Source organism: Bufo gargarizans, chromosome 2, assembly GCF_014858855.1.
Source record: "Bufo gargarizans isolate SCDJY-AF-19 chromosome 2, ASM1485885v1, whole genome shotgun sequence".
Lineage (NCBI taxonomy): Eukaryota > Metazoa > Chordata > Amphibia > Anura > Bufonidae > Bufo > Bufo gargarizans.
In genome coordinates, this window is record NC_058081.1 from 121,579,463 (window position 1) to 121,867,820 (window position 288,358).

At 44.8% G+C, this 288,358-nt stretch overlaps 1 protein-coding gene and 1 non-coding gene across 9 annotated transcripts; both read right to left on the bottom strand.

Annotated features, from left to right (window-relative positions):
* Nucleotides 1–13,314: 13,314 nt before the first annotated feature.
* On the bottom strand, nt 13,315–148,270 carry CHD2 (chromodomain helicase DNA binding protein 2). Of its 8 annotated transcripts, none has more exons than XM_044279449.1 (43): nt 147,389–147,410; nt 146,602–146,718; nt 140,337–140,530; nt 139,255–139,336; nt 137,801–137,861; nt 133,097–133,120; nt 96,489–96,702; nt 95,706–95,792; nt 91,533–91,591; nt 91,292–91,408; nt 90,205–90,351; nt 89,537–89,670; nt 88,208–88,433; nt 77,058–77,158; nt 76,503–76,547; nt 75,701–75,879; nt 75,396–75,520; nt 74,680–74,896; nt 70,577–70,666; nt 68,725–68,915; nt 67,518–67,706; nt 67,261–67,423; nt 59,369–59,521; nt 50,437–50,508; nt 50,152–50,301; nt 48,620–48,768; nt 48,419–48,515; nt 46,438–46,530; nt 45,670–45,843; nt 44,911–45,086; nt 44,772–44,813; nt 44,539–44,678; nt 44,181–44,319; nt 43,807–43,957; nt 37,826–37,945; nt 37,620–37,742; nt 35,438–35,560; nt 34,990–35,124; nt 33,427–33,605; nt 21,326–21,425; nt 18,742–18,946; nt 16,698–16,941; nt 13,315–16,545 (listed from the first exon to the last, which is right to left on the bottom strand). In XM_044279449.1, exons 5-43 carry the CDS (start codon nt 137,812–137,814, stop codon nt 16,233–16,235), a joined length of 5,400 nt encoding a protein of 1,799 aa, XP_044135384.1. In that variant the 5' UTR covers nt 137,815–137,861; nt 139,255–139,336; nt 140,337–140,530; nt 146,602–146,718; nt 147,389–147,410; the 3' UTR covers nt 13,315–16,232. The 8 variants fall into 8 exon arrangements, 7 of the variants coding, with proteins under 7 accessions (XP_044135384.1, XP_044135385.1, XP_044135380.1 ...); XM_044279450.1 differs by lacking the exon at nt 147,389–147,410 and adding an exon at nt 147,026–147,048; XM_044279445.1 differs by lacking the exons at nt 133,097–133,120; nt 137,801–137,861; nt 139,255–139,336; ... (1 more) ...; nt 146,602–146,718; nt 147,389–147,410 and adding exons at nt 121,056–121,157; nt 121,463–121,502; nt 121,844–122,016.
* LOC122929869 lies at nt 20,273–20,401 on the bottom strand. Its single transcript, XR_006388083.1, has one exon.
* Nucleotides 148,271–288,358: the final 140,088 nt, after the last annotated feature.

The window sequence follows — 288,358 nt, forward strand, 5'->3', positions numbered from 1 at the left end:
TTAGCGGGATATAAATTTGAGGCCTAGTATTTAGGCGCTGGGTGACCGGTATGGATTTACTAACAGAATTAGACTTGGAAATGCACAGTAGCGTGTGAAGTTATTCTGAATGACCCTATGTGCACCTTGAATATTATATACCCTTTTAGGGATAGATTTCAAATAGCTCTGATATAGCAGGAACCACTAAATTATGAAATTTCTAAATTGGGAATTGTATTTCAACCCAGAACAAAAAATGTGCTTTGACGGACACTAAATAACTTGCCCAGCCACAACAGTACAGCGGTAACGACAGATTTAGCGGGATATAAATTTGAGGCCTAGTATTTAGGCGCTGGGTGACCGGTATGGATTTAGTGACAGAATTAGACTGGGATATGGCCAAAAAATAACCACACTATTGCTGGTTAAATGCACTTGGTGACGGGCGCAGCTTGCCCCTGATGTAGTATATGGCCAAAAAATGAACAGACTATTGCTGGTTAAATGCACTTGGTGTCACAGCTTGATGAACCACACTACTGAGGGTTAAATGCACTTGGTGACGGGCGCAGCTTGCCCCTGATGTAGTATATGGCCAAAAAATGAACAGACTATTGCTGGTTAAATGCACTTGGTGACGGGCGCAGCTTGCCCCTGATTTAGTATATGGCCAAAAAATGAACAGACTATTGCTGGTTAAATGCACTTGGTGTGATAGCTTGACCAACCACACTACTGAGGGTTAAATGCACTTGGTGACGGGCGCAGCTTGCCCCTGATGTAGTATATGGCCAAAAAATGAACAGACTATTGCTGGTTAAATGCACTTGGTGACGGGCGCAGCTTGCCCCTGATTTAGTATATGGCCAAAAAATGAACAGACTATTGCTGGTTAAATGCACTTGGTGTGATAGCTTGACCAACCACACTACTGAGGGTTAAATGCACTTGGTGACGGGCGCAGCTTGCCCCTGATGTAGTATATGGCCAAAAAATGAACAGACTATTGCTGGTTAAATGCACTTGGTGTCACAGCTTGACCAACCACACTACTGAGCGTTAAATGCACTTGGTGACGGGCGCAGCTTGCCCCTGATGTAGTATATGGCCAAAAAATGAACAGACTATTGCTGGTTAAATGCACTTGGTGACGGGCGCAGCTTGCCCCTGATTTAGTATATGGCCAAAAAATGAACAGACTATTGCTGGTTAAATGCACTTGGTGTGATAGCTTGACCAACCACACTACTGAGGGTTAAATGCACTTGGTGACGGGCGCAGCTTGCCCCTGATGTAGTATATGGCCAAAAAATAAACAGACTATTGCTGGTTAAATGCACTTGGTGTGACAGCTTCACCCTGATGTAGGCTTTAGCCAAAAAACAACCACACCATTGAGGGTTAAATGCACTTGGTGACAGGCGCAGCTTGCCCCTGATTTAGTATATGGCCAAAAAATAAACAGACTATTGCTGGTTAAATGCACTTGGTGTGACAGCTTCACCCTGATGTAGGCTTTAGCCAAAAAACAACCACACCATTGAGGGTTAAATGCACTTGGTCGCAGCTTGTGCTGGCGCACCACAAGACACAAAATGGCCGCCGATCACCCCAGAAAAATGTGACTGACAAACGGTCTGGGCAGCCTAAAAACAGTGAGCAATTGAGTATCAGCAGCTCAATGACCCACAGCTGCAGATCGATCAATTAATCAAGTCCTTTGGAGGAGTTAATCTGCCTAATCTCGCCCTACTGTCGCAGCCGCAACCTCTCCCTACGCTAATCAGAGCAGAGTGACGGGCGGCGCTATGTGACTCCAGCTTAAATAGAGGCTGGGTCACATGGTGCTCTGGCCAATCACAGCCATGCCAATAGTAGGCATGGCTGTGATGGCCTCTTGGGGCAAGTAGTATGACGCTTGTTGATTGGCTTGCCTTTCAAAAAGCGCCAAGAAAGCGTCACAAAAGCGCCAAGAAAGCGACGAACACCGAACCCGAACCCGGACTTTTACGAAAATGTCCGGGTTCGGGTCCGTGTCACGGACACCCCAAAATTCGGTACGAACCCGAACTATACAGTTCGAGTTCGCTCATCCCTAGCAAGAACCAATGATTCCCTATGGGAATGGTTCTCACCTGAGCGTTTTACAGCGCGTACGATCGCGCTGTAAAACGACCGACGCCCCAAGAAGTACATGAGCTTCTTTGGGGCGTCTTGTCGCGAGTTCCCGTACATAGACTTCAGCGGGAACGCGCGACAATGGGCGTTCGCTTGTCTCTGTATGCGCGATTGCAAACGCCTGTACAATCGCGCATACAGAGCGCTCTATCGTGAACGCTCAGGTCTGAACCCAGCGTTACTACAGAGAGGCTGTCTTTTTTTCCCTGTTCTATAGAGCAGAGAACCATCTAGTGGCTAGATTGAGACACTACAGTCCATTAAAGAAATGATGGACAGGGCCTCCGCTACACTCCTCTGAGCAGCAGCACCTTCTTCATTAAAGTAGGTTTGGGTTTGCCCCCCCCCCCTTCCAGCTGTGTGCCACAGAATCTTTTAATTCGACTCTAGAGACCTCCGTAATTAATTTATCAGAAAAATGTATACAAACTAGTGAAGTGGGAAGTAACCAATTGGTAACAACACACTAAAACACCAACTATGGGCACATTTTAACGTCTGCATCACAGCCACAAATCCCTAACAACATCTAATGACCAAAACAAAAAAAGATAAATCATAAGAATCTATGATGCTGTGAGTTTGGATTATTAGGCCTGCCGTGTCCATATTTTAGCCATCTGAATGAGGTCTAATACATTTGCACTTGTTTTTGTAACTCTTTCCCTTTACAGAAGAAGTGAAAATCTCCAGCTTTTAATTACTAGCAATGGCTATATAGTCATTAAACATGCTGTCTAGCAAAGGAGATGCACATTGATAAAAATAACTGTCTGTAGTTCCCTTCTGACTTTAGGCGTTTCACATAGGTATATGCTGTCCTCTGGTGGACAAAGTGAGACTTGCATGTATATCATAATATCGTCTCGGAAAAGGTTTCTTCTTCTCTACAAAAACAAAAATCTTTACAAAAATAAAATAAAAGGCAAAATTGAAAAAAGAAAGTTGTTAAATTATACATAATATTCTTATTAATGGCAATAAATATGTAAAACTGTAACTTGCCTTACACAGTTGACAGAATTACTGTCAGTGCATTAGGCCTTGGTCGGGTGGATGCCAAGCAAATCAGGGACTGTACAGATTTTTTACGTTGCGGACAATTCAATCTGTAGCTTTAAACTAATATATCACACACTCGGCCTTTAGGAGAGAAGAGAGATGCCACTGAATTATGTCCAATTCACATTGATCTGTAGCTGCCACCAATTTTTCCATCCCCCAAACCTTTAAAGGGAATCTGTCGGCCTGATTTTGGACTATTAGGCCTCATGCACACGGGTCCGTATTGCAGCCCACAAACAGCGTGCAACAGGTCCACAATATACTGGCTCTGGACGTTTTTGCACCGCATCACGGATGTGGACCCCGAAAAAGAAGTGCATGAAATACATTGTCAGGACTGCCGTGAATGCGCACGAGCCCTCTCCATTATGTTAGAACAGCGCAGCAGTCCGGACTGTGTATTTCAGTGCAGCTTTGAGCGCTGACAGCGAGAGAATGGGGGACAGTAGGAAAATAAAAAACAGAGCTTTGGACTCCTCATATGCAGTACTGCTCATGTATTACTATAGATAATAGTCCAAAATCGGGGTGACAGATTCCCATTGTTCCTAGAGGCTCATTTGCATATATTAAAACATCATTATTATTCTCAGCAATGCAGACACATATGAACGTGGGACCAACACAGATGCCTTCAGCTGCCAAGCGCACATGTAACAGGTCAGCCAGTGTCATAGGTACTAATCTGCTGACAGATGCCCTTTAATATTCTGTCCAGTATGGCAATGTGACCATACCCTTTTGGGTATCTATGTCACTGTTAGGTGTGCTAAGGCCATCAATGTCCACCTTTTCACATGTCAAGCAAACAAGCAATATAGATACCAAAACACTTGAAGATTATATATTGGTGTCGCATAAAAGTTGATAATTTTAGGTTTCAAATCATACCAGGCTTAATATTCTCTGTGCAATATACAGGACACTGCACTTGTTTGGTCAAGGAGCGTCTGTGTGCTGTCATTCAGTGATTATGACGGCCCATTGGACTCCGAAAACATAGAAAAACATACAAATGGCCTTACTGTGTTTTGCGGTTCACAAATCAGGGATCAGTAAAACACGGATACCAGCTGTGAGCGTTCCGCATTTTGCGGAACAGGTCTGTCCTTCAATAGACTAGTCCTATCCTTGTCCGTTATACAGACAAGAATAGTACATGTTCTATTTTATTATTTTTTTTGCGGGGCTGCGGAACAGAGGCACTGTCTGCATCTTTTCTTGCCCCATTGAAGTGAAGGCGACCGCATCCAAATGGCAAAAAATGCGTCTCGGATGCGGACCCAAACAACGTTCGCGTGCATGAGGCATTACACTGAATCTTTCCTCACTCAATTATTGTCACGGCCTATGGTGTACACTGTGACACTGTTGCCACACTTGCGGTTGCCCGCGGCAACGTGTTGCTGTGAGAGCATGCGGTGGCAGTGTCTTGGCCTTCTGGGTGATTGCCGTGAAATGGTTGCCACGCATGCTGTTGCCGGTGGTTACGTGTTTGGTATGCTTGTGTGTGCACTTCCCCTTTTAAGTTGTAGCCTCCCTCTGTCTGGTGCTGTAAGGGTTAACTCCCTGCCTGAGTGTGGTCACTTGGCTTATATGTTCTGTGGTTTCCTGGCTGGAGTCAGTTGTACTTCAGCTGTTGTTGGTGCTGGAGCTCTGCTCCAGTCCAGGGTGTTCCATCTGTCCAGTGAGGGCCACCCTTGTGGTCATACTGTCACAGTAGGGAGTGGGGGAAACCCCCCACTGTGCGGTGTCAAAGGGGATCAGCCTGGCCAAAAAGGAGTAATTAGGGAGCAGGTCACCTCCTACAACATCCCTAATCCTCTCCCTGACTCCTCACTGCGGACCCCGAGGGTAGGACGACTCATACTCAGGATACCTAGAGACCCTGAGTCGCCCTGGTAATTGCTCACCAAGGAGCAGGGAAGAGACGACCTGTTCATCCCAGTAATGTAGGAACAGGAGTCTCTATCTGAGGCCAGGCTGCAAGGAGAGGGGAACACATACAGCATAAGATGGCAGGTAAGCAAAACCAATAACACACTTACCTGCCACAGACACACTGACTGGAACCAGTGCACTTGTGCTGCTGTCTACACCAACATTAAAGGACACAGCACACACCACAAACCACACAGGACACCCATAGCTGCAATAAACATGAGACAGGGGAATGTCTAGCAACCATGCTGGATACCAAACACCACCAGACATGTAACACCACACTAGACATACAACACCCTGAACATAACCCACCCCATACAAAAAGGGACAGGAAGGGAAGGAGACACCGGGATGACATTGGTGACAACAAGGGTGGCCCTCGCTGGACAGATTGAACACCCTGGACTGGAGCAGAGCTCCAGCACCAACAACAGCTGAAGTACAACTGACTCCAGCCAGGAAACCACAGAACATAAGCCAAGTGACCACAGCCAGTCAGGGAGTTAAGCCTTACAGCACCAGACAGAGGGAGGCTCTAACTTAAAAGGGGAAGTGCACACACAAGCATACTAAACATGTAACCACCGGCAACAGCATGCATGGCAACCATGTTACTGCAATCACCCAGAAGGCCAAGACACTGCCACCGCATGCTCTCACAGCAACATGTTGCCGCGGGCAACCGCAAGTGTGGCAACAGTGTCACAGCCTACACCATAGGCCGTGACACTTATACGTCAATCTGCTAAGCTCCTCCTGCTCTATAACATAACATGCTGCCTGCAGGTCAGACACAATGCTCAACGTGATAAGTTCCCTGTAATGTGGGTCACTCAAATAGTGCTCTTAGCATCACTTTCCTCAAAAAAACTATGAATAGCATTCATGTGTGGCTAGCCCTGCTCTAGGAGATATCCTGGAATCATGAACTGTTGAGGGCACTAAGTTTTATAACAGATCGTAATGATTCTGAACAAGTGCCTACAGTCATAAGAAACAGGAAGAGCCCAGTTTGTTAAGCTGGCCATAGGCATAAGGCCTCCTGCACACGGACGTGTGCGCCCCGTGGCCGTGCTGCGGCCCGCAAAATGGGGGCCGCAATGCACGAACACCGACTGCGGGGCAGCCGCAGCGGATCGAGGACCCATTCACTTTAATGGGTCCGCGATCTGGCCATTCTGCAAAAAAATAGAACATGTCCTATTCTTGTCTGTTTTAGGCATTGTTACAATGGATCCGCCCCAAAAAAAACTGATCAAGCATTTTTTTTTTCACTTTTTCAGCGTCGTATTCCAAGAGCTATCACTTTTTTCTGTCAATGTAGCTATATGAGGGCTTGTTTTTTTGTGGGACAAGTAGTTTTGAATGGCACCATTTTGTGGCAAGCATAACTTACTAATTAACTGGGAAAAAACAGCAATACTGCCACCTTGCAATAAATTTTGCGGTGTTCATTTTTCGGCATAAATAACACGATAACTTTGCTCTCTGGGTCAGTACGATTATAGCAATACAAAATACATATAGTTTTTTTTTTTTACGTTTTACATTTTTTTTTATATTCCATAGAGCTGTGTCGGCTTGATTTTTATGAGACGACTTGCAGTTTTCATTGCCAGCTTTTTATTCTGTTTCTTTTGTGGCTAATAAGCAAAGAACAACAATTCTGGCATTTTTATATTTTATGTTCACCGTACAAGATAAATTATATGACAATTGTGTAGTGTGGGTCTTTATGGATGCAGTGATACCATAATGTCGAAGGGATTTTATTTTTTTACTTTTTTTTCCATTGAAAAGGGTATTTTATTAACTTTAATTTTTTTTACACTAAATAAAACTTTTTTATTCATTTAGGAGTCCCCCAAGGGGACTTTATTAGGCAATCTTTTGATCACTTTTTATAATTTTCTTTTATTGCTTATGTACTGCAGGGAATTATACTGTCATGGGAGACAGAGGAAGCTCCCTCCCTCAAAACCACCTAGATGCAGCGATCACTAATGACTGTGGCATCTAAGGAATTAAACGGCCTGAATTGGCACTTCTGCAGGTCCAGGCTTTTGGAGCAGGAGCCTGGCTCTTATGTGAGAGCTGAGCCACTGCTCTCTGCAGCAAAGGATACTCCTGCAGCGCTTAGACTGGACAGCTGTAAAAAGTCGGTGGCTCAATCGAAGACCCCTAAGTGATCACCATAAAAAGGCATATTGGTGGTCACCAAGGGGTTAAGGCCCCTTGCAGATGAACAATAGGAAACAGACAAGATTGCGCACAGATGGGTCCGTGTGTGGGCTATTTTTTCCCCCCCAACCCATTCATTTGAATGAATGCGGAAAAATCTAAGTTGAACATACTGGTAGAGTTGAGAGGACACCTGGATGTTCGGGTTCGGCCAAACTTTACAAAAATGTTTGAGTTTGGGACCCGAACTTGACCCCGAACCCCATTGAAGTCAATGGGGACCCAAACTTTGGAGCACTAAAATGGCTCTAAAAAAGTAATGGAAAGGGCTAGAGGGCTGCAAATGGCAGCAAAATGTGGTTAAGAGCATGGCAAATGTGGATAGGGAAATTACTTCAAATAACAAAATATGTAAAAATAAAAATAATAATCTTGATCTAGGAGGAGGTCCATATGGAGTAGGAGGTTCAGGAGGCGGTGGATGTGGCAGTGTAGGTGGAAACGGCTGTGGAGGAGGAGGTAGCCAACACGGGTTTTTTTTTTCTTTCTTCAAATATGGGTAGACCCCAAAACATTTGGAAATATAAAAAATAAAAATAAAAGAAAGTGCGCTGGAGTACAACAATGGCTGGGTGAGGCCGGTATACATGTCTATTCTGCACAAGGTACGGACAAGTCCTGTGGGATACCTGCCTGGTTCATTTTCATGAACGTGAGTTTGTCCACATTGGCTGTGGACAGGCGGCTGCTCTTCTGTTTGATAACCCCCTCCTGCCATGCTAAACAAACGTTCAGACAATAAACTGGCTGCAGGGCAGGCCAGCACCTCCAAGGCGTAAAGAGCAAGCTCAGGCCATGTGCCCAATTTGGAGACCCAGAAGTTGAAGGGGGCATAGTCATCAGTCAGTACGTGTAGGCGTGTGCACACATACTGCTCCATCATGTCGCACGTCCCCGTAATGTCCACGATCCAATTACACCCTGCTCCCTCTTTTGCTGTGCTGGTGCCTCTGTGCGACCATCGCCTCTTCCTCCAAAGGGCAGTCACTCGCATGACCTTGATTCCATGTGAGGTCTAGTACCTCATCTTCCACCCACTCTTTACCCCTGCCCTCCTTGTCGGTGTGCAGGCTGCAGCAGTTGGCACCTGGAGCAGGACTATGTAGATGGCCCTGGGAAACCCTTCTAGCAGAGTCATCAAAAATTAGAAGAGACTGCTGCATGACTTGGGGCTCAGATTGCTTGGCTGATTTGCAAGGGCGGTCAGTTGAAAGACAGATGGCCATGGGCTGTAGGTGCCAACTCTGATCTTTCAGCAGGGGACTGGGTGGGAGATAATGTGAAGGAACTGGAGGCACTGTCAGCCACCCAATCTACTATCACCTGTACTTGTTCTGGCCTCACTATTTGTAGAGCAGCATTCGGCCCTACCAAATAACGCTGAAGGTTCTGTCGCCTACTCACACCGGAGGAAGGTGTTTCACTTGTGCAAGTAACTGGCACAGATCGACCACGTCCTCTCCCTGCAACAGGAGCTCCACCAGCAGCACCACGACCGGGGCCACGTCCAATTATTTGACGCTCCCCTCATTCTTTGCATTCACCAACCAAACTAACAGATGGTTTATGTCAGGCGACAATGTAACCGCCAATAGTTAACAATTACAGAGGACCTTTCACTTGTATAAACTATGTGAACTGAGTATGCTGCCATATAGAGCGGCGCCCGGGGATCTCCGTGCACTTACTATTATCCCCGGGCGCCGCTCCGTTCTCCCGTTATAGGCTCCGGTACCTTTGCTTCTTAAGTTATAGTAGGAGGGTCTTCCCTTGTCCTGTGGGCGTCTCCTTCTCCTAGGCTGCAGCGCTGGCCAATCGCAGCACATAGCTCACAGCCTGGGAGAGAAAAAAACTCCCGGGGATAATAGTAAGTGCAGTGAGATCCCCGGGCGCCGCTCTATATGGCAGCATACTCAGTTCACATAGTTTATACAAGTGAAAGGTCCTCTTTAAGTTCACTGACAGTAAGACAGTGCCGGTGTCAAAAAGAGGAAACATTTATTGAGGTCACACAACAATGTGACAGGCGAATTTTATACAATTACTTTACGGTCACAAACATTTTTAATTTGTAATGTAACAGCAGTATTGACTGGTTGTATTGGACTGTCAGAAATGCAGTAAAGGCAGCAAATGTATTATCTTGCACAAAATGGGTGTGTTTTTTTTTTTAAACCAGAATATAACAGCAATATCTAATGCTTGTATTGGGCTGTCAAATACAGCAAAGGCCGCAAAGGTACTTTATGGGGAAAAAAATGTTTGTTTTTTTCACCCACAGTTAAACAGATGGATTTACTGATTTTATTTCACTATCACAAATGCAGGGCGCAAATGTACTTTTTAGCAAAAAAGCATAACAGATGGATTTACTCGGATTGTACTTTACAGAAAAAAATGTGAATATGTCACCCCCTGGGTCCCTGAACTCACAGACGGATTCCCTATATTATTTTCCCTTCCCCTGGCACATATGCAGTGCAGGTGCACTTAAAAAATGGGTATATGTTGCCGACTGAACTAAAAGAACAGGATAAAATTATTGTCTCTTGCACATATGCAGTGCTGGTGCACTGAACTTTCACAAAATGGCCGCCGACGCACACCTAACAGACGGATAAAAAATAATAATCTGTGTCACTGGGCTCAGGGCAGGGTACAAAAATGTTGCATTGCACCCCACAAAAAATTAAAAATTAAAATAAAAATCGCTGTAGATCGCAGAGTTAACAACAAGTTCTGATAACAGATTCTCTCCCTCACAGCAGCAGCATCCTCTCCCTACACTAGTAAGAGCAGAGTGATGTGCGGCGCTATGTGACTCCAGCTTATATAGAGGCTGGGGCACATGCTGCACTGGCCAATCCCAGCCATGACATTAGTAGGCATGGCTTGTGATGGCTTCTAAGGGCACCCAAGTTAAACGCTTGTTGATTGGCTGCCCTGCAGCCTTTCAAAAAGTGCTATTAACTCGCCGAACTCAAACTTTTACTGAAACATTCGGGTTCGCTCAACCCTACATACTGGGTTTATCTCTACACTCATGTTTTGATTAAGGGTACTTTCACATCACCGGAACTGCCTGCTGGATCCGGCAAACCGATGCATTTGTCAGACGGATCCGGGTGACAAATGCATTGAAATACTGGATTCGTCTCTCTGGTGTCTGGAAAAACTGATCTGGTATTTATTTTTTTCACAGATTTAAAAGGTCTGCGCATGCGCTGACCGGAAGAACGTATCCGTCAATGCGGCAATTTTAATGCCAGATTTGGCCCTAATACATTTCAATGGCATGTGTTCAGGATTTTTGGCCGGAGAGAAAAATGCAGCATGCTGCATTATTTTCTCCGGCCCAAAAACGTAAGAGGGGCTGAACTGATGCATCCTGAATAGAACGCTCTCCATTTTCTTTTCATTTTTCCAGTATTGAGCCCCTAGGATGGAACTCAATACCGGAAAAGAAAAACGCTAGTGTGAAAGTACCCTTAAACTTCTGCCATCACAATAATTGCCATGTTGTATATGAGTTTTTTCCTGTCCTGATTCTAATTCTAGCCTCTTGACACAATTTCAAGAATTGCACAGTTACATCAAAAATCTCAAAAAAACAAAACAGGAGACAAGTAACATACAAACGTGAAAAAAAATTTCAATCACATTTTTAATATACAAGAATGAAAAGTACAGCAGTTTACAATGTAGGAAAATTTAATACATACTATATAAACAAACTATTTACACAAAAAAAAATCACAAAGAAAATGGGCTTTTCACAAACAAATTATTAATAACATCTTAATATTCATGTCTGTATAAAGAAGGGGAGGGTGATTTTTGCAGTGTGACAAAACTGAATGGTTTCTATGACGGCCGTTTATAAAATTGATACGACAAGAGGTAAGAGGGCTGGAAACATTCTACAGTTACAGGAGATAGGCCGTGACTGGTTCTTCTGTATGGACCACGACATGTTTCAATAATGTAAACTTTCCTGGACCTTAGTGTTTTTATGGCCTGCTTCCTATGGACATAATTTAGTGTCTGTATGACAACAGAATCGTCAGGACACCCGCATCTCCTGAACTGGACTTTTTCATTTAGCGTTGTTATGGGACATAGCGACAAGGGTTGGATACAACAATGGGATACGCGCTGTTGGATTTAATTCCGATTGGAAAATACATAAGGAACTTGCCATTGTGGGACATTTGCTGAAGGTTAACCTCTATAAATCAGTAATTTCTCTATATACATATAGATGTGTGTATGTATATATATATATATATATATATATATATACACACACACACACACAGATATCCAGATACACACACAGAAATGGATGTGTCGTCATGAAAATATTAACAATTTTATGGATAAAAAATAAAAATAAAAGGATAAATTATTATGTAAAAGGTGATGTGAAACTATGGTCTACAAGGTGCTCATTTAATACTGAGCTTATGTTCAATGAGATTTTACAGGGGTAGACTCAAGACAGACTTTTTAACACTTATGGGGCCTGACAGATATCTGTAACTTCAGTTCATAGAGCGGGTGGGCAGAACCCTTTTGTCTGCAGATGCACATCTCACTTCTCATTGTCCTACAAGCAATCATGTTCTAAAATTGATGGGGGGAAAAAATACAATTTTAAAGAAAAATAAATCGGAAATCATACCGGGTTCGGTGTATAAAAAAGTATGCCGGTAAGAAGTCTCAGCGTTGCCCACAGCAGGGAATCCGATCACTGCATTTAGCTAGAATCTGGCCGCTAAGAACAATGGCGGCACTTCTAGTTTGGAGTTTCCTACTGTAATAACCAGGTCCATTAGTTGAAGAGGCCGTCGTCGGTAGGACTGCGGGACAGTGGTAAAATGGGAACATTCCCATAATAAGCTGGATCACCTCTAGGTAGTTGCGTCCCTATTTGGTACAGTAAAGCAAACATGCACTGATCATGGGAAATGTTCCCTAAATATGCAGGCTACTTAAAATACCTGATGTGAAGAAGCGATAAGACATTCATCATCATCGCATAGATTACAGCACAAGAACATAAAACCTCTGGCATAGAAAAGTATGAGCGATGAACTTTACAGCTCCCCAAATAATGATGAACCATGGCAGAACATTTACTAAGGCACTTATACAGCTTTCATATCAATACCAGGCTATGGAGGAATACCTTATTATAGGGGTTGTCCAGGGTTTTTAGGTGATGGCCTATCACTAGCTGATCAGCAGATGTCAGACACCTTGCACCCCGGCCGATCAGCTGGTCTGTGTAGCTATGTCGACCGAAGTCAGCACTGCAGCTACACAGCACCATCGACGTTGTATCAGCGCTGCTTTCATTGACTTCAATGGGAACAGCACTTTAGTAGCGAGCTCCGTCTCTACAATGTCAACGGTGCTCTGTACCGCTGGCCGAGCTACACAGACCGGGTGATCGGCAAGGGCACAAGGCGTCAGACTGAACCTAGGCCATCACTTAAAAAACCTTGGACAACCCCTTTAAATTACCTATTTAAATCACATTTTTATGTGTTTTCATGTCACTATATTTAAATAGAATGTATATATTCCTGCAATTTTCACACTAGTGTACAATACATATAGGACAGGCACACAATCTATGGAACTACGGATAACCTCTCATGACTCATCAGGTATAATCTACATTTATTACAATGACAAAAATACATTAAATGAGAATAAAATAAAACGAGATAAAATAATTAAGGATACAAATACAAAGTGCAAAACATACATTGAATGCATTCAAGGTATTTTTGCTGCACTTTGTATTTTTATCCTTAATTATTTTATCTAGTTTTATTTTATTCTATTTTAATGTATTTTTGTCATTGTAATAAAAAATAATTATACCTGATGGTCATGAGAGGTTATCCGTAGTTCCATAGATTGTGTGCCTGTCCTATATGTATTGCACACTATTATATATCCTTTTTCTGACTGAGTGAGTCACCAGACAGTGAGCCGCCTATTTTTCCTCTTTTAGAATTTCCACACTAGCCACTAGGCCTGTCTTTTGAGATCAGCTACATGGGCCACAGACACAATGAACAGGCGCTGACCTCATTGACTTCTATGGGATAGATTTGTAGGCATGCTGTGTGACCTGTGTAGAGGTCAGGAAGGAGCAGATAAAGCAGTGATATCTCCAATTGTGAATGGTGGATTCTGTGTCATCTTCATAGAGCTGTTACTGGTCATTGTAATTCTGCATGTTGAGATAATTATAGTTGCTACTAAAACATTACCTGTACTGAAGGGAAATCAATATATATATTTTTTTTTAACATAGATAGTGACATGGAAAAACTGGAAAACATGGGGAAAAAAAATATGGTTCACATAAAAATGTGATTTAAACAATAGGTCATTTTCTAATGACACATTCTCTTTAATACCGTCTCCACTTGTTTCAAATACTAATAGGCAAATATTAATAATTTCTGATTTATTTTAGCCTAATAATACTAATGAGTCCAAGTTATTCAAGGCTCAGATGTAATTACTCTTACTTATAGTTCATTTGGTCAGGGGTTTACTGTACAATATAAATTGATGGAAAATTTCCTATCTTGGACTCTACTTGCCTACTAATATATAGACGGCCCCTGCACACGTAAATTTCATTTTATGTGCAGAAATCCAACAAATGCATCTGCTTCTATAATATATAATATACTAATAGAGGGTTGCTAATGCTCATCCTGAATCAGATGAAGCATGCTCAAACCTGTCACTGACAGTAAAAGTGTGTGCACCATCCCTCGGACAGATGAGGATATCAATCCGACACTGTGCTACGTAGAATATGCTGCTATCATTTATATACGGGCGAATCCATTTTGATAGGATTAATACAAGTATTGCAGCAATCTGAAAACCACCCATATGGTTCTGATCCAAATTAGCACTAGATACAGTCAGTGAATACAATTAGTGCAAAGGTCGAAATCTTTTCATGTTTTTTTTTAAGATGATGTGCTTCTATAAACACATACAGGCCTATTCAGCACATTGGCTCAGTACACGTGAAAAATGTTGCCCTGCATTTATATGGTTTAGGATAACATAATGAACATATCCTTATAGAGCCTGGTGCAGACATAATACAGTGAATAGTGGCCCGTGGCTGCCACTAGATGGAGCTAACAGATATCATTATACATTGAACTCCATAATAACACAGTATGCAGTAAGCTCCCTCTAGTGGCAGGTGCTAGTAGCCAGGAATTTCTCATTTGAAGCTTTGTAGGCTATGGAGTTCTGCATGAGAAAACTGGAACTCTGACTACTATAAAGATATACTAACAAGTTTGCACATAATTTATAACCTATTTAGATTAAAAATGGAGTTCAAGGTTGACATTAGCTTAAGTTACTTATTTTATTTTTATATTCCATGATTTACCTATTTTTAACAAAAACGTGAACAGAAAAATTATTTTCATCTCTTCTTGCCGTAGTGTGTTCTAGCAATTGGGGGGAAAAAGCCAAAAACTGGGAAATAAATGTACCTGCTATTGTAGAGGGGGCTTTGTCCCAGAAAAATAAGTAATGAGTATAGAAAAAACTGTTATTCTGGGCACAATTACATATATAAACCTAGAATATGTCCGTTAACACCATCTTCCTAATACTGCAATTTCATTAAGTTATATTTTATTTTTTGGCAAAAGCAACACTTTGGGACTCTTGAGTATATCAATTACTGAAAGCCACCTAAAAGGTTGAATAAAAAAAGTGTCAAAGCAGAAGGGTTACCACATCTTTTTAGGTTGTATTTGCACATATGTGGGACAAGTGATAATAAGGGGCCATATTGATAAGATACATATGATACTATCATTATGTAGGAATTTCAGTTAAACTATACGGCTTGTTTTATCTACTGCACAGTGAGATCATGTGCTACACACGGGGTAACACTTGTATATCATACAATGAAATCTACTGTGACTATGAATAAGTATGGCTGCCCTGGGTAGTATTTTAGAAAATACTGAAGTGGTAAGTAGATCATATATATTAGAAGGTAATGTGTGCGGGTGTACGTGGAGGGTGGAGTTGTCTAAGCCTTACAGGTGTCACAAATAACAAGTAGAGACCATTTGACTGGGATGTCAGTTTCTTAGGATCTGCCCTCCTGATCAGGTTGATCGATAAGGGATCTAATGTTCATTGTTGCACTTGATCAACCACTGACAAATCAAAATCTTTGGGAAATGTACGTACGGTATGTGAGATGATTAAGGGATGTTTGGGGCCTTGTCCACATTTGCTTCTTCCCTTTCTAAACCAATGCTATAGAAAAGTCATTTTGTATGTGAACGTCAACTCGTAGCTTTTCTTCACTGAATGTGGAACTGTTTGTGCACAAGTATATTAGACAGATAAGTTAAACACTTGTTATATTCATAAAATGCATCAGACTTCAATTGTAGGCAAGTCTTCATGGCTCTGAACCATACATCACCAGCAATTAAATGCTGTCCATTCTTCAAGGAATATTTTATATTGTAGGAGTCCCAAATACCACCTAAGCACTCAAAGAGAAACCTGATTGAAATTATATAAAAAGATCATGAGAAAAGAAATGTGTCTGTTCACTTCATATGCTTGGCACAGGTTAAACTCTTCTGAAAAGTGAGCCATATGCCTTATATTAGAATATCAAGGATTCCTAGCTCTCAAACAAGCACAGTCTATAGCAGCAAGGTCCACTTTAAGCAAGTGGCCATTGTGGGCTTTTATTAGAACTTGAAATCCAAATGTCTCCCCTATGTTTTCCGGGAATTCCAATTGTAGTCTGTATTCTTATGTTCTAATGATCTGTCCAGTGGAGATTTTGATTCATGAGGGGATCTTTGAACTGGGGGAGAACGAGGGTCTGAAAGAGATGACGACTGCTGGGAAGAACTTTTATAATCCCCAGATTTTTCTGGGTGAAAAGACCGATAGTGGTCAGAAGGTCCTTGCCCATGGTATCCCATAGGTGGCCTATGGTCGGACCCCATTCGTCTAAAGTCCTGCTGATGGTAGCCTGGAGAACGAAATTCATCTGCTCGCCTCCGTTTATTGTCATGGTGATGTCTGTGGAAACATAAAACCAATGAGTATAAACCTCTTTCTGCTGTCAGGTGCTAATGTCAGACATCTCAGTTATAGACAGTTATCATGAAAAAGGGTAAAGTGAAAAACAACCACAGCTACTAAAAATCTTGAACTATGTGAATGTACAATACCTGTCATAATATTCCCTGTGACCTCTGTGATCCCGTTCATTGTTATACTGGTCATAGGGCCTCTTACGAGGCGCAGGGTTTGGCCTGTAGTTTGCAGAATTCCTAGGATCACCATGAATACGCCGATCAGAATAGTGATGATCTTTATATCGGTGCTGGTCATACTGGTGGTGTCGGTCCCCCATCCACTGCTGACTGTTGTTGCCCCCATAGTTAAACTTCCGATCTCTCCACTCACCTCGATCTGAACAAAAATAAATTGGTTATTGAAAGTTACCTTTAAAGGGGGTTTTCAAGATATTTTTACTGATGGCATATCCTCTGGACCCCTGCCGATCAGCTGTTTGAGAAGGCCCCCAGTAGCGCCATGGCATTCTCACAGCTTTCACTGGGCCATGTGACATCACGTTTATTGGTCACATGTCCAAGGCGCAGCTCAGCCCTGCGATACCAAGCACAGCCCCTATGAAATGGACGGAGCTGTGCTCAGTAAGTAGGAAAAATGATGAGTCGCTACTGTGAGTGCCCATGCATTCTCAAACAGGATAAAACAGAGGATCATTAAAAAGAAGCACTCCGCATTTTTTTTATTCTCCATATAATGCTAACTCACCACTGATATTCTAACAGTGTAATCTGTTACACCCCAACTCAGATGCATCCATAGGTTTTGAACCTCTTCATTGTGGGAACCTGGTCATGTGACCTGGCTGCTTGCTCTAGTATGACACCCTGCACTAATGTGCAAACAGGAACTCTGTCTCTTCCTGTGAACTACAGGATGACATCATCACTAAGCAAAGCCCACCCCTCTGCACCCTTCATGTTCCTCTGAATATCTTTGTATTCTGTTAAAGAGTAACTAAACTTTTTTCCCTTCAGTTAGACAGTGTCAGTGCATAGTTACAACTTACTAATATACTTCCTTCATTCTGTCCAAAGATCATCTGTTGTAGCCCCTAAAGTTGTCATCCACTGCATGTTGCCACCTTAATTTAGTCTCGGTCTCTAAGGACTCCATAGAAGATTTTTAAACTAGTGTGTGGGGCTCTAGCCTGGAGCTCTTGTCCCCGCTGTGGTCACATGGTGTACCTGCACTTATCTACAGCTGTAAAAGTGTTTCATATTGTGTGCCAATCAAAACAGCACAGGTATACCATGTGACCGCAGCGGGGACGAGCGCTCCAGGCTGGAGCCCTACAATCCAGCAGCAACAGGAAAAAGTGCCAAACTCTCTGGTGGCTGGGACAGTGAAAGCGCACATAGGCACGCATGCACAGCAGCTATCGTCCTGTGAACAGTATATAATGTGATGGAAAAATGAATCAATCCAGCAAAGGAGGCAATATGGATAATCCTAATACATTGTATTAACTTTCTATCCATGAGGAATGCCATTTGCTAATAATGGTCTATTCTGCACTGTATAGTAAAAAAAGAATAATCCGGAGTGCTTCTTTATTCGAAAAATGCATTTTAAAAACTGTAGTCGTGAACAGAATCCAAAAGAGATGAAATACTGCGAACGGTCAGGGGTTATTTAGTAGCTATTTCTTAGGCTACTTTCACACTTGCGCTTGATCGGATCCGTTCTGAACGGATCCGATCATATTAATGCAGACGGAGGCTCCGTTCAGTACGGATCCGTCTGCATTAATAACTTAGAAAAAATTCTAAGTGTGAAAGTAGCCTGAGCGGATCCGTTCAGACTTTCAATGTAAAGTCAATGGGGGACGGATCCGCTTAAAGATTGAGCCATATGGTGACATCTTCAAGCGGATCCGTTCCCATTGACTTACATTGTAAGTCTGAACGGATCCGCTCGCCTCCGCACGGCCAGGCGGACAGCTGAACGCTGCTCCGCCTGTCCGTGCGGAGGCGAGCGGAGCGGAGGCTGAACGCCGCCAGACTGATGCAGTCTGAGCGGATCCGCATCCATTCAGACTGCATCAGGGCTGGACGGAGGCGTTCGGGTCCGCTCGTGAGCTCCTTCAAACAGAGCTCACGAGCGGACCGACGAACGCTAGTGTGAAACTAGCCTTACCTGCATTATTGAACGGTCTTTTGTTAGGACTGGTGTAATTTTCTCTTTGATGCCCGTGCATATGCTGGGGTGGAGGTGGAATAATGTGATGTTTTTGTTGCATATGCGGTCCATGCGGCGGGGAGTTAACAGAGTCACGGCTGGATCCAGATGGCTCTGATCGAAAAGGTTTCTTGCTTGGTGGTGCTTCTTTTTTCTTTTGTTCCTTGAAAGTAAGGTAGTGTAAAAATACAGCAAACTTGTTCTGTAGCGCAGCTGCATACAAGATACATTACATTAAGGTAGTCAAGCACACACTTTAAGGGTACATCTAGATTGGGGGTTAAAAAAAATATAATCTGCTGTGGATTTCACCGTGGAATTTTAACTAACTCAGCTGATACGTGCTTGCTTGCAGATCGGTGAGTCGGCGTCTTGGAGAAATAAAGCGACCAGACCAAGGTAATATCGTGCAAGTGGGTGGGACGCCACCACAAGCGCTTACTGTTTCGTACCTGTGGTCTGTCTGGTCAGACTGCAAAGACTGAAAAGACCGGTAACCCACCAATCTTTGCTTCAATACAGCGAGTTAGGAGTGGAATTGTGTATACCTAAGCTTCTCGGATTTGGAAAATTCTATAAAGGCATTATTACGGTTCTCTATAAGGAACTATCTATGCTGCTATTAGCCTTATTCCCCAGCCACATTTGCGGTTTATCTTGGACTGTAACATCGCTATCAACGGATTGCGATTTTTTACCTCCATTTTTGTCACTATCTGCTACATTGTTGCATTGATGTACTATTGCTGCTAAAACTGTCACATTGTTGCTGTCCTATTGCATATTGTATATTGTTACACACTATTGATATCACTGTATGAAATTGTCTAGACGGAGTAGTTAGAATTTTATGCTTTTATATGTCACTATAAATAAATATCTCATTTTAGTAACATATATAGAGTGCCTGATCTATCCTCTTTATATTATTACTACTTGCTTGTGGCTGGGTGGGCCACTTAGACCAAGAGCACCTGTTCCATCTTGTCCAGCTAAAGTGATCCACAGATAATTTATTGAATTATATTAGGATTTGATTGCAGATTTGCCATGGATTTCACCTTTGCATTGCAAATTTGCTGTGAAAACCCAAATGAATCAGTGGATTCAAGATCCGTACTGCACTTCAGTTTCTGCTCAGATGCATTTTCCTGCGGAGCGTTATATGGATATGATGCCATTAAGCACTAGACTTTGGTCATAGAACCAGCCATTTGCAGAAATGTTATGTAAATGTAAAGTACCAAGAAACCCCCCCCCCCCCCCAAGTGAATAATGCAAGATGAAGCTAACAGTCAATCCCCCTTCCTTCCCTAGATAGAATACGCCTGTCCAGCCACTGTTCACATGGCTTTTCCTCCGCTTCAGTTAATGTCTAGTTATAAATATAATCATCAGATTTCATGGTTAACCTGCTCTACACCATAGTCCTTCATTTACCAAATTGAACAAAGATAATTTGTGGACTTAAAAATGGAAAGACAACTAAAATGTATGGAGCCATCGCACAGGAAGCCCAATGTCTTTACAGGCCCTGTCGGCAGGAACCATTTCATTTATGTGGCAGAGTGAAGTCACATTAAACTGGGAATTGATGCGACAAAGCAAACACTGCCACAATGAGTCCCACCATGGGAATCGAACTCTGGATCTTGGACACTATGTGCCAAACACTTGACACTACGCCACTGTGGCTGGTGCAGGAAGTTCCATCACCAAACACTGTGTGCATTCTATGGAAAAAACTGCCATTCATTTGAATAACAATTGCCTGAAACAATGGCCGTGTAAATGGGAAAACTGGTTCTGCTGTTTATCGTTGTTCTTTGCTAATTAAACTATAGCTATTTACATGTATAAATCTGGCCATGCAGTTACAATATGCATATACAATAGTTTAACTAGCATTCATATACTTAAAAAAGGCTTACTCATCTGGGCAATCCCCTGCCGTTCCAGTGCTGCCACTCCGGCATTCCCAGTCAGCGCTGTTAGCAGTCACATATGGTCAGGGTATGTTGTCTATGCAGCACCGGAGTGGAATGGCAGGGAATTGAGCAGGTGAGTAAGCCTGGTTTTTTTAATTAAAGGGGCCAGTAACTTTTCAAAAAACTTTTGATATGTAGAGACACATCAAAAGTTTTGATCGGTGGGGATCTGAGCACCGAGACCCCGCTGCTCTCTAGAACGAGGGTAGAGCAAACAATAGGAGAGACACACAAGCAGCGAGGAGAGAGCACAATATGTTTCTATCTCTTTGTTCTAGGGATTGTTAGGGGTCTTCAGGACTCAGGCCCCCACCAATCTAAACTTTTGATATGTCTCTATGATATATCAAAAGCTTTTTGAAAAGTTAAGTGACCCTTTAATACATTCCTGCCATTTAGCAAAATGTATAAAAAAGAACAAATTGCATGATATATGGGAAACAAACGGAATCCGGAAAACAGTAGAGAAGACACACTACACGTTCAGAGGTGCAGTGATCAGCATGCAGATACTTTTCCTAATGCAAAACAGACATTATACATTTATCATTTACCTCCTCTTTCTGTGACCTCTTTTTATGAGCCGTCTTGTACAACTTGTGCAACTTCCTGGCACCAAATTCAGTGAATTTTGAGACAAAAATCCAGAGATTCCTATAAATACAAATAGGAAAGAAATATGACTCGAGAAACAGATACTTATGTTTCACATTTTAAAAGTCAGATTATGGTATACAGGGTCACTTCTGAACCCAGAACCTGCAGTAAGTAACCGGTGACTTCTCACCCCAGCATCTATATTAGGGATCGACCGATATTGATTTTTTAGGGCCGATACCGATACCGATAATTTGTGAACTTTCAGGCCGATAGCCGATAATTTATACCGATATTCTGGGAATTTTCATTTTTGAAAAAAAAATTAAAATTCCCACAAATCTGCTGAAAATTAATGTTTATTGTTAATGTGTATTTTTTTTTTTTTTGTAAATCTTTCTTTTTCATTTATATTTAATATTTTGGTGTTTTTTATTTTTATTACTTTTTTTTTTTTTAAACTAACTTTTAGCCCCCTTAGGGACTAGAACCCTTGTCCTATTCACCCTGATAGAGCTCTATCAGGGTGAATAGGAGCTCACACTGTCCCTGCTCCTGTGTGCTTTGTGCACACAGCAGCATGGAGCTTACCATGACAGCCAGGGCTTCAATAGCGTCCTGGCTGCCATGGTAACCGATCGGAGCCCCAGCATTTCACTGCTGGGGCTCCGATCGGAGGAGCAGGGGAGAGGGAATCCTGTGGGGGGCGCACTGCGACTGGGGTGGGGGGGGAGGGGGGGCGCACCACTGTTTAATACTGGGGGGGGGGGGGGGGGGCGCACTGCGCCACCAATGTCTGATACTGGGGGGCTTGGGGGGGCGCACTGCGCCACCAATGAAGCTTAATCTCTAATTTATTCATATACAGGAGGCGGGAGCTGGCTGCAGGATCACATAGCCGGCTCCCGACCTCTGAGCAGTAGCTGCGATCCGCGGCACCTGAGGAGTTAACTACCGCAGATCGCAGCTACAGCTCATAGAGGTCGGGAGCCGGCTATGTGATACTGCGCAGCCAGCTCCCGCCTCCTGTATATGAATTAATGTAAGATTAAGCTTCATTGGTGGCGCAGTGGCCATAGCTCCTCCCCTACTCTTGTCCCCTGTCCTCCCATTGGCTGGAGCGGCAGCAGCAGCACAGGGGGAGGAGACACTGCTCCTTCTCCCCTGTGCTGCTGCTGAGGGAACACGGAGAGCGCTGTCAGCAGCGCGATCTGTGTTCCCAGGACGTTATCGGAATATCGGCAAAATAAATGCCGATACCGATAACGTTCAAAATCCTGAATATCGGCCGATAATATCGGTAAATCCGATAATCGGTCGATCCCTAATCTATATCAAGTGGACTATAGTCTCAATGGAGTACAAAGGTTATATACGCCTTGGCAGATTTTAAAATGTTAAGAAAGCTGACATCTCCAAATTTAAAAAATCCTATAGAACTTGAGGGAAGAATTCCAAAATATTGACCTAAGGTGACTTTCACACTAGCGTTTTTGCTGGATACGGCAGGGTTCAGCCAAAGTGCTTCCGTTACTGATAATACAACCATCTGCATCCGTTATGAACAGATCCGGTTGAATTATCTTTAACTACCTCAGGACCGCCGTACGCAGGATTGCGTCCTGCCGGCGGTCCTGCTCTTCTGGGTGGACGCATATACGCGCGCTCACAGGAACGGAGCAGGCTGGAGATCCGAATTTTTTAACCCCTAACAGGTATATTAGACGCTGTTTTCATAACAGCGTCTAATATACCTCCTACCTGGTCCTCTGGTGGTCCCTTTTGTTAGGATCGACCACCAGAGGACTCAGGTAGGTCAGTACAGTAGCACCAAACACCACACTACACTACACCCCCCCCCCCCCCCGTCACTTATTAACCCCTGATCACCCATGATCACCCCATATAAACTCCCTGATTACCCCCCTGTCATTGATCACCGCCCTGTTATTGATCACCCCCCTGTCAGGCTCCGTTCAGACGTCCGTATGATTTTTACGGATCCACGGATACATGGATCGGATCCGCAAAAAGCATACGGACGTCTGAATGGAGCCTTACAGGGGGGTGATCAATGACAGGCGGGTGATCACCCATATACACTCCCTGATCACCCCCTGTCATTGATCACCCCCCTGTCATTGATCACTCCCCTGTAAGGCTCCATTCAGACGTCCGCATGATTTTTACGGATCCATGGATACATGGATCGGATCCGCAAAACACATGCGGACGTCTGAATGGAGCCTTACAGGGGGTGATCAATGACAGGCGGGTGATCACCCATATACACTCCCTGATCACCCCCCTGTCATTGATAACCCCCCTGTAAGGCTCCATTCAGACGTCCGCATGCGTTTTGTGGATCCGATCCATGTATCCATGGATCCGTACAAAATCATGCGGATGTCTGAATGGAGCCTTACAGGGGGGGTGATCAGTGACAGGGGGGTGATCACCCTGATTACCCTGATCACCCCCTGTCATTGATAACCCCCCTGTAAGGCTCCATTCAGACGTCCGCATGCGTTCTGTGGATCCGATCCATGTATCCATGGATCCGTAAAAAATCATGCGGATGTCTGAATGGAGCCTTACAGGGGGGGTGATCAGTGACAGGGGGGTGATCACCCTGATTACCCTGATCACCCCCTGTCATTGATAACCCCCCTGTAAGGCTCCATTCAGACGTCCGCATGCGTTCTGTGGATCCGATCCATGTATCCATGGATCCGTAAAAAATCATGCGGATGTCTGAATGGAGCCTTACAGGGGGGGTGATCAGTGACAGGGGGGTGATCACCCTGATTACCCTGATCACCCCCTGTCATTGATAACCCCCCTGTAAGGCTCCATTCAGACGTCCGCATGCGTTCTGTGGATCCGATCCATGTATCCGTAAAAAATCATGCGGATGTCTGAATGGAGCCTTACAGGGGGGGTGATCAATGACAGGGGGGTGATCAGGGAGTCTATATGGGTGATCACCCCCCTGTCATTGATCACCCCCTGTCATTGATCACCCCCCCCTGGTAAGGCTCCATTCAGACATTTTTTTTGGCACAAGTTAGCGGAAATTTTTTGTTTGTTTTTGTTTTTTCTTACTAAGTCTCATATTCTACTAACTTGTGTCAAAAAATAAAATCTCACATGGACGCACCATACCCCTCACGGAATCCAAATGCGTAAACATTTTTAGACATTTATATTCCAGACTTCTTCTCACGCTTTAGGGCCCCTAAAAAGCCAGGGCAGTATAAATACCCCACATGTGACCCCATTTCGGAAAGAAGACACCCCAAGGTATTCCGTGAGGGGCATATTGAGTCCATGAAAGATTGAAATTTTTGTCCTAAGTTAGCGGAAAGTGAGACTTTGTGAGAAAAAAACAAAAAAAAAATCAATATCCGCTAACTTATGCAAAAAAAAAAAAATTCTAGGAACTCGCCATGCCCCTCATTGAATACCTTGGGGTGTCTTCTTTCCAAAGTGGGGTCACATGTGGGGTATTTATACTGCCCTGGCTTTTTAGGGGCCCGAAAGTGTGAGAAGAAGTCTGGGATCCAAATGTCTAAAAATGCCCTCCTAAAAGGAATTTGGGCCCCTTTGCGCATCTAGGCTGCAAAAAAGTGTCACACATGTGGTATCGCCGTACTCAGGAGAAGTTGGGGAATGTGTTTTGGGGTGTCATTTTACATATACCCATGCTGGGTGAGAAAAATATCTTGGTCAAATGCCAACTTTGTATAAAAAAATGGGAAAAGTTGTCTTTTGCCAAGATATTTCTCTCACCCAGCATGGGTATATGTAAAATGACCCCCCAAAACACATTACCCAACTTCTCCTGAGAACGGCGATACCACATGTGTGACACTTTTTTGCAGCCAAGGTGGGCAAAGGGGCACCTTTCGGATTTCGCAGGCCATTTTTTACACATTTTGATTGCAAGGTACTTCTTACACATTTGGGCCCCTAAATTGCCAGGGCAGTATAACTACGCCACAAGTGACCCCATTTTGGAAAGAAGACACCCCAAGGTATTCCGTGAGGGGCACGGCGAGTTCCTAGAATTTTTTGTCACAAGTTAGCGGAAAATGATGATTTTTCTTTTTTTTTCTTTTTTCCTTACAAAGTCTCATATTCCACTAACTTGCGACAAAAAATAAAAAATTCTAGGAACTCGCCATGCCCCTCACGGAATACCTTGGGGTGTCTTCTTTCCAAAATGGGGTCACTTGTGGCGTAGTTATACTGCCCTGGCAATTTAGGGGCCCAAATGTGTGAGAAGTACTTTGCAATCAAAATGTGTAAAAAATGCCCTGCAAAATCCGAAAGGTGCACTTTGGAATATGTGCCCCTTTGCCCACCTTGGCAGCAAAAAAGTGTGACACATCTGGTATCGCCGTACTCAGGAGAAGTTGGGCAATGTGTTTTGGGGTGTCATTTTACATATACCCATGCTGGGTGAGAAAAATATCTTGGTCAAATGCCAACTTTGTATAAAAAAATGGGAAAAGTTGTCTTTTGCCAAGATATTTCTCTCACCCAGCATGGGTATATGTAAAATGACACCCCAAAACACATTCCCCAACTTCTCCTGAGTACGGCGATACCAGATGTGTGACACTTTTTTGCTGCCAAGGTGGGCAAAGGGGCACATATTCCAAAGTGCACCTTTCGGATTTCACCGGTCATTTTTTACACATTTTGATTGCAAAGTTCTTCTCACACATTTGGGCCCCTAAATTGCCAGGGCAGTATAACTACCCCACAAGTGACCCCATTTTGGAAAGAAGACACCCCAAGGTATTCCGTGAGGGGCATGGCGAGTTCCTAGAATTTTTTATTTTTTGTCGCAAGTTAGTGGAATATGAGACTTTGTAAGAAAAAAATAAATAAATAAAATCATCATCATTTTCCGCTAACTTGTGACAAAAAATAAAAAGTTCTATGAACTCACTATGCCCATCAGCGAATACCTTAGGGTGTCTACTTTCTGAAATGGGGTCATTTGTGGGGGTTTTCTACTGTTTGGGCATTGTAGAACCTCAGGAATCATGACAGGTGCTCAGAAAGTCAGAGCTGTTTCAAAAAGCGGAAATTCACATTTTTGTACCATAGTTTGTAAATGCTATAACTTTTACCCAAACCATTTTTTTTTTGCCCAAACATTTTTTTTTTATCAAAGACATGTAGAACAATAAATTTGGCGAAAAATTTATATATGGATGTCGTTTTTTTTGCAAAATTTTACAGCTGAAAGTGAAAAATGTCTTTTTTTTGCAAAAAAATCGTTACATTTTGATTAATAACAAAAAAAGTAAAAATGTCAGCAGCAATAAAATACCAATAAAATACCACCAAATGAAAGCTCCATTAGTGAGAAGAAAAGGAGGTAAAATTCATTTGGGTGGTAAGTTGCATGACCGAGCGATAAACGGTGAAAGGAGTGTAGTGCCGAAGTGTAAAAAGTGCTCTGGTCATGAAGGGGGTTTCACCTAGCGGGGCTGAAGTGGTTAAAGGGAACCTGTCACCAGGATTTTGGGTATAGAGCTGAGGACATGGGTTGCTAGATGGCCGCGAGCACATCTGCAATACCCAGTCCCCATAGCTCTGTGTGCTTTTATTGTGTAAAAAAAGGAGATTTTTGTATAACTTACCAGTTAAATCTCTTTCTCGCTCTTCCTTGGGGGACACAGACCTTGGGTATAGCTCAGCTCCCTAGGAGGCGTGACACTAAGTAAAACTGTTAAGCCCCTCCTCCATCAGCTATACCCTCAGCCTGGAGATAGAGGCTACCAGTTGCGTGTCCAAGTAGTGAAAGGATAACAACCAATAACGGAAACAACCAGCCAGCAACCCAACGGGGCGCCAGACCATAACCCTGTAACCAAACACAGAAGGGTGGGTGCTGTGTCCCCCAAGGAAGAGCGAGAAAGAGATTTAACTGGTAAGTTATACAAAAATCTCCTTTTCTCGCCCATTTTCCTTGGGGGACACAGACCTTGGGACGTTCAAGAGCAGTCCAAGAAGGGAGGGACCACAAACCCAAGGCGGAACACCACCAGAGCATCAGGAAACCGCTGCCTGCAAAACCAGGCGGCCCAAAGCAGCATCCGCTGATGCATGCGTATGCACCCTATAGAACTTTGTGAAAGTGTGCAGAGAGGACCAAGTGGCTGCTTTGCACAACTGTTCAGCCGAGGCCCGATGCCTCTGCGCCCAGGAAGCTCCGACTGCTCTGGTGGAATGAGCAGTGACGCCGAAAGGCGGAGGTCTGCCCTTGGCTCGATAAGCCTCAGACACCGCCAGTTTAATGAAACGGGCAATAGCCACCTTGGAGACCGCCAACCCTTTGCGCGAACCCTCCGGAACCACAAACAGGGAGTCCGTGCGCCGAAAGGACCCGGTGACCTCCAAGTAAATCCTCAACGCCCTGACCACATCCAGACGGTGCAGTTCCCGTTCTCTGGGGTGGGAAGGAGAGGGACAGAGCGACGGAAGGACGATGTCCTCATTGATGTGAAAGGCGGAGACCACCTTTGGCAGGAAAGTCGGGACAGGCCGAAGCACAACCTTATCCTGGTGGAAGATCAGGAAAGGTTCGGAGCAAGAAAGAGCCGCTAACTCCGACACCCGTCGGAGAGACGTGACGGCCACAAGAAAGATGACCTTGCAGGACAGAAGGCGAAGGGAGACCTCCCGTAAAGGCTCGAAGGGGGCTGATTGGAGCGCCGAGAGCACCACATTCAGGTCCCAGGAAGGAACTGGAGGGCGGTACGGCGGAACAGAGTGAGCCACCCCTTGTAAAAAGGTCTTAATTGGCCCTAGAGGGGCCAGGGGACGCTGGAGAAGAATAGACAGCGCCGAAATCTGACCCTTCAGAGAACTGAGGCACAGCCCCAGGTCCAGACCCGACTGGAGGAAGGACAGGATTGTGGGAAGAGAAAACCGGAGAGGTAGGATGCTCCGGGACTCACAGAACCCCAGATAGGACCTCCAAACCCGATAGTAGATCCTAGAGGATACGGGCTTACGAGCCCGGATCATGGTGCGGACTACGTCCGCGGAGAAACTCCGTCGCGTTAAGACGGCGGTCTCAATAGCCACGCCGTCAAACGTAGCGAGCCTAAATGCTCGTGGAAGATCGGTCCCTGAGAGAGAAGGTCTTCCCTGGAGGGCAGTGGCCACGGTGCGTCTGCCAACAGCAACATTAGGTCGGCGTACCAAGACCGGCGGGGCCAATCCGGGGCGATTAGAATCGCGGGGACGCCCTCTGCCGCGATCCTCCGAAGAACCCGTGGCAGGAGGGGAAAAGGAGGAAAGACGTACAGAAGGGAGAATTCGCGCCACGGAAGGACGAGCGCGTCGGCGCCGTATGCCTTCGGGTCCCGTGCCCTGGCCAGGTATAGGGGGACCTTGTGGTTGAATTTGGAGGCCATGAGGTCCACGTCGGGGCGACCCCAGCGAAGACAAAGGGCTTCGAACACCTCTGGGTGCAGGGACCATTCTCCCGGGTCGATGGTGGACCGGCTGAGGAAATCCGCCGCCCAGTTGTCCACCCCCGGGATGTAAATCGCAGATAAGGCCGGCACGTGCGTCTCCGCCCAGAGGAGAATGAGGGTCACCTCTTGCATCGCTGCGAGTGCCTCCCTGATGGTTTATGTATGCCACAGCCGTGGCATTGTCCGATTGGATCCGAACAGGGTGGCCCCTCAGCAGATGGGTCCAGTGTCTGAGGGACAGAAGAATCGCCCTCAGTTCCAGAATATTGATTGGAAGTCTGGACTCCGATAGAGACCAAACGCCCTGGACGGACCGGGGAGGGAAAACCCCCCCCCACCCCCGTAAGCTGGCATCTGTGGTAATCACCAGCCAGTTCAGTGGACGGAAGGACTTCCCCCTTAGAGGGATATGCAACCACCAGCCGAGGGAAGCCCGAGCCAGGGGAGGCAGAAGAAAGGTCCTGTCCAGACTCCTCGGTGATTTGTCCCAGGCCGACAGAATTGCCCTCTGAAAGGTGCGGGATCGGAATTGTGCGAACGGCACCGCTTCGAAACAGGCAACCATCTTTCCCAACAACCGCATGCTGGATCTGAGGGAAGGGCGGTGATGACGGAGGAGACTGCGAACCGACCCGCGAAGGGCCAGACGCTTGTCCGACGGAAGGCGGACCTCCGCCAACTCTGTATCCAGGAGCATCCCCAGGAAGATCAGCCGTCTGGAGGGGGTAAGGGAAGATTTGGGGTGGTTGATAATCCAACCGAACCGCGTCAGGGTCTCCAGAGTGAGTTCCACACTGCGGGATGTCTGAGAGAAGGAGGGTGCCTTGACCAGGATGTCGTCCAAGTATGGGAGAAGAAAAACACTTCTTGAACGTAGAAGGGCCAAGACAGGGGCCAGGACCTTGGTGAACACTCGAGGAGCCGTCGCCAGACCAAAGGGAAGGGCGACGAATTGGAAGTGATCGTCCCCCACCGCGAAGCGCAGGAAGCGGTGATGACATGGAGCAACCGGAACGTGGAGGTATGCATCCTGAATGTCAATTGAGGCCATGAAATCCCCTCTTTCCAGGGAGGCCACTGCGGACCTGAGAGACTCCATCCGGAATCTCTGCAGTCGGAGAAAACGGTTCAGGCGTTTTAGGTCCAAGATCGGACGCACTGAGCCTTCCTTCTTGGGAACCACAAAGAGGTTCGAGTAGAACCCCCTGAACCTTTCCGTCGGAGGCACGGGGGCGACGACACCCTTGTCCATTAGAGAGTGAATGGCCGCGAAGAAGGCGGCCACTCGTACGGGATCTCGCGGAGGACGGGATCGGAAGAAACGGTCTGGCGGAATGGACGCAAATTCGATTTTGTATCCGCAAGATACAATCTCGAGCGCCCATGCGTCTGAGATGTGGGCCCGCCATACGTTCCTGAATAGGAGAAGGTGGGGGCGCACCTTCAGGCAGAGGGCTGCTGGCCTGTGGGAGCCCGTGCAGGCTGGGACTTGCGCCAGGTAGGTTGCGTCCGAAAAAACGGCTTCTTGCGTCTATCCTGGGCTGGGCCAGAGGAAGAAGAACTGGCCGCGGGTCTAGACCAGGTGGGCTTGCGAAAGGACCGAAAATGGGACGAACCAGCGCGACCACGGGGGGCGCCCATTGGCCTGGACTGGGGGAGGTGAATACTCTTCCCACCCGTGGCCTCTGATATAAGTTCGTCCAGACGGGTTCCGAACAGGCGGGAACCCGTGAATGGTAGGCCGGCCAAAGAGCGTTTGGAAGCGGCGTCCGCCACCCAAACCTTCAGCCAGAGTTCCCTCCTGACAGAAACTGCCAGGGCAGAGGAACGGGCAATGAGGGCACCCGCATCAAGGGAGGCCTCACAGACGAATTTTCCGGCCTGAACAATTAGTTGGGCTAAGGAACGGAGGTCCTGAACAGGGACGTCCGACCCTAACTCCCGTTCCAATTGCAAACCCCATTCAGAGACCGCTTTGCCAACCCAGGCGGAGGCAAAGACCGGTCTAAGGGCCGAACCAGAGGCAGTAAATATGGCCTTGGAGAGGGATTCCGTACGACGGTCCTCAACAGACTGGAGGGAAGATCCGTCCTGTACAGGAATAGTAGTGCTTTTGGACAGGCGAGCCACGGGAGGATCAACCTTAGGCGGGGATGTCCACGTGGTCACAGAATCCGCTGGAAAGGGATAACAAATGTCCAGCTTTTTGGGTGTAATAAAGCGGACGTTAGGCCGAGTCCAAGCCTTGGATACCACAGAAGAAAAATCAGCGTGTATGGGAAAAACCTTGGAGGCCTGTTTGGGGCGGAGAAAGGACACGCCGGCCTGTTCAGAGCTGGGGGGGTCATCGTGTAGCTGAAAGGTATCACGGATGCTAGTGACAAGATGCCCCACCGCGGACGCCAATTTGGACGGAAGCTCTGAGTCCATGTCCACGTCCGAATCCGCCAGTCCTCCCTCAGAAAGCGTATCCCTTTGAGAGGATAGACTTGACTGAGCTCGCACGCATGGCGGAGAGAGCGAAGCATCTGGAGAAGATGTGCGCTCAACCCTTGAACGTTTCTGAGTATGCCGGGCCCTGGAAGATTCGCTGGGAGGCAGGGAACCAGTGGGGGCGGCAGAAACGGTAGTCCCAGCGGGTGCGACAGGGATTGTGGCAGCCTGCGGGAGAGGCGGTCTATCCACGAGACGGCCCACTACGTGTGTAAGGCTTTCCACCGCCTGAGACAGAGACCTAGCCCAGTCAGGGGGTTCAGAGGCACCGGGGGGCGCAGCGGGAAGCGGGCCCTGCACCGGGGCCTGACATGCAAGGCAATGCGGCTCAGATTGCCCCCGCGGAAAAAGTTCCTTACAGGCGGTACAGGCATGGTACCAGGGTTTGGGGGCACCTGTGGGATCTGACATGCTGAAGTGTGGTTGTACTCTAATATAGAGACCACAAAGGGTTATAGCAGCTATGACCAGGAGGGTTAGGAGAGGGTTAACTGTCCTACCAGTGCCTCAGAAGAACGTCAGGAGATGGCCCAGATCAGCAGCAGCAGAGAAGCAGTGAACAGCAGTGAGCAGCAGAGAGCGCCCACAGAAGCCGAGCGATGTACACAGGAGGTTAGAGTCCCCCACCGTGTCCCAGCTTCCTGTCAGGAGTGAGGAAGCGCGGGAAACCTCAGCAGAAAGCGCGGGGAACAAGCTCCGCCCCCTCCAGCGCTTGAAATGTCTCCTGTGAAGGAGAACGTAGCTCCGCCCCCAAAATGACGCGCGCGTAAGTCCCGCCCCCTGCCGGGACCGCTAAGCCCCGCCCCCCGTTCTCGGCGGGAAGGGGGAGAGAGAGAAGAGAAAAATGGAGTCAGCCCCGAATGAGGGGGAGGGGGGGGAGAAAGATAGCAGCGTGGGGGGGAACGGCGTGGGGGTGCTGAGGATGCTGCTGTGCTGCATTGTCCTGCAGATGAGCGCTCAGAATGAGCGACCACGGGTGCCCCCCTTACCCAGAGGGGTAGATGCTGCAGATAGGGACGGGGTATGGGCTGGAATAGCCATCTCACCGTCCGACGTCTTCACCCTCAGTCCTTTCCAGCAGGGTCGCCCCTTCAGCCACTGGCACCGCAGTGGCAGGAAGCTGGAAGAGGGGCTTGGCGTGCGGGCGACCCCCTAGCTGGCGGGATGTAGGGGAGCCATTGCTGCCCAGATCCTCCTATTGCTTCTGTGGGGGAGGCAGCAGTGCAGATAAGTTGGCACTGGCGCAGCTCAACCCCGGGAGAGCAGAGAGGTCTAATGCGTCTCTGGTATCCCTAGGAAAAAATAAAATAACAAAATTAGAAGAAAAAGTAAAAATAACAAGGAGAAAACAGCCCTGCAGTAGCAGGGAGTGTCTTGCCTCCTTGGACACTAAGCTAAAACTGGTAGCCTCTATCTCCAGGCTGAGGGTATAGCTGATGGAGGAGGGGCTTAACAGTTTTACTTAGTGTCACGCCTCCTAGGGAGCTGAGCTATACCCAAGGTCTGTGTCCCCCAAGGAAAATGGGCGAGAAAACGATTTGATACATATGCAAATTAACCTGAGATGTGTCCTGTCCCTGACTCATCTCACGTACAGGACTCCTCTCAGGTTAATGGAAATTTGTCCTTTGGAGGCACCCAGAGCAAAGTTGTGACGTCACACGAAGACGCTCCTGAACTCATCCCTACAGGCTCGTCCACGCGTGCGCTAGCTACCGGCCGGGGCAGCGCGCTAGGTGAGAGTTAGAGCAAGAAGCGTCCTATTAGATCTTTACAACGCTTCCTGGAACAACGGGATCACACCACATCACGGAACGACTATTCATCAGATACAGGTAGAGATCTCAGAATTAGTGTCCAGTGTATATACATGTAATAATTTTCACCCTCCCCTACCCTCTCTGTGTGCCAGCGCCGGTATTATATACATATTTTTAGAGTTGTATTATTTACTTGGATGAAATATATGACAAATCAATCCTGAGCACCACCAGACATGGAGCTTGTTTCAGGAGTAAAAAAATAAAAAAATTAAAATAAAATAAAGAAGAGCGGCTTACCTCCTCCATAACCTAATTTGATCCTGCTCAGAGTATAATTGAAGGCACTCAGAGATGCGATCTCCGATTTTCAGTAAGCACGTCCTTGTGTGTTCTAGCTGTTCTTGGACAGTCAGTCCTTTGTCTGGTTTATCAAGTTGTTTCAGAGCTTTTTTCACAGGCCTCATTCTCTCCTTGCACTAAAAATAAAGAATAGTTTAACAAAAGAATTTAATTTAAGCATGTTTTCAAATATTCTGTAACTCTTCTAAGAATGATTCCAAGCAGGCAAACTTGACTCCTGGAAGATCGCTCCAGCCTTCCTAAGGGCTCATGCACACAAATGTATTTTCTTTCAGTGTCCATTCAGTTGTGTTTTTTTTGTGGACCTTATGCGGAACTATTTATTTCAATGGGTCCGCAAAAAAAACAAAAAAAAAATAATAATAATGCTGTATGTCCGTATTTCCGTTTTGCAAAAAAATAGAACATGTCCTATTATTGTCCGCATTACGGACAAGGATAGGACTGTTCTATTAGGGGCCAGCTGTTCCGTTGCGCAAAATGCGGAACGCACACGGACGTCATCTGTATATTTTGCGGACCACAAAATACATACGGTCGTGTGCATGAGCCCTAAAGCAGATCTGTCATCTCTCCATGAAAATTGTGATTTTATCTTTAATATTTCTATGTTGTGTTGTTCCTCTGCAACTAATAAACTGACAACTTAAAGGGGTTGTCCCACGAAAAATATTCTACAGTTTTCAAATCTGAATACTTTTGTATTTACATGTAATTAAAAATGTAGTATAGCCAGAGAGCTATTCAATAAAATGTATCTGAAGAGCACCACCTGCTGTTTGTTATTTTATTTCTGTCTTTGACCCGCTCACTGAGATGGTCGCACATGCTCAGTTTCATCTTTCAAATGCCTCCAGAACTGTGATAGGTAGAGCATGGACACGCCCCCTTAGCAGCAGCAGAAGAGACACCCCTTAGCAGCAGCAGCAGCAGAAAAGACACTCCCCTTGAGCTGTCAGTTTGGTATAAATCTAGCAGAAAAATCAATGGGGAGCTCTAGATCCATGTGAGGTACAGGACTCTAGCTTTGTTAGAAAGAGATCGACATGTACTATATGATTTTTGGGATAACTCCTTTTTTTCCAGTCCCCTTGCTAAAGGGGCGAGTCTCTTCACAGCCCGACAGTGTCAGCGTATATAGGACACTGTTGGTGTGTGCAAGGACACACCATTCAATTGGTAACATATAACTGTTAATTATTCTTAAATGTCTAAACAAGAATATTTCATGGGGAATACAAGTACTTCATACTAGAACAGACATGTCAGGAGCGGTGACAGGAAGAAAACACAGGATTACAGAGAAAATAGCTTTGGTGGTCTTGTCCCCTCTCTCATCAAACAAGTGATACACCCCGGTCTCCATAACAGTGTGGAGAAAGCAAATCGTCAGGGGCATTTAGCATCCTGTGAAGCAATGTCTGCTTCTCACTAGTAGTAATATACAAATGACATTATCACAGAAATACAGTTTATATGTCACTTTACAAACATCCTTACAATGCTGAAGGTCTCCTGATCAAGATCATCTTCCTCCTCTTCCCCAATGGGGACAGGATCATTCCCGGCCGTAATGTGGACAGGTCCCTGGTTCTTTTTACTTCTGGCACCCCCCTTGGTTTCAGCCCGCTTCGGCTTCAATAAGAAATGCTTGTTAGTAATGAGACATCAGAACTGAAGTTAAGAAGATAAAATAACTGATTCCTATTAAACAGGCAGGTCATCTACAGGTACTTCTAACGCGCTCCACCTTTGACTATGGGAAGTTATAGTTGGTCCTTTAATCTCATACAAGCTTAAAGGATTGTCCATTGTTATGGTAATAAAGTTGTGCGGGTTTTCAATACAGGTTTTCCAACTCACTATTTCTGCTGCTGGCTCAGCTCACTATAAAATCCATCATAGTCTATTAGACGACTTATTGGGTGAATTTTCGCATAATACGCACCTTTTCCTTTGGCTTCCTTTTCTCTTTGGTGGCATCCTTTTTTTGGTTCTGTTTGTCCTTATTTTCTTTGTTGTCCTTTTTCTTTTGTTTCTTCTTGTTTGGACTCTTCAGCGAGCCATCCTCCTGAAGAAAATAAAGATCACTGAATACATGGGAGAGAGAAATAACCACTCGAGACTTGATTGAAGCAGACACATAGATGTTCTACATATCACAATTCAAAAGTATTATCCCTTTTCCGAAACTGTGGGCTTGGCTGCATCATCCTCACTAGAAGGTGATACTCTACAGAATGTGTTATCCCTACGATAGGGTGACCTGGGTAAACTGGCTAAATGGGCAGCATTATGGCAGGTGCACAGACATGCTGTTTATGCCCTTAATGGATCACTACTAAGTCAGTATATGCTTGAAAATGTAGATGGGAGGTCCACTGCCACCTTAAGAGCAGCATGCCAATGTCTGATTAATCGATTCAACTAATGAATTTTAGAGTGTACAGTTACTAGTGGATTGCTAGAGAGACAGCGGGTGGTGCTCTACAGGTAACCATACACATTAGGCTAACATAGTCTGAAACAGCCACTATCAGCACAAACTTCTGACCAGTAAAGGTGGCCATGCACGTGTTCCTGTTTTTTTTTTTTACATCCACATCCGTTTGTCCGCAAATTTTGTAGGTTGTGTGTCTTCATTTTTTTATTTTTTGCGGTCTGCATTAAAATCCTGAAGGCTGTAATCCTTGAAATTTTATATATACAGGTTTCCCAGCAACCATCCGCCAAAAAAAAAAAAAAACTGATGCGGATGACATACGGATGTCTTCCGTTGGTCATCCGCATTTTTTTGCGGACCCATTGACTTCAATGGGTCCGCAAAACGTTTATTGCGGACAAGAATAGGACATGCAATACTTTTTTGCGGACGGGAAACACTGACAGCGGACAAGAAATGGATGAGCCCACCGCATTTTTAACGGATATATAGAAATGAATGGGAAACTATCCGATCAGCAAAAAAAATGGAACGGAGGCCGCAAAAAAACACTGCTGTGTGCATGTAGCCTTAGACTAACATAGTCTGAAACAGCCACTATCAGCACAAACTTCTGACCAGTAAAGGTGGCCATGCACTTTCAGGTCCAGGCATGTACTGTCCTGGCAGTGGCATTTCTTCTCCCTTCAAAGAAAACATCTGCACTTTGTTGAAGGCACTTGCCTTCCTCTGAAGCAACTAGGCACTTTGGTCTTTTTTCAACCCACTATGTAACCATGAGGTGCAAACTGGTTAAGACTAGTTCTGGAAAAAAAATGAATAAATTCTAGTGCTATAGCATAAATGGCAGAGATTCTATAAAACTATCAACTTTCTGATTTGGAGATACATTTTTCAAAGTGTGGCTAACTTGAATGTTCTGCAAAGGACAACGATTCCAATCCTACTAGATAGTGTATTTTTCACCAAAGTGGGGGGAAACGCCAGTGCGTCTTATGGGGTTAATACTGAGTGTTTCCATTATGGAAGCACTCATAAGTACAGGAGGACTGGGAAGCAGTGATTGCAGCGCTCCCCGGGCTCTATACTCACCGCTTCCTGGTCTTCTCCTGCAGGCTCCACATGCTGTGCTATGACCTGTGCACAGTGCGGCAGTAAGACCAGGAATAGAGCTGGATATTAGGAACAGGAGAGGTACGTTTTTTTTGTGTGTGCTGAGCATGGGGATCTGAACGGAGGTCTTATTCATACAGGAGTCGGAGTCTGATCTGTGGTCCGATTGGGGATATTTTTCACATTGGAGGTCTGAATAGGGTCTTATTAATATTGGAGGTCTGATTGGGGATCTTATTAACATTAGTGGTCTTAAAAAATATTTGAATACTTCTTAATTGGAGTATCATCTTAACATTAAACTTCATCTCCCACCATCGATACTCAACCTCATGGTTGTGGCTTGAAAATGACAATCCAGCACAGCGGAGGCTGATATATTAGCTAGGAGGTAATCCATATTAATGCCCATTGTTTAGAAATGAAGTGTTCTACAAATACATGTAATATTGGGGTATCATATATTTTGCTCATGCAGCATATGTGTACCTCGTATCTCAATAAATCTTAAGGAGTGGATAACCTTTATGCCTTAGGCCCGTGTGTGTCTTTGCCAGCATATTAGTTTACACACCTTGGTTTCTGCATCTTCCGATGGGTTGTCAGAAAGCCTAGGTGAGGAGATCTCATTACCATGCTCATCCTTCACTTTGCCTGCACTATCTTTCTTTGCACGTGGCCTTCTTTTCTTTTTTGCCTATAAACAGACAGATAAATATGCCCAAACATCTACCAAAAATAAGGCACACTAAAGGAAAATGACAGCAAAAGTGCTCTTACTTCATCTGTTGGGCCACCTTCTTTTTTTTCCATTTCCTTCTTAAGGATTTTCAGTAGATAGTCTGATCTGGTCTGCAAGTGTTTTCCTTGAGGTTTCTTCTCCGTTTCCACAGGTAAGATCTAGAAATGGATAATGACCCTTATTAGATGCAATTTTCACGTTAAATTATATATATCCCACAGCAGTGGCCATGCTTGCGCTTTTTCCTATAGCGCTCAAGGATGACCATCGCTGCTGGTGCTCGGGCTCAGATATGTCCTACTCCGTAGGATATGTTGGCTAATCTCTCAATTTTAAAATCAGTTTGAGGGTTTAGTAAGACCGCAGGGTGCACCTGTCTTTGCTATTATTTTGTTATATTGATTATCACATCCACATAATTGCTATCTTGTGTAGGACGTCTATTGTGGTACTTGTGGTCCGCTGCGGACATCCTCCACTGTATGAATTTTTCCTGGGTATTGCCATTAGCAACGGGCCACAATTACAGGATTTGCTCCCCTGTATATACATGCACAACTGCATGTGGGTTTGAGCACTTCCTGCCTGTTTAATACAATTTTTTCAGTTTGTATAAAGTGATGGAGATAGCAGCGATCAGCCATCTTCACTGCTCCCACAGAAAATGTGACATCCTAGCGAAAAACCCTGATAAGTGGGTTGTTCAGAGTGTACCCATCATAGGTGCACATTGTCAGGAAGGGCACCTTGGCATCATAAAGATGCCTTTCAGTCAAATAAAACATTGGGGTTCATTTACTAAAGACTGGCGCTTCCCATAGGGGTCTTAGTCCCTACACACTACAGCCATATTACTGCAGCCCCCACAGCGCAGTGACTGTTCTCAGCCCCAGCCTCTCTGTTTAGCAGCCCTCAGATTTTTTTTATTGTGTATATATATTTTTATGTAAATTGGGAAATGGGGTGATTTAAAATATATATATATTTTGTTTACTTTTTATTTAATAACTATTTAGCCTCCTTATGGGGCTAGGACCTGGGATCTTTTCATCCCTTGTCCTATGCACCCAAACAGAGATCTATTAGGGTGCATAGGATCTCATTGTCCCGGCAGCAGGGAGATTACCATGGCAGCCATGGATGGCCTCAGTAGCGTCCTGGCTGCCATGGTAACTGATCGGAGCCCTGAGATTTCACTGCTGGGGCTCCCATCAGAAACTACCACTGCACCACCAATGAAGAGGGGAGGGGACCCTGTGGCCACTGCCACCAATGATTATAATACTAGCAATGATTAGAGTTTATAATACTGGGGTATTGGGGGGGGGGGGGGGGAAGCACTGCACCACCAATGAATGTAATTAACCCCATAATACAAATACAGACTGCGGTTGCCAGCCATATCACACAGCCAGCACTCGGCCTCATTGACAGGGATCCCACCGAACCATGCCAATTAACCCCTCAGGTGCCGCATTTGAGGGGTAAATTTCCTCGGTTCGCAGGATCGCCGATTCCTGTCATTGAGACCGGGTGCCGGGTATGTGATACGGCCGGCACCCGGTAATTCTCATTGGTGGCGCAGCAGCCACAGCCCCTCCCCTCCTCCTCACTATTACCTTCTCATTGGTGGTGCAGCGGCAGCCGGATCACAGTGGGGAGGGACTTTTGCCTTCTCCACTGTGCCGGCTGTAATGTGAGCCGGACGTTTTAGAGGCATTCAGCACTATGACGTGTGTCTGCCCCTATGACGTCACAAAAAAACAGCGCTAGATAAGAAATGGTGATATCGCTGTTTCTTAATACCGCGGTATATCGTTAATACCGGTTTATTGCCCAACTGTACACGACAGTAGCGAAAAATCCATCCAATATGGATTTTTCTGCGACTGTTGCGTAGCAGTTGCAGCGCGACACCATAGACTATCATTATAAAAATTGTTGCGCAACATCAATGTCGCGCGACACATGTTACAGTGTCGTTTTTCCCTATGTGTCGCATGAGAATATGTTGTTGTGTAGCCCTAGGCTAAGTCTTGTAGAAATTATTAATGATACTATACAAGGTTCTTATGACAAAGTTTTCTTAAGATTTGTGCTCTTCTGTGCGTGTGATGTAGTGAGTTCCTACTCTGGTGCACTGGAAACAACTGGTTAATAAGAATATTCCACAAAAAAATATATTGTATATGAATAGGAAATGTTCATACACATTTGAAAACATGTGAATGCGTTGGTTAGAGACTGATATTACTGCTGATTACCTACTGATCTACGGGTGGTAAATGTGAGGTGGATGCATCTGAATGTGCCTCTGCCCATAATGGGGAATGAAGTGCGCAGGCGCGATAAATCTGTTGAACGGCGCTGGATTTCTCACTAAGAGGAGGATGTAATCAGAAGAACCAAGGGCGGGCCAGAGGGGTGAAAGGGGAGGGGTTTCATATGAAAAGCGACTAGGGGCCTGGGCAATGGCCGCATGAACGCCGGCCCTGGGCACCTTCAGAAGCTAATTAACATTTTGAATAAAAGTGTTTTTTCAAAAAAAATCTGCAATGGACAGCAATATTGAAGGTAGGATTCTAATATGGGGAATGTAATGGAGATCCTGATGTTAGTGTTCTATAATGGAGAGTTTAGGTGAAAGACTCCCTTTAAAAGGGTTAACCATTTCCTGACTACTTGTTACCAATGTGTATGTAACATGACTATATAGCACTTCCTAATATATTCCTTGTTGATATTCTGTGCAGTTTGTTATATTTTATAAGCTATGCCCCTGCATACAGGTCCTGTCCACAAGATAGCCTCTGATAGAGAGTCTTGTGTCTAGACACATCACTCAGCCTCCTCCACTTAGACACACTACACCTGCACTGAACTCCCAACAGTGCAAGTACAGATGGCAGGTGCAGTGTGTTTACATGGAGGCATCACATGGAGGTCATTTGCCTGGCTACACGACCCACCATCAGCAGCCATTGTATGGACAAGAACTCTCTGTGGACAGCACAGGCAAACAAGGGAACGTACCTTATGAAATATAGAAAATGGCAGAGAATTTCAACAAAGGCTATACAGACGTGGACAAAATTGTTGGTACCCTTTGGTCAATGAAAGAAAAAGTCACAATGGTCACAGAAATAACTTTAATCTGACAAAAGTAATAATAAATTAAAATTCTATAAATGTTAACCAATGAAAGTCAGACATTGTTTTTCAACCATGCTTCAACAGAATTATGTAAAAAAATAAACTCATGAAACAGGCATGGACAAAAATGATGGTACCCCTAGAAAACACAGAACATAATGTGACCAAAGGGACATGTTAATTCAAGGTGTGTCCACTAATTAGCATCACAGGTGTCTACAACCTTGTAATCAGCCATTGGGCCTATATATATGGCTCCAGGTAATCACTGTGTTGTTTGGTGATATGGTGTGTACCACACTCGACATGGACCAGAGGAAGCAAAGGAAAGAGCTGTCTCAAGAGATCAGAAAGAAAATTATAGACAAGCATGTTAAAGGTAAAGGCTATAAGACCATCTCCAAGCAACTAGATGTTCCTGTGAGTACAGTTGCACATATTATTCATAAGTTTAAGATCCATGGGACTGTAGCCAACCTCCCTGGACGTGGCCGCAGGAGGAAAATTGATGACAAATCTAAGAGACGGATAATCCGAATGGTAACAAAAGAGCCTAGAAAGACTTCTAAAGAGATTCAAGGTGAACTTCATGCTCAAGGAACATCAGTGTCAGATCGCACCATCCGTCGTTGTTTGAGCCAAAGTGGACTACATGGGAGACGACCAAGGAGGACACCATTGTTGAAAACGAATCATAAAAAAGCAAGACTGGAATATGCCAAACTACATGTTGACAAGCCACAAAGCTTCTGGGAGAATGTCCTGTGGACAGATGAGACAAAAATCGAAGTTTTTGCCAAGGCACATCAGCTGTATGTTCACAGACGAAAAAATGAAGCATATCAAGAAAAGAACACTGTCCCTACTGTGAAACATGGAGGAGGCTCTGTTATGTTCTGGGGCTGCTTTGCTGCGTCTGGCACAGGGTGTCTTGAATCTGTGCAGGGTACAATGAAATCTCAAGACTATCAAGGAATTCTAGAGAGAAATGTACTAGCCAGTGTCAGAAAGCTTGGTCTCAGTCGCAGGTCATGGGTCTTGCAACAGGACAATGACCCAAAACACACCGCTAAAAACACCCAAGAATGGCTAAGAGGAAAAAATTGGACTATTCTAAAGTGGCCTTCTATGAGCCCTGACCTCAATCCTATTGAGCATCTTTGGAAGGAGCTGAAACATGCAGTCTGGAAAAGGCACCCTTCAAACCGGACACAACTGGAGCAGTTTGCTCATGAGGAGTGGGCCAAAATACCTGCTGAGAGGTGCAGATGTCTCATTGACAGTTACAGGAAGCGTTTGATTGCAGTGATTGCCTCAAAAGGTTGCGCAACAAAATATTAAGTTAGGGGTACCATCATTTTTGTCCATGCCTGTTTCATGAGTTTATTTTTTTACATAATTCTGTTGAAGCATGGTTGAAAAACAATGTCTGACTTTCATTGGTTAACATTTATAGAATTTTAATTTATTATTACTTTTGTCAGATTAAAGTTATTTCTGTGACCATTGTGACTTTTTCTTTCATTGACCAAAGGGTACCAACAATTTTGTCCACGTCTGTATTAGTAAGCTCCATATAATCATCTTACAAAACCATTTATTAACAGCAGCAAGAAAGTGGCCAACCCCTTTAAGTGAAAATGTGCCTAATGCCCTCCCCTTATTAAAATGTACCATATTTTTCGCTTTATAAGACGCACCTAGGTTTTTGATGAGGAAAAAAAAAATATATATATATATATTTTTTTTAACCAAAAGGTGTGCTTTTGGTGGGCTTTGAACTAATGGTGGTCTGTGGATGACACTGTTATGGGGGGGGGGGGGGATCTGTGGATCACACACTGTTATGGGGAGATCTGTGGATGACGCACTGTTATGGGGGGGATCCATGGATAACACTATTATGGGGGATCTGTGGCTGATGCATTGTTATGGGCGATCTGTGGACGACACACTGTTATGGGGGAATCTGTAGATGATGCATTGTTATGGGGGGAGATCTGTGGATGACATTATTATAGGGGATTTTGTGGATGAGACACATATAGCATCTTATGCTGGTCCCCTCATGGTCCTATGTGTTACAGTATTACGTTATTAATGTGTCCCCTCATATCCCTGTGTGAATAGTGACCAAATTACACCAGGCCCCGCTCACAGCAGTCTTTACATGTAAAGTCTATTTATTTAATGCTCAAGCAGTGGCTCTGGTTTGTTAAACTAGCGTAATCGTCTGTAATAGTACTCACTATCAAAGAGGCAGGCAGCGTAACGTCACTCACCTAGTCACGCTCATGCTCCGCCAGCTTCAATAATGAAGTGGGAGGAGCATGACTAAGTGACGTTACGCTGCTGGTCTGCCCGCCTCTTTGATAGTGAGTACTACTACAGACTATTACGCTAGTTTAACAAACCAGAGCCACTGCTTGAGCATTAAATAAATAGACTTTACATATAAAGACTGCTGTGAGCGGGGCCCGCTGCAATGGAGTACAGTGACTGCACCTAGCCCCGCCGCGAGTGCAACAGCAGTTGCCGGTCTCCAGCCCCTCCTCCCATCCCGCGTGATAGAGGTTTACTGTATCTGATACATTGCAGGCCGCACTGTGCAGCATAGTGGCCGGCGATCTATCAGTGTCAGCCATTTAAAAATTGCACCATTCGCTTTATAAGACACACACCCATTTCCCCCCCACTTTTGGGGAGAAAAAAAGTGAGTCTTATAAAGCGAAAAATATGGTATATGATCTATAACAGTAATTGTACACCAAATTGCAAAAATGTTTTTTTTTTTGTTGGTTATGTAAATTATGAATAAAATCTTTAAAACAAAACAAAAAAACGCATGCTGGTTATTATCTATTACCTTATCCGTCAGCTTCAACTCTGGGTCACTTTTAATGAGCTCCCAGTTTCCATAGCCATGTTCAACAATCCCCAAGAGCAAATGGGAGTCATCTTCTATACTCCAATCCACATCAAAATGAGCAGCTTTAACCCGACTAGACAATTGGAACCTGTGACATAAAAGGCAAAGAAGGCATGAAAACAGCACTGGAAGCTTTGTACAGGCAAATATTACAGAAATGAATGCATTCATTGCTAAAGCAATATTTATGCTCGTCTCTATCTTTTCATTTTTTTTTTTAATAAGCCGTGAATGAGCATGGTGCTGTTCAGTTGCATATCCCATACTTCCCAAATGACATGAACCCTAATAGGTAGCATAAAGTCACTTACTTTTTCTTCTCCTCTGCATCTTTAGGAACCGCTTTACTGAGAATTTCAAAGTCTTCCTCATGTTGAAGAATAGCTTTTACATTCACTTTGACACCAGAAATTTTTATAGTTGGACCTCTTCTTTTGCCAGGACCTTTACCTATATAAACACAACAAAACACAACATTTAATTGTAATCATAAATATCAGCCTCCAACAATGAAGCATACAAGGATGCAACGAAGAGGCGGTCAAAAACCTCGCCTACATCAATCTGAAAACGTTAACCCAATTTATGGACAACACTGGCACTTCCACTAAATTTTTGACTTACTGTCTATAGTAACAAAAAGATTTTCTAATCAATTAGAGAACCTACCATCCGTTGGATTCTCTTTTAATTGTTCTTCAAACTCCTGCATGGCTGAAGCACAGCTTGAGTGTAAAAGGTCTCCCAATCTCTTGAGATCTGCCACTGATTTCTCCACAAGTTCTGCATCACGTGCAATGCACTCAAGTCTAAACAGGGAGACAAAGAACAAATGTGTTAGGTGCTATGGAAAGGGATATATTCAACTTGGACAATTCCAGATGCAGCAATAAGCGATATACCTTTCGAGAGGAGTCGGAAACTTTTTGTATGCCTTTATAAACCTAAAATAAACACAAAAAAAACACATCAATGTAAAATAGAAAACAATATCAGATGGATCAGTTCTGCATAATAAACAATGAAGACTTCAAATGATACCTTCTAATCTCTGCATCTGTAAAACCTTCCACTGTGTCCTTTCGAACACTGCGGGGACGTCCTCTGCGCTTGGGTTTTCTGTCATCATCCGAGTCATCAGAATCACTCTCTGAACCAGAAGAACGCTGGGCTTTCTGCTTGGATTCCAGATCAGACTCACTGTCATTTGCTTGTGCCTATAAATAAGTTGGAAGTCAATTGGGCTGTACCCACTTCTGTTTTATGACTTGCCTATAACGAGTTCATAATAATAAAACAAATATAAAAGCATTCACCCGAATGCATTCACACAGACCTTACAGCACAAAACCTGAATGAAAGGGGTTGTCCCACCCGGACAAGCCCTTCTCTATATGTACTGTAAATTTGCTGCAAAAGAAATATGGTATTACATGGCACCCATTCAAATGAATAGCCAATGGTTGCCCTGAATCCATTCATTGCAGCAGTTCTCTGACTAATGAAAAGGATCATAATCGGGAACCTCTCTCAATGATGCCCATATGCAAGTGATGGCTAACCTCCGGCACTCCAGCTGTTTTGAAACTACGACTCCTAGCATGCTCCATTAATTTCTATGGAGTTCTGAGAACAGTCAAGCAAGTGTACATCTTGGGAGTTGTAGTTTTACCATAGCTGGAGTTCCAGAGGTTAACCATATGCCATAATAGAATAATTAAGTAAAGGCAGAATTAAAAATAGGCAACATTGGAGTAGTGGTGCTGAATTAACATCTGGGTACTTCAGTCCAGGTTCTACCTTTTTGTTTAAGCTCCTGATCCTGGGAAGCATGTAGATTTCTTCTAACTCTTTTTGCCGGGCTTCCTCTTCAATTTTTTTCCTCTGATCCTCAGGAATGATATCTTCCCAGTCCCTTTGTCCTTGGTTTTCAAGATGAGGTTCTATTTCTTCCATAGTTGAAAAGTTAGCGACCTGAAATAGGATGTAGAATGACTTTATCCATTACAAGTTTTTAACACAATGGCCCTCTATGTACTGTTTTCAAAGGGCTTTAGGCTACTTTCACATCTGCGTTTTCAATTTCCGCTATTAAGATCCGTCATAGGATCTCAATAGCTGAAGAAAACGCTTCAGTTTTGTCCCCATTCATTGTCAATGGGGACAAAAATGAACAAAACGGAGTGCATGCACCAAAATGCGTTTGGTTGCATCTCCATCGTGGACAGAAAAGCACCGGTTTTCTGTCCGCGATGTGGTGCGGAGCAAGACGGATCCGTCCTGACACACAATGTAAGTCAATGGGGACGGATCCGTTTTCACTGACAAAAAAAAAATTGATCCACCCCCCCATTGACTTTAAATGGTGTTCATGACGGATCCATTATGGCTATAGAAGACATAATACAACCGGATCCGTTCATGACGGATGCATGCGGTTGTATTATGGTAACAGAAGCGTTTTTGCAGACCCATGACAAAAAATGCTAAATGTGAAATTAGCCTAAGTTGGAAAAGAAGACATAATTTACATGAAATGACAATTGGAGCAGTGCAGTTGCAGCTTACCTTGAATTGAGACAGCAGCTCGTCGGTTGCACTAGAGCTAGGCTCGTTCTCTCTGGTCTCTGCCATACGCAAAATTTCATCAATATCCATTTCCTATTGGCGAACAAGACAAAGTAAGGGGAAAAGTAGAAAGGTGATTTAGATGATACAAGTGATCTGCTGGAGAGCTAGCGTTAATTAAAGGGAACCCGTCATGAAAATGATGTCTAAACTGAAGAAAGCATATTACAGAGCAGGAGGAGTTGAGCAGATTGATATATAGTTTTCTGGGGGGAAAAATTCTGTAAAACTCGTAACGTTTAATGTATTCATTTCAATTCCTGCTCATTCTGAGCTTTAAAGTCAAGGCGGTGGTCCTATCAGTGATTGACAGCCTCCCCTCGATAACTGTGTTAAAGAAATAGCTGTTAGTCACTGATAGGATGGCCTCCTTAAAGGACACCTGAGTTTTCAAATATAAAGTTTGCATAATGGCTGTGCTTTTACAATCAAAACTGTGAAGGAGCCTGTCTTTTTTGGTTTTTCCTAATGCCTCTCTCAGCCATATTCCCTGTTTTCAGCTGCACAGCGAGATGCAATTCACTCAGAAGCAGGGGGTGTATCACTTCTGTGAAATCTGCCAGCACTCTTAGCTATGACATAAATTCCTTTAATTTCCACTATGTTTGTTTTCAGCTGTGGAACTCACAGAACAGATAAGGAGGGTGATATCACACCTATAGACCCATAGGAGGCTCCTATAATCTTCAAAAGTTGTGTAGAAGCAGTTTGATAAGGCTCAGGATCTCAGCTAGCTCTGACACGCTCCCATTTCTTCTATATCCCTGTTACTAGGGAAGGATCTTGCCTAACAACAGGCTGTGGACTGTAAATAAGGTGGAAGTGAGACCTGTACCGGCCATGGCGTTACAGCTTTTTTCCAGGTGAATGCAGGCAGATTTTTTAAATTAGGTGATTTAGACATTTGCTAGTCACATTCTCTAATAAATAAAATTGTGTGAAAGTACAGTGATGCTTTCAAAGCCCAGAATGAGCAGGAATTTAAAAGGATAAATTACACGGTTTAACGACTTTTCCCACAAAGTTACATATCAATCTGCTCAGCTCCTCCTGCCTGCAGATTATTTTGCATTTCCATAGTGAAAGGCTCCCTTTAACTCATGTCATGGATAGTAGAGCCAGTGCAGGACACACTTTTATAGGCATTTACACATATGTTATTTATAAGGAGAATTAAAACGCTGAGTGACATTGCTTACTGTGGTAATAAGGGCTGCAGGTCTGCAAACACCTATACCAAAATCTGATATTACTTGATTATTTGGCTTGCACCTAATAAGGCAGCTGTCAAGACCAAGTCAATATATATTCATAGGTACAACAGCTGAATCTGTATAATAAGGCTCTCTGCATATTGAGTAACTGATGTTTTGGGACAGCTTTATCATTTCCTGTTAAATCTAGAAATCAGCATCAGCTAGAGATTGCCATACTTCCTTCCTAACCTATGTGCACAAATTGCATCAGTTATGTCATTCACTAGTAATGAAAATTGAGAGATTTTGAATATTCTGTTTGGGCGTCCATTTACTGTGAGTGCACATAGACATTGCCATAAACTGCACTGAACTCTGGTGCATTTTTGGGGCACACATTGGGGCATATCGTTTTAGAGAAATCTGTGTCTAGCTTGCTAAAGAGAAATGGCTAAGTGGGGAAAGGCACATGGCGAAAAATGCTAACTTTTACACGAAAATTGTGGCACAATTCTGGGGTAAAATTAGGACTAAATGTATACCAACTATTGACTGGCTTTGTGTGAGACAAAAGTGTATATTCCTGGACCAGATTTAGTATCCAGCCTGAACCTGGTGCAGGTCTAGACAGCCAGTCTAAGCTTACACCATCTATAGGTATATTGTATCTGCCCCATGAAGTTTATTAAGACTTACATCATGCACAAACACCAAGTAACTCTAACCTGGGGTTCTGATTCCTCTCCTTCTGGTTCCTTAAAGAGGTCTGCTGCTCCAAACTTCAGAATAGCAGCCAATTCCTCCTTGTTAAATGGGTTGGAACTAGAACCAAGAACCACTTCAGTTAATTGCTAATACATAAGTGACCCACATGCACAGGGAACACAGAACTGCCACCAGATTACATAAGGATGTTGTGTACTTACTTTGAACTTCCAGAATTATTTTCCAGCACAGTCCGACCAGTGGTGTCCATACGCTGGATTACAAGGTGGTCAAGAACCATCTTCTTCTTTGCCCTTTCTATGATTTCTTCTTCAACTGTTCCTTTTGTAACAAGGCGGTAAATATTCACCTATATGGTAAAATGCATTAGTTATTTTTTGTCCCTATAGGTAAAGCTAAGTGACACTAAATAGTGGAAAACCACCACTTCTGTCTCTGAACTGAAAAGGCAACCAGCTTAATAAAATGCGCCATTAACATACTTAAAGGGCATCTGTCAGCAGATTTGTACCTATGACACTGGCTGATCTGTTACATGTGCGCTTGGCAGCTGAAGGTATCTGTGTTGGTCCCACGTTCATATGTGCCCGCGTTGCTAAGAAAAATGATGTTTTTGTATATGCAAATGAAGCTCTAGGAGCAATGGGGGCGTTGTCATTGCAGAGAGAGCTCAACCCATTGCCCCTAGAGGCTTATTTGCATATATATTAAAACATAATTTTTCTCAGCAATGCGGACACATATGAACATGGGACCAACACAGATGCCTTCAGCTGCCACGTGAACATGCAACAGGTCAGCCAGTGTCATAGGTACAAATCTGCTGACAGATGCCCTTCCATGAGGCTTTTTTTATATTCACACATTACTTTTTGGTTGTCTTCTTTATTTCGACAGTAAAATTACACTGAAAATTAAATATTCTTATATAGCAAAAAAAAATAAAAAATAAAATGATGGGACCTCTAAGATATCCACACAAGATCTGCTGTTGCACTTGGGCGCTTAGGGTCCTAATATTCCCAACTCCTTTTATAAATTGGAGATACAGTTCTCTGGTAGTGGCTTATATATTTTTTTTCTCTTTAGGGAAGGCAGCTATGTATGTATGGCCAGCTTCCAGAGGTCAGGACAACTAAGAGCCTTATATATTTTGCACTGTACATTTCTCCAATCAAACAGATATTAATTTGGACATAGAGTCCACAGTGGTGAGTCTAACACAGTGTGACGTGTTATTTTGCTATTATGCAGATTATGTGGTTAGCAGATTTTTTATTTTTTTTTGGTCCTCCAGAAAGCAAAACGTGTTAATCAAGTACATGGTGTGAGATAGTTCTGCTGTTGTATTAACTTACTGTAGCACTAAAAACAGTGTTACTAATCCTAAGTACTGTAAAAAATAACTTCCATATTATTATATAGAATCTTCACACGTCCAAGACTGCCAGCATATCATAACTAGCAAGCGTCACACCTTCCATCATCTCCAAGTACACGGCTAACCAATGCCCTCTAGTGGACAAATCAAGCACAACAGCAATAGAAGATTCCTTCTGGGAATTATTTCCTAAAATTGAAATCCTATCCTTTTCAACCCCAATAGTCTATGTTCAATCACTGTCTATTCCTCTCCCAGTATTGTTTTATTTATTTTTTGCTTATTTCTATGACAAGTCATGATTATTGCAAATTAGCATTACTGCTTCTCCAGCATATTGCCGGTTGCTACCTGTTTCTTCTGACCAATCCTGTGAGCTCTGGCCTGGGCCTGTAAGTCATTTTGAGGATTCCAATCTGAGTCGAAGATAACTACTGTGTCAGCAGAAGCCAAATTTATTCCAAGCCCGCCGGCACGTGTAGACAGCAAGAAACAAAAATCCTAAATATTAAAGAAAGATACTGTTATTGGATGGTGGCGGTTTACTGTTATACCATTGCTGCAAAAGAAAAAAAGATGCTGAACAAAGAATGACAGAAATGCTAGGATCAGAGACAACAAAGAGCGCTCTCTAACCTCCGAGCCTTCGGCATTAAAGTGGTCCAGTGCTTGCTTACGAATCTCTCCCTTTATTGAGCCATCAAGTCTCTGCAAATAAAAATCGGATTCAGAGGGTGAGAGGGTGCTTCAATACGAACACATTACAGCCATAATACCCAAGGATTAAAAATAACCCTGGTGCTGCGTGGAGATGGACACCCTGTGACCACAGATCGTTTTACAGTCTGTTCAGCCACTGGCTCTATTAACTCTACGGCTGCCTTACACTTGCAGTATAAGACGTAACACCAATTCAGAATTCAATAGGTCATCAATAAGAATTTACCATGGTTTGTCACCCCCAGTAGACTGTTAGAAGCCCTGTCTCAATTGCTCAAATTGAAGCAGAAAGCACAGATCTGCCCGGCTGAATTTTACATAACTAATCATAGTTTCCCACCAGGTAAGCAGAATAGGGGTCAGCTAGCCTCTGATTTCTTCATAGGGCCATTACCATTTCCGTAATTATTCTCTGTGTACATTCCTCATGATCTCAAAACCTCAGATTTTTTTTTATTTTTTTTGCGTTTTAATTTTTCTTCCCTATCTTCCTTGAGCCATAACGCTTTTTTTTATTTTTTTTTAAATCAGATAGTTTTTTATTGACAGACAATCAAGATGATATTACATCAGTCATACAGCTTGACCATCAGACATCGCAAATAATTTGTGGAAGACAACTCATTGTGAACTGTCATAGTTTCATCAATTACAAACTTAAAATACTCAAAAACTGCGACAATAACCCCAAATCACGCCCCACCCGCCCCTGACATGACACATATTACCTTTACTATCACATATGAATGCGTTGAGCAAGTAGCCAATTACCCCACAGTTTCAAAAATTTTGGGGGACAACCTTTCTTAAGAAAAACTGTCTTCTCACAGACCAGCATATCATGTATTTTGGCTACACGACTGCATCCAGTGTAAAGCAACAAGCTTCCTGGCCACATATAATAACCTACCCACCGCCGTCTTACTATATTCGTCAGCCCCTTAAGTGGAACCATAACGTATTTATATTTCCGTTCACATAGCTGTATGAGGGCTTATTTTTTTGCGGGACAAGTTGTACTTTTTAAAGCCACCATTAATTGTGGCATAAACTGGAGTGGGAAGCGGTAAAAAAAATTCTAATAGGGTGGAATTGGAAAAAAATTACAACGATATCCCATACGTATAGGTTTTTTATGTCTAAATAGGGTAAAAATAAATGTAAACTTAGATTCAAAATTTTATTTTTATTTTTTTACATCACCATATTCTGACCCCCATATTTTTGGTATTCTTATGTCTACGCGGGACAATCCGTTGTTTTTATTGATACCATTTTGGAGTGTAGCATGAGTTTTTGATCACATTTTATAAAACTTTCTTGGACAGAGAAGCAATAAAAATTGGCAAACCGACCATTTTGACCCTTTTTTTCCTGTTAAGCCATTTGCCGTATTGGATTTTTTTAAATATATATATATATTTTAATAGTATGGGTGTTTTCAGTGATACCCATGATGTTTATATTTATTATTATTTAGGTATTCATTTTTTAATTATACGGAAAGGGGGGTGATTTAAACTTTTATATACTTTTTTATATTTTGTGATGATTTTGAAACTCATATATGAGCCTATAAATTATGTTTTTTAATTTTTCATTATATACTATCAGGGATTTTTAAAATGGGGTTTGCTCATTTCTTATCCTGGCCTGCCATCTGGTGGCCCAAAAAAGAATTGCAGCATGAACACTATAAGCCTCGTCAGCGAGGCTTACAGTGTTTACCGCAACTACCGATGCCTCCATTGGCCGCACGGGGCATCGCTAGGAAGCCTGAGCTTCTGGGTTTTTGCGCATTTAGATGCTGTGATGGCACTTGATCACGGCATCTAAAGCCTTTAATTACCGTGATCGGCATTATTGCTGGTAACGGCAATTAGCCACAAGTCTCTGCTACATAGACGACATTTTTATTATATGGGGAGATTCACACCGGGCACTGACAGAATTCATAGATGAGATTAATATAAATCAGTTTAATTTGAAATTTACCCCCAACATAAATCCTAAAATGGTGGAATTTAAAAGGTTTCTACAGGTGTGGCCTGTGTCAAAACTGCAAACAGATCAGTCTCCAAAGAAAAACAACGGTAGTGGAATCAACAACAAATCAATTTAGATGGGATATAAAAGGAACCTTTAACATGTATTTTATTTGTACTTTTTTCTTTTTTATATTTTTGTACTGTAGAGATTCGCTATGGTAGTTAGGATAAGCGGGCGCAGTACAGAGGCAAAATACAAGTTCGTTAATCAAACTTCAGTGTTTATTCACACATGGCGCCAAAAACAAAACGTAACTTTTGCAGTGTTCATGTTACTTCACACCCAATGGCCAATATAACAAGTTACCCTGGTGGCAGTTCGGCCTCAGAAAGTCCAAATACAGGCTTTTAGGCAGCCTGTTCCCCTGACACATGGGTCTCAGCTCTCCAACCCAGGCACAGGCCTCAGATCCCAGCACACAGACATGGCTTCTGAGCCCAGCTGCATATTTAAGGACAGCCAGGTGCTGCCAAAACCCGGATCGGATTTTAAGTGCCGGTCCGGTATTTGACCTCACCTGGCTGTAAATCAAATACCTGTTTTCCCAGACCAAACCTCTCACTGTGTCATATGCTGTAAAGATATGAGATGTGCAGCACCTGAAACTACGGATACTGGAAGCCTGTGCTAGCATTTCTCCTGCGGTGTTGCTATCAGTGTGTGAAGAGTGGGAGAAGAGGGTTGCATTGACAATCCAACACTATGGGCAGCACATTGAACACATTGTATAAGTGGTCAGAAACGTGTATATAACTCATGAAAGAATAAAGTTACGTTAAAACCAAGAACACCATTGTTTTTCTTGTGAAATTCATAATAGGTTTGATGTGTCACATGACCCTCTTCCTATTGAAAAAACTAAAGTTGGATTCAAAATGTCCGACTTCAAAATGGCCGCCATGGTCACCACCCATCTTGAAAAGTCCCCCCCCCCCTCACATATACTAATGTGCCACAAACAGGAAGTTAATATCACCAACCATTCCTATTTTATTAAGGTGTATCCATATAAATGGCCCACCCTGTAGATTTGTGGCGACAGCCACCTCGTGGGTCCATCTACCGGCCACCGTGGTTAAAGGCACCAGCGTGGTGGGGTAGTCTTTTAGGTCTCCGTGGATGCACATCATCTGACTTTCCGGCCAGTATATTCAGTGGACCACACCAAGATAGCCCTTACTAGGATCACCAAACTCCCTGAGTCCAGCAGATCCTCCGCCGGAGTGTCTCCCAATTCCACCTGGCACAAGTGATCTAGAGACTCTGGGGTACCTGTTGCACACAGCCTCCTGGCATATAGCGACTGACGGTAGCCATAGTTAGTGTCCATGGGCTCAACCCGATGGGAGCAGTCAGCCCTTACATGGCCAGGCTACTGACACCGCCTTGGAGCCAGGTCTGCCGTGGGTACATCCCGGGCGGGTTTTATCGGCTCAAATCTCTGTGCCTGGGGTGGAGATTTACGGGGTTTGCCGACCCCCTCCCGACAGAACCCTCTTTTAGATTCCTGGTAGCTTCATAGCGTGCCACCAGGTCCACCATCTGAAGGGCATTGTCAGGATACACCTGACCGATCCAGTGCTGGAGAGGGTATGGCAAAGCCATACAGAACATATCGGCTAACAGACGATCCACCATAGCAGTGGGACTCAGCACGTCAGGCTGTAAGCCATTTTTGCAAGAGGTGAAGTAAGTTATAATACTGGGGTCTTGCAGGTTCAGCCGGGTTGAACCCCCACTGATGCACCCCCTGGGCCCGGACTAACACATTTACCCCCAGTGTTGCCAGAATCTAACCCTTGACTTTCTGGTAATCAGCCGCTTGATCGTCCGGCAAGTCGAAATAGACCCGCTGGGAATCGGATTCCAGGAACGGATCAACGACCTCAGCCCACTGGTCTCGGGTAGCTTCTCCCTTTTGGCCACCTTCTCGTACATCGCCAGGTAGGTTTCGACGTCATCTGCGGATGTCATCTTGGGGATCGCTGCAGGGACTGCTTTCCCGCTGTTGCAGATTTGTTTCTTGCTGCTGTTTGTTAGCCTCCACGAGACCCTTCATTACCGCCTCCATTTTGTAAAGGGTCACAGGTTGAAATTTAGCAGGTTTAATGCAAGACATACAACCGTGCCCGGCGGGAAAAAAAACAAAACAAAAACAGTATTTCGTCGCTTACGCCTGCCTCTCTGCGCTTTCTTGCATCCTCCACCAATTGTTTCCGCTCAGAAGGAGATTTTTGAAGCGGAGACAAAAGTCCTGATGCACAACCTTTGTCTCTGCTCCAAAATCTTCTGAGCGGGCCCGTGGGCTCCATTCGGCTCAATTATGTGCCGAATCAGTCCTTTCCGTTTTCCTGCCCCGAACGGAAAGGCTGAACGGTGATTTAAATGAGGCCTTAATTAAAATGAATTCAACATGATCCAGTCCGGATATTAATCTATACCTAAAATAGTTTAAAAGTGGGCTGTTCGGTCCCAACAACCTATCGCCTGTTTTACTACTGAGGAAGGAACTATCAGTTTCGAAACGCGTCTGGTGGCAGCCTTATTTCGGACAGTGTGAATATCACTCATCCAGAACACAGCGCAATATTGGACAATCCTGATCCTGATGCGCATGCGCGAAAAGATACACAGTGAAGAGCAATACAGCTAAAGACATCACGATCCAAAGCCGGGTGAAAGTACAATAACGCCAGCTTACATCGAATACATGAGTAATAACCACAGTTATGTGCGGGACAAACTAACTGAGTTAGAAATTTACCGCATGGCTATATATGTGCACAATCAGTCAGCCATTTGTCATTAGGTATTGCGTGGTTGAAGCATTTACAAACTGATAAACAATATTACAAACTAACCTAGCGAACTGTGTGGATGTAACTTTATAACCAAATAATGACTAAAAAGAATAAACACACATCCGGAGTTAAGAAATCAACAAGGAAACTGTGTTTTATATCTATAACTTTTTATGTATGTATTTTTATCGAATTATATGAGTGAGCTCCGCATTTAAAGGGACTTGGTTCATGAAATAGATGAGATGAATTCTGCTTTTTAAATCATGTGCGGGAGCAGGCAGATGAGGGGCAGAGCAGGCTTTCCTGCCACACATGCCTGTTCCGCCTCTAAGTCTTCACACTGCCTGCTCCTGTGTATGGAAGTATGAGGGCTGATGAGAGGATGGGTAGCTGATGAGAGGTTAGGGGGCTTAGAAGAGGCTAGGGGGCTGATGAGAGGCTGGGGGGCTAATGAGAGGCTAGGTGGTTAATGAGAGGCTGCTGGGGGCGGATAAGATGCTAGGGGGCTAATAAGAGGCATAGGGGCTCATGATAAGAGGCATAGGGGCTCATGATAAGAGGCATAGGGGCTCATGAGAAGAGGCATAGGGGCTCATGATAAGAGGCATTGGGGCTGATCTGAGGTCTGAATGGGGGTCTCATTTATATTGGGGCTCTTATCTAAGGACTGATTGGGGGTCGTACACTTTGGGGTCTGAGCCGAGATCTGATTGGGGGTCTGATCTGAGGTTTTATTGGGGTCTTATTAATATTGGGGGGTCTGATTGGGGCTGTCAGCTGAGGTCTGATTAATATTGGGGGTCTGATTGCTGATCTGATCTTAGGTATAAATGATTGTCCTCCTCTAAAACTTAGGTGCATCTTATGGGCCGATGCGTCTTATAGGGCGAAAAATATGGTATATGTTGTCTGAAATTATGTGTTTTAGTTTCCATAGGTGTATGTTAATCGATTATTATATGGTGAAATTATATGCAAATTGCTGTAAGACAGCCATGATAGTTTATTATATATTTTTAACATTTTATTTTGTGTGATTATTTTGAAGCTCATATATGAGCCCATAAATTATGTTTTTTTATTTTTCATTATATACTATCAGGGATTTTTAAAATGGGGTTTGGGTTGAATTTTGCTCATTTCTTATCCTGGCCTGCTATCTGGTGGCCAAAATAAGAATTGCAGCATGAACACTATAAGCGAGGCTTCCAGTGTTTACCGCAACTACCGATGCCTCCATTGGCCACACGGGGCATCTGTAGGAAGCCAGGAAGCTTTGCGCATTTAGATGAGTGATCTCACTTGATCACGGCATCTAAAGCCTTTAATTACCGCGATTGGCATTATTGCCGGTCACGGTAATTAGCCACAAGTCTCTGCTGTTTGAAACAGCAGAGACTTGCCAGCCATGACACCCGCTGCAAGTGCGAGCGGGCGCCATGTTCGCACATCGCTCCAGCGCTGGTAGCGAAAGGGTTAAACCATCACTGTTTAGGCTCTGTTCACATTGTGTTTGAGCACATCAGAGACATACGCTCAGAGTATTTATTGAGGTATGTCTCTGCTGTATGCCGCTCCACAGCCATACAGGGGCATACATTCTCTACAATGTGAAAATCAAAAATATACCACAGTCTATTTTTTTATTTATTTTTTGCTGTCCTGCTTTATATAAAAGGGATTAGGCAGGGTTCACATGTTTTTGCCATCTGTTTAACGTATACAAAAATGTATACATTAAATAGATGCCTCAGTCAGATTCACTACAGTGTCATTCATCACCATAGAGTTCCAAAGTAACAAAAAAAAAAAAAAAATCATACTTAACGTATACTTTTTTTTTTTTACCAGACAATGCAGGATAGAAAAGTGTGGTGTGCTAGACTCTTCTGCCGCTTCCAGCATTGGGCTCTGGTCCTTCAGCACTGATGTCATTTTCCTGGCTGCAGCAGCAGCAATGTCCCCATACACACCAGGTCACCATGCAGTAAATTACTGACCTCAGCAGTATACGGGACTTCACTGCTGCAGCCGGAAAAAGTAACACCGGCAAGCAGGACTGGAACGCTATGCTGGAAGTGGCAGGGGAGGAAAAGGACAGGAATAACTTTTTTGTTATTGTATGACATTTACTGCAACAGCCCAAATTATAGTTTTTCTTGGACATCCTCTTAAAGGAGTTGTCTCACTTCAGCTAGTGGCATTTATCATGTAGAGTAGGGCTGCAACGATTAATCAAAGTTATCGATAATATTCGATAACAGGATCCGTTGCTATGCAGACGGGAGCGCTGGTCAGGCGCTATGCCTGTGGGTCCTTAATCAGCAGTAACTTTTACTTCAACTTTAAATCAGCGCATCTTTATTACCTGACAACGAAGCTCCAGTAACAGGCAGAGCGGGCAGCGGCGTAACGTCACTTACTCATGTGACACGCCTGCTCCGCCTGCTACATTCATAAAGTGGGCGGAGCAGGCGCGTCACGTGAGTGAGTGACGTTATGCCGCCACCCGCTCTGCCTGTTACTGGAGCTTCATTGTAAGGCAATAAAGATGCGCTGATTCAATTTTGAAGTAAAAGTTACTGCCAGTTAAAGAATAGTCTACTGCTGTGAGCGGCGGGGCCGGGCTGTTATGAGGAGGGGGATCTGTGGATGGCACTGTTATGGGGAGGGGGATCTGTGGATGGCACTGTTATGGGGAGGGGGATCTGTGGATGGCACTGTTATGGGGAGGGGGATCTGTGGATGGCACTGTTATGGGGAGGGGGATCTGTGGATAGCATTGCAGGAGCGCAGGGGAGATCGGAACCACAGGATGAAAGGTATGCCTACCAGGTTTCCATATTAATAATAATGTATGGTGATTGTGTATGATATTCACATATAAGATTTGATAAGTATGAGAGTTCACCATGGGCTGTGATGACAATATTTACTGATGTTGGGGGAGGGGCTCAACTGCATCATGTGATTAGTATTGGAGGGTATAAATGTTGTACCTCATTCACTATGTACACTGCTTTAAAAAAGGCCACACCGGTCCAAAAGTCGCTGTGATTTGGTGAAACGTTGGAATGATGAAGACAAGAGTGCCGTGGTATATCTTTTTTGTATTTACTGTTATGGGAGGGGGATCTGTGGATGACACATATAGCATAAAAATGGCTATATAGGGTCATCCACAGATCCCCCCCATAACAGCGCCATCCACAGATCCCCCATAACAGTGCCATCCACAGATCCCCCATAACAATGCCATCCACAGATCCCCCATAACAGTGTCATCCACAGATCCCCCATAACAGTGTCATCCACAATTTGTATTAATATAGCCTTTGAACATAATTTTTTTAAGTCAAATTATATAAACCCCTTTTTTTGTCATTTTGGTGTTTTTTCCCCGATTAATCGATGAAATTATCGACAACTAATCAATTATTCAAATAATCGTTAGCTGCAGCCCTAATGTAAAGAAAGTTAGTACAAGGCACTTACTAATGTAATGCGATTGTCCATGTTGCTTCTTTTGCTGGCTTGACTCCTTTTTTCTATCTCAGTTTACACTTCTCATTTTCCAGGGTTACGACCACCCTACAATCCAGCAGAGGTGGTCGTGCTTGTACAATATAGGAAAAAGCGCTGGCCTCTCTAGTGGCTGGGACCGCAGGAGAGATCATAGGCCAGAACCTTTTCCTATAGCGTGCAATCGTGGCCACCACTGATGTATTGCAGGGTGGCCGTAAACATGGAAATGAGCAGCGTATAATGTCACTGAAAAATGAATCCAGCCAGCAAAGGAAGCAATATGGACAATCACAATACATTAGTACGTGCCTTGTACTAACTTTCTCTACATGATAAATGCATTGCTGAATTGAGACAACCCACTTAACTATCAAATGAGCCCTTTTTCTTAAGAGAGAAAACTGAAGCACACTTACATAAACAATAGACACTGGGAAATGTATTTAGGACTGTTTTCCACATTGCATTACCTGAAAAGGATAGTGTTTAATGGTGAGGTATTCAGCCAGGATGTCCAACATGCGTACCATCTGAGAGAAGATGAGCACCCTGTTACCTCTTTCACGGAGTCGGGTCAGCAGTTTATCTAAAAGTATGAGTTTCCCACTGCTCCGGATCAATGACTGTAAAGACAAAAAATCTCATTATCAGACATTTTGATTAAAAGACGTGTAGAAGTCAGGTTCACTGATCTCAAACATAGCTTCTTGGTGCTTGACAAAACGGCATTTTTGAATTTGTGATGCAATCCAAGGGGACCTATCACCTACCATGACCCATTTTGTTTTGTTAAGCCCCAGAAAAATACATCAATTTCCTAACTATAACTTATTTAAAATATATATATATATAAAAAAAAAAAACATTTTAAACCTGGTAAATTCTATATACAAAAGACCCGCCTTTCTGCAGAACTCCGGTCTGAGCTTTTGGGGCTTCTGGCACACACTGTCAGAGGTGGGAGATCTCAGAGCTCTGACTAAGATGCTGGGAGCCCTTTGTCCGGAAGTTCGGACCAGACACCTGCAAGCTGTTGGTTCATTTGCTTAAGTCCATGCAGGATATAACGCCCTCTTTTCACACATCTATTAATAAGTTATATTTTTAAAACTTTATTTTTTTTGGAGTCTAGCAGTATTCTCAAATAAAACACATAGGGTCAGGGTGAAAATAGCTCTTATGTAACTCAATTTTGACCAATCATTTTGAAAATTTTGTATGGGTCTAAGGTTTTAACGGGAACCTGTCCTGAGAAATCGGGACCCCCAAACCACCACCAACCGGTTATCTATGGCAGTGACAAACGAGGTCTTTGCACTTTTTGGCAAGTTTGTCAGTGAGAAGAAAAACGAGATTTTTGTATAACTTACCAGTAAAATCTCTTTCTCGCTCTTCCTTGGGGGACACAGGAACTCTTGGGTATAGCTTATCTCCATAGGAGGCGTGACACTAAGTAAAAGACTGTTAAGCCCCTCCTCCAGCAGCTATACCCTCAGCCTGGAGAGAGAGACTTCCAGTTATGTGCCCAAGTAGTGCAAGACAAAGGCAAGGAGTAACCAAACCAATACCAACAAGCCAGAAAAAAACACCCGAAGGCCATCAAAAAAAAACAATGGGCGGGCGCTGTGTCCCCCAAGGAAGAGCGAGAAAGAGATTTTACTGGTAAGTTATACAAAAATCTCGTTTTCTCGCCCAATTCCTTGGGGGACACAGGAACTCTTGGGACGTTCAAAAGCAGTCCACAAACAGGGAGGGACCACAATCAAAAGCGAACCAGGCACCGTAAACATTAAGGCACCGCCGCCTGCAAGACCAAGCGGCCCAAAGCAGCATCCGCCGAGGCATAAGTGTTCACCCTGTAAAACTTGGTGAACGTGTGCAAAGAAGACCAGGTGGCCGCCTTGCACAGTTGTTCAGCCGAGGCACGATTACGCTGAGCCCAGGAAGCCCCGACCGCTCTGGTAGAATGAGCGGTAACACCAAAGGGCGGATCCCTGCCCCGAGCACGGTAAGCCTCAACGATAGCCATCTTGAGAAAGCGGGCAATAACCACCTTAGACGCCGCCAGCCCCCTGCGCGGACCCTCCGGAATCACAAACAGAGAATCCGTACGCCGAAAGGGTCTGGTCACATCCAGGTAGATCCTGAGAGCCCGAACAACATCCAGACGGTGAAGCTCCCGCTCCCGGGGATGCGACGGGGCCGGACACAGAGAAGGAAGGACAATATCCTCATTCAGGTGAAAGGCGGACACCACCTTCGGAAGAAATTCCGGAACAGGACGGAGAACCACCTTGTCCTGGTGAAAAACCAAGAAGGGCTCCACGCAAGAAAGAGCCGCCAACTCAGACACACGCCGAAGAGACGTGATAGCGACGAGAAAGAAAACTTTGCAAGACAACAAGCGAGGGGAAACCCTGCGCAGAGGCTCGAAAGGGGAAGATTGGAGAGCCGCCAACACAATGTTGAGATCCCAAGCAGGAACAGGAGGGCGATAGGGGGGAGCACAGTGAGCAACCCCCTGAAGAAAGGTCTTAACCGGACCGAGCGGAGCCAGCGGACGCTGAAAAAGGACCGAAAGAGCCGAAATCTGACCCTTCAGGGTACTGAGACCCAAGCCCAGAACCAGACCAGATTGCAAAAAGGATAAAACCGTAGGAAGGGAAAACCTCAGAGGGGGAGTCCCCAAGGCCTCACAGAAAGCCAAATAGGCCCGCCAGGTACGATAATAAATCCTGGCCGAGGCCGGTTTTCGTGCACGAATCATGGTACGGACCACGTCAGCCGAAAACCCCCGCCGCGTCAGGACCGCGGTTTCAATAGCCACGCCGTCAAACGTAGCGACCCTAAATGCTGGTGGAAGATCGGCCCCTGAGAGAGGAGGTCTTCTCTGAGAGGCAGAGGCAAGGGAGCGTCTGCCAGAAGCAACATAAGGTCGGCGTACCACGGACGACGCGGCCAGTCCGGGGCGATTAGGATTGCTGGCGTGCCCTCCGCCGCAATCTTCCGAAGGACCCGCGGAAGAAGAGGCAGGGGCGGAAACACGTAGAGGAGCGAAAACTCCGTCCAGGGGAGGACGAGCGCGTCCGCGCCGTAAGCGTCCGGATCTTTGGCCCTGGCCACGTAGATGGGAAGTTTGTAGTTGAATCTGGAGGCCATGAGATCCACGTCCGGACGACCCCAACGGAGACAAAGAGACTCGAAGACGTCGGGGTGCAGAGACCACTCCCCCGGGTCGATCGTCGTCCGACTGAGGAAATCCGCCGCCCAATTGTCCACCCCCGGAATGTAAATGGCCGAAAGGGCCGGAACATGAACCTCCGCCCAGCGAAGGATCAGAGACACCTCCCTCATCGCCGCCGCGCTGCGAGTGCCCCCCTGGTGATTTATGTACGCCACAGCCGTGGCATTGTCCGACTGGACCCGAACAGGGCGACCCTGCAGCAACGAAGTCCAGTGTCGGAGCGAGAAAAGAATGGCTCTCAGCTCCAGAACATTGATCGGCAGTCTGGACTCCGACGGAGACCAAGTGCCCTGGACGGACCGGGGAGGAAACACTCCCCCCCAACCCCGCAGACTGGCATCGGTGGTAATCACCAGCCAAGTCATTGGCAGGAAAGACTTCCCCTGAAGAGGGGTCCGCAGCCACCAGAGGAGAGAGGAACGAACCTGGGGAGAAAGGGGAAAATGCCGATCCAGACTCTCCTGGGACTTGTCCCAAGCGGACAGAATGGCCGTCTGAAAGGTGCGGGAGTGGTACTGCGCGTAAGGAATCGCCTCGAAGCAGGACACCATCTGACCCAGGACCCGCATGCTGAACCGGAAAGAAGGACGGCGGTGGGACAGAAGGCTCCGAACCGACCGATGGAGGAGCAGGCGCTTCTCCAACGGGAGACGAACCACCGCTGAATCGGTATCCAGCAGCATCCCCAGAAAGACCAATTGCCGGGAAGGAACAAGAGAGGATTTGGGTAGGTTGATAACCCAACCAAACTGGCGCAAGGTCTGCAGCGAGAGATCCACGCTGGCTGAAGTCAGTGACAGAGAAGGCGCCTTGATCAGGAGATCGTCCAGATATGGAAGCAGAAAAACTCCCCTGGAACGAAGTAAGGCGAGGACCGGGGCCAGGATCTTCGTGAAAACACGAGGGGCCGTCGCCAGCCCGAAGGGAAGGGCAACGAACTGGTAGTGTTCGGACCCCACTGCAAAACGCAGAAAGCACTGATGACACCGTGCGATTGGAATGTGAAGATAGGCGTCCTGGATGTCGATGGAGGCCAGGAACTCCCCCTGTTCCAGAGAGGCCACCACCGACCTGAGAGACTCCATCCGGAACCGCTGAAGACGAAGGAAGCGGTTCAGCCGTTTCAGATCCAGAATGGGTCGCACCGAACCCTCCTTCTTGGGGACCACAAAAAGGTTCGAATAGAACCCCTTGAACCTGTCCCCCATAGGAACCGGGATGATGACCCCTTTGTCTAGAAGAGTCTGAACGGCAGCAAAGAAATCGGCCGCCCCTCGGGAATCCCGGGGAACCCGAGAGCGAAAGAACCGAACTGGGGGAAGGGACGCAAGCTCGAGTTTGTATCCGGAAGACACAACCTCGAGAGCCCAGGCGTCGGAGACGTGCGCCTGCCAGAAGTCCCTGAACAGGAGGAGACGTCCCCCCACCCGGGTGGGTGGGGGCGCACCTTCAGGCGGGGGGCTGCTTGGTCGCGGGAGCGCGAGCAGGTTGAGATTTGCGCCAGGAGGGCTGGGTCCGAAAAAAGGGTTTCTTACGCCTGTCCTGGACAGGGTTAGTGGACGGACCAGAAGCGGAGCGAGGAGCGGAAGCCCTACGAGAAGACCTGAAACGGGAGAAGGTGGGACGACCACGAGTGGAGCTCCTAGCTTTGGATTGGGGAAGATGAGTACTCTTCCCCCCCGTGGCTTCCGAGATGATTTCATCCAAACGGGTTCCGAACAAACGAGCACCAGAGAAAGGAAGGCTAGTAAGAGACCGCTTTGACGCGGCGTCCGCCGACCAAACCTTTAACCAAAGCTCTCTCCTAGCCGACACGGCCAGAGCAGACGAACGGGCAATAAGAGCCCCTGCATCCAGGGATGCTTCACATACAAATTTTCCAGCCTGAACGATAAGTTGAGTCAGGGCACGGAGGTCTTGAATAGGGACGTCAGATTCAAGCTCCAGATCCAGCTGAGATGCCCATTCTGAAACCGCTTTACCCGCCCAAGCGGAAGCAAAGACTGGCCGAAGCGCGGATCCGGAGGCCGAAAAGATACCCTTTGTAAGGGCCTCTACACGGCGATCTTCAGTGGATTGTAAGGAAGAACCATCTGCGACGGGAATAGCCGTGCTCTTGGCCAAACGGGCCACAGGGGGGTCGACCTTGGGAGGAGACGCCCAGTTTGTGATGCAATCCGCCGGAAACGGATAACAAACATCTAACTTTTTTGGCGGGGTAAACCGTGCATCAGGACGGGCCCAGGCCTTAGAAACCACTGACGAAAAGTCAGCATGGAGGGGAAAAACCGCCGAAGCCTGCTTCTGGCGAAAAAAGGAAACACTGGTTTTCTCAGGATCAGGAGGATCATCGCGAATTTTAAAGGTATCACGGATACTGTTTATAAGGTGGCCCACAGCGGAAGCCAGCTTTGAAGGCAGCGCCGAATCCATATCCCAATCTGAATCAACCAGCTCCCCTTCAGAGGGCAAATCCTGCAAGGAGGAAGGGCCCGACTGAGAACGCACCCTTGGGGGGGATACCGAAGCATCCGAGGATGACCGGTGATCCGCCCTAGGCCGCTTCTGGGATTGGCGGGCTCTAGAGGAATCGCCTGCAGAGAGAGACTCAGACGGGTCGGCCAGGACAGCGGACCCGGAGGGCCCAGCAGGGGAATCATCCGGCTGCGACAAGGGCAACACATCTGCAAGTCGGCCCACAACGCTAGTGAGACTAACCACAGCCTGGGAGAGGGATCTAGCCCAGTCAGGGGGATCCAAGAGGCCAGGGGGTGACACAACAGATGGCGGACCCTGCGATGGGTCTTTGCAAAGCGAGCAATGCGGGTCAGACTGCCCTTGAGGAAAGGGCGCCTTACATGCGGTGCAGGTATGATACCAAGGTCCCACCGGCACTAAGGGGTCAGACATGTTGGTAGGAGCAAAGAAAAAAACCCAAGTCCAGGCCAGGGGGCTACTGTGAGGAAGGGTCAACAGTCCTACCAGGTCACAGAAGGAAGCTGAACGGCAGCGGCAGCAGCAGAAGAACGGCGGTGTGCAATCAGAGCAATGGTCCGTCCTGCAGTGAGCTCCCAGAAGCACGCAGGCACGAGAGTGGGCGGGACTAAAGAGGCGCGGGAGAAAGTCGTCCGGCCTCTGAATGAAGACCAAGCCAGCGCTGGCCGGTCCGAAACTCCGCCCCCCACCGAAAACATTATCGCGCGCGCGCGCGATTCAAATCCCGCGCTCCACCATCACAGGACTCCCCAATGGCCCCCGCCGCAGCGGAAGCAAGGTAGGAGCCCAAAGAGGAGGACCGGGTGTCGGCGTCCTGCCATGCAACGGCACAGCGGTCGCATACCCGGCCGCCCTCAAACAAGTCTCCCCCATGAGTCATCGCCGCCGCGCCGCTCCCAGACTGTACAAAACAGGGCGCCCGGCCGCCGAATCGCGCCTGCAACGAGGCCATCAGTAAAGGGGAGTCAGAGAGGAGCACCGAACCCTCCGGAGAGGGGAGGGAGGGAGGGAGGGAGGGAGGGAGGGGGGGGAGCGGGGGAGCGGAATGGCTGCACTAGCCACCTCACCTGCGACGTCTTCACCCTCTAGTCCATCCAGCTGGGACGCCCCTTCAGCCACTGGCACAGAGTGACAGTAGCTGGAGAGGGGCTTGCAGGTGGGCGACCCAGTGCTGGCGGGATACAGGGGAGCATGAGCTGCCCTGGTCCTCCTTTTCTTCTGTGGGGGAGGCAGCAGGGCGGATAACCGGCCCTGGTGCAGCTCAACCCCGGGAAAACAGAGAAGTCTACTGCGACTCTGTTGTCCCTGTGGAAAATCCAAGTGAAAAAAAGTAAAATCAAAAATTAAAACTCTAAATCTTCACAAGACAACTCTGCAGTGCAGAGAGTGTCTTGCCTCCTTGACACTAAGCAAAAAACTGGAAGTCTCTCTCTCCAGGCTGAGGGTATAGCTGCTGGAGGAGGGGCTTAACAGTCTTTTACTTAGTGTCACGCCTCCTATGGAGATAAGCTATACCCAAGAGTTCCTGTGTCCCCCAAGGAATTGGGCGAGAAATTAACTTTAAAAGGTCCATTTACACAATCCGTGTGTGCTTTGCGGATCCACGGATCAGACACCGGCACATTGCCGGCACTATAATAGAATATGCCTAATCTTCTCCGCAAATTTCGGTCAAGAATAGGACATGTTCTATTTTTTTTTTCAGGAACGGAAATACGGACCCGGAAGTGCAAGTCCGCATTTCCGGATCCGGGCAGCACATCGTGCGGCCCCAAAGAAATGAATGGGTCTGCAATTCCGTTCCGCAAAATGCAGAACAGAATTGCAGACGTGTGAATGGACCTTAAAGAGCATCTGTCAGCGGATTTGTATCTATGAAACTGGCTGACCTGTTGCATTTTTCTAAGCAAAGCGACCACATATGATCACAACACCAACACAGATGCCTTCAGCTGCCAAGCGCACATGTAACAGGTCAACCAGTGTCATAGGTACAAATCTGCTGACAGATGGCATTTAAACGCTCAATTCCAGTACCTGTGTAAAGTCACGGGAGTGGAGCCCATTTTGGAAAAGTAAATCTGGCAACTCCCTTTCTAGCTTGACTGAGGTGGGATGCATCATTACAAGACACCTCCAATGGCATCCAGTGCACGAGCAAAGTGCCAATGAAGCCACGGCCAGAACACCTTGCGCAAGCACCGGATGTGGCTTCTGATGACGCATCCAACTTGCAGCAATGAAGCCAGGAGGGGGACCACTCGAGGCGACTTCTTGCAGAGCGGCTCCACTCTCATGAGTTTATACTCGCTGGTCTCGATATCCCCGACACTGCTGGAGTATGTGCCTCATTTATGACGAGGTGCTGGCCTCATAATAAATTATCCGTGTGCCTAAATAGAACTGTACAACAGTTCAGAGCTGGCAACACCCTTTCCCACCTTCTCATTGAATCTTTTGGAAAAGTGCCAATAGTGGCATAAAAGTAGTGGCGTTTTTTAAAGTCGCAAACACAGCTTGCGACTTTTTAAAGATACTTTTCTGGCACAAGGCAGATGATAAATCTTCCCATTTTTAAATGCTTAGCTCTTTTGTGAGTGTAAGATCGCATAATTTACTGACCTGAAGACCTTCAAGTTTGGTTTCCTTTTCTGTATCTTCTGGGTATTTTATAAGGAAGCAGTGATTGCAGCATTTTTTAAGTTCCATTACGATGTTAAGGAAGCCAGAAGTGCTACCTCTTGTTCCCTTGGACAAAGCCTTGTAATTTCTTGTTAAGATCCACCTTTATTAAAACATGAAAAGCAAGAGCTGCTGTGAGTAGGAATAGCACAATCCCATGAATAATTGAAAGTGGAAATGCTGGGCAGAAGACTCACTTGTAATACTGCTTCTGCAGAGCACACATCTCTATGCGAAGGATCTGCTCTACTTTAGCTGGAAGAGACTTTTCTACATCTTTCTTAACTCTTCGCAGCAAGAATGGCTCAAGAACTTTGTGGAGACTTTGATAACCATTTTCTCTTCCTTTTCCATGTTCTTCCTCAAAGTCCTCCCAATATTCAAACCTAAAAATAAAGGCCAACACATCATCAAGCAAGTGTAGATTACACACACAAAGAAAAAAAGACAAGAATATGGAGCTATCTACATCCAAACGTACATTGCATATTTTTAATTAAAGGGGTTGTCTCATCATGGACAATAGGGGCACATCTCTAGTATATGCCCCCATTGTCCTATAGGTGCAGGTCCCACGACTGGGACCCGCACCTATATCGAGAACAGAGCCCTGCAAGGTGGCAGCTGAAGGACTCCTGTCCGGCCACCACCAAGCCGGCTCCCCATAGAAGTGAATGGGAGAATACCGTGCATGTGCGCCCCCCGCTCCCATTCATTTCTATGGGGCCGACGGATATTTTTGCCGGCCCCATAGAAAATGAATGGAGGGCAGCTGCGCATGCGCTGTGCGCCCTCCTTCACTATCGGGGCTCCGTTCTCGATATAGGTGTGGGTCCCAGCGGTGGGACCCGCCCCTATAAGACAATGGGGGCATATCCTAGCGATATGTGCCCATTGTCCATGATGAGACAACCCCTTTACACCCTTCAAGCTCCCGACCTTAGGCTAGTTTCATGCTACTGCTTTTAGATACGGCAGGCTGTTCCGGGTGGGAACACTCTGCAGGACCGCTCTTTATTCCGGCATTGCCGGAAGGTAAAGCATAGCCGTCCGGCCCTATTAACTATAATGGGGACTGGTGGAGATCCTGCTGCAACCTGGCAAACACACTGAGAAATATGCGCGCAGCGTTTTTTATATAGACGATTTTCAACATGTTTGCTGGGTTGCGGCAGGATCCCCGCTGATCCTCATTATAGTTAATGGGGCCGGCGGGTATCAGGTAGTGTCTGGCAATGCCTGATCCAGAAATCTCAGGCACGCTACTCCCTGCTGGAACAGCCTGCTGGATATCTTATACTAGTGTGAAACTAGCTTTAGAGATTAAAAAGAACCGCATAATGAATGAAAAGAAACTGCCATTTGTTAGGGTGCTAGAAGAGACGGCCAAAACGAATGTCTTACTTTTCTGGCATAATAAAGTGCAGAAGTGACCAGAGTTCCTTCAAAGAATTTTGGAGCGGAGTTCCAGTAATCAGCAATCTATGGTTAGACTTGAAATCTATGAGGGTCTTGTACAATAAGGAGTCGTCATTCTTCAACCGATGTGCTTCATCAACTCCAAGAAAAACCCAATTAATACTACTCAGAACAGCCTTCAGAGAAATAAAAAAAGACATTTATATTAAAAAGAACATCAGGTCCTGTTCACATATCTGTTACTGCTGGTCCTTCTTTCCATTGCTCTTTAACAGTTAAACTAGTAGAAAAAAAAAAAACCTGAAATGATTATTATTCTAATTTAAAAGGGTTGTGCAGTAGCATAATGGGTTATCAATAAAATGGTGGGGGTGCCAGTAGTCGGACTTCCACTGATATGAGGACAGGTCATCAATGTTACACCACAAATCTGGACTATTATCTGCAGTAATACATTTTTTTTCTGCTCCCCTCTCATTTCCCTTTCTAGCAAAGGTGCGCTAAAATACACAGTCCGGACTGCTGTGCCATGTTAACATAATGACAGCAGTCAGGACAATGGTTTTCAGCACAGCCTTAAACGGTAGCAGCGGGGAACCGGGGGAGGGTAGAGGCAGTTGGGGAAAAAAGAAGAGACCTGGATTGGATTCCTTCTGTGCAGTACTACTCATGTATTACAGCAGATAATAGTCCAATATTGTTACGCAATCCCATTTAAAGGGGTTGTCTGAAGAAACATTCTGTGTTTTCAAACCAGCACCAGGACCTGAATACTTTTATTATTGCATGTAATTAAAAATTTAGTATAGCCACTGAGTTATTCTATACAGATATATCTATATAGCGCCACCTGCTGTTTGTTTCTTATTTCTCTGTCCACCTTGCTGAGGTGGACACACGTTCAGGCCCTTCCTTTAGCTGCCCCTTAAAGGGAACCTGTCACCTGCAAAACGCATATTAAACCGACCACAGTACCCTACAGTATCCCCCAGTGTGTTAATAATCATGTTTTTCTTTCCTCTTTGTGTTTCTTCATACTTGTTAAAAATGCTGTTTAAATGTCAGTTGGCGCTGTCTCCGATTCAGGCTTGAAGTCAAGGGGGCAGCAGCCTCCTTGCTTCAAGTAAAGGTAAACCCCTTACCCCTCCTCTCTACAATTAGATGGACGTGATGCCGGGATCGCCCTCTTCTAGCGCATGCGGGGTACGCTGCCTTTTACAGCGGGACAGACGGGAGTGCGATAGAACTGTCCGGCGCATCCGCAGTCAGCAAAATGCGCTAGAAGAGCATCACGTCCATCTAATTGTAGAGAGGAGGGGTAGGGGGCTTAGCTTTACTTGAAGCAAGGAAGCCACTGCCCCCTTGACTTCAAGCCTGAATCAGAGACAGCGCCAACCGACATTAAAACAGTATGAAGAAACACAAAGAGGAAAGAAAAACATGATTAGCAACACAATGTAAGGTACTGTGGTCGGTTTAATATGTGTTTTGCAGGTGACAGATTCCCTTTAAGATGTGACAGAGTGAGAGCTGCAGCAGAAAGGACACGCTCCCGGAGCTGCCAGCTTTCAATAAATCTAGCAGAGCAATTGGAGCAATGAACGGATAAATCTCTGGATCCATGTGAGGTACAGGGCTGGTTCTAGCTTTGTTAGAAAGAGATTGTCATGTTCTTTATGACATCAGATTTTTACATTAATGATGGGATAACCTGTTTAAACAGGAAATAAAATATCAGACAGTTTCTAATGGATCCACCAAAGATCTATTACACATCCTGTCACTCATGGAAGCCATGAGTGTGAAGACACGTGTTAAAAATGCATGCACTGCTTACCTTATCCTTCAGTAAAATTTCGTATGTTGTTAGCAGTGCATTAAACTTCATCTTCTTGCTCTGCTGATGAACCCACTCATACTCCCTTATCTGTAAGGGGTGGAAAAAGTGACGCTAATTTACTTAATGATTTAGCTCTTCACAGAGACATACGAATGGCTTTACTATGGACCAGCTAAGCCCTTCAGGAGCAGAATATTTGGGGGCTTCAGGACCAAGCAATTTTTTCGTGTTACATTCCAAGACCTAGCATTTTTATTTTTCTGTTGATTTGTAGAAATAATCAGTCGGCACTCTGGAAGAAGGTGGTGCTCATATACTTGGATGTATGAGCCTGCAATCCAGGATCAGCACTCACTTTTTGATGCTAATAAATCTTCACTGTATTGCCATAAACAAAATACAGGTAGAAGTGAGACATTTTGGCTAAAAAACCTTTTTTGAAACAAGTATTTTTCTGTTGAGGTTTTTTTTTTCTGGGATGACTTCCATTTAGCTGTATTTTATACAAATGAAAAAAAAAATAATAAAAAAAAAAATAAAAACCAAAAAACAAACATGTTAATATGTTACAACATTTTAATTTTTTTTTTTTTGTGTGTGTGGAATAATCTGCAGTTTTGGTTACACAGGTCTTATTGATCACTTTTTATTCAATTTTATGGGATGCAGAAAAAACCCCAGCAATTCTAGAACAGTTTTTTTTTTCATAGCAATAACTACGCAGTATTAATGACATGTTACCTAATTCTGAGAGTTGATACAATTACAGCGATACCAAATTTATGTTTTTTTCTTTATATTTTACAAGATGTTTTGTATAAAAATATTAGCATTTTTAAGAAATCCTTTTTTTTCAAAGGGAATCTGTCGTCAACTTTAGGGTCTAATCACATGTCCGCAGAATGGGTCTGCAAATTGCGGAATGGGTGCGTATCCATTCATTCTCTAGGGGGCAGGAATGCAGAAAAGAATAGGCAGTTCTATGGGGGTGCCGGCCGGGTGTATAGCAGATTCGCAATACACTACGGATGTGTGAATGGACCCTTATGCACACCTCACTGAGGGCAGCATAAAACAGTGACAAATGCTGATTTCAGCGGTGTGTCACTCATGAGCTAAAAGTAAGTGGTTGTTGAGAACCAGCATCATAATCATTGCAGCACAAGCCTTGAGAAGAGTCAAATCTACCTGAGAAGAGTCCTGGTTATTCCTAATCTCCTGCTCTCTCATCCATCTGCCGATGATTGGCAGTCCTCTCCTAGAGAGAAAACTAGGTAGAAGACTGTCAGTCATCAGCAGGTGGGCAGGAGAGCAGGACTTCATGAATAACCAGGACTCTTCTCAGGTGGCCGTGACTCTTTTCCAGGCCCAGTCTGCAAAGATTGGGATGTTGGTCCTTGGCAACCACTTAGGCCTCATGCACACGACCGTTGTGTGCATCCGTGGCCGTTGTGCAGTTTTCCGATGTTTTTTTGACTTTCAATGGGTCCGTGGAAAAATCGGAAAATGCACCGTTTTGCAGCCGCATCCGTGATCCGTGTATCCTGTCCGTCAAAAAAATATGACCTGTCTTATTTTTTTGACGGACAAAGGTTCACGGACCCATTCAAGTCAATGGGTCCGTGAAAAAACACGGATGCACACAAGATTGGCATCCGCGTGCGTAGGTTACTTTCATACAGACGGATCCGAAGATCCGTCTGCATAAAAGCTTTTTCAGAGCTGAGTTTTCACTTTGTGAAAACTCAGATCCGACAGTATATTCTAACACAGAGGCATTCCCATAGTGATGGGGACGCTTCTAGTTAGAATATACTACGAACTGTGTGCATGACTGCCCCCCTGCTGCCTGGCAGCACCCGATCTCTTACAGGGGGCCGTGATCAGCACAATTAACCCCTCAGGTGCTGCACCTGAGGGGTTAATTGTGCATATCATAGCCCCCTGTAAGAGATCAGGGGCTGCCAGGCAGCAGAACCCCCTCCCTCCCCAGTTTAAATTTCATTGGTGGCCAGTGCCCCCCCTCCCTCCCTCTATTGTATTAATATCATTGGGGCTCCGATCGGTAACTGCGGTCCTGGTTGCCATGGTTACTTAGCAATAGTAGAAGCATCATACTTACCTGCTGGCTGCTGCGCTGTCTGTGACCGGCCGGGAGCTCCTCCTACTGGTAAGTGACAGATCATTAAGCAATGCGCCGCACAGACCTGTCACTTACCAGTAGGAGGAGCTCCCGGCCGGTCACAGACAGCGCAGCAGCCAGCAGGTAAGTGCTAAGTAACCATGGCAACCAGGACTGCAGTAGCATCCTGGTTGCCATGGTTACCGATCGGAGCCCCAGCGATTAAACTGGGACTCTGATTGGAACTCCGCTGCCACCAATGATCGGGGGGGGGGGGGGGGGGGGGGCGCACACTGGCCACCAATGTTATTAATACGATAGAGGGAGGGAGGGGGGGCCCGGGGGGGAAGGCGCACACTGGCCACCAATGTTATTATTACAATAGAGGGAGGGAGGGGGGCCGCACACTGTGCCACCAATGTTATTATTACAATAGAGGGAGGGAGTGGGGCCGCACTGGCCACCAATGATATTCAAACTAGGGAGGGAGGGGGGTCTGCCCCCTGCTGCCTGGCAGCCCTGATTTCTTACAGGGGGCTATGATACGCACAATTAACCCCTTCAGGTGCGGCACCTGAGGGGTTAATTGTGCTGATCACTGCCCCCTGTAAGAGATCGGGTGCTGCCAGGCAGCAGGGGGCAGTCATGTACACAGTTTGTAGTATATTCTAACTAGAAGCATCCCCATCACCATGGGAACGCCTCTGTGTTAGAATATACTGTCGGATATGAGTTTCCACGATGTAATTCATATCCGACAGTATATTCTAACATAGAGGCGTTCCCATGGTGATGGGGACGCTTCAAGTTAAAATATACAATCGGATTGGAGAAAACTCAGATCCGACGGTATAAAAGGGACATCTGACTTTACAGGTCTGCGTATGCGCAAACTGGAGGGACAGATCCAGCATTCCAGTATTTTGAATGCCGTATCCGGAAATAATACATTTCTATGGAAAAAAATGCAGAACCCGGCATCCTGGCGAGTCTTCAGTTTTTTTGTCCGGAGATAAAACCGTAGCATGGAGGGGAGCCGCAGCGCAGGGCAGGTAAGGGGAGGTTTTTATTTTAATCTGATCTGAGGTCTGATGGGGGTTTAACATAATTTTTGTTAATTGTTTATTTTTATCTTGGGGAGAGAGGGGGGGGTCATTTGATTTTTTTTTTATATATATATTTGATTTTTTTTTACGTCCTCAAGTGGAGGAATCCAACTTGCAATCATCAGATTGCAATTTGTATAGAATAATGGAGTTACTGCTGGCCTGAACTGTAATATACAGCCTAGTACAGGCTCATTACCTGCATAAAACGCTTTCCATGATCTCCGCCAGGGGAAAGCTCTCTTGCCCCGGAAGTGCATGCCTCTAGGTTTTAGCCCCCTTCAGACGCCATGGTCACATTTGACCATGGCATTTGGGAGATTAAATGTCTGCGGTCTGCATTACCACTGATCGCAGGTGTCTGCTGTATGAAATAGCAGGCAGTCGGCAGCTATGGAGCTCACTTCGCTCCGGAGCGGGTGCCATCTTTAAAGACCCAACATCCACACAGTACATGTACAGCAGATGTCGGGAAGGGGTTAATACACTGCAGAGTGTTTTATGTCAATCTGCCAACATACTGTCAGTTCGCCTGTTAGGACTTAATAGACTTCGCTACTTGACAGGCCTGGAGGCCATGGAGCATGTGATTGTGTTGCAGAGGGCTGCTGAGAGAGAGTGAGCCATCGCTCTTTGTTCAACCACTTAGAGGTCATGGTCATTACTGATGGTGGCATCTAAGGGGATAAATGAGCTGGCTCAGATTTTGTTTATTGCCGCAGGAGCACAGCTGTATATTACACCTGCTGTGCGCACGCCATACTGGTGACATAACTGTATGTCACTTTGCTTTACTGTAGTTAAAGCAATGACAGACAGTCACATCAGTCTTCACAAATGGATTAATTCTTATGGTGTCGTTTATTACTTACCGTATTTCTACTTCCAACATCTCCAATGTAGACCACCACATTTATTTCAGGAGCCCACGCCTCAAACTCCCTTTGCCAGGATGTTAGAGTAGATAAGGGCACCACTATGAGAAATGGGCCATAAAGCAGATGCTGGTAAAACAGGTAGGAGAGGAAGGAAATTGTCTGAATAGTTTTTCCCAGGCCCATCTCATCCGCTAGGATTACACTGTTATTCCTGTGGCCACAAAAAGGGAAAAACGCAGTTACATCCAGATAACGTAATACATTTAATATACTTAAATGCTTCAAAAAGCATAGTAAAAGCGTCTTTATGGGTGTCTGAGTTAAAGGGGTTGTACAGTGGTACAATACTGATGACCTATCAATATCAGATCAGCTTTTTGAAGGGATGGTGGTGCTCGGGTGAGTGCTGCTTCCTCACTAAAATTACCTGTGTGTTATCTCCTTTGTAGAGGCGGCACAGTCTTGCAAAGGGGACAGCAGGGGACAGCTGATTGACGGGCGGTGCCGAGAGTCAGACCCCTAGCAATCTTATATTGATGAGGAATCAGAGGATAGGTCACCAATACTGCACTGCACAACCCCTTTAAGAAAAGCTTATATTTTCTTTGATTTTGCATGTAAAATGTGCATAAAAACTGCACAGTGTTAACGGCCTTGACATAAAAAATAAATAAAACATTTAATGTAAAAAGCTGAAGACTTATACATACTTGCACCAAGAATGTGCTAGCCAGTTGAGGCCCTCCAGCTGGTAATCACGGAGTTCAAGAACCTCACTACCAAGGTAAGAAGGCTGCTTCTTCAATGTCACAAACCGGGGTCTCTGTCTCAGGACCTGTTAGCACAGTACCACAATGAAGTATCACACAGATTCAATTTTTGTAACACCTTTTTACAATAATGAAGAAAGGAAATGAATACAAATGGAAATACATCTAACATTTCCATGAAAGAGAAAGAAAGGCATGTTTTTCATGCACCTGTCAATGCAACCAATGCACAATATTGTACACACCTTGCAGTCTTTCACAGGGGTGTTTTTTGAGTTATTCCGGCTGTTGAAGCTATCAATACAGTGCTGAAACTTCTTCCCTACGAGCGCGCCATCCTCCCAGCTGCTCTCAGCATAGGGGAGACCCATCCACTTGCATAGGTACTCTGGCTCGTTGGAGGAGGAGTTCCTTCTGGTGCTCACTGGAATACAATGGATAGCCTGCTTACAGCCTGCGCTAGTGGCTTAAACATATAATCCTATGCGTGACATTAATGACATTATCCAACTGAAATTGCAAAGGGAAAATAGGCTCATGTTTTAAAATGGAAATCTCCATCTATGTCATAACAAGTACTGTACATACAAAACAGAAGGAATATTTGGAAAGCCTAAACCGAAGTCAGAAGCAGAACAAGAAATATAGAATACAGGGAGGGCAAAAGTCCCAACACATCTTAAAGTTTCATGGACCTTTCAACAAATTTTTATTAGAATTTAGCACTGAATCCTATGCTTGCTATTTTACTCAACATAACTGCAAGAACTGACGCTTCACCTGCTGCCTATATTTCCCAACCCTTGACGGGTGCCATTGTCATGAGAAAATCAGTGTTATTCACTTCTTATGGATGTAAATAAGGCGTATATAAGGATGTCACCACACTGCGCAGTCGTTCTGCATTTTAATTTGGGCCTGCTGCAGCCTATAAGGCCGTGCAGTAACCCAACGTAGAAATATATATATGTATATGGCGTCCTAGGTGGGTGTATTTCATGCTGCTATGCCCAATGTTCTCTAACTTTGATGGACATACTGCATTACCTGGAAATTCAGAGTGTCCAGAGCCAGATTTACCAGTCTTCACAGCTGAAAATCAATACACAGATTAGTTAACAATGCAACATCTGCAGCCGGCAAGCATGATATTTCTTCTACACACGTGCAGTAATTATTTGGGGGAAGTCATTGTTTTCAGTTTATTATTCTATCTATGAAGGTCAAGATTTTTTCCAGTATTTTATGTTAAAGAGGAGCCATCACCTCACCTGACATGCTTGTTTTTATAACTACATGCATTCCCTGTGTAATCATTCTGGAGCATCTAGTCTTATGTCGTGTCATTCCTTTATCACTTTTACTAGAAGTTTAGAAGTGAATTCGAGCAGTCTGCAGTGAGGGTACAGATGGGTGTTACCAGTTGGGGTGCTGCCAGTGGCCAATGTGCAAGGACACACTAAAAATAGATGCTCCAGAATTGTTATTACATGGGGAATGCAAGTAGTTACTAAAACAGGCATGTCAGGAGAGGTGGCAGGTCCTCTTTAAGGCCTGATACTAAGTCCAATAAGGTAGTGATAATGGTATGAATCCACTTACCTATGACTCTCTCAACTATCTGGTACTGCTTGTTCAGTTCGAGTGCCAGCTCCTGCTGGCAATTATAATACTCAAGATCTTCAGGAGAAATTTTTGACAACCTATCAATAAAAGATACAAACAAAGATTGTGAACATCAGTACTAGCTGTTTATTAACCCCTTGAGGAGCGGGACAATTTTGGATCAGAACAGTTGTTTTCTGCTGCAGTTGTCATTTCTTTCTTTTAGGGCATAAGCAGATCAGGATAAATAAAGCTATAGATTTATTGTACAGGTTATTCAAGTCGGAACCAAATAAATGTAATAAATTATAAAAGCATGATTATGTAGTTCAATTATAACTTTATTTTATTTTTTATGACTTTTTAATATTCTAGCACCCCCCGATTAGGGTGCCGTTTCATTTCATTTTTAACTATAACTTAATGGTATATACCAGTGATGGCTAACCTTGGCACTCCAGCTGTGGTGAAACTACGACTCCCAGCATGCTCCATTTATTTCTATAGAGTTCTGAGAGCAGCCAAGCAAGCGCAGCATCTTGGGAGTTGTAGTTTCACTACAGCTGGAGTGCCAAGGTTAGCCATCACTGGTATATACCGTGGGTGATAAAGGATGAGTCCCCTCTTGGTCTCTGCCTGCTGCCACACTACATCTTTTTATTGCCATTTTTTTGCTAACAAAAAATGGCAAGCATTTTTTAGGCCAGGTTCACACAGAGGATTTTGGCATGCATTAATTCTCCATTGATTTAGATAGGAAATATGCATGTTAAATCATGCACTGTGGAAAAAGAAGTTTCCTGTCCTTTCTTGATGTTGATTCCACATCCAGAATTCCACTGAAAATGGAAAAGGGATAAAAAATCCTCACCGAAACGGACGAAAAATAGCATAAGAAAAAAAAAAAAAGGAAAATAGAATGCATGGGAAAAAAAACCTGATGTGGATTTCACATCAGTTTTTTTTTTTATCAACTTAGAAAATACTTTGTGTGAACCTAGTCTTAATGTGGTGTTTTTTAGTCACTTTGTTTTCAGCCTTTTTTTTTCAGATAGAAACGCTACGGGAAAACGTTTGGGGGGAAAAAAAAAATCCACACCTACAGCATGCTGTGATACAAAAAAACCACACACACTAAGAATATGCCAAAAGGTGCATTTTAGGGTGTTTATACTTTTCTATGGGTCAGCCTTTAATATTTGCCGGTGGCTGATTTGTGCTTCCAAAATACACAAAAAAAGAAAAACGGGGAGATTTATCAATACCAGTGTGTGCTACACTGGTCTTGATATCCCCCACGTTGAAGGAGGATGCATTCACCAGCAGTCCATGTGCCAAAACAGAAATCTATGGAGTAAAAGAAGAAAAATATGATGGGCCAGCTGGACCCTCCACACTGCCTTCTTGGAAACTGGTGAGGGCAACGTAGAAACACCACTTGGGGCTACATTTAGTTGCAGTAGAATTTAAAAAGTCACAAACAGAGAGTTTACAACTTCTTTCTGCCAGAAAACAGGTGTAGAGAGATAATGAATCTCCCCCAAAGCATCAAACCACCCTTAGAAGCCATAATCAGTGTTGACTGTATCATTCAAAGAGTGGATGTTCCTCTGAGCTTCCCGTTAGAGCAGGCAGTCATTTCCCAGCTGGGTGGGAATGCAGATGTGCAGAGAAAAACAATGAAGGGGATGCAGGACTAAACCAGCACTGTGGTCCCTTCATTCTCAGGATTGGTGGAGTTCCAAGACGTCAGACCTCCACTGACCATAAAGTGATGGCATATTCTAGCCATATTCTATCACTTTATGAGATGGTGATACCCGTTAAATATATCTTTATAGCAGTCGGAGCTTGTTCATTTCTGATACAGAAAATCTCCTGCATAACCACAGCTTGAAAAAAGGAGATTTTTTTTGGGGGGGGCGAAGACGACACAGGAACCGTGGGTAAAGCTATGTCCTCTAGGAGGCGTTGACACTAGTAAAATCTGTTAGCTCCAGCTACCCCCTCCAGTCTGGAGAGAGAGCTTCAGTTTGTGAGAAGCAGTAGGAGAAGCAAGTGAACCAACGAAAACCAAGCCAAAAGACCCAACAGGGTCCTAACCAGCAACAGCCACACTATGGCCGAACAACAATACTGGGTGTGTGCTGTGTCCCCCAATGAAGAGCGAGAAAGAGATTTTACTGGTAAGTTCTACAAAAAAGGAGATTTTTGTGAAACTCACCTGTAAAATCTTTTTCTCGTCTTTTCCATTGGGGGACACAGACCATGGGTATAGCTTAGAGGTATTAGTAGGAGGGACACTATGCAAATGAAAGAGCTCCTCCTCCTCGGGCTATACCCCCAGACTCCACCAGGAGGAACTCAGGCGTTGCACAAGCAGTAGGAGAAGGAGCAAGAAAAAATCATGGAAACCATCGGACCAAGCCATAAGGTCCAACCAGAAACAGAAAAACTGAACTAAAGACCCCTCCTGCAACAGGAATAATGGGTGGGAGCTGTGTCCCCCAATGGAAAAGACGAGAAAAAGATTTTACAGGTGAGTTTCACAAAAATCTCCTTTTCTCGTGCTTTTTTCCATTGGGGGACACAGACCATGGGACGTCCAAAAGCAGTCCATGGGGTGGGAAAAAATATCAGCACCGCCAGGAGGAACGCCCCAACGGTCAAACAGGAACCACAGCCTGCAAAACCCTGCGGCCAAAGCCGCATCAGCCGAAGCCAGTGAATGCAACTGACAAAAATTTGCAAAGGTTTGCAAGGACGACCAGGTGGCCGCCGTACGCAGCTGAGACGCAGAGGCACGACTGCGTCTTGCCCAGAAAGCCCCCTCCGCCCCAATGGAGTGAGCGGCAATTCTAGCCGGGGGAACTCCACCACAAGCGTGACAAGCCGCGGAAATAGCCAAGCAGATCCAGAGCGCCAAGAACGGCGGACGGAAGCAGTAGCCGCGAGACACACCTTCAGGACCCGTACAACATCCAGGGAATGCAGAGTGCGTTCCTTGGGGTTAGCCGGAGAAGGACAAAAGGAAGGCAGGACAAGATCCTCATCAAGGCGGAAGGGAGAGACCACCCTGGGCAAAAGGAAGGGGACTGGACGGAGCACAACTTAATCCTGGAGGAAAACCATTAAGGCTCCTGACAGGAAAGAGCGGCCAGCTTCGACACCAGTCTGACCTAAAAGCTCGTGATGGGACGTGAACTCACAGCCACTGCATAATAGCCCAGAACTTTAATCACTACGCTATGTAGCTGTATCAGAAGCTATGGTCACAAGGAAGTCCAGATGAGAACAGTCAGAGAGACCCTCCTCAAAGGCTCGAAGGGAGCCGACTGCAGAGCGCGCAGAACCAAATTGAGATCCCAAGGAGACAAAGGGGGAACATACGGGGAACCGAATGCGCCACCCCCGAAGAAAGGTCACCACCGGACCCTTAAGAGCAAGGGACCTCTGACGGCCCGCGCCGAAACCTGACCTTACAGGGAACTAAGCGACAGTCCCTGCACAAGCCCAGACTGAAGAAAAGACAGTACCATCAAGATGGAAAACCGAAGGGGAGGGAACCCCGAACCCTCAAAAAAGGATAGGAAGGCCATCCAGGTACGATAGTAAATCCGGGAGGAAGAAGACTTCCCCGGACTGATCATGGTCCTAACCACTGAATCCGAGAACCCCATCTTTATCAGGATGGCGGTTTCAACAGTCACGCCGGTAAACGAAGAGACCGCAAATTCCGGTGGAAGAACGGGCCCTGAGACAGTAAGTCCTGTCCGTCGGGAAGAGGCCATGGGGCGCCCGCCAGCAACCGAGCCACTTCCGAAAAACCACGCGCGGCGAGGCCACTCTGGGGTGATGAGAACGGTCGGAGTCCCTTCCGCCTCGAACTGGCGTAGACCCTTTGGTAGGAGAGGAAAACAGAGGAGGCTGAAGTCCTGCCACGGAGACACCTGCGCATCCATCCGTACGCCTCCGGATCTCGGGCGCGAGCCAGGACCACTGGGATCTTGTTGTTGAACCCGGACGCCATTAAGTCCACATCCGGACGGTCCCATCTGTGGCAGATTCCTTCGAACCCTTCTGGATGCAGAGACCACTCGCTTGGATCCACCGTGTTGTGGCTTAGAAAGTCCGCTGTCCAGTTGTCCATTCCTGGAATGCAAACTGCTGACAACACCGGAACGTGAGTCTCCGCCCACGTCAGAATTCACTTCACCTCCTGCATCACCATCCGGCTGCGGGTCCCGTCCTGATGGTCGATATAGGCCACGGCCGCGGCATTGCCCGTTTGAACCCGCACTGGGAGGCCCGCAAGGAGAGAGGTCCAATAGGAGAGAGAGAGCGGAAAAAATCGCCCTCAATTCCAGAAAGTTGATTGGAAGGCGAGACTCTGCCGCCGGCCAAATTCCTTGAACCGTGCGAGACTGGAAAACGCCCCCCCAACCCAGGATGCTGGCATCGGTGGCGGCGATCGCCCAGGAGAATGCGAGAAAGGAACTCCCCGACCTCAGGTTCTTTGGGAACAGCCACCAAGGGAGAACTGCCCGAACCCGCTGAAAGGTAAAGGATCTCCTGTTGCGCCAGGCGAGTGTGAAACTGGGCATATGGAAAGGCCTCGAAAGAGGCTACCATAAGACCCAGGACCTGCAAGTATTCCCGAATGGAGAGGCACGGGGAGCGCAGCAGATGCGACACTGCCCCCTGGACCTGGGAGGACTTGAAGGCTGGTAGAATACTTTGGCAGCCGAGGTGTCCAAAATCACCCTCCGGAAGGAGAGCCTCTGGGACGGGAAGAGGCAGGAGTTTGGGAAAGTTACCAGGCAGCCGAACCGTTCCAGGGTCTGAACAGTGATCCGGACGCTGTCCGTGGTCTGCGGTAGAGAGGGGGGCCTCTATCCGGATATCGTCCCGACAGGGCAGCAAAGGAATGCCCCTGGTACGAAGAAGCGCCATGAGCGGTCCAGGACCGTGGCAAGGACCCGCGGGGTGGTCGCCAACCCGAAGGAAGGGCGACAAACTGACAGTGTCGACCCATAATGGCGAAGCGCAGGAATCGATGGTGGGATTCCGCAATCGGGACATGTGATAGGCCTAGGAGCAGCAGGGCGGGCTGACTGGGCCCTCTAGTGCCGGGAAGGCTGGTGCAAAGGAAGGCCTCTTTGCGGGCGACCTGAGACCCCCGGCGGAGGAAGCAGGCGACGGCCTACCAGATGAGAAACGGCAAAAGGCATGCAGAGACGAACTCGTCCAGCTGATCCCCACAAGGCCTGGAAACCCCAAAGGGGAGATTAGCAAGGGAACGCTTGGTGGAGGCGTCAGCGTCCCACACCTTCAATCAGATCTCTTCGCGCTGAGTGACAGAGATGGCCAACCTGCGGGCAAAGAGGGAAACAATGTCCCTAGAAGCTTCGCAAAGAATGTTAGAAGCCTGAGACATCTGGAGAACCAACTCCAGTGTGTTAGTAGCCGCATCTCGTACCGCCAGTTCCTGGTGGTGGTGTTGTAACCACACCGAGAGAGCACTGGCTACCCCTGCTGAGTGAAAGGTAGGTCACAGGGACGCGCTGCCAGCGAAAAAAGGACCTGGAAGAGAGTCTATGCGTCTGTCTACAGCATCCTGGAAAGAGGAACTGACTAAGACAGGAAGGGCCACATAATTGGCTAATCCGGCCACCGGAGGATCCACCTTAGGGGGAGGAGACACCTCTCCTCGCCGTCAGCAGGGAAAGGAAAGTATATTCATGCGCTGGGTGGTCGAGAACCTTATTAAGACCACCCCAGGCCCTGGACATGACCGCGGAAAAATCCCTCATGGACCGGGAACATGGTAGTCTCCGACTGCCTGGACGGAAAAAGGGGGAACTCCTGACCAGTGGAAGGAGGAGAATCCCCTTGGAGAATAAAGGTGTCTCGGACAGTCACCACTAAGTCAGCCACCCTGGTGGAGAGCTTAGGCGAGGGGTCCCGCTCCATGACCTAATCAGAGCCGGAAATTCTCCTTCAGACTTGCGCTCCCTAAGGGAGGGGAGAGTCGCCCGAACGCGCCTCTAGACGAGGGGGGGGGGGGGGGGAGCCAGAGCCATCCGAGGAGGGATGCTGCTGCTCACGCTCCCTGTTAGTATTCGGGCGTCTTCTGTGGAAAACCACTTAGAGAGGTGGTTGGCGTCACAGGATTTGAAAATGCCCTATAGTCCAAAAAGGACGTGGCTCGTCCGAGCCGGATAATTCTCCTTCGGAGTACTCTCCCTAGGGAGGGGGAAGAGCAGTCCGCAAGCGCCACCGGCGAGGTGAGGGGGGTGGAGAGACAGAGACATCCGAGGTGGGATGCTGCCGCTCACGCTGCCTCTTCGTAGTCAGTCACCCACTGTGGGGACCACTGAGAGAGATGGAGTTGTTAGCGCCACAGGATTAAAGGACATGGTTGCCTTGGTGACTAAGACCAATTTAGCGGCCGCGCTGGACATGGCAGATGCCCAAGCGGGGACCGCAGGCCCCCAGGGACGTGGAGGAGGGGTGGAGGAGGGGGGTAAGGCAGGGATGCAGGTAATACTTATCTGCTCCTGCAGAACTTCTCCCTCGACTCCAGGACCAGCAGGGATGCACCTCTTCAGGCGTCTGACTCCTTGTCCAGGAGTGCAGTGTTCTGGTGGAGGGTGGCAGCAGGAGACCCAGTAGCTGGTGGGATACCGGAGCTGCAGGTCGAGCCCGGATCCACTTGTCTTCTTTGGGGGGCAATGGAGGCAGCCAGGCAGCGTCCAAGGACGGCAGCGGGCATTCCACGGGGGACCAGGAAGGCGCCATGCCGACCTGTGTCCCCATCTAGAATAATATAAACAATTTTTGAAGGCTGAAAGGGGCTTTGAACTCAGAAAGCCTGGACATGGGGCAACAGCAGCAGTACCACTGAGCTACCGGCTTGCCTGGCACAAAACGGAGTAGAGTGATGAGGAGCTGCACGGCCATGAGCAAACAGAGTCTCCGGTGTAAGGAGAGTCAGAGCGGCATGCCGAGGCTCCGCCTCCCCTAACGCGTCATTATGGCGCGAAAAAAGCGCGCGAAAATAAGCGCGCGCACGAAAAATAAGCGCGCGAAAATTTGCGCGAGCGCGAAAATATGCGCGAAAATAAGCGCACCACGTGGAGGAGCGGCCTGCCGGCGGGCGCTGAGGGAGCGCAGCAGCCAAGGCCCGACGAGAGAAGCGCTGAAGCCCACAGTTTAAGGGGAAGAGATGCCAGTACTCCAGTGCCAAAATGAAGAAAGTGCCCCATCAGGATCCTTCTTCAAGCTCACCCAGGTAGCCACAGACAAATAGACACAGAGGGAGGGGGAGGGATTGTGCAACACTTATCTGCTCAGCATGCTCCCTCGATGTCCAGACCAGCAGGGATGCGCCTCTTCAGACTTCTGACTCCAATCCAGGAGAACAGTGCTCTGGAGGAGGGTAGGCAGCAGGCGTCCCAGCAGCTGGTGGGATGCCGGAGCTAACAGGTCGAGCCCGGATCCACTTATCTTCTTGGGGGGAAATGGAGGCAGCAAGGCAACGTCCCAAAGACGGCGGCGGGCACTCCACGGGGGACCAGGAAGGCGCCATGCCGACCTGTGTCCCCATCTAGAATAAAAATAACAAAAAGGAGTAGAATCAGAGAGTGTCAACCTCCTTCACCAGACACTAAGCAAAGACTGAGTTCCTCCTGGTGGAGTCTGGGGGTATAGCCCGAGGAGGAGGAGCTCTTTCATTTGCATAGTGTCCCTCCTACTAATACCTCTAAGCTATACCCATGGTCTGTGTCCCCCAATGGAAAAAAGCACGAGAAATCTCCTTTTCTCGCCCATATTCATTGGGGGACACAGGAACCGTGGGACGTTCAAGAGCAGTCCACGGGGAGGGAAAAAAAACACAGACCCATGGAAGCAAGCGTCCCTGCTGGTAGCTAAGAACTGCCGCCTGCAAGACCTTGCAGCTAAGCAGCGGCCGCCGATGCATTGAATGCACCTGGAAAAATGTTGTGAACGTGTGTAAGGAGGATCGGTAACCGCGTTACACAACTGCGCAGCCGAGGCGCGATGCCTCATAGCTCAAGAAGCGTCCACCGCTCAGTGGAGCAAGCCATGACACCTAAGGGCGGAACCCCAAACCAGTGCGAAATGGTACAGCATTTGAAGACCGAATCCATCGTGCAATTGCCACCTCGGATGACAAAAAAGGGGTTCCGTACGCCGGAAGGGACTGGAGGCTGCCAATAATGACGTAACTCCCTGCCTTAGGGAGTGAAGGAAGGACAATTTCTACCTTGATGTGGAAGACAGAGACCACCTTCGGGAGAAAAAAGGAATGGGCCGAAGAAACGCCTTATCCTTGTGAAGACCCAGGAAGGGTTTTCTACAGAGAGCACCCCCAACTCGAACACCCGTCTGATGGATGTGAGAGCCACAAGAAAAACTACCTTTTAGGACAAGAGCCGGAGAGATATCTCCCCAAGGGCTCAAAGGGAGAAGACTGGAACGCTGAGAGAACTATATTCAGATGCCAAGACGGTAAAGGACGGTACAGAAGAACCGTATGTGCCACTCCTTGAAAGAAGGTTACCATGGGCACCAGGGGAAGCCATGCCATCAACCAAGACCCTAACTGCCGATGTAAGACCGGAACCTAAACTAAGGTCTCTTCTGAATGGCAGTGACAAGGGACATCTCCAGAAGGAGAACGAGACCGGCGTACCACGCACGACGGGGCCAATCCGGAGCGACTAGGATTTGTCGGAATTCATTCCATCTGATCCTCCGTAGAACCCTGGGTAAGAGAGAAGAAACGCGTAAGGAGGGAGAACTCCCGCCAAGGAAATGTCAGGGCCTTCACGTCGTATGTTTCCAGAACTCCTGCTCGGGAGAGAAGGTGGGGAGCTTTCGTGTAGATACCGTTAGCACACTCAGACCAATGGAAGGAGTCCCCATAGAAGGAGGGATGTGGAGGGGGCCACAGCCCACCAGTTGGGACCGGACCGTGCCCGGAATGGAAGGCCACTAAAAGAATACTCCGTGCATATGCAGATGAGGGAAAGTAGTAACATAGGAACTACCAAGGTATGGAGGGTATCTATAAATCATGAGGAAAGGGACGGGAGAAGAATAGGCTAGGTTCAAGCCCATTTCCCGTAGAGACTGGCGCTATGCAAAAGTAGCCAAGGATTTCAGTTGTAGAAGAGTCCATCACCTGACAAAAAACTGAACAGACAGACCCCAAGTATGTAGTGGTATGCAATACCGCTCCCACAGTAATAGCCAGTGCTCACCCCGTCAGCACAAAAAAACTGAGAGGGAGTCCTGAGACTATCCATAGAAGCCACGTACCATAATGCCCGAGTTAAAGTAGAGCAACGGTAAAAAAAACTCTACCTGGAACGGCGCTGAACAAGAGCAACTGCCAATCTAGCACCAGGGTAGGGCCCCTACCTGAGGGGATGTCCCACTGCAGCGACCATGAACTCGAGCATTAGCGAAAGGCTGCACCTGTGGAGGAGAACACGCTGTAGCTGCTACCAGAGCGCCAGCATAACCACTTCCCCAGAGAAGGAGGCGTGGTGGATAGAGAATACAGTCAGTGAAGCACTTGACTCGCTGGAACGTACTCACCATATATGTGCAATAGTGTACGCACTACTACTGATGCGGACAATATCATGACCGACTCAGTCCACCTATGATCGGGGACAATGTATAAGGTGAGAAAGGGTGCGCCTAAGCGTGACCCGGGGAGGAAGGGAGGGGCGCATGGGACACAAGTGATGCTAGTAAACCCCCTGAGCAGAGAATTTGCGCCAGTCCGCCGCCCCCCCGCCCCCCCTGCACCAGCAGGGATAAGTTTTGGCCTAGTCTTGCAAAAACGCGGGCCTAAATTTGCACAAGCGGCCGACCGGGTACACTGCCAGACGGCCGGGGTAAAAAAGGAGACTGGAGCGGGGAGTGAGCGCATCGCCCCCGCCGGCCGGGGGTGCTCCGGGAGGGACAGAGACTGCCGCTGGATCCACACTCCTCGGTAATCTCCCCCGCAGCCGGACGTGACGAAAGCTCCACGGCGCGAGGCGTCTGCGATATGCAGTCCGCCAATTAACCCCTTCGGAGCGGCGCGCATGGCCCCCGCTCCGACAGGGGCGTAATATGAGAAAGCTGCCCCAACTGGATAGCGGGGGAGGGAGCCTCTCTCTCCCGCTGTAGTTTGAAGTGGCTCACCGGCGTCTATTAACCCCCTATGAGTTGTATCGTCGGCCCAGAGGGGGAGTGAGAGGGACAGATTTAGGGGTGATGCTCCCTATTTCCTGTGTCCCCCTCAGAAAATCCTGAGCTGTATTGTTAGCTCCATTGGTCCCAGGGGATCTATGCCAGGAGGGAGGAGGAAGAGGTAAATACTTACCTAGTCCCGTGTACTCCCCTCATCTTCTGTCCTACCGCCATCTTCACCCTTCCTCTGTTCCAGCAGGGTCACCCCTTCAGCTACTGGCACCGTAGTGGCAGGACGCTGGAAAAAGGGGCTTAAATGGGTGACCCTTGTGCTGGCGGGATGCAGGGGAGCGAGGCTGCCCTAGTCCACTTTGTCTTCTGTGCGGGAGGCAGCAGTGCGGGTGACCGGCACTGGCGCAACTCGACCCCGGGAGAACAGGGAGGCGAGGCGACCACTGTTGTCCCATCTGAAAAAGGAAAAAAATTAACTAAAATAAAAAATCTTCAGGAGATCCCTGGAGGTCTTGCCTCCTATGGACACTAGAAAAAACTGAAGCTCTCTCTCCAGACTGGAGGGGGTATAGCTGCCAGGGAGGAGCTAACAGCTTTTACTAGTGTCAACGCCTCCTAGAGGACATAGCTATACCCACGGTTCCTGTGTCCCCCAATGAATATGGGCGAGAAAATAATGTGGCTGTCTGCAGTCACCACTAGGGGGAACAGAGTAGATTATTGTATTCACTAAGTCAGTGATAAAGGACTATGCAGTGATCTCCTAAACTTTACCTGGCTGCAGGTAACAAGAATGGCATGTCTTAACACTTTAACGATGAGCTCTGTTACAAAGATATATTAGGTATTTCATCAGCACAGAAGTACAGAGTTTAGTCCAAGATGTACTAAGCATTTACAGAAGAATGGTTCAACTGTACCACTGTTTGATTTCGTCCTCTCTCTTCTTGAAGTTCTCCAGCTTCTTCAAGCCTTTAACCTTTTGTTGCTGTAAAGATTCCTCATTCTCCCATGTGATGTGGATGTAAGACCAGCCTTTCCATTTTATAAGAAACTGGTGTTCTCCTTCATCAGTTTCAGGATTAAAGTCAGCACAGGGGTCCCCATTCATTTCAACAGCATACACAGTTGTAGGGGCTCCAACAGCTGAAATCAGATATTGAATTGGTTTATTCCTCCAGAATAACAGAGCAGTAAATGCAGAGCAAAACTAGAAAGCTGCAGTATTCTTTCTAGGTATGTCTTTAACCCCTTAACAACCAATGACAAATATATCTGTCATGGGTGGGCGGGGCATGTATGAAGCCTGCTCTATACGTGGTGGATACCAACTATATAATACAGCTGACAGCCGTCCACAATGATAGGTATCAGAGATGACTGCCCTCCGACAAGAGACTCGGCAGCAAAATTGTGGGACTCCATTTGGTTGCTATGGCAGCCTGTGACCTTAGAAGGCTTCCAGGACAATCATAGTAAGCGGCTGGTAAAGCTGTCCCCTAAAGGGACTAAAAATTCCAGTGTATAAAGTTAGAATATTGTAATATAAAATAGGCAGGCTCATGAAATGCTATGTACACCTTCGAAGGCAATTTTTATTTGATTGCATTTTACTCATTTTTGGGTAAAAATTATATTTTCAATAGGCCTTTATTAAAAATTTTGAGCCATTCTGTCACAAATGGTGAACTGTTTTTCTGTGTGACTACTACCATCTAATAAAACTCATCTCTAAACTACTAAAAGGTCATAAACACTTATTTAAGCATTCCTATCAGTAAGATAAGAACTGAGCCATGAGTGTTTATAATGACAAAGAGCAGAAATAAGGAGCATGTCAACTCTGTACACAAAAAAGGGCTCCATATTTTTCATAAAGACCAATTAAAAAAATGATTTTTATCTCAAAATTAGTACAATGCAATAATAAAAAATGTGCCCCCCAAAGGCGTGCACAGCCTTCAAAGGGTTAAAGTGAATCTATTAACAGTTTTGTGCTGCCTTATTGGGGCAGCGTGAACTAATGGCATAGGCACTTAGCTAAACCCCGAGTCACTTTATTGAAATGACCCAGACAATTTGCTAAAACTGTATTGAGTGGTTCCAGAGCGAGCGGAGTCTGTTCAGTACAATGCATGTGCTTGGGAGCCCTCATATTCATGAGCTCTGGGTTCTACATCCCCCACCACCACTGACTGACAGCTTTTTCTATGGCAACCAGCAGCAAGGGGTTAATTTGTTAAACTTACCTCCTTTCTTCCCATTCCTGGATTCCAAAACTTTTTCAATAGTCTCATGGCTTTCTTCTTGTTCCTCTGCTTCCTCTCCTGCCATTTCGATCAGATCGTCAGAATCTGTTTCAAAGTCATCATCTTCTTTGTAGCTGCAATATTGGAACTATAACATTAGCAAATGAATGCCAATATTGACCTCTAACGTATTCTACAATTAGTTTCCAAAATAACAGACAAACTAACTTCAGTTTAATCTTTACTAGCATCAGAACTGTGTCTTTTGTCTTTCACCAGTATTATTATATAGGTCAGTGTGTGTGTGTGTGTATCTATCTATCTATATAATATATATATATATATATATATATATATATAGATATACACACACAGCAAACTCTACTGATTCCAATGAGTTCCACCAATATGTCTACAAGGACTTTTTGCACCCAACAGCTACTTTTGAAAGAAAAAAAGAAGAAAAAAAAAAGAAATGAATGAGTTGTGTTTTAACTCATCTGGTCCTGCTGCTTGTTCAAGAAGTGTCTGGCAGATCTGCCTCCCACTACAGGTAATTGGGCTGATAGCAGTTGGGAAATTAGTCCATAGCCAACTTTAGATACATTAGTCTTTGCGTACTAAACACTGACACCAGGTTATAAGGCAATCAAAAGGGTCTATCTCACCTAACATGTTTAGCTGTCCTACGTCGTGTCTGCCTCTTAGGAGCATCATCATCCTCATCTTCATCTTCATCCTCACTGGAATCAGCCTTTCTTCTTCTTCCACGTTGTGGTTTCTTTTGCTTTCTTGACAAAGCTTTGGATGTCGAGCTAAATAAAAAGAACTAACTTTAACTTACTAAATTGAAAGAATAATTATCATATAAGCTTACGCTGACCAAATGTTTTACATTTGTAGTGTTTGGGTCCATTCACACGTCCGCTTTGCTGTTCCGCATCCGTTCCGAATAAAAACGGAACGTTATGCGGATCCATTCATTTTCAATGGAATCCGCAAATAATCGGACAGCACTCATGGTGCTCTCCGATTCCGTGATTCCGTGGGTTCCGTTATTCGGATCCTGGAAAAAATATACCCTGTCCTACTATTTGTCCGATTTTGCGTTCCGTCATCCCATTCTAGTCAATTGATCCGTCGAAAATCTGGAAGACATGCTAAAAGCATCCTCATGTCATCCAGATTTTCGGATCCGCAATAAACAAGAACGTTTATCTGGAAAGGTAAAAATACTGACGTGTGAATGGACCCTTTAGCTGACAACTCTTTCCTGCCCACCCCCCCCCTCTGCCAAGCATGCATGTGCACAAGGAGAGACGCTGATGGTTGCTTATCTCTTCAAGAACAAAAGAATCAAGCCTGTTGAAAAAAAAAAAAAGTCAGGACACCACCATACACATCAGATGGCTGGCAGATCTCAGCTGACACTGATCTAACATATATGGCCACTATCATGTGCTACTAAATAAGCTGGATCTGTCAATGATCTGCAAATAAATATCTAATTTCTATTGCCAGACCTATAAATATAAAGGCATCACTAATGGAGTTAAGGATACAATGATACCCCCTCTACACACGACTTAGAACCAGAAAGATTTTTATTTCAGCCTCACTGTTAGACATTTTGAGGGGATTCCACTCCACAGTATAGTTCTATTAGAGCATCACCGGGAGGAGGTTAAGTGGTCTGTTCTAGTGACAAGATGCCAGAGAGGGACCGAGTACAAACAGTAAAATATTCAGACATACCTTCTCAGTTGTCTGGATCTGGATTTTGGTGGTTCTAGGTCACTTTCTTCACTGCTAACATCATCATCGTCGTCATCATCATCATCATCATAGTCATCTGACATTTTTTTCTTCTCTCTATGAAAATAACAGAACCATTAACTTAGCTTCCAAATATATTGGACAAGCAAGAATGAAAATGATTAAGTAGTGCACAGGTTAACACTGTAAAGCATGCCAGGTTGTGTCTACCGGCACTCACTTTTTGTTTGCCATTCTTGCACTCCTTCTCTTTGGGCTTTCACTTTCAGAATCTGTGGTCTAAGAAACAAACCAGTGTAAACAATATGCACGTATATTGTGCCATACACAATCATCAAAATTGCCAACAGCACAAGAATCAGCAAACACAAAAACTTAAGAACAAATTTATTTTAACCCTTGCACTACCAGTGCCGTACATGTATGTCGCTGGAGCGAATCGTAAACATGGCGCCTGCAGCGGACGCCGTGAGACCAGAGGCATCTAAAGAGTGAAAAACCCAGAACTGTGCAACCTGTTCAGCAAATGGGGTAATTTGTGGTTTTAGCTGCAGATTTTGCTCTTTACAATGGAAGGGTGAGAAACCGCATCTAATCAGCAATTAGACATTGTGGATTTTGGTGAGGATATGCTGCAGAAATGCACATAAAGCCGCAAACAAATTTGTGCAGATCTTATGTGCATTCCCCGCACTCATCTGCAGGTAGCTTAAGAGTTGTGGTTTGGTAGGGACTTACAGCCATACTACAATTGTTTGAAAATGGCCTAGATTGTATTAATGTGCCTGTATGCATAAAACTCAGTTCATCTAGGTGTCTTCTGACCAGTCGGGTTCCAACTATTGGCACCGCAACCGATCATCTGTTTGAAACGTAGCGGTGAGTGTTGCGCCCTCCTCACAGCATACCAAACACCGCACCATTCACTGTATAGCAGGTGTACTTAGTATTGCAGCCTGGGCAAATTCGCTCAAATGGAACCGAGCTGCCCGTAGGCCAGGTGACTGATGAACGTTATGTCAACAGCCTAGGAAGAGGCTGCAGTGCTCCCCAGACCTCCACGGCCTCTTCAAACAGCTGATCAGCAACCTGAGGATGGGGCATCAATATTCTGCTCCTGGAAAACCCCTTTAAAAGGAAGCAGTCATCATAAAAATATAGTGCAATGTCAAAGTAACCGATCTGAGCACTGCAGTTTCACTATGGAAGCTTCGATCGGAAGGCAGAGGTAGCAGCATCCCTCTGCCTTACCTCACAGATGCCGCAATCACTGTCGAATGCGGCATCTGAGAGGTTAAATGACTGGGTTCAGCACACTTCATACAAGCCCATTCCATACAAGCACTCAGCCATTGTGACGTATAGGTATGTCACGGTGGCTGAAGTGGTTAAGCATAGAAAGAGCAGTGATTTAAATTTGTTTTGCAGAATCATTTTCCATTCAACTATATAAACAACCTGCTCTATAACATGCGGCCTGCAGATTGTCTGCACTTTCACGGTGACAGATTACCTGGGGTTATACTTTTCAAAGGTATAATGCTGTGGAAAAACAAAGAGAAAACTTTCCACAATCAGCCAACCACCATCATAGCTATTAGGCCTCAATCACACTTGCAAATTTTGGTCTTCCTTTTGCATCATTACTTGTAAGCCAAAACCACGAGTGGAACACGAAGATGGGAAAAGTCGAATGGAAAGATTTGCACCGGTTCTGGGTTTATATTCCACTTCTTGGTGTGACTTACAAATACTGACCAAACTACCCAAGAGTGGCTGAGGCCTGATAATTCTCTTTACAAGCAAATCTCTATGTCGATGCTTTAGCAGAAATCCTCCCTTTTCTACTTCTCAACTATTAAAAAAATCTTCACAAATAGTGACAGAGATGGCGCTCATAACAAATAAACCACTTGTCCTATCAGGGGTCCAGATTTGGTCGCCAATGCGACTTAGAATTTACAAATGGCAACAAGACTTTTTAGTCTTGTCGCCATTTGCGATTAGACCCGCCGCCGCAGCTCTGCAGTTGAATACAGCGGTGGGGCACAGGAGATGATAGTTCGCCGCCGATGTTCTTCTCAGCAGCGCAGTGGAAAAGGAGTCTCTCCCTCCCTCTTGTGCTGCTGCTGCTGCCGCCGCCGCCAATGAGGAGAGAGACGGGAGGAGGAGGGGAGGGGCTGTGGCCACTGCGCCACCAATGAAGATAACTGACCTGTTAATACAAATACAGGAGGCGGGAGCTGGAATCAAATAGCCGGCACCCGACCTCTATGACAGGGAGCTGCGATCAGCGGCAGTTAACCCTTCAGGCGCGGTACCTGAGGGGTTAACTGCAGCATATCGCAGCTCCCTGTCATAGAGGTCGGGTGCCAGCTATATTTGATTCTGGCACCAGCTTCCTGTATTTCTATTAACAGGTCCGTTATCTTCATTGGTGGCGCAGTGCACCCCCCCACCCCCAACACCCCAGTATAATAAACATTGGTGGCGCAGTGGGCAGTGCCAATGAGGGTTAAAAAATAAAAATGAACTCACCTCCTCCAATTGATCGCGTAGCTGCCGGTCTCCTGTTCTTTCTTCAGGACCTGTGGTGACGTCACTGAGCTCATCACATGGTCCATTACCATGGTGATAGTTAATGTGATGTACCATGTGATGAGCACAGTGATGTCACCACAGGTCCTTTGACAGGTCTTGAAGAAAGAACAGGAGACCGGCTGCTACGCGATCAATTGGAGGAGGTGAGTTAATTTTATTTATTTTTTTAACCCTCATTGGCACTGCCCACTGCGCCACCAATGTTTATTATACTGGGGTGTTGGGAAGAGGAGGGAAGCACTGCGCCACCAATGTTTATTATATTGGGGTGTATATAATGTTTATTATATTGACCTTGTACTAAGCATTCTGTATTAAAGAATGCTATTATTTTCCCTTATAACCATGTTATAAGGGAAAATAACACAGTGAATAGACTTTTATCCTAGCAACCATGCGTGAAAATCGCACCGCATCCGCACTTGCTTGCGATTTTCACGCAGCCCCATTAACTTCTATGGGGCCTGCGTTGCATGAAAAACGCACAATATAGAGCATGCTGCGATTTTCACGCAACGCACAAGTGATGCGGGAAAATCACCGCTCATGTGCACAGCACCATAGAAGTGAATGGGTCCGGATTCAGTGCGGGTGCAATGGGTTCACCTCACGCATTGCCCCCGCGCAGAAATCTCGCCCATGTGAAAGGAGCCTAAGGGTGAATAGGACAAGGGTTCCAGCCCCTAAGGGGGCTAATAGTAAAAAAAATATATAAAAATACACAAACACTAAGGCTACTTTCACACTTGCGGCAGTGTGATCCGGCAAGCAGTTCCGTCGTCGGAACTGCCTGCCGGATCCGCCGATCTGGATGTGACTGAAAGCATTTGTGAGACGCATCCAGATGCAGATCCATCTCACAAATGCATTGCAAGAACGAATCCATCTCTCCGCTTGTCTTGCGGACAGATGGATCTGTCTTGTATCTTTTCACACATTTTTACCGGTCTGCGCATACGCAGACCGGAAGGACGGATCCTGCATTCCGGTATTATAAATGCCGGATCTGGCACTAATACATTCCTATGGGGAAAAATGCCAGATCCGGCATTCAGGCAAGTCTTCAGGTTTTTTTTTTTTCACCTGAGATAAAACCGTAGCATGCTGCGGTTTTATCTTTTGCCTGCTCAGTCAAAATGACGGAACTGAAGACATCCTGATGCATCCTGAACGGATTACTTTCCATTCAGAATGCATGGGGATATGCCCGATCAGTTCTTTTCTGGTATAGAGCCCCTAGGACGGAACTTCAAGCTGGAAATGAAAAACGCTAGTTTAAATCCCCCCTTTCCCAATTTTACATATAAAATATATAAACAATAAATAAACATATTACATAGCGCTGCGTCCAAAAAGTCCAAACTATTAAATTATTTAAAAATATCTCCTATGCGGTGAGCATTTGCCATTTTTTAGTCACCTTGTCACCCCCCAAAAATAGGATAGGACTGTTCTATTATGGGCCGAACGTTTCATAAAATGCTAAATGCACGCAGCTTTCTTTACTTTTTTATGGTGACGATTGCAAATCAAAATGTTGGTATCGAAACAACCTTACGCCCATCTGATCGGTGTAGCGTTGTCATGATACCAAAATTTTGATTCGGTTTCAATTTGGCGACTAAAAATTTAATTTGGCTCCTAAATTTTTCAGTTCAGGAGCCAATGGCTACTAGGTATTTTTTTTTAGTCTGGAGCACTGCCTATGGTGCAAGGCCAACTACCCTGTATTTGTTACTATTTGTTGTACCCTAATCTCCCTACTTAAAAAAAAAGAGATGTTGGCCCTTACCTCTGCTTTCATGTTGAATCTTGACGGTTCTTGCCTGCTTCTGTTTGACCTCCTTACACCATACACATCAGGGTATTCTTCCCACATCTAAAAAATAAAAGGAAACTCTAGAGAGGACCTGCTGAATACTCTGCGAAGATACAAGACTAGGATGAGGTGGGTCTAAAGGTGATAATTCAGCTTTCATTTAATACCAGGACCACAAGTATGAGCCTCCTTTAAAAAAACAGAGGGACATTAATCAAGACTGGTGTTCCCATACAGAGATGTGCCTTATTTATTAAGAGGAAGACGCCTCCTAATAAATTAGGCCCATCTTTGGTGCAGGCTCCTGTTATAGTAAAACCAGAGGCCCACCTCTTTTATCGCCACCAGAAAAGTGGTGAGAAGTTTAAAAAGCCACAAATTAAGGCACATATTTGGCATGCTCCATAATCTGTGACTTATTTAGGCCACAATATTGGCTATCCCTGATCATGTGTCAATAATAGTTCCCTTGCTGAGATAGGTCTTCAGTATAAAAGTCTCAGAAAACCTTTTAATAACAGGTCCTTTTCTCGTGGGTTTCCAGACAGAGGATGAGGTAACAGTTCCTAGAAATTACTGCGTGCTTCCACATATTACAGTACAGAACGTCTCCTTCCTGTATAATGTGACATCTATTGGGAGGGATCCTGAATTCCTCTCAACACATACACTGCAAACACAGCAGGAACCCTCCCTTACACTGGCAGCAGCAAAAATTCCTACATGCGACACTTATTTCTCACCCACGGATCTTACCTTTTTCACATCCGCCAGCCTCTCCTTTTTGGGAAGAGACTTCTCTTTCGTGTCAGAGGTTTGCTCCTGTGATTTAGAACCATTTGATTCACATTCTGATTCAGACTGGCTCTCTGATGACTCCAAGTTGCTGTTGGACTCGCTGGCCTGTTCACTTTCTGATTGGCTGCCGAACTCGGACGCAGAGTGATTGGACTCTTCTGATGCTGAATGGCTAGATAGGACAGATAAAATGTACACATGAAACTAGACGCCAAATACAATACTATTAGTACTGGATATGACCAGCTCCACATCCTTAACCAACTATGAAACCCCTAAGTCTATGTGGTTTATTCATTCTTGTAAGCCATTAAAGGGGTCGTCTCACTGCAGCAACTGCATCTATCATGTAGGTAACAGAAAACCATCCAGGTGCTGCATCCACTTCATACACTAAGCCTATCAAGTCTCTACCAGCAGGTGGCAGTAGACACACACACGAGGTGTTAGGAAGACTTGGACATCTGATACCGTTACGCCATTTTGGAACATAATCCACAAGCCTAATCTGTCCCAGCAGCTGCTGCACTTTCTCAAAATGGAGAATCCTACAACATGTCTCCAACACTAAATAGTAACATCACTGTAGAAATACCCACAGCCATGTCGTTTTACTCCGCCTGAGAGGATTATAATAATCTGTAATTACAGAGAAATGGTCGGCAAGTTGTGTTTATGCCAACAGTGTAGTTGGTAAATTCAGGGTGTGCGAGTCTCGCCCCAGAATGTTCACAGTCCCAACCCTACCCTCTTATGGTGGGGCTTACACCCAGCCTGACTGATAGTTGGGGATAGTCCCTGCAAATTCAGGACTGTTGGCACTGCTTTACGGTGTCTTTACACACCGACAATGTGTACAACTCTATTTCTCACTTGTGTCACTTCACCACCGGTAAAAATAAAATAAAATGGGAGGACGTGCGTTTACATGTGGTGATTCCTCAATATGGTGATGGATCTAAAGGTACTCTCATGGTGCCAACGTCTACATAGGCACAGAAGTTGGCAGATCTTATGAGCCATAGGACCACATACACCTAACAGAGGCTACACACATTTAAGAGTTAACAGAGGCCGAATCTGTCGCTGGGGTGTCCCACATGCATAATACACTTGAGAAATCCACGCCACACCAAATACGTTTTATCAGTTAGTAATTTTTAATTCATAGTAGTTTTCACATCAATTTAATGTTCCATCCAGAGCAATTATGTGAGCAATATTTTTAAGTTAAGCAGTACAACCCCAACGTTTCGGTCGGTGTCGACCTTTATCAAGGGATCTGTGGCTTGGATATGCAGTGTCTGCTCTGGAGATCCACATGCATAATAGACATCTATGGCACACATCTGGGCTGTAAAGTAGGCTACCTGGGGCACACAGTTTGAAGGCGGCCATTTTGCTATCATGATCACAGATAAAAAGTCTGTAAATTCAATAAATGGTCATTGGGGAGGTTCGGCCTCCACTGAGAAACAGACAGACAATCTAATGTGTATGGGGGCTCCTGACAAACAATGTTGGGGGAGAGGAGGATCTGGAGCTTTCAATTTTAACAACTGATCCTTTTGTTCTCCCTGGAGATAAGCCACCACTGGAGGTGTCTGGCAGAGGCTGCCTCTTCCCCATAGACACACATACAGATGAGCATGTATCTGTATGGGGGAGGTGGAGGGCAGTTGTCTCATCACCTTCATTACACATCTATTGGTGATGCTTCCTGATGTCCTTGCTCTCACAGTCTACAGTCACAGGTCACATTTCATTCTCTACAGCTGGGCATCATGCCGTCTCGATTGATGTATTTAAACCCTTAGCAGTCCTATACAGTGAGTAGGACCACCCAGTGGACTCCTAAACAAAGAGTGAGCTAAGATGTAAATGGATAAAATGCATCTGAATTTTTCCCCACAAAATGATATATCTGCTCAGCTCCTCCTGTTTTATAACGATCCTACAAAGAGCACTGCATGTACAATGTGACAGGGTCCCTTTGGCTTGAGGTATACTGTACTATCCTAGTTTTCCTCCTGTTTCTTTCACCTTGCTTTCAGTGTTCGGCCCCCTTCTGACCTTTCTACACAATCCCAGTTTGGCAGACCATCAGCTGGTTTGGTTTCGAGTACCAGCTTTATACCATCTCTCCTACTATATACAGCACATCCTCCTGGGACATTTTTCCCACTCTCCTGTGAACGCCTGCTCCATTCAGCTCTATGAGAGTTCCCAAAATAGCCGAGCGCTGTACTCAGCTACCTCCGGACCTCCCGTAGACATGAATGGAGTCGCAGTGTGCGCACCGAACCTGACACTCCATTTATTTTAAAGGGGGAAGTCTCAGAGGGGTACAAGGTCCCGATTCTCATGATCAATGGGTGTCCCAGCGGTAGGACCCCCCACCTAATAGTTATTCTGTGGCTAGAGGATAACTTACAAAAAAACAAAACACTCCTGTAAGTCTGATGTCTCCATCTGTCTGTGACACCACCATCCATCCCAGAAGTCAGGCCCGTTGTCTTAGAAGTCTACGTGACTCAGATCTATCCTTTGTTACTCACGTTTAATCCACTGCCAAATCCTTCTACTAAAAAAACATCTACTAAACCTTTTGCTAATTCGCCACTGCTCAAGGTAAAGCCATTTCTCCCCTTGACAAACCTTCCACTTGATCAACCCAACATGAAACACAGTAAAAACAGTATGTCGGCAATATATGTGGACTTGCCCTTTGTGAGGTAAAATTATATGCCCAGACACAAAACCAAAACGACATACCGTACTGATCCCCAGGTCATGTAGACATGTGACGCTGCAGCCAATCACTGGCCACAGAGGTGACCCCACTACAGCCCATGATGGGCTGCAGGAGTCCATTTCAGCACATCACTGCTTAAGGCCAGGATACAGACAGGCAGGGGGCAGTGGAAGAGGAGCAATGGAGGTACTGTGATTATTATCTTATTCCACTTCGTGCAGTTTTATACAATGGCAATCCCTTAAAAGGCTGTTCCATAATAACTATTCTGTATTCTGGGGGTTCAGCTTCCTCTAGCTGAAATCCCCAGCATTCTCTATTCACCAAGGGAGGTCCCAGAAGAATCACATACGTGTACACGCTGGGAGTTGTAGCAGCACAAGAGGTGAAGTTTGACCCCTGGATTCTATAATATGAGCTCATTTTTAACATTGTTGAAATCATAATGTATTATATAAAAATAAAAAAATCTTTATATCAAACAGTACATTTGTGTATATACTTCATACATGGGCCATTGAGTGGAATTTACAGTGGTGCGTGTGACATGAGAAACAGGTCATTCAGATATTTTGTCTAAGGTACCACCGTATTAAACCTGGCAACATTAATGGGGTTGTTCAGCTTTTACTCCCTGATCGTCTAGCCTTAGAATAGACCATCACTAGCTGATTGGCAGGGGTCCGACACCCCAAACTGCCCCCAACCAGCTGTTCAGGTGTAGTTTCGGGCCAGAAGTCAGCACCACAGCTCCGTCATCTGTGTAGTGGCCTGAGTTCATCACTTCAATGGGATCAGTGCTGTAGTAACAAGCTCCCTGGAATTGACAAAAAGTCAAAAAACCTAAACAACCAGTGTAATCTGGATGAAAAACAAGGACATATTACACGACTGTAGTAGCTATTCAGTCCGTCTCCCAGCATCATCTGTCACTCTGCGGAGGGGATATAACTGCTGGACAGACACTCTCCGAAGTGTCTGGCTGGGTCCATGCTGGGCAACATTTGTGCAGCTGAAAATGCACCACTGATACCGGATATCCTCTAGATATGTCATCAGCATCTGATTGATGGGGGTCCGGACCCCTCCAATCAGCTGTGTGAGAAGGCACCAGCACTCCTGTAAGTGGAGTGGCCTTCTCGCAGCTTACTAAACACACAGATATATTGTGACTGTGCTTGGTATCGCGCCCAGCCCCATTCTCTTCAATGGGACTGAGCTGCTCCTAGGCCACGCGAACGATGAACGTGTCATCACTGGCACAGGGAAAGCAGAGAGAAAGCTGCAGAGCAGCATTTTCTAGGAGAGTGACGGCCATGTGCGGTCCACAAATTGCAGAACACACAGCACACGGGCCGGTATCTGTGTTTTGCGGATCCACAATTTGGGGACCGCAAAACACATCCAGCCATCTGAATGAGCCCTAAATCTTCTCCAACAAAATGACAGATGGGGACGAGCCTCCCTAGCATCACGGTGTGGGGACCGGAGCGGCACAGAGAGCGGGTAAGTATAATCCCTGTGAGGGGCCCAGCAAAAAGGGGGGGCTGTTTATGATATTGGATAACCCCTTTAAGAGAAGATTTGCAGGGATCCATTTTAATTTCATTAATTTTCTTTATAGTGTCTGTTCAAATAAAAGCCAGTGGAAAAAAGGAAGGCTGCTAGACCACGTAGGAAAGGAGCACAGAAATAACCCGGCCATCTTAGATATTCTTGACTGACGCGGTTATCGGGGGATGAGGGTGACAACTACCAGTCATACAGATTTTTGCTGTATGATCCACTTAGTTTAAAGGGATACTTCCATAAAAATTGTATTTTTATTTAAACCCAATAGTCATTTATCATAGACTGGCTTTTTACACTGGTCTTTGACAGCCTCTGTTCTGCGGGCATCCTTCAGCAGTGTGCTCCTGCTGCAAAATTCAGGGAGTGGAGTAGTTTTTTGACAACTTTTACGCCTGGAAATGGCGTAAATGTTTGTGAATTTGATGGAGCCAATTAGCTGGCCCCCGCCACTCACCAGTGGCTGAGGAAAGCCAAAAAAAAAAAAAACCCTAGTGACAAAATATTGTCACACAGACATCAAAAAAGCACATAGCAATGTACGGTAACTAAATGAACCCCAATATTTAACAGTGCTCCAGACAAAAAAAAAATAATACCTAGTAGCCATTGGCTCCTGAACTGAAAAATTTAGGAGCCAAATTCAATTTTTAGTCGCCAAATCAAAACCGAATCAAAATTTTGGTATCGTGACAACGCTACACCGATCAGATTGGCGTAGGGTTGTTTCGATACCAAAATTTTGATTCGCTTTCGTCACCATAAAAAAAGTATTGTGATACTCAATACCGTGCAAAAAAATAAAATAAAAAACACCAAAAAAAGCTGCGGGCATTTTGCATTTTATGAAACGTTCGGCCCATAATAGAACAGTCCTATCCTATTTTCTGGGGTGACAAAGTGACTAAAAAATGGTGAATGCTCACCGCATAGGAGATATTTTTATAATAATTTAATAGTTTGGACTTTTCGGACACAGCGCTATGTAATATGTTTATTTATTTATTGTTTATATATTCTATATGTAAAAATTGGGAAAGGGGGGGATTTAAACTTCATATTTTAGGGTACTTTCACAATAGCGTTTTTCATTTCCGGCATAGAGTTCCGTCACAGGAGCTCTATACCGGAAAATAACTGATCAGGCATATCCCCATGCATTCTGAATGGAGAGTAATCCATTCAGGATGCATCAGGATGTCTTCAGTTCAGTCGTTTTGACTGATCAGGCAAAAGAGAAAACCGTAGCATGCTACAGTTTTATCTCCGGCGAAAAAAACTGAAGACCCGCCTGAATGCCGGATCCGGCATTTTTTTCCATAGGAATGTATTAGTGCCGGCATTCAAAATACCGGATCCGTCCTTCCGGTCTGCGCATGCGCAGACCTTTAAAAATGAAAAAAAAATCATCCGTTTGAATACAGTTTGCCTGATCAGGCAGTCAGTTCAGTCAATGGAACTGCCTGCCGGAATCAAACAACGCAAGTGTGAAAGTACCCTAATCCGTTCAGGATGCATCAGGACGTCTTCAGTTCAGTCATTTTGACTGATCAGGCAAAAGATAAAACTGCAGCATGCTACGGCTTTATCTCCGGCGAAAAAAACGTAAGATTTGCCTGAATGCCGGAATGTAGGATCCATGTGCAGACCGGTAAAAATGTGTAAAAAGATACAAGACAGATCCGTCTGTCCGCATGACAAGCAGGAGAGACGGATCCGTTCTTGCAATGCATTTGTGAGACGGATCTGCATCCGGATGCGTCTCACAAATGCTTTCAGTCACATCCAGATCGGCGGAACTGCTTGTCGGATCACACTGCCGCAAGTGTGAAAGTAGCCTTAGTGTTTTTTTTGGTTTTTTTACTTACTATTAGCCCCCTTAGGGGCTGGAACACTTGTCCTATTCACCCTTAGGCCCCTTTTACATAGGCGATATTTCTGCGCGGGTGCAATGCGTGAGGTGAACCCATTGCACCCGCACTGAATCCTGACCCATTCACTTCTATGGGGCTGTGCACATGAGCGGTGATTTTCACGCATCACTTCTGCGTTGCGTGAAAATCGCAGCAAGCTCTGTATTCTGCGTTTTTCACGCAACACAGGCCCTATAGAAGTTAAGGGGCTGCGTGAAAATCGCAAGCATCCGCAAGCAAGTGCAGGTGCGGTGCGATTTTTATGCATGGTTTCTAGGTGACAGTCTATTCACTGTATTATTTTCCCCTTATAACATGGTTCTAAGGGAAAATAATAGCATTCTTTAATACAGAATGCTTAGTAGAAGGTCAATATAATAAACATTATATACACCCCAATATAATAAACATTACTGGCACAGTGCGCCCCCCCCCCCAACACCCCAGTATAATAAACATTGGTGGTGCAGTCCCCCCCCCCCCAATATAATAAACATTGGTGGCGCAGTGCGCCCCCAACACCCCAGTATAATAAAGATTGGTGGCGCAGTGTGGCCCCCCCAACACCCCAGTATAATAAAGATTGGTGGCGCAGTGCGCCCCCAACACCCCAGTATAATAAAGATTGGTGGCGCAGTGTGGCCCCCCCAACACCCCAGTATAATAAAGATTGGTGGCGCAGTGTGGCCCCCCCAACACCCCAGTATAATAAACATTGGTGGCGCAGTGTGGCCCCCCCAACACCCCAGTATAATAAACATTGGTGGCGCAGTGTGGCCCCCCCAACACCCCAGTATAATAAAGATTGGTGGCGCAGTGTGGCCCCCCCAACACCCCAGTATAATAAACATTGGTGGCGCAGTGTGGCCCCCCCAACACCCCAGTATAATAAACATTGGTGGCGCAGTGTGGCCCCCCAACACCCCAGTATAATAAACATTGGTGGCGCAGTGTGGCCCCCCAACACCCCAGTATAATAAACATTGGTGGCGCAGTGTGGCCCCCCCAACACCCCATTATAATAAACATTGGCGGTGCAGTGCGCCCCCCCACCAACACCTCATTATAAAAAACATTGGCGGTGCAGTGCGCCCCCCCCCCCCCACCAACACCTCATTATACTAAACATTGGAGGTGCAGTGCGCCGCCCCCCCAACACCCCATTATAATAAACATTGGTGACGCAGTGGGCAGTGCCAATGAGGGTTAAAAAATAAAAAAATGAACTCACCTCCTCCAATTGATCGCGTAGCAGCCGGTCTCCTGTTCTTTCTTCAGGACCTGTGGTGACATCACTGTGCTCATCACATGATAGATACATCACATGGTAATGGACCGTGTGCTGGAGCTCAGTGATGTCACCACAGGTCCTGAAGAAAGAACAGGAGACGCGATCAATTGGAGGAGGTGAGTTAATATAATATTTTTTTTAACCCTCATTGGCACAGCCCACTGCGCCACCAATGTTTATTATACTGGGGTGTTGGGGGGCCACACTGATCCACCAATGAAGATAACTGACCTGTTAATACAAATACAGGAGGCGGGTGCCAGAATCAAATAGCCGACACCCGACCTCTATGACAGGGAGCTGCGATCCGCTGCAGTTAACCGCTCAGATGCAGCAGCGGATCGCAGCTCCCTGTCATAGAGGTCGGGTGTCGGCTATTTGATTCAGGCACCCGCCTCCTGTATTTGTATTAACAGGTCAGTTATCTTCATTGGTGGCGCAGTGCGCCCCCCCTCCCCCCGTCTCGCTTCTTATTGGCGGCAGCAGCACAGGGGGAGGGAGAGACTCCTTCTCCTCTGCACTGCTGAGAAGAACATCGGCGGCGGGGCAGAGAACTATTATCTCCTGTGCCCCGCCGCTGTACTAAAAAGTCTTGTCGCCATTTGTAAATTCTAAGTCGCATTGGCGACCATTTTGGTCGCCATCTGGAGCCCTGTTTAACCACCTCAGGACCGCCGTACGCAGGATTGCGTCCTGCCGGCGGTCCTGCTCTTCTGGGTGGACGCATATACGCGTCCTCCCGCGAGAGCCGAGATTTCCTGTGAACGCGCGCGCGCTCACAAGAACGGAAGGTAAGCGAGTGGATCTCCAGCCTGCCAGCGGCGATCGCTCGCTGGCAGGCTGGAGATCCGAATTTTTTAACCCCTAACAGGTATATTAGACGCTGTTTTCATAACAGCGTCTAATATACCTCCTACCTGGTCCTCTGGTGGTCCCTTTTGTTAGGATCGACCACCAGAGGACTCAGGTAGGTCAGTACAGTAGCACCAAACACCACACTACACCCCCCCCCCCCCCGTCACTTATTAACCCCTTATAAACCCCTGATCACCCATGATCACCCCATATAAACTCCCTGATCACCCCCCTGTCATTGATCACCGCCCTGTCATTGATCACCCCCCTGTCAGGCTCCGTTCAGACGTCCGTATGATTTTTACGGATCCACGGATACATGGATCGGATCCGCAAAAAGCATACGGACGTCTGAATGGAGCCTTACAGGGGGGTGATCAATGACAGGCGGGTGATCACCCATATACACTCCCTGATCACCCCCTGTCATTGATCACCCCCCTGTCATTGATCACTCCCCTGTAAGGCTCCATTCAGACGTCCGCATGATTTTTACGGATCCATGGATACATGGATCGGATCCGCAAAACACATGCGGACGTCTGAATGGAGCCTTACAGGGGGTGATCAATGACAGGCGGGTGATCACCCATATACACTCCCTGATCACCCCCCTGTCATTGATAACCCCCCTGTAAGGCTCCATTCAGACGTCCGCATGCGTTTTGTGGATCCGATCCATGTATCCATGGATCCGTAAAAAATCATGCGGATGTCTGAATGGAGCCTTACAGGGGGGGTGATCAGTGACAGGGGGGTGATCACCCTGATCACCCCCTGTCATTGATAACCCCCCTGTAAGGCTCCATTCAGACGTCCGCATGCGTTCTGTGGATCCGATCCATGTATCCATGGATCCGTAAAAAATCATGCGGATGTCTGAATGGAGCCTTACAGGGGGGGTGATCAGTGACAGGGGGGTGATCACCCTGATTACCCTGATCACCCCCTGTCATTGATAACCCCCCTGTAAGGCTCCATTCAGACGTCCGCATGCGTTCTGTGGATCCGATCCATGTATCCATGGATCCGTAAAAAATCATGCGGATGTCTGAATGGAGCCTTACAGGGGGGGTGATCAGTGACAGGGGGGTGATCACCCTGATTACCCTGATCACCCCCTGACATTGATAACCCCCCTGTAAGGCTCCATTCAGACGTCCGCATGCGTTCTGTGGATCCGATCCATGTATCCATGGATCCGTAAAAAATCATGCGGATGTCTGAATGGAGCCTTACAGGGGGGGTGATCAGTGACAGGGGGGGTGATCACCCTGATCACCCCCTGTCATTGATAACCCCCCTGTAAGGCTCCATTCAGACGTCCGCATGCGTTCTGTGGATCCGATCCATGTATCCATTGATCCGTAAAAAATCATGCGGATGTCTGAATGGAGCCTTACAGGGGGGGTGATCAATGACAGGGGGGTGATCAGGGAGTCTATATGGGTGATCACCCCCCTGTCATTGATCACCCCCCTGTCATTGATCACCCCCCCCCCCCCCCCCCCCCCCTGGTAAGGCTCCATTCAGACATTTTTTTTGGCACAAGTTAGCGGAAATTTTTTGTTTGTTTTTGTTTTTTCTTACTAAGTCTCATATTCTACTAACTTGTGTCAAAAAATAAAATCTCACATGGACGCACCATACCCCTCACGGAATCCAAATGCGTAAACATTTTTAGACATTTATATTCCAGACTTCTTCTCACGCTTTAGGGCCCCTAAAAAGCCAGGGCAGTATAAATACCCCACATGTGACCCCATTTCGGAAAGAAGACACCCCAAGGTATTCCGTGAGGGGCATATTGAGTCCATGAAAGATTTAAATTTTTGTCCTAAGTTAGCGGAAAGTGAGACTTTGTGAGAAAAAAACAAAAAAAAAATCAATATCCGCTAACTTATGCAAAAAAAATAAAATTCTAGGAACTCGCCATGCCCCTCATTGAATACCTTGGGGTGTCTTCTTTCCAAAGTGGGGTCACTTGTGGCGTAGTTATACTGCCCTGGCTTTTTAGGGGCCCGAAAGTGTGAGAAGAAGTCTGGGATCCAAATGTCTAAAAATGCCCTCCTAAAAGGAATTTGGGCCCCTTTGCGCATCTAGGCTGCAAAAAAGTGTCACACATGTGGTATCGCCGTACTCAGGAGAAGTTGGGGAATGTGCTTTGGGGTGTCATTTTACATATACCCATGCTGGGTGAGAAAAATATCTTGGTCAAATGCCAACTTTGTATAAAAAAATGGGAAAAGTTGTCTTTTGCCAAGATATTTCTCTCACCCAGCATGGGTATATGTAAAATGACCCCCCAAAACACATTACCCAACTTCTCCTGAGTACGGCGATACCACATGTGTGACACTTTTTTGCAGCCAAGGTGGGCAAAGGGGCACATATTCCAAAGTGCACCTTTCGGATTTCGCAGGCCATTTTTTACACATTTTGATTGCAAGGTACTTCTTACACATTTGGGCCCCTAAATTGCCAGGGCAGTATAACTACGCCACAAGTGACCCCATTCTGGAAAGAAGACACCCCAAGGTATTCCGTGAGGGGCACTGCGAGTTCCTAGAATTTTTTATTTTTTGTCACAAGTTAGCGGAAAATGATGATTTTTCTTTTTTTTTCTTTTTTCCTTACAAAGTCTCATATTCCACTAACTTGCGACAAAAAATAAAAAATTCTAGGAACTCGCCATGCCCCTCACGGAATACCTTGGGGTGTCTTCTTTCCAAAATGGGGTCACTTGTGGCGTAGTTATACTGCCCTGGCAATTTAGGGGCCCAAATGTGTGAGAAGTACCTTGCAATCAAAATGTGTAAAAAATGGCCTGCAAAATCTGAAAGGTGCACTTTGGAATATGTGCCCCTTTGCCCACCTTGGCAGCAAAAAAGTGTGACACATCTGGTATCGCCGTACTCAGGAGAAGTTGGGGAATGTGTTTTGGGGTGTCATTTTACATATACCCATGCTGGATGAGAGAAATATCTTGGCAAAAGACAACTTTTCCCATTTTTTTTATACAAAGTTGGCATTTGACCAAGATATTTTTCTCACCCAGCATGGGTATATGTAAAATGACACCCCAAAACACATTCCCCAACTTCTCCTGAGTACGGCGATACCAGATGTGTGACACTTTTTTGCTGCCAAGGTGGGCAAAGGGGCACATATTCCAAAGTGCACCTTTCGGATTTCACCGGTCATTTTTTACACATTTTGATTGCAAAGTTCTTCTCACACATTTGGGCCCCTAAATTGCCAGGGCAGTATAACTACGCCACAAGTGACCCCATTTTGGAAAGAAGACACCCCAAGGTATTCCGTGAGGGGCATGGCGAGTTCCTAGAATTTTTTATTTTTTGTCGCAAGTTAGTGGAATATGAGACTTTGTAAGAAAAAAAAATAAAAATAAAATCATCATCATTTTCCGCTAACTTGTGACAAAAAATAAAAAGTTCTATGAACTCACTATGCCCATCAGCGAATACCTTAGGGTGTCTACTTTCTGAAATGGGGTCATTTGTGGGGGTTTTCTACTGTTTGGGCATTGTAGAACCTCAGGAATCATGACAGGTGCTCAGAAAGTCAGAGCTGTTTCAAAAAGCGGAAATTCACATTTTTGTACCATAGTTTGTAAATGCTATAACTTTTACCCAAACCATTTTTTTTTGCCCAAACATTTTTTTTTTTATCAAAGACATGTAGAACAATAAATCTGGTGAAAAATTTATATATGGATGTCGTTTTTTTTGCAAAATTTTACAGCTGAAAGTGAAAAATGTCATTTTTTTGCAAAAAAATCGTTACATTTTGATTAATAACAAAAAAAGTAAAAATGTCAGCAGCAATAAAATACCACCAAATGAAAGCTCCATTAGTGAGAAGAAAAGGAGGTAAAATTCATTTGGGTGGTAAGTTGCATGACCGAGCGATAAACGGTGAAAGGAGTGTAGTGCCGAAGTGTAAAAAGTGCTCTGGTCATGAAGGGGGTTTCACCTAGCGGGGCTGAAGTGGTTAAGAGAACTTATTTTTTTCTTTGGCCATTTTCTTTTTCATTTCATGCAGCACTATACAATTGAAAATGAATGGGGTTAGAAACATAGAATGTGTCGGCAGATAAGAACCATTTGGCCCATCTAGTCTGCCCAATATACTGAATACTATGGATAGCCTCTGCCCTATCTTATATGAAAGATGGCCTTATGCCTATCCCATGCATGCTTAAAGGGAACCTGTCACCAAAAAATTGCTTATTAAGCTGTTCAGAGTACCTTATAGTGCTGCATAGTAGTGTTCTATTGCACTTTTTCTTTGTTTTCCCGCATTTAGTCTCATTGAGAAATCGATGTTTTATTCAGCTGCTGCCCCGTGCTTCAAGTCAGATTTAAAGTCAAGGGAGCAGCGGCCTAGGTGTCTCCAATCCTGCTCTCCCCGCCTCCTGCCGCCTTTATTGACACGCCGGATCTCAGTGCCGGGACCGCGCTCCACATGCGCAGTAAAGGGCTGCTGTAGCGCAATCCCGGCTCCGGCTCGTACACTCAGCTGGCTTCAGTCTCGCTACTGCGCATGTGCACGCCAGCCTTACATACTCACACCCACGCCCAGCATCTTCTCTAACTGCGCATACAGAGAGTGATCTCGGGCCGGGATCGCGCTACAGCAGCCCTTTACTGCGCATGCGGGCTGAGAGCGCGGTCCCGGCACTGACATCCGGCGTGTCAATAAAGGCGGCGGGAAGAGCAGGATTGGAGACGCCTAGGCCGCTGCCCCTTTGACTTCAAACCTGACTTGAAGCACGGGGCAGCAGCTGAATAAAACATCGATTTCTCAATGAGACTAAATGCGGGAAAACAAAGAAAAAGTGCAATAGAACACTACTATGCAGCACTATAAGATACTCTGAATAGCTTAATAAGCAATTTTTTTGGTGACAGATTCCCTTTAAACTCCATCACTGTATTTGCAGCTACCACTTCTGCAGGAAGGCTATTCCATGCATCCACTACTCTCTCAGTAAAGTAATACTTCCTGATATTACTTTTAAACCTTTGCCCCTCTTGTAGCAGTTTTTCTTCTTTTAAATATTCTCTACTCTTTTACCTTGTTGATTTCCTTTATGTATTTAAAAGTTTCTATCATATCCCCCCTGTCTCGTCTTTCTTCCAAGCTATACATATTAAGGTCCTTTAATCTTTCCTGGTAAGTTTTATCCTGCAATCCGTGTACTAGCTTAGTAGCTCTTCTCTGAACTCTCTCCAAAGTATCAATATCCTTCTGGAGATATGGTCTCCAGTACTGAGCACAATACTCCAAATGAGGTCTCACTAGTGCTCTGTAGAGCGGCATGAGCACCTCCCTCTTTCTACTGGTAATGCCTCTCCCAGGGGCGTAACTAAAGGGGAAGCTGGGAAAGCGGCTGCTTTGGGGCCCTGTCCTAGAAGGGGGCCCATCCAGGAGGAGGAGGACTAAAAGATTTTGTCAGAGCCCCCTCAACAGTATTACACAATGAAATGATATACAGTGACAGTGTAGAAAACGGATGGAACACCTGCTGGGCCTGGTCTGAGAGAGCGATCTTTACTAGCCACAGGAATGGGGGCAGCATGAAAGGTAGGGGTTGTGAAAAAATTACTGGCGGAGGGGGGCCCCATAATTTTTTATGGTTTGCACTTATCAACATTTCACTTATCAACATTACATTTTAGTTGCCAAACTAAAAACTAACTATACCTGTGGGCAGAGCGGCGCCCAGGGGTCCCCCTGCACTTACTAGTATGCCTGGGCGCCGCTCCGTTCGCCCGGTATATGCTCCGGTGTCTCAGCTCCGTCTGTTGTATTGGACTGATTTTTTTGTAGGAGGCGTGTCCCTTGCTGCAGTGCTGGCCAATCGCAGCGCACAGCTCATAGCCAGACTATGAGCTGTGCGCTGCGATTGGCCAGCACTGCAGCAAGGGACACGCCTCCTACAAAAAAATCTGTCCAATACAACAGACGGAGCTGAGACACCGGAGCATATACCGGGCGAACGGAGCGGCGCCCAGGCATACTAGTAAGTGCAGGGGGACCCCTGGGCGCCGCTCTGCCCACAGGTATAGTTAGTTTTTAGTTTGGATATTAGTGAAAGGTCCTCTTTAACACTTGGTAACATGGTGTTGTTTGTCACTTACTTTGGGTATCTATATACATTTAATTTCTGTTTTTGTTTTGTGTAGATTAGCCTAGGCGTCCTCATCAGGGTCCCTCATCATACAGGCATCCACTCCTTGCAAGGGTTAACTAGGGATACCAGGAGGTACGAGAAACGGGATCGCCCCTATCGGGGCGGCTATTCCGTATTTAGGCAGGGCTGTTACACTAGGGCCAGAATTACGGTCACTGCCCCCAGGAGGTTTTTACTAACATCTATTAACCTGATTGCAAACATTGTGCAAGCTAAATCTGACCCTAGATTTTGATTTTCTTTTTCTTTCTATTTTCTTCATATTAGAAGGGTGTCATAACTGTTTTATATATAAATATTAAAAGTTATATTTTAGAATGATGGTACTACTGTGAATTCCTCAACTAGTAGATCATCTAATTCTTTGATTTGGCTAGGTGGTCTATATATCACACCTACACAAGTTACCTTATGATTATTAAGCTGCAACGTAACCCAAACTGACTCTAAATTGGTCTCGTTAAACTTCTTGTATTAAATTAGATTTTATGCTTTCACATACAGAGCCACCCCTCCCCCTTCTTGCCTTCCCTGTCTTTCCTAGAGAGAACCCTGGTATTGTTATATCCCAGTCATTACTCCCATTGAACCATGTCTCAGTAACTAAATCTATATTCTCAGATGCCATTATAGAATTAAGTTCATTGATCTTTTTCCCTAAACTGCGAGCATTTGGAGAAGACTCTGAGCTTGTAATTTCTTAACCTATGTGCTTCTGGCATTGTCCCAGGGGGCAGTTGGACTGCTGGATTATCACTCTTTTGCCCCCCTTTCCTAGTTTAAACGCTCCTAAGCAAACACTTTGAACTGTTCACTGAGGACATTCGTTCCCTTGAGAGAAAGATGCAAACCATCTTTCTTGTACAGTTCTTTTCCATTCCAACAAGAGCTAACATGAGACACAAAGCCAAACCCTTGGTTCAGACACCATTCACCAAGCCAAACATTGAATTCCTTAATGCGCATCTTCCTGTCATGCTGAAGGTTATGCATAGACAAAACTGAAGAGAATGAAACAGTCGATCCAACCTCCCGTATATCATTACCGAATCGGTTGTCCAAATTATATAAAGTAACTAAAATAAATGGATTTATACTCACCAGTTTTTTTCCCTCTGCTACTTCCTGTGATGCGCTCTGGTCTGCACTGCTGCTCTTTGTTTTTCTGGCTGCAGCGGTGACGTTTTGTGTACACAGACCACCGCTGCAGTCAGCCTCTGGCCTCAGCAGATACATCCCATGCACGGCTGAGGCCAGCAACTGGCTGCAGTGGAGACCTGTGCAAGGAACGTCACCACTGCATTCATGAAGATTACGTCAGCAGTGAGAGGACCTGAGTGCAGTGCTCGAAGAAACAGGGATAAAAACAGGTGAGTATCCATTCAATTGTTATTTTAAGCCATTTACAGGGGCTGAGTTTTTATGTAACTGGGACAACCCCTTTAAATAAAAAATAGCAGCAGCCAGCACAAACGACAACTCTCTAGTCACAGTGATAGTTTGACTCCAAATGCTAGATGGACTCTGTCCCCAGGCACAAGTTGGTGTGCAGTCCTTTCTTCAGACATCTGCCAGATGCTGCAGAAAGCAGTTAAACAGATATCTTGCAGCCAGTGAAGGGTCTCCTTTCTCCATTATGGGCTGGAGACTGACTCTGTGCAGGAGCAGAGCTCACAGGAAGAACTGCAGTCAGAAAGCGGGGCTTAACAGTGAATTCATGCAAAACCTTCCAGCCTTTACCTGCACATTGTAGGGTAGGGTTGGGCGATATCAAAAATATTCAGACGATAACGATATTAAGAAATTTATCGCGATAACTATATATATCGCGATAAATGCCTGTTTAAAAGAAAAAAACACAAGGAGACATTATACTGTATGGGGGCAGCAGCCACAAGGAGACATTATACTGTATGGGGGCAGCAGCCACAAGGAGACATTATACTGTATGGGGGCAGCAGCCACAAGGAGACATTATACTGTATGGGGGCAGCAGCCACAAGGAGACATTATACTGTATGGGGGCAGCAGCCACAAGGAGACATTATACTGTATGGGGGCAGCCACTAGGAGACATTATACTGTATGGGGGCCACAAGGAGACATTATACTGTATGGGGGCCACAAGGAGACATACTGTATGGGGCTTATACTGGTGGGACTCATGACCTGTATATTCCCCATGGCTCTAGTACATCCCCGTCTATGCCGTATGAGGATGCCGTTGTGTTTTCTCCTCTCTCATTGGCTGCTAAAGTTTGGGCTTCAGGGTGGCCGTAGCATGGCCTATTTTAACTTGAATGCCAGTTCTCGGGTCAGTGGATGGAGTCCAGGTAAAGTAGGAACGAGGAGGGGGGCGGTTGCAGTGAGAACTGGCAGGCAATGTGCACAGGCGGCCGGACGCAGACTTTTTAGAAGCGGTCATCAGTGCAAGTGTGATTGCTCCTATGACGTCACTAATATACCGCGGTAATTAAGAAACGGTGATATCGCCGTTTGTTAATACCGCAGTATATCGTTAACACTGGTATATTGGCCAACCCTAGTACACAGTAGTGGTGAAGGGCCTTAGCGATGTCACCATGCAGGCAGAGTTTCTGTGCCATGTGTGTGAGGTTAGTGTTTCCCTATATAAGTTGGCAAATACTATCCCTCTACATGTAATGACAGCTGATGTCCCATAACAACAGCCTGGACATGCTGGGAATTGTAGTTCTCCCCTTATACCCTTCTCATGTAATGTTTAAAAGTCTATACACCTGAGAGTTGTAGCTCTTCCCTTATAACCCCCCCCACACACACTCACTATCATGTCCACTGTTGCCTCATGATAACCGCCTTAGGCTACTTTTACACTAGCGTTTTCGCTGGGTCCCGCAGCGTTCAGCAAAAACTCCTCCATTCTGATAATACAACTGCCTGCATCCGTTATGAACAGATCCAGTTGTATTATCTCTAAAATAGCCAAGACGGATCCGTCATGAACTCCACTGAAAGTCAGTGGGGGATGGATCAGAGAAAACGGATCCGCCACCATTGACTTACATTGTGTGTCATGACGGATCTGTCTTGCTCCGCATCACATCGCAGCCAGAAAAAATGCAGATTGCAGCATTATTCTGTCCGCGATGGGGATGCAAACAAATGGAACGGAATGTGTTTTGGTGCATTCCATTCAGTTTTGTCCCAATTGACAATGAATGGGGACAAAACGGAAGTGTTTTCCACAGATCCACCCTTTCCACGGATCTCAATAGCAGAAAGGAAAAGCGCAGATGTGAAAGTAGCTTTACACACGAGTAATAACGAGTGTCACTAGAGAGGAAGATCTGACAGATAGGGAAGGTTTCCGTCAGTCTCACCGAATGTCACTACAAACCCTTGATTACTTCCAACAAAATGGCCACCCTCGCCCTGTGTGACAAAAGTTATCCAGATAAAAGCCAGTCCCCTCCTGCCTTACATGCACCAGAATGAGAAAGGCTGCAATCTAATAAAACAGTTTATTTTTAGTGTCTGCAATTGTGATAACTGACGAAACAAGTGCAAATAACAAATACATATAAGGAGATTATATTACATTTTGTTGGTTGTTTTTGTAATCTGATTACAAACACAAAAAACAACCAACAAAATCTGAATTTAATTCCCCTTTAAGTTTGCAGAGAGCTTTAGAAGGTCGTCTAGTGTAATTACCAAATAAGGCTACTTTCACAGTTGCGTTTGGCGTTCCGCTTGTGAGATCCGTTTGAGGGCTCTCACAAGCGACCCCGAACTGATCCGTTCATCCCCAATGCATTCTGAATGGCTAAGGATCCGTTCAGAATGCATCAGTATGGCTCCGTTCCGCCTCCATTCCGCTCTGGAGGCGGACACCAAAACGCAGCTTGCAGCGTTTTGGTGTCCGCCTGGCCATGCGGAGCAAAACGGATCCGTTTGACGTTGACACAATATGGTGTAATTGCAAACGGATCCGTCCCCCATTGACTTTCAATGTAAAGTCAGAAGTCCCTATTACTATATCATCGGATCAGAGTTTTCTCCAATCCGATGGTATATTTTAACTTGAAGCGTCCCCATCACCATGGGAACGCCTCTACACTCACCTAAAGAATTATTAGGAACACCATACTAATACGGTGTTGGACCCCCTTTTGCCTTCAGAACTGCCTTAATTCTACGTGGCATTGATTCAACAATGTGCTGATAGCATTCTTTAGAAATGTTGGCCCATATTGATAGGATAGCATCTTGCAGTTGATGGAGATTTGAGGGATGCACATCCAGGGCACGAAGCTCCCGTTCCACCACATCCCAAAGATGCTCTATTAGGTTCAGATCTGGTGACTGTGGGGGCCCTTTTAGTACAGTGAACTCATTGTCATGTTCAAGAAACCAATTTGAAATGATTCGAGCTTTGTGACATGGTGCATTATCCTGCTGGAAGTAGCCATCAGAGGATGGGTACATGGTGGTCATGAAGGGATGGACATGGTCAGAAACAATGCTCAGGTAGCCCGTGGCATTTAAACGATGGCCAATTGGCTCTAAGGGGCCTAAAGTGTGCCCAGAAAACATCCCCCACACCATTACACCACCACCACCAGCCTGCACAGTGGTAACAAGGCATGATGGATACATGTTCTCATTCTGTTTACGCCAAATTCGGACTCTACCATTTGAATGTCTCAACAGAAATCGAGACTCATCAGACCAGGCAACATTTTTCCAGTCTTCAACAGTCCAATTTTGGTGAGCTTGTGCAAATTGTAGCCTCTTTTTCCTATTTGCAGTGAAGATGAGTGGTACCCGGTGGGGTCTTCTGCTGTTGTAGCCCACCTTTCTTTCCCATTCTGACATTCAGTTTGGAGTTCAGGAGATTGTCTTGACCAGGACCACAACCCTACATGCATTGAAGCAACTGCCATTTGATTGGTTGACTAGATAATCGCATTAATGAGAAATAGAACAGGTGTTCCTAATAATTCTTTAGGTGAGTGTATGTTAGAATATACTAGGGGTGCACCGAAATGAAAATTCTGGTCCGAAACCGAAAATTCAGGATGCCCTTGACCGAAAACTGAAACTGCCTTTTTGCCCAAATACTTTTAAAATACTTTTTTTAAGTAAAAAAAAAAGGAAAGTGAATTAAAATATAAAGTTAAACAGATACATCGATATTATACACACAATGCCACCCAAAGTGGTTATTTAAAAAAAAAGCAGGTAAACAGAGCAGAGAACGCAGCACTTGTAGGAGCACTGCCTTCTCTTCAGCTGATTGGACGGGGTGCCCAGTGTTGGACCCCTGCCGATCCGATACTAATGACCTATCCTGAGGTTAGTGCATCAATAGTAAAAAGTGGACAACCCCTTTAAGTGTCTTATATTAACGTTCTCTACATAATAAATGCCATTTGCTGAAGTGAGACATCCCCTTTGAGTAAAAACCTGGCCTACTTGTAATACTGGCTCCCCAATGTGATCCTGTAACAGGATAAAGTCACTACAAAGAGGATTGCCTCACCCAGAAAAGCAGCAAGCTGGGTGGGGGAGGGGGACAGTCCAGAGACTAGGAAGGAGAAGAAACTTTGTAGCATTCAGAAGGCCATAAATCACTGATTAGAGAGCTACATTCTCATGTACAAAATAACCTGCTGGCGGTCTCCACAAAAACTCCACTGCGTGAAGGACTTTTCTAAGCTTTTATTAAAAATAAATAAATAATATAATTAACAGTCACCCTCACGCCCATGGCTGCTGTGATCAGTGACTGGCGGGAGGTCATGTACCGATGCAGCCCATGTAACACAAACTGCCGAGAGCCGATGCTATAGCAGTGGACTATAAGGACTTTTTATGCCATGTGCAGGTGAAAGCTTTTTTTTTTTTTTTTTAAATAAAACCTAAAGACCCCCTTTAACCAAATTGATGTGCCGGCAGTTATTGCACACAAACGTACGGTGGCTTTCCTGAACAGACACGATCCAAACCCATCCAAGGCTTTAAAATGAAATGCAGGATCCAATATTTGGGCGCCATAAAAATGGATACAGTCGTGTGCATGAGGCCTTAGGCTGAAGTCAGGCTTGTATATTTCAGGCCTCATGCACACAAATGTATTTTCTTTCCGTGTCGTTCCGTTTTTTTGCGGACCGTATGCGGAACCATTCACGTCAATGGGTCCGCAAAAAAGCGGAAGTTACTCTGTGTGCATTCAGTTTTTCGGTTCCGCAAAAAGAATATAGAACCTGTCCTATTATTGTCGACATTACGGACAAGGATGGCACTGTTCTATGAAGGGCCAGCTGTTCCGTAAAATAGAAAATGCACGTGGATGTCATCCGTATTTTTGGCGAAACACAAAATACATACGGTCGTGTGCATGAGCCCTTACAGATTGAAAAACTAAGACTTCGTCCACAGATAAAATGTCTGTGATCAAAACCAGTGGCAGATCAGTAGGCTTGGGGTGGAAATGGCACCAAAAAGGTGTCAAGTACCGCTAGTGAACCTAGTCCTTTCCCACTGACATCAATGGGAAGTTGTAACATGCTCCTCAAGCGTACTTGAAAACAGCGGTGTAAAACAAAACGTGAAAATGTGCACAAGGAAATGGATAGGAGCTGTGAATACAGCCTTACAAGAGGCTGACGTTAGTTTCCATCGGTTTTCTTCCAATTCAGCCTCTATTTCATTGAACTCGACAGACATGATACGTCCTGTAAAAAAAGGACTGTACTTTTGAATCCGTTTGAGTCTACAGAAATTGATTGGGTCACTAGACTGATCCTGTACGATTTAAAAACAAAAACATTAAATTAAAAAAGCAACTACTACAATTGCACATTTAACCAGCCTATGCAGCCAAGTCCACAGAAACAAAAAAGTTAGATGATGCCTCCATTCAAGGGTTAAATTAAGTCAAGAGAAAGGTCAATGGGTTAATTTGATGCTAAATTCCTTTGTGATGTGGAGCTGGTTCTGGGACTGGGAAGTTGTACCACATCACGTGAACAAGGAGCAGCTGTGTGCTGTGGAAAGGGTTAACAGAGCCCACGTGTTCCTGGGAAATAGTCTGGAGACGCCAGTGGGAATAAAAAAAAGATTTCTCAAGAGTGACGTAAACGAGGTCATCAATGGTAGACAAGTAATAAATATATTTGTCTAATAATGATACAAACATAAGCCCTTCGCTCTCATGCACACAGCGTCCAGCCTGAGCACACTGTCTGCCTCCAGCTGGCTGACTAAGCTGGGCTTTCATGCCAAAAAGGGAGGGGTGTGCACAGCTGACATCACACGGGAGCTACGCCCCCACTGCTGACGCCCCAGTTACCAGGAGGCCAACAGCCAATCAGATCCGCAGCAGCCACAAGATGGCCTTTGAACTCCTAGAAAGCAACTTCCTCCTCCTGCTTGTGGAGAGCACAGAGCATCAGTGTCAGCCTGCTGCTGCAGCACAAAGGGAGAGCCATTTTGTGACTGGAACAGAAAAGCAGAAAACAGTGAAAATACTGCTTTTCCTGCCCAAATCTTCATTGCTTTCTCCCCCATGTCCCCTGACAACAATGCCCCTTCACAATCCTCTGTATTTCCTCTCATACATCACAGAAAACACACAAGCTTTTCATAAAACAGCTGCAGCTTTATCTGAGGCATTTCTCTAAAATGGCTGCCAGTCACAAAATGTTCTCCAAGGACAGTGTGGTGTAGTGCGAGGCTCTCACTCCAGAGAAGGCGGCCATTTTACATCTACACAGTGGCCACCAGCCTGTCTGAGTATATAATAAGCAGTATATAGCAGTATGGAGCTCTGGTCACATCTCTGTACGCTCTATACAATCCTATACAGCCACATCTCCACGATGAAAGCTCAGCTTCACAGGAAACCAGCATTACCTTCACCAGGTCATTCTCTTATAGAAAAAGAGAGAACGGGAAAACGGACGGCAAAAACCACACGGTGGGACATCCCATATCCAAACCCACCGGGAAAATATATATAAAACACTAAACGGTATTTAACCCCATCAGCCCCAGGGCCACAAATATTAATACAAAGGGGGCTGTAATATATTCTACATAATCAGGTGCTGGGGAGATTACACCAAACTGAAATACTGGTGAAAACATGATGGAAAATACTTCAAGAGGAAATAAAGAATAAAAAATAAAAAATTGTGTGTGTTTGTATATATATATATATATATATATACACACACACACGCACACAAATTACCCAGCATCGTACAGGTTTATTTCATGTGTTGTTTGTGTGTGGTTAACAGTGGCGTCCACAGAGCCCGCCCCCCATAACAGTGGCGTCCACAGAGCCCGCCCCCCATAACAGTGGCGTCCACAGAGCCCGCCCCCATAACAGTGGCGTCCACAGAGTCCGCCCCCATAACAGTGGCGTTCACAGTGCCCCCTTCCCCCCCAACAGTGGTGTCTACAGTGCCCCCAATAACAGTGCAATCCACAGCACCCCTTTTTAAGGGATCATGCACACGACCGTATGTATTTTGCGCTTAGCACAAATTGGATCTGTAAAAAATACGGAAGACGTTCATGTGCATTCAGTATTTTGCGGAACGGAACAGATGGCTCCTAATAGAACAGTCCTATCCTTGTCTGTAATGCGAACAATAATAGGACATGTCCTAATTTTTTGTGGAACAGAAATACAGACATACGGAAACGGAATGCACACAGAGTAACTTCGTTTTGTTTGTTTTTTGCGGACCCATTGAAATGAATGGTTCCATACGGTCCTTAAAAAAAAATAAAAAAAATAATAATGGAAAGGAATCAGAAAGAAAACACGTTTGTGTGCATGAGCCCTTACAGTGACAAACAGTGCCAAATGACAGGAGCAATGTATAAAAAATAGACAAATGAATAAAAATAATATATATATATATCATACACACACACACATACACGCCCTGATAATATTAACAATGAATGTGTTATTTCAATAACCTCAGAATATGTTAAGGACAAAATGCAGAAAAATAACATCTGACAGTTTATGAAGGAAGAGCTATACATAACTTACAATTACAGGTATAACAGAAATGTGTGTATATATATATATATATATATATATACACACACACATATACATATATACACACATATATATCCTCAAATTTAACATATAACACATCTGAGTTTGTAAAGGGAGAGCCGTATATAACTCGCAATAACAGGCAAAATACAAAATGTGTGTGCGTGTGTATATATATATATATATATATATATATATATATATATATACACACACACATACATACACACACATATACATACACACACATATACATACACACACAGATCTATATATATATATATATATATATATATATATATATATATATATAACTGACATAGCACTATCACACAATAAACGCTTTTTTCCCGTCCTTCCTTGTAATCCGGAGTAGCGCTGGATGTACAGACACAACATGAGCAGGACTACAGTGTACAGGGCTGTGTGACAAGGACTATCCCCCAGGGGACATGACAGGGGCCCGGGAAGGATCTACTACTTTACTCCCAGGCTGTATCTGGGGCCTTGTGAGAAACCACATACATGACACCGTGTCCCCAAATAGACAAAATGGTGCAATGCAGCAGAGACTCCAAATACCCCAAGGTCATGTACCTGCCCCATACAGGAGATGGCACAGATCAGACCCTGGCAGGGGTGGCACTGGGCACAGGCTGGAGGGATCTCTGGGCCTCTCATAGCCCCTACAAGTTTCTGTGCAGACCCTGGAAGATTAGGGTGTGGCAATGAGAGTCAAGGTCAGCACTGGGGGAAAGCACAGAATATTGGGGGTCTGCAACTTGTGGCACTGAACCCTGCTGTGTGACTACAACTCCCAGCATGCCCTGACATATCATGCCCTCATACCTGGATGCATTGCTGCGCGCTGAGCCGCCGTCCTCCTCCATCGTGTACCCGGGGCAGGTGGCAGGCTCCGGGCCTTTGTAGTAGCAGGTGCCCAGGTAGGTGCTGTCAAAAGTTGAGAGAGAAGTAAGGTCCCCGGCTAGAAGGCTGGCAGCCCCGCCGGGCACATCCCGGGGCACGCCCGCAGCCTCGCCGCAGACACCCGCACATATACACGCCCGGTGTGCGGGGAGATGGCAGCCGCCGTCCGGGCACCGAGTGCGGCCGCCAACTTAGCTTCGGTCGCCTCGCCCGGACACACTATTTATGATTACGTCATTAGACGGCATAGTGAGCAAAAAGCGAGAAAATAGCCCAAAATGTGCAGAACCCGAAGGAATCACTAGCGGTAGTAGTGACCGGACGCTCACCTGTCTATTCCATGTACTGATCCTGCAGCCGGGGCAGCGACTCCGGAGGTCGGAAAAACGCAACAAAAATAAAATAAAAATTACCGAGAAAAGGTGAAAATCGAGTAAAAAGGGGAAAAATAGAGTCGTGGGGGTCGATAACGGGGGTGAGCGAGAGCCCGGGGTCGGCAGGAAGACCGGAGGAAGGGCTGCGGATCAGAGCGCACAAATATGGAGGTGCGCCATGAGCTGGGAAAACAACGAGCAGACTCCTCGGCTCCGCGCCGCTCGGAAAAGGCAGAAAAAGCGGCGAATTTCGGTGTTTAGATCCTTAGAGGGGTCCCAGGGAGAGCAGAGGGTGAGAGGGGCCCCTGGAGGGGGTCACAAGTTCCACAAAGTTACCCTGAAGTGAAAGGGAAAGCGGCAAGAAGAGTGCGCTCTCTAAGGCACAGCCGCCATCTGTAGCTCCTTCCCAGCTCTGAGCTCTGCCTGTGATTGACACTCTGTACATTTACCCCAGAACTCAGGTGATGTACTGAGGACCCACCCCCTCCATCTCCACCATTACCACCCAGTACTCAGGAAGGGGCACCCAGCATGAGGGGCACAGGGGACCCTGCTACACAGGGCAGGGGGCTCTCCTTCACTAGCAGGGGTGCTGCACCCTTTACTAGCCAGACACTGCAGCTAATAAGTGTCCTTTGTCTCCATTGCCTCAGTAAACGTTGCAGTCCTTGGGATAAACCACTTCCTCTCTGTACAGGAAGTCAGCCATTTTGTGAAGAAAGCCTTCTAAAATGTCTTCTTGAAGGGGGTGAAGCCAGTCCATGTAATGCATGGCATATGAGGGGCACATGTGGGAGGAGTCATAGACACCCCCAGTCTCACAAATACCAGTGATATGTGGTGGTCAAGCCATAAATAGATTTTAAGTCCTTGTCTCCAACACCATAAAATATTAATGGAACCTTCTCAACTCTACAGCGCCGACCTAGTGGAAGGACACCTTGTACAGATAACCTCTGTAATATGTTTTAAATAAACCAACCCAGTCTTAAGTCTCTTTGAGAAAACCTTGGAAAACCATTAAAAGGCGTTTATCCCATAAAAAAGGAGACGAAAACGGCAACTTCTGTTTCAATGATGCAGCACAGTGTTCCCTGATCATGTAGACCCTACCAAGTCAATAGTGGACATTGGATGTGCAAGTTTAAAATCGTTCTGGTAAAAATCAAGCTTGATAGACCCATTTGGTGGAAGGTCTACATTGACATGTGGAGACTTGGACTCTGACATATAAGGATCTTTGACGTTCTCAGACATGGTCACCAAGCTCTTCTCATTTTTCAATAATACCATACACAGTTGGCTCTACCATTTGTCAACACCTTTCAGATGTTTTACCCATCGTTCACCAGTAATGACCATCCCTAGCTAATTTGTCCCAAGTTGCCACAACCAGTAGAACATGAAACCAGCAAAAAGGCATAGTAATGGTTCCCCACACTGACCCATCACCAAAACATTAAGCACCTTGTTGCTTTACCAATAATGACACAAGCTTTACATTGAATTAAGTTTCTCTTTATTGAACAGTCTTGACAGTTGGCATTACGAAATGAATTGATATAGTACTAAAATGGTGCAAGAAAATACTCAAAGCATTCGAAACATAAGGACAAGACAAGGCAGCATGGTGTCCATTCTGGAGGTTCTTGCTGGAGGTACTAGGATAGAGTGAGCCAGAATTTACTCCAATGATCTCCAAGCAGTTGACCCTAGAATGATCTTTGTTGACTTCTCATCAGTAGACTCCACTCCAACTGCACAAGGACTTGGGAGGTCTTTGAAAAATCAGAAAGAGAAAGGCCATTGGAAGGTGGGCATAAATCTTGGACAAGTCACTTACAATTACAGTTTTATACATTTTAGTTTTTAAGTCATGTATTTCAAGGGTTCCAACTGGACCTAGTCACCAAAAAAATGCATCTCCCACACCCTTAAAGCAGTAAGTCTTCCTTGGGGCCTCCACAGGAGAGTAGCTATAAGGGGTGCTAAGGCAGCAGCCATCCTGATGCCTGACAGGTCTTTAAAGCCTCTCGGCTACATAAGACACACATAATATAAAATCACACAAGACAGAAGAAGGTCCCTGTTACGGATTTTGCATCACACCTGTGGGCCAGCATTATCTGACAAATGTTAGGAACACTGACAGCAGGAGGTGAATTCAGGACCTATAGGTAGCTACAGAGTATCTCATGGACCATACTGAAATTGACACTTTATTGGTCTTCAGGTTCCCTTTTCCATCTGCTCTTAGGAGTACACTTCACTCCTGTTAGTAAATTGCTGTACCAGAGAAGCTACCTACAGAGGTTTGTACAGCACAATTGAGAATCCAGACACCTCTACATAGTAGCTACAGCAAAGATACACTAGTCCCCTATAGTCACATCAATACAGGATTATTTCAAGGTAACCAAGGCCTTCAGTAACTGTGGGATGTTCAGATGATATTTGCCATGACAGGGATAAGAAATGACAAATCTGGAGAACCTGTCACTGTTTTTAAAAAGAAAAAAAAAAAAAAAGCTGTCTGTTCAGCCACGAAGAGACGGGTAAAATGTTAAAAAAAAAATTATATATTCCAGAAAATGAACGGCACTCCGGTAGGTCAAACAAATAACTCCTTTATTCACCCGTGCGGTGCAACGTTTCAGCTCAATACTAGAGCCTTATTCAAGCAAAGAACAAATGCATATGGTGAGTAATATATATATATATTTTTTATACACACACATCAAAATCATGTGACCCAATCAGATCAGTAGGTGTTAACCAAAATAACATACAATACAATTGAAAAAAGTGCATAAAATGTACGATACATAGTACAAACATGGTCATGTATATCAATTGTGATATATACTGTAATATTCTTGTGTTAAAAAAACATGATTCATAGTGATTTAAATCATATCCATGTCATGTGATAGACCATAACCTAAAATACAGGGGGAGGAGCCAAAGAGTGCCAAAACGTTGCACCGCACGGGTGAATAAAGGAGTTATTTGTTCATGACCTGCCGGAGTGCCGTTCATTTTCTGGACTATTGATTGGGGTAAGGAGCCTATTCCCTTAAGAACGTGCACCCAAACTTTCACTTTTTGCCAGTGCCGCTATATATAAATATATATATATATATATATATATATATATATATATATATATATATATATATATATATATATATATATATATATATATTATTCAGTTTAACCCACCAAGATCCAATATGACAAACACAGGGCCCAGGAGGAGCACTATCCCCTCTTGGGAAGTGAAGAATGTAACCACTCATCCATGAGTTGAGTCAACCATTTTCTAGCCAAATTACAGGGAATTTGGGGAGCAGTTTGTTGGGTACAGCATTAATAAGAGGGGCATTCCAGCCCGAAGCATTTCATATTTACAGGTGATCATTGTATATCGGTGGGGATCTGACCACTGGAACCAATCCAGGGCAGAGGACCCTTTCCTCCCAAAGCCCCGCCATAAACTCATTTACCATCTCAGAAACAGAGACAGTGTTCAGAGACTACACAGAAAATACACAGCACGAGATTGTCTGGACATGTATATTCATGCACCGACAGATTCAATTTACCAAAAGAAAAATGCCAAAAGTTTCCCCTTTTTACCATATGTGTGGTCAGGATGTGCGGGTATATCTACACCTCATCTGTGCTAGAAGTGGTATATAACTGCACCTTTCAGTACAAGGAGGAGATTTCTCAAAACCGGTGTAAAGTAGAACTAGTTTAGTTGCCTATAGCAACCAGATTCCACCAGAGCACCTTTGAAAAATGAAAGGTGGAAGTCGATTGGTTGTCATGGGCAACTAAGCCAGTTCTACTTAAGTTTAGATGAATCTCCCCTATGTGCGTTTTCTTTTTCCTAATGGCACTTGCAGATGTATGCAATTATATAGCCATGAACTTCACACGGCAGGTTAAAGCATTCTACTACTGCTGGCCTATCCTCACAATCTGACCCCTCACCCCAACTCATCAGCTATTCCAGAGTATCCCTGGAACCAGAAGCATCTTGGTTAATGGGAGCAGCGCTGCAGTAACCAGTCCGTCCAGGACAATGTGCACAGAGCTGTCTGGTTCCTGCGCTGACTTTCAGCATCTGAGCTGCTCGGCGAGAGCGAGGTGTGTCAGACCCCTGGCCATCAGATATTGATGGTGTCTCCTAGTATTAAAATCCTGGACTACCCCTTTCAAGAGGTTGTGTCACTTCAACAAGGGCATTTATCATTTAGAGAAAGTCAATACAAGGCACTTACTAATGTATTGTGCTTGTCCGTATTGTCTCCATTACTGGCTGAATTCATTTCTCCATCACATTATACACTGCTCATATCCAGGGGTTATGACCATCCTGCAGAGCAGATACGAGGTGGCTGCGCATGCATCTCTGTATGTACTCTCACCAGAGAGGCCAGCAACTTTTCCTATAGTGTGCAAGCACAGCCACCACTGCTGGATTGCATGGTGGCCGTAACCATGGAAACGAGCAGTGTATAATGTAGACAATATATTAGTAAGTGACTTGTAATCATGTGTTTCTCTATATGATAAATGCCACTTACTGAAGTGAGACAACCACTTTAATACTTATATAATGTAAATCTAGCCTGGAAACCAGCACATCAATAACAAATAATTAAGAATGAGTGGCACTGAGCTGCAGGACCAGACACAGCCCATGAACCAACGTGGCAGTGTTTTTGGGCAGTGGGACTCAAAAATAATGTGCCGCTAATTGTGGGTCAGACCTAGGCTGCACCTCTAAAATGCAGTCCAGCAATTAGCAGCCACACTTGGAGTTGTATCCTCAGTAAGAATCCAAGTAAAACCCTCTCCCAACATGACAGTACTTAGAAGTGTTTATTAGTATTAGAAACATTGATTTCTTCCACAACAGCATCACATTCGTAGACGGGTTGCGTGTGGTATTGTAGATTTGCCCTCTGCCAGCATGCACTACTCGATACAACCAGCCCATGGACAGGTGAGGCACGTGGCGCTGTTTCTGGAGGATGACTACCATGTTTCTCAAGCTTCAACAACCCCACTAAATGCAGCTCCAATGGCCTGAGACAACTAGAGGCCACATTTCAATAACCAGAGGAGTTTAGAAAGGCTAAAGGGGTCATCCCATAATTACTGTAAAAAAATAATAATCAGACATCATAGTACATGACAGTCTCTTTCTAACAAAGCTAGATCCTGCCCTGTACCAAACATGGATCCAGAGATCTCCACATTTATTGCCCTGCTAGATTTATACCAAGCTGACAGCTCAAGGGGAGTGTCTTTTCTACTGCAGCTAAGGGGGCGTGTCCATGCTCTACCTATCACAGCTCAGGAGGCAGCTGAAGGATGAAACAGAGCATGTGCGGCCATCTCAGTGAGCCGGACAAATAAATAAGAAAAAGAGCAAACAGAAGGTGGCGCTATATGGATACATTTTATTAAATACTAAAGGGCAGCTATGCTATATTTTTAATAGCATGTAATTACAAAAGTATTCAGATCCAGGTGCTGGTTTGAAAACTGTTGAGTGTTTCACAGGACAAACCCTTTAAGCTGAATTAGTTGCCATGAACATGACTTTACAGATGCAGTCTTCATACAAGTCCAAGGATTGTGAATAAACAGGTACAAGACCCTATAATGTGTTCACTATACACTAATGCATTTTCTACGCAAGTCAAAAAAGCGTAAAATGGTCTACTGTAACTAGAGGAAATCCAAACAACAATCTGAAGGGAAGCGCATGGTGGCAGCAACACCCTCCGATGCATTGACTTCCAGTCATGTGACCCCTAGTCTTACGAATGTTCAATGCGGTAGTTGTCGTAAGTAGAGATGACAAGCGGTGGGCTGTGTTTACTTCTGGAGTCATGACAATTATGCTGGGCGAGTCTACAAGCTGCCATTGTTGAGGAGTGGACCCCACAGTCTCTATTAGCCCTGGAGAGGACTGTGTGTGGCCTTCACAGCTCAGGATGACTGGAATGTATAAAAGGACCATAACACAAACATCTGCTCTTGCGATGGTGCTGTGATGGAGGATCATGGTCTGCTCATACAACCGTTGTTGGTGGCACTGCTCCAAGTGGAGAAGTCATTTAAATCTGGGCCACAACAATAACTCTACAAAAATGTAATACATGGCATCAGATCCCAAACTCTCACTAATATAAATTAAATCTAGCAGTCAGTTTTATAAAATCTTCTAGAAGTATTTAGTGAGAGTAATCTGTCCCAATAAACGTCCTTGGAAGCACATGACATGGCTAACTGCAGAAAGATACACATCATGTGGACCCTGCAGTCATGTAAGCTCCACATTCTATAGAGAGCCATTCTAACAGTCCTAGCCATATGCTCAATGAAGGAATGGGACATCTGCATATGTATCAATACATAACAGACAAGGCCCCCTTCTCTTACAGTGTCACCTGCATAACACAAGATTCAAAACACTTCAGCCTCATGCATAAAAAGTGCACTAACAAGAAAGGCCAGTGCTTCTCATGGCAACCAAAGTATGTAGCGTGCAACAGGAACATCTCCCATACCCATCCATGTTCTAGTATGGGTACATCCACCAGGAAGAATAATTCACCACAGATCCATGGCCAAATACATTGCAACAGTGGAAATTTGCACCATAAATTGACATGCTCTGGAAGTCTGCCCCACTGGTCAATCTACACAAATCCATGATATAAGCAGGTTACCAGTACAGCAGACAGAAGCAGAATGTAGGGCGCTGTACACAAGCAAACAGCTACTCTCAACCAAGAACATTTCAGGGGGTGCGGAACAGAACCTGGCTGCATATACACAATATTCCCCAACCCTCACCAGAAATCCAACCTGTCTGATCCTACATTGGTCACCACCCTATCCTGCAACACTGACTAGAAAGGGATGATCAGACCCCAACATTAGATTGTGTGCCATCCTGATAAAGTTATTGGGATCAGAACCTTTATTCATGCCAGCTAATGCAAACCTCTGGTTCTTCTATCTGTATAGTGGGAATAGTATGAGCCCCTTCAGAGAACTCTGAAAAGAACATGGCAATATGTCCATCTCATGACTACACGTATCTGTAGATTTTAATGTTTATTCACAAGTCCTTGTTTTTCCACTACTTTAACCTAGGTCTATGGGTTTGTGAACACCATGGACAACACGGATGCCACCCACTTCCTGAATGCAGACCTATGGAGAGGGTATAACCTGGGTGAAGCCAACTTTTTTTTTTTTATTATTATATCTAGTGTCGCCTCCTAGTGGTAGCTGGGCGTATACCCATGGTGCTGTGTCCCCGAATGACATTAACATAAGAACTCTGATTTTACAAGTTCCAGGTGTTCATGTGAACAAGTCCTGGCTCTGAAATTCCTACTAATCAAGCAAATAACCAAAAAGTGGTAGGCAGTTCCTGGCAACCCCCTGCCAGGGTCCTCCCCATAAAGACATGATACTGTTTGATGTCCAGATTCTTTACTTCCCAGTGCTCACATCTAGGCTTGTTTCCTATAATCTAGCAATATCAACCATTAAATGCATTTTAGGACCTAAACCAATCTTATGCTTAAGGGGGGTTATCCAAGAGTAAGACAGACCTTCCAGAGTGGCCAACCCATGGTGGAGATCATACTTACCTGGCCCCCACCACTGCGTTTGGTGTCTAAGGCCTCGTTCACACTTCAGTGTTTGGTCAGTGATTTCCATCAGTGATTTGTGAGCCCAAACCAGGTGCAACTCTAAACACAGAACAGGAGCAGATCTTTCCCTTCTACCTCATGTCTGTGGAGGCTCCACTTCTGGTTTTGGCTCACAAATCACTGATGGAAATCACTGACCAAACACTGAAGTGTGAACGAGGCCTAACACTCCTGTGCCAGCTCTTCCTCTCCCTTCCGCACTGAGATCAACATCTGTCGACAGTGGGGACATGTGACCACTGCAGCCAATCACAGGCCACAGCAGTTAATTGCTCCCTTTACATCACATGACCAGTTGTCATTATGCAAGGGGAGGACGTCACCACTGCAGCAGTCATGAGTAGGGATTGACCTATATTGATTTTTTAGAGCAGATACCGATAACCTGTGCATTTTCATTTTTGAAAAAAAAATTTTTTTTCCTCACCAGATTATATAATATAAAAATCTAATCTAATAATATAAATATATAAAATATTATATATATATATATATATATATATATATATATATATATATATATATATATATATTTATTTTAATAGTTTGGACTTTTCAGACGTGGCAATGTCTGATATGTTTATTTATTGTTTATATATTTTAAATTTAAATAGGACAAGGGATCTTTTCATCCCTTGTCTTATTCCCCGCAATAGAGCTCTATTAGGGTGAATAGGACCTCACACCCTCTCTGCTGCCCTTTGCATAGTAAACAGCAGCAGGGAGATTACCATGGCAGCCTGGGCTTCAGTAGTGTCCTGGCTGCCATGGTAACCGATCGGAGACCCAGGATTACACTGCTGGGGCTCCGATCAGAAGCTTCCACTGCCACCAATAAAGAGGAGGGGAGGGGACCCTGTGGCCACTGCCACCATTGACTTTAATACTGGGGGTGGGATGGGGCGCACTGCGCCACTAATAATTTTAATACTGGGGAGGGCACACTGCGCCACCAATGATAAACGTTTAATACAGGAGGCATGTGCGTCGGGTCAGAGTCAGGCACCGCCTCCTGTATTTGTATTAGACGTTAATTATCATTGGTGGTGCAGTGCGCCCGTACCCCCTCATTGGCAGCGCAGCACAGGGGGGAGGGAGAGAGTGATTCCTTCTCCCGTATACTGCTGAGGGAACATGAGCGCGCTGACAGCAGCGAGCTGGACGCATTATCGGCAAGGTTAGATGCCGATACCTTAAAAAATCATGACTATCGTCCGATAATATAGGTAACTCCGATAATGAGTCGATCCCTAGTCACGAGTCCCCACCATCGTCAGATGTTGATCTCAGTGCGGCAGAGAGAGGAAGAGCTGGCCCAGAAGTGGCGGGGACCAGGCAAGTATGATCTCCACCACGAGCTGGCCACCCTGGGAGGTCTCTCTTACTCCTAAATAAACCCCTTTAAGAGAAACAAATACACAAAAGAACATGACTAACCAAAATAGAGGATCGCCCATGCTTCCTCTATATAACACACCAAACTTTAGTCTTTTGATAAACGGTAATACAACCTAGTAGAAACTAAAGCACTGTCTAAAAATATAACTGAAGCTCTGTGCTAGTACTGCAAATACATGCCGAGTTGATGGTGGGAATAAAACCTGTTTCACACATCAGATAACACAAATTAAATGGACACCAAACCTGAAGAAGATATATTGTGCCCCCTGTTGATGTGCATTAAATTCTGTCTGCTGTATTCTGGCACCAGCCATTTCAGGCTGAAGAGCTGCCAACATTAAAGGAATAGCTATCCTCGAACTATATACTACATAACTAGTGATTGTGTCTGTATGCTACTGAAACAAACAAGTCTGGTATAAATTGCCTTCAGACGGCAAAGGGGTGTGTGAGGCCGTATCCGCTCTTCTATAACAGACAAAGTGGCAGAGCGGTGAGAGACAGTTTTGTCTAAGAATTGCGGGGGGGAAAAAAATAATATGAAAAACTATATGTAGTGCTAGATGAGACCGGGTAAGATCAAATGAAGAGGAATAATTGCTGCAATTGTTCTAGACCTCTAGGTGTTCCTTTAAAATGTAAAAAGGGTTGCTTCAATGTCTGATGATCATTGCCTTATGTAACTTCTAGAACATCCATAAAAGTTTCCATACATAATCTAGGATTAGTGTCCCTTTAAGTTGAGTAATGGTAAGATCACCTTTTTAGCGGTTTCCAACCTTGTCACAATTTTTTTTTTCTAAACTGGATTTGAGCTTATTGTTACAATGAAAGGGCAGCTCCATTAAAGATGACGCGCATTTCACAGCCAATAACGTTAGAGATGCAATAAAGACAACCCAAAAACCGCATCCTCTACAAAACGGTTGTAAGAGAAAGATAGTAGTAGTTCTGCAGATACAACTCTTAGGCCTCTTGCACACGACCGTATGGATTTTTCAGTATCTTGTAGGCCGCAAAAAAAAATACGGATGACGTCCGTGTGCATTACGTTTTTTTGCGGAACATCTGGCCCCTGATAGAACAGTACTCTACTTGTCCGTTATGTGGACAATAATAGGACATGTTCTATCTTTGAACGGAACAACGGAAGGCATACGGAGTACCTTACCGTTTTAATTGCGGATCCATTGAAACGGAACGTAAACAGGGAGGTGGACGTTCATGTGCAAGAGGCCTTAATGGCTAAAAATGATCAAAGGGATGATTTTAATTTTATTTATGTTTATGTTGTTCCATTAAAGGGGTTATTCCATGAAGAGCACTTATTACCTGTTCATGGAATAGTTGAATATTAGATCACAGTTCACCCCACTGGATCACCTCCAGCCATTACCGAGTAGTAAAGGATTTGTCACATTTCTGTACATACAGCCACACCTGTAACTTCTGGATAGTTCAATTCTAATCATCATTTATAACAGGAATGCCCAACCTGTGGCCCTCCAGCTGTTGCAAAACTACAACTCCCAGCATGCCTAGACGGCCTACAGCAGGGCATGGTGGGAGTTGTAGTTTTTACAGCTGGAGGGCCACAGGTTAGACATCACTGATTTATAAGAATTTAAATATTAGATGCTGCTTGAAATGCGTTGAAAGAAAAACTCCAGCCGTCACAAGATTACTGAAAGATTGGGCACATCATTTCTTACAAACTAAAGACAAGGAGCCAGAGCCCTGTAGTAATATGACAGCTGCTGGCATATTTGAGGTGCGGGGGAAGGGGGGGTCTCCACTAGCTGGGCCACAACAGTCCGTGTAGGACGCCCAGAGTCTTTGCAATATGCAGGCAGGAATATACAGACGATACGTGGTAGATTTCTCATGTTTGACTGGAGTTGTTCTTCAAAAGGGATGTCTCACTGCAGCAAATAGCATTTATCATGTAGAGAACGTTAATACCAGGCACTTACTAATGTAATGTCCATATTATCTCCTTTGCTGGCTGGATTCATTTCTCCATTACATTATACACTGCTCATATTCAGGTGTTATGACCATCCTGCAGTCCATCAGCGGTGGTCATCCAGCACACTATAGGAAAAAGTGCTGGTCAGGACCGTGGGATTGCACAAAAGCTGGTGCTTTTTCTGGATTGCAGAGTGTTTGTACACATGGGAAGGAGCAGTGTATATTGTGATGGAAATATGAATCCAGCCAGCAAAGGAGGAAATATGGACAGTCACATTACATTAGTAAGTGGCCAAGTTATAAATACTACTGCTGAAGTGACAACCCCCAACTCTGCCCCAATCTTCACAAGTTATAAATTACAAATAAAATCCTTCACAACTGAACACACTGGGAGACCTTCTGCTGGGTATGCTCAAACACATGCAACATTGTAAAACTAAAGGTACATAAGAAAACTTACCGAAATGTAGGCATCCACGTTTGTCTGAGGGGAAAAACATACATAGATTGTTAGAAAGCCGGCTAGCAGAAGACAGTGCACGTTTATTCAGAGTAGATAATAACTCCAACCAAAGAGCAGCAAAACACCAAGACATAAGCCCTACATGATCAAGTATCCAGAGCCGCAGGAACAGCGGAATCACACTTCACTAAAAACTAGAGAAAAGGTCATCATTGCCACTAGACTTGACCTCGGCAGGCAACGGCTGCACAAGAATCGTAAAGAAACACTTCCGTCAGAAAGGGGTAGTTGTTAACTTAATGGTCATAAACTTTTTTCTTTAGAATTTTTGTCTGTTTATTTTTTTTGTTTGGCATAAATATACCACTGAAAATCAAAATATTGCCCTATAAGAGTTCTGTATAGATAGGTAATCCATTGTCAGTTTACTGGAGCTGTGATGGGATGATGTTATCATGATACTAGTAGATGTAGAATTAGTATAACTGTATGGCGGCTCTATGGTTCTCTTGATAGGACTAGATAAAGAAGACTGCAGAAGACCAATGCTCTTCTCAGTATAACGTGTTATGTTCTAAGTGAGTCATTACAGCGGGCTCTCTGGTTGTACCGATCGTCTTGCAGAGGGTTAGGCGAGGCTGTTTGCCATGCTAAAAGTCCGAACAAGACAAGAAGTAGAATACAAGGAGCGACTTCAAAAATGTATATCCAGAAAACAATCTTCCAATTATTATAAAACTGATGGAAGAGTCCCTGTAAGGGTCCATTCACACGTCCGTAGAATGTGTCCGGATCCGGACCTATTAATTTTCAATGGGGCCGTAAGAGACGTGGACAGCACACAGTGTGCTGTCCGCATTTCCAGTCCGCGGCTCCTGAAAAAAATAACAATAATAGAACATGTCTTATTCTATAGCGGATAAGAATAGGCATTTCTATAGGGGTGCTGGTCGGGTGTATTGCGGATACGCAATACACAACAGACGTGTGAATGGACCCTAATAATTATCAAAGCTTCAACTGTCAGCACTGATTGGACAGGAGACTGTAGGCACCACCTCCAATGGGTAACACCCAGTTATCACTTTATTCATATTTCTAAGAGGAATTGGCACAAAGAAAAGAATCGCCACAATTATGGTTTATGGCTAATGCATTTACTAAAACAGGCTGAGTGGTGATGGGTCCTTTTTTTAAAAGCTCCAATACAAAGCGAACTACAAAATACATTCAAGTGCTGGTCACATCCATGAAATATAAACCTGGAGACCTTTGGCTGATGAAGCTTATAGTCATAGCATCTGCTATGTCGATCAATAGGGCTCATCAAATTTAGCTGAACCTGCCAGTGGCCTGCAGATTCTTTACACTTGGTTATCTATTGGCAGACGCTGTGCACAGTAACTGGGTTTCTTGTTTGGTAAGATAGCAGCAACTAGAAAGACCTGTGAGAAATGAATATGGCAGCCCGACCACCACATCTACCTGAAGATGTAAGGAGGGATGCAATTGTCTGCGTTGCTTACAAAACAAAAACACCCCAGACTATTACTTAGCTCTCATCTGGCTGACTAGAAAATGGTTAAGAGCCTATATAAACAGCTGGAAAATGCCTGGTCCTGGACATGACAAACCCTGGGTAAATAAGGCTTCACAGAAAACAAAGGTCTTCTGATCTCTGGTGCCTGACATGAAATATGAAAAACCATCTACTGGCCTTATGGAAGAGGTATTAAGGGAAATAGCTGACTAAAGGCGTTATCCCATGACTAATGTAAAGACATCATATAGGAAATGACAACCTCTTTCTAACAAAGCTAGAACCAGCCCTGTACCTCACATAGGCTCAGACATCTCCCCATTCACTCCTCCAGTAGCTATATTAGATTTATTTCAAAATGGCAGCTTAGGGGGTGTGTCTGCTGCAGATGGTGGCAAATTGAAGGATGGAACTGAGCATGTACGTCCACCTCAGGGACGTGGACAAAGAAATTGGAAAAAGAGCACACAGTAGGTGGCGCTATACAGATTTCATTGAATAGCTCAGAGGCTATACTAAAATTTTAATTACATGCAATTACAAAAGTATTCAGATCCAGGTGGTGGTTTGAAAACTGTAAAATATCTTTCATGGGACAACCCCTTTAAAAATGATATTACAAGCACTTATTTGCGCTTTTGGTGGACAGTGTGCACAGATTAGGCTTTCCAAAGTTACACGATTAATAAAAAAAAGCCTACAAAAATTTAACTGAAGGTACCATCTACTGCTCTTTATTTTAGGGTTTAGATTTCCATACAAATGATGTAAATAATGGAATCCTAAGGTTTCCCAGCCTGAGATGTGTGTGAACAATGCTGCTATACATTATTGCAATTCATCCATTAGCTACCAATCGGGTTAAAAAAAAAAATATATATATATATATCTCTGAGCGTGATGGGTTTATATCCAGACAGATATATGAAAGTATATATACACCCTTGATCTGAACATTTAATACCCCTACAAATATTGTGTTGTAATGCAAATTTACATACAAACGAAACACAAATAATGAGACTCCCTGAAAGTTTCTCATGTATTTACATTAACAAAAAAAAAAAAGTTTTGTACACTAAAACTACACGTTCCACATTCTATTCCGTTTGGATAATTATCCAATTTTCAGAGTTTTGATCTAAATTTTGCGATATTCTTACAACTGAAAAATGGTTTGTGGAAAACCTACATTATGACATTCAATATTAATCCTGCAGAACATGGAAACTAACGGAAGAGAAATGTAAACATTTTATAAAACTACTCGTCCGACGCCCAGATAACTAGTTAATAGTTTACATCAATACGTGGGGAGTTCTATAAACTTGCACAGAATTTAAATACTGATCCAACCTTCATCAGAAATATATGATATTCACACACAAGGATGTACATCATGATAAAAAGGTGCACAAATCATTTCATATCCAATTTGATAAAAATATTAAAAACCACTAATAAATCTAGAGGTGAAGACGAGCGAATTTCAGGGACTCCCCTGCATAACAGAAACTGAACGGATCCATTTTGCAGCCCATAGACTTCTATTATGACGGAATGAATAACAGAATTTCTCTAAAGGCATTCCGTCATAGAATTGCGTTATGGTCCGCGGTAACGGAATCCAAAACGCAATTCACTTTTTACCAAACAAAGCGTGAACAAATTTCAAAATATGAAATTTGCTCATCTCTAGTGAAGATCTAATATTAGCCCTAGAAGCAATGCTGAGGATTCTACAAGGCTGACTTACCGTATTTTTCGCCGTATAAGACGCACTTTTTCTTCCCCCAAAATGGGGGAGAAATGCCCCTGCGTCTTATACGGCGAATGCAGTCAGTTTTACATCGCTGGATGCGATGTAAAGCGAGCGGGGACTCGGGGAGGGACTGGGAGGAGGAGCTGGGGCCGGCAATAGCGGCGGGGCGGTGCAGTCACTGTACTAAAGGCCCGCCCCGCCGCTCCGGTGTACTAATAAAATGTCATATTCAATTAATGGTTACTAGATATGCCCCTTTATGCCTAATGGTACCTTAAATCCTAAGCGCATCCGTACAATGCAGGCCGGGCGGGCGGCAGCGTAACTCCCTGATGTCACGTGCCTGTGCCGCCTACTTTAAGAATGAAGCAGGCGGCGCAGGCAAGTGACGTCAGTGAGTGACGCGACGCGCCGGCTGCCCGGCCTGCCGGCATTGTACTAAAGCGCTTAGGATTTAAGGTACTTTTAGGAATAAAGAGGCATATTTAATAACTATTAACTGAATAAGACATATTATATTAGTATACTGGAGCGGCGGGGGATCTGTGGATGGCACAGTTATGGGCTGGGAGGGTCTGTGGATGACACATGTATAACAGTGCCATCCACAGATCCCCCCCCTGTAACAGTGCCAGCCACAGATCCCCCCATAACAGTGTCTGTCATCCACAGTTCCCTCATAACAGTGTCCGTCATCCACAGTTCCCCCCATAACAGTGTCCATCATCCACAGTTCCCTCATAACAGTGTCCGTCATCCACAGTTCCCCCCATAACAGTGTCCGTCATCTACAGATCCCCCCCATAACAGTGTCCGTCATCTACAGATCCCCCCATAACAGTGTCCGTCATCCACAGATCCCCCCATAACAGTGTCCGTCATCCACAGATCCCCCCATAACAGTGTCCGTCATCCACAGATCCCCCCATAACAGTGTCCGTCACCCACAGATCCCCCCATAACAGTGTCCGTCACCCACAGATCCCCCCATAACAGTGTCCGTCATCCACAGATCCCCCCATAACAGTGTCCGTCATCCACAGATCCCCCCATAACAGTGTCCGTCATCCACAGATCCCCAGTAATAGTGCCATCCACAGACCACCTAGTTCCAAACCCACAGCACACCTTTTGGTTAAAATTTTTTTTTTTCTTATTTTCCTCCCCAAAAACCTAGGTGCGTCTTATACGCCGGTGCGTCTTATACGGCGAAAAATACGGTATTTCAACCAAAGATGAATTCTCTTTTTTTAAAGCTAAAGCAAATACAGTCCTGCTAGAAAACAAAACCTTAAACACATGTACTAGTTATGAAAATATATTTTCCAAATATTACACAGAAAAAAAATAAAAAAAAATTGGGATTTACACAGAAATATTTTCTAAATGAGTCACCCACCTGGCAATCGGCATCACTTAGTATTCGATCATAAATGACAGAACCATTTCTTTCAGTCTCCCTGTGAATAAAGAAGAAGCAAACGTTAATATGAAGCTTAATAGGACGGCTTTCTATTTATCTACTGCTGGAACAAAAAATAACTCAACAGCACAAAAAGTATGGTGTAAAAAATACATAAAATAATCATTTTAGACTTCTGAAAATCATGCCTGAAATAGTGGGTCCAGCTGCAGCTAAAACCCTGACTAGAAATATACAGCAATACTGATTCTGTCCTAGTAAAAAACTAACATTAATATTCCAAACATTGCAATGATCTCTCTATATGTCTCTATGTATATATGCAGACAGTAGAGTCCCATTATTATGACCACTTCCCTTTTGACGGAAGTCACGTTTCGTGGCCTGGCTTGCTGGGCATATAAGGTGTGCCATAGGCTGTCTGCACAAACTGCAGATTTTACCCATGTGTGAACTGTTCACGTGCTGCCGTGATAAAAGTGTATCATGAGTGGCCAAATGGCACGACTGTGAATAAGGGGCGTGAAAACCGCAGAGCACCACGTGCCAGTGATGTGAGAGATGAACGTCTGCCATAGAAGCTGCACAAGGGTGGACTGACAATACAGTGGAGCAGCTCACTGCCAAAATGAACCAGGGGCTACAAGACGTGAGTCTTAAAAAAAAAACAACAACACACACACACAACACAGTTCAGCGAACCCTACTGCGTACGGTGCTCTGAAGCAGATGGGTGGTCACTGCACCTCTACTATCAAAGCTGTGTCAGAGGAGCCGCAGTCCGATAAGGGGATGTCGCCGACACATGGACTGTTTCCTGGGCAGATCATGGTGGTGGAGCCCTTACAAAAACTGACCGAAATGCCTAAAGTAGCTGAGGCCTTATAATTCTCTCAAGCAAATCTCTATGTCGATGCTTTAGCAGAGATCCTCTCTTTTCTACTTCTCAGCTATTAAAGAGAACTTGTCACATGGAACATGGTGTCAGAGCTGCAGGCAGCACGTTATAGAGCAGGAGCTGAGCAGATTGATATCTAGTTTTGTAGGAAAAGATCCAGTAAAATTTGCTATTTATTCATTTAAATTCCTTCACATTCTGGACTTTGAAGTCTGGGAGGCGGTTCTACCACTGACTGACAGCTATCTCTGTATACACCGTCATAGAGGGAAGTCTGTCAATCACTGATGGGACCGTCTCCGGGACTGCAAAGTCCAGAACGTAAAGGAATTAAATGAATAAATAGCACATTTTAATGGATCTTTTCCTACAAAACTAGATATCAATCTGCTCAGCTCCTGCTCTATAACATGCTGTCTGCAGCTCTGACACCATGTTCCATGCGACAAGTCCCCTTTAAGGCCAACTACCGTGTATGTCACCATTTGTTGTACCCTGATCTCTCTACTTGAGGAGATATGTTGGCCCTTACCTCTGCTTTCATGATGAATCTTGAAGGTTCTTGTCGGCTTTGACCTCCTTACACCATACACCTCAGGTTATTCTTCCCACGTCTAAAAAATAAAAGGGAACTCTATAGATGACCTGCTGAATACTCTAGGTAAATACAAGTCTAGGATGAGGTTGGTCTAAAACTGACAATTCATTCAGCATTTATTTAAATACCAGGGCCACAAGACTGAGCAGAGTGCCAATTATAAGCCCCAAAAAAAAAAATACTTAAGAACTCCCATAATTTTTTTTTATTCTCTGACCTGTTCTAAAAGGTACTTGATGTAATGTGTAGTGAAGGTAATCTTTTTACCAGTACCTGTATTTGCGAGTTATAACCTCCCTTCTGAGCCTCAGCTATGTCATGTGACCAGCAAGTCAGTTTCTCTATGTATTTCTATGGGAGTCTCAATGTCAGTCTAATAGGAATAAATAGACGTAACTGACTTCCTGTCTTGTGTCAGCTAGAAATCAAGAGTGTTGGTCACATGACACAGCTGAGGCTCAGAAGGGAGGTTATAAGTTATAAATCACAAATACACACACTGAAAAGAAGATTATATTCACAACAATTTACATCATGCACCTTTCTAACAGGTCTGAATAAACATTTTTGTGAGAGTGCTACTTAAAAAATAGTTTCCTTGTTGCGTTTCCACCATTAAAAGTACATTTTCTATTCTCATTCCTTATATCACCCCCCCCAAGTCCTGACAACGCTGGTCTATTAGAACCATACTGAATATAAATGTAAGAAGCGTGGTAAAACTAGGTATTAACAACAGGTCCTTTTATCATGGTTTTCCACCGAGGTTGAGGTAACAGTTCCTAGAACTGCATCTTTATGAGAAATTACTGCACGGTTTCACATATTACAACCCATTTCATCTACCCCTCCTCCCTTACATATTACAGCACAGTACAGAACGTCTCCTTCCTGTATAATGTGACATCTATTGGGAGGGATCCTGAATTCCTCTCAACACATACACTGCAAACACAGCAGGAACCCTCCCTAAAAATTCCTACATGCGGCACTTATTTCTCACCCACGGATCTTACCTTTTTCACATCCGCCAGCCTCTCCTTTTTGGGAAGAGACTTCTCTTTCGTATGAGAGCTTGGCTCCTGTGATTCACATTCTGATTCAGACTGGCTCTCTGATGACTCCGAGCTGCTACTCGATTCACTGGCCTGTTTCTGATTGGCTGCCGAACTCGGACGCAGAGTGATTGGACTCTTCTGATGCTGAATGGCTAGATAGGACAGATAAAATGTACACATGAAACTAGACTCCAAATACAATACTATTAGTACTGGATATGACCAGCTCCACATCCTTAACCAACTATGAAACCCCTAAGTCTATGTGGTTTATTCATTCTTGTAAGCCATTAAAGGGGTCGTCTCACTGCAGCAACTGCATCTATCATGTAGGTAACAGAAAACCATCCAGGTGCTGCATCCACTTCATACACTAAGCCTATCAAGTCTCTACCAGCAGGTGGCAGTAGACACACACACGAGGAAGACTTGGACATCTAATACCGTTACGCCATTTTGGAACATAATCCACAAGCCTAATCTGTCCCAGCAGCTGCTGCACTTTCTCAAAATGGAGAATCCTACAACATGTCTCCAACACTAAATAGTAACATCACTGTAGAAATACCCACAGCCATGTCGTTGTACTCCGCCTGAGAGGATTATAATAATCTGTAATTACAGAGAACATGGTCGGCAAGTTGTGTTTATGCCAACAGTGTAGTTGGTAAATTCAGGGTGTCCCAACCCTGCCCTCTTATGGTGGGGCTTACACCCAGCCTGACTGATAGTTGGGGATAGTCCCTGCAAATTCAGGACTGTTGGCATTGCTTTACGGTGTTTTTACACACCGACAATGTGTACAACTCTATTTCTCACTTGTGTCACTTCACCACCGGTAAAAATAAAATGGAGGACCTGCGTTTACATGTGGCGATTCCTCTAAAAGTACTCACATGGTGCCAGCGCCAACATAAGCACAGAAGTTGGCAGATCTTATGAGCCATTGGACCACATACATCCAAAAGAGGTTACACGCATTTAACATTGTGGTAAATAGGCAATGTAAGACACTGACACATACAAGTCTGTCGCTGGTGTGTCCCACATGCATAGTAGACGTCTATGCCACACATCCGGGCTGGCGACAACGGACCTTCTCTAGCTCCTGCCGCCTCACAGTAAAGTAGGCTACCTGAGGCACACGGTATGAAGGCAGCCATTTTGCCAGCATGATCACTAGGGTGTTTCATTTTGTAATGGAAAAAACGCCCCGAGTCTCAGTGATGTATATGCCAAATTTCAAGAAGATTGGATAATATTTAGAGATTGCACACTTTGATTTCAGTTTTCTAAAAGTAGGACAAAAATATGATTTTTCAATGTTAATTACTTTTATTGGGAAAACTAGAAATCACAAAACTTAAAATATTAAAAACTAGACACTAAGATTAATAGGTAGTATGATAGGAAAAACTTGTTATATTAACCAACTTTGAAGGATGCAATCCCTTCTTTTGTTAGCTTGGCGATTACTTTTCTGTGATGCTCGACGACCCTCAACAGGAATTGTTTTTGTTGTTCGTCCCTGACCGATTCGTTAAACTTTCTTATCAGAGCAAGTCCTCTTTCTGCGGTATCACTAACCACCTTAAGAGCGTTCACATGGCTTCTTAGAGAATCGCTGCAGTATTCTGTCACGTCGTGGATCCCAAACAATTCAAAGAACGTCTTTGTTTTATTAGTGACTAAATGGCTCAGGTCTTTTCCTTTAAAAACTAGGTTTTTACCCTCTAATCGATTCATTTCCTTTTTCTTTGCAGGTTTGGTTTCTATATTTGTAGTCATATTTTCCTTAACAGCCTGAGTAATAAGTTCGGCCAAAAAAGCCAATCCTACGTTTGTTTCTGACAGATACCAAAGGTGTCTCTTAGCAACTGTGAGAGCACTTTTTTTGACGTCTGCATCTGGTAAGTGCTCAGAAGCTGTAGCATATATCCAAATCATTCTTTGGAACCAATCAACTTACAATTGCCCTGTGCAAAAAGCGACCATATATGAGGCTGACAAAATGTGCAACCCGTTTTTTATTCCTTTTAATTCTCGTTGAGGAATATTCAACTGTTTAGTGGAGGACAAGCTTAAGTGTATATATTGCCTTTGCCATCCACCTTGCTTGATGCAGAGCCCCTGGGATCCAGAAACTGAAGTCGTTTTTAGACAAACCTCCTAGGTACAGGTGAGAGTAGTACTAAAAGTGGTCAATGTGTGCAACCCCTAAATATTATCCAATCTTCCTGAAATTTGGAATATATATCTTTTACATCACTGAGACAGAGGCATAAGCAAAGTCATATGAAAATCACATCTTTGGAAAAATGAAACACCCTAATGATCACAGATAAAAAGTCTGTAAATTCAATAAATGGTCATCGGGGAGGTTCGGCCTCCACTGAGAAACAGACAATCTAATGTGTATGGGGGCTCCTGACAAACAATGTTGGGGGAGAGGAGGATCTGGAGCTTTCAATTTTAACACCTGAGATCCTTTTGTTCTCCCTGGAGATAAGCCACCACTGGAGGTGTCTGGCAGAGGCTGCCTCTTCCCCATAGACACACATACAGATGAGCATGTATCTGTATGGGGGAGGTGGAGGGCAGTTGTCTCATCACCTTCATTACACATCTATTGGTGATGCTTCTTGATGTCCTTGCTGACCACAGTCTGCAGTCACAGGTCACATTTAATTCTCTACAGCTGGGCATCATGCCGTCTTGAGGTAAGGTCCATGGTTTACCATGTGGTAGGTGGTAGGTGGCAGCAGCATGTCAGCTATGTCTGCAGGCAGCATGTTATAGAGCAGAAGGAGCTCAGCAGATTTAATGTAGATTAAAAGGGTTTTTCCGAGATATTTTTATTGATGTCCTAGCCTCAGGATTGGTTATCAATATCAGATCCTTCCTATTTAAGTGTATACTGCAGAGCCGTCCCATGGAAGTAAATGGGACGGCTTCTTGTAATTACACTGATCACCGCTGTGATGTCAACAGCAAGCAGGTAAACAATGAAGGGAAGGCAGCGTTGGCACGGCCTTCCCTTTTATCAGCTGATCGGCGGGGGGTGTCGGACCACCGCCTATCTGATATTGATAACCTATCCTGAGGATAAGTCATCAATAAAAATATCTCGGAAAACAGGTCATTTATTCATTAAAGGGGTTCTTTACCTTTTTCTTACAGATGACCTATCCTTTAAATAGGTCATCATTAGCTAAATCGGTGGGGGTCGACACCCAGGACCCCTACCAATCAGCTGTTTGAGAAGGCAGCGGCGCTACGTCACATGGCCTGAGCGCATCGCAGCCCCATTAAAGCGAACGAGTCCTAAAAAAAAAAAAAAAAAGCTGTTTTGTGAGGCTGTGTCTTTACAACCCATTTCACACACTGCTGTTCAGGAGCCACTTTTTTTCCCCTGGCTTCAGAATTTAAATACAAAAGAATATTAACAAAAACTCCACTGATGGGGGTGGTAAGGACTTTTCTAAGATTTTTATTTTATTTTATTATTATAAAAAAAAATAATAATAATATAATTAACAGTCACCCTCACGCCCATGGCTGCTGTGATCAGTGACTGGTGGGAGGTCATGTACCGATGCAGCCCATGTAACACAAACTGGCGAGAGACCACGGACTGCCGATGCTATAGCAGTGGACTATAAGGACTTTTTATGCCATGTGCAGGTGAAAGATTTTTTTTTTTATATAAAACCTAAAGACTCCCTTTAGCCAAATTCATGTGCTGGCAGTTATTGCCCAGGATTGCACAATGTTCGGGCTCATGCACACGATCGTGGTTTGGTTCCGCATTCTTTTTACAGGTTGGATGTGGACCCATTCTGACACACAATGTAAGTCAATAGGGACAGATCTATTTTCTATTACACAATCTGGCACAATAGAAAACGGATCCGTCCTCCATTGACTTTCAACGGTGTTCAAGATGGATCCGTCTTGGCTATGTTACAGATAATACAAACGGATCCGTTCTGAACAGATGCATGCGGTTGTATTATCTGAGCGGATCTGTCTGGCAGATCCATGACGGATCCGCACCAAACGCGAATGTTAAAGTAGCCTAATTAAGTAGATACAGGTCTGGCAAGAGACACACAGCATTATAAGGCATCATAGTGTGACCCTGTCAGAAGAGCAGAGGTCAGAACGGGAAATCACTGCTCTGGAACTAGCCTATGTTGGGGGGGGGGGGGGTGTAAATTAGATCAAACAAACACAAGCATGTAATAAGTATAGAGCTACACGCTGAAGACATTGGTCCTTCGCTCTCACAGCGCCCAGCCAGGCTGGGTGCACATCACGGTTTTGCTCTACGTTACTCATACATTGGGGGGGGGGGGGAAGAGATTCAAAAGCTTATTACACTCCGCTTTTCCTTCCTTCAAAGTCCAGGGGAAATAAAGTATACATATGTTACAATGGAACGCTATGGTGACGGATGCCAATGTATGGCGTCCATCATAAGTATATGTTTAACGTATACGTGTTTTGTTTTTTTTTTTTTGCATATTTTAAATGAATGCCAAAAAGGGAGTGGTGTGCACAGCTAACACACGGCGGGCAGAAATGCCCACCACTGCTGACGCCCCCAGTTACCAGGAGGCCCAACAGCTTATCAGATCCGCAGCAGCCACAAGATGGCCTTTGAACTTCTAGAAAGCAACTTCCTCCTCCTGCTTGTGGAGAGCACAGAGCATCAGTGTCAGCACAAAGGGAGAGCCATTTTGTGACTGGAACAGATCGGCTACGTTCACACAGTGAAAACCGGACGTCACACATCTGTTTTAAGGACAACTGTAGTCTATGGGGTTATTCACACAGCAGTTTGACAGTCAGTGAATAATGGACGTAAAGAAAAAACAAACATGTTCTATCTTGTCCGTTTTCACTGACCAACAGCCCCCAAACAATCGAAGGGGACCGTTTAACGTCTTCATTGCTTTCTCCCCCATGTCCCCTGACAACAATGCCCCTTCACAATCCTCTGTATTTCCTCTCATACATCACAGAAAACACACAAGCTTTTCATAAAACAGCTGCAGCTTTATCTGAGGCATTTCTCTAAAATGGCTGCCAGTCACAAAATGTACTCCAAGGACAGTGTGGTGTAGTGCGAGGCTCTCACTCCAGAGAAGGCGGCCATTTTACATCTACACAGCGGCCACCAGCCTGTCTGAGTATATAATAAGCAGTATATAGCAGTATGGAGCTCTGGTCACATCTCTGTACGCTCTATACAATCCTATACAGCCACATCTCCACGATGAAAGCTCAGCTTCACAGGAAACCAGCATTACCTTCACCAGGTCATTCTCTTATAGAAAAAGAGAGAACGGGAAAACGGACGGCAAAAACCACACGGTGGGACATCCCATATCCAAACCCACCGGGAAAATATATATAAAACACTAAACGGTATTCAACCCCATCAGCCCCAGGGGGCTGTAATATATTCTACATAATCAGGTGCTGGGGAGATTACACCAAACTGAAATACTGGTGAAAACATGATGGAAAATACTTCAAGAGGAAATATCTCTCTATAGACAAATACATAGAGACACACTCACACCCTGACAATAGTCACAATCAATGTTATTTCAATGTTATTTTAACGTCCTTATAAACCAGAAAGGAGATGAGATGTAAACCCCGATCCGGAGTAGCCCTGGATGTACAGACACAACACGAGCAGGACTACAGTGTACAGGGCTGTGACAAGGACAGGAACGGGATCACCATCTCTCCCAGGGGACATGACAGGGGCCCGGGAAGGATCTACTACTTTACTCCCAGGCTGTATCTGGGGCCTTGTGAGAAACCACATACATGACACCGTGTCCCCAAATAGACAAAATGGTGCAATGCAGCAGAGACTCCAAATACCCCAAGGTCATGTACCTGCCCCATACAGGAGATGGCACAGATCAGACCCTGGCACTGGGCACAGGCTGGAGGGATCTCTGGGCCTCTCATAGCCCCTACACGTTTCTGTGCAGACCCTGGAAGATTAGGGTGTGGCAATGAGAGTCAAGGTCAGCGCTGGGGAGAAAAGCACAGAATATTGGGAGGCTGTGAAGCCTGCTGGGAGTCGTAGTTTCACAACAATTTGCGGAGCTTGGGGTCTGTGGCAGAAGGTGAATGTGACAGACCGGGTGGGCAGGGGTCTGATCCCAGCATGCCCTGACACATCATGCCCTCATACCTGGATGCATTGCTGCGCGCTGAGCCGCCGTCCTCCTCCTCCGTGCTCTTCTCCATCGTGTACCCGGGGCAGGTGGCAGGCTCCGGGCCTTTGTAGTAGCAGGTGCCCAGGTAGGTGCTGTCAAAAGTTGAGAGAGAAGTAAGGTCCCCGGCTAGAAGGCTGGCAGCCCCGCCGGGCACATCCCGGGGCACGCTCGCCGCCTCGCCGCAGACACCCGCACATATACACGCCCGGTGTGCGGGGAGATGTGGCAGCCGCCGTCCGGGCACCGAGTGCGGCCGCCAACTTAGCTTCGGTCGCCTCGCCCGGACACACTATTTATGATTACGTCATCAGACGGCATAGTGAGCAAAAAGCGAGAAAATAGCCCAAAATGTGCAGAACCCGAAGGAATCACTAGCGGTAGTAGTGACCGGACGCTCACCTGTCTATTCCATGTACTGATCCTGCAGCCGGGGCAGCGACTCCGGAGGTCGGAAAAACAAGAGAAAAATAAACATTATCGGGGGGAAAATCGAAAAAAAGGCGAAAAGTGGGTGACATGGAAGTCTACTCGTGGGGTCGATAACGGGGGTGAGCGAGAGCCCGGGGTCGGCAGGAAGACCGGCGGAAGGGCTGCGGATCAGAGCGCACAAATATGGAGGTGCGCCATGAGCTGGGAAAACAACGAGCAGACTCCTCGGCTCCGCGCCGCTCGGAAAAGGCGGCGGACGCCGGAGCTTCGATCCTCGCAGGGATCTCCGGGGGAGCAGCGGGCGAGAGGGGGACACAAGTTCCACAAAGTTACCCTGAAGTGAAGGGGAAAGCGGCAAGAAGAGTGCGCTCTCTAAGGCACAGCCGCCATCTGTAGCTCCTTCCCAGCTCTGAGCTCTGCCTGTGATTGACACTCTGTACATTTACCCCAGAACTCAGGCGATGTACTGAGGACCCACCCCCTCCATCTCCACCATTACCACCCAGTACTCGGGAAGGGGCACCCAGCATGAGGGGCACAGGGGACCCTGCTACACAGGGCAGGGGGCTCTCCTTCACTAGCAGGGGTGCTGCACCCTCTAAGCTAATAAGTGTCCTTTGTCTCCATTACCTCAGTAAACGTTGCAGTCCTCTGGATACACCACTTCCTCTCTCTACAGGAAGTAAGCCATTTTGTGAAGAAAGTTTTCTAAAATGTCTCCTCGAAGGGACTGAGACCACACCAACTAATGCACTGGCATATGAGGGGCACATGTGGGAGGAGCCATAGACACCCCAGTCTCACAAATACCAGTCATATGTGGTGGTCAAGCCATAATTGTTTTTAAGTCCTTGTCTCCAACACCATAAAAGACTAATGGAACCTTCTCAACTCTACAGCGCCGACCTAGTGGAAGGACACCTTGCACAGATAACCTCTGTAATGTGTTTTACTAAACCAACTCAGTCTTTTCATTCTTTTTGAGAGGAACTTGTAAAACGTTTAAAGGCTATGTACACCTTTGGAGGCAATTTTTGTTTATGATTGCATTTTACTCATTTGTGGCTAAAAATCATATCTTCAATTGGCCTTTATTAAAAATATTGAGCCGTTCTGTCACAAAGGGTAACTGGTATTTTCAGTTTGTTTCGGTCATCTAATAAACCTTGTCTCTTAACTACTAAGAGGTCATAAACACTTATTTAAGCCACATTCTTATCAGTAAGATAAGAACTGAACTAATGAGTGTTTATAATGTCAAAGATTAAAGATAAGGAGCCCATCAGCTCCTAAGCTGACGGAAAAGAGAGAAAATCCACTGGCTGCTACTACAGCATCTCAGCTTTGTATAGAAAATAAGATTCCATATTTTTAATAAATATCAATGAAAAAAACGTTTAGCTCAAAATGAGTACAATGCAATAATAAAAAATTGCCCCCTAAGGTTTACATAGCATGCTGAACATCCGATAAATTAGGAGACCCTACCAAGTCAACAGTGGACATTAGATATGTAAGTTTAGAATTGTTCTGGTAAAATCAAGCCTGATAAAGCCATGTAGTGGAAGGTCTACATTGGCATATGGAGACTTGAAGACGCTATGACGTACAAGGACAATTGGAAATTCATGTTCAGATCTTTGAAGTTCTCAGACATGCTCATCAAGCTCTTCTCACTCTTCAATAACACCACAGTGGGCTCTACCATATGTCCACAGCCTTTAGATGTTTTACCCAGCTTTCACCAATAACAACCACCCCATACCTAATTTTTCCTAAATTGCCACAACCATAAGGAGATTAAACCACTAAAGAAGTAGTGGTTTTAGACCATCACCAACACCTTAAGTACAGTGTTGCTTTACCAAGACTGACCAAGCTTTACAGTGAATTAAGTTTCTCATTATTGAAAAGTCTTGACAGTTGGCATTATGAAAGGAAATTATTTAGTACCAAAATGGTGCAAGGAAATACCGATGAATCATTCAAACCATAAGGACATAACAATAGTCCAATAATCTCCATACAGTTGACCCTAGAATGCTCTTTCTTGACTTCTCATCAGTAGACTCCACTTCAACTGCCCAAGGACTTGAGAGGTCTTTGGAAAATTTGAAAGAAAAGGCCATTGGAATGTTGGCATTACTGTTGCACAAGTCACTTACAATTGCAGTTTCCACTGCGGTTGAGAATCTGATATATTAGGGTAGAGAGTTCAAGAGTATGGGTAATGTACGGGAGAAATCTTGGAGGGGATTGTGGGAAGAGATAAGAGGAGAGTAGAGAAGGAGATCTTGTGAGGATCGGAGATTGCGTGTGGGAAGGTATCAGGAGATCAGGTAAAAGATGTATGGAGGGGACAGATTGTGGATGGCCTTCTATGTCATAGTGTTTTGTAGTGGAATCTCTGGGCAACAGCGAGCCAGTGAAAAAATTGGTAGAAAGAAGAGACAGAAGAGTGACGTGGGAAGAAGTGGATTGGTCAGGTGGCAGAGTTAAGGATAGATTTCTAGGGGTGCGAGAGATCTAATATACCAAACTCAACAGGAAGAGTACTATCCCCTTGTGGGGAGTGTACCACTCAGCAAAGTGGTGCAAGAGTCAACCATTTTCTAGCCAAACTACAGGCAATTTGGGAAGCCGTTTGTTGAATACAGCAGCTCCTAGTATAGTATTCCTAACTGGAGCATTCCAGCCAGAAGAATTTCTTTATTTATAGGTAATCAATGTGTATCGGTGGGGATATGACCACTGGGACCAATCAAGAGTGGAGGACCCAAATCCACCAGTGGCTAGGAGTTTGAAAGGAGCCACGGCTGAGAAGACGCCTTGCTCCTCCATTCAAAGTGTGCGACACCGATGGATCCAGCCAAGAATGGCACTCTGCATTCTGTGCTGTAGACATTAGAGTAGGGATGCAGCTATCAACTATTTTTGTAATCAATTATTCTATCGATTAATCCAACGATTAATCAAGTACTCTAATAGAAAAAAATTAAAAGAATGTTTTTCTTTATAAAAACCCATCTGCCCCCTCAGTGCCATCAACTGCCCCCTCAGTGCCATCAGCTTCCCCCCTAGTGCCATCATCTTCCCCCCTAGTGCCATCATCTCCCCCCCTAGTGCCATCAGCTTCCTCCCCAGTGCCATCAGCTTCCCCCTCAGTGCCATCAGCTGTCCCCCAGTGCTACCCACCTGCCACCAGATTCCCCCCAGTGCCACCATTTCCCCCTCCTAGCCATGTCCCCAGCGCCAGTGAAATAAAATACCTCTCTTGTAGGGGTGCCGCTCCACATGTCGTCCATATTCTTCACTGTGTGCTGCACTGTCATCCTGACGTCGCACAGCGTGAGGTCATAGTGTACACTTACGTGCACTATGTCCTGACGATGTGTCAGGAGGAATTTGCAGTGCGGGCCGGCGGGTGACCACGGAGCGGTGAGTAATACCAAGTGCTTCACTACCGCTCCGTGGTCACATGACACAAACAAATCCTCAATGTAAAAAATTAGCATCAAGTATTTTTTGTGTCGACATACTCGATTCAATCAAGTAATCGTTTCAGCCCTACATTGGAGCATCAAGGGGCATGATCAACCATTGCTCCATCTGAAGTCCTAGTAGTTTAACAGGATTCAGGGAGTCAGTACCCCTAAATAAGACCCTATAATGTGTTCACTATAAACTAACGCACTTTCTGCACAAGTCACAAAAGCGTAAAATCGTCTACTGTAACTAGAGGAAATCCAAAGAACAATCTGACAAGCAGAAGGGAAGTTTGTGATCTACACCCAGTTGTTGTACTCTCCTGAAACAACAATGTACATATTCTGCTAGTTTGGGGAGCAGCATGGTGGCAGCAACACCCTCCGATACATTGACTTCCAGTCATGTGACTTTCAGTCTTATGGATACTCAAAGCAGTAGTCGTTCTAAGTAGAGATGACAAGCGGTGGGCTGTGTTTACTTCTGGAGTCATGACAATTATGCTGGGTGAGTCTACAAGCTGCCATTGTTGAGGAGTGGACCCCACAGTCTCTATTAGCCCTGGAGATGACTGTGTGTGGCCTTCACAGCTCAGGATGACTGGAATGTATAAAGGACCGTAACACAAACATCTGCTCTTGAGATGGTGCTGTGATGGAGGATCAGGGTCTGCTCATACAACCGTTGTTGGTGGCACTGGTCCAAGTGGAGAAGTCATTTAATCTGGGCCACAACAATAACTCTAAAAATGTAAAACATGGAGTCAGCTCCCAAACTCTCACTGATATAAACTAAATCTAGAACATTTCATAAAACTGACTGCTAGAAGTATTTAGTGAGAGTAATCTGTCCCAATAAACGTCCTTGGAAGCACATGACATGGCTAACTGCAGAAAGATACACATCATGTGGACCCTGCAGTCATGTAAGCTCCACATTCTATAGAGAGCCATTCTAACAGTCCTAGCCATATGCTCAATGAAGGAATGGGACATCTGCATATGTATCAATACATAACAGACAAGGTCCCCTTCTCTTACTGTGTCACCTGCATAACACAAGATTCAAAACACTTCCTTAAAGTGTTACAATGTGCTTCATGCATAAAAAGTGCACCAACAAGAAAGGTCAGTGCTTCTCATGGCAACCAAAGTATGTAGCGTGCAAAAGGAATATCTCCCATACCCATCCATGTTCTAGTATTGGTACATCCACCAGGAAGAATAATTCTCAACAGATCCATTGCCAAATACATTGCAAAGGTTTGTGTCCACAGTGGAAATATGCAGCATAAATCGACATGCTCTTGATTTGAAGTCTGGACCACAGGACAATTTACACAAATCTGCAAACAGCTACTCTCAACCAAGCTGCATATACACTCTATTCCCCCACCCTCACCAGAAATCAAACCTGTCGGATCCTACTTTTTTCACCACCTTATCTTGCAACATCTACCAACAGGGGATAATCTGGATCACACACCCCAACATTAGATTGTGTGCCATCCTCTTAAAATATTTAGGTTCAGAACCATTCTCAGAACTCTGAAAATAGCCTGATATTAATCCCATATCATGACAGTGAGTCCAAACCTTTTACAGCTTATTCACATGCCAATGAGTCACCCATGCTCCACTATATCACATCAAACTTTAATCGTTTGATAAACGGTAAAACAACCTATATCTGTATTGGTTGGTAAAGTAGCGCACTGTTATTTTGCAAGACCTATAGGGCGTGTTAATTCTTTTTGGGGGGAATTATGTAAATGGGGGCCATAAATGTGCCTTTTGATGTGTAATATCCTAATTTAAAAGGTTTTTCGTTATTGATAAACATTTAGCTTGGTAAATTTGTGCTTGATTATAATGTATATTGAAGTTTCCGAAATAAGGGAATAAATTAATATAAACTCCACAAAAATTTGCTCAAAAAGTTGTTTAATGAAGTAAAACTTTTATTTATATTCTGTCTCTATTACAGTCCTGGTCAAAAGTTTAAGACCACTTGAAAAATGGCAAAAAATCATATTTAGCATGGCTGGATCTTAGCAAGGTTCTAAGTAGAGATTCCACATGCAACAAGAAGAAATGGGAGTGAGACAAAACATTTTTTGAGCATTCAATTTAATGAAAACAAATAAACTGAAACAGGCTGTTTTTCAGCTGATCAAAAGTTTAGGACCACACCGCCCAAAAAAATCTACCCCCCCCCCCCCCAAAACAGAAATCCAACTTCCAAACATGAACTCAGTAATGAGGAGTTCCGCCGTTATTGTTTATCACTTCAAAAATGCGTTTCGGCATGCTTGATGCAAGCGTTTCCATGAGGTGAGTGGGAACATTTCTCCAAGTAGTAAAGACGGCCGCACAAAGGCCATCTACTGTCTGGAACTGTTGTCCATTTTTGTAAACTTCCCTTGCCATCCATCCCCAAAGGTTCTCAATTGTATTTAGATCAGGGGAACACGAGTGGGCCAAAAGAGTGATGTTATTCTCCTGGAAGAAGTCCCTTGTCCTGCAGGCATTGTGTGCTGTAGCATTGTCCTGTTGTAAAACCCAGTCATTACCACACAGACGAGGGCCCTCAGTCATGAGGAATGCTCTCTGCAACATCTGGACATAGCCAGCGGCCGTTTGACGCCCCTGCACTTCCTGAAGCTCCATTGTTCCACTGAAGGAAAAAGCACCCCAGACCATTATGGCGCCCCCTCCACTGTGGCGCGTAGAAAACATCTCAGGTGGGATCTGCTTGTCATGCCAATAATGTTGGAAACCATCAGGACCATCAAGGTTAAATTTTTTCTCATCAGAGAATAAAACTTTCTTCCACCTTTGAATGCCCCATGTTTGGTGCTCTCTTGCAAAGTCCAAACAAGTTCTGTGGCGTTCAAGGAGACGAGGTCTTTGAAGACGTTTTTTGTTTTTAAAGCCCTTCAGTCTCAGATGCCGTCTGATGGTTATGGGGCTGCAGTCAGCAGCAGTAAAGGCCTTAATTTGGGTTGAGGGTCATCCAGTGTCTTGACGGACAGCCAATTGGATCCTCCGGCTCAGTGCTGATGACATTTTTTGGGGTCTTCCACTTGACTTTTTTGTTCCATAACCCTCAGGATCATTTAAGAAATTACAAATGACTGTCTTACTGCATCCCACCTCAGCAGCGATGGCGCACTGTGAGAGACCCTGCTTATGCAGTTCAACAACCCGACCAAGTTCAAAAAGAGAGAGTTTTTTTTTGCCTTTGCTATCACAACATGTGACTACCTAAAAGAAAATGACAATGAATCCACATCTTTGCACAGATTTGGCCTTTTAAAGGCATGAGGTCCTAAACTTTTGATCAGCTGAAAAACAGCCTGTTTCAGTTTATTCGTTGTTTTCATTAAATTGAATGCTCAAAAAATGTTTTGTCTCACTCCCATTTTTTCTTGTTGCATGTTGAAGCTCTACTTGGAACCTTGTTAAGATCCAGCCTTGCTAAATATGATTTTTTGCCATTTTTCAAGTGGTCTTAAACTTTTGATCAGGACTGTATCAAACACTGAAAACACATTGTAAAACAATTTTAAAAGCTTCAACCAACAAAATTAATCAAATCTTGCTTCGATTCGTTCCTAGACATCATTCTTTTGCTTGCTTTCTGACCTCTAATGAATGCTTCTCGTTTCTCATGAGTATACACTTTGCCAGAAGCCTCTGTTACTTGTTTCACACACCTCTCTATGGACTGTCCATGACATGGCCGCTTTGGATCTTCCATTGGCTCTTGAACAAACTTTAGCATTTCTGATATTTTGAGTTTTCAAGTAAGTGGAGGTTCATATACTTTTTCTGACCAGTCTATCAGTTCCAAAAGTGAAGTTGCATTAGGATTTACTGCTGGTGTTTTCCTAGGCTGAACAGATAGGTCTCCTGGTGTATCATCATCTTCATTCCTTTATTCAATTATCTTCTGGACCCCTGCTTTCCTTTCTTCTTGGTCTTCCCAGCATAAAAGTGTCTGAAGCACCATTTCACTAAATGCGAACCATGATGAACGTTGGATTGTTTGCAAAACAATATCTGCTACTGCCTTCTTCTGGGTTTTTAGGAGCTTCAATTGATAAAGAATGTGGCGGGGTCCTTCCACCCAAGAGAATTTCGATTTGATTGTAAACCAGCAGGGATAGTATATGCCAACTATGTATTCCACAAGCAGTTGCAACGTCTTCAAGTTGTTGCCTTTAAGGCCATGTTTTGAAACCTATATGCAACAAATCCTATTTGCAGTTGTTAACCACCGAGAGTGGCTTACAGGACCAATTTATAATAATGCCAGATCAGTTGGAAGCACACCTGTCCTTATGGCCTGAGTTATCCTGTAACCATAAGCCTGATCTGTACAGAGATCTTTGACAACAGTGTCACTCAATGGAACCAAAGGCTCTGGAAAGGATATTCTGACAAATGAGGGATTGATTTCAAGTTCAGTTGCACTATCAAGCATGTTGCCAATTTTACCACTCCACTTGTTAGACAAAGTTTTCCCATCCAACTGTTTGATCAAGTGCCGCAAAAGGTAGCTCATTAGTATGAAGAGCACAAACCAACCAGATGAGTTTACGATTCAGCTTTACCTCAACCCAATGCATGACTACTCCTTCACAACCAGTGTTAACAGTGTTAACATAAAAAAAGTTTGCAGGCTATTGGTCACCACCAATAGCCTGAAAACTTTTTTATCAATGCTGTTTTTAAAAAAAATCCACAAGATGGTTAGTAATAACTTCAGCAGGTTTCTTTTTCATAAAGTCTTTCTCTGGAGTAAAATGGCAAAGATACCTTCCACCTGGCTCACTGCAAACAGTGTAATGCTCTTTTTTCACAATACTTGAGTTATCTTGCCTATCCAACATCGAGCATTAAATTCTTCATCAAGTGATTTTATGACTTTTTTGGGGCCCTTTTTACTTTATTGTGATCAACCACACGTCTCCTTCAGTAATTAATCCAGCATCCAAAAATGCAGCTGTTGTAATGGCAGCTGTAGCACGTAGACCGACACTATACCTAATACTTTGCAATGCAACATTGCACAATTGTAATCTATTATACTGACTTGTACTTGAAGTAGAAGGTACATCAGAATCATCACATGGTATCCGCAACGGTTCTTTAGAATCTTCATCTTTAACATCAGTTGGCTCTTCATTTTCTTTGGAGAAAAGAACTTCATTTGGTTGTAATGACTGTAATGATAACTCTTCCTTCCTTTTCTGCTTATATTCAGAAATTCTTCTTACTTCATCTTCTTGCCTCTTCTGCTTTTTAATTTGTCATCTGTGCTCAGGTAGATCTGGTAATCCAATTTAATGCTGTCCAACAGATCCAACCTTCTCTCTTTGACCATTAATAAACACTAGTTATTTGACAGGGATTTTCGTGTCCTTAGAACAACAGCAGGAGGTGTACACTTCATGTTTACAGTCAGCACCACCTGGACATGGACCCTCAAATTCTGAACATAGCTTAATCTCACACTTGCAATCCAGGATGTCAAATAGCTTGTCTAAAGTTGCTATGAAAGCCTCTTTCACTTCCAGTTTGCCTCTGCCAAGTGATATGTTTTTGGCCTTTTCCCAGTTTTCTTCTAACTTCTTCAGGACTGTGACTCTCAAATTTAAAATTGGCACCACAACACAACAGTTTGCTAGCTCCCACTTTTCAAGCACTTTTGGATAAACATCCTTTGAGTGGCTGCTGGGTAATTTCTGACATTCTCTCCACTCTGCTCTCTTAGCAGAAGGCCATATCTTAGATCATCACGCAGAGTTAGGAGTTTAGAACAGGGCTGTGGAGTCGGTAGATAAATGCTCCGACTCCGACTCCTCAGTTTTTTGTACTTCCGACTCCGACTCCTATGTATTTAATATGCGAATGTATTTTATACATTCCTTGAAGGAAAGAAAGAAGTTCTTCTAAGCTCTTCTAGCACAGAGAGGTAGTTGGGCAGAAGCTGCTGCCTTCTCCTTTGTGTGCTGATCTTCTGCTGAAGATAGGGCAGTGGGAGGATCCAGGAAGGGACATTTATTTTAAAACATGATTTCCCTAGAAGAATCCCATAATCATGTTTAAAGGTTAAGATAACATTCTGAGTTTACATGAGTTTTATAGCCTTAGCTGAATGACAGCAGTTTTTCCAATGGTTTACAGCTTCAGTCTTGAACTATTGACCCTCCATTCCCTTCACTTATACAAGTGTCTCTAGTCCTGCAAAACACATATTTACTTAATCCCTTATCAGTGAGAGGCTAGGTGAACCATGGGCATTGTGTTCCCTGTAACATCAGAACACAACACAATGGAAAGTATATGTATTGCCACTCCTAATTGTGCATTGCGTGCCATATAGTGAAGCATATGAAAAGCATGCTTCTTCACATCACTGAACGCGTTTGTTTTGCGGTTACGTGAGGCACTGCATGCATTGGCCTTTATTCTTACAATAGAGAAGTCATTAATTATAACTGTTTATGAATTCGGACATTTAAACTTGCTTTTTTTTTTTATTCCAATTTAAATTTAGTAGGAGTCGGAGTCGGTTCATTTTTTACCGACTCCGACTCCAGGTACCCAAAATTGACTCCGACTCCTCGACTCCGACTCCACAGCCCTGGTTTAGAAGGCAGCATTTCTCGACCAGTTCCAATGAAGTTACTCATGTGAGTGGAAGTTGCCAGTCTTGTCTTCCTTTTACTAGCCATGGTTCCGAATTTTCAGATTGTGCAAGTGGAAGAAACTATCTGTGCCTGGAAAAAGAAAGACAAGAAAATGTTACTATTTGTATGATAAAAATATTAAGTATGGCATTAGTAAAAAATATTAAAAAGACTCTGCTGCAAATGAGTATTGCTAGTTTAAAAACTTTTATGAATGGCATAATTTTTTTTACATATTTTATAGTATAATATAAGTATATTCTTAACCTTAGAGCAGAAGTACAGACAGAAATAATGAGAAGAAGGTACTTCTTGAAAAATTGAAGTAGCTATTTACCAAGCAAAACAATGTAATTGCCATTTCATGTAAATATTATTGTGAATTCCTAACCAAAACACAACTTTTTGACCACCCTCATTTTTTTAAAAACAAAGTAAAAAGATTTGACACGCCCTACTGCGGTACCGCAGCAGGACCGCACAAACTGCTGCACACAACGAAGGCACAACAATATACTATTTATACTGTGCTCAGACGGGAAAGGGGATAACTATTTGTAATATGTGTACACAAGTGGGTAATCCTGTGTGGTTACAATCACTCAGTATCTTATGAAGATTACCTTGTCTTCGGTGCACTTCATACTTGGTAGGTACGGGGTCCTTAACAGTCTCCAGCATATAATTGTCACGGCGGGCGTGCACTCCGAATAACAAATAACGCACCGACCAGGCTCTGGACGAGAGACAGGGGAAGGGTCACCTCCTAGCTAATCCCTGACCTCTTTCCCTGCACTGCTCAGCCCACATACAGACCTTGAAGGTAGGTGTGATGTGTCCTCCAGCCTGGGCTGACAAAACCCTGAATTCCCTGAGATGGTGAAGTGGGGAAATAGGAGCAGCCTGCTCGCACAGAAACTGGATGGGAAAGATGACACAAAACAACCAAACTAGAAATTACACTTATCTTCCAGAGCAGGAACAGACAGCCAACCTTCCCTCCTAGCTTCCAGACCACAATGATTAGTATAATCCGCTCAGATCACTTGGCTGGAGTGCCATTTAAACTAATGACTCCACCCAGTGCATCTGAGGAGAGGCGGATCCAGCACGGCACCAAAACAAACACTAACTTCGTGCTTCTATCTTGGCCGACCTCCGCACATCGTCAGAGTGGGGCATGACAATAATACACGCCCAGGCCGGTGGCGTGATGCTGGTGTTAGATCGGAGTTTTGCAGTGCGTGCTCTCACGGAGCAGCTAGTGACGTCACTTCTGTAGCTACAGGTCGCTACAGCTGCCAGAAAGGTCCCAAACACGTTTCGGACAGACGCTGTCCTTCCTCAGGGAGTGTTACAAGGCCCTTCTAGTGCTCCTATTTATGCGCTACACTTATTGCTATTAGTACTTAACCCCTTGTGCATTGCTCTGTTATTTTCTGCAGTGTACCTAGACCAGATCATTTTTACTCAAATCAGTTCTATTTCAGTGTTTAGACCATTTGATATTAGGGTGTTCATATTAAATATCCATTTTGTTTCCATTTTCGACATTTCTTTAATGAAATCTCCCCCTCTTTTGTTTCTTCTCACTATTTCCACCCCACAAAAGCTTGAACCTATGAATTTCCCTCCATGTCTTTCTTTGTAGTGGCGTGACAGTGGATGTCCTTAAAAATTTTTCTGTATATTGTATATGTGCTCCCCTATTCTTTTCTTCAATTGTCTTTTCGTACGGCTGACATAGATTTTATTGCAGGGGCAGGTTATTGTGTATATTATTCCGCTAGTGTTATAAATTGTTTAATGCTTTGTTTGAATGAGCCCTCTGTGCTTTCTGTATACTACAAATAGTTACCTGTCTGAGTGCGGTACCAATAGTATATTGGTAATACAACCTAGTAGAAACTAAAGCACATCTAAAAGTATAACTGAAGCTCTGTGCTAGGACTGCATATACATTCTGACTGGATGGTGGGAATATATACCTGCAAAGAAAGGAACCCTTCTGTTTCACACATCAGATAACACAAATTAATGTTGATGTGCATTAAATGCCATCTGCTGTATTCTGGCAGCAGCCATTCCAGGCTGAAGAGATGCAAACATTAAAGGAATAGCTATCCTAGAACTATATACTACATAACTGAAGAAACACGTCCTCCTAGTGATTGTGTCTGTGTGCTACTGAAACAAACATGTCTGGTATAATTTGCCTCCAATCTTTGCTGGCAGACGGCAAATGGGTCTGTGAGGCTATATCCGCTCTTCTTTAGCTGACAAAGTGGTGGAGCAGCGAGAAGACAGTGTTTGAGGTTTGTGAAAAAGGAGTGGAAGAAAGGGCTAGTCTACTAAAGAGAGAAAGTAGAATGATACATATATATATATATATATATATATATATATATATACACACACAGTTGCAAGAAAAAGTATGTGAACCCTTTGGAATGATTTGTATTTCTGCACAAATTGGTCATAAAATGTGATCTGATCTCCATCTAATTCACAACAATAGACAATCACAGTCTGCTTAAACTAATAACACACAAATAATTAAAAGTTACCATGTTTTTATTGAACACACCATGTAAACATTCACAGTGCAGGTGGAAAAAGTATGTGAACCCTTGGATTTAATAACTGGTTAAACCTCCTTTGGCAGCAATAACTTCAACCAAACGTTTCCTGTAGTTGCAAATTAGACGTGCATAACGGTCAGGAGTAATTCTTGACCATTCCTCTTTACAGAACTGTTTCAGTTCAGCAATATTCTTGGGATGTCTTGTGTGAATCGCTTTCTTGAGGTCATGCCACAGCATCTCAATAGGGTTAAGGTCAGGACTCGGAATGGGCCACTCCAAAAGGCTTATTTTCTTCTGTTTAAAGGGGTTCTACACTTTGTTTTAACTGATGATTTATCCTCTGGATAGATCAGCTTCTGATCGGCGGGGGACCGACACCCGGGACCCCCACCGATCAGCTGTCTGAGAAGGCATCGGCGCTCCAGTAGAGCCGCGGCCTTCTCACTGTTTACTGCCGGCCCACTGATGTCACGACTAGTATCAACTAGCATAGGCGGGGCTAAGCTCTGTTCACTTTTCTCCACACATAGTGTTGTGTGTTTCTTCCAAACAACTCAACTTTGGTTTCTTCTGTCCACAGAATATTTTGCCAGTATTGCCGTGGAACATCCAGGTGCTCTTGTACAAACTGTTAACGTGTAGCATGTTTTTTTGGGACAGCAGTGGCTTCCTCCGTGGTATCCTCCCATGAAATCCATTCTTGTTTAGTGTTTTACATATCGTAGATTCGCTAACAGGGATGTTAGCATATGCCAGAGACTTTTGTAAGTCTTTAGCTGACTTTCTAGGATTCTTCTTCACCTCATTGAGCAGTCTGCTCTGTGCTCTTGCAGTCATCTTTACAGGACGGCCACTCCTAGGGAGAGTAGCAGCAGTGCTGAACTTTCTCCATTTATAGACAATTTGTCTTACCATGGACTGATGAACAGCAAGGCTTTTGGAGATACTTTTATAACCCTTTCCAGCTTTATGCAAGTCAACAATTCTTAATCGTAAGTCTTCTTAGAGCTCTTTTGTGCGAGGCATCATTCGCACCAGGCAATGCTTCTTGTGAAAAGCAAACCCAGAACTGGTTTGTGTTTTTTATAGGGCAGGGCAGCTGTAACTAACACCTCCAATCTCATCTCATTGATTGGACTCCAGTTGGCTGACACCTCATTCCAATTAGCTCTTGGAGATGTCATTAGTCTAGGGGTTCACATACTTTTTCCATCTGCACTGTGAATGTTTACATGGTGTGTTCAATAAAAAACATGGTAACATTTAATTCTCTGTGTGTTATTAGTTTAAGCAGACTGTGATTGTCTATTGTTGTGACTTAGATCAAGATCAGATCACATTTTATGACCAATTTGTGCAGAAATCCATATCATTCCAAAGGGTTCACATACTTTTTCTTGCAACTGTGTATATAAATGTAGTTTACAGATCATGAGGCAGACATTTTTCTGGACACAAAAGGGTTGTCACAATTTTTTTTTTTCTTCCAGAAACTGTGCCACTCCAATCGATTGACTGTCTGCAATTGTAGCAACCCCTTTGAATATTATCAATCCCTGAGACAAAAGAAAATTATATATATTTTTATATAAAAATATACAGTAAAGACCAAAAGTTTGGACACACCTTCTCATTCAAAGAGTTTTCTTTATTTTCATGACTATGAAAATTGTAGATTCACACTGAAGGCATCACAACTATGAATTAACACATGTGGAATTATATACATAACAAAAAAGTGTGAAACAACTGAAAATATGTCATATTCTAGGTTCTTCAAAGTAGCCACCTTTTGCTTTGATTACTGCTTTGCACACTCTTGGCATTCTCTTGATGAGCTTCAAGAGGTCGTCACCTGAAATGGTCTTCCAACAGTCTTGAAGGAGTTCCCAGAGATGCTTAGCACTTGTTGGCCCTTTTGCCTTCACTCTGCGGTCCAGCTCACCCCAAACCATCTCGATTGGGTTCAGGTCCGGTGACTGTGGAGGCCAGGTCATCTGGCGCAGCACCCCATTACTCTCCTTCATGGTCAAATAGCCCTTACACAGCCTGGAGGTGTGTTTGGGGGTCATTGTCCTGTTGAAAAATAAATGATGGTCCAACTAAACGCAAACCGGATGGAATAGCATGCCGCTGCAAGATGCTGTGGTAGCCATGCTGGTTCAGTATGCCTTCAATTTTGAATAAATCCCTAACAGTGTCACCAGCAAAGCACCCCCACACCATCACACCTCCTCCTCCATGCTTCACGGTGGGAACCAGGCATGTAGAGTCCATCCGTTCACCTTTTCTGCGTCGTACAAAGACACGGTGGTTGGAACCGAAGATCTCAAATTTGGACTCATCACACCAAAGCACAGATTTCCACTGGTCTAATGTCCATTCCTTGTGTTCTTTAGCCCAAACAAGTCTCTTCTGCTTGTTGCCTGTCCTTAGCAGTGGTTTCCTAGCAGATATTCTACCATGAAGGCCTGATTCACACAGTCTCCTCTTAACAGTTCTAGAGATGTGTCTGCTGCTAGAACTCTGTGTGGCATTGACCTGGTCTCTAATCTGAGCTGCTGTTAACCTGCGATTTCTGAGGTTGGTGACTCGGATGAACTTATCCTCCGCAGCAGAGGTGACTCCTGGTCTTCCTTTCCTGGGGCGGTCCGCATGTCAGCCAGTTTCTTTGTAGTGCTTGATGGTTTTTGTGACTGCACTTGGGGACACTTTCAAAGTTTTCCCAATTTTTCGGACTGACTGACCTTCATTTCTTAAAGTAATGGCGGCCACTCGTTTTTCTTTACTTAGCTGCTTTTTTCTTGCCATAATACAAATTCTAACAGTCTATTCAGTAGGGCTATCAGCTGTGTATCCACCTGACTTCTCCACAACCCAACTGATGGTCCCAACCCCATTTATAAGGCAAGAAATCCCACTTATTAAACCTGACAGGGCACACCTGTGAAGTGAAAACCATTTTAGGTGACTACCTCTTGAAGCTCATCAAGAGAATGCCAAGAGTGTGCAAAGCAGTAATCAAAGCAAAAGGTGGCTACTTTGAAGAACCTAGAATATGACATATTTTCAGTTGTTTCACACTTTTTTGTTATTTATATAATTCCACATGTGTTAATTCATAGTTTTGATGCCTTCAATGTGGATCTACAATTTTCATAGTCATGAAAATAAAGAAAAATCTTTGAATGAGAAGGTGTGTCCAAACTTTTGGTCTGCACTGTATATAATTTTCTTTCGTCTCAGGGATTGATAATATTCAAAGGGGTTGCTACAATTCCAGACACAGTCAATAGATTGGAGTGGCACAGTTTCTGGAAGAAAAAAAAATTGTGACAACCCTTTTGTGTCCAGAAAAATGTCTGCCTCATGATCATTGCCTTAAGTAACCTATCTTCTTAGAACTTCTAAAGAAGTTTACATAAATATTAGGATATCAAATCTGTCCATAGTAAACCCACCCATTCTATCAAATAGAAAGAAATGGAATTCAGTCTTACCGGGAGAAGTGTCACGCTTTAGTCTGGGAGGGAAACACCACACCGAGCATAGGAGGGAAGGGGGAAACAGGTAATCAGGCCTGATAACTAGGGAAGGAAGATGGACACCTCCTAGCGAAAACCCTAACCAAAATCCTGACTGACTGCCAGTATGAACAGACCCTAAAGGTAGGTGAGTTAATACGCAGGAATAGAGTCCTATCTAGCCCTATAGGACCCTGGTACTAATGGCAGGGACGAGACTACCTTTTCCTCCAAAAGGAAGGATGAACAGGAGTCTACCTCAGGTCCAATACAAACAATAGGGAAATGCAACACACAGAACCCAAACAAAATACAAAAGGGAAAGCAAAGACTTAACTTCAAAGAGGCTATGAAAGCACCAGGAACTCAGCCGAGATCCAACCAAAAACAATTCACAGGCACAGAAGCGATAAACCGAACAGCATATTTGGAGAAGCAACTATAAATAAGGAAGGTTAAATGACCATATAAGCAACACCTGGAGGCAAGGGGTGTGGCCATTACCAGAAACAACACAGACACCTATTGATCCACAAGGAAAACCTGTCAGATCAAACCACGTGTTGCCTGACCTCTTTAACCATATTCAGCAAGCTAAATGGTTTGCCAAGCTAGACCTTTGGGGGCTTGTAAGCTCATTCACATCAAGGAGGGGGACGAATGGCAACAGCCTTTAATACCCCAGAGCAAAAAAAATAAAAAATTTCAACCGTATGGAAAGTGAGTATACGAAACGGAGTCTGAGCCTCAGGTATTAGTGGCATGATGCATTGCAGGCTCCAGCCTTGCTTGGGCTGGGAGAAAATGGCAATATTGATGCAGTAGTCCACAAAAATTTTGTGCACGGAAGCTGACCCTCAGGCACTCGTGGCATGATGCAGGCCCCAGCATTGCCTTGACTGTGATAAAATGTTGGTATTGACGCAGTAATCACACCCTTTCAGGACCCTGCCATTTTTCACCTTAAGGACCAGGCAATTTTTTGCAAATCTGACGTGTCACTTTATGTGGTGATAACTTTAAAACGCTTTTACTTATCCAGGCCATTCTAAGATTGTTTTCTCATCACGTATTGTACTTCATGATAGTCAAAAAAATAAATTTTTATTCATAAAAATATTCAAAATTTGGCCAAAATTTTGAAAAATTAGCAAATTTCCAAATTTCAATTTCTCTACTTTTATAATAGATAGTAATACCTCCAAAAATAGTTATTACTTTACATTCCCCATATGTCTACTTCATGTTTGGATCATTTTGTGAATGCCATAATTTTTCAGGGATGTTAGAAGGCTTAAAAGTTTAGAAGCAAATCTTGAAATTTTTCAGAAAATTCTAAAACCCACTTTTTCCGGACCAGTTAAGGTCTGAAGTCACTTTATGAGGCTTACATAATAGAAACCACCCAAAAATGATGCAATTTTACAAACTACACCCCTCAAGGTATTCAAAACTGATTATACAAACTTTGTTAACCTTTAGGTGTTCCACAAGAATTAAGGGAAAATAGAGATTTCAAAATTTTATTTTTTTGGCAGATTTTCCATTTGAATCCATTTTTTCCCGTTACAAAGCAAGGGTTAACAGCCAAACACAACTCAATATTTATGGCCCTGATTCTGTAGTTTACAGAAACACCCATATGTGGTCGTAAACTGCTGTACGGGCACACGGCATTGCGCAGAAGAAAAGGAACGCCATACGGTGTTTGGAAGGCAGATTTTGCTGGACTGGTATTTTTACAGCATGTCCCATTTGAAGCCCCCCTGATACACCCCTAGAGTAGAAACTCCAAAAAAGTGACCCCATTTTGGAAACTACAGGATAAGGTGGTTTTTTATAGAGCAGGTTGTTACGGACGCGACACAACCAAATATGACTACTTTTTTTTTTTTTTTCAGTTTTACATAACAAAGCATTTTTGAAAAAAGAAAATTGTCTCCATTTATTTTTGGGGCGACTGTCTTGTCTAGGGGCTAATTTTTTTCAGGATGAGATGGCAGTTTTATTGGTACTATTATAGAGTGCATATGACTTTTTGATTGCTTGCGATTACACTTTTTGTGATGTAAGGTGACAAAAAATGGCATTTTTTTTACACAGTTTTTATTTTTTTTACGGTATTCACCCGACGTGTTAGATCATGTGATATTTTCATAGAGCAGGTAATTACGGATGTGGCGATAACTAATATGTCTACTTTTTATTTATTTATGTAAGTCTAAGAGCCATAGTTTTTTCAGTTTTTGGGCGATTATCTTAGGTAGGGTATGATTTTTGCGGGATGAGTTGATGGTTTAATTGGCTCTATTTTGGGGTGCGTATGACTTTTTGATCGTTTGCTATTACACTTTTTGTGATGTAAGGTGAAAAAAAATTGCTTTTTTGAAATTGTTTTTATTTTAATTTTTTTTTACGGTATTGTCATGCCCGGCTCTGACTATGTGCGGAGGTCGACCAGAATAGCAGCACGTCTTTAGTGTATGTTTTGCAGTCGTGCTGGATCCGCCTCCCATCAGGTGCACTGGGTGGGGTCATTAGTTTAAATGGCTCTCATTTCCAGTTCTCTGAGCGGGTTATAGAAATCAGTCTGGCCTAGGAAGCAAGCAAGGAAGGTTTTCTGTCCCAGCTCTGATAAGATAAGTGTGGTTTCTGCTTTTGTTGTTTGCTGTTTTAGTTGTGTTTGTGTCATCTCTCCCATCCAGGTTCTATGCGAGCAGGCTGCTCCTATTTCCCCTTTTCACCATCTCAGGGAATTTAGGGTGTATTAGCCCAGGCACGAGGACACAGCATTTCTACCAGCAAGGTCTGCCTGTGGGCTGAGCAGTGCAGGAAGAGAGGTCAGGGATTAGCTAGGAGGTGACCCTTCCCCTGCTTCTCGCTCAGAGCCTGGTTGTTGGTTTTTCTGTGTGTCTGAGTGCTTGTCCGCCGTGACATTATAACCCGCCAAACTTTGACTGTCATTACTTAGCGGTTTTGTGATGGCGTCAATTGAAGCGTTAGTTGACCGCATGCAGGGGCTATCCCTAGAGATTGCGGAGCTACGTGGTTCGGTCACACGGTGTCAGAATGCTCTGGCATCAGGTGCAGGTCAAATTTGTGTGGAGCCTAAAGTGGCTCTTCCTGATCGATTTTCAGGGGGTACGGATGACTTTATCCGTTTTAGAGAATCCTGCAAATTGTATTTTCGGCTGCGTCCATCGTCGTCAGGTGATGAGAGCCAGAGGATAGGAATAATCATTTCTCTGCTTAAAGGGGACGCGCAATCCTGGGCCTTTTCTCTGCCACCCGGTTCTCGGGTCCTCCGGTCGGTTGAGGAATTTTTTAAGGCTCTGGGATTAATCTACGATGACCCTGATCGGGTCTCGATGGCAGAATCGAGGTTACGTAATTTATTTCAGGGTGAACATACTGCAGAGGCTTACTGTGTTGAGTTTAGGAGATGGGCTACGGAATCAGAGTGGAATGATCCTGCGTTATGTAGTCAGTTTTGTCAAGGGTTATCTGAGGGATTGAGGGATGCCCTTGCTTTTCATGAATACCTAGACTCTTTCGAGAATGCCATGTCTTTAGCAGTATGGTTAGATAGACGTATCAGAGAAAGGTGTAGGGCTCCCTCCGCGCAAGGGATCCCTTCTGCGAGTGTTTTCGTCTGTACTACCTCCCCGGGTGATGTTACAGGTAACTCTGGGATAGTGGAGGAACCCATGCAGCTGGGTCAGGTTTCTTGCCATTCTAATAGTAGAGACTTTAGGAAATTGCACAAACTGTGTTACTATTGTGGAAAGAGTAGTCATTTTATTTTTGCTTGTCCTTATGTTAAACCGCAGGTGGAAGTGAAAAAGAAAGAAAAAAAAACTTCCCTGTCACTTGGTAGCGTGAATGGTGTGGTGGACCAGGGAGGTATGCAAGCTCCCTGCAGTTCCCGTTTTCTCCTTCCAGCTGTGGTGGCGCTAGAGTCAAGAATTTATTTTGTTGAAGTATTCCTTGATTGTGGTACTGGGGTAAACCTAATTGACTCTCTTTTTCTTCAAAATCTAGGACTAAGTACTTGCATTTTAGAGAATAAGATTCGAGTTTTTGTAATTAATTCTTCCCCTCTTTCTCAAAGGAGTCTTACTCACATTGTTCATGGTATTCACTTAAGGGTGGGTGATGCACATGTTAAAATTATTTCTTGTTTTGTCATGAAGGATTTGCCAGCTTCTATAGTTTTGGGGTTGCCATGGTTGATTAAAGATAACCCAATTATAGATTGGCAAGCGAGACAAATCATTGGTTGGAGTGAGTTTTGTTCGGATAATTGTCTTGGCACATCTATCTCTGGGGTGTCCACTACAATTTTACCTCAGTATCTCTCAGATTTTGCGGATGTCTCAGATTTGGGGGCTCAGGAATTACCCCCTCATCGAGACTATGATTGTCCAGTTAATCTCATCCCTGGGGCTAAATTGCCAAAATCTCGGCTTTACAACCTTTCTCAACCCGAAAGAGAGGTCATGCGAAAGTATATCGCCGAGAGTTTGGCAAAAGGTCATATTAGACCATCTAAGTCTCCGGTGGCAGTAGGCTTGTTCTTTGTAAAGAAAAAGTATGGATCGCTGAGACCTTGTTTGGATTTCCGGGAATTGAACCGTATTACGGTCCGGGATCCATATCCCCTGCCTTTGATTTCTGATCTTTTGATCAGCTTGTGGGAGCCAAGGTGTTCTCCAAGTTGGATTTGAGGGGGGCCTACAACCTGATCAGGATCAAGGAGGGGGATGAGTGGAAAACGGCCTTCAATACGCACGAGGGTCATTTTGAGAATCTGGTTATGCCTTTTGGGTTAACGAATGCGCCAGCAGTATTTCAGCGATTCGTCAATGACATTTCTCATCACCTGGTGGGGAGGTTCGTGGTGGTTTATTTGGATGACATTTTAATTTATTCTCCTGATCTGAAGACCCATCAGGATCAGGTGAGACAGGTTTTGACGATCCTTCGGGAGAATAAATTATATGCTAAATTTGGAGAAATGTTTATTTTCGGTGCAGGAGCTTCCGTTCTTGGGATATCTGCTTTCTGACTCTGGTTTTCGTATGGACCCCAAAAATGTCCGGGCGGTTCTGGAATGGGACCGACCAGAGAATCAGAAAGCTTTGATGCGGTTCTTCTTGTTTACTAATTATTATAGGAAATTTATTTCAAACTATTACACCATTGTAAAACCTCTCACGGATATGACTAAGAAGGACGCTGACGTCTCTGTCTGGTCGGATGAGGCATTGCAGGCCTTTTCGGCTATTAAGGAGCGTTTTGCGTCTGCTCCCATTCTGGTGCAGCCCGATGTGTCTCAGCCATTCATCGTGCAGGTTGATGCATCTGAAGTGGGGGTTGGAGCGGTACTGTCGCAGGGTTCATCTCCTGGCAAATGGGTCCCGTGTGCTTTTTTCTCTAAGAAGCTCTCGGTCGCCAAGAGGAATTATGATGTTGGAGATAGAGAGTTGCTGGCTATCAAGTTGGCCTTTGAGGAATGGCGTCACTGGTTGGAGGGGGGCGTCTCACCCCGTTACGGTATATACAGACCATAAGAATTTGGCTTACTTGCAGTCTGCCAAGTGTCTGAACCTTAGACAGGCCAGATGGTCACTGTTTTTTACCAGGTTCAATTTTGTGGTTACCTTTCGCCCAGGGGTTAAGAACGTCAAGGCAGATGCCTTGTCTCGCAGCTTTCCTGGGGGAGGTGATTCAGAGGATCCTGCTCCGATTTTGGCGGATGGGGTGGTTGTCTCCGCTCTGTACCCCGAATTAGAGATGGAGGTGTTGGGAGCCCAGGAGGGGGCTCCTGGTTCTTGTCCCCCAGGGAGGTTGTTTGTTCCTGAGGGCCTACGATACAAGATATTTAAGGAACATCACGATACTGTCATTGCTGGGCATCCTGGTGGTTAGTCGACCTTTGATCTTGTGTCCCGGAGGTTCTGATGGCCCGGGTTACGTAAGAGCATTGAGGATTACGAGGCAGCTTGTGAAACCTGTGCTCGGTCAAAGGTTGCTCATACTCGACCGGCTGGTTCACTTCTTCCATTGAATCACAGAATTACCACCATTCTAAAATATAACCTTTAATTGTATTTAAATAAAAGTCAATACACCCTTATCTATACAGAAATTAGAAAATAAGTAAATACAGAAAAAAGGAAATCAAAAAGTGAGGTCTAATGGTGTAACCCATCTAAGGCTGATAGGGAGGTGGTAGAGCAGTTGTGTTGGGCCTATAGGGAAAAATGTCCCTGATGCTGGCCCTGATGTAGATGATCCTGCCTATATACGGAATAGCCGCCCTGATAAGGGCGATCCCGTCTCTCGTACCTCCTAAAAACCCTAAAGAACCCTGGCAGGAGAGGGAACACAAGAATTAATAAACTTAATAGAAGACCTATACTAAAGTACACAAAATAATAAATAGAAAAAGTACCCGAGGAGATTAAATGTGGCAGTCAATAATCCAAAAGAAAAGGTGAATATATATAAGGTAATAGAAATGTCCAATACCGTCCCTACGCGTTTCGCCTGGTTGTTGTCAGGCTCATCAGGGGACAAAATTGATCATGGAGGACCGACACCAAAAAGTACTAAAGTGATATTATGTACAAGAAGATTTATTTTTGATTTTTAGAGCTATTTTAGATAAAATAATAACAATATAAGCCGCTGGCTCTAATAAGAATAGTGACACCTGTCAGTAAGATAACTGAATATTTGATACAGGGGATCCCTAAGTAGCCGGTGGTGGATCGAGAGGTGGGGGTCTGGATTGATGAACTCTACAGATCCCCAAATCTCAAGAATTCCAGGGAGTGGCTAAGTGACGGTATATCATTTTATATATATAATGTATAATCCGAATAAAAAGGTCCCCCTGACTAGCTGCAAATTGGTTATAATATGAGCGGACACCACACATTAAGAGTCTGGACAAAATTAGATAATTAGACCAAGATGTGGTATAGACGATGTTCAGTAGGTACCACAGAAAGTAGCTATTTAGATTATAGCAGTGCAAGATAACAGGCAAATAGTGCTATTAAAGCACATGGTACTTGCGTTCCCTTAAAAGGTTAGGGGTCCACATATTGAGTCCATGGATGAGGAAGCCAGAGTCAGATGAGATGTTGAGGTGGCGCTCAGATGGTGATGTGCGGCAGGTAGCAGGGAAACACTAACGTGATTGCCTATATATGGAGTACTTCCGGGTATCGGGGAGGCCGGGCGTCCACGTGATGGATGTGACGTGAGGCGTGCTGCGTAACATGCCCCCACGTGACCGGGAGAATGACGCGGCCCTACATGTGACCTAGTGAGGTCACTGTGTGGGTCACGTGACGGGTAACAGGGAGGCCGGGCGCCCACGTGATCGGTGTGACGCGAGGCCTCCTACGTCAGATGCCCCCACGTGACCGGGAGAACACGTGATCTGGTGAGGTCACTGTACTGGTCACGTGAAGTGGGCGGAGCATAGGGGCCGAGATGGCTGATTGCAGTGGCCATCATTTATGAACAGTACCAAAATGTGAGTGGATTCGATATTATAAAGGGGGTTGAGGAGAAGTATGGGCAAGGGAGATGGTGGGGGACATAATTAATATATCCTAAGGGGAGTAAGTTCATCCCGGGATGATGGCAAAGAGAGCCGGGGATCGGATTACACAGAATACTGGAAGTGTATCAAATATAGGTGTATGCATCCAGGATGGATACATTAATAATAGATAAAAATAGCTACGCAGTCCTCAGGGGTGACCCCACTGAGGCCTTCCAGACTGAACTCTCCCAGCTATTGAGAGAGGGCCTGGATAACAAATGTATAGACCGAAAGGAATATGAATACCTATTAAATGTCACACCAAAAATAGCCACGTTCTATGGGCTTCCAAAAATACACAAGGAGACACGCCCCCTTAAGGGACGTCCCATAGTATCGGGAATTGAGAGCCTTACACACTATTCTGGTATTTACATAGACAAAATCCTACGTCCATTCGTGTCAACACTCCCCTCATACCTACGAGACACGACTGATCTACTACAAAGAGTCGAAGGAGTCACTATAGAACCTGACAGCTGGTTTGCATCAATAGATGTAGAAGCACTATATACTTCTATCCCACATAACAAGGGTTTAGCAGCAGTAAAATACTATCTGGATTCCAGGTCTACGGATCTATACCGACACAATCAATTTACCCTCCAACTCCTCAATTTTGTGCTTACACACAACTATTTCATATTTGAGGACCGCTTCTACCACCAGCTCAGGGGCACTGCAATGGGTAGCCCCTGTGCACCGACATATGCCAATCTGCTCCTGGGCTGGTGGGAGGACACGGTCGTCTTCTCTGAATCGATGTCATCCTGGACCAGATTCATCTCTTTATGGTCCAGATATATAGATGACATTCTACTACTCTGGTCAGGTACAGCTAGTCAATTTCAACAATTCATGGACACCCTGAACTCAAACCACATTGGACTGTTTTTCACCTTTGAAATGCACCCCAATACCATCAATTTTTTGGATGTCTGTCTGGCAAGAGATCAACACAATTACATTAAAACCACCCTCTTTAGGAAGAAGACTTCAACCAACAGTCTTCTACGCTGGGAAAGTTTTCACCCCACTCCCCTGAAGAGGGGCATTCCAAAAGGCCAATTCCTAAGAGTTCGAAGGAACTGTTCCAACAGTCAAAACTTCTCGCATGAAGCATCTAAACTTTTTGATCGCTTCAAACAAAGGGGCTATCCTGACCCCTGTCTGTTTGAGGCATGGGACTGGGCCAACTCAAAGGACCGTACCACCCTCCTTCAACCAAACCCTAAAAAACCAGACTCTCAGGATCTAATTAGAATCATCGGCACCTTTGACTCAGAATCGAGACAAATTCGAGACATCTTAAATCGATATTGGTCTCTTCTGAAGACCGACCCTGATCTTACACAGGTTCTACCGGATAATCCGGCAATCACCTTTAGACGCGGACGCAATATAGGTGACACCTTGGTCCACAGTCACTTTGAGCCCCCAGAAAAAAAGACATGGCTGTCTAACAGACAAGTGGGCACTTTTAAGTGCGGTAAATGCAAGGCATGCATGTATATAGTCCCCGGTAAAACATTCATGAATAGCCTAGGTGATCAGACATTCTATCCTCGCAGTTTTGCAAATTGTAACACAGCTGGGATAATCTACATGGCTCAATGTGACTGTGGACTTAAATATATAGGCAAGACCAAAAGAATTTTTAAAAAACGGATTCTTGAACATATCGGAGATATCCGAAACAAACGAGACAAACCGATATCCAGACACATGTGGATGAGTCATGCAGGGTCCACTAAAAGTATCCATTTCTTCATGATTGAAGTCCTGAAAATGTCTAAGCGAGGTGGGGATATAGACAAATTATTAAAACAGAAAGAGTCCAGATGGATCTTCAGACTAAACACTGTGGCACCATCTGGACTAAACGAAAACATAGATTATGCGTGCTTTATTTGAGGCCCCCTATCTGATAGGATCAATTTATCTTTTATCTAGTACAACGTATGTTGACTGGGAGATTAACCCCTCCACACCTGATCCTCAAATTATTTATTTAATAGTTGGTCACCCCTTATCAACTATTCCCTGGCTATCTATTATTAATGTATCCATCCTGGATGCATACACCTATATTTGATACACTTCCAGTATTCTGTGTAATCCGATCCCCGGCTCTCTTTGCCATCATCCCGGGATGAACTTACTCCCCTTAGGATATATTAATTATGTCCCCCACCATCCCCCTTGCCCATACTTCTCCTCAACCCCCTTTATAATATCGAATCCACTCACATTTTGGTACTGTTCATAAATGATGGCCACTGCAATCAGCCATCTCGGCCCCTATGCTCCGCCCACTTCACGTGACCAGTACAGTGACCTCACCAGATCACGTGTTCTCCCGGTCACGTGGGGGCATCTGACGTAGGAGGCCTCGCGTCACACCGATCACGTGGGCGCCCGGCCTCCCTGTTACCCGTCACGTGACCCACACAGTGACCTCACTAGGTCACATGTAGGGCCGCGTCATTCTCCCGGTCACGTGGGGGCATGTTACGCAGCACGCCTCACGTCACATCCATCACGTGGACGCCCGGCCTCCCCGATACCCGGAAGTACTCCATATATAGGCAATCACGTTAGTGTTTCCCTGCTACCTGCCGCACATCACCATCTGAGCGCCACCTCAACATCTCATCTGACTCTGGCTTCCTCATCCATGGACTCAATATGTGGACCCCTAACCTTTTAAGGGAACGCAAGTACCATGTGCTTTAATAGCACTATTTGCCTGTTATCTTGCACTGCTATAATCTAAATAGCTACTTTCTGTGGTACCTACTGAACATCGTCTATACCACATCTTGGTCTAATTATCTAATTTTGTCCAGACTCTTAATGTGTGGTGTCCGCTCATATTATAACCAATTTGCAGCTAGTCAGGGGGACCTTTTTATTCGGATTATACATTATATATATAAAATGATATACCGTCACTTAGCCACTCCCTGGAATTCTTGAGATTTGGGGATCTGTAGAGTTCATCAATCCAGACCCCCACCTCTCGATCCACCACCGGCTACTTAGGGATCCCCTGTATCAAATATTCAGTTATCTTACTGACAGGTGTCACTATTCTTATTAGAGCCAGCGGCTTATATTGTTATTATTTTATCTAAAATAGCTCTAAAAATCAAAAATAAATCTTCTTGTACATAATATCACTTTAGTACTTTTTGGTGTCGGTCCTCCATGATCAATTTTGTCCCCTGATGAGCCTGACAACAACCAGGCGAAACGCGTAGGGACGGTATTGGACATTTCTATTACCTTATATATATTCACCTTTTCTTTTGGATTATTGACTGCCACATTTAATCTCCTCGGGTACTTTTTCTATTTATTATTTTGTGTACTTTAGTATAGGTCTTCTATTAAGTTTATTAATTCTCCCTCTCCCGCCAGGGTTCTTTAGGGTTTTTAGGAGGTACGAGAGACGGGATCGCCCTTATCAGGGCGGCTATTCCGTATATAGGCAGGATCATCTACATCAGGGCCAGCATCAGGGACATTTTTCCCTATAGGCCCAACACAACTGCTCTACCACCTCCCTATCAGCCTTAGATGGGTTACACCATTAGACCTCACTTTTTGATTTCCTTTTTTCTGTATTTACTTATTTTCTAATTTCTGTATAGATAAGGGTGTATTGACTTTTATTTAAATACAATTAAAGGTTATATTTTAGAATGGTGGTAATTCTGTGATTCCCTGGTATATAACCTCATTCTACTACTGATTCCCCTGAACAGGATTATGTTCAAACTGTGAATGTCACTTCTTCCATTGTCTATTCCGTCTCGTCCCTGGACGCACTTGTCTATGGACTTTATTACGGATCTACCGAGTTCTTCCGGGAGAACAGTAATTTTGGTGGTAGTTGACCGTTTTCAGTAAAATGGCTCACTTTATATCTTTATCTAGTCTGCCTAACGCCAAGACCCTTGCACAGATTTTTGTGGATAATATTGTGAAATTGCTTGGTATTCCTTCGGATGTGGTCTCCGTTAGGGGCACACAGTTTGTCTCCAGGTTTTGGAGGGCGTTCTGCTCTCGGCTTGGCATTCAACTTTCATTCTCTTCAGCTTTTCATCCGCAGTCGAATGGACAGACAGAGCGTACTAATCAAAACCTGGAGACCTACTTGAGGTGCTTTGTGGCTGAGAATCAGGAGGATTGGTCCTCATTCTTGTCTCTAGCAGAATTTGCTTTGAATAACTGTAGGCAGGAGTCCACGGGTAAGTCGCCGTTTTTCAGCACATACAGCTTTCATCCTCAGTTTGGTACCTTTTCTGGGACTGGTTCCTCTGGGATGCCAGAGGAGGAGAGATTTTCTTCTGCCTTGTCTTCCATCTGGCGGAAGATCCAAGGGAATTTGGAGAAGATGGGTAAGAGGTATAAGCGAGTGGCTGACAAGAGACGTGTGACTGGTCCAGGCCTGTGTGTGGGTGATCTGGTATGGTTGTCCACTAAAAATATTAAGTTGAGAGTGCCATCTTGGAAACTGGGTCCAAGATTTATCGGTCCGTACAAAATATCTGCAGTGATCAACCCAGTAGCGTTTCGGCTGGATCTTCCGCAAACTTGGAGGATTCATGACGTGTTCCACAGGTCTTTACTGAAAAAAATAAGTGAAACCGGTGGAACCATCGCCATTACCTCCTCCTCCTGTTCTGGTTGATGGAAATTTGGAGTTCGAGATCTCCAGGGTTCTCAACTCTAGAGTTCTTCGGGGTTCCCTTCAGTATCTGGTACACTGGAGGGGATACGGCCCTGAGGAGAGGATGTGGGTTCCTGCACGGGATGTCAGTGCCAGCCGACTGGTGAGGGCTTTTCATAGATCCCATCCGGATAAGGTTGGTCCGGGGTGTCCGGAGGTCATCCGTAGAAGGGGGGATACGGTCATGCCCGGCTCTGACTATGTGCGGAGGTCGGCCAGAATAGCAGCACGTCTTTAGTGTTTGTTTTGGAGTCCTGCTGGATCCGCCTCCCATCAGGTGCACTGGGTGGGATCATTAGTTTAAATGGCTCTTATTTCCAGTGCTCTGAGCGGGTTATAGAAATCAGTCTGGCCTAGGAAGCAAGCAAGGAAGGTTTTCTGTCACAGCTCTGTTAAGATAAGTGTGGTTTCTGTTGTGTTGATATCTTCTCTCCCATCCATGTTCTGTGCGAGCAGGCTGCTCCTATTTCCCCTTTTCACCATCTCAGGGAAGTTAGGGTGTATTAGCCTAGGCACGAGGACACAGCATTCCTACCACCAAGGCCTGCCTGTGGGCTGAGCAGTGCAGGGAGAGAGGTCAGGGATTAGCTAGGAGGTGACCCTTCCCCTGCTTCTCGCTCAGAGCCTGGTTGTTGGTTTTTCTGTGTGTCTGAGTGCTTGTCCGCCGTGACAGTTGTATGTTGCTTATGACCAGCAATTATGGGTCAAATTCCTTCCATTGGCTGAATTTGCTTTGAATAACCGTGTCAATTCTTCTGCTGGGGTCTCCTCTTTCTTTTGTAACCATGGTTTTCATCCCCGTTTTTATTCTGGGTCGTCCGTCTCCTCCTCTAACCCTAAAGCGGATAAACTCTCCTCCGAACTGTGCACAGTTTGGGCCCGGGTTCAATCGAACCTGGAAAAGGCTCAAAGTTCTCAAAAACTCAAGGCCGATAGGAGACGTTCAAGGGGGGTGAACTTTCAGGTTGGGGATAAAGTATGGTTGTCTTCCAAGAATCTCTCAAGGTAGCTTCTAGAAAATTTGCTCCTCGTTTTATTGGACGGTATAAGATCACGGAGGTGATTAATCCGGTATCGTTTAAGTTGGAGCTGCCCAAGTCGTTCTACATTCATAATGTATTTCATAAATCTCTACTTAAAAAGTATTTTGAACCTGTTGTACCGTTGAAAGCCTTGCCTCCGCCGATTCTTGTTAGTGATGCTGTCGAGTATGTGGTGTCTAACATAGTGGATGTCAGGAGAGTGCGTAATTCTTTACAGTACCTGATTCACTGGAAGGGGTATGGACCCGAAGAGAGATCTTGGGTACCCACCAGGGAGGTTCATGCTCCTAGACTTGTTCGAAAATTTCATTTAGAACACCCTAAAAGGCCATCGCCTGAAGTCTTGGGTCCGGTGGCCCCTCGTAAAAAGGGGGGGCACTGTCACGGGGTGCCAAAGGCGCACTCGGTCTCCCATCAGCCGCAGACCTGCTGCTTAGCTTCGGAAGCGAGGATCTGTGTTTGGCCTCGTTCCCAGGGCGGCTTTGCTAGCTGGGAGGCTCCCTGCTCCTAGGTCTGCCTAGGTCTGCCTCGGTGCTCGACTTGTCGGTCATGTGATGCTGACCACGTCACATGACCCTCAGACCCCACAATAAATACAGGCAGCCTGCTGGCCACAGGTTGCCTGTTAATTCTAGGTTCCTGGCTATTTGTTGAACTACTGAATACTCACCTGATCCTGTTCCCTGACAATCCTTTGCCTGCTCCTCCTGTACTGCGCATCCCTCCTAGTATTGTGACCTCGGCTCCTACCTGACTACTCTTTGCGGACTCCTCTGGTACTTCTCTACTCTCCTGGTATTTGACCCCGGCTTCTCCTGACCATTCTTTGCTTAACCCATTGTACTGCGTAGCTCTCTTCGTTCTGACCTGGTCCGTTCACGTTCCGTATTTTGTCTTGTCTGTCTTCCCTGCACATATCCTAAGTAAGGGACTGTCATCCAGTTGTCCCCTGTCACCAGGACCCATGAGGCAAGTAGGCAGGGCCAGGGGTGAGGGTGGAGCGCAGTGGTCACTATCCTTCCCCCTGTGTGTGTGTGTGTGTGGACGTGACTGTTACAGGTGACTTACATGTAATGTGAATGGACTCCTTTAGTAGATAGATGAATTTTCACCTGGTTTTGATGCTCATTGATGTGCTTACACTCAATCTTAAACTATGTGACAGCTACTGTAAAGAATTTAGGTATAAGTACCATCTCTTCTGTAGAAAGTACACTCTAGGTGTTGGTATACCGTAGGTTGTAAATTACAGGTTGCCTTGTAACAAGAGCTCTCAGGCAGATATGATGTCACCATCTTGCGACAATGTTTCCTGTGATGACTAGATGTGATGGTTATTTTTTGCTATGGTAAATTTATCCAATGGCTTTTGCCACATTTGACCCAGTGATTTTGTCTGATTGGCTTAAAGGAAACCTGTCACCATGATTTTGCGCATAGAGCTGGGGACATGGGCTGCTAGATGGCCACTAGCACATCTGCAGTACCCAGGTCCCATAGCTCTCTGCGCTTTTATTGAGTTAAAAAACTGTTTTGAGTGATATGCAAATTACCTGATATGAGTCCTGTAGCCGGAGATGAGTCAAGCGGAAAGGAGCCCAGCACCGCCCCGCGTCCTCCGAATCTCCTCCTTGCTGGCTGACGTCACTGAGCTGGAGCGCCGAAATCTCGCGATGCGCGAGCTAGCGCATGCGCAGTTCGTTCCCTGTGCTGATGCCAGCACAGGGAATGAACATGATGCCGACACTGCGCATGCGCGAGATTTCGGCGCTCCAGCTCAGTGACGTCAGCCAGCATGGAGGAGATTCGGAGGACGCGGGGCGGTGCTGGGCTCCTTTCCGCTTGACTCATCTCCGGCTACAGGACTCATATCAGGTAATTTGCATATCACTCAAAACTGTTTTTTAACTCAATAAAAGCGCAGAGAGCTATGGGACCTGGGTACTGCAGATGTGCTAGTGGCCATCTAGCAGCCCATGTCCCCAGCTCTATGCGCAAAATCATGGTGACAGGTTTCCTTTAAAGGGGTTATACAGCTAGTTTATATTGATGACTTATCCTCAATATCTAATTGAGAAAATGTGTACTCCGCACACCTTGAATCCAGTGTGGGTGCCCATGAGAGTAGTGGAACAAGTATAAGGTTAATCCACGGCACGCCAAATTTTCATGCAAAAATAGACCTTCTGCCCTGCCACTAAGACCCCTCTGAGGAAGGTCGTACCAGACCGAAATGTCCGGGAATTATGTTTTATGTGGCTACATACTAATGATTTACTCTGGATGTATATAATGATAATCTGCAAACAAAATAAAATGTAAAAAAAAAAATTGCACGAAAATTTGGAGTGCCGTGGATTAACCTTATACTTATCCTCAATATCTGACACCCGGGTTCAAGATCAGAGACTTAGATTCAGGAGGGGAGCCTGCAGGGTCACACTGGACCTCCCTCTGTCAGCATTCTGTCATCAGAAACTAATCAATCTTAGCTGCCACCAGGGCCGGCCTTAGGTGTTCAGGCGCCCTGTGCGAGCTAACCTTGTGGCGCCCCCCCTTACCCCTGTTTTTTTGGGACCCATAATGCTGCTACACGATACGGTATCTGAATCTATGGGACTCCTGTGGATATACCATTAAAGTTTTATCTGCAGTCCTATGTAACACCACAAATAACACCACATAGCTCTCTGAATACAGATAACACAGTGATGGCTCTCTGATTTCCGTAAATGTAGTAGTGTTACCTCTGGTCCTATGTAAAACCACAGATAACACTAGTGCTGCTAATGTGGTAGTGTTACCTGCAGTCCTATGTAAAACCACAGATAACACTAGTGCTGCTAATGTGGTAGTGTTACCTGCAGTCCTATGTAAAACCACAGATAACACTAGTGTAGATCATGTGGAAGTGTTACCTTCGTCCTTAGTGTGCCTCCCTGTGTCTATCGCACGGACTCCATGCTGGCGCTGCCTCCTCTTCCATCTTCTTCTTGCCCCGCACAGAACATTCTGAACTTCTGATGCAGCTGCGTCAAGACATAGGAACACTGTGGGCATGGTGATACACCCAGGGAGAGACACACACACAGGGACGGACAGCCACACACACACAGGGACAGACAGACACACACACACAGGGACGGACAGTCACACACACAGGGACGGACAGTCACACACACAGGGACGGACACACACACACATACATACAATAAATATGATCACATCACAGTTCCTGCCTGTCTGCTTTGGTAAAGCTGGGCATAGCTGGGCTATGCCAGGCTTTAGCAGAGTGGTCACAGGACAGTGGACACAGGGCACGATATGTATGCGAGCACAGCTGAGCGAGTGCAGGGCAAGGCACTTGTTAGTATTGCACCTAAAATATGCCCCCATAAAGAAATGCCACAGGTAACCAGTGACATGTTTTGTGGGGGGCATCTTATATGTGCAATAATACATATCGTCCAATACAGACATCCAAATTTCATGTTAGTGCAAAATCCATTTTATTGATAGTTGTTGTCCAATCAATTAATACTTTTTATTAAAGGGTTTCTGTCATCAGAAAAAACGTTACGTTATGTAGCTGACTGACATTAGCGATGGGCTGATGTCAGCAGTACATAACTCCCTGCCGACTTATAATATGCTAATGAGCCTCTAGGTGCTATGAGGGCGTTCCTGCAGCACCTAGAGGCTCTGTCTATTCATCCTTTGGCAGTGGCACGCCCATGTCCAGTTGATTGACGTCCGAGTTCTCCTCTTCGTCCCATAAATCCCGCGCCTGCGCCGAATACTAAACGGGACGGCGCAGGCGTGGGATTTACGGGACGAAGAGGAGAACTCGGACGTCAATCAACTGGACATGGGCGTGCCACTACCAAAGGCTGAATAGACGGAGCCTCTAGGTGCTGCAGCAACGCCCTCATAGCACCTAGAGGCTCATTAGCATATTATAAGTCTTTATTTTAATAGAACGGCGGCAGCGGCGGGCAGGGAGTTATAAAACACTCTGTTATGTACTGCTGACATCAGCCCATCGCTCATGTCAGTCAGCTACATAACGTTTTTTCTGATGATTGACAGATTTCAGAATCCTGTTTAAACACTGTTACATTACACTTCAAATGTTTTATATTTATACCTTTTTAGAAGTAAGTGAGTGACTATCCAGGACAACAGGTGTCAGGACTCTCAGAGTTCAGTTCAGGACTCAGGACTGTCTTAGTTAGTCAGGTTGAAAAACCACTGCTGCTGCACTGCAGCCTGCAGGCAGGGCACAATAGTGGGCACTGGGCTGGGCACAGGGCACTACTTGGGCAGGCTGCCTGGACTGGAGAGAAGTGAAGAGGAATGATTTTAATTCTCCCACGGGTGAAGGAGCTCCCTGCCTCTCTCTCTGATGCCACTTCCATACTGTGGACCGTCACCTGACTTCCTTATCAGAGAGAAGGAGGCAGGGTCACTGGGAGGCAGCCGCAGGCAGGGGAGGAGCGAGGAGGAGGGAGACTGACTGATTGAACAGTGAGTGAGCCGCTGCGCTGCCTGGGGGCACGGCACGCATCACTGTAGTGTAGATAGAGGAGGGAGGGAGCAGGGAGAGGAGGGACTCGGCTCGTGGAGGTTCGGGACTGGAGCGCTGCGCTCAGCTGATCACCCGGCTGCCGGCGCTGCAGTGAGTGACAGCAGGGCACCCTAAGCTCAGAGCGGCCGCGGGCCCCGCCCCCTCCTCACTATTTCCAATAGTACGTGCGCTTTCAGCTCTGTTAGTTAGCCGGCGGCCGCAACAAAATAGTAATAAGTATACTTAGTTTGCGGCAGACTGTCGGCCGCCCGGCGCCCCAGTTGCTATGGCGCCCTGTGCGGCCGCACAGCCCGCACACCCCAAAGGCCGGCCCTGGCTGCCACCACTCGTCATATCAGGCTGACGAGACACCTTGCATGAAATAACACCTAAGTACTCTCTACAACTTCTAGCATTCATAGGTTTAATAACTGAATATAGGCAACACTTCTTCTAAGGCAGTGGTGGCGAACCTTTTACAGAACGAGTGACCTAACTGCAACCCAAAACCCACTTTTTTATCGCAAAGTGCCAACACGACAATTTATACTGAATACTACAGTCCAATATAGTATATGTTCCATTTACTTTATCATTTAGCTATAATAGTCTGCCTACATTCAGTGCGCCTGGGATGTTTATAGTGCGCCCTGAGCTGATGAATGGCAGGAAAAGTCTAAGGCATATTGGTACACTATAGACTTTTTCCAGAGTGTGGGTGCCCACAGAGAGGGCACTGAGTTCCGCCTCCTGCACCCATGCCATAGGTTCGCCACCACTGTTCTAAGGTCATGGAATCGTTAGAACACAAGAAGGCTCTTATTAAAGTGAAGTTTTAGTATCAAAACAAGAATAGTGCGTACAAACAATTGGGTTATCATAGAAAATGTAACATAAAATATACAGACATATACATACAGTGCAAAATAACAGTTTGGAAAATAAAAGGGATATAAACAGAACTTAATACGTCACATGACGGTTAAGTCCAGTTGCCTGATGAAGCAGAAATATCAGTCAGTCCATCAAACTAGTGATCCCCAAATGTTTGCTTCTCTCCATGCTTGTCTTAAATAGGGTCAGTATCTTCCCCCGATAACCACCCACCGCCAGGGAGTATGGTAATAACCTTTTATGACAGTTTTTACGACCACTTGCTGGAAACCAAGTCTGCCTCAAACTCTTTCATATTACCTCCATCCACTCCGTCCGAATGTCCCGCACACGTGCGTACTAAACATGACGGGGGTAATGGCAGGATCGCTGGAGTTATCTAATTGCTCCCTGTTACTGAGCTGGGATCTATTTGATTTTGATACCATGGCCTGAGATCTCAGAAGGAAGCACATGGCCCAAATATGGATTTATCCCCATATTTCTTTGATGTATGTTGCAAGATAAGGGTTTCATGTGTGACTTCGGCTGGAAAGGACACTAGCCTTTTCCTGAACCCTGTAACGGTTCAGGTCTGTATAACGCTGGTACATGACATCTTCACATTTTAAGATGGGGGTCTCTGGTTTCTGTGAAGTTCTATCTTGCTGTTTTATATTGCTACAATCTCCTGGCCTGTCTCTGGACAGGACATGGAAGAGGTGATGTACCATACATGAGGATATCACTGCTGTGGCTATTTTTCACAAGATGCAGCAAGGAACCACAGTACTTGTAGCACAGGAATGGTGGAGAATTTAAATGGTGAGTATATTACATTATATTATTATCAGCCATCTGGAGCCTGTTTGAAATTACTTAAAGCTATGAAGCTCCTGGTGCAAAATGTCCATCAGTGGCCAGTCTCTATTGTGTGTATTGACTACATGCTGTATAAATCTTATGTGTCATATGCAGTGAATGGGCACTTTATTAAAGTCACTTCATTAAGTTTGGCCTTTAGAACCAAAGCAATTCACCATCACACAGATTCCTCTAGGTGCTGAAAATGTCCTGCAGGAATCATTGGCATACATAGAGAAGTAAGGGCCCCATAGCAAGGATCAAACCAGCCCCCACCCCTCCCCCACTACGGGACAGAAGGGTTTCTGCCTAAACCCTTTTCAATGACCCTTTGGCCATTTTTACACTGCTTTGTTTGCTAAAAAGTTGTCTCGTTAGAGGGTAGAGTCCTGAACAAGTTTTCACCTCCAGTAGAAGAGAAGATAATCCAAACTATGACTGGGCCCCCTCTTGCCCTGGGCCCCATAGCAGTTTCCTGGTCTGCCGCTATGGTAGTTACGCCCCTTGGCAGGAATATTGGCCTATGCAGAAAGGATAGCTTCTCGCAATTGCTGCAAATTAGATGGAGGGACTGACTTGCTCTGAAGAGACACTTCTACCCTGCCCCAGAGATGCTCAGGAGGATTAAGATCTATAGAGTGTGAATGGCAGGGAGGCAAGGAAAATTTGCTGTCATATTTTTGGAACCAATTCATGACTATACAACCCCTGTGGCATGGTGCATTTTATATTCAATGAAACCGGGAGATGGACATACCTACCTGCTCCCCTGCACCCACGTCCTTCAGGATCCTTGCACGGCTGCTACTGCATCTCCCTGTCATGTTGATCAAAACATCCACGACAGGGGGAGCAGCCAATAGCAGGCCGCGACAGTGACCAGCCTCCCTAGCGTCACCCGTGATGCTAAGAAGGATAGTCATTGTCAAGGCCTGCTACTTGCTGCTCCCCCCGTCATGGGATGTTTTGATCCGCACAACGAGAAGTTGCAGCGGCGGCCATGCAGGGATTCTGAGGGACGCAAGTAAGTATGCTCTAGAGGAGGGGCCCGGGCATTCTGGGGGTCATTATAGGGATTGGATAACCCCTTTAAACATCCATCCATAGATACTTAGAGGAGCTGGGATGTGTCAAGAAAGCATTCCTCACACCATTACTCCACTGGCCTGAATTGTTGACACCTGATAGGAAGGATTCAGCGATTCATGCCACTTGCACCAAATTCTAACCCTCCCATCAGCATGGTGCAACAGATATCTGGATTCATCTGACCAGGCAATGTCTTTCCACTGTTCAGTGATCCAATTTTTGTGCTCTTTTGTGTACTGGAGTCTTGCCTTTTCTGTTCCCTTAGACAGCAATGGGACTGGAACTGTTCATCTGCTGTTATAGTCCATCCATGCTAATGAAAGATGAGTTGAGCTTTCAGACACTTTCGTTGGAGCACCAGTGCTGCCAGGACCAGCGTGTGCACCGCCTGTTTGCCAGAATGCCTTTTGTTGACAAGTCCACAGGATTCCCCTTCGCTGTAAGCTTTTCCTCTATTGACGGTAATGAGAGCAATGCTGCAGTAACCACTAGGTCTGTCCACTGAGCTCACTGAGCTGTGTGGTTCCGATGCCTATTTCCAGTGCCTGAGTTACTGAAAAGTGACTAATCAGTGAAGGTATTGGGAATTAGACCACCTCCAATCAGATATCGATGACCTGTCCTAAGGCCATCAATATAAAAGTCCTGAAAAACCCCTTTAAGTGTCTGAGGTAATTTGGTTGCCCTCAGGATCCAGGATCTGATTCTGACTGCAGCATCTATGCCTTTTGTAGCCACAGTATATTAGGTTGGAATCGCACACAGTTTTTGATGCATTTTTTGTTTTAAGCTAAAGTTAGGACCCATTCACACAACAGGCTTTTGCAGCAGAATTTCGCTGAAAAATCAGCTGATGGACGCATACTTTCTGCCTCTAATATATCTCAATAGGAGGCAGCGATGAGGATTGCGGAGTGGTGGCTTATAGCCGTGACCACGCCAAGGAGGGACATGTCCGTTCTCTGCGCGGCCATAGCCTCAGCGCTGCCTACCATTGAGCTGTATGGGAGGCAAAAAGCACATGGCCGTCGGCAGGCTTTCAGTGAAATTCCGGTGCGGCTGCTTGGGCCAAACTTCTGCTTAGAAAGCTGCCGTATGAGCGTCCCCTGAGAGGTAAATCCAAAAAGAAGGAAAAGGACCAAATAAAGTATAAAGACTACATTAGGCTGGGTTCACGTTGTGTTTTTATTTTCCAATCAGGGTATATGTCTGAATACTAGGAAACAGGTTTTCAAAGGATTCATCTTTGGACTCTATTTGACCTGCTTTACATTTGTTTCCGGGTTTCTCACCAGTCAGAATAGCATGGTATAGAGTGGGCTATTCTGTCCTGCGAAAAGCCTAGTACCTGTCCTCTCTTACCACCTTTCATATCCCTGTAGGGGACAAGTTCACCATGGCACTTGGGCCAGAGGACAGTAACTATCCTTTTAAAAGGGTGAATTCAAAGCAAATCCGTAGCAGCATGCCCTCAATCTACAGCGACAAGATCTGATATTTGCATCTTATGGATCTGTTACGTGTATTTTTACTCAATAGAAGTTGAGGTGCAGTTAAAAATGCCCGAAATCCACACTGGAAAAAAAATGAATGTTTTTTTAACATGGTTTTGATGTGGTTGCTACATGTGAATATACCCTAAAGCAAGGGTCACACATGACTGATTAGCTGTGGATTTGCCATTGTGGACTTTTGTGCAGTAAATCTGCAGTGTTGTACAGTACCAGCAAAGTGGATGAGAATTTCTGATATCTCATCCACATGCTGCGTACAAAAATGCAGCAGAAAAGGCGTGGCATTGCAGAATTAGAATCCGCAGCATGTCCATTTTTACACTGGAGTTCCCCTGCGGATTTTACCCTTTGCATTAGAGAGGGTGAAATCCGATGGCTTTTCCACTGTAAAAATCGCATGTAATTTATGTGGATTTTTTGCTGAGAAAAACACAGTAAAATCCACAGCAGAATTTTCCTTTGTTTTTTCAGTCACTTTTGAACCCATCCTAATACTGATAACTGATGCAACCTGACAATTATGGCCAACTGAAAACAAGCCTTAGGTCGATTCTACATGTCCATGTCTGTGATGACATCCATGGCAAGGGGTTTGAAGTAGAAAAGTCGCAGCAGCAGGTTTTTTCTTTTTATTGCGAAAACTTCACAGCATATACACAAATAAAGTGCAACGTTTCGGCTGTAACCGGCCTTTATCAAGCATAATCAAAAAGTGACATGTACCAACATTAAATAGGGTGACCTCCACCCTCCTCAAATAATATGCGTCTACCTGCAGTATCTAGCCAATCATAACTGTTCACAGTTACATTCCCTCTTTTGTATATATCATCAGTCTCACCTGTGTAAGCTTCACCATGGTCTTACATGCTCCCGCCCGACGTTCGCGTCTCTGCTTCCACACTGCGCAAACTCGCGCTGCCCAATGTTTGCATATCACCCAGGCAACCACGCTGCAAATCTCGCGGAAATCCCGCGTGCACGCGTCACAATACATCTCTACTCATATCACACAGCCGGCGCCGGGACTAACAGCCGCGCACGGATATGACATCACTATGTATCCAGTTGCCAGGGTAATGCACAAAACTAATTGCAGACACAGTGAAAGCGGAGCTAAAGGAGTAAGGGTCCATCTACCCAATAATTCAGGTCATATATATATCCACATCCAACAAATTGTGGCAGGACAAGTATATGACTTGGTGATGACATTTATTTAGGGACTAGGAATATAGTTATCATAAGCTGGTTACACATATCATTCTAGAGGATATAACAAACATGATTAAAAACAATAAAAAAAAATCACTAAGATTATACAAGATACGGAGGATGATCTCAATAAAGTGCTTTTATATATCCTAACTTGGGGATCACCTTATTCAATCCCTGCCACACTAAACTCTAAATTGAGACCATGTGGTTGCAGGGATCGCAGGGTATATATCCACTTAAGTTCTTTCTTCCTTAAAGGGGTTCTTCACTTTCATTTAACTGATGATCTATCCTCTGGATAGATCATCAGCTTCTGATTGGTGGCGGTCCGACACCCGGGACCCCCGCCGATCAGCTGTTTGAGAAGGCAGCGGCGCTCCAGCAGCGCCGCGGCCTTCTCACTGTTTACCGCCGGGCCGCCCACCCACTGACGTCACGACTTGTATCAACTAGAGTGGGCGCGGCTAAGCTCCATTCAAGTGAACAGAGCTTAGCCGCGCCCACTCTAGTTGATACAAGTCGTGACGTCAGTGGGCGGGCGGCCCGGCGGTAAACAGTGAGAAGGCCGCGGCGCTGCTGGAGCGCCGCTGCCTTCTCAAACAGCTGATCGGCGGGGGTCCCGGGTGTCGGACCCCGGCCGATCAGAAGCTGATGATCTATCCAGAGGATAGATGATCAGTTAAATGAAAGTGAAGAACCCCTTTAAGATTTTTTCTCTGTCTCCACCCCTTCTAAGGAAACCCACTGCATCAATGACTCTAAAGCTCAACTGATTAATAGAATGTCCCTGCTCAATGAAATGTCTGGCGACTAGTTTATCCAACGCACCTTTCCTTATTGTGCTCTTATCTTTGTTGATCCTTTCTCTCACTTCCATTGTAATCTCACCCATGTAGATGAGACTACAAGGACACTGTATCATATAAATAACATCTTTTGATCGACAGGTAAAGAAACCATTAATTTTAAATACTTTTCCACTATAGGGGTGTGTAAATGTATCACCCTTCATTAAAGAGGACCTTTCACTAGTTTAAAAACGAAAAACTAACTATATCAGTGGGCAGAGCGGCACCCAGGGGTCCCCCTGCACTTACTAGTATGTCTGGGAGCCGCTCCGTTTGCCCGGTATAGGCTCCGGTGTCTGCAGCTCCCTCTGTTGTACTGGACAGAGTTTTTGTATTAGGTGTGTCCCTTGCTGCATAGCTGGCCAATCGCAGCGCACAGCTCATAGTCTGGGAGTCCCAGGCTATGAGCTGTGTGCTGCGATTGGCCAGCGCTGCGCTGCAGCAAGGGACACACCTAATACAAAAACTGTGTCCAGTACAACAGAGGGAGCTGCAGACACCGGAGCCTATACCGGGCGAACGGAGCGGCGCCCAGACATACTAGTAAGTGCAGGGGGACCCCTGGGCGCCGCTCTGCCCACTGATATAGTTAGTTTTTCGTTTTTAAACTAGTGAAAGGTCCTCTTTAAATTACTGTAATTGCAGCATGACAGGCACGGGAAATTACCATTCTTTTTAGGAGCCAGATATAATTGCCGATCCACCTTTGGACCACCAACATCACATTTGACCAGCTTATCCTGTAAATTGGTATTCCTTTTGTAAGCCATGATTGGAGGAACAGAAAATTCCTAAATCTCGGGGAACCCCCGTTGTAAAATATGCCATTCCTTTCTAAGGATGTTGGCAATCACACCACCGTCTTGTCCAAAAATGGAAACAAAAGGAATTCTTTCCATAATCCTGTCACCAGATGACTCAATGAGCGTGGACTTCCCATCAATTCCCATGATCCTTTTCTTTGTTCTCAATAACAGCTGTATAGGGTAACCTCTAGCAACAAGCTTGTTACACATTTCATCAACTCTCTTGGAAAAATTACCTTCTTGTGAGACAATCCTTCTAACTCTCAACAGTTGACTCCATGGTAAGGAGTCAACCATGCGTCACGGGTGGTAACTATTGTAAACCAGTAAATTGTTTCTATCTGTCGGCTTTTGATAGATATCTGTGTGTATAACACCATCAATGATGTGTACCCTGACATCAAGAAATTGTAATTCATTTTCCAATACTGTGACTGTAAACTGTAGTCCGGGGACCCACCTGTTAAAGCGAGTATGGAAATCATGCAATTCCTCCCTGGTCCCACCCCATATTATGAAAATGTAGTTGATGTAGCGTAACCAGCACAGGACCCTCCGAAAGAATGCAGATCGATAAACAAGCCTATCCTCCACCTCGGCCATAAACATGTTGGCATAAGTTGGGGCCACATTGCACCCCATGGCCACGCCACGCTTCTTTTGGTAAAAGGTGTTAAAAGAGAAAATAATTTCTCCTCCGAACAACCTCTAAAAGGTGGAGGACAAGCCGGCTCGCATCCAGAGAGACAGGGATGCCATTTATTTTGTGTCCATGGTTTTCATGGACCCATAGACTATAATGTGCATGAGGGATCCGTAATCAGAAAAAAAAACAGGAAATGCTTCCGTGGTGTACCCCAGACCCACGGTCCATAAGTACATACATGGGTTTTAGCAAAGATCGGCTTTTTTACTTAAGAAGAGGCTCAGGGCTCCAGCAGTTCCTGCGCCTCCAAGCCATGACTTCATACACTGACCAAAAATACAAACATAACACTTTCGGTTTTGCTCCCATTTTGCATGAGCTGAACTAAAAGATCTGAGACATTTTCTACATACACAAAATACCCTTTACTCTCAAATATTGTTCACAAATCTGTCTAAATCTGTGTTAGTGAGCACTTCTGCTTTACCGAGATAATCCATCCCACCTCACAGGTGTGGCATATCAAGGTGCTGATTAAACAGCATGAATATTGCACAGGTGTGCCTTAGACTTCCCACAATAAAAGGCCACTCAGAAATGTGCACAGTTTTGCATTACTGGCGGGTGGTCAGTATCTGGTGTGGCCACCATTTGCCTCACGCAGTGCAACACATCTACGTCGCATAGAGTTGATCATGCTGTTGATTGTGGCCTGTGGAATGTTGGTCCACTCCTCTTCAATAGCTGTGCGAAGTTGCAGAATATTGGCAGGAACTGGAATACGCTGTTGTATGCGCCGATCCAGAGCATCCCAAATATGCTCAATGGGTGACATGTCCGGTGAGTATGCTGGCCATGCAAGAACTGGGATGTTTTCAGATTCCAAGAATTGTGTACATATCCTTGCAATATGGGGCTGTGCATTATCATGCTGCAACACGAGGTGATGGTCGTGGATGAATGGCACAACAATGGGCCTTAGGATCTCGTCACAGTATCTCTGTGCATTCAAAATGCCATCAATAAAATGCACCTGTGTCCGTTGTCCATAACATACGCCTGCCCATACTATAACCCCACTGCCATCATGGTCCATTCGATCCACAACGTTGACGTCAGCAAACCGCTCACCCACACGACGCCACACATGCTGTCTGCCCTCTGCCCTGAACAGTGAAAACTGGGACTCATCCGTGAACAGAACGCCTCTCCAACGTGCCAGACGCCATCGAATGTGAGCATTTGCCCACTCAAGTCGGTTACGACGACGAACTGCAGTCAGGTCCAGACCCCGATGAGGACGACGCGCATGCAGATGAGCTTCCCTGAGACGGTTTCTGACAGTTTGTGCAGAAATTCTTTGGTTATGCAAACCGATTGTTGCTGCAGCTGTCCGGCTGGCTGGTCTCAGATCATGGAGGTGAACATGCTGGATGTGCATATCCTGGGCTGGTGTGGTTACACGTGGTCTGCGGTTGTGAGGCCGGTTGGATGTACTGCCAAATTCTCTGAAACGCCTTTGGAGACGGCTTATGGTAGAGAAATGAACATTCATTGCACGGGCAACAGCTCTGGTAGACATTCCTGCAGTCAGCATGCAAATTGCACGTTCCCTCAAATGTTGCGACATCTGTGGCATTGTGCTGTGTGATCAAACTGCACATTTCGGAGTGGCCTTTTATTGTGGACAGTAGATATGTCCGATTCATGAACGATTCGTTATTTTGATCGAGTCGATTCATTTGAAGCAGCTCAGTGTGATGTAGCAGAGACTCTAGCAGGTCTTGTGTAACATGATCCTAGAGTGAAAGCCAGGCTTCTGCCAGCCCCTCGACTCACAGCCCACCCCTGCAACCAATCAGATCTGTGAAGCAAGCACTGAGTCACACACAGTACACTGAGTCTAAGAATCTAATAAGTCTACTAGTTAAAAAAAAGTTTGTAGACTGTTAGATTCTTTAAGTAAAAGAATCATGAGTCATCTGATAAGTTACTGAGTAAGGGCTCTTTCACACTTGCGTTGTCCGGATCCGGCGTGTACTCTACTTGCCGGAATTACACGCCGGATCCGGAAAAACACAAGTGAACTGAAAGCATTTGAAGACGGAGCCGTCTTCAAAATGCGTTCAGTGTTACTATGGCAGCCAGGACGCTATTAAAGTCCTGGTTGCCATAGTAGGAGCGGGGGAGCGGTATACTTACAATCCGTGCGGCTCCCGGGGCGCTCCAGAATAACGTCAGAGCGCCCCATGCGCATGGATGACGTGCCATGCGATCACGTCATTCATGCGCGTGGGGCGCCCTGACGTCACTCTGGAGCGCCCGGGGAGCCGCACGGACGGTAAGTATACTGCTCCCCCGCTCCCCACTACACTTTACCATGGCTGCCTGGACTTTAGCGTCCCGGCAGCCATGGTAACCATTCAGAAAAAGCTAAACGTCGGATCCGACAATGCGCCGAAACAACATTTAGCTTAAGGCCGGATCCGGATCAATGCCTTTCAATGGGCATTAATTCCGGATCCGGCCTTGCGGCAAGCGTTCAGGATTTTTGGCCGGAGCAAAAAGCGCAGCATGCTGCAGTATTTTCCCTGGCCAAAAAACGTTCCGTTCCGGAACTGAAGACATCCTGATGCATCCTGAACGGATTTCTCTCCATTCAGAATGCATTAGGATAAAACTGATCAGGATTCTTCCGGCATAGAGCCCCGACGACGGAACTCTATGCCGAAGAAAAAGAACGCAGGTGTGAAAGAGCCCTTAAAAGAATCGTGTGTCACGACCAGTAGAACAATACACTGAGTCTAATGACCAGGTTGCAGCAGTGATAAGGGACAGACAGCCGGACAGTCAGCAGAGAGATAAGAGAAATGACACAGAGTTTAGATTAGAGGAGATACACATTCAGTTTAAATTAACCCTTTCGGGTCAAATTGGCTTCTTAAGGAGATATGTATGTTAAAGGCAGACTTGTGACAGCTCTGAGCACTGTGATCAATGTTCCCCAGGAGCTGCCGGACAGCCTTCTCTGAATCAGTCTTCTGATTCGGATCTTCTATGAAGGATCAGACAGCTCCTGAGCTTCAGTTCACTTGCTTGTCAGCCGACTCAGCAAGTGAATCGAAGATTCGATTCATGATTCAGTTCTTTTGAATGAACTGATTCAAATGAACCGATTAATTTAAAAGATTCGAACTTCCCAGCCTGAACAGCCTGTCGGATCCGTCCTGCCGCTAGTTCACGTGTGCCCCTGGACTGCCGCTCCGTCCCCAGCACAGCAGCGCACAGCGAGAGGCAGCGGTCTAAAAGTGCTGCATGTTGTACTTTTAGTCCGGCTGCCTCTTGCCGTGTGCTGCAGCGGGAACTCCGCCCCTGCGCCCATTATAGTCAATGGGGATGGAGCGGCAGTCCAGGGGCACACGTGAACTAGCGGCAGGACGGATCCGACAGGCTGTTCACCCGTCGGAACAGCGTGCCGAACTCCCCTGACGCTAAGGTGAAAGTACCCTAACTCAGATTTAGACAGATTTGTGAACAATATTTGAGAGTAATGGGTCTTTTGTGTATGTAGAAAATGTTTCAGATCTTTGAGTTCAGCTCATGCAAAATGGGAGCAAAACCGAAAGTGTTGTATTTATATTTTTGGTCAGTGTAAAACATCAGTGCAGCAAAATGTAACATTTTTGTTGCAGATTTTGTGGCTTTTTTCCCTATAGTGAAAGAGAAGATGAAACGCCTGAAACAAGCCCCCAACAGCACTACAACATGCTGCTTTTTTTTATACAGAAAGCCAAAACACACCTCCTAAAACATCAGTAGCAATAAAACACTCCTGTGTATTGCATTCCATATTTCCCATAGAATTTTAGCTAATATCTGCTTGTGTTTTTACCACAAAAAAGCACCCAAAAATTTGGTGCAAAAATAAAATGACTGAAATAAAAAATGCTGAAAAACACCTTGAAAACAACTATTTGTGAAAGTACTCTCAGGCTGGATTCACACCTAATGTGTGGGTGTCTTCAGATGGTGTGGTTAAAACACCATAAAAACTGCACTGAAAAAAATTATTATGCATTTATGTCATGGTTTAATGGGCTGTTGTCTTTTATAGGGACTGGAATAGTTTTTACTCCAGGCGCACAGACTGCTGGAGTGACCCCAATGGCCCAGATTTACTCATTTCTTTATTACAGGTCAGTCCCTTGAAATCTGACAATCCCTGCTTTCACTACTGGCATATTACATTGTACAAGACTGCAATGTTACCAGCTGCACAGTCAGCTAAGGAGTTAATTTTAACAAGCACATGTTGGAGTGTAAAAAGAGCACAAGTGCCCCCACAGTCTGCATACCAACGCGGGTTACCTAGCAACTGGAAGTCCTGGCATAGGCTGAGCCCATTTCCCATGATACACCAGCAACACAATACTAATTCCTGCCACGTTGCATAGGCTGCTGATTGGATGAAATTTGCTGCAGGGCGTCTTCAAATAGGGGGGGGGGGGGGGGGGGCCCCCCTGTATAAGCCCTCTGTGTACGTGCAGGATCAGGTGTAACCCTTGCAGTACCAGACAACATGTCTAGTGCTATCATTAAGAGAAACAAAATAAGAGTATTGCAGGTTTAAAACCTTTTAATGGCTAACAAAAATAGAAAACATGTCTGTACACTTTTAAATTAACATAAAATTGATTTATGCATTGCAATATTGTTGGCAGTCAGACTGACATTTTGATAATTCATTTCTGAAATTCCCATCAATGCATAAAACAGTCATCCCCCATAATAGAGTCTTTTTTTTCAGTCCTAGTAATAGTGATGGACGAACATTGGCCAGGACGATTCGCAAAACGCGATCAATTGTTTGTGAACTGCAAGTTCACGGCAGGCCCCATTCACTTTAATGGCAGGTGAAACTGAAAAACCTTCAGGTCATATTTGCAGCCACCAATTACTTACTAGAAGTGTATAATTCGACCCACAACATGGACAGCGACATACCAGAGGGGGATCAATGGCAAAATTTCCCTTAAAAAATATGTATTTTAACCAGGGGCCATTATTAAGCATCTTAAAGGGAAACTCTCAAAAATATGCCCTGCTGGAGCCTAGAAGAATTTTATTTTAGGCCACGGGAGTACAGGCCCCAAACATTAGGCATTCACCGGACAGAAAAGATCGAGTGATTATGTGGCTGGAGGTATATTAGATGGTTATTGGATATCAATTTTTCTGCAGGCCAGTGTAATACAGGCCCCAGACATTAGGCATTCACTGGACAGAAAACATCAAGTGATTATGTGGCTGGAGATAAATTAGATGGTCATTGGATAACAATTTTACTGCAGGCAAGTGGATACAGGCCCCAAACATCACGCATTCACCGGACAGAAAACATCAAGTGATTATGTGGCTGGAGGTATATTAGACGGTCATTAGATAACAATTTTACTTCAGGCCAGTGGATTACAGGCCCCAAAAATTATTCACTCAGCGTACAGAAAAGAACAAGTGATTACGTGGCTGAAGGTACATTAGGTGGTCACCGTATAACAATTTTTCTGTTGGCCAGTTAGCTTACAGGCCCCAAAAATTATGCAGTCACCGTACAGAAAAGATCAATTGATTATAAGGCTGCATTATAAGACGGTCATTGAATATCTATTTTTCTGCAGGCCAGTGTAATACAGGCCTCAAACATTAGGCATTCACCGGACAGAAAACATTAAGTGATTGTGTGGCTGGAGGTCTATTAAACAGTAATTGGATAACAATTTTACTTCAGGCCAGTGGAATACAGGCCCCAAAAATTATTCACCGTACAGAAAAGAACAAGTGATTATGTGGCTGGAGGTACATTAGGCGGTCACTGTATAACAATTTTTCTGTTGGTCAGTTAGCTTACAGGCCCCAAAAATTATGCATTCACCATACAGAAAAGATCAAGTGATTATGTGGCTGGAGATATATTAGACGGTCATTGGATGTCAATTTTACTGCAGGCCAGTGTAGTATAGGCCTTAAACATTAGGCATTCACCGGACAGAAATCATCAAGTGATTATGTGACTGGAGGTATATTAGACGGACATTGGATAACAATTTTACTTCAGGCCACTGGACTGCACGCCCCAAAAATTATGCATTCACCGTACATAAAAGATCAAGTGATTATGTGGCTTGAGGTATATTAGACGGTCATTGGATATCAATTTTACTGCAGGCCAGTACAAATAAATGTCAAATACATATGTTTAAAATAAATAAAATATAAAATTGGATTAAAAACATGGCTAACAAAATCCCCCCTCTTGAAAAAACCCCAAATGATAATAGTTGAAATTCGATAACATGTGGTCGTCACAGGTGTTGAATTCCTCTGAGGCCCCAAACATTAGGCATTTCCAGGACAAAAAAGGCCTTTTATGCCGTTGTATTTACATAAGACAGGGACCATTATTTGTTCTGTGTGGTGGCGGATATGTGTGGGCTGGTATGAGGAATTTAATTCTTCAGAGATCCATGCCTCATTCATTTTTAGAAATGTGAGGTAGTCCACACTGTCGTGAGCTAGGCGAGTGCGCTTATCCCCCCTGCTGCGCTGAACGTCTTTTCAGACAGGACACTCGTCGAGGGGCAAGCCAAGAGTTCCATGGCAAATTGTGCCAGCTCTGGCCACAGGTCAAGCCTGCACACCCAGTAGTTCAGGGGTTTCTCGCTTCTCAGAGCGTCCACATCGGCCATTAACCTGATGTAGTTGGACAGCTGTCGGTCTAGGCATTCACTGAGGCTAGATCTGGAGGGGCGGCTGTCGATGGGTTGGCTGCAAGAAAGATCTCATATCCAAAGTGACCAATACATCTTCAAACCGCCCTCTTCCTGCATGCGCGGTAGGATTGGTACCTGCAACTGTTTCTCTGTTAGTTGAATTTCCTCTGCCAGCGCCCGCAACAGCAGAATGCAGCATCTCTCGAAGCAAGGCCTGGAAATGCTGTATTCTGACAGCCCTTGTGATGCTGGTAACATGTCCGCCGTTTTGTGTTTGTACTGGGGGTCTAAGTACGTTGCCACCCAGTACTAGTCCTTGCCCTTTATGCTTTTTATACTTGGGTCCCTCTTCAAACATTGAAGCATGAAGCACCCATTGGCACTAAATTGGAAGTGGTGGAGTGGCCTGGCTCCTGCTCATCGCCCAGGAGAATGTTGTCCTCGGTCTCCTGCCCCCATCCACGGACAACACCAGGGATCCCAGAAAAGTTTAAAGCCTACTTTTCTTGCTCCTCCTCCTCCTCCCTCCAGGCACCATCCTCCTCTGTCTCCTCTTCAGACTCCTGCTGACTTGTCTCAGATGGAGTAGCCCTCCCTGGGAATTCATTCAGCATTGCGACTTCCTCATCTTCCAGCTCCTGCTCCTCGACGGCTTGATCAATGACACAACGCAATGCAAGCTCCAGAAAGAAGGCGTAAGGTACGATGTCACTGATGGCGCCCTGGCTGCGACTGGCCAGTTTGGTGATCTCATCAAATGGCCACAGAAGTCTGCATGCGTCTCGCATGAGCAGTGTCATGGATGATGAATAAACGTCCGACTGGCTTGATCCCAAACTAAGGAGCATATAGGTGACCCCTATAAAACTCTAAGAGCTCACCCTGACTGCTAAGCACATACAAGGGTCTCAAAGGTAGACAATTGTATGCCCACGTACCTAAGACTGTGTGACACCTGAAAACCCTATAATAGTGAGGGGACACGACCACCAGCTCCCTGCACTTCATATGGAGGGAGTCAGGGTCACCTAGAATCAAGCCAACAAGGAAACACAATACATGAAAGGACTTATCTGAACAAGCAGCAGCAGAAGCCTCCAGCAGTGAACACTTCAATCCAGGAAGTAGTATAAACCGCAAAGTGAGGCAGTATGGGAGGGAATATAAAAGGAAAGAGGATTAGTCTAAATAGGTGACACCTGGGAGAAGGAAATGAGATCAGAAAGTGAAACCAAAACAAAGTACATCATGCAAGAAGTAGAGAAGAACGTCTGTCAGACCTTCTCACAGAACTGGCGGTGACAAGCAGCCACTCACGCGGTGAAAAGAAACCAAGCTCCCCAGAACCTGTTCTGCTGCAGAGTTCGTACAGGTAGTCGTTACCAGCATGTTTCTGCTGGAGCAGCCTATCAAGTATATACAATGTGGAGTTCCAGTGCGTCAAGTGGAGCCATGGCCGTGTAAGATCTTCTGAAATGTCCAGAAATTTTCCTGGCCTGCCGCAAGATGTCCTGGACCCCGGAGTATTTGGCAACGAATTGCTTCACGACTAAGTTCAGGACGTATGCCATGCATGGCACGTGTGTCATTTTGCCCTGTTTCAGCGCGCTCAGCAGATTGGCACCGTTGTTGCACACCACTTTACCAACTGTCAAATTGTGTTAGCCACTGATCGGCCTGTGACCGCAGAGTTGAAAGGAGTGCAGGTATGGTGTGGCTCTTGGCTTCCAGGCACAACAGCCGCAGCACAGCATGGCAACGTCTCACCTGACACGTCGAATAGGTTCTGGGGAGCTTGGTGGGTGCAGTGGAAGAGGTGAGAAAGGAGGAGTCAGCTGAGGGGGAGACGGAGGATGGAGAAGGAGTAGGAGAAGAAGAGCCAGGCCTGCATGCAATCCGTGGCGGTAACACCAAATCCACACGGGTGCCACGTGCCACAATTGTTTCCTTTCGGGGACCTTTCATTGCGGTGTGCCAATGGCCGCAAATTTTTTAAAGGCCTCCGCGTCCACCAGTTTATATGGCAGTTGTTGTTCTAAGATAAGAGGGTTATCCTGCGTCATCAACTTTTTACATTTGAACATTTCTGCCACGGAAGTCTGCCTTTTCCCAGATAAACGCGATGACAGCGTGGTGGAAGGTGGAGTGGAGTAAAAATGGGAGGAGAGAGGTGAAGGAGAAGAGGTTGGATGTGGAGCACCGGGAGTGTGGCTTTGTGGGTTCTGATGGCGTTGCTCCCACTGGGCTCGGTGATGGGAGGCCAGGTGCCTTCTTAAGGCGGTTGTCCCTAGGTCCCTAGGTGAGTGTTGGGCTTACCACGACTTATGCGTTGACAGCACAGGCTGCAGATGGCAACACTATTGTCAGCAGCTGACACGTTAGAAAAAGCCCACACTGCGGAGCCATGTGCCGGCGTCCTGGAAGCGCCAGATATGACCATGCATGGTGGATGGCTCGCTCCAGATATATTTGCAGTCTGCTTTTTGCCTCCTGTGCACTGAGAGTTCTGCCTGCTTCTCCTCCTTCTACCCCCTATCTGCTGCTCTGTCTCTCCCTCTGAACTCCCCTCCTCTTCCTCTCTTGTGGGCACCCACGTGACATCCATTGACACGTCATTATCGTCACCTTCACCACCACTGACATTAGAGATCTCGGAGTAGGCAGCAACAGCAGGGACCTCCGTCCTTGGGCTGATCTGGGTACAATTGTCAGGCCGCTGGGTGGCGGCCGTTGCTACCTCCTCTTCCTGATCCGATGCCAAGAATGGCTGCACATCGGTAAGGTCTGGGAATGGATGGGAAAATAATTCCTCTGACTCGAGTGGAGGGGCTATGGTGGTGGTGGTGGTGTCTTTGGGGCTGCACACAGCAGAGAGTGAGGAGGGTGCTGATACAGACTATGAGGAGGGTGCAGAGGCAGAAGGCTGAGTGAGCCACTCAACCAACTCTGGTGCATCCTTTTACGTAATCGCACGCACCTTCTCTGACTTCCCACTTAGGCTCCGGCCTGGTGCACCTGCCCAACACCTACCACCCCTGTGGAATGGCCTGCCTCTTCCTCTGCCTGTCATTTTCAAAATGACCCTGTGACAAAGACCCTATAGAAGAGCTGTATTTGTGGAAGCAGGTGTATCGCAGGCCTCAATCAATATTTGGTGGAAGCCGTTATTTCAATACCCTGTATCAGTATTTTGTGAAAGCAGGTATATAGAACCTAATAATGAGTATTTGCTGGAAGCTGGTATATAAAGCCCCTTAATCAATATTTGCTGGAAGCCGGTGTATCGCACGCCTCAATCAATATTTAGTGGAAGCCGGAATATCAATCCCCTCTATCAGTATTTTGGGGAAACAGGTATATAGAACCCCTTAATGAGTATTTTATGCCAGCTGGTATATCAAACCCCTCAATCTAATTTTGGTGGAAGCTGATGTATCACACCCCTCTATATTTTGTGGAAGCTGGTGTAATATACCCCTCAATCACTATTTTGTAGAAGCAGGTATAACAAACTCCTTAATCAGTATTTTGTGGAAGCAGGTATATGGCACCCCTTAATCTGTATTTTGTGGAAGCAGGTATATGGCACCCCTTAATCAGTTTTTTGGGGGGCAACAGGTATATCACACCAGTTGCAATTAGTTATTTAGAATAGCATTTGTCCCTCTATATAGCTGCGGCAACTCAGCAGAACTGCACACAACTGCTGCACAATACAAATTCACTATAATATACTTTCTATGTTAGAAGGTATATTATATGTACAGGGAGTGCAGAATTATTAGGCAAGTTGTATTTTTGAGGATTAATTTTATTATTGAACAACAACCATGTTCTCAATGAACCCAAAAAACTGATTAATATCAAAGCTGAATATTTTTGGAAGTAGTTTTTAGTTTGTTTTTAGTTTTAGCTATTTTAGGGGGATATCTGTGTGTGCAGGTGACTATTACTGTGCATATTTATTAGGCAACTTAACAAAAAACAAATATATACCCATTTCAATTATTTATTTTTACCAGTGAAACCAATATAACATCTCAACATTCACAAATATACATTTCTGACATTCAAAAACAAAACAAAAACAAATCAGTGACCAATATAGCCACCTTTCTTTGCAAGGACACTCAAAAGCCTGCCATCCATGGATTTCGTCAGTGTTTTGATCTGTTCACCATCAACATTGCGTGCAGCAGCAACCACAGCCTCCCAGACACTGTTCAGAGAGGTGTACTGTTTTCCCTCCTTGTAAATCTCACATTTGATGATGGACCACAGGTTCTCAATGGGGTTCAGATCAGGTGAACAAGGAGGCCATGTCATTAGATTTTCTTCTTTTATACCCTTTCTTGCCAGCCACGCTGTGGAGTACTTGGACGCGTGTGATGGAGCATTGTCCTGCATGAAAATCATGTTTTTCTTGAAGGATGCAGACTTCTTCCTGTACCACTGCTTGAAGAAGGTGTCTTCCAGAAACTGGCAGTAGGACTGGGAGTTGAGCTTGACTCCATCCTCAACCCGAAAAGGCCCCACAAGCTCATCTTTGATGATACCAGCCCAAACCAGTACTCCACCTCCACCTTGCTGGCGTCTGAGTCGGACTGGAGCTCTCTGCCCTTTACCAATCCAGCCACGGGCCCATCCATCTGGCCCATCAAGACTCACTCTCATTTCATCAGTCCATAAAATCTTAGAAAAATCAGTCTTGAGATATTTCTTGGCCCAGTCTTGACGTTTCAGCTTGTGTGTCTTGTTCAGTGGTGGTCGTCTTTCAGCCTTTCTTACCTTGGCCATGTCTCTGAGTATTGCACACCTTGTGCTTTTGGGCACTCCAGTGATGTTGCAGCTCTGAAATATGGCCAAACTGGTGGCAAGTGGCATCTTGGCAGCTGCACGCTTGACTTTTCTCAGTTCATGGGCAGTCATTTTGCGCCTTGGTTTTTCCACACGCTTCTTGCGACCCTGTTGACTATTTTGAATGAAACGCTTGATTGTTCGATGATCACGCTTCAGAAGCTTTGCAATTTTAAGAGTGCTGCATCCCTCTGCAAGATATCTCACTATTTTAGACTTTTCTGAGCCTGTCAAGTCCTTCTTTTGACCCATTTTGCCAACGGAAAGGAAGTTGCCTAATAATTATGCACACCTGATATAGGGTGTTGATGTCATTAGACCACACCCCTTCTCATTACAGAGATGCACATCACCTAATATGCTTAATTGGTAGTAGGCTTTCGAGACTATACAGCTTGGAGTAAGACAACATGCATAAAGAGGATGATGTGGTCAAAATACTCATTTGCCTAATAATTCTGCACTCCCTGTATATCACACCCCTCAATCAGATTATTTTTTGGGGCAACAGGTATATCACACCATTTGCAATTAGTTATTCAAATAGCGTTTGTCCCTCTATCTAGCTGTGTTATCTCAGCAGAACCACACACAACTGCTGCACAATACAAATGCACTATAATATTCTTTCTATGTTAGTAGGTATATTATAGGTATATCACACCCCTCAATCTGTTTTTTTTGGGGGGCAACAGGTATATCATGCCAGTTGCAGATAATTACTCCAATAACATTTGTCCCTCTATCTAGCTGCGGTATCTCAGCAGAACCGCACACAACTGCACTATAATATAATTTCTATGTTACACAACATAGTACATAACATAGTACATAAGGACGAAAAAAGACATTTGTCCATCCAGTTCGGCCTGTTATCCTGCAAGTTGATCCAGAGGAAGGCAAAAAATAAACGGAGGTAGAAGCCAATTTTCCCCACTTTAGGGGAATAAAAAATTCCTTCCCGACTCCAATCAGACTAACTCCCTGGATCAACGACCCCTCTCTAGTAGCTATAGCCTGTAATATTATTGCGCTCCAGAAATACATCCAGGCCCCTCTTGAATTCCTTTTTTTTGTACTCACCATCACCACCTCCTCAGGCAGAGAGTTCCATAGTCTCACTGCTCTTACCGTAAAAAATACTTTTCTATGTTTGTGTACAAACCTGCTTTCCTCCAGACGCAGAGGATGTCCCCTCGTCACAGTCACAGTCCTGGGAATGAATAGCTGATGGGATAGATCTCTGTACTGACCCCTGATATATTTATACATGTTAATTAGATCTCTCCTCAGTCGTCTTTTTTCTAAAGTGAATAACCCTAATTTTGATAATCTTTCAGGGTACTGTAGTTGCCCCATTCCAGTTATTACTTTAGATGCCCTCCTCTGGACCCTCTCCAGCTCTGCAATGTCTGCCTTGTTTACAGGAGCCCAGAACTGTACACAGTACTCCATGTGTGGTCTGACTAGTGATTTGTAAAGTGGTAGGACTATGTTCTTATCACGGGCATCTATGCCCCTTTTGATGCAACCTATTATCTTATTGGCCTTGGCAGCAGCTGCCTGACAGTGTTTTTTGCAGCTTAGTTTGCTGTTTATTAAAATTCCTAGATCCTTTTCCATGTCAGTGTTACCGAATGTTTTACCATTTAGTATGTACGGATGACTTGCATTATTCCTTCCCATGTGCATAACTTTACATTTGTCAGTGTTAAAGCTCATCTGCCACTTATCTGCCCAAGCCTCCAATCTATCCAGATCCCTCTGTAGTAGTATACTGTCCTCTTCAGTGTTAATTACTTTCCACAGTTTAGTGTCATCTGCGAAAATTTATACTTTACTATGCAAGCCTTCTACAAGATCATTAATAAATATATTGAAGATAATAGGGCCCAATACAGACCCCTGAGGTACCCCACTAGTTACAGTGACCCAATCTGAGTGTGTACCGTTAATAACCACCCTCTGTTTTCTATCCCTTAGCCAGTTACTTACCCACATACAGACGTTTTCTCCCAGTCCGAGCATTCTCATTTTATATACTAACCTTTTATGTGGTACAGTGTCAAATGCTTTGGAGAAGTCCAGATATACAACATCCATTGATTCGCCGCTGTCAAGTCTAGAACTTACCTCCTCAAAGAAACTGATTAAATTAGTTTGGCATTACCAATCCCTCACGAAGCCATGCTGATATGGCGTTATTTGCTTATTTCCGTTGAGATGCTCTAAGATAGCATCTCTCAGAAAACCTTCAAACAGTTTACCCACAACAGATGTTAAACTTACCGGCCTATAGTTTCCAGGCTCTGTTTTTGGACCCTTTTTGAATATTGGCACCACATTTTCCATGCGCCAATCCTGTGGGACTGACGACATCTCTACCTTGGAGTCGGGAAGGAATTTTTTGTTCCCCTAAAGTAGGGAAAATTGGCTTCTACCTCATGTTAGAAGGTATATTATAGATATATCACACCCCTCAATCAGATGTTTTTTGGGGCAACAGGTATATCACACCAGTTGCAGTTAGTTATTCCAATAGCGTTTGTCCCTCTATATAGCTGCGGTATCTCAGCTGAACAGCACACAACCGCTGCACAATACAAATGCACTATAATATACTTTTTATGTTAGAAGGTATATTATAGGTATATCACACCCCTCAATCATTTTTTTTGGGGGGACAACAGGTATATCACACTAGCTGCAATTAGTTATTCCAATAGCGTTTGTCCCTCTAGCTAGCTGAGGTATCTCAGCAGAACCGCACACAACTGCTGCACATAACATATGCACTATAATATAATTTCTATGTTAGAAGGTATATTATAGGTATATCACACCCCTCAATCAGAATTTTTTTTGGGGGGACAACAGGCATATCACACCAGTTGCAATTAGTTACTCCAATAGCGTTTGTTGGCAAAAAACTGAATGTAAAATGTCTGCCAGATCAGGTTTATTTATAGGGTAGGGTGTGTGTCCATGTGTTGAAACGTCTCAATTGGCTGTCCTGTCCCACCTGATGGGTGAAAGTTCTCCACAATGCTAAGAATTTGGCGCTGGCGGACATCACCATATGTTTGCCTTTTTGCCGAGCCGCAAACGAGCAAAGTTCGCTGCAAAACTACCGCTGGACGAACCGCAAGGCCATCTCTACCTAGTAATATGAGATGAGGAAACGTAAAGCGGTCACCTCACTTTGTTACCTCCATTACATAAAGATATTTTTTTTACTTTTCAGACAGCCACTGACATACCAGCTTAGGCTACATTCACATTAGCGTTTTTTTTTGCTGATCCGTCATGGCGTGTCGGCGGTGAGGCGGCTGGACGCGGTTTGTTTAGATCCTCGCGCTCCATTAGACATCCACAGCTGAGGACAGGTATGGTTATTCAGCCTTCCATTGGTTGAGACAGCTCTTAAATACATCATTCACAGTGATGGCGTTACCCCCAGATGAAGGCACGCCGAAACGCGCGTTGGGGTAGCGCCATCCTGGGTGATCTAGCACTCAGTCGCTTTCTGGTGAGTTTCCGTATTTTCTCTTACCCATACGGCATTTAATACAGGCTTCACCTATACCTGGTTCCTATTGTGGTTTGCTGCTTATTCCTTTTTTGCACTTGCAACACAAACCTTGCCATGTGGTTTCGTTTTTTGACTGCTAACTCATCTGTGTATTATATCCACCATACTTTTCCTTGGTCATTGGTCAATCATTGTACCATGCATTTCCATTGATCAACATATCTATTTCTACCATTGACATGTGTGCTAACCCAGGGTGGCGCTTTTCTTCTGCTCCCATTCACTTTTTAATGGCACAATTTAGGCTACTTTCACACTAGCGTTCGAGCGGATCCATTCTGAACGGATCCGCTCATATTAATGCAGACGTTGGCTCCGTTCAGAACGGATCCATCTGCATTATATTGTCAAAAAATGTCTAAGTGTGAAATTAGCCTGAACGGATCCGTCCAGACTTTTACATTGAAAGTCAATGGGGGACGGATCTGTTTGAAGATTGAGCCATAGTGTGTCATCTTCAAACGGATCCGTCCCCATTGACTTACATTGTAAGTCTGGACGGATCCGCACGCCTGAGCACGGCCAGCAGCTGCAAGCAGCGTTCAGGTGTCCGCCTGCTGAGCGGAGCGAAGGCTGAACGCCGCCAGACTGATGCATTCTGAGCGGATCCGCGTCCACTCAGAATGCATTGGGGCTGGACGGAAGCGTTTCGGGTCCGCTTGTGAGCCCCTTCAAACGGAGCTCACAAGCGGACAGCCGAACGCTAGTGTGAAAGTAGCCTTACTTCTTTTTTCATGTACGTTTTTTATTATGTTACAATTCAATAAAATAAATGTTTAACTTTTCTGGTACCATGAGCTCCGTTTTCTTGTTTCTTTGCTTATTTCACTTGGGAGCTAGTACCGAGTTACAACTACGGATGCCCTTAGTGGTTATATCAGGTGGAGACTGTTTTCCACCCTCCATCTGGAAACCCTTGGTCTTTTTTGTTTTCCAATCTAATTTGTACTGTGTGTTTTCACAGATTTCCGACCTTGCGATCACTATGGACTACAAGGCTAGAGAACTTTCCTGGCTTTCCCAACTTGATGCCGTTTTTAAGGATGAAGGAGCAGTGGGTGGTCCCAGTGGTGGCATGATTAAAGAGACCCAAGATTCATTGCAACAACTATTACACAGAAGAGCACGTACATGGTGGAATAAGGCATTCCTGGAAAAATACCTCCAGAGAGGCCTTATCCCCCGTGGACTGAGGATACAGGTTTTTCCCTCTTTTCCCATAGAGGATGACAATTTTGTCTCCAAATGGGAAGACACCTGCAACCAGGGCTCCTTCAAATTTATGGAGCTACTGATTGGTCACAACAAAAAAAGTCTGGAACAGATGGATATAGAAATTGACCAATTACAGGCACATTTGTCCAGTGACTGCAGTGCAGAAATATAGAACAATTTCCAGGTAGACATAAAATACCCTATTTGGGTAAAAAGAAATTCAGGATGTAAAAATCAAGAAATTTGCTAGGGATAGCAATGATGCACAGCAAAATCGCGTTTATAAATGGAAAAACAGAGAATTCAACAGAAATAGGCCCCATAGCAGATCTTCCTCGGTATCCTCTGTATCATCTGCCACAAGGTACTAACCCAACTCGCCTGACTCGTAATAAGAGAAAGATGGAGCATGGGAATGGACCTGGGAGAAAAAGGCAACCAGAGTCAACCACAAGTGCTAGACATCTGAACAATGAGCCAAAGGTAATTAATCTATCTGATCACGTGTTCTCTAATATAGATATTGCCTTACTGGAGAAGGGTCTAACCTATGCACCCAGTTCCGGTTTTGATCGCTTTACAGCTATCAAAGACCTGCACCTCTGGGCGCTCTCTGATGATGAAGAGGTGGCACACCAGGGGCGATTCTTTTGGGACCCTCAATACAGAGGATGAACAACAAGCCCTCCATATTTTGGAGGAACTGTTGTTGGAACAGGAGGGACCGGTTACCAATACTATAAATGAGATACCACTGGAGATAAGGAAAAAGTCCCAAAAATTTCCCCCTTTGTCGTTATGTCCCGCGATTGACCTTTTTGTAAAAATGGTCAGTAAAGATTTTGAACAAATTTCCACGTCTGTCCGACGCGATAATCTCGATAGGGACCAACAACAAAGTCTTGACAGACTTAAAAACATGTCAGATGTGATTTACAAACCTGCCGACAAGGGGGGAAATTTGGTTGTCTGGCCCCGAAACATGTATTTAGCAGAGGCTTACCGACAATTGAGGAATCAAACCTGTTACCAGAAATTAACCTTTAGCCCCTCGATTTCTTTTAGAGGTGAACTAATGAAAATTTTGGACACCGGTTTGGAGAGGAACATCATCTCCAAACAGATGTGCGAAGCTCTTATTGTTCAGGAACCGTCAATTCCAAAACTGTACCTGTTACCCAAAGTCCATAAGAACGCCTCTGTACCTCCAGGTAGGCCCATAATATCGGGGTGTAATAGCATGGTAGAAAACATTTGCAAACTACTAGATTTCCACCTTAAACCAATTGTGGAAACTTTACCCTCATATGTCAGAGATACATCAGATTTTCTGCAGAGGATACAGGGAATCACCCTCGATGAGGACTCTCTTATGGTGACCTGTGATGTTGATGTAGAATCCCTCTACACCAGTATCCAACATTCGGATGGCCTGCAGGCAGTAGAGCTTTTTCTCTCTGCCAGCAACATGCCAAGGGATTTTTCTTCCTTCTTGATACAACTTTTGAAGTTTGTTCTCATGAGGAATTTTTTCTCCTTCAATGCGTCCTTCTTCCTGCAGCTTCAGGGGACAGCTATGGGGGCAGTCTGCACATCCTCGTATGCTAACCTGTTCCTGGGGCTGTGGGAGAGGGACCTATTCCTGTCAGACAGACGCGTCATCATGGACCGCCCCAATATATGGGCGCGGTACATTGATGACGTTTTTTTGATCTGGCAGGGAACGGAGGGACAACTTCATGACATCAAGCTAACGTACATGTACCACAAGCAGAGTTGATTTCTTGGATGTATCAGTGTTCAGGGACATTGGTGGTCACCTTAGGACTGATGTATTTCGTAAAGAGACAGCTGTTAATGCTTATCTGCACGGAACCTCTCTGCATCCCAAAAGTACCATCTCTACCATTATTGTTGGTTAATTTTTGCGCATCCGTTGGATATGTTCCGATGATGCAACCTTTGAAAAACAAGCTAGTGAATTGAAGGACCGCTTCGTCAGGAGAGGCTATAGCCACCGTTCCATCAAAAAAGGCGTACTGGCGAGCTAAGATGCAACAATAAACACAGTTGTTGCATACTAAAAAATATAAGGTATCCGACAAAAAAAGATTTGATTTGTAAGCACATACCACTCACGTTGGGATAAAATGAGGAAGTGTTTGTCCTTGCATTGGCCCATTTTGCTGACAGATCCCATTCTGGAAAAACTTTTGTCCACACGACCCCTCGTCACAGCACGTAGGGCCAACACTCTACGAGATAACTTAGTTAGGAGCTATTTACAACCAGCTTCTCCCCAACTTTTTGTCGGCCAAGGCAATCAAAAGACAGATTTTAGACCATGTGGCAGATGCGCCGCATGTCCTAATATGGAACGGTCTTTTGATTTTATGGACTCCTCTGGACCCGGTCCTTCAAGATCTATCATTCCCTTACATGTTCTAGTTCGCAGGTGGTATATTATGCGTCATGCCCACGTCCTAAGATATATGTGGGCCTGAGAACACGCTAACTAAAAACCCGCGTACACGAACATGTGAAGGATTTCCTCAATGCACAGGAATTAAAAGAGGATGAGGTCCCCAAACCAATTGCGAGACTTTTCAAAGAGTTCCATTCGTGTAATCCCAGACTTCTCAAGGTTAGGGGTATTGTGACTTCTCAAGGTTAGGTGTCCAGGTCGATTTACGTGCAGGCAATGTATCCAAGAGGCTGGCTCAGAAGGAGAGCTGCTGGATTTGGACCCTTGGGACTTTACGCCCCAGGGGCCTAAATTAAAATTTGGGTTTCTCATCTTTTTTGTAGCCGCTGAGACTTTTCTAGTTAATACTTTTGAATTCTTTCTAACATGTTCTCTCTCTCATCATTTCTTCTTCATAGGATGCCACATCTTAATATTTTCCATCCACCTATGCCTGTGATAACCGGACTTCTTTTTTGCCTGCCATTTATTTCTGTCATTCAAGCACTTGTTTGATTATGTCTAGTGCATGGATATATGCTTTATATGTATTATCTACACAGTACACTTTTTTTAATTTTTTCCTTTCATTATGCTTGTCTCTCTCATGCGTTCACTCGATCAGCACCCTATATTTGGCACTTTGGCAATCTTGTCTCTTTGTGTACTTACACATTTGTTATTCCCCCCCCCCCCCCCCAGTCCTTACCTCTGCCTGTGCGCGAGCCGGTCTGAACTAAAATTCGGTCACCGGGAGCAGGCAGTTCCAAGAACAGCCTCCAGGGGCCTTTATCGGGCTGCCTGCACCTGAAAACCGCATTTCATTTCAGACCGACTCGCGCACAGGCACAGGTAAGGACTTACCTGTGCATAGCCGGACGTGTGAGTTAAGATAGCAGCTCGCATGTGTTCGCGGGCGAACTGGCCATCACTGCTGAGGATAGGTCATCAGTATTAAAGTCTTGGAAAAGCCTTTTAACATACCTCACATGTAGCAGATGAGGTGTGGTTAAAACCAAATTGAAAATAAACATGCTTTTTCAATACGCTTGCGTTTTTTTGTTTTTTATTTTTACAGTTAAAGCTCATTCATTTAACATGTTTTATCTGTAAAATATATATTTTTTATGATGAGGTTTCACCTCAACCTAAGGGCATGTTCACATCTGTTTTGGAGGCTCCACTCAAGGCAGATTCTGCTCTTTTATAGTCAATAGAGTCTGTTCAGCTGTGTTGGTTTCATTTGTGTACAGAAGCTCTCACTTATTTTCGTTGTTCTGGTCCTCTAACAGCAGAACAGTGGAAATAACTAGTGGTGATGTGAATGTCGCCTAAATGTTACAGGTCCCCCCCCCCATATCCACAAGTAGTGCACATGTGACTGCTCCATTTGCCTCTGTGGTAAATGGAGCAGCAGTTTTGCATACCCGTTACAGTACTATTCACATGGGGACTTGGATGGCCAACATTCTTGTGAGACGTCACGTCCTAGCTTTTAAAGGGTTTTTTGGGTAGTAGAATATTGATGACCTATGTTCATTATATGCCATCAATATCTGATCATGAGGTGGGGGGGGGGGGGGGAGGCTCAGCACCCCGCTGATCAGCTGTTTGAAGAGGCCTCTTCCTAGGCTAGTGACGTCATATTCATCAGTCACTTGCTGGTATGCTGTGACAAAGCTCTTCCTACAGCTCATCAGCGCTGTGGCGGGAGTCAGACCCCCACCAATCAGATACAGATATTGATGATCTATTGTGAGGCAAGTCACCAATATTCTACTCTCAGAAAACCCCTTTAAGACAACGTTTACACAGCAGCATATTGGATCAGGTTTTGTCAGCTAAAGCCAAGAAAACCTAAACAGGGGGAAAGTATTAACCATTTAAAGTATGCTGCGGTTTCTGAATGAATTTAGAAAATGAGGTACTAAAACCACATGAGAAAGTGCTGTAGCAAAAATGGACCCAAAACTGCATCAAAAAGTTATAAACCATATGCAGTTTTCAACTCAGTTTTTCATGTGGTTTTGGTTGCGTGATCAAATAAAGTCTCAAGAAAATATATCCTAATGGAAATACTAATAAAGGGGTTGCCCCACCTGGGAAATTTTTGGCAAATCAAAAGGGGATGCTATGAATGTCAGATAGGTGCAGGTACCTCCTCTAAAACAGCTTCTATCTCAAGAACAGGGCCCTGAAGTGAACGGAGAGCAAGCCACGCATGCGTCTCTAACCTCTATTCACTGCTATGGGACTTCCAAAAATACTGCTGGCTAAGTTATTTTTGGAAGACCTATAGTGGGAAATGGAGGGTTGGCCATGCTTCCATGGCTTGCTCTTGATTCACTGCTATAGGCAGCATCTTCTAAAACTTTTTTTTTTGTGTAACAAACATACTAAATGTCACATGCTATTTGTTAACTTTGCCGCACAAATTATCTAGAAATTTCTTTGTCTAATCTTATTTATTACAACAGCTCCTACTGTTAGTACACTAAGGGCACTGGAGCACACTTGAAACGTATTACTAAAAGTCACAATGATAAATCAGGGTAAAAATGTCGCTCCTGTTCACACAACATCCAGCTGTCCCTTAGTAAATGTAAACTGCTGGGCATGGTGTAAACCAAACTGAAATGAATGTAGACCTTAATAAATTTGTCACTAATGCCTACTCTACCAACAAATCAGGCAAAAACACTCCACTTTTCTGGCACAGCACATCTGATACATGGTAGCGCAAGCTCCATTGTAAGCTACCCTCAAATGAATACACATGACAAATAAATTGAATGGATTAGGCCGCAGTGTTTATTATGGGTAACCATACATAATCAGTAATTAAATAAAATAGCCATAAGTTATACTGTAAACAATAAAAACCCATCTATAATAACTGCAACACTCATGCAAATGAATTATGAGCCTTAAAACCAGTTCATCCCAGCACTAGCATTAACTCCACAAGCAATGGCATTCAATGAGATGGCTCCCCAAAACACAGCTGCCACTTCTCCAAGATGTTCTGTGCTCCAACATTTCGTTACCTATGTCCGAAAAACACCATAAAACACCAGAAATGAAACCCACCAAGCCCAGGTTCTTATAAGAAAAGCCACCCAAGTGGGGGAATGTATTTCTCCATGGACTTATTAACCCTCTTCTGTATTCTATACAGGAAGAGTAATTCTTTATGAGAGCACAATAACCTCGGCATAAGTTTGGGGGAAAAAAACAGTGTCACGCCTCATAAAGAATAATAAATTCAGCGTTTTCACTTTACCTAAATCGTTAGCCTCAATGTGCAGTATTTAAAGATCAGGAACTGGCAACATGTTCTTCTGATTTTTTAACTCATTAACAACAAGCTGTCCAACACAAACCTCGCACTTCGTGCCAAAATACAGAAAAGAGCTCAGGGACAAGTTTTCTGAATTACAGCATCTTGCTGCCCTCTCCTGGGCCCATACAATATAAGAATGACCCAATATCCAAATAATATAATGATTGCATAAGAAGAAAACAAACTTAATTTGTTAACAGTAACTCTGGTCTCATATATGGTATAACCTAAAACGGTTGGATTCCCACCAGCTAATACTTTTCATGATCCTGTCTTCAAGGCCTAAATGCGGCAGCACCAATTCTGAGAGTGAGCAGATATTTTTACAGATTCTAAATTCAGCTATTTCAAAGATTTCCTCAATGCTGCATTAAATTGAAACTTGGTTGGCGGGAAGCCATCCTTGTGAATAAGAGAAAACAGAACCCTGCGCTGGTCTAACTGATAACCAGTCTCTTACATTACTGACTGGACAAAGGGAAAAGCCAATCAACTAATTAGTCCTATCTACACTACCTCTGCCCAACTGATCAGTTTTAGAACTCCTAATAAAATCAACCATTGATCAGACTGACAACTCACATCACCCAGGGCTAAACCCACCAGAAGCAACTTTACAACAGTACTCCAGCTCTTCAATAACCCCCTTTAAGGCAGCAAAGAACACAACAAAAAAATGCAACACAGAACAAACCGTAGATAGAACTGAACATAAACTCTGCAACATAGAAAAAAAGATTGACCTTATATATCAAAAACTACATGAACCTTTCTATAACCCTTTAAAACGCAACCGGATCCCTAAAACTCTGGTACCTCAAAACCAAACTGAAAACCGTCAGATAGATTAGCTACCTCCCTGTTTGGGTACATTGCTAACCATTAAAGGGAACCTGTCACCAGTTTTATGGTGTCCTAACTAAGGGCAACATAAATAAGTGACTGATTCTCTCAGCAAAATGCTGGGTCACTTTCTTTAATTGACCCAGTCAATCTGCCAACATCTTGTATTGAAAAACTCCCGCTGATAATGATGAGTCATGAATATTCATGAGCTCCTGACGCTTCCCGCCTACCTGCTGCTGATTGACAGTTATTTTCCATATGAATCAGCAGCAGGTGGGCAGGGGAGTGGCTATAGCTGTTAATTAAATATACGCTGGACTCAATGACATCACGCTGGACTCGAATCAACTCATTAGCATGCGGCATCTTTGTGTGTATATTATGAGGTAACCATCTGTCACACCAGTAAGTGAATACATCTAAGGTACTTTTTAGTAGTTAATGATTGTATATAATTAGTTAGATTATAATCAAATATCCACATGACAGGTTCCCTTTAAGCCATTCTTAACAGCAATACTGGCATCTAAAGTTTTAAAAATGTGCTGTCTGGTGCTGGGTTGCTGTATAGATTGGGTAGCCTTTTTAGAGCATTTATGCATTGGGTGGAAATGGCACATTCATGCTCCTACCTACAATTCGTTAATCGTTTACATTGTGCCTGATTAGGTGAAACAAATACCTTTCCTTAAAGGGGTTGGTCACTTTCTGGTTACTGTTGACCAGTATGTATGTAAGATGACTATTAGGGGGCTTACTAATTTAGTCTTTGTTGAAATTCTAAGCCATTTTCTTTGTGCTGTTCACACAGAGGTCCTGTCCATAAAATGGCAGCGGATTGAGGGTCACGTGACCGGGCAAAAATAACTCCAGACACAACCATCAGTCTCTTCCATTCAAATACACTGCACCTGCCATCAGGACGTGCACTGTTTGGAGTTTAGTGTAGGGGCAGTGTGTGTGAATAGAGAAGATTGAGTGATGTGACAGGTCACATGCCCCTTTATCAGTGGCCTCGAGTGGACAGCGCAGTTATTTGCCCAACAAGGGAACATGACTTAGGAAACGGCACACAATATCAACAAAGACTATGGCGGTCATTTATTTTTTTACGACACATTTCGGCGTATTAAGGTTGCAGATTTTGCCTCAAAGGTGTTTTGAGACAAAATCTGTGACCATCATAAATCAATATAATGCTATGCGACCCCGCCAGTGCTGGGAGGTCAGGACAGGAGCTGCCGCATACTCACGCTGCAAGTCCAATGCGTGAAACTCACTCATTAGCATATTTCATGAAGGATTTGCACAACCAAAATCAGCAGCAGATTGCAGTGCAGGTCAAGTGAATAGAAATGTATAAATCTTATCCACATGTTACGGTCATTTCCCAATGCACATACTGTGGGTTTTAGCATATTCATCAGACTTGTGCTGGCATTCCAACAGCCCTCTATATATTCAAATAGCCCTTTATTACTTGTTCCAGTGTGGGTTCCAGCAGAGGTCCATGATCACATGTACTTTTCTTGCAAAGGGTGAAATTACAACCATTTCCATTTATCCACAGCAAGATCTGCAGCCTACTTTTCAACTGTATTTTATGTTCCAGGTGGACGTGGGCTTATTGTGCCGCAGATCCACAGAGTAATACAGTACCAGCTAATTAGGTGAGATTTTAAAAATCTCGTCTACACGACATGGACATTTTTTAAAAAAAATTGAAATCCGCAGAATGTCAATTCTTTGTGAATTACATTGTTTGTATGTAAAGTGTGAAATCTGGGGCGAACCCATAACAAAATCCGTATGTAACGGCCTTGAAATGCAGCAAAATCCACACCAAAATCCAACCAGAAAATCCACATCACATACATTCATGTATACAGGTAGCCTTTATTGAATATTTGCTATGTCCTGGAATATGTTTGGTATAATATATGCTGTTTATAGTGTCTGTATCCAAATTTTATAGATTTTTTTGTATAAATATGATGCATGACCAACTAAGTGTGAAACATTTCTACAGACAAAAAGTGTCAGACCAAGAACAATTTTTTAGAAATGTGCCCCATTATTTAAAAGCAGTGTCAGATGGGGTGCCCAGGGCCCACCAGTAAAATTTATTTTGGGGAGCCACCGTACGGATTCATTCAAATATTACCTGCACACACAGCAGCAGACGCTACAAGATGATTGATTATGGGATCCCTGCAATGACCGTCACCCGACGCCTCTATAATAATATACTGGGTAGTCTTGTAAATAATCTACCCAGTTTTTTATATGGATGCATATCCTGGTTGAGGTGCTGTACACTGCCTATCTATATGTACTGCAGTAAGTCTACTGTGGTATGTGCCACTTTTGCAGGTGGTGGGAGACTAGGGCCCACTTTGCTCAAAGCCCATTGGGGGATTCACCTGTACCCCTGTGAGCCAATTTGAACCTGTTTAAAAGTAAACATGATTTGAATAGACACAAATCTTCCCTAAAAGAGGCACTCAGCGAATACACAGCCTGTGCTGGAACTGGTATGCCCCCTACTGTTTGCTGTGGTGATTTACAGTATAAATTAGAATTATTGTTGAGAATCAGGATCCTCCAGTATGTAGGACAGGCGTTACTACTCCTCTTATTTTTAGCACACTTCTGGTTTTGGCTTAAAAAATGTCAACAAAAAGGGCGAACATAAAAAAAGCGCCCCCACCCCAAACATCAAAAAAATGCTACCTAGCTGTGGGGCATGCTGTCCCTTCAGTTGTCCCTATAGACTGCTGGAGACTGTAACTGTAGTGTAGCAACTTGAGGCAGAGGCCTGCAATGAGATACATACTGCTTTATATACAAGATGTAAATGGATGGCATGTTCTAACTTCTGCAGCTGCTGATCTTCATTTTGCATCCACCAAAAAAGAGATCAGCAACACTCCACTATTTGGATGCATGGGGTATTCTGCAGCCTGCTGAAACCAGTCCACCATGCAGCAGTACCCAGATGAGAGCCCACATTTATACAGACCCTAGCTCAGCCCCCAGATTCATACAGACCCCAAAATAGAACCCAACTCACTTCCCAAATTCACACAAACACCAGACCATCCCCCAAATTCATACAAACCCCAGATGAGACCTCAAATTCATACAGACCTCGGATCAGCCTCCAAATTCATACAGATCCCAGATTAGACCCCAAATTTAAACAGACCCCCATATTAGAATCCAAATCACTTCCCAAATTCACACAAACCCCAGATCAGCCCCCAATTTCATACAGATGCCAGATTAGACCCCAAATCAGCCACCAAATTCATACAGACCTCTGATCAGCCCCCAGATGAGAACGCAAAATTATTACAGACCCCCACACCACAGCTCAGAATTAATACCGACTGCTGGACTAGATTCCAGAAATAATACAGACCCTTAAATTAGACCCCAGAAATAATGCAGACCCCCCAGACTGGACCCCATAATTAATACAGACCCCTAGATCAACCCCCAAATTCATACAGACCCCAGATCAGGCCCCACATTTATGTATACCCCAAATCAGACCCCAAATTCATTTGGACCCCAAATCCGGCACCAAGTTCAGTCAGATCCCAACTTTGGCACCAAGTTTATTCAGACCCTAAATCTGAATCCAAGTTTATTCAGACCCTAAATCTGAATCCAAGTTTATTCAGACCCTAAATCCGACCCCAAGTTCATTCATTCAATCAGCAGATCCGACTCCAAGTTTATTTAGACCCCAGATCTCACCCCAAATTTATTCAGACCCTGTGCCCCTATAACTCCCACTCCCTAAAGGCAGACATCAGACCAGATTAAAACCAAAAAAGAAACCTGCACAAAAAATTCTATGGCACATGTAGCATAAAATCTATAGTAACTGGATGTTGGAACAGTCAAGAGGCTATAAAAAAATAGCTAAACAAGATATATTTGGGGACTGTCATGAAAAAACATCTAGGCCGAAGTATAACACAAAATGGTCAATCACCCCCCAATATAACTAGTAATTGCAACAACAGAGGAAGGTGTGCCACAACGCGCGTTGGTGTGTGAGGTTCTCCTGAGGTGAAGATTGATTATGGGTAAGGAAGCACATGGCACATGTTCTCTTTTATTGGTATTGCAGTGTGCACATCATTGTATACATTAATTGTTGTTACTGATTATTATTGCATTCATAAATCTGCTATTGTGCTCTTGAAATCATCTGCCTTTTTCCTAAATGCATATTATATCATGATTTTTTTGATAACTTGAATAATATTTTATGATTTGATGTAATATCACCATATTTAGAAGTTTTTTTTGTGTCAATATGTACAAGGATGACTAGTTACAGTATGTGTATAGAAATCCACATACATCTTTCATATAATAGATTGTAAGTTTTCCTCTTTCACCATCTACTGTAATGGTTGTGTGGCATAGGTTTGTCTGTGTCCCACAACATAGATTGCATTAGAGTAGATGGGATCCCTGCACTGTAAATAATCCAGTAACAAGCCTCCTATAAATGAAGAACTCCTCAAGCTCATAGTCTGTGTATAACCACTAGCCAACAAACTAGCGAGTGTGCAATACCTAGAAACAGAGCTAGGATATATAAAATAGGGGCGCCCTCTACTGAATGTTTTATGCAATGAGCACAATATACATGATAAAGTATGGTACATTATGAAAATTAACAGAACATTGAAGACCACATTTATCATTTCCAAATAATAATGATAATAAGAAGTATCATTATTATTACTATACAATATCTAATAGGTGTAAACAGTATCTTCTGATTCCCTGCGAAACAATCAGGCAAAAAAAAAAAAAAACAGGTTAAACTGAAACCAGTTGACCCTTTTCCTCCAACTTCTTCATCAGAAAGGCACCATACACTATCAGCAGATAAAAAAAAATGTAGGGGGTCATTTATCAAACTGGTGTAAAATAGAACTGGCTTAGTCATTTTCCCCAAATAAAGTGAAAAAAAAAATTTTTTAAATAGGGAAAAAAAAGAAAGTATACATATTAGGTATCACATGACCTAACCCCTCAGATGAACACCGTAAGAAATAAAAACTGTGCTAAAAAAACATTTTTTTGTCACCTTACATCACAAAAAGTACCACAGCAAGCGATCAAAAAGGCGTTTGCCCACCAAAATAGTACCAATCTAACCGTCACCTCATCCCACAAAAAATGAGCCCCTACCTGAGACAATCGCCCAAAAAATATAAAAAAATTATGGCTCAGAATATGGAGACACTAAAACATCATTTTTTTGTTTTAAAAAAGCTTTTATTGTGTAAAACTTACATAAATAAAAAAAAAGTATACATATTAGGTATCGCCATGTCCGTATCGCCCGGCTCTATAAAAATATCACATGACCTAATATAAAAACAGTGCCAAAACAGCTTTTTCTTGTTATCTTGCCTCACAAAAAGTTAATATAGAGCAACCAAAAATCATATGTGCCCTAAACTAGTACCAACAATACTGCCACCCTATCCCGTAGTTTCTAAAATGGGGCCACTTTTTTGGAGTTTCTACTCTAGGGGTGCATCAAGGGCGCTTCAAATGGGACATGGTGTAAAAAAAACAAAACAGTCCAGCAAAACCTGCCCTCCAAAAACCGTATGTCATTCCTTTCCTTCTGCACCCTGCCGTGTGCCCGTACAGCGGTTTACGACCACATATGGGGTGTTTCTGTAAACTACAGAATCATGGCCATAAATATTGAGTTTGGTTTGGCTGTTAACCCTTGCTTTGTAACTGAAAAAAAATTATTAAAATGGAAAATCTGCCAAAAAAGTAAAATTTTGAAATTGGATCTCTATTTTCCATTAATTCTTGTGGAACACCTAAAGGGTTAACAAACTTTGTAAAATCAGTTTGAATACCTTAAGGGGTGTAGTTTATAGAATGGGGTCATTTTTGGGTGGTTTCTATTATGTAAGCCTCGCAAAGTGACTTCAGACCTGAACTGGTCCCTAAAAATTGGGTTTTTGAAAATTTCGGAAAAAATTAAAGATTTTCTTCTAAACTTCTAAGCCTTGTAACATCCCCAAAAAATAAAATATAATTCCCAAAATGATCCAAACATGAAGTAGACATATGGGGAATGTAAAGTAATAACTATTTTTGGAGGTATTACTATGTATTATAGAAGCAGAGAAATTGAAACTAGGAAATTTGCTAATTTTTCAAAATTTTTGGTAAATTGGAATTTACTTTTTTGACCCAATTTTGGCAGTGTCATGAAGTATAATATGTGATGAAGAAATCTCAAAAGTCCTTAAGGTGAAATAGGGCTGAGTCCTTAAGGGGTTAAGGACTATAGTTGTATCTGGCAGTGCAACCTGCACTAAATAGCTTGCAATTGTTTGGCTGCTGCAGACAGAGACATTATCTGCGCTAAATTTCCTGTATAACGTGTGCGCAGCCTAAAAATATCTGTGACATCCAGTGTACTTTTTCCGTAGATGGTGTCCTCTGTGGACAGTAACATTACGTGCGCTACATCTCCTGTATAACATTTGCATATCCGAAATATCAGTGACATTCAGTCCAATTTTTTTGCTGCTGGTGGCAGCGACATTATCTGCGCTACATCTGTATAACGTTTGCCCATCCAAAATATCAGTGACATTAATACAGTGTAATTTTTTTTTAGGCGGTGGTGACAGCAACATCACTTGCGCTATACCTCCTGTTTAACGTGTGCGCATCCTAAAAATATCTGTGACATTCTGTGTACTTTATTTGCGCATACACTTACAAAACCTGTGCTACTGTACGTATGACATACTTGCAAGCCTATATCATTTAATATGCGCAAAGCGAGCAGCAAGGGGATGATGATGATGAGACACAGTTGCCTGGAAGTCAACAGCAATTAGTGTCTCAAGAGGTTCATGATGAGGATGAGACACAGTTGTCAATAACTGAGGTTGTTGTTAGGTCAACAAGTCAGGAGAATTACCAGAGTGAGGAAGTGGAAGAGGAGGTGATGGACGATGAAGTCACTGACCCAACCTTAGAAGGTGGCAAGCCGAGCGAGGACAGCAGTACAGAGGGGGAGGGATTCCCAGCACCGCAACAGGCTGGAAGAGGCAGTGGGGTGGCAAAAGGGAGAAGGCGGGTGTGAACTGTTACACCTTCCTGCGGGGTTGTTTTGGGCAGAAAGAGGTACACCGACACCTTTGTAGCTTGTGCGTCAGACTGTTGCTAGTTTATTTTGCAAGTTGCTCAAAATAACAAACAAAAACCAAAACAATAGCCATCTGGCTCCTGCCTATCTCACTCGGCAGCCCTAGCTAAACTCATAACACAAAACACAAAGAGCATTTTCAAGGGAAAAACAGAGCAACTTACAGTTCAGTAGTTAGGTAGAGAAGCCGACCGCTCTCAGAGCACCTAGGCTTGCAGCTTCTCAAACAGACTTCCCAGACTCCCAGAGAGAGAGCTCCTGGGTCAGGGCTGCTGACTTAATTAGTACATCTGTGTGAGCGGTCCCCCAGGCAGGTAAAACCCGGACTGGCTCCGGGTGGTCAGGGAACCCACCCAACTCTTCCCTGACCGTCTCCAGGACCCTAAACTGGCTTTCTTTTTCCCAGGAAGCTTCTGGATACAAAGAAAACCTTTTAACACATGAAGTGCAGGAAACTTGATGCAATGTACACACCATCCAGCACTTTCTCTGCAAAACATTGTGATACCCTGTCACAGCGGGGCACACCAAACAGGCCCGCAACTGTTCCCCGGAGCACCCCCTTGCGGCAATCTACCTTGCCAAGGGGTAGGTGTTCCGCAGTCTGGAGCTTTTTTGAGGAAAGTGCAGATGATAAAAGAATAGTCATTTGCAACCTGTGCCATACCAAAATGAGCTGGGGCATGAACACTAGCAACCTCACATACCCCCTCCCTCTGTTCGAACCCGTGGGTACGGACACTTTCCGAGAACATACAATGAGTTCAGGAGAGAGCGTCAGCATTGGCCTGCAGCTTTCCTGCTCTGTGCTCCACTGAGAAATTATAGTCCTGCAGTGACAGGAACCAGCAAGTCACCCTTGCATTATGATCTTTGGCCCATGACATCCAGGTAAGAGGGGAGTGATCTATCACTAACTGAAATCGACGGCCGAGCAGATAGTATCGCAGAGTCTCCAAAGCCCATTTGATGGCCAAACACTTGCGCTCCATAATACTATAGTTTTTCTCAGCCGGGGTTAGCTTTCTACTCAAATATATCACTGGGTGTTCTTCTCCATGCACCAACTGTGACAACACGGCCCCTAGGCCCACATTGGAAGCATCTGTTTGAACAACAAACTTTTTTTAGAAATCAGGAGCGATCAAAACTGGCCTACTGCATAACACCTCCTTGAGTTTACAGAACGCAACCTCAGCATCTTTGTTCCAAGAAATTCCCCCTGAGCTTTTGCCCTTGATTAGGTCCGTAAGTGGAGCAGCTATGGTGGCAAAATCTGGAATAAACCTCTGGTAATACCCTACCATGACCAGAAACGTCCTCACCTGTTTTTTTGTGCAAAGTTGAGGCCACTCCTTAATTGCCTGTACCTTTTGAGCCTGAAGCTTTATGAGGCCTTTGCCAATAATGTACCCTAGGTATCGTGCCTCTTCAAGGCCCAGGGCACATTTCTTGGGATTGGCTGTCAGACCAGCCTGCCGAATTGAGTTTACCACCGCTTGGACCTTGGGAAGATGACTTTCCCAATCCGAGCTGAATATCACCACGTCGTCAAGGTACGCCGATGCAAAGTGGCGGTGAGGCCTGAGGACTTCATCCATTAACCTCTGAAAGGTGGCAGGGGCCCCATGAAGCCCAAATGGCATTCTCACATACTGGAACAGGCCCTGTGGAGTAACAAATGCTGTCTTTTCCCTAGCCGTTGAAGTAAGTGGAATCTGCCAATAACCTCTGGTTAGATCCAGGGTGGTAATGTACCTGGCTGGACCTAACCTTTCTTTCAACTCATCCACCCAAGGCATAAGATAAGCGTCAAACTTTGAGATCTCGTTTAATTTGTGAAAGTCGTTGCAAAACCGCAAGGACCCATCCGGTTTTGGTACCAACACCACAGGGCTACTCCAATCACTATGGGATGGCTCAATATCACCTAGCTCCAACATTCTCTGGATCTCACCGGCTACTGTCTGTCTGCGGGCTTCAGGAATGCGATATGGCTTCAAGTGAACCCGAGCTTGTGGATCTGTAACAATATCATGCTTAAATTACATGAGTGCAACCTGGCCACTCTGAAAACCCATCAGCATTCTGTCACGGCAGACAGGAACTCAGAAACACAGACAACCAAATACACAAGTGTCTAGGCTAGATGCTGGGGACAGGTCACCTCCTAACACATCCCTGACTTCTCTCCCTGTGCTGCTAAGCCCACGTTCAGACCTTAATGGTAGGAATGAAGTGTCCTCGTGCCTGGACTGCAAACACCCTAGAATCCCTGAGAGGGTGAAAAGGGAGAAGGGGCAGAAGACACACAAATAGCCTAGACCGCAAACAACACAAACAGAAATCAAACTTATTTGAGCTGGAACAGTCAGTCAGTCCTTCCTTCCTTCCTTCCTTCTATAACCCGCACGGCCCTCTGGGATTGAAATCTATTTAAGCCAATGACCCCACCCAGAGCACCTGAAGGAAGGCGGATCCAGCATGATTCCAAAACAAACAAAAGGTTAGACACGTGCTACCAATCTGACAGACCTCCGCACACTGTCTGAGCAAGGCATGACACATTCCTAAGGAGGAATTCCTTTACCTCTTGGGCTCGTGCCCTTGACAGAGTCTCCGAGACCTTCACCTCAGTAACTTCCCCCTGAAGTGCAGGGCTGAGAGGCTCAACCGCCATAGAAACTAACGGTTCCTTCCAGGCCTTTATTAAATTGACATGATAGATTTGCAATTTTTTCCGTTTGTCGGGTTGGTAGACTTTATAATGCACATCCCCTATTTTCTCTACAACCTCATAGGGCCCTTGCCATTTAGCTAGGAATTTACTTTCCGCGGTGGGAACCAGAACCAGGACCCGGTAACCCGGCTGAAAAACCCTGAGTCTGGCTCCCCAATTGTATATGCGACTTTGGGCCTCTTGAGCCTGTCTCATATGTTCTTGTACTATGGGCATTACAGCTGTGATGCGGTCCTGCATCTGTAGAACATGTTCCACCACGAAGCGGTGGGGAGAGGGCTCCTCTTCCCATGACTCCTTTGCAATATCCAAAAGCCCCCGGGGGTGTCGCCCATACAAAAGCTCAAACGGGGAAAACCCAGTAGATGACTGAGGCACCTCACGAACAGCAAACATCAAGTAGGGGAGCAGGCAATCCCAATCTCTCCCGTCTGCCTCAACTACCCTTTTTAACATTCTCTTGAGGGTTTTGTTGAAGCGCTCAACCAACCCATCAGTTTGAGGGTGATAGACAGAACTCCTTAACGGTTTTATAACCAGCAGCTTACACAAACCTTTCATTACGTTGGACATAAAAGGTGTTCCTTGATCCGTCAGGATCTTTTTGGGAATGCCTGTTCTAGCAAACATATGAAACAGCTCCCGGGCAATTGTTTTAGCTGACGTGTTCCGCAGAGGAACCGCCTCGGGATACCTAGTGGCATAGTCTAAAACCACAAGAATGTATTGATGTCCCTTCGCAGACTTTACCAGGGGCCCCACCAAATCCATTGCAATCCGGTGAAAAGGTACCTCAAAGATGGGTAACGGTACCAAGGGTACCCGGTAATGAGGCGCAGGGGACGTCAACTGACATTCTGGGCAAGACGTACAGAATCGTTTGATTTCTGCAAATATACCAAGCCAAAAAAAACCTCTGGAGTACCCGTACCAGTTTTCTCAGCTGCCAGGTGTCCTCCCATGGGGTTTTTGTGAGCCAGGTCAAGTCCTACTTTCCTATGCGATTTGGGAACAACTAGTTGCTCTACGACTTCACCTCTTTTATTATCAACATGATTGATAAGATCATGGTTGACAGCAAAGTGAGGGTACACCTTCTCCAAGCCCGTACTGTGGGCAACCCCATTAACAACAGCAACATTTTCCCAAGCATGAGATAACGTTGGGTCCCTCAGTTGGGATGTGCCAAAATTATCTTGAGAGCAGTTTATTTCTGGCATAGGTAACTCTTCCACAGACTCTTGAGGTCTCTCGGATTCCCCCACTAGCACAGAGAAGGGGAACTGGTCAGGCTCAACTAGGGCCAGTCCACTGGCTGGTACTTCAGAACCGGAATCCCCAAAGTTAGGCAGGCTAGCCGGAGTTTCATCCCCCACAAATTTGAAGTTGGAAACTCGACCATCCACAGGTCCCAGAACAAAGGAAAAGTCTGCCCTAGTATGACACTATGCATCAGGGATTTAGATACTCCAACCTCATGGGACGTCACACCAAACTGAGTCTCAATGGGGACCACCGCTGTACCATAACTTTTTGCATCACCATGTATGCACACAACACCCATGCACTATTTTTTCAGCTGGTCTGGAGCTACCAGGTCTGAATGTACAAGCGTAACGAGGCTCCCAGAATCCAGCAAGGCCTGAACACTCCTTCCACCCACTTTGATCTGTGCCATGGGAGCCAGCGCAGATGTCAGACACGTTGGATGAGCGAAGAAGGAAAGGCGCCGAGCGGCTCCACACTCCATAGGTTCTGGGACGTCAGGACATTTAGCAGCCACATGCCCCCGGGATTTGCACCTCCAGCACTGGACACCGGAGCCTGGTAGTGTCTCTTTTAGCAGCCTAGTATCCATGTTGGTCTTCACCCACGTTTTTAAACCAGGATCAGCATTTAAGGTTGCGGTGCCTCTCCCCGCCACTGCGGGCAGACGCCGCTTTACAGGCAAGTTCTCGGGGTCAGACCCCTCTGCCAAAAAAAACTCTGCCGCGAGGTAGCGTTCAACCATCTCAACTAACTCATTGGCGGACTTTGGATCAGCGTGACTGACCCATTTTCTTAACTCATACGGCGGCGCTGTCAGGAAGCGATCCATTGTGACCCTTTCGACAATCTGGGGTGCTGTGAGTATCTCCGGTTGCAACCACTTTCGTACCAGATAAATTAAGTCATGCATCTGTGACCTGGGAGACTTATTAGGTTGGTAATTCCAGCGGTGCACTCGTTGGGCCCGCACAGCAGGAGTGACTCCCAAAAGGCAGAGAATTTCTAGCTTTAGCTTCTCGTAGTCCTGGGCATCCTCGGCAGACAAATCAAAATACGCTTTCTGAGAGTCACCCGTTAGAAACGGAGCAACCAACCCTGCCCACTGAGTCTTAGGCCACGCCTCCTGATCTGCGGTACGTTCAAACGTATTCAGAAACGCTTCCACGTCATCGTGTGGGGTCATTTTCTGAAGAAAATGGCTTGCTTTGATCAACCCATTATTGCTAGGTCGATCCTGATGCGTATTCGCCAGCTGCTGCAGAACCTCTGTAAGAGTTTCTCTGTCTTTCCGAGCAGATTCAGCTTGCATTTGCCTGTCTCTTTCCGCAGCCTCAGCTAGTGCCGTCACCTGAGTACTCAACAGACGTACAATTTCCTGCTGCGCCTCCTGCTAGGCAGCCAAAGCCTTTTCATGTCTGGCATTAGTCTCTTGCTGGACTGCATTTGCGTCTTGCTGGGTTGCACAGGCTTGTGCCAACCTCTACACCAGATCTTCCATCGTATTGGAAGATAAGATGAAATGCAATTCAAGTTGCTAGATGGGTGGTATCTGGCAGGGATCCGTCTGCCCACATCCGACACCAATTTGTGAACTGTTACACCTTCCTGCGGGGTTGTTTTGGGCAGAAAGAGGTACACCGACACCTTTGTAGCTTGTGCGTCAGACTGTTGCTAGTTTATTTTGCAAGTTGCTCAAAATAACAAACAAAAACAACAATAGCTGTCTGGCTCCTGCCTATCTCACTCGGCAGCCCTAGCTAAACTCATAACACAAAACACAAAGAGCATTTTCAAGGGAAAAACAGAGCAACTTACAGTTCAGTAGTTAGGTAGAGAAGCCGACCGCTCTCAGAGCTCCTAGGCTTGCAGCTTCTCAAACAGACTTCCCAGACTCCCAGAGAGAGAGCTCCTGGGTCAGGGCTGCTGACTTAATTAGTACATCTGTGTGAGCGGTCCCCCAGGCAGGTAAAACCCGGACTGGCTCCGGGTGGTCAGGGAACCCACCCAACTCTTCCCTGACCGGCTCCAGGACCCTAAACTGGCTTTCTTTTTCCCAGGAAGCTTCTGGATACAAAGAAAACCAAACCCTCCTGGAGCCTTTTAACACATGAAGTGCCGGAAACTTGGTGCAATGTACACACCATCCAGCACTTTCACTGCAAAACATTGTGATACCCTGTCACAGCGGGGCACACCAAACAGGCCCGCAACTGTTCCCCGGAGCACCCCCTTGCGGCAATCTACCTTGCCAAGGGGTAGGTGTTCCGCAGTCTGGAGCTTTTTTGATGAAAGTGCAGATGATAAAAGAATAGTAATTTGCAACCTGTGCCATACCAAAATGAGCTGGGGCATGAACACTAGCAACCTCACCACTACCAGCATGATCCGCCACATGGCATCAAAGCACCCTAATAGGTGGGCCGAACGCCTGGGTCCACAACCAGTGTCTGCGGGTCACACCACTGCCTCCTCTTCCCCTGTGCTGGCCAATCCCTTGTCCAAGACACAGGCCCGGATGCCTCCCGCCATGCACCTGGACCTTCGCAAGCACCATCAGCCAGCACATCCACTTCTGTGTCCCAGCGCAGTGTACAGATGTCTATACCCCAGGCCTTTGAACGAAAGCGCAAATACCAAGCCACCCACCCATAGACCATAGCACTAAATACGCACCTTTCCAAATTGCTGGCCGTGGAAATGTTGCCATTTAGGCTTGTGGACACTGAGGCTTTCTGCAGCCTGATGGCGGTGTACTTTGTCCCCAGTCGCCAATATTTTTCACGGTGTGCAGTCCCAGCCTTACACCAGCATGTGACCCGTAACATCACCCGTGCCCTGACCCACGCAGTTATTGGGAAGGTCCACTTAACAACTGACACATGGACAAGTGCTTTTGGCCAGGGACGCTACATTTCCCTGACACTGGGTGAACTTTGTGGAGGTCGGGAGCGAGTCGTACCCTGGGATTGAACAGGTGCTACCGATGCCAAGGATTGCGGGCCATACTTCCATCAGGGTTTACGCCACCACCTACGTTAGTGGCTGCAACCCCCCCCCCTTCTCCTCCTCCACCTCCTCCTCCACTTCCACCTCTGAATTATAATCTTGCAGCACCAGTCAGACATTAGTCAGTAGTTGGAAGCAGTATAGCACTGCAGTGGGGAAAGGGCAACAGGCTGAGCTTAAACTGATCTGCTTAGGTGAAAAACAGCACACCTATCACATCTCTGACAGGTCCCAGAAGGTCTGAAAGATTATCTATGCATTAGTGATCTGACAGCCTATTTTGGTTTCACTTTGTTTGTGTGTTGCTGGTATGTCCACACCTCCTGTTTAGGTGTGGATCATGTGACCTTTACCTCGCCCTATTTAGTCTGACCTTTTCTATCACTCCTTGCTTGGGATAGCTTCATTTGGTCTTGGAAGAGCTGGAGTGTGGTTCGTGTTGAAGTCCTGTTCATCCCTCATCCTCTGAAGTTAAGTGTTCTGCTTGTCTTGTTTTATATCCCCCCCCCCCCCGTCGGTTGTTTACTAGGCCTCAGTGAGACGCTAGTTCCTTCACCAGGGAAGGAACAGGTGGTCTCTGCCCTGTCATTATCTTTAGGGGATCTGAAGGCCACCCAGGTTTTCTAGGTTCCCGTGTATGGGTATCTCTACCATCGAGAGGTGCCCATACGGATAGGAGTTAGGGCCAGGAGCAGGGTTTTATAGGTGGTGACCCTTTTCTTCCCTAGTGGTGAGGCCTAGTGTCTTTTCCCTTCCTTCTTGATTGTCTTTTGGTGTTCTCCCCTACTACATCCGTGACATTATCCCAAGCCCATACCGCCATTTTTGTTCTGATCTGTGCAGCTATGGATACTATGTCTGCACTGGTCAAACAGATGAAGAATCAGACTTTGGAGGTAGCAGACCTCCGCACAACTGTCTTGCAGATTCAGAGTCCACAGGCTGCTGGTTTCGGTGGTGGGTCCCAGGCCAGTCCTGAACCGAAGGTGGCTCTTCCGGACAGGTTTTCCAGGGGTAGTGACAATTTCATCCAGTTCAGGGAGTCATGTAAATTATAGTTTAAGCTGCGTCCATACTCTTCTGGGGATGAGTGTCAACGTGTGGGTATGATTATTTCATTGCTTAAAGAGGACGCCCAATCTTGGGTTTTTTCTCTGCCAACCGGATCACTGTCCCTCCGGTCGGTAGATTAATTCTTCAGAGCCTTGGGTCTCATCTATGATGACCCGGATCGGATCTCTTAGGCCGAGACCAAGTTACGGAGTTTGCGGCAGGGAGATCGTTCCACGGAGACCTATTGCTCTGAATTTAGGAGATTGGCTACCGATACTGAGTGGAACGATCCTGCTCTCCGCAGCCAATTCTGTCAGGGTCTCTCTGAGAGACTGCAGGACGCTTTGACCTTTCATGAAAATCCTGTGTCATTGGAGGCAGCTATGTCCCTTTCTGTACGTCTAGATAGACGCCTGAGGGAGAGATCTAGGGCTCCTTACCTTCAGGACGTACTGTCCAATAAGGGTATTGCTTCCTTTGACACTTATGGTGGAGAGACACTGGTAGTTGCGCCTTGTGATGAGTCTATGCAGTTAGGAGGAGCTACTCCTGGCAAAAGCTTGTCATGTGAAAGGAGTCTGCTTTTATTGTGGCAAGAAGGGACATTTTGTGAACATTTGTCCGTACTTACAGCATCAAGGTGTAAACAAAAATAAAAAACCTTTTAATCCTCAAATTACTATTGGTGGTGTGGATGGGGAGCAAGAAAACCTACATTTGTTTTGTACTGGTAGTACCCGTTTTCTCCTGTCTGCCGAGGTGGCGCTAGAGTCCAAAACTGTGAAAATCAAAGCATTTATCGACAGTGGGGCAGGAGTTAACTTGATTGATGGAGAGTTTGTACGCATTCATGGGTTGACTACTAATGCATTAGAGAAAAGTATTTCTGTCTTTGCAATTGACTCAGCACCTCTCACCCAAAAATGACTGTCGCTGGTAGTGAATGACATTCATTTAACCACCTCGGCCCCCCTAGCTTAAACACCCTTAATGACCAGACCACTTTCTACAATTCTGCACTACACTACTTTCACAGTTTATTGCTCGGTCATGCAACTTACCACTCAAATGAATTTTGCCTCATTTTCTTCTCACTAATAGAGCTTTCATTTGGTGGTATTTCATTGCTGCTGACATTTTAACTTTTTGGGTTATCAATCGAAATTTTTGCAAAAAAATGACATTTTTCACTTTCAGTTGTAATTTTTTTTTTAAAAACGACATCTATATATAAATTTTTCGCTAAATTTATTGTTCTACATGTCTTTGATAAAAAAAATGTTTGGGTAAAAAAAAAAAAAAAGGGTTTGGGTAAAAGTTATGGCGTTTACAAACTATGGTACAAAAATGTGAATTTCCACTTTTTGAAGCAGCTCTGACTTTCTGAGCACCTGTCATGTTTCCTGAGGTTCTACAATGCCCAGACAGTAGAAAAACCCCACAAATAACCCCATTTTGGAAAGTAGCCACACCCTAAGGTATTCGCTGATGGGCATAGTGAGTTCATAGAACTTTTTATTTTTTGTCACAAGTTAGCAGAAAATGATGAATTGTAAAAAAAATGTGTTTTTTTTTCCTTACAAAGTCTCATATTCCACTATCTTGTGACAAAAAATAAAAACTTCTATGAACTCACTATGCCCATCATAAAATACCTTGGGGTGTCTTCTTTCCAAAATGGGGTCACTTGTGGGGTAGTTATACTGCCCTGGCATTTTAGGGGCCCAAATGCGTGCAAAGTAGTTTGAAGTCAAAATCTGTAAAAAATGGCCTGTAAAATCCGAAAGGTGCAAAATCTTGGTCAAATGCCAACTTTGTATAAAAAAATGGGAAAAGTTGTCTTTTGCCGAGATATTTATCTCACCCAGCATGGGTATATGTAAAATGACACCCCAAAACACATTCCCCAACTTCTCCTGAGTATGGCGATACCACATGTGTGACACTTTTTTGCAGCCTAGGTGGGCAAAGGGGCCCACATTCCAAAGAGCACCTTTCGGATTTCACAGGCCATTTTTTCCAGATTTTGATTTCAAACTACTTAGCACGCATTTGGGCCCCTAAAATGCCAGGGCAGTATAACTACCCCACAAGTGACCCCATTTTGGAAAGAAGACACCCCAAGGTATTTCGTGATGGGCATAGTGAGTTCATGGAAGTTTTTATTTTTTGTCACAAGTTAGTGGAATATGAGACTTTGTAAGAAAAAACTTGTGATAAAAAATTCTATGAACTCGTAATGCCCTCATGGAATACCTAGGGGTGTCTTCTTTCCAAAATGGGGTCACTTGTGGGGTAGTTATACTGCCCTGGAATTTTAGGGGCCCTAATGCGTGAGAAGTAGTTTGAAATCAAAATCTGTAAAAAATGCCCTGTGAAATCCGAAAGGTGCTCTTTGGAATGTGGGCCCCTTTGCCCACCTAGGCTGCAAAAAAGTGTCACACATCTGGTATCGCCGTACTCAGAAGAAGTTGGGCAATGTGTTTTGGGGTGTCTTTTTACATATACTCATGGTGGGTGAGAGAAATATCTCGGCAAAAGACAACTTTTCCCATTTTTTTATACAAAGTTGGCATTTGACCAAGATATTTCTCTCACCCAGCATGGGTATATGTAAAAAGACACCCCAAAACACATTGCTCTACTTCTCCTGAGTACGGCGATACCACATGTGTGACACTTTTTTGCAGCCTACATGCACAAAGGGGCCCAAATTCCTTTTAGGAGGGCATTTTTAGACATTTGGATTCCAGACTTCTTCTCACGCTTTAGGGCCACTAAAATGCCAGGGCAGTATAAATACCCCACATGTGACCCCATTTTGGAAAGAAGACACCCCAAGGAATTCAATGAGGGGCATGGCGAGTTCAAAGAAGATTTTTTTTTTTGGGCACAAGTTAGCGTAAATTGCTTTTTTTTTTAGTTTTTTCTCACAAAGTCTCCCTTTCCGCTAACTTGGGACAAAAATTTAAATCTTTCATGGACTCAATATGCCCCTCAGCGAATACCTTGGGGTGTCTTCTTTCCGAAATGGGGTCACATGTGGGGTATTTATACTGCCCTGGCATTTTAGGGGCCCTAAAGCGTGAGAAGAAGTCTGGAATCTAAATGTCTAAAAACTTTTACGCATTTGGATTCCGTGAGTGGTATGGTGAGTTCATGTGAGATTAAAATTTTTGACACAAGTTAGTGGAATATGAGACTTTGTAAGAAAAACCAAGCAAAAAAATAAATAAAAATTTCCTCTAACTTGTGCCAATTTTTTTTCTAAATGGAGCCTTACAGGGGGGTGATCAATGACAGGGGGGTGATCAGGGAGTCTATGATCAGGGAGTCAATGACAGATCACCCACCTGTCATTGATTACTCCCCTGTAAGGCTCCATTCAGACGTCCATATGTGTTTTGCGGATCCGTGGTGTCCGTGTTTTGCGGATCCACGGATCTGCAAAACACATACGGACGTCTGAATGGAGCCTTACAGGGGGGTGATCAATGACACGGGGGTGATCACCCCATATAGACTCCCTGATCACCCCCCTGTCATTGATCACCCCCCTGTAAGGCTCCATTCAGAGGTCCGTATGTGTTTTGCGGATCCACGGATCCATGGATCAGATCCGCAAAACACATACGGACGTCTGAATGGAGCCTTACAGGGGGTGATCAATGACACGGGGGTGATCACCCCATATAGACTCCCTGATCACCCCCCTGTCATTGATCACCCCCCTGTAAGGCTCCATTCAGAGGTCCGTATGTGTTTTGCGGATCCACGGATCCATGGATTGGATCTGCAAAACACATACGGACGTCTGAATGGAGCCTTACAGGGGGGTGAACAGGGAGTCTAAATGGGATGATCACCCCCCTGTAAGGCTCCATTCAGACGGCCGTATGTGTTTTACGATCCACGGATCAATTGATCGACTCCGCAAAACACATACGGACGTCTGAATGGAGCCTGTCAGGGGGCTGATCAATGTCAGGGGGGTGATCAATGACAGGGAGGTGATCAGGGAGTCTATATGGGGTGATCACCCCCCTGTAAGGCTCCATTCAGACGTCCGTATGTGTTTTACGGATCCATGGATCGGATCCGCAAAACACATACGGACGTCTGAATGGAGCATGTCAGGGGGTTGATCAATGTCAGGGGGGTGATCATCGACAGGGAGGTGATCAGGGAGTCTATATGGGGTGATCACCCCCCTGTAAGGCTCCATTCAGACGTCCGTATGTGTTTTACGGATCCATGGATCGGATCCGCAAAACACATACGAACGTCTGAATGGAGCCTGTCAGGGGGTTGATCAATGTCAGGGGGGTGATCATTGACAGGGAGGTGATCAGTGAGTCTATATGGGGTGATCACCCCTCTTTCATTGATCACCCCCCTGTAAGGCTCCATTCAGACGTCCGTATGTGTTTTGCGGATCCGATCCATGGATCCGTGGATCCGTAAAACACATACGGACGTCTGAATGGAGCCTTACAGGGGGGTGATCATCCCATATAGACTCCCTGATCACCCCCCTGTAAGGCTCCATTCAGGCATCCGTATGTGTTTTGCGGATCCGATCCATGGATCCGTGGATCCGTAAACACATACGGACGTCTGAATGGAGCCTTACAGGGGGGTGATCAATGACAGGGGGTGATCAGGGAGTCTATATGGGGCAATCACCTCCTGTCATTGATCACCCCCCTGTAAGGCTCCATTCAGACGTCCGTATGTTTTTTGCGGATCCGATCCATGGATCCGTGGATCCGTAAAACACATACGGACATCTGAATGGAGCCTTACAGGGGGGGTGATCAATGACAGGGGGGTGATCAGGGAGTCTATATGGGGTGATCAGGGGTTAATAAGGGGTTAATAAGTGACAGGGGGAGGTGTAGTGTAGTGTGGTGCTTGGTGCTACTTTACTGAGCTGCCTGTGTCCTCTGGTGGTCGATCCAAGCAAAAGGGACCACCAGAGGACCAGGTAGCAGGTATATTAGACGCTGTTATCAAAACAGCGTCTAATATACCTGTTAGGGGTTAAAAAAATCGCATCTACAGCCTGCCAGCGAACGATCGTCGCTGGCAGGCTGTAGATCCACTTGCTTACCTTCCGATCCTGTGAACGCGCGCCTGTGTGCGCGCGTTCACAGGAAGTCTCGCGAGATGACGCATATATGCGTGACTGTGCCTGGGACAGCCGCCTCCGGACTGCGATCCTGCGTTAGGCGGTCCAGAGGCGGTTAAAGAGGACCTTTCACCTGTAAAAACAATGTGAACTAAGTATGCTGACATGGAGAGCGGCGCCCAGGGATCTCACTGCACTTACTATTATCACTTTTTCTCTCCCAGGCTGTGAGCTATGTGCTGCGATTGGCCAGTGCTGCAGCCTAGGAGAAGGAGACGCCCACAGGACAAGGGCAGACACCGCCTACTATAACTTACAGAGCGAAGATACCGGAGGGCATAACGGGAGAATGGAGCGGCGCCCGGGGATAATAGTAAGTGCAGTGAGATCCCCGGGCGCCGCTCTCCTCTTTAAGAGTGGGTGATTTGCATCAGGAATCTATCTCCTTTTATGTATTGGAGGGTCTGCCTGCTCTGTTGGTGTTGGGCTTACCATGGTTAAGCAAACATAACCCTAACATCGACTGGCAAGCGAGACAGATTCTCGATTGGAGTGATTTTTGCATGGACAACTGTCTTAATGCATCATTCTCTATGGTGACCACTAAAACTGTACCCTCGTTCATTTCAGAATTTTCTGATGTTTTCTCTGAGAGTGGTAATCAAGAGTTGCCTCCGCACCGGGAGTATGACTGTCCCGTCAATCTTATTCCCGGAGCTAAATTGCCCAAATCTCGGTTGTATAATCTTTCGGAACCCGAAAGAAAGGCCATGCGAGAGTATATTACCGAGAGTTTGGCAAAGGGACATATTAGACCATCCAAGTCCCCAGTGGCTGCTGGGTTTTTATTTGTAATGAAAAAAGATGGTACCCTGAGACCATGCCTGGACTTCCGTGAGCTCAATCGTATTACCGTCCGTGATCCTTACCCCCTTCCTTTGATTCCGGATTTGTTTAGTCGGATAGTTGGATCTGAGGGGGGCATATAATCTGGTAAGGATCAAGGAGGGGGATGAGTGGAAGACAGCATTTATTACCCCTGAGGGTCATTTTGAAAACCTGGTCATGCCCTTTGGGTTAACCAATGCTCCTGCGGTTTTTCAACACTTTGTCAATGAAATCTTTCATCATCTGGTGGGGAGGTTTGTCGTTGTATACATTGATGACATACTAATTTATTCGCCTGATATGGAGACTCATCAGGATCATGTGAGACAGGTGTTACAGATCCTAAGAGAGAATAAGTTGTTTGCTAAGATGGAAAAGTGTGTATTTGCTGTACAGGAAGTGCAATTTCTGGGTTACCTGCTCTCATCCTCAGGTAAATGGCGCCCATGTGCATTTTTTTTCTAAAAAACTCTCTACTGCTGAAAGGAATTATGATGTGGGGAATAGGGAATTGCTGGCCATTAAGTTGGCATTCGAGGAATGACGGCATTGGTTGGAAGGAGCAATTCACCCTATTACAGTAATCTGGCCTACCTGGAGTCGGTTAAGCAACTGAACCCAAGGCAGGCCAGATGGTCATTGTTTTTAACCAGATTTAACTTCATCGTCACTTACCGCCCTAGGGTTAAGAACGTCAAGGCGGATGCTTTGTCCCGTAGCTTTCCTGGGGAGGGGGGGGGGGTGGAGGGTGAGTCTAATGACCCTAGTCCCATTGTATCTGAAGGGGTAGTCATATCCGCTCTTTATCCTGATCTTGAGGCCAGGGTGTTGGAGGCACAGGAGGATGCTCTGGACTCTTGTCCTCCGGGGAAGTTGTTTGTTCCCTCTGAATTACCTCACAAGGTGTTCGAGGAACATCACTGTACGGTGCTTGCTGGGCACCCTGGGAGCAGATCGACTGTCGATCTCTAGAGATGTCACAAACTATTCGCCGGCGAACAGTTCCCGGCAAACACCGCTTGTTCGCTGTGGCGGGCAAACATATGCGATGTTCGGTCCGCCCCCTATACGTCATCATTGAGCAAACTTTGAGCCTGTACCTCACAGTCAGCAGACACATTCCAGCCAATCAACATACCCTCCCTCCCAGACCCTCCCACCTCCTATCAAAAAGCAAGGACAGCATCCATCTTAGATTCATTCTGAAGCTGCAGTGTTAGTTACAGCAGGGAGAGTGCTGCTGAATTAATAGGGAAATTGTTAGCTAGGCCAGTGTTCTGTGTCCACTCCAGTCCTCAAAGAATCATCTGCTATAAGGACAGCGTTCTGACAGCACCCCAAAAAGCCCTTTTTAGGGCTGGTACATCAGTCTGCTTTTATTTTTTTATATATATATATTGCAGTTGCCTGCCCATGTGTGAGAGGCCACAGGCCCACAGACTGTACTGTGTGCACACCACTCATATCGGGTGGCACAGTACCTTGCAGATAAAAAAAGTAATTTAATTTTTACCCTTTAATATAATTGCAGTTGCCTGCCAGTGTGTGTCAGGCCCACATACTGTACTGTGCCCACTGCCAGTGCCCACCACTCATATCGGGTGGCACAGTACCTTGCAGATAAAAAAGTAATTTAATTTTTTCTCTGTAATATAATTGCAGTTGCCTGCCAGTGAGTGTCAGGCCTACAGACTGTACTGTGCCCACTGCCCACCACTCATATAGGGTGGCACAGCACCTTGCAGATAAAAAAATCATTACATTTTTCCTCTGTAATATAATTGCAGTTGCCTGCCAGTGAGTGTCAGGCCCACAGACTGTACTGTGCCCACTGCCCACCACTCGTATAGGGTGGCACAGCACCTTGCAGATAAAAAATTCATAAAATTTTTCCTCTGCAATATAATTGCAGTTGCCTGCCAGTGAGTGTCAGGCCCGCAGACTGTTCTGTGCCCACTGCCCACCACTCATATAGGGTGGCACAGTACCTTGCACGCATAGTACCACTAATCTAAAAAAAAATAACAGGCAGAGGCAGGCCACCCTGCAGGGGCCCGTCGTGGTTGTGGTGCTGTGATTTCCTTTGGCCCTAGAATAATGCCCAGTGTTCAGAGGCCATGTACCCTGAACTCGAAAAATTCTGAGGACATAGTTGACTGACTTACACAGGACACCCAATCTTCTACAGTTTCCGCTCGGAACCTTGACGCATCATCCTCCTCCAGCTCAGCTTCAGGCACCTCTCAAGTTACCACTCGCCCGCCCGCCGCCACCACCAACACTAGCACCACAGCCGCTTCACTTGATCTGTCAGAGGAGTTATTTACACATCAATTGGAAGAAATGAGCGATGCGCAACCATTATTGCCAGAGGATGTAGATAACAGGGATATGTCTCAGTCAGGCAGCATTACACACATGGACGTATGCTGTGATGATGATGATGTTGTACCCGCTGCTGCTTCCTTTGCTGAGTTGTTAGATACAAGTGAAGCAGTTGATGATGACGATGTGTCCGTGGCTGTCACGTGGGTGCCCGCTCGAAGAGAAGAAGAACAGAGGGAAAGTTCAGATGGGGAGACAGAGAGGAGGAGGAGACGAGTTGGAAGCAGGGGGAGGTCATCGCAAGGAGCTAGTGGCACAGTCAGACAGCATGTATCGGCACCCAGGGTCAGCCAGACAGCACGCCAATCAACGCATGCTGTTGCCACCACCAGAATGCCGTCATTGCAAAGCTCAGCAGTGTGGCATTTTTTTTGTGTGTCTGCCTCTGATAACAGCGATGCCATTTGCAACCTGTGCCAAAAGAAACTGAGTCGTGGGAAGTCCAACACCCACCTAGGTACAACTGCTTTGCGAAGGCACATGATCTCACATCACAAACGCCTATGGGATCAACACATGATGAGTACAAGCAGCACACAAACTCCTCCTGGTCCAGCATCATTAGCCACGTCAACCACTGCTGTCCTCCTTGCCCCCTCTCAACCACCCGCCACTCTGCCTCTCACCTTCAGCAGTTCCTGCTCATCTGCCCACAGTCAGGTGTCTGTCAAGGAAATGTTTGAGCCCCTTGCCCGGCGTCTGACAGGTGGCTTGTCGGAACTCTTAGCCCGCCAGCTTTTACCATACAAGCTGGTGGAGTCTGAGGCCTTCAAAAAATTTGTAGCTATTGGGACACCGTAGTGGAAGGTACCCGGCCGAAATTTCTGTTCACAAAAGGCAATCCCCAACCTGTACTCTATTGTGGAAAAGTAAGTCATGGCATGTCTGGCACACAGTGTTGGGGCAAGGGTCCATCTGACCACTGATACCTGGTCTGCAAAGCACGGTCAGGGCAGGTATATCACATACACTGCACATTGGGTAAACCTGCTGACGGCTGCCAAGCATGGAATGCGTGGCTCTGCAGAGGAGTTGGTGACACCGCCACGACTTGCAGGCAGGCCTGCTGCCACTTCCTCTACTCCTCCTACTCCATCCTCTTCGCTAACCTGCTCGGCTGAGTCCTCTTCTTCTGCTGCATCTTGCTCCAAATCAACTGCCCCCCCCCCCCCCAGCTCCCCAGGGGCTATTTCACATCCCGGATACGACAGTGTCACGCCGTCTTGGGGTTGACTTGCCTGAAAGCAGAGAGTCACACCGGACCAGCACTCCTGTCTGCCCTGAACGCACAGGTGGATCAGTGGCGTACTCCGCACCAACTGGAGATCGGCAAAGTGGTGTGTGACAACGGAAGCAATTTGTTGGTGGCATTGAATTTGGGCAAGTTGACACATGTGCCGTGCATGGCACATGTGTGTAATCTGATCGTACAACACTTTGTGCATAAGTACCCAGGCTTTCAGGACGTCCTCAAGCAAACCAGGAAGGTGTGTGGCCATTTCAGGCATTCCTACACGGCCATGGCGCACGTTTCAGATATTGTCATGGTCTTACCTTCGTTTGACATGTGCTGGCGGCCATCTTGGTTTCTGGGTTTCTTGTAGCCTCCCACCCTGCGGCTTCTCCTTCCCACTGGGAGGAGCTGGATGCCTAGCTCATATATATAGAAGGTCTGTGGCTTCAGTTCCTTGCTTGGTCCTCCTGTGTTCACATGCTTCTAAGACTGCTGCTGCTTCTGGTTCCTGATCCTGGCCTCGTCTGACTACCCCGTTGGTTCCTGATCCTGGCTTCGTCTGACTACCCCGTTGGTTCCTGATCCTGGCTTCGTCTGACTACCCCGTTGGTTCCTGATCCTGGCTTCGTCTGACCACCCTCCTGGTTCCTGACCTCTGTCTACGCAAGACCCTGCTTCGGTTTAGCCATCCGTTTGGACTTTTGCTATGGCTTGCTTTCCAATAAAGCCTTCTTATTTCCACTCATCTCTGTTGTACGTCTGGTTCATGGTTCCATGACATTAGGACCAAGCCATGAATTCTGACGGTACAGGGCCATCCTCGGTACCTACGCTGGTTGCCAGACTTGATCAGCAGGATCACCTGTTGGGTCGGTTCGCTGTGGCGTTGCAAACCCTGCTTGAACGCACGGCTCATTTCGCTTCCGTTGCCGATGGGTCGGTTGTCGCTCCTGGGCCAGCTCCTACTGCCGCCCCGGTTGTTGCGCCAGAGTCTACCCCGACACCTGTTGCTGCGCCTGCGGTGTCTCGGGGTATGACCGGTTCTGCCCCCCTTCCACAGCGCTTTGGGGGAGAGCCAACTCAGTGCCGAGGTTTCCTTAACCAGGTGGGCATTTATTTTGAGTTGCTGCCACATGCCTTTCCTACTGAGAGATCAAAGGTGGGCTTCTTGATCTCGCTGCTCTCGGACAAGGCCTTGGGCTGGGCCAGCCCTTTATGGGAGAACAACAATCCGGTGGTTGCCGAGTTTTCCGGTTTTGTTGCTTCTCTTCGGAAGGTATTCGATGTGCCGGCTCGTGCTGCCTCTGCTGCGAAGCTCCTTATGTCCATCAGACAGGGTTCACGATCCGTAGCTGAATACGCCATTAAGTTTCGTACCCTGGCAGCAGAGGTGGGCTGGAATAATGAGGCTCTGGTCGCTGCTTTCTCTCATGGTCTCTCGGATGCCTTGAAGGATGAGGTTGCAGCTAAGGACCTACCAGTGGAGCTCGAGTCTCTTATTTCTTTCCTGATTTTGATTGACACCAGACTCAGGGAGAGACCTTCCTTTAAGGAGAGCCTGCGGAGGTCTCCTAACAGATTGGCGCCTACGTTTGCTGTCCCACCCGTGCCTCCCTCTCCTCCCACGCCTCCTGGGGATGACTTGTCTGGGGGTGAACCCATGCAGCGGGGGTTTGCTCGCCTGTCCGAGGGGGAGAGGGCACTCCGGAGACGCGAGGGCCGATGCATGTACTGTGGTCTCGGTGGGCATTTTCGGTTGGCATGTCCGAACCGTCCGGGAGAACGCTCGCACCTGAGGTCCTGTCGGGGGCAGATCTTGGGTGGAGTCTCCTCGTCCCCGGTTTCCCGTGTTGACAAACCACTGATCACGGTTGTCCTCTCCTGGGTCGGGGGCTCGGTGACGACCCAGGCGTTGGTGGACTCTGGTGCTGGTGGTTTGTTCATTGATAGAGTGTTCGTTGCCGCCAATTCCATTCCTCTGCAGCCTCGAGGTTCCCCACTGGCTCTTGAGGCGATAGACGGCAGACCCCTTCTGTCGCCACACGTGACTCATGAGACCCTTCCAGTGGGGATAGCCATTGGTGCCGTTCACAGAGAGTCGGTCTGTCTCCAGGTTATTTCGTCTCCACACTACTCGGTGGTCTTGGGGTACCCCTGGCTCCAGAAGCATAATCCGACTTTCGATTGGAGATCGGTCGAGATCCTCTCGTGGTCACCGCAGTGTGGGGTTAGTTGCATCCATGGGCCTGTCAAGTTGCTGTGTACTTCCTCGGACTCTCTGTTGCCTCCTGAATACGAAGAGTACCGGGATGTATTCGATAAGGTGCGCGCGGTTGCCCTACCTCCGCACCGCCCATACGATTGTGCCATAGAGTTACAATCCGGTGCCGTTCCTCCTCGTGGCAAAGTCTATCCACTGTCGGTAGCGGAGAATGAGGCCATGGAGGAGTACGTGAGGGAGGCGCTTTCACGCGGACACATTCGCAAATCCTCGTCCCCGGCAGGGGTTGGATTTTTCTTTGTGAAAAAGAAGGGCGGTGAGTTGAGGCCTTGCATCGATTACAGGGGTCTCAATCGCATCACGATCAAGAACGCTTACCCGATACCCTTGATTTCCGAGCTGTTCGATCGCCTCAAAGGGGCCACGGTCTTTACCAAACTCGACCTGAGGGCGGCATATAACCTGGTAAGGATCAAGGCGGGCGATGAGTGGAAGACCGCGTTTAACACCAGGACCGGTCATTATGAATCCTTGGTTATGCCCTTTGGGTTGTGCAATGCGCCCGCAGTCTTCCAGGAATTCATCAACGATGTTTTCCGTGACCTGTTGCAGCAGTGTGTGGTGGTCTATTTGGATGACATCTTGGTATATTCTGAATCCATGGAGGCCCACATTATGGATGTCAGACGAGTGTTGCAACGGTTACGAGAGAACAGGCTGTTCGGTAAGCTTGAGAAATGCGAATTTCACCGATCCCAGGTAACCTTCTTAGGTTACATCATTTCCGCTGAGGGGTTCTCCATGGATCCTGAGAAGGTTTCGGCTGTCTTACAGTGGCCCCAGCCCAGTGGTCTCCGTGCCCTGCAGCGCTTTTTGGGCTTCACCAATTATTATCGGAAGTTCATCAGGGACTTTTCCATGCTAGCCAAGCCTCTCACGGATCTGACCAGGAAGGGCAGTAATTTCCAGGTCTGGCCGCTCGAGGCCATCCGAGCTTTTGAGGCTCTAAAGTCCGCCTTTGTGTCGGCTCCGATTCTGTCGCATCCCAACCCTGGGTTGCCCTTTGTCCTCGAGGTGGACGCGTCTGAGACGGGAGTAGGCGCCCTTCTGTCTCAGCGTAGAACACCAGAGGGTCCTCTGCTTCCCTGTGGGTTTTACTCCCGGAAACTGTCTTCCGCGGAGTGCAACTATCAGATTGGTGACAGGGAGTTATTGGCCATCGTGCAGGCCCTTAAAGAATGGAGGCACTTGCTCGAGGGCTCGGTGGTTCCGGTTCTCATCCTGACGGACCACAAGAATCTGACCTACCTTTCTGAGGCCAAGAGATTGACACCACGTCAGGCCAGATGGGCTCTGTTCTTGTCACGTTTTAATTACGTGGTCTCCTACCTACCCGGTTCCAAGAACATCAGAGCGGATGCCTTATCACGGCAGTACTCCGAGCTGTCCGGGGAGGAGTCGATTCCGACTTCGGTCATACCTCCGAATCAGATCCTGGCCGCCATTCGCACCAGCCTGACCTCTCCCCTGGGTGAGCAGATTTTGGCGGCTCAATCTGGTGCTCCCTCTGGGAGACCCAACGGCAGGTGTTTTGTGCCTGAGGAGTTGCGCACTCGGTTGTTGCGAACCTACCATAACTCCAAGGCCGCGGGGCATCCTGGAAAGAACCAGCTGTCCTGGGCTGTTTCACGTCTGTTCTGGTGGCCTTCTCTACGTTCCGACATCGCCGCATATGTAGCGGCATGCTCCGTTTGTGCCCAGAGTAAGTCCCCTCGGCACCTTCCGTTGGGCCTTTTGCAACCCATAGCCACCGGGGAGCGCCCATGGTCACACCTGGGGATAGATTTCATTGTGGACCTCCCTGCATCCCGAGGCCATACGGTCATTCTCATGATTGTGGACCGGTTTTCCAAAATGTGCCACTGTGTTCCTCTCAAGAAGTTACCCTCTGCACAAGAGTTGGCCACGATTTTCGCCAGGGAGGTCTTCCGGTTGCACGGTTTGCCCAAGGAGATTGTGTCGGATCGGGGGAGTCAGTTTGTGTCCAGGTTCTGGCGCGCCTTTTGCTCCCAGTTGGGGATTCATCTCTCTTTCTCCTCGGCCTACCACCCTCAGTCCAATGGGGCCGCAGAACGATCTAATCAGGCCTTGGAGCAATTCCTTCGTTGCTATGTCTCCGATCACCAAGACAATTGGGTTGACCTCCTGCCTTGGGCTGAGTTTGCCAGGAACACGGCGGTGAACTCTTCCTCTGGGACGTCTCCCTTCATGGCCAATTATGGGTTCCAGCCTGCCGTGTTACCGGAGGTATTCTCTCCCCAGGATACTCCGGCTGTGGAGGATCACCTTTCCATCCTACGTGCTTCTTGGGTACAGATCCAGAGGTCCCTTGAGGTCTCTGCGCAGCGCCAGAGACTCCAGGCTGATCGCAGACGAGCGCCCGCTCCTTCCTACCAGGTCGGAGACCGTGTATGGTTGTCCATCCGCAACCTCAACCTTCGAGTGCCCACTCCCAAGCTGGCGCCTCGCTTTGTTGGTCCCTTCCGAGTGCTTCGCAGGGTAAACCCGGTAGCCTATGCCCTTGCGCTTCCTCCTGGCATGCGGATCTCCAACGTGTTTCATGTCTCCCTGTTGAAGCCGTTGGTGTGTAATCGTTTCACTTCCTCGGTTCCTCGGCCCCGTCCGGTCCAAGTGGGCAATCGTGAGGAATATGAGGTGAGCAATATCCTGGACTCACGCCTGGTCCGCGGTCGGTTGCAGTTTTTGGTCCATTGGCGTGGTTATGGTCCAGAGGAGCGTTCCTGGGTTCCCTCCGCAGATGTCCATGCTCCTGCTTTGCTCCGAGCCTTCCACGCACGCTTCCCTCAGAAACCGTTCCTTACTCCGCGGAGGAGGGGCCCTTGAGGGGGAGGTACTGTCATGGTCTTACCTTCGTTTGACATGTGCTGGCGGCCATCTTGGTTTCTGGGTTTCTTGTAGCCTCCCACCCTGCGGCTTCTCCTTCCCACTGGGAGGAGCTGGATGCCTAGCTCATATATATAGAAGGTCTGTGGCTTCAGTTCCTTGCTTGGTCCTCCTGTGTTCACATGCTTCTAAGACTGCTGCTGCTTCTGGTTCCTGATCCTGGCCTCGTCTGACTACCCCGTTGGTTCCTGATCCTGGCTTCGTCTGACTACCCCGTTGGTTCCTGATCCTGGCTTCGTCTGACTACCCCGTTGGTTCCTGATCCTGGCTTCGTCTGACCACCCTCCTGGTTCCTGACCTCTGTCTACGCAAGACCCTGCTTCGGTTTAGCCATCCGTTTGGACTTTTGCTACGGCTTGATTTCCAATAAAGCCTTCTTATTTCCACTCATCTCTGTTGTACGTCTGGTTCATGGTTCCATGACAGATATTCAGCGGCAAAACAACATGCCAATGAGGCGCTTGATTTCGGACAGCCCGACACGTTGGAATTCAACACTCCTAATGTTCGACTGCCTGCTCCAACAAGAAAAAGCCATCAACGAGTATTTGTATGACCGGGTGGAGGAGGTGACAAACCTAGTCAGTCACACTGAAGGCACCATCAGCGGCATCATCCCATTTGTTTTCTTCCTGGAGCGTGCCCTGCGAAGAGTGCTGGATCAGGCCGTAGATGAGCGTGAAGAGGAAGAGTTGTGGTCACCATCACCACCAGAAACAGCCTTATCAGCATCGCTTGCTGGACCTGCGGCAACGCTGGAAGAGGAGTCTGAGGAAGAGGAGTCAGAGGAGGAATGTGGCTTTGAGGAGGAGGAAGACCAACCACAGCAGGCATCCCAGGGTGCTCGTTGTCACCTATCTGGTACCCGTGGTGTTGTACGTGGCTGGGGGGAAGAACAGACCTTCAGTGAGATCAGTGAGGACGAGGAACTCATGTCCCATGAGTAGCTCGGCATCCAACCTTGTGCAAATGGGGTCTTTCATGCTGTCGTGCCTGTTGAGGGACCCTCGTATAAAAAGGCTGAAGGAGAACGACCTGTACTGGGTGGCCACACTACTAGACCCCCGGTATAAGCAGAAAGTGCCCGAAATGTTACTGAATTACCGGAAGTCGGAAAGGATGCAGCAGTTCCAAATAAAATTAAAAAGTATGCTTTACACAGCGTATAAGGGTGATGTTACAGCACAATGGGAATCTAACAGGGGAAGAGGTGAAAGTAATCCTCCTCCTACCACGACCACGCCGGCAAGGACAGGATGCTTTACAGATGTGTTGTTGATGGAGGTCCACCCTCAGAGAACGACTCGACCGACAGGTAGCAGACTACCTCGCCTTAACTGCAGATATCGACACTCTGAGGAGCGATGAACCCCTTGACTACTGGGTGTGCAGGCTTGACCTGTGGCCTGAGCTATCCCAATTTGCGATAGAACTTCTGGCCTGCCCCGCTTCAAGTGTCCTGTCAGAAAGGACCTTCAGTGCAGCAGGAGGTATTGTCACTGAGAAGAGAAGTCGCCTAGGTAAAAAAAAGTCTAGATTACCTCACCTTTATTAAGATGAATGAGGCATGGATCCTGAAGGGACTGACAGTGGGCTGTACATTTGACTAAAGGCCTGATGAGATGAGCTGCCTTGGGCTAAAAATGGTCCACACGCTGCTATATTTTATCTCTGTATGCCGGATGACTTGCGTGACTTATCCGCCATCAACTAGGGTTCAAGCCGCAATGTTTTAGTGCACTTTCTGCCTGGAAAACATCAATTTTTTTTCTGGCCTCTGGTGCTGCACTGTGGCTGCAAAAACAAAACAAAAAAAAGGCACATACATGTGTCAATTACCCTTCGTGGTCGTTACCTTGTTGTGGTGAAGGGGCTTGCGTATCACAATGAAGCGACCACCTCTATGAGTGTGTTGGCAATGGCAATGTTGGCACACCCCAGATGATAAGGTCTTTGCTTCATTGTGAACAGACCAAAAGCGATCGGCTGGATAATTTTGCATAGAAAAAACATTAATTTTCTTTGTGATCATCTAAGGTGATCATTAAAGCCTACTAGGCCAACAATGGGCCCACACTGCAGAATCATTGTTTTCTGGGTCACTTAACTGTCACTGAACTACCTCAGCACGACCATAGGCTTTGAAAAAACCCCATCGCCTGCAATCTCCCAAACGTGTCATCACTACACCAAGATTGACGCATAGAGGAATAAAATGTATGTCATGAGTGTGTCAACTATTGACAACTCTTTGCGGTTGTCTAAAATCTATTCCATACAGGGATTAAACTGATAGGAATAGTACTACTTAACACACCACTCATATCTGGTGGCACAGTACATTGCAAGGCGTACGCGCAGTTCCCCAAATTGGAAGTAGCAGGACCAACCAAGCATCTTTTTCCATCTCCCGGTTCCTAAAATCTATTCCATACACGTAACCTAATAGGGGACGTAACAGGGATTAAACTGATAGAAATAGTACTACTTAACATACCACTCATATTGGGATTGCACGGCGCACGCACTGTGCCCTAAATTGGAAGTAGGAGGACCGACCAAGCATCTTTTTCCATCTCCCGGTTCCTAAAATCTATTCCATACACCGGCCCCTGATAGGGGACAAAACAGAGATTAAACTGTTAAGAACAGATTGTTTTTAATTTAAAAAAAGAGGACAGCCTCTGCAGAGCTGGGTATTTTTTGGCCGCATTACTAAACGCTCATGCACAATGGCTGTAGGCTCATGCGTTCTTTTGCGGAGGGGACAAACCTGGTCAGTCAAACCGAAGGCAACATCATCGACCTCATCCCATATGCGTTTTTTCTGGAGCGTGCCCTGCGAAGAGTGCTGGATCAGGCCCAGGGGCGTAGCTATAGGGGGTGCAGAGGTAGCAGTCGCTACCGGGCCCAGGAGCCTGAGGGGCCCCAAAGACCCTTGTACCACATGAGAAGACACCTGTTTTTATAGAAGGTGCATGCTGGTCAAGTTACACCTCTGGCTGGAGGGAAGGTGTTAGGTCAAGAATTTGGCATGGAGGGGGGTGCAGTTTAATTTTGCACTACCTGATCGATACAACATCATATCTGATCGCATACACACACTGGATGTTTTTAAAGCACGTTATTCCAAACAATTTAGGAATGTTAGGTGATTTATGCCCTTTATGGATTAAAACCTGACTCTGCGTCAACTATGTAATTTTCCATGGGAGTTTTGCCATGGATCCCCCTCCAGCATGCCACAGTCCAGGTGTTAGTCCCCTTGAAACAACTTTTACATCACTATTGTGGACAGAGTCCCTGTGAGTTTTAAAATTTGCCTGCCTATTGAAGTCTATGGCGGTTCGCCCGTTCGTGAACATTTGCAATAATTTGCATTCGTCATTCGCGAACGGAAAATTTTATGTTCGCAACATCTCTAGTGGCGCGATGACATCATTGCGCCGCCAGCCCCAGCCTCTGATAGGCTATAGCCACTAGGCCTGCAGCCTATGAGAGGACCGGGGAAGGGAGACACCTCTCCCCTACCCGCTGCAACATCCATCTGTAAGGACGGCGATACAGATGAACATAGAGAGATGAGCTCCTCCACATTGGAAGTGCTCATCTCCCCCTGCCGCCGATAAGAAGGGCCCCTCCTGCACTGGGCCCCTGTGCAGCCGAACCGGGTGCACAGGTGGTATGTCCGCCCCTGGTGAAAGATATTAATGGTTCTTTGCATGGCACTAATATGGTTTATATATATTATATGAGCGCATAGGCACTGCTAAAAGGGTAATACTGTATTGGCACAGAAATGTAGTAATGAATATTTTAGAATGTTGTCACAAGGGCTTATTCAGACCAGAGTAAAAAACTCATCTGCAACACGCCGTCCCCCAGGACCTATCATGTCCCAGGTATAGTGGAATGCCGAGTGGTGTGCTGTGGCCCTTAATAGTCTGTGTGTGTGTCACGGTGCTCCTACATGGATACAGCCTAGCACCAGGGTTAGGCTCCGAAGCAATAAAGAGGTATAGGTAATGGTGGAGGTGGAGAAAAAAATATAGAGTCCAGACCTTGATAAAGTTCAACAGCTTTACTTGGGTTAACTTGCATCCAGACAATATTCAAGCTTTCTCTTGGTTCCAGCAGGCTTTGGCATAAACTGGCAGGCAAACTTGAGTACTCAGCTTTCTCCCTCTGCTGTGCTAAACTCTGCCTGGGTCTGGTTACTGGACATTTGGTTGGTTCTGGTATCCGTGGATTGGGGTGCTTTTGGCTGTTGTCCCCCTCCTGACACTCAGTAAGTAAATTAGCAAGGAGTCAGTGGGCTCTATGAGACACTTCCCTTTGGAGAGACTCCTGCTGCAGCTGGAGAACTTTCCCCTCTCTGCGACATCTTTCATGTCTTCTTACCTCCACTATCGAGTCTAAACTGGAATGAGCTAGAACTGCAACCCTTCCTTCTGGTAGGAAGCAGGACTGGCCCACTTCTGCCCAAAGGGGGGTAGAATGGAATAGTGAGTTCCATTCTGTCATATACGCTGCCACCTGCTGGTGAACCAGCCAAAATACATAAACATAACAGTTGCATGACAATAATATAAATTCACAATGGTGAAGGACCTGGAAATAAATACACAGATGACATTCATGTTAGACCATTAGAGACAATAGCAGAGTGCAGAAAAGGTAATACCACTCTGGGGTATTAAACATCCATGTTCCGTCTCCAAAAAAACAGACTGTTTTTCATCTGTGTGAAATCAGTATTGTCTTTGACTGTGTTCTGTTTGTCTATTTTTTTACATTTATATAACATGTTATACATGTTTCAAAAAAGCAGTACTGATGGCATTCACTTCTTTTAAGAGTCTTCAAGCAACCATGCATGAAAACGGACTGCACACAAATGGTGACCATGTGCTGTTTATTTTTTTTACAGACCCGTTGATTTGAATGGGCGAGACTGGAGTGAGAATCACACCGAAGTAATGCATGCAGCAATTTTCTCTGCATGGACCTTGTGAAAAATGTGGGAAATCCGACATTACTTATTGTAGAGACTTGATTCTGCTGGTGCCCATGTTACATATTTTCTTTTGCGATACCAGTAGTATTACCATATATTATTAAAATAAAAGAAGAATCATCTGTATGTCATTTGGGAACAAATGCAACTTCTTCTGATATATAATATAAAATATTTAAATACATTCACTATAAATGTAAATTTATTTAAATTAGCTGATTTGAACTTGTCATTGAATTTGGCAAAAACAATAGCATTTGATTATGCCAGCTCATATTCTGCTTTCTTTGTTCTACCATGGAACATTTTAGGAGGTACTAATATCCTAGGGTTAATGCTGATTTTAGATGCAGCTTTCATTTATTTTGGGATATTTGACCTTGCACTTGACTGGCCTCATGACTCAATCGCTTGGAAGTTGTAAAGTACTGAAGACCTTCAAAGATCCATTGCTATGTTCAGATCATTTCCTCTAGAGACTGTGGATTGCTAGTTTAAACTATTTCAAAGTTTATGTGAGCATCAAAAAAAATTCAGCAAAAAAAAAATTCCAGCAATTCTGTGATGTCTTCTGGATCCCAGACAGTACACAGTATATCTTCATGCAGTGTGATCAACAAACCCGCTATTGTTTTTGCTTTCCAGCAGAAATAGGTGGAAAGCTATAGCTATATAGTGTCTATGAAAATAAGTTTATGAAATATATACAGTCATAAGAAAAAGTAAGTGAACCAATTACCTGCATTTCTGCACTGATTACTGATACGAGGGGTGTTCAATAAGTTATCTACCCCAGCATGTTCTGTCAGTATTAGATAGCTAAGCTTGTCTGTGCAGGTTGAGACGTGTCTGGATATACAAGACACACAGTATCAGTTCAGTCTGATGAAAGCACTGGAAGTGACATGATGGCAAATGCAGTACATTGCGGGACTACAAAGAAAGTGAGAGATTTGGAGCTTCATTCTGTCAGTAAATTCTTTACAAAGGAAGAAAAGAATCCTTAAGAAATCCATGAAAGGATGATTGCTGTATTTGGTGATGATGCACCTTCCTACTATCAATTAAGGTTTTGGGCCAAGTAGTTTAAATGGGTCAGGGAATCGATTGAAGGTGACCCCTGTTCAGCACAACCTGTCGAAGTATCTTCAGAGGAAATGTGCCGAAGGTGGAGGCCATGATTTTAGAAGATTGTCGGGTCAAAGTCAGTATTTTAGCTCATGAATTAGGCATTTCAGTTGACGCCTAAGCAAAGCAATTTAGCCAAGAGAATTTAGACGTAGAGAAAATCCAGGAGATTTGTAATATTGGATTATTATAGGTGATGAAACATGAGACCAAACAACAGTCCATGCAATGGAAGCACAAGGGGTCATCAACTCCAAAGGAATTTTATGTGCAGCAGTCAGATAGAAAGATCTTGCCAAAAGTTGTTTTATTACTAGAATTCATGCCACACAACACAACAATTACTGGAGACACCTATGCTTCAACAATTAAGACATTATGTGGGCAATTAAAGTGAAACGCTGTGGAAAGTTGCTAGCAGGTATGTTGCTGCTTCACAAGAAGTCTCCTTCTATTCGGAGGGCATCTGATCACTGAAGACAAAGTGGAATAAATGTGCTGAAGTCAAGGGGGATTACATTGAAAAGTAGCAAGTTTAATTTTTTCAGAAAATTTTGGGGGTCATTTATGATCAGACATACGCCACTTTTGTGCCATATATCTGGCGCAGATTCTGTCGCACGCCATGGCAGAATTTACGACTTATTCCCTGCTCACGCAAGGTCTAAAAAAGTGGGCATGTCGTGGGCCCGGTTTAGGGGCCATTCACACGTCCGCAATTCTGTTCCGCATTTTCACAATAGTGAATAGTTTCATAGTTTTTCTTCTGTTTTAACACTTAAAATAAAAGATTTTAAAATATAAATTCTTTCTTTGCATCGCCATATTCTGACCCCCATACCTTTTTATATTTTATTTTTATGGAGCTGTGTGAGGACTTATTATAGTACGATCTGTATTTTTCATTAATTTTATTTTGGGGTGTGTGTGACTTTTTGTTCAATTTTCATAAATTTGTTTGGGGAGGTAAAGCGATCAAAAATGGCAAAGTCTCCATTTAGATTTTTTCCTGGAATGCCATTCACCATACAGAATAAATACTTTTATATTTAATATTTTGGGCATTTTTGGATGTGGTGATGGCATTTATTTTTTATTGTTTATTTTTATTTGTAAAATAGGGAAAGGAGAGTGATTTGAATTGTTATATCTTTTTGTATAGCGAAAAAAGTAGATTGTCCAGCTTCACCTTGCAGTGCGTATTTTATTAGGAAACGTGCTTAAAACCAAACATCAGATCCGTCATGAGGAAGGATCTGTAATAAATGTTGATCCGAAACATGTTGATGAAATGACCCTGATGTTTTGCAAACAAATGACATTTTTAACTTTCAGTTGTAATTTTTATTTTAAAAAACGACATCCATATATAAATTTTTCTCTAAATTTATTGTTCTGCATGTCTTTGATTAAAAAAAAATGTTTGGGTAAAAAAAAAAAAATGGTTTGGGTAAAAGTTATAGCGTTTACAAACTATGGTACAAAAATGTGAATTTCAGCTTTTTGAAGCAGCTGACTTTCTGAGCACCTGTCATGTTTCCTGAGGTTCTACAATGGCCAGACAGTACAAACGCCCCACAAATGACCCCATTTTGGAAAGTAGACACCCTAAGGTATTCACTGATGGGCATAGTGAGTTCATAGAACTTTTTATTTTTTGTCACAAGTTAGCGGAAAATGATGATTTATTTTTTTTTTATTTTTTTTCTTACAAAGTCTCATATTCCACTAACTTGTGACAAAAAATAAAAACTTCCATGAACTCACTATGCCCATCACGAAATACCTTGGGGTGTCTTCTTTCCAAAATGGGGTCACTTGTGGGGTAGTTATACTGCCCTGGCATTTTAGGGGCCCAAATGCGTGCAAAGTAGTTTGAAATCAAAATGTGTAAAAAATGACCGGTGAAATCCGAAAGGTGCTCTTTGGAATGTGGGCCCCTTTGCCCACCTAGGCTGCAAAAAAGTGTCACACATCTGGTATTGCCGTACTCAGGAGAAGTTGGGGAATGTGTTTTGGGGTGTCATTTTACATATACCTATGCTGGGTGAGAGAAATATCTTGGCGATACCAGATGTGTGACACTTTTTTGCAGCCTAGGTGGGCAAAGGGGCCCACATTCCAAAGAGCACCTTTAGGATTTCACCGGCCATTTTTTACAGATTTTGATTTCAAACTCCTTTGCACACATTAGGGCCCCTAAATCGCCAGGGCAGTATAACTACCCCACAAGTAACCTCATTTCAGAAAGAAGACACCCCAAGGTATTCCGTGAGGGGCATGGCGAGTTCCTATAATTTATTTATTTTTTGTCACAAGTTAGTGGAATATTAGACTTTGTAAGAAAAAAAATCATCATTTTCCGCTAACTAAATTATAGGAATTCGCCATGCCCTTCACGGAATACCTTGGGGTATCTTCTTTCCAAAATGGGGTCACTTGTGGGGTAGTTATACTGCCCTGGCATTCTAGGGGCCCTAATGTGTGCGAAGTAGTTTGAAATCAAAATGTGTAAAAAATGACCTGTGAAATCCTAAAGGTGCTCTTTGGAATGTGGGTCCCTTTGCCCACCTAGGCTGCAAAAAAGTGTTACACATCTGGTATCGCCGTACTCAGGAGAAGTTGGGCAATGTGTTTTGGGGTGTCTTTTTACATATACCCATGCTGGGTGAGAGAAATATCTCGGCAAAAGACAACTTTTCCCATATTTTTATACAAAGTTGGCATTTGACCAAGATATTTATCTCACCCAGCATGGGTATATGTAAAATGACACCCCATAACACATTGCCCAACTTCTCCTAACTTCTCCTGAGTATGGCGATACCACATGTGTGGCACTTTTTTGCAGCCTAGGTGGGCAAATGGGCCCAAATTCCTTTTTATGAGGGCATTTTTAGACATTTGGATCCCAAACTTCTTCTCACGCTTTCGGGCCCCTAAAATGCCAGGGCAGTATAAATACCCCACATGTGACCCCATTTTGGAAAGAAGACACCCCAAGGTATTCAATGAGGGGCATGGCGAGTTCATAGAAATTATTTTTTTTTCGCACAAGTTAGCGGAAATATTTTTATTAATTTTTTTCTCACAAAGTCTCCCTTTCCGCTAACTTGGGACAAAAATTTCAATCTTTCATGGACTCAATATGCCCCTCACGGAATACCTTGGGGTGTCTTCTTTCCGAAATGGGTCACATGTGGGGTATTTATACTGCCCTGGCATTTTAGGGGCCCTAAAGCGTGAGAAGAAGTCTGGAATATAAATGTCTAAAAAATGTTACGCATTTGGATTCCGTGAGGGGTATGGTGAGTTCATGTGAGATTTTATTTTTTGACACAAGTTAGTGGAATATGAGACTTTGTAAGAAAAAAATAAAGAAAAAAATTTCCGCTAACTTGGGCCAAAAAAATGTCTGAATGGAGCCTTACAGGGGGGTGATCAATGACAGGGGGGTGATCAGGGAGTCTATATGGGGTGATCACCCCCCTGTCATTGATCACCCCCCTGTAAGGCTCCATTCAGACGTCCGTATGTGTTTTGCGGATCCGATCCATGTATCCGTGGATCCGTAAAAATCATACGGACGTCTGAATGGAGCCTTACAGGGGGGTGATCAATGACAGGGGGGTGATCAGGGAGTCTATATGGGTGATCACCCCCCTGTAAGGCTCCATTCAGACGTCCGTATGTGTTTTGCGGATCCGATCCATGTATCCGTGTATCCGCAAAAATCATATGGATGTCTGAATGGAGCCTTACAGGGGGGGGTGATCAATGACAGGGGGGTGATCAGGGAGTCTATATGGGGTGATCACCCCCCTGTCATTGATCATCCCCTGTAAGGCTCCATTCAGACGTCCGTATGTGTTTTGCGGATCCGATCCATGTATCCGTGGATCCGTAAAAATCATACGGACGTCTGAATGGAGCCTTACAGGGGGGTGATCAATGACAGGGGGGTGATCAATGACAGGGGGGTGATCAGGGAGTCTATATGGGGTGATCAGGGGTGATCAGGGGTTAATAAGGCGTTAATAAGTGACGGGGGGGGGGGGTGTAGTGTAGTGGTGTTTGGTGCTACTTATTACTGACCTACCTGTGTCCTCTGGTGGTCGATCCTAACAAAAGGGACCACCAGAGGACCAGGTAGCAGGTATATTAGATGCTGTTATCAAAACAGCATCTAATATACCTGTTAGGGGTTAAAAAAAATCGCATCTCCAGCCTGCCAGCGAACGATCGCCGCTGGTAGGCTGGAGATCCACTCGCTTACCTTCCGATCCTATATATGCGTGACTGTGCACAGAGCTGCTGCCTCCGGACCGCGATCCTGCGTTAGGCGGTCCGGAGGCGGTTAACATGTCGTCATCTAATCGCTTATACTAGACCGTAGTCTGTGATCAGATAGAATTGTGACCATGGACTATCAGATGAAATGGTTAATTGTGACCACAACATCTGAGTGCTTATTTACCGGGAGAACGCAGGAGCCATTTGGTTGCTATGGCAGCCTATCAAGTCCTGCCTGTAATTCTTCCATAGGCTGCAGTGGTAAGCCACTGCAGTCTATAGTATAAGCAATTAGATGACGGCATGTTGGCCCTATTTTCTCTTGCAAAGTAACGCAACTGGTAGATGGTGTCAAGTTAAAACTAAAAGAGCATGAGTTTTACACTGTCTACACATTAGACAGGATTAGTAAACTCCCATCTATTGTTTTTGGCAATAATCTTTATTATTCTGCATTAATATACATGTGCAACACAAGATGGCAGCAGAGATGCATTCCACTGATCTAATTCTTTAACCATAAGACCTAGCAGCATGTTTTCTGATATTTTCTGTCCTCGGAGCTGTTGTTATTTTATATTTTAGGTTACTGTCAAAACAAGTCATTTACTAAAGAGTTTATGTAATACAATAGAGGACTGCCTGACAGCACAAAAAAGCTTAAAAAACTGGGTCAAGATCAGAGCTTACAAGCTGCACCATGTTTATCAAAACTGAAATTACGTTTTCCACGTCTTGCATCTTAGAATTCAAAATTGCCTGCTGATCCCTTGCTCTCACTGAAGTGGTTTTCTTTTGATCACTGCCTTTTTAATCCATTATTATTTATTATTATGTTTTATTTGTAGGGAACCAATTTATTATATTGTGTCCTCCATAATCCTAAATTAAAACCTGGCAATAAGAAAATGGCAAAAAAGACACAAACAGAGAAACAAAAAGCAGAGTCTAGTTTGCCCCAGACAACAGGAAAAATAAGGGCCGCTACTGTGAAAAAGTAACACATTACTGCCATGTTGAAGAAGCATAATTATTTTTTGTATATCTGCTTGTCCCAACGTTTGTGAAGACAAATGCTCTAATAGTGCATATGGATGTCATATGGATGGACCCCCTTTGTAAGCCAGCATAAATGGCCATTCTAGAGCCACTGGAGTGGAAATGACTATTTAGAGAAGGTTCCCCTCTACACACAAAATCAGTAGTTTGCCAAGGATGATGGGAACTGGACCCATAGAGATCAGTGGTTATGACATGAAAGGAGTTATCTCATCAAAACATTAGTGTACCTGCCTCCAGGCATGTCCTCTTAAATGCTTTACTCTCAAATACCCTTATAAGTTCCTACACCTCAGATGCCCTATAAATACCCATACCTTATTTACCCCAAAAGACACCTTTCATAGATGACAGCCTTTAACACTAGCTTCCATATGTATCTGGCACAGATTTGATGCCCCTCATAGTCCCTGCAACAGATATAGCTAAAAGTATATGCCACATATAGTACCATAAACCCAGTTTCGTACTGGACAGTTACTGGTTCTTTCCATGTGTCTTAGATACTGTATATTGAGCTCCACACATCAGACCAGTAAATTATATCCCGACCAAACCACAACACCAGGCAAAATAAGGATCTTTTTGTGTTATTGTAGAGCTTCTCTGTTTTGACCATGGATAATGTGATGCGAGCTGTAAGCGTCCCCTCTACTCCGTTCATGGAGTTCATTGCATCAGCATCCTTTGGCAATGTATGGACTGTGTTTGCGCCTAATGTGTCTGCTCTGCATGTGCCAGCCAATCCAGAATACAGGTATGGTGTGGAGAGGTGGACAGGGCAGGCTTGAAGACTACAAAAGAGGTGTAGATGATGGAACTAGAGCTGGCTGGGATGTCAGTGTTATGTAGTTTGGGAGCTGTAGTCTCTGAGGACAGTAGATTGCATGCATCAGCAAAATTGGGATAATCGGAAAAGGCGCAAAATAATAGGAGGTATTTGAGGGCTTTATTACAGTCCATATAAGGTGGTCAGGACAACTTCAAGAAAGGAAAAAAAAAAGTGTTAGAAAAACCTTTTAGGGGATTCTGCTGAAATGTTAAGAATCATAGGAAGTAATTCATTGTTACTATTTCAGCAAAAGTATTTTTAAGGAGGCTGACCTACAGAGATCGGGGACTCTGGTGCAAGTACCAGAAGCTCAGGATACAGAAAATGCTCCAAAAATGAAAGAAAACTGCGGGTATAGTCTGAACAGTCACTAAAACTTGAAAGCTTTTCCAAGATCCAAGAAGCATACTTGAAGCATACACAGTGGGAGACACAGGATAAACAAACAAGAAGAGTTAAGATACAGATGGGTCAGACAGTCAGGGTTTACTAAAACACAGCAAGAACTAAAACTGAAACTGGGAATACTGGAACACATAGGAAGGGCAGGGACAAGCTGGAGCACAGAAAGAAACAAGCGCAGGATAAAGGCAGATAAATCGCAATAACACAAAACTATCAGAACACCCTTGCTGGTCATGTAACACCCCGGAGTTGTGTTACTACACGCCTCTACCCCGCTACTATCTTCTAAGAGCCTGTATATCATCATCGGATGTCATTTATATTATGTCTTCACAAATGTGCATGTAAAATCATGATAAACACAATTGTTCCTGTAATTTTCCAGGTTTACCAGCAGGTGGCAGCAATACGTTGGCTAGGTACTAGTCTCAGTTTAGTGTATCTGAGCTGGAATGGATTATTCCAGCTCAGCTCCCCCTCTGAGCAGAGTGGGCTGTTCCCACATCCTGCAGCATGGGTGGAGAAGGAAGTTTGAGTTAGTGTAGCCCACCCCCTGCTAGGGGTAGGGTGTGTGTGAGAGAGGAGATCCCCTGCATGGGGAAGACAGCAAGGATCTTGTCTCGGCTGAGACCTGATCATATACCCAGTCTGAGCACCTGCACCTCAGCTGGATGAAAAGAAGCAGAAAAATACAACCTCAAGAGTTCCAGAAAGATAGCATCCCCTGAGAAACCATCTGAGAGATAAGTCCAGAGACCTAGAAGAAGCCATTCCTCCTCAGCTAGTCTGTCCCCATACAGCAGAAGTTACAGAAAAGTGCAGAATATTAGTTCCTGCCACAATTACAGAGCTACCAAACAGACAACTTATCCTGCAAGCTCCCATTTAAAGGGAACCTGTCACCGGGATTTTGTGTATAGAGCTGAGGACATGGGTTGCTAGATGGTCACTAGCACATCCGCAATACCCAGTCCCCATAGCGCTCTGTTCTTTTATTATGTAAAAAACTCGATTTGATACATATGCAAATTAACACAAGTCATATCTTACTTGTGTGACCAGAGAAGAGTCATATTTTCAAGCTCTGACTCATCTCAGGTTAATTTGCATATGTATCAAATCATTTTTTTACACAATATAAGCACACAGAGCTATGGGGACTGGGTATTGTGGATGTGCTAGTGGCCATCTAGCAACCCATGTCCTCAGCTCTATACCCAAAATCCCGGAGACAGGTTCCCCTTAAAGCAAAAAAAATTCCTGCCAATGATTGCTAAAACCTGCTGGGACCAGAGACCAAAGCTGTATACTGCTTGGATACAAGTTATCTTCAGTAAAGAAATGTTTGAAGTTCATCTAAAGGTCTTGACATCATTTCTGCTGCAAGATTCCTCTATTACTCCTACTATCACTACACTCAAATTTATTGCAAGTGAGCCAGGAGTCCAGCCGTACCCAGGTAGGAGACACCGTGACACAATTAGCACTACCCTACAGAGACATTATAGGCCATTACACCACTCTGGCATTCCTAATCTGGGACGTGCGCTATAACACCTTGGAAGAGCTCTGGGGTAGTATCCTGCGCACGCTGCAATTGGCGTCAAAACAAATACAGAACATTAACAACCTGTATCCTGGCCCATTGCAGTCACTAGGGAACCTAATGCTTAGACTTCCTCTGCTGGCAGAGAGTGCCTTAAAGGGGTTTTTCCTCAGGATAGGTCATCAATATCAGATCAGCAGCATTGTTTACCTGCTCCCAGCAGTGAGCAGGTGTAATTACAAGAAGTCGTCCCATTTACTTCACTTCAATGGGAGGTCTCTGTAGTATACACTTGTGTATGGGACGGCTTCTTGTCACAGTGATGTTGACAGATAGCAGGTAAACAATGAAGGGAAGGCTCATCTGGCACGGCGTGCAGACTTCTCTTCAACCAGCTGATCGGTGGGGGCTTCAGGTGTCGGACCCCCTCCGATCTGATATTGATGACCTATCCCGAGGATGTGTCAATACAAATATCTTGGAAAACCCCTTTAAAAACCATGGACCCCCAGCAATTGCCTGGGTAAGGATTTGGAAATGTGTGCACTAGCTCTTTAAGAGGCCAAAGGTGGGTGCACATGTACCCTATAGATTGAGAAAAAAAGAAACCAAGAAAACACAGTGCTTCATGTGTGATATCGTCGGTGTGGCTTATAAATTAGATAATACAGGTTACGCTTACCATAAACTGCTGTGAGAAGTCACAGCAGCTGTAGTCGCTTGGCTGGTTATAGCCTTACCAGCATAAGGGATGCCATGCTGCTGCACCGGTTCCTACCCGCCTTGAGCCGCCAATGATCGGGATCATTTGAAGAGGAAAATACTGCAACGCCAGAGGAACGGTTCCATTTTTTTTTTTCCAGTATTTTCCTCTGCACATGTACCCTAAGGAGACAGAGACTGGAGCACAAGGTAGAAGCATGGATGCCACAGCATGGTGAGTAGTGCAGGAATCATGCCTGCAGGAGAGAGCAGGGCAGCGGCGGACATAGACAGCTGACTTAAGAGGAGCCAGGTTGCTGGAATATTGAAATTATATATAGCTGTCTCATTGTTGATTGACAATGATGAATGGAGGCTCCAGTGCTTTTAGGGTTATTTTATTTTTAAAGGGGAGTTGTTTGGGATTTAGATATTGATGACCATATCTTAGGCTAGGCATTGAATATTAGATCAGTGGGGGTCCAACTCTTGCCCCCACAATTAGCTGTTTGAAGAGGCTGTGGGCCTCTGGTGAGCAGTGTGGCCTCCTCACTTGTTTACATTGCGCCATAGACTCAGTACACCATACATAGCATCTGTGCTGTATAAATCGGACAATACTGCAATACTCAGCACTGCCGCTTCTATAGGTATGTGTTGCTGAGTGTACACAATCATATAAACAATCAAAAGGCCACATCCTCCCACCTAGTGCTGCAGCCTCTTCAAATAGTTGATCCGAGGTGAATCCCCACCAATCTAATATTAATAGCTTATCCTAAAAATAGGTAATCAATATTAAAATTCTAAGCAACTTAATAATAATTTTCTTTAGTCTTATAGCCATTATTATTTGTGGCTTAGAACTTTAATAGTTTTGTTTAATGTATGAATACGATCTAGTAATTACCGTAAGTTTTGTTGCTTTATTCCCTGTAATTATTGCTTTTCTTTTTATTGGGCCTCTATGCTTTAGTTATATTGTGACATTTTTATTACAAATATTTTTCTGTATAATTGTTTTGAACTTACTGCTCTGGGTTTTTACATGTTATATTTTCATTATTTTAGATTCTAATTATTTTTCATTATTTTTCATTTTCCATAATAAATATTATAACTTCCAGTTCAATAGTAAATATACTTCAATTTTGCATTAATATATTTCTTATTTGCTTAGCAGGTGTATGATTATATTTTCTTATGACGTTATTAAGGATACATTTAAACTCTATAGTCAAGAGCTGAGTTTAACCCCCTTAAAACTTGGGGCTTAAAGGGGTTTAGTAATGGGTAAATATTAATGACCTAACATCTGGATTAGTGTTGAGCGCGAATATTCGAATTACGAATTTTTTTCTCGAATATCGCAATTTCGAGATTTCGCGAATATTTAGAATATCGTTCTATATATTCGCGAATTCGAATATTCGTATTTTTTTTTTTTTATTATAATATTTTTTTTCTTTCCCACTTCTCTAAAGTTGTTCTTACCTGTCCTTTGGATTCCTGGCTTCCTGGCTGCTCCAGTCAGTGGCGTTTTCAACTTACTGCTATATTCCATATTAGCTAAATTACAATCTAATCTATATGTGTATTTTACGAAATTTCGCAAGTTGCGATGCGAGTAATATAACACGAAATAATCGCATGAAGATTTCAATTTAGCACTGCTATATTCCATATTCTAGCCTAATATGGAATATAGCTGTGCTAAGTTAGCACTGCTGTATTCCATACTAGGCTAGAATATGGAATATAGCAGTGCTAAGTTGAAATCTTCATGCGATTATTTCGTGTTATATTACTCGCATCGCAACTTGCGAAATTTGCAAATGTTCTTAATATTGCTCTAACTTCGTCTTTTAGAATATTACGAATATTCTAAAAGACGAAGTTAGAGCAATATTACGAAATTTCGTAAAATACACATATAGATTGTAATTTAGCTTATATAGTGCTATAATCCCTTTTTTTTCCTCTAATTTTTTTTGCCTCTTCTGAACTTAAGTTTTGTAAAATATGTACACTGTTAAAAAATATTACTATAGCAGTATATTAGCTTAAATACAATCTATGTGTATTTTACGAAATTTCGTAATATTGCTCTAACTTCGTCTTTTAGAAATTTCGTAATATTGCTCTAACTTCGTCTTTTAGAATATTCGTAATATTCTAAAAGACGAAGTTAGAGCAATATTAAGAACATTTGCAAAAGCCGAAATTGCGATGCGAGTAATATAATACGAAATAATCGCATGAAGATTTCAACTTAGCACTGCTATATTCCATATTCTAGCCTAGTATGGAATATAGCAGTGCTAACTTAGCACAGCTATATTCCATATTAGGCTAGAATATGGAATATAGCAGTGCTAAGTTGAAATCTTCATGCGATTATTTCGTATTATATTACTCGCATCGCAATTTCGGCTTTTGCAAATGTTCTTAATATTGCTCTAACTTCGTCTTTTAGAATATTACGAATATTCTAAAAGACGAAGTTAGAGCAATATTACGAAATTTCGTAAAATACACATAGATTGTATTTAAGCTAATATACTGCTATAGTATTATTTTTTAATAGTGTACATAATTTACAAAACTTAAGTTCAGAAGAGGCAAAAAAAGGGATTATAGCAGTATATTAGCTAAATTACAATCTATATGTGTATTTTACGAAATTTCGTAATATTGCTCTAACTTCGTCTTTTAGAATATTCGTAATATTCTAAGAGACGAAGTTAGAGCAAATCACGAAATTTCGTAAAATACACATATTAGCCTAGCCATAGTCAATTAGCATAGGAACGTTGCCTTATACTATCAAGATAAATAATCGCAATACGCGAAAAAAAATTCGTATATTATTCGCGATAATTGGAATAATTACGAATATTCGATTTCGACGAATATAACACGAATATTCATTCGAATATTCGCGAAATATCGCGAAATCGAATATGGCACCTCCCGCTCATCACTAATCTGGATAAAGGCATGATGGGATGGGGGGGTTCTGTTAGGTCAGCTGTCAATGTCCACAGCTGCCTTACTCTCCCCTGTTGGCATGATACCATGCTGCTGCCTCCATGCGTCTGCCTTGTGCTCAAGCCTTTGTCTCCTTAGGGTGCATGCTTGGGCTTTGTGGCTAGGTGCATGGGTGTCCCTAGCCTTTCTGCTGCCTGAGGCAAAAATTTAAACCCACTCCCCACCCCATGCATAACCCCTTCCCTCTAGCCCTACTGTTAAAGCCATATTTGGAAAACATTATATCTAGCTCTACAAAACATACAGGGTAATGCAGCACCACATACCTCTTGCATAGTTAGATAGTTACTATGGCTGAAAAAAGACATAAGTTCATCAAGTTCAACCAGGGGATAGGTGAGGATGTGAATTTTAGTATAAAAGGGAGTGAGAACCAGGTATCTACACTAGAAATAAGTTAATTTTTCAACAAAAAAAAAATTAAAACAAATTTGGTTTTATCCGAATATATTCACTGCAAATTTTGTTTAAAATACAGCTATTTGCTGGCTGCAGAGAGCCTTTATAATGGTGTAGAACACTGTGCTTTGCAGTAACACGCATAGGGAGTCTGCTTTGGTAGTGAAATAATACTGTGAGCCTGTATGACACGCAGATGACAGGCGTCGCTCTTAGTATCACTGTATACTTCACTTATTTGGGCTGTCACGGGGCCAAAACTGAACAAATAACTCAATTATAAACTCTGCCTTATAGGTCAATGTTAGAGCCAAGAAGAAGCGCACTCCTTTTACACTGTCGTCAGCTGATTCCACATAGATGTCTACAGAACTTGTTCTATTGAACGCTTATACAAATAAAGCCATCCGACAGAGTGGAGAGGGTGTCAGCAGCAAGTTTATGTTGACGTCACTGATTATTTTGCCCTTCCTCTGATCCATCAGAACAATAACTAGTGTTGAGCACGAATATTCGAAAAGCTAATTTTTATCTCGAATATCGCCACTTCGAGAATTCGTGAATATTTAGAATATAGTGCTATATATTCGTTAAATCGAATATTCGTCATTTTTTCCATCTGAACACATGATTCCTCCCTGCTTCTTGCTTGTGGGCCAATGAGTCATTGGCCCACAAGCAACTTAAGCAGGGAGGAATTATGACTTCAGATGGAACAAAATGATGAATATTCTAAAAAACGAATATATAGCACTATATTCAATATAGTGCTATATATTGGTAATTTTGAATATTCGGCATTTTTTTCACTTCAGATTGAAAAAAATGACAAATATTCTAAAATACGAATTAACAAATTAAATATAGTGCTATATATTCATTTTTTAGAATATTCGTAATTTTTGTTCCATCTGACTCATTGGCCCACAAGCAAGAAGCAGGGCGGAATCATGTGTTCAGATGGAAAAAATGAGGACTATTCGATATAACGAACATATAACACTATATTCTGTAGTGCTATATATTTGTTTTTGACCCACTCCTGTATTGATTGCGTAATATTTGCATATTACGCGATCATTACCTTGCCGATTTTCAAGTAAAAAAAAAAATTTTTTAATATAATGAATATTCAAATTCATGAATATTCTACAAAATATTCGCTAAATATCACAAATTCGAATATGACCCCTGCCGCTCCACTAACAATAACCCCCCAAAAAACGCTGAACGGCAAATATATTTTACTTTTGCCAATAATACACGTCACAAAAGGCTTTAGTACATATAACTGCAATGCTGAACAGAAAATATATTTATTCTTTTTCCACTAATACACGCCACAAAAGACTTTAGAACATATAACTGCAATGCTGAAGGGCAAATATATTTTTTCTTTTTCCACTAATACACTCAACCAAAAGCTTTAGAACATATAACTGCAATGCTGAATGGCAAATATATTCTTTTTCCACTAATACCTGCCACAAAAGGCTTTAGAACATATAACTGCAATGCTGAACGGCAAATATGTTTTTCTTTTTCCACTAATACACGCCACAAAAGACTTTAGAACATATAACTGCATCACTGAACGGCAAATATAGTTATTATTTTTCCTCTAATACTGTACATGCCACAAAAGGCTTTAGAACATATAACTGCAACACTGAACAGCAAATATATTTTTTCTTTTTCCACTAATACATGCCACAAAAGGCTTTAGTACATATAACTGCACCACTGAACAGAAAATATATTTAGTCTTTTTCCACTAATACTCTACACACCACAAAAGGCTTTAGAAACATATAACTGCAATGCTGAACGGCAAATATATTTTTTCTTTTGCCACTAATACACGACAAAAAGGGCTGTAATTTTAGCATTTCACCACACAACATCTAATAAGCCCTTTTTTCCCACTAATACAAGCCAAAAAATGTGTTAGAACATATAACTGCACTGCACAAGGGCAAATAAGGCATATAAATATTTCCTTGTAATAAACCCTGTTAATGCATGTTTCAAACAGCACTTGCACCCTAATAAGAATGGTTTGCTGGAATTACAGAGTTGTATAATGGCAATTTGGATCCCCAGTAAATGCAGCAAGGTGTAATAGGATTGTTCCTATTACCCAGGCTGTAACCTCCCCTATTGAACCCTGCTCAACATAAATGCTGTGGAATAATTTCTCGATATCCTTTCCCTACACCTTGAATAATCTTTCCCTGCACTTATAAATCTTTTTTTAGCACAATTACGTTTTTTATAACACTGTCCCTAGTACTTGCTGATGTCTTTCCCTGCACCAAGTACACTGGTAAATGGCAGAATCTAAGATGGCTAACGCTATTTATAGGGCTGTGACATCACAGGCCTGGCTGCTGATTGGCTGCATGCATGGCATTATGGGTGATCCCGCCTTCCCAGAGTTCGTTTCTCCATGTCCTCAGATGTGCAGCAGCCATTTTAGGAAAAAATGCGTTTCGTTACCACGGATCGAATTCCACTTCATCTGCTTTGATTCGCTCATCTCTAACCTACACATTTTCATAAGTATTAATGTAATTTATTTTTAAGAAATTTTCTAAACTCTTTTTAAACCTGTCGATCGTTCCTGTTGTGACCACGTCCTGAACTAGTATATTCCACAGATTCACAGTTCTTACAGTAAAGAAGCTGTCACAGTCTTTGTTGTGCGCCATGACACATTAGCCGTCATTGTGCTGGTGCTGGAGGGGTTAACTTCCTGGCTGGGTGTGGCCACTTGGGTTTTATCAGCTGTGGCTTCCAGGTTGGGGTCAGTTGTCCTCCAGACCTGATGTGTGCTGGAGCTTGCTCTTGTCCAGCTTATTCCATCTGCCCAGTGCTTGAGGGCCACCTTCTGAAACAGCAAGGTCTCCGCTATTGTCACGGATGGTGTAACAGAAAACAAGAAGTTACAAATAAGGATCCGACTGGCTTGATCCGAAACTAAGGAACAAAAGGGTGACCCCTATTTAAGCCCTGAAACTCTCCCTGTCTTCTCAGCCCATGCAAAGATCTCTATGATAGAAAATTGCATGTCCTCGTGCCTCGACTGTATGACACCTGAACACCCGATAATAGTGAGGGGACACGACCACCGGCTCCCTACACTTAATACGGAGGGAGTCAGGGTCACCTAGGATCAAGCAAACAGGAAAACACAAATCAATGAACAGACTTATCTGTAGAAGGATCAGTTGTAGCATCCAGCATGTACACACTCCAGGAAGTTGTATAAACCGCAAAGTGATGCAGTATGGGAAGGGATTTAAAGGGATGCAATCAGTGCAACTACATGACAGCTGAGAGAGGCTAACGAGATGACAAAACGAAAGCAAAACAAAAGAGCCTCAAGCAGGAGGTTCTGAATAACGTCTGTCAGAGCTTCTCAGATGTCTGGTGGTGACAGTACCCCTCCTTCTACAAGTGGACTCCGGACACTCAGAGCCCACCTTGTCAGGATGGGACCTATGGAAAGCCCTGATGAGACGAGTGGCCTTAATGTCTGTCACTGGGACCCACATCCTCTCCTCAGGACCATAACCCTCCCAATGAACGAGGTACCGGAGAGAATCGCGGACAACACGAGAATTCACAATCCTTAGTAGACAACCACACCAGATTACCAACATTCCGGTCCGGACCAGGCACACGTCTCTTATCCGCCACACGCTTATTTCTCTCACTCATGCTCTTTAGATTATCCTGAATCTTTTGCCAAATAGATGACAAAGTGTCACGGCTGGGGATGAGGAAAACCCTCAGCCGTGTGGTATCAGAAGGCGGACTGTCAGAGCATGGCCAGGACAGGGATCAGGTCACCTCCTATACAATCCCTAATACTGACCCTGTCTCCTAGCCTGTATGAGCTGACGCTGAAGGTAGGAGGGCTCATACTCCGGAACCTGATATTCCTGCTAGCCCTCAGGGTGGCCCTGGACTAGGAGCAGGGTAAGACGAACTGTTCCTCCTAGACACGGAGGAACAGGAGTCTCACTGGCAAAGGTACATAGAAAGGGGAACATAAACAGACATATGGCAATGACAGGTAAGTGCGACTAGTACCACACCTACCTGCCACAGAACACACAAGCTGGAACCCAAGTACAAGTGCTGCTGTCCACAACAACACTAAGGACACAGCACACACCAGACATCACACGGGAACCCAGGAAACCATATGCTGCAATAACACAAGACCAAACAACCTTCAAAACACCATACATAAAGTTTTATGACCACCAGGGTGGCCCTCACTGGCAGATGGTAAATAACCAGGAGGATGTCTCCAGCAAGCATGGCTGAAGAACCCCCACTGACTACTACTATTCAGTGAGGCTTTATAGGGCCAAGTAGCCACACCCACAGTGAGACACACCCAGTGCACACACAGACTAGGAAGGAAGTTAACCCTTCCAACACCAGGGAAGGGAAGACATCACCTTAAAGGGGAAGTGCACACAACACATGTAACACCCCGTGCACACCGATAAAAGGCACACCTATCAATAGAGGTTGCCAGGTGCAACCGCATGCCTATTGCAGCAAGCTGCCTAGCACCACTCAGGCTGCTCTGCTGCCACATACACCATGTTGCCACCGGCAACCACAGGTGAGGCAGCATACTATAGCCCTCACCTGTGATTGACAACAACACCAAGACCGCGGGCAACTGCATGCGGTTACAGGAGTCACGACCATGACCAAGGGTCGTGACACAAAGACGAGGAGAGTCTCTCCTCATCAGGTAAACCAGAAGACCCCTCTCCAGAGAATGTCCCAAACTGCGGATGAAACCCATATGCACCAAAAAATGGTGACTTATCAGAGGACTCCTGACGATGGTTATTTAAAGCAAACTCAGCAAGGGACAAAAAAGAACACCAATCCTCCTGATTCTCCGCCACAAAACAGCTCAGATATGTCTCCAGATTCTGATTGACGCGCTCTGTTTGACCATTCGACTGCGGGTGGAAAGCAGAAGAGAATGACAACCGAACCCCCAAGCGAGAACAGAAAGCCTTCCAGAATCTGGTAACAAACTGTGTGCCCCTATCAGAGACTATGTCTGAAGGAATACCATGCAATTTGACAATGTGATCAATAAATGCCTGCGCCAGCGTCTTAGCATTGGGCAAACCAGGAAAAGGAATGAAATGCACCATTTTGCTAAAACGGTCCACCACCACCAGAATCACAGTCTTCCCCGAGGAACGAGGCAGGTCCGTAATGAAGTCCATGGACAGATGTGTCCAAGGACGGGAAGGAATGGGTAACGGAAGGAGAGGACCTGATGGCCGTGAATGAGGGACTTTGGCACCGATGAGCTGTATTACTACTCCCCCTCATTGGCCCACCGTGCACCTCACGTGTCACCCCTGCGGTTCTGGCATGTCACACTTTAAAGGGTTATCCCATGATTAATGTAAAGAACAAAAATGAGACATTACAATCTCTTTCTCAAAGCTAGAACCAGCCCTGTACCTTACATGGAACCTAGGATCTCCCCATTTATTTTTCCAATTGCTTTGGCTAGATTTATATGAAGCCTGCAGCTCAAGAGGAGTGTCCTTTCTGCTGCAAGTCAGGGTGTGTGTCTGTTGCAGCTCTTTCCTTATTACAGCTCCGGAGGCAGTTTAAAGAGGACCTTTCACTACTCTACAAACTAAAAACTAACTAGATCAGTGGGCAGAGCGGCGCCCAGGGGTCCCCCTGCACTTACTAGTAAGTCTGGGCGCCGCTCCGTTCGCCCGGTATAGGCTCCGGTGTCTGGGCTCCCTCTGACTGATTTCTTGTAGGAGGCGTGTCCCTTGCTGCAGGGCTGGCCAATCGCAGCGCACAGCTCATAGCCAGGCTATGAGCTGTGCGCTGCGATTGGCTAGCACTACAGCAAGGGACACGCCTCCTACAAGAAATCAGTCAGAGGGAGCGCAGACACCGGAGCCTATACCGGGCGAACGGAGCGGCGCCCAGACTTACTAGTAAGTGCAGGGGGACCCCTGGGCACCGCTCTGCCCACTGATCTAGTTAGTTTTTAGTTTGTAGAGTAGTGAAAGGTCCTCTTTAAGGTTGAAACTAAGCTTGTGCTTCCATCTCAGTGAGCTGGACAAAGAAATAATATATTTTTTTTAATCTGTAGGTGATGCTATTTTGATACATTTTATATAGGTGATACATTTTATTAAATAACATTGTGTCTATACAAAAATTTTAATTTTGTTTAATTACAAACGTATCAACATTCTGGTTTGAAAATTGAAAAATATTTTTTGTGGGACAACCTCTTTATGCTTTGCTTTCCTCAAGCCGTTCCAATATCTGGCCTGTTCTAAAACTTCGGTACCACAAGGTGGTAACTTCTCCTCTGGTGGCTCCAATTGCAGCTCTGACTACTCTGGTGTTGGTGTCCCTGCACAATCTGGAACAGTATCATCTGCCCACTTCTTGCCAAGGCTCAATCTCCTTCCCTAGCCAAATATGTAGTTTGGAGTTAGAGGTAAGGCCTCATGCACACGACCGTTGTGTGCATCCGTGTCCGTTGTTCCGTTTACCATGATTTTCTGCGGACCCATTGACTTTCGGAAAATGCACCGTTTGTCATCTGCGTCCATGATACGTCAAGCCAATGAGTCCGTGAAAAAACATGGAGGCACACAAGATTGCCAACCGCGTCCGTGGTACGTGTCCGTAGGCTACTTTAGCACAGACGGATCTGAAGATCCGTCTGCATACAGCTTTTTTAGAGATGAGTTTTCACTTCGTGAAATCTCAGATCCGACAGTATATACTAACACAGAGGTGTTCCCATGGTGATGGGAACGCTTCAAGTTAGAATATACTAAGAACTGTGTACATGACTGCCCCCTGCTGCCTGGCAGCACCCGATCTCTTACAGGGGGATGTGATCCGTGCACAATCAACCCCTCAGGTGCCGCACCTGAGGGGTTAATTGTGCATATCATAGCCCCCTGTAACAGATCAGGTGCTGCCAGGCAGCAGGGGCCAGACCCCCCTCCCTCCCCAGTTTTTAATTCATTGGTGGCCAGTGTGGCCCCTCCTCCCTCCCTCCCCTGTATTAAATTCATTGGTGGCTCACACCGGCGCTCCTGGTAGAAAGTTTTTTTTACGGCGGGATGACGTGAGTACGTCGCGTCTCGCTCTCCCCTCTGTGCTGGCCTCCTCCCTGCAAGCGCTGATGCCCTGACGCTGAACAGCTGACGCCGGCGTCCTCCTCCCAAAGCTCCGACGCCCTGTGCCGAAACAGCTGATGCTGGTGCCTTCTGATGCGCCGAGCTCCGATGCGCTGAGCCGGACAGCTGATGAGGAGAGCAGAGCTGCGTGCCCGGTTTGACTCTCGCACAGCTCACGTCTCCGCATGTTAAGTGGAGGACGCTGCTGCCGGCCGCGGCTGTCTCACTCTCTGGTCTGCTCTAGATTTGTTTGCCCTGCGTTGCTTCATCCGTTTTACCTGTTTGATTTTGATCTGCTTGACCTCGTGATTGCCCGTTTGGCTCTTCTTTGCGGCCCCTGTCTGCTGCTGCTGCCTCGCTGCTCTGCTTGACGCTGGATTAGTGGATTGCCTGTTCCTCCGGATTTTTGCCTTGCTGGGTTTCTCCTGCCTCCTTTCTGCTGGCGTGCTGGTGTGCCTGCTGCTGGACTCCTTGACCCCCTGCTATTCGCCTGCTATCGGTCTCTCTGCCACTCGGACGGATATATCATATCTATACCACGGCTTGGACTTGCTGCTACGGCCACGGCGGATACTGGGACTACAACGTCGCTCACGTGAGAACTGAACTTTGATTTCGTACTTATCGTATTGTTAATGTGGCGCGGAGATAGCTTTTGCCAAAAACTGCTCCCTGCTTGTGGTTAAAGGGAAAAAAAAAAAAAAAAAAAAAACAGAACTAAAGGAAAGAGAGAAAAAAAAAAAAAAAGAAGGGGAAAAGGAAAGGGAAAAAAAAATATACTATAAATAAAAACAAAATATAGGCGAGGGGAAAGGAATAAACAAGGGGAAAAAATAAAAGGAAGGAGGGGGGAGAAAAGGGAGAAGGGGCGATAAAGAAAAAAAAAAAAAAAAAAAAAAAAAAATATATATACAATATAAAGTGTTGGAAATGGCCCCAAAACGACGGTCAATTGACTCTTCCACTACTAAGCTGGGGGCTAAGACTCCAGAGAACAAAATCGATAAATTTTTAAAATCGCCCTTCTTAGCTGAAAAAAACCCAGCTAAAACCAAACCTCCAGCCAAGATGAAAAAACTGGCGAATACTCGTCAAAATGCTGATCTCTCTGAGGATGGATCAGAGGACGTTGACCAGGAGGGAGGCGAGGAAGGCTCCTCTACACAAATACGAACGGAATACGACCCATCGGTTTTGGACAAAATCCTTTGCGCTGTGGAAAATAATGGCACTTTGGTGCAGGGAATGTCCACGCAATTGGGGTCAGTGCAGAGCGATATTTCCTTAATAAGAGAAGATCTAGGAAAGATAAGGGAGCGAGTTCTTAGCGCGGAAAAAACCATTGATTCCCTGCAAACAGGCATGGGCATGCTAAAATCCAAAATGATAACCCTGGCATCAGAAAATCAAGCACTACAAAATAAGCTAGAGGACCTAGAAAATAGGTCAAGGCGCAATAATGTGCGCATAATCGGTTTCTCTGAAGGAGCTCAGGGCCGACAACTAGAGGAAGAAATTAAAGATGTAGTCATGCACAGCTTTGGGAGTGAGAACTTTTCCCCTATGTTCCAAATAGAAAGAGCACACCGAATACCAGGAGGGAAGCCCATACCAGGGAGACCGCCGCGTGCAATTTTAATCAAACTGTTATTGTCTGCTGATAGAGACATGATTTTGAAAAGAGCAAGAGAATGTGCACCCATTGAATATCAGGGTACTAAACTGCTCTTTTTTCCTGATTTTGCGCGGCAGACTCAGGAGAAAAGAAGAAACTTTATAGAGATAAAGAAACGATTGGCGGCTAAGGAGATCAAATACTCTCTACAGTATCCAGCGAAATTGAGAGTAATCCACAACGGGACTTCACTTTATTTTGAGACACCACAGCAGGCGTTAAACTGGCTGGAGCAAATGGGCATCTGAAATTTTGTATTAGTAGGAATAAAGGGAAGGAAGGGAGGGAGGGGCGCCCAATGATATTAAACATTTGCTATAGCATCCAGCGATCCAAGAGTGATCCATAAGGGAACTGCTCAATCCTGTTCAGAGAGAAAGAAAGGAAAAAAGAAAAAAAAGCTCAACAAGCGTCAGAACAGCTGGAGAAAACGGATATTATTATGGAAGGGAGGGGCCAGGGCAAGGGAGAACGGCCGGGGGTTTAGAGGTTCGCTGACCAGATCGGGCGGATCAATGGAGAGGGGAGCGGGATGGGCGGGCGGGAACCCACCTTGCAGGTTCGGGGAGGGTTTTTTTTTTTTTTTTTTTCTCTTTATGCACAGTGAAGGATGTCTACTCGGATTGTAACCTGGAATATCAGAGGGCTCGGTGAAAGGGTAAAAAGGCAAGCCATTATGGATGCACTTAAACGATATCTTCCAGCAATTATCTGCATGGTAGAAACCCATCTTACCAAAGAAACCGTGTCCCGTTTGACAACGGGATGGCATTTGCAGTCCTATCACTCCACTTTTAGTAGCTCTTCTAGGGGTGTTTCAGTTTTGATCCATAACTCTGTGGACTTTATCCTTATTAAATCCTATATAGATGACCAGGGTAGATTTATTTTTTTGCATGGCAAGCTGTATGGCCATAGCTATATTCTCGCTTTTTTTTATATACCTCCGCCCTTTTCAATGTACCCATTGGTCCAGCTAATACTCTTTTTTGAAGGGAGATCAGAATGCCGGCTAGTTTTGATGGGGGACTTTAATGCAGTGATGGACCCCAAGAAAGACAGATTTACATTAGATGCAGAATGTGGGAGGAATCTATCTGCCTCCCCGCTGCCACAATTCTGCCGGGAAGTTGGACTGGTGGATATATGGGAACATCTTGGCGGAGGCAAGCGAGTATACTCTTGTGTTAGCAGGGGCGGCAGAGCTATGTCCAGAATTGATTTAGCATTTACCAATGAGAATAATCTCTGCAATATCCGTAAGATACGATATGGTGTAAGAACAATCTCGGATCACTCACCGGTATTGATTGAGGTTTGTATTGGGAAGAACAAGGATAATAGGGGGCTAGGATTTAAGTTGAACCCATATTGGTTTTCTATTATGGATAATTTACAGTCCACTAAATCATTGATATCCTTTTTTTGGGAAGTGAATCGCCCCTCTGCTAACATCAACATAGTATGGGATGCCCTGAAAGCATATCTGAGGGGGGTCTTCATAAGCGAGATTGCTGCAGCAAAGAGAACATTTAAAAAAAAAGAGGAGGAATTGACCAGGGCTGTAGCAGGCGCAAGCGAGCGTTTTATCGCCCAACCTACTGAGTATAATAGGGAGGAGATGCAGAAGGCCAGCTGTTCCTTGGATAAATACATAACAGAGAAAGCTACTCATAGAGTATTTTTCAAGGGTTTAAAATATTTTTCGGAGTCTGGACGCCCCGGCAGGTTGCTGGCTAGGATAATTTCACAACAAGGCAAGAAAAATCAGTCTATTGTTTCGATCCGTAATATAGCAGGGGAAACTATAACAGATTCAGAAGGAATTAGGGACACCTTCCTACAATATTTCACCCAGATATATAGCCCCTCTCCTGGCCTGCCGCCTGACCTAGCGACGCGGTTTCTTGAGAGGATCTCACTTCCTGTTTTAAATGAAGCTCAAATAGAATATCTGGAAGAGGAGTTATCCCTTTTGGAACTTCAAGAGGCTTTGGGATCCATCACGGGGAACTCGTCGCCGGGGATGGATGGCCTTCCATATGAGGTTTACCGCAAGTATAGCGATGTGATTCTCCCTCAACTTCTAGATGTCCTTTCTCAGGCAACACAGGGAGGAAATTTACCATGCACTATGATGGAGGCTCTTATTGTTTTAATTCCCAAAAAGGATAAGGATCCGTTAGAAACGAGCTCCTATAGACCGATCTCGTTACTAAACACAGATGCTAAGCTACTATCTAAAGTTTTAGCTAGGAGGCTTTCACAGGTTATATCAACTATTATTCACTCAGACCAAAATGGTTTTATGCCAAAAAGGGGCACTCACCACAATCTGCATAGGTTATTTATTAACATTCAGTCTCCGGGGTGTGGGGCCCGCTCCATCCTGTCGCTGGATGCCACTAAGGCCTTCGACAGGGTGGAGTGGACCTTTCTCTGGGCGGTAATGAAAAAAATGGGCTTTGGCCCCAGATTTATGGCGATGGTTCAGCTACTATATAGCTCCCCAACTGCTAGGATCAGGATTAATGATACGATCACAGAGAGCTTCTCCCTAGGAAGAGGCACCCGTCAAGGCTGTCCTCTTTCACCTCTTCTTTTTAATATTTATATTGAACCTTTAGCGGCCAGCATAAGACAGGATCTGCAGGTGGCTGGCTTCGGTTTAATGGGGAAGCATGACCGTGTATCCCTCTACGCAGATGATATTTTGATTTTCCTCCAGCAAACAGAAACTACTCTCCCCCGTATAATGGATTTGGTTTGTTTTTTTTCTGCTCCGTCTGGCCTAGAGATCAATTGGGAGAAGACTGCTCTCCTTCCTATAGACGAGCTGCGAGGTAATTGGGATGATCAGCTAACTGTCTCTGAATCAATAAAGTACCTGGGGATTTCAGTTTCTGCCAAACCTTTGGAATATTTACAACTTAACTTGATTCCCCTGCTGATAAAGCTGAGGGCCAAATCCAAGATATGGCAAAAAATTCTGCATACGAGAGCTGATAGAATTTCTTTAATCAAAATGGTAGTACTGCCCCAGGTTCTTTATGTCCTGCGCAACTCGCCTGTATGGATCGCAGATAAGTACTTTAGACTAATTGAGCGGATGCTTAACGATCTACTGTGGGGGAGGAAGCACGTCAGACTGAAGGCGCTCTACTTCTCTATGCCCTATAGTCAGGGAGGCCTTAACCTCCCTTACTTTAGGGGCTACTTCATGGCCTCTCAGCTTTGCCTTTTTAGTGATTGGGAGAATAGCCATTTCTGCAATAAAGTGGTGAAAGACTCAGGCTTTACGGATTTCTTTACTGTATTGGAGTCCGACTATCTATTAAATTCACAGATCGGGTATACACTTTTTTGCAGAATGGCTATAAAGACCTGGCGGGTCATCAGGAGCTGGTGTGGAGTTGAGGCATCGCTTATTTGTACCCCATTGTGGCATAACCTAAAGCTTGTGAATATAAGGGACTTGAAGTGCTGCCAGTATTGGAGGACGAAGAAAGTTCAGTATTTACATCAGGTGGTTAGTGGTGGACAAATTCTGTCCTCAATGGAAATAGGGCAGAGGGCAGATATGGGTGAGGTGGCTTGGTATGCATATTTCCAATTGAGGTTTGCACTTTCTAGCACTTTGAATAGTCACCTTCTTTCTATAGATTCTCCTGAATTTTTACACAATCTTATTATTAAGAAAACTGCTACAAAAATTAAAATGTCATATTGTTATAGACACTTAATGAAACACTTTTTTATGGGTCTTCTTTCTCCAGGACAGAAGTCCTGGTCTTTGTTACTTTCAGAGGTGGGTCCCCCAGATTGGGAGACTATAGGGGAAAGCTTAAAATATGTTTCACACAATTTTAATCACACTGTTGTACAATTTAACATTCTGCACAAAATATATGTGACACCTATGTGGTTATATAGAAGAGGACTTAGGACCTCCTCTGATTGCCCACGCTGTGGCGACCCCGGGGCAGATCACCTACATCTGTTCTGGGATTGCCCGATGATGGGTAGTTATTGGAGATCAGTCCAGACCACCTTGGCTTGCAAACTGAATATGCTTGTTCCTTTGTCCCCCAGGATATGGGTCCTGGGAGACCTATCGGAGGTTAACTATCAGCCCATAAATCGTCAATTACTGATTAAGGTTATGTTCCTGGCCAGGCTTATTGTTGCTAGATTGTGGTTTAGCTCCACTATTCCAGATTGCGGTAACTGGATGGCTCTGGTTGAGAAGGTGAAAAACTACGAGAAGATTTTGTACAAACAAAGAGGAGCCTACTTAAAATGGATTGGTCTGTGGGAAGAGTGGGTTACGGTTTAATTAATTAATTAAAATTTTTTTTTTTTTTTTTTTTTTTTTTTTCTTTCCTGCAAGGTTGGGAGGGGGGGGGGGGTTGGGGCGGGTTGGGGATGATCTATATTATAAATGTCATGCTGATATGTATTTTTGTATTATAAATAAAATATGGAGATTAAAAAAAAATAAAAAAATAAAAAAAATAAAAAAATAAAAAAAAAAATTCATTGGTGGCTAGTGCGTCCCCCTTCCCCTCCTGTATTAAATTCATTGGTGGCCAGTGCGGCCTCCCCTCTCCCCCACTAATTAAAATCCCCCCCCCATCATTGGTGGCAGCGGAGAGTTCCGATCGGAGTCCCAGTTTAATCGCTGGGGCTCCAATCGGTAACCATGGCAACCAGGGCGCTACTGCAGTTCTGGCTGCCATGGTTACTAAGCAAATTTTAGAAGCATTATACTTACCTGCGCTGTCTGTGACTGGCCGGGTGCTCCTACTACCGGTAAGTGACAGGTCTGTGCTATAAGCAATGCGCCGCACAGACCTGTCACTTACCAGTAGGAGGAACGCCCGGCCGGTCACAGACAGCGCAGGTAAGTATAATGCTTCTAAAATTGCTAAGTAACCATGGCAGCCAGAACTGCAGTAGCGTCCTGGTTGCCATGGTTACCGATCGGAGCCCCAGCGATTAAACTGCACAATTAACCCCTCAGGTGCGGCACCTGAGGGGTTAATTGTGCGGCTCACAGCCCCCTGTAAGAGATCGGATGCTTCCAGGCAGCAGGGGGCAGTCATGTCCACAGTTCTTAGTATATTCCAACTTGAAGCGTCCCCATCACCATGGGAACGCCTCTGTGTTAGAATATACTGTCTGATCTGAGTTTTCACGATGTAACTCAAATCCGATGGTATATTCTAACATAGAGGCGTTCCCATGGAGATGGGGACGCTTCAAGTTAAAATATACCATCGGATTGGAGAAAACTCTGATAGGGACTCCTGATTTTACATTGAAATTCAATGGGGGACGGATCCGTTTGCAATTGCACCATATTGTGTCAACGTCAAACGGATCCGTCCCCATTGACTTGCATTGTAAGTCAGGACGGATCCGTTTGGCTCCGCACGGCCAGGCGGACACCAAAACGTCTTTTTTTTTAAACTTTTCTTCATGTCTGGTGATCCTCCAAAAATCACGGAAGACACAAAGAAGAAAAAACTGACACGGATCACGGAACAACGGAACCCCGTTTTGCAGACCGTGAAAAAATACTGTCGTGTGCATGAGGCCTTACAGATATACCATGTAATGAACTATGATATCAGCAGTGTGTGATAGTACTGTAAACCTTTCTATAAAACCTTTGAAATATAACAGTTTAAAGAATGGACTGTATTACTGGATCAAGTAAAGTTCCAGGGTAATAACTTTGGTTGTCTACTGAACTTGTCAGATCTATAAGGATAATTAGCTTCAGCATGGATTGCACGCAGATGAGTGTCATTGTGTTCAGTCTGTGAAGGACTCAATTTATTACACTGCAGGAGACTTATGAGAACACCAATGTAATACGCTGAATCAGCGGTAGACATGATCAGGCAAAATATTTCATTTAATAAGGCACATATACAATTTTTTCACTATAGGAGTAACTTGATTACTTGGTTGTCATTGATTTACATATGAAGGACACGTGAATAGAGATTGCCTTGCGGTTTGCCCGGCGGTCGTTTCACGGCGAACTTTGCGTGTTCGCGATTCACCAAACTTGCGAACATATGGACATATTTGCGCCCGCCATATTCTTTTACATTGTGAAGAACTTTGACCCATGACACATCCATCAGGTGGTACAGGACAGCCAATTGAGACATTTCAGCACATGGACATACCCCCTATCTTATAAATAAACCTGATCTGGCCGACATTTTACATTCAGTGTTTTGCCAGTGTAGGGAGAGGTTGCTGTGTGGAGCAGGGACAGGCTGTTAGGGACACCAAACGCTAGCTAATAGGGCCACAAAAGTCTTTTTAAGGACTAGTATAGGTGTGCTATCTATATGTGTGATACACAGAGGGGTGAGATATACTTATAATATACTTTAATAATGAGTCAAAAACACATAGATCTATATAGTGATCACCTGGAAGTCAGGGGCCTAGGGGCTAGGGGCTTACTAGGGCCATTTTTATATAGGGTAAGGTTCCGGGCGAGGTCACTCTTATCAGGGCGGGTGGTCTGTGGATAGGCTATCAGGGGCAGAATAGCACACCCCTGTAGGGCAATATCAGGGACAGTTCTTTGCCCACCCTGTCCTTCAATAACACATCATCATCTAGCCCAGGGATAGATGTTTTTTGCTTTCCCTCCGGGATTCATGGATGCGCACTGGAACCCCCCCCGGATTGTGGTAGGACATATGGTTTCTGATTTGGTGCCGCCGAGCACCCGATTTAGTGCCGTCGAGCACTTGTTATTGCCTACCACATCTATGCTTTTTGCTTAACTTTAATAATGTAGTTTATTTTCATTTTGAGGGATATCTTTTCCATTCACACATCCGCAAAATGGGACCGCATCCGTTCCGCAATTTAGCGTAACGGGTGCAGACCCATCATTTTCAATGGGGCTCGAATGTGCTGTCCACATCCGCATTTGCGGATCCGCACTTCCACATCCGTCCTTCCATTTCCGCAAAAAAATAGAACATGTCCTATTCTTGTCCGTAATTGCAGACAAGATTAGGCATTTTCTATTATAGTGCCGGCGATGTGCGGTCCGCAAATTGCGGAATGCACATTGCTGGTGAACATGTTTTGCAGATCCGCCAAACACTTACGGACGTGTGAATGGACCCTCATAGTAACATTATTAAAGGTTACGTTTTATCTTTATGTATATTCTAATGGATTGCCTTCCTTGTACAATGTTATAATATACTTTCTATGTTAGACAGTATATTATAGTGCAATTGTATTGTGCAGCAGTTGTGTGCGGTTCTGCTGCGATACTGCAGGTCAGGGGCGTCGCTAGGTTAAAACATTCGGGGCCTGGGCCCTGGATGTTTTGTCCCATGCCCCGGATGTCCTGCCTGCCTGCTAGATACAACTGTATTGCTGTACACAGAACGGCAATACAATTGAATTGAATATACCCGGGAAGAGATGAAGGACCTGTGGTGACATCACAGGTCATGTGATCAGCAAATCAGGCTGTGATAGGATGAACTGGATGATGTCACCATCATGTGACCAGTGCAGGATTGGACCGGAGTGAAGAGGAGAAGGAGCCTAATGGTGATGTCTGTACATAAGAAAAGGTAAGTGAAGGGAGAGGCAGAGCAATGCTGGGAGTTGTAGTTATTTAACCGGGATGTATGTTAGGGCTGAAGGGAGGGATGTTATTGACTTGGAACTGTATGCTTGAGGTGGCTGGGGGAGGGAGTGATGTTATTTACATGGGACTGTATTTTGAAAGTGGATGGTGGGGGGGAATGATGTTTATGTACATGGGACTTAATGTTTAGGCTACGTTCACACTTGCGTTTGGTGATCCGCTTGTGAGATCCATTTTAAGGCTCTCATAAGCAGCCCCAAATGCATCAGTTTAACCCCAATGTATTCTGAATGGATGCGGATCTATTCAGAATGCATTGGTTTGGCTCCGTACGGCACCCCGTCCCGTTTTGGAGGCGGACCCCAAAATGCTGCAAGCAGTGTTTTTGTGTCCGCATGGACTTGCGGAGCCAAACGGATCCATCCTGACTTACAATGTAAGTCAATGGGGACGGATCCCTTTGCATTGACACAAAATGGTGCAATTGTAAACGGATCCAGCCCCCATTGACTTTCAATGTAAGTCAGGACGGATCCGTATTGGGACTTAGTAACTAAAGGCTCATGGGGCCCGTGCAATAGTTCAGCTTGGGTCCCCCTTCCCTCAGTGCTTTGTGTGTCTTCTTATGCGGCACAAGTGTCTTTGGGCCCCTTCAGGCTCCTGGGCCCAGTAGCGACTGCTACCTCTGCACCCCCTATAGCTACACCCCTGGGGGGGGGCACAGCAAGCAGCAGGATAACATTGTGGGGACTCCAGTTGGGGGATAATGATAGAATGTAAGGAAGCTAAGATGTCTGTGTGTCACATTCTGCAGAGACGAGGCGGCTGAGAGAAGTTGTCCAGACCGAATGGAGAAGATGATGAGAGAGAAGCTCTACAGAGAAGATGATGACAGAGAGGAGACGTCACCTGGAGGCCCTAGATGTGACAGGTAAGTGCTGCTGTATAGCAAGTACAGCAAAGTGCGGGGGTGGGGGGGGCAACATATTTATTGGGGCTTGTGCCCCGGATCTTTTGATATCCTAGCAACGCCCGTGCTGCAGGTATATAGAGGGACAAGCGTCATTGGAACAAATAATTTCTACTGGTGTGATATACCAGTCGCCCCCTAAAAAACAGATTGAAGCGGGGTGTTATATACCAATATACTTTCTTTATAGTGCATTTGGGTACTGTATAGTACATTTGCACATACGCGTACACGAAAATTATATTGCCGATATTTTGCATTGAAAAAAATAATAAATGGAAATCGCAAATTCGAATAATACATCTGGTTTGTCACTGTCCATGTTGTGGGAATATTTGTGTCTAGTAATAATTTCTTGGCTGCAAATATCAGCTGAATGTTTTTCAGGTTCACCTGCCATTAAAATGAATGGGACCCACCGCGAAACTTGCGATTCGCGAACATTTGATCGCGTTCACGAACCGTCCCGGCAGATATTCGTCCATCACTACACGTGAATGAAGACTGGATGGACAATTATGATTCGTGACTTTGCAAAGATACTAAGGAGCTGACAACATGACCACATGGTCCTGTAATGACAGACTCATTTATACTGGGTAGTTATCCTCACTGTTCATTGTCCAATGGACGTGCACAAGAAGATTAACGATGATATAACTGTAAATATTATGTTATCTTATCAATATAGAAAGAAACCATCACTATGATCAGTGATATTTTTTAAAGAATAACTTTTTTTATTTGATTTGCTAGTTTATTAATTACCTTGTAATAACAGCTTTCATTAATGTCTCCTGTCCCTTTCCACTGCTCCCTTAAAAGACCGTTGCTATGGTTCATCTGTCTCCGGCTAGGAAGACAAAGGGGCGGTCCTTCACACTGCATGCCTGCATTAGGCTTCAGAGTGAGGAGGTGTGTATCTCAGTAATTCAATCTGATTGGCTGGCAGGGAGCTGCTGGCTACAGCAAGTTTGTATGTGACCTGAGGGAATGCAGTTTTGGCCTCAGAGAACTGGCAGAAGAGCCATCTTGAGAAGATCCTCATAATGTAGGACTCAAAACAGCCGTAATGTAGGACTCAAGGAAAACAGTGGTAAGTGAAGAAACTAAAGATTGCTTTATGCATAATGCTGCTGCAGCAGTAACATATGCTAAAATTGATTTTTTGATGAAAACATGACCGTTATCCTTTAAATGTTGCTCATTGGATTTTTCACAAATTTTATTCTTAATCAGTTCTCTTTTTCTGCTAGGAGTTCCACTTGGCAAGAATAGTGCAGTCAGATGCTCTGTTCTGGCTGTCACATCTACTAGAATCCATCTGATAGAGGCCACTGCCATTAGAGAATACCATTCCCATAAAAGGGTGCACTTGGTGCATTGTTTAGGTAATATTCACATGAACGTCCTGACCCAAGGTTTCCCAGCAGTACACTGCCCAAAACATCATACTGCCTCTGACTTGCCTTTGTCTGGTAGTGTATCCTAATGCCATCTTTTCTCTAAGCGACACACCAAACCAGGCCACCTTCTTCCATAGCTCCATGGTCCAGTTCTGGACAGGAGTCAGCACAGACTGGTCTGACTTTGATGCACTGTGTTTGATGACAACTTTCTATCATAGCTAGCATTAACTTTTTGAGAATTATTTGCTACAGTAGCTCTTCTGTGGGACTTGACCAAATAGACTAGTAGTAGCTTCTCACTCATGTCAGTGATCATTGTGTAGATTGCGTGTAGTAAATTGCAACATGGATGCAATTTCTCTTCAAAAATACAATCACATCAGTTCTTTCAGTCTGGTTATTCTGCTTCTCCTCCCTGCCTTAATGACTCATTTTATATGTCTTTTATACAGAGAATCCTGCAACCTAATCACTTTGAAAGTGTTTTGCCCTGACCTGTCAGAATCATCATTCAGCCGTATCAGTCTTCCTGGAATTGAAAAGTGTTTCTATGTAGGTACCTGTGGGTGAAAAGTGAACGTTCTGCCCTTGGATTAAGGGATTTAGGACATCTGCTTGATTTACCTGCATGTGTAGTAAAAAAAAACATTCTCAAATATCAAATAGTAAGTTTAGCAGAGGTAGATGACCTTTCTTTCTGAAGCTAATATGGATAATATAACAACAGCAACTTGAAGCAAAAAACATGCTTTATCTCCAGAAAGCCCACGTCTACTGCTACCAATTATGATGGTGGCTCCATGAGACTCTCATTATTATTTACCTTATTTTCTAATAGTCTTGGAATGTCTTCATTGTCAGAGTTTAGAAGGACAAATGAATCAATAGTAGATGTTAAGGTAAAAGGTTTTTATATGTAGAATTTGATTTGATGTCCACTATATCTATTCATCTGATGAGAAACTTCCTATACAGCATCGCACCAATTGTAACTTCACCTAGCCATAACAGTTGATTGCATGGGGTTCCTGAAATTAGACCTACCATGATCACTGGGCCAACTTGAATTTACAAAGAATATCTCTTGATGTGACACCTTCTTTAAGCACATTGAAAAGATATCAACACAGAAAGTTGCAACAACTGGGAACATTATCTATAATGTACAGCTATTTGATGTGTTCAATGTGTTGTTCTTGGTGCCCAAGAAAATTCTAAGTTCTGAGAAAATTCTGGTCTATTGATATGCGATATGAACCCCTTGTAAATGGAAAAAATTGCCAATATGGTAGCTTTCAAGATGGTGGCCATGTTTTGGACATAGCCTAAAAGATAGGCCCCCTCACCCATTACCTGCTGGGGTATTCAGATATTTCATTTTCCCTTTCGTTATTGAAATAAAAGGGTTTCCTGAGAAAAAAAATTCCAGCTCAACCATCTATTGTATACAATATTAAATGGTTACATTAGAAAGTACAACTTGCCCCATTAAAAACAAGTTCACATATAGCTATATGAATAGAAAAGTAAAATAGTTTTTGGAACACAGGAAGGAAAAAACTAAAATGAAAAATAAAATTAAAAATCACCTGATCTTTAAAGGGCTAAAGAGGATGCCCTACCTGAGACATTTATGGCATATCCATAGAATATATGGGTCCACCTATGGGGCCCACTTCTGTCTCAAGAACAGAGCCCCATCACACCTGATCGTGAATGGGGAGATAGCTGATTAGAGGTGGCCCTCTCATTTTCACTTTAATACTTCCAAAAAAAGCCTCAATTATTTCTGGAATAGCTATTGAATTGAATGGAGACCAGGTAAGAGGGGGACCCACAGTTCTTTCCCAACATTTTACAATGCATTCAGAAAGTCTTCAGACGCTTTCACTTTTTTCTCATTTTATGTTGCGGCCTTGTGCTAACATAAAAAAAAAAAAAAAACAGGTTTCCAACATCAATCTACACTCAATAATTCAAGATGAGAAAGTGAAAACAGAATTTTTTTACATTTTTTGCTAATTTATTAAAAAAGGAAAAAGTAAAATGTCCCATGGACATAAATATTTAGACCTTTTGCTATTACACTTGAAATATAGCTCTTCAGACCTTCCATTTCTCTTGATCATCTTTGAGATGTTTCTATACCTTGATTGGAGTCCACCTGTGGTAAACAGTGTTGAGCGCGAATATTCGAAAAGCAAATTTTTATGGCGAATATCAGCACTTCGAGAATTCACGAATATTTAGAATATAGTGCTAGAATATAGAATATAATCATAATGATGAATATTTTTTTTTTTTTTTACATAGTACACATCAGGTGATCATCCCTTCCTTCTTTTAGCTTGTGGGCCCACGAGAAGGCTTTGTCACAGCTTAGCAACCTCCCTAGCAACCAATAGAAAAGTTGCCTACCCCTAACTATATAACAGTGCTTCTCAATTATTTTCTGTCATGCCCCCCCTAGGAAGAAGAAAACATTTCACGCCCCCCGCGCGACTGTAAATAGTATCATTTGTCTATAAAATTGTTATAGTACACCTTATTATTGGTATCCTCCTGCGGTGTGCTTTGTACCCCTTCCACTCCTGCATTCCTGCTATTATGCCCTTTTTTATCTAGGTTACCTTCAGGGCTTAGTTTACCTGCAGAGCGTCTTTTTGCACCTTCCCCCTCCTCCTTTTGATCCAGGGTACTGCCTTCTAGTTCGTATACTTTTTCCTCCTCCATCCCCTGGTTACTATCTATTTTCCCCTTTTCAGTTTTATTATCAGATTTTGTGTTTGTCCTACCTCCTCTCCTTGACCCCTGCTCTTTATGTTCTTTCTGTGCTTCAGCTCTTGTTTTCCCACCTGGTGATGCTGCGGATGTATCTTTGCGACTCTGCCTTGATGACATGCCGGCGTCCTGCTCTTTCTCCTCTGTGAGTGGCACTAGGAACCGGCGTATTGATTCCTGTATGTCTCCACGGGTCCTCTGCATGTGTCACGTACGTTGGCGGTCACGTGGTCCTTCGCGTCGGGCTGCTACTGGGGCTGCGCTGGGACAATCTCCAGTGATCGCGCCGCGCTGCTCCCTCTCTCCAGCCGTAGAGTTGCTAGGCAACCGACGCCGTGTGGGACGCCGCTTGCGAGTGAGTCGGATAATCCGATCTGGACATCCAATATGACAGTGTTTGCGGAGGTCAAACGAGCCCCCCTTTACAGAGCCTTGCGCCTTACTATTTGAGAAGCACTGCTATATAAGAACCTACCCAGCAGCTATTTTCTAAAGTTTATTCCAGTTATGAAAGAGACAGCAGTGTCATTGCTGTGCTCTGTGCTTTGTGTTATTACATTAGACAGTTAACTTATATAATTCAGATAGTTAGGGGGAGATAGTTAGTGTAGGTTAGATTGATCTATAGTGTAGCAGATATTGCAGAAAATTTGCAAGCACAAACATATTGGAGCCCTCTATCTGCATATAAAGTTATTCTAATGTTCTACCATGTCAACCATTTTCTCCAGTCTCAGAAAACTTAAACCAGCTTGAAAAATGTAGCATAAGTGACCCACGCCTGGATTTGTGCTCATTACGCGAATCAAGAATATAATCTCGAATTTGCAAATATATGACCAATATTCTACAAAATATTCACGAAATATCACAAATTTGAATATTGCCCCACCTATAAGGGCCACACAAATTGAATTCAACTCCTATACAAAAATAGTGTGTATACCCAAAAATTACTTACACTCCAGAATCACCATAAAACTATATATTCTTTATTTAAACATCACATTAAAAACAAAAAGAGTCCACACAACCGTAGTGAAACAAATAAGTGAGGGACCACTGGAAAAGGCTAGCAATAATTGAATACACATTAAGAACAACAGGTATACATCAAAATAAACACCTGAGGAAGACTGGTAACAAAACGCGTAGGATGAGTGAAGGACACTGGTGTGGTAGCTATACTTATTGGCCTACATACTGTCCTTATGTTGAGTCTATGGTTTTGAACAATTGTTATGACATATACATTAGAGACTATTTTTTGGTAAGTAGGCAGATCTTGTGAGATTATTTCGATGTATGCCTATTGTTCTTAATAAGGATGCAATTATTGCTAGCCTTTTCCAGTGGTCCCTCAATTATTTGTTTTACCAATGTTGTGTTGACTCTTTATTCTGTTTTTAATGCAATGTTTAAATAAATTATATATAGTTTTATGGTGATTCTAGACGTAAGTGATTTTTGGGTGTACACACTATTTTTGTATAGGAGTTGTGTTTGTGGTAAATTCAGGTGAATGAACATGCCACAAGACCACGAGGAGGAAAGATCTGCCTGTAGAGCTCAGAGACAGGATTGTGTGGTGGCACAGATCTGTAGAAGCGTACAAAAGACTTTCTGCTGGACTCAAAGTTTCCAAGCGCACAGTGACCTCCATATTTCTTAAATAGAAGAAATTTGGAAGAACCAGGATTCTTCCTAGAGCTGGCTGCCCCACCAAACTAAGTAATCGGGAAGAAGGGCCTTGGTAACTGAAGTGACCAAGAACCCAATGGTCACTCTGGCTGAGCTCCAAAGACTCTGCAGATGGAAGAAACCGCCAGAATGTCAACTGTCACCGCAGCACCACCAATCTGGGCTTTATGGCAGAGTGACCAGAAAGAATCTTCCCCTCAGTAAGAGACACGTGAAAGCCTTCCTGGAGTTTGCAAAAAAACAAACACCTAAAGGACACTCAGACTGTGAGATACAAAATTAATGGTTTGATGAAATGAAAAATGAACTTTTTGGCCTCAGTTCTAAGCATCTGGAAAAAAACAGGTATATTCACTTGCTCAATACCATCCCTACAATGAAGCATGGTGGTAGAGGTATTATGCTGTGGGGGTGTTTTTCCAGCGGCTGGGGCAGGAAGACTGGTCAGGGTTGAGGGAAAGCTTAATGGAACAAAGTACACAGATACTCTTAATGAAACTCTGAACTAGAGTGCTCTGGACTTCAGACTGGGCTGAAGATTCACCTTCCAACAAGACATTGACAGTACATAGCCAAGACAATACATGAGTGGCTAAGGAACAACACTGTAAATGTCCTTGAGTGTCTTTACAGTGTTGTTCCTTAGCCACTCATGTATTGTCTTGGCTATGTACTGTCAATGTCTTGTTGGAAGGTGAATCTTCAGCCCAGTCTGAAGTCCAGAGCACTCTAGTTCAGAGTTTCATTAAGAGTATCTGTGTACTTTGTTCCATTAAGCTTTCCCTCAACCCTGACCAGTCTTCCTGCCCCAGCCACTGGAAAAACACCCCACAGCATAATACTTCTACCACCATGCTTCATTGTAGGGATGGTATTGAGCAAGTGAATATACCTGTTTTTTCCACATGCTTAGAACTGAGGCCAAAAAGTTCATTTTTCATTTCATCAAACCATTAATTTTGTATCTCACAGTCTGCAAAAAAACAAACACCTAAAGGACACTCAGACTGTGAGATACAAAATTAATGGTTTGATGAAATGAAAAATGAACTTTTTGGCCTCAGTTCTAAGCATCTGGAAAAAAACAGGTATATTCACTTGCTCAATACCATCCCTACAATGAAGCATGGTGATAGAAGTATTATGCTGTGGGGGTGTTTTTCCAGCGGCTGGGGCAGGAAGACTGGTCAGGGTTGAGGGAAAGCTTAATGGAACAAAGTACACAGATACTCTTAATGAAACTCTGAACTAGAGTGCTCTGGACTTCAGACTGGGCTGAAGATTCACCTTCCAACAAGACATTGACAGTACATAGCCAAGACAATACATGAGTGGCTAAGGAACAACACTGTAAATGTCCTTGAGTGTCTCAGCTAGAGCCATGACTTGAACCCAATCGATCTCTGAAGAGACATGAAAATGGCTGTCCACCAACTGTCCCCAATCAAACTGACAGACCTTGAGAGGATCTACAGAGAAGAATGGCAGAAAATCCCCAAATCCAGGTGTGCAAACCTTGTGGCATGATACCCAAGAAAACTGGAGAATGTAAAAAAGTCAAAGGTGCTTCAACTAAGTACTGAGTAAAGGGTCTGAATCATTATGTCAATACAAGATTTTAGTTTTTACTTTTCAATAAACATTCTGTTTTCACAAGGCCGCAACATAGCAAAATGTAAAAAAGTGAAAGGGTCTAAAGACTTTTCAAATGCATTTAAAGCTTATGAAAATGTCCATGAGAATTATATATTTTGGATGGCATTACTTTATGGTGTCACTTAAAAAAAATGTTAACACCGAAAGAGACAATTATCTTAAAGCTTCAAACTACCAACCAGTCACATAATGAGGCTTTGTAAAAGTAGGCTTTGCCCAACCTAATAGCCACAATGTATGTTGTTTATTGTCAGTGGCACCTAAAGAAAAAAGAAATGAACTAGTAATGTGGTGCTCCCAGAATAAAGGTATCCTTACTGATAATACAAATAAAGTGCATAGATGTGTTCTACAGACGAAACACAGGCCTGTGTCTTCAGAGAAGACATTTTCAATGTAATAATACACAGTAAGAGACTTCTTCACAGTTCTCAGAAAAGTCATCTCATGTCATTCCGTCTGCTAAAGCAAAAAGCTGCCCATTGTTAAACACTCCCTTTCATTGACAATATTATTGAGTCTATGGGAACATTTTATTTCCAGTCATGACCTCCATCTAGCTGATAAAATGACAGGGAGAAACACAGTCGGGAGAGGTTAAAGGGATACGACAGAGATTAATATTGCTACATTACATTCATTTTTCCTCCACATACTTTGTATCACACAGAGCTTAATATTTCAGAACACACAATACATTCTATAATCAATTACTAGTCAACAGGATGTCCTTAGAAATGAGGGGAAAAACAATGTATGAGCATAGAGGCTATTCATACATGATAAATGAATACAGATCACGAGTCTATTCCTTTGACACAGCTGAATACATAGATTATAATTTAGATATTAACCCCTTCAGTACCAAGCCACTTTTCACCCCAAATCCTGGGCCGATTTTTTGCTAGTCTGACATGTGTCACTTTATGTGGTAATAACTTTGGAACACTTTTACTTATCTAAGGCATTCTGAGATTGTTTTCTCGTGACACATTGTACTTCATGACAGTCATAAATTTGAGTCAATACATTTTACCTTTATTTATGAAACAAATCCAAAATTTATAAAAATTTTAGAAAAATTCTCAATTTTCAAAATTTTAATTAAAAAAGTGACCATTTTGGAAACTACACCCCTTAAAGAATATATTAAGAGGGGGTACTGACCACTTTGACCCCCTAAGCGTTTTGCGGAATTTGAAAACACTTGGATGTGAAAATGAAAGGTTTCATTTCTTCCAATAAAATGTTGCTTTAGGTCCAAATTTTTCTATTTACATTTCATTGAAGATAGTCTCACCAGCGTTCTGAATAAAAAGTACTTTTAATATATATGCAAATGAGTAATTAAGTTAAGCCACTCAGTGAACCCCTGCACCTCCTGCTTCTTCTGCCAGCCATTCCCTCTCCTTAATTGACAGGGCTAGGTTCTTGCATAGGAGGAGTGAAGAAGGAGGAGTGAGGGTACAAAGAGTTCGGCCTATCTTTGGTGCTCTTAACTGCTCATTTGCATATGGTAAAAAAAATACTTTTTATCCACATTGAAGCAATGGTTCACTAAGTGGAAGTATCATTGCATTCAGCTGAGCTAACCCTACAAGGCGTACTACCTGCTTTAACAGTGAATCTCCTGGTGAACAGACTCACTTTAAGGCTGTTTACAGTGGCACTTGTCTGTACCTACTGTGTAAATGTACTATTATCTCAGAATTCCTAAAGGAACACTACACCTAGAGTTGAATAATAAAAGTAAACAGGAGACTTTGAGACAATTATTTTCAGTCTGTAGCATTAGCTGCATGTTCCTAAAACAAACAGCCTTGTAAAAAATCTTGCAGGGAACACAGGTGTTAATTTCCTGATGATTTCGTCCATTTTTGAGGGTGGGACTGGACATTAGATGTCTTGTTTGGCAGCATCGGGAAAGTAGCGGTTCTCCTTGCAAAGATCCAGATGGTGTAGGGAGTTTTACATGGCAGCTACCTATAGGAAGCACTGGAGACAATTGTGGGATTTTACTAGTTATGATTTTAGTAAGACACGGAGGCGAGTATTGCTATTCTCTTTCTTTACTAAAATTATAGCAGCAAATACACAGGAAGAGAAAAAAGTGCCCCGGTAACCAAGGCAACCAGCCACTCCCCCGGACCAGCCGCTATAAGAACCAGCTTCACCACACAGTTCTCCTCTTTCTTTGTAACCCATCACAGCGAACAGGAAAAAAACCAACAACTGGAAACTGCGGAACTCCAATCATCTTGGCAGACACTTGACCACATCAACCGGAAACCGAACAGTCCTGGCGTGGTTTGTCAACGTAGAACTAATCGCCAGGCAGCGAAAACGAAGGAACTTCTGGAACTGCGAATCCTGGAGGTATCAACCTAAGAGGTAAAAAGACAAGATGCTGTGAATCGACACCGTCCTACTATGGAAGGAACCTCTCAGGCATGCAACTGGCAATACAGACAATATCATCA

Excerpts from the sequence above, each read along its gene's own strand:
- CHD2 (XM_044279444.1), bottom strand. The coding sequence starts at position 147,585 with ATGCTGGGTGCCCCTTCCCGAGTACTGGGTGGTAATGGTGGAGATGGA. Across the intron at positions 45,087-45,669 it reads TCAGGAGCTTAAACAAAAAG|GCACAAGCAAATGACAGTGA; the intron begins GTAGAACCTGGA and ends ACTTATTTATAG. Across the intron at positions 44,814-44,910 it reads ACAGATGCAGAGATTAGAAG|GTTTATAAAGGCATACAAAA; the intron begins GTATCATTTGAA and ends TGTTTATTTTAG.